At 48.7% G+C, this 230406-nt stretch overlaps 7 protein-coding genes across 14 annotated transcripts in view; 1 reads left to right on the plus strand and 6 right to left on the minus strand.

Moving 5' to 3' along the window:
- Positions 1 to 13894, plus strand: part of LPO (lactoperoxidase) — a 44801-nt gene extending 30907 nt beyond the window's left edge. The window contains 6 exon segments of the mRNA XM_047756802.1: positions 2700 to 2793; positions 2796 to 2860; positions 10061 to 10313; positions 11169 to 11342; positions 12682 to 12919; positions 13118 to 13894. Coding sequence (XP_047612758.1) covers positions 2700 to 2793; positions 2796 to 2860; positions 10061 to 10313; positions 11169 to 11342; positions 12682 to 12919; positions 13118 to 13325 — 1032 coding nt within the window. The 3' untranslated portion in view covers positions 13326 to 13894.
- Positions 13895 to 16816: 2922 nt separating this feature from the next.
- MPO (myeloperoxidase) lies at positions 16817 to 27563 on the minus strand. Its single transcript, XM_047758791.1, has 13 exons — positions 27420 to 27563; positions 27184 to 27261; positions 26942 to 27035; positions 26441 to 26616; positions 26098 to 26221; positions 25870 to 25999; positions 25590 to 25796; positions 24235 to 24553; positions 21574 to 21734; positions 20087 to 20342; positions 19194 to 19364; positions 18235 to 18472; positions 16817 to 17189 (listed from the first exon to the last, which is right to left on the minus strand). Exons 2-13 carry the CDS (start codon positions 27257 to 27259, stop codon positions 16982 to 16984), a joined length of 2160 nt encoding a protein of 719 aa, XP_047614747.1. The 5' UTR covers positions 27260 to 27261; positions 27420 to 27563; the 3' UTR covers positions 16817 to 16981.
- Positions 27564 to 37870: 10307 nt separating this feature from the next.
- On the minus strand, positions 37871 to 64710 carry TSPOAP1 (TSPO associated protein 1). Of its 4 annotated transcripts, XM_047757193.1 has the most exons (31): positions 64216 to 64710; positions 63289 to 63396; positions 62877 to 63005; positions 62092 to 62271; positions 61349 to 61534; positions 60086 to 60163; positions 59920 to 60003; positions 59604 to 59693; positions 59285 to 59407; positions 58919 to 59023; positions 57238 to 57288; positions 56788 to 56808; positions 55792 to 55996; positions 55025 to 55197; positions 53668 to 53786; positions 53291 to 53400; positions 49008 to 49850; positions 48693 to 48844; positions 47969 to 48346; positions 47646 to 47885; positions 47123 to 47302; positions 45666 to 46538; positions 44919 to 45018; positions 44674 to 44828; positions 43335 to 43503; positions 42886 to 42957; positions 42169 to 42272; positions 42009 to 42080; positions 41694 to 41804; positions 40773 to 40834; positions 39026 to 39089 (listed from the first exon to the last, which is right to left on the minus strand). In XM_047757193.1, the coding sequence occupies exons 1-30, from the start codon at positions 64543 to 64545 to the stop codon at positions 40805 to 40807; spliced, it is 5571 nt and encodes a 1856-aa protein (XP_047613149.1). In that variant the 5' UTR covers positions 64546 to 64710; the 3' UTR covers positions 39026 to 39089; positions 40773 to 40804. The 4 variants fall into 4 exon arrangements, with proteins under 4 accessions (XP_047613147.1, XP_047613146.1, XP_047613148.1 ...); XM_047757191.1 differs by lacking the exons at positions 40773 to 40834; positions 61349 to 61534; positions 62092 to 62271; ... (1 more) ...; positions 63289 to 63396; positions 64216 to 64710 and adding an exon at positions 60935 to 61029 and having other exon boundaries at positions 37871 to 39089; XM_047757190.1 differs by lacking the exons at positions 40773 to 40834; positions 60086 to 60163; positions 62092 to 62271; ... (1 more) ...; positions 63289 to 63396; positions 64216 to 64710 and having other exon boundaries at positions 37871 to 39089; positions 61349 to 61527.
- A 17509-nt stretch (positions 64711 to 82219) lies between these two features.
- On the minus strand, positions 82220 to 88220 carry SUPT4H1 (SPT4 homolog, DSIF elongation factor subunit). The gene is made up of 5 exons (XM_047757887.1): positions 88076 to 88220; positions 87434 to 87540; positions 83381 to 83436; positions 83058 to 83111; positions 82220 to 82625 (listed from the first exon to the last, which is right to left on the minus strand). The coding sequence occupies exons 1-5, from the start codon at positions 88142 to 88144 to the stop codon at positions 82558 to 82560; spliced, it is 354 nt and encodes a 117-aa protein (XP_047613843.1). The 5' UTR covers positions 88145 to 88220; the 3' UTR covers positions 82220 to 82557.
- Positions 88221 to 90217: 1997 nt separating this feature from the next.
- RNF43 (ring finger protein 43) lies at positions 90218 to 152737 on the minus strand. 2 transcript variants are annotated; one of them, XM_047758006.1, is made up of 10 exons: positions 152128 to 152737; positions 150392 to 151023; positions 107845 to 107967; positions 100598 to 100672; positions 100354 to 100485; positions 99380 to 99484; positions 97250 to 97411; positions 96641 to 96743; positions 94571 to 95926; positions 90218 to 91594 (listed from the first exon to the last, which is right to left on the minus strand). In XM_047758006.1, the coding sequence occupies exons 2-10, from the start codon at positions 150638 to 150640 to the stop codon at positions 91551 to 91553; spliced, it is 2349 nt and encodes a 782-aa protein (XP_047613962.1). In that variant the 5' UTR covers positions 150641 to 151023; positions 152128 to 152737; the 3' UTR covers positions 90218 to 91550. The 2 variants fall into 2 exon arrangements, with proteins under 2 accessions (XP_047613962.1, XP_047613963.1); XM_047758007.1 differs by lacking the exons at positions 150392 to 151023; positions 152128 to 152737 and adding an exon at positions 111073 to 111153.
- A 4824-nt stretch (positions 152738 to 157561) lies between these two features.
- Positions 157562 to 202747, minus strand: HSF5 (heat shock transcription factor 5). The gene is made up of 6 exons (XM_047757861.1): positions 202135 to 202747; positions 195989 to 196363; positions 186165 to 186262; positions 183030 to 183551; positions 179626 to 179803; positions 157562 to 157811 (listed from the first exon to the last, which is right to left on the minus strand). Exons 1-6 carry the CDS (start codon positions 202745 to 202747, stop codon positions 157741 to 157743), a joined length of 1857 nt encoding a protein of 618 aa, XP_047613817.1. The 3' UTR covers positions 157562 to 157740.
- Positions 202748 to 203646: 899 nt separating this feature from the next.
- Positions 203647 to 229907, minus strand: MTMR4 (myotubularin related protein 4). 4 transcript variants are annotated; one of them, XM_047757472.1, is made up of 19 exons: positions 229797 to 229907; positions 228599 to 228637; positions 224808 to 224897; positions 224337 to 224453; positions 223748 to 223830; positions 220957 to 221117; positions 220749 to 220845; positions 220465 to 220578; positions 219481 to 219677; positions 219100 to 219228; positions 217909 to 218020; positions 217237 to 217432; positions 216812 to 216997; positions 216564 to 216734; positions 216258 to 216412; positions 208756 to 210142; positions 206495 to 206605; positions 206190 to 206278; positions 203647 to 205976 (listed from the first exon to the last, which is right to left on the minus strand). In XM_047757472.1, the coding sequence occupies exons 2-19, from the start codon at positions 228599 to 228601 to the stop codon at positions 205799 to 205801; spliced, it is 3576 nt and encodes a 1191-aa protein (XP_047613428.1). In that variant the 5' UTR covers positions 228602 to 228637; positions 229797 to 229907; the 3' UTR covers positions 203647 to 205798. The 4 variants fall into 4 exon arrangements, with proteins under 4 accessions (XP_047613428.1, XP_047613429.1, XP_047613430.1 ...); XM_047757473.1 differs by lacking the exon at positions 229797 to 229907 and adding an exon at positions 228749 to 229776; XM_047757474.1 differs by lacking the exons at positions 228599 to 228637; positions 229797 to 229907 and adding an exon at positions 226352 to 226604 and having other exon boundaries at positions 208840 to 210142.
- Between the last annotated feature and the right edge of the window lie 499 nt (positions 229908 to 230406).

Consider the following 230406-nt stretch of genomic DNA (forward strand, 5'->3'; position numbering starts at 1 on the left):
AAACTTTCTGAGGCTGATGGTTTTACCTTGCTTCTTCTTACCAGTCTTCTAGAAAAACACACACCCAGTCACCACTGCCACAGGCACTGGTCCAGGACTGGCAGAAGGGCCAGATGATATATACAGACTACAGAATCTAAGAACATATGTTCACTTGAAAAAAAAAAAAAAAAAAAAGTCCAAAGAAAATAAGAAAATCCACAAAATCACCCCCAACTCCCATATAATCATTGTTCTCATTTAACGCCGATCCTTCCAGGATTTTTCTATCATAGTATAGTTCTACATTGTTTTATATCATTGGGGTCATACGAGACGTAATGCTTTTTAACGCAATCTCTTTTAATATATCACGCCATAAATATTTTTCTACAACAGGATCTTTTTTTATTATCTTTTTTAGTGACACCTATAGACATATGGAACTTCCCAGGCTGGGGTCGAATCAGAGACAGCTGCGGGTCTACACCACAAGCCACAGAACCACAGCCTGAGTCCATCTGTGACCTACACCATAGCTTGTGGCAATGCCAGATCCTTAACCCACTGAGCGAGGCAGGGATCAAACCCACACCCCTCAGAAGAGACTGAGTGGATTCTTAACCCACCCACCACCAGGGGAACTTCTAAACAGGTGCCTGGTAATCCATACCATAATTAAACATCATTTATTATTCAAACCCTATTTGGAGACATTCAAGTCAATTAAAGTTTTTCTGAGATTTTGTTGTTTTTAAGGTAATGTGCATCTTTGTTGATGACTTTTGTGCTTGTTTTTAGTACTTTTATTAAGATATTTTCTAGAGGAGGAAGTTCTAGATGAAGAGGAATGTATGTGTGTATATATATATATACACATATATCTTGTCTTTTTGCCAGTTTCTGGGCCGCTCCCATGGCATATGGAGGTTCCCAGGCTAGGGGTCAAATCAGGAGCTGTAGCCACCGGCCTACACAGAGCCACAGCAATGCGGATCCAAGCCGCATCTGCCTACTACACCACAGCTCATGGGCAATGCTGGATCCTTAACCCACTGAGCAAGGCCCAGGGATCGAACCCACCACCTCATGGTTCCTAGCGGATTCCTTAACCACTGCGCCAGACGGGGAACTCTGGAATGTATATTTTTAAGGCTTTTTATAAACTTGGACAAAAGCCCCCACTTAAATGCAGCCTGTGCACAACCAGAGCCCCCCACTTCCTCCTTCAGGGGCCATGCCCTCCTGGTCCTCTGCCTTTGCCTTGGGCAGCCTTCTCTCTTCAAAAATCACTCCCCCAGGACCAACGCCCTGCCCACCCAGATGCAGCAGAAGGCCCAGAGCTCTTTGATTCTGTGCCACACGTATCCCCATCAATCCAGAGCAAAACTGAGCCCTTCCCATTTTCCATAAAAATATCCACTACGACCAAGCATTTGTGAATTAACAGACTTTCCTGGGAGGTCTCGTGTGGCTCAGCGGAAACGAATCCGACTAGCATCCATGAGGATGGGTTTGATCCCTTGCTCGCTCAGTGGGTTAAGGATCCGGCATGGTCTTGAGCTGTGGTGTAGGTCACAGACGTGGCTCAGATCCGCGTTGCTGGGGCTGTGGTGTAGGTTGGCAGCTCTGATTCAACCCCTAGCCTGGGAACCTCCATATGCTTCTGGTGCGGCCCTAAAAAAAACAAAAAAACAAAAAACAAAAAAACACTTTCCTGAAGACTAGAGGACACAAGAGAAGTCTCTAGTGAAACACTGGTTTTTACCGTCTCTCAGATCCCCTCCTCCCAATGACCTCCACCTCTAGATTCTTCTCTCTCATCAACACAGAGGAATTTGCCCGCTAGGGCTCTGCCCCCCCCCCCCCCCGCCCCGCCAAACTGGCATTCTGAAACCTTCAAAGTTGCTCCACAAAAAAAACCCTTCGTTTATTTGTAGGTCTCATCTTGGAAGGCAGTTGGGATTTAATTAGCCATAACTGTACTTTTCAGAGTCCCTGTTGGCACCAAGGTTAAGGATCCAGCATTCTCACTGCAGTGGCTCTGGTCCCGCCGTGGCGGGGGGCGGCAGGTGGGGGGGTTGGGGGGGGGGGCGAGGTGATTCTAACTTAGGAAGTTCCGCCTGCCAACGGCTCGAACAAAAAAATTTTTTTTTTTACTTTTTAGTGTCACTTGTGTTCTTACCACAGTCTTGTGGAATCAACCTTATCCTCATTTTCACAGATGTAAAGACTGAGGCTTAGAGTTCCCATCATGGCGCCAGCGGAAACAAATCCGCCTGGGAACCATGACATTGCGGTTCGATCCCTGGCCTGGCGTCAGTGGATGAAGGATCCAGCGTTGCATGGCTGTGGTGTAGGTTGCAGATGCGGTTGATTGGTGCTCTGTGGTTGCGGTGTAGGCCAGTGGCTACAGCTCCGATCACCCCTAGCCTGGGACTCCATATGCCGCAGGAACGGCCCTAAAAAAGACAAAAACAAAAAACAAAAGGAGGCTTAGAATGTTAAGTGACACGTCCAAACTCACAAGCTAAAAAGTGTGTGTGGAGCTGGGATTCACATCTCTGAATCAAACCCCCATCTCTTTCCACATGACACCTTTAAATTAACCGGAAGGAGGGGCCAGGGGGGGTCCCTCTGGGGCACCCTGTTTATCTTGTTGCTAACTGGGGTCTGGGGCTGCCCAGGAGGAACTACCTTCTTGCCTTTGGGGCTTTCAGGGAGATTCCCGAGCCTCAGAGCAGATCCTGCGGGCCACTTCCCACACCCTCCTTCTCCGAGAGCACAACCGGCTGGCCAGAGAACTAAAGAGACTCAACCTCAGTGGGAGGGAGAAAAGCTCTACCAGGAAGCCGCGAAAATCCTGGGAGCCTTCATACAGGTAAGGGCCAGGAGGCTGCCACCTCCGCCACCAGCTTCCATCCTGGCCCTGCCCTTGCTACTGTCGCCATCACACACACACACCCCCGTTTCTCTTCCTCTCCCTGCCTGCCTTTCCCATCAGTTTTTTTTAAAACATCCCTTTTGTTTCTTCGGTTCCCTGTTAAAAGGAGTCCCTGGATGCCGAGTGTGGAGAATCATTATGTGGGTCACTCAGTGTCCCTGCCCAGGTGCCATCCCTGGCATCACGGGCCCATCCTCCTTCGGGACTCTCACATCACAGTTATTTTTGGTTGTTTGATTGAATAATTTTCTCTTCAAATTCTCAAAACCTAAGCCCCTGTCACGGCCACAGTCAGTTTCTACTGCGGAGTGGACTATTGATCACTAGAAGAGACTTGGAAAGGCTGATGTGTGGGTATACCCATACACATATTTTTTAACCGTTGATTTAAAAAATTGTAGGAGTTCCCTAGTGGCCTAGCGATTAAGGATTCGGGGTTGTCATGCTGTGGCTCCGGTTTGACCCTTGGGCCTGGAAATTCTGTGGTGCCAAGAGGATGGCCAAAAAAAAAAAAAAAAAAAAAAAAGGATTTCCCTCGTGGATCAGTGGTTAACGAATGCAACTAAGAACCATGAGGTTGCGGGTTCGATCCCTGGCCTTGCTCAGTGGGTTAAGGATCTGGCGTTGCCATGAGCTGTCGTGTAGGTTGCAGATGCGGCTCGGATCCCACATTGCTGTGACTCTGGCATGAGGACGGCAGCTAAGCTCCAATTCGACCCCTAACCTGGGAACCTCCATATGCCACGGAAGCGGCCCAAGAAATGGCAAAGAGACGGAAAAAAATTATAAATGCTAGGAAGTTGTACAAAAAAGGTACATCCTCTTAATCTCCACTGGTGCGAACATTTGGCATAGCTATGGCACAATATCAAAAGACAAAAGATGACATTCCCGTTATGGCTCAGTGGTTACAAACCTGACTAGCATCCAGGAGGACACGGGTTCGATCCCGGCCTCGCTCAGTGCGTTAAGGATCGGTGTTGTGTGAGCTGTGATGTAGGTGCAGACGTGGCTCGGATCCCAGCTGCGGTGGCTGGGGCATAGGCCAGGGGCTAAGCTCCAATGGACCCCTAGCCTGGGAAGCTCCATAAGCCGTGGGTACAGCCCTAAAAAGACAAAAAGAAACCAAAAAAAAAAAATCCGGAAGATAACATTAATGCGAACCTAGATTTATTCAGATTTCATTGGTGGTGTATGTGGTGTGCGGGCGTAGGGGGTGCTGTGGTGGTGTGTGCGGCTCCATGCACTTGTGTCACATGGCATTTCATGTAACCACCACCACAATAAAGATACCTAACTGAACCATCGTGGCACAAGACTCTCTTGTGCTACTTTTTAGCCCCATCCCACCTCCCCCTTCCCACATCCCTAACCCCTGGCAGCCACTAATCTGTTCCCATCTGTACAGTTATGATATTCGTGAATGTTAGTACATGAAGTCATGCAGCCTGTCTTCTGTTGAAATTGGCTGTTTACATTCAGCATGATTTCTTGAGGGTATCCAAGTGGTGCATATATCCACCCTTCACCTTATTGTTGTGGAGGGAGAGTCCATGCTTTGACTCTTCACCTATTGAAGGGCGTGTGGATTGTTCTGGGGGTGGGGGCTGTTATGAATAAAGTTGCTGTGAGCATTCATGCATAAGTGCTGCCTGAAAAATAAGGTATTTCTCTGGGATATATACCCAAGAGGACAATTGCTAGGTCATATGGGAGGTCCATTTTTAGTTTGAAAGAAACTTTTTTTGAGAGTGGCCTATCATTTTACATTCCCACCAGCAATGTATGAATCATCCAGTTTTTCCTGTATCCTTGTCATCAATTTGGTGTCATCACTAATTTTTTTTTTCACTCTTTCTGTTAGGTATGCAGCGATATTTGCATGGGGTTTAATTTCTGTTTCTCGATGCTGATCCTATTGAACACCATTTCATGTGCTTTTTTTTTTTTTTGTCTTTTGTTGTTGTTGCTATTCTTGGGCCGCTCCCGCGGCATATGGAGGTTCCCAGGTAGGGGTTGAATCGGAGCTGTAGCCACCGGCCTACGCCAGAGCCACAGCAACTCGGGATCCGAGCCGCGTCTGCACATAACCACAGCTCACGGCAACGCCGGATCCTAACCCACTGAGCAAGGGCAGGGGACCGAACCCGCAACCTCATGGTTCCTAGTCGGATTTGTCAACCACGCGCCAGACGGGAAATCCTTTTCATGTGCTTTTTAACCATCTGGATCGCCTCGTCACTAAAAACACCTGTTCATATATTTTGTCTATTTTCAAATAGGATTTTGTCTTTTAATGTTGAGTTTTGAGAGTTCTTTATATATCTAGATACAAGTCCCTTGTCAGGATGTTGACTTTAAATATTTTCTATCAGTGCCTACTTTGTCTTTTCATTCTCTAACAGCGTGTTTTATTCGTGTTTTTGTTGTTGTTTGCTTTGCTTTTTTAAGGGCCACACCCACAGCATATGGAGGTTCCCAGGCTAGGGGTCAAATTGGAGACAACTGTTGGCCTACGCCACAGCACAGCAATGCTGGATCTTAACCCACTGAGCAGAGGCCAGGGATGGAACACTCAACTCATGGTTCTAGTCAGATTCGTTTCCGCTGCACTCTGACAGGAACACCATAAATTTGCTAAGGTTTATTTTATAAGCCTGGTAGGGTTATCTTGCTAAATGTTCTATAGGCATTTTTTTTTTTTGGCTGCACCATGGCATGCAGAAATTCCCAGGGCTGGGGTAGAACCCATGCCATGACAGTAACCAGAGCCACTGCAGTGGCAATGCTAGGCCGTAACCTTCTCGAGCCACAAGGGAATAACCACCATGTAGGTCCTTGAAAGTATTGTATTTCTGGCTATTTTTGGGTGGAGTGTTGTTACCGTAGTTGGTTGTGTTCTCTTTCCTTTTGAAGTGATCTCAATCTTTCGTGATTCCTTTATATTTAGTATGAGTTTTTTCATCCATTATTTTTAATATAAATTTTTGATCAGTCGTTATAGAGATTTCAGTTGCATCCTAGACTTTTTAGTTATACGTTCAGAGACATTTGAACTTATTTACTCTCCTATTTAAGCATATCATTCTCTACTGGGTTGGCATGTAGGTTCTGGCATACTTTTTTGGACTTTAGTCCAATGACCGTGAGTCTCCTGGGGCCTTGCAATGCTGTTCAGGTCTGCTTCGCCTTCTGGTGCTTCTGGGGTGCCACTCCTGACTTTGTCGGCAGGGCAGGAAGGTATTTTCCTGGCTGCCTTCTGTTGCTGAGCAACCCTCTAGAGGGATCAGAAGCCCTGCACCTGAGTCTTATGCTGCTGGGTGAAGAACAGAGAGACACAGGGCTTCACGGCTGCCACTACCGCAGGCAAATCAGACCCTTCACCAGCCTGGGTTGCAGGTCAAGGGCGGGATGGCTGATGGCTTGGATGGTGTGATGTGGGTACGGGGGCCTCTTGCTAGGTCTCTGCTGAACTTCCACTGACCTTTGGAGAATGAGAGAGAAGGCTGTCTTAGCTCTTTTGTCTATTCCTGTTGGAGGGTCCAGCTTGCCATCTTCTCATGGGATATGTAGGAACTCAACATTTTGTCATCCCTCAAGTCCTAAGATTCGTAGCCCGTCCACTTTTTTCCAGCTTTCAGAGGCTATTTATTGTTGTCCATTGAATACTTTTAGGGGGTTTAGTTATATTTAGTGAGGAAGACTAAGGAAAAATAGTCTGCTTCATCTTGTATTGGAAACAGAAGCCCGGTGCCCTTATTTTAACCATCAAAGGGATCTATTTCCATTTATTTCTTCTCAAGAGCTCCAGAATTCAACATGTATTTAAAAATTTTAGGCCCATAGATCTTGCTGCTGGAGAAGTCATAAGAAATCATACAAAGATAAAAAAAAAAATCTAATTAAGACTTCTGAATTGAGGCCTGTATGAGTCTGCATGAGCGCCATAACAGAGTGATGCAGACTGGGTGGCTTACACAACAGAAATTTATTTTTTCTGGGAGTCCCATTGTGGCTCAGGGAAATGAATCTGTCTAGCATCCATGAGGATGCAGGTTCCATCCCTGGCCAGCTCAGTGGGTTAAGGAACCAGCACTGCCGTGAGCTGTGGTGTAGGGCAAGAGCGGTATCGGATCTGGCTTGTGGCTGTGGCCATAGGCTGGTGGCTACAGCTCCAATTGACCCCTGTCTGGGAAACCTCCATACCCTGGGTGCAGTCTAAAAAATACAAAAAAAAAAAAGAGAGAGAGATGAGGAAAGAGAAGAGAGGAGAGAGGAGAAAGAGAGAAAGATAGATAGAAGAAGAAGATGAGAGAAGAAAGAGAGAAAGGAAGAGAACAACGCAGAAGAAAGACACAGAAGAATAAAAAGAAGAAGAATAGGTAAGCGAATCTGCTGAGAGAGTCACGCAGACATGAAAGAGATGCGACAGTAATGAAAGAAAGAAGTGACAAAGAAAGGAGAAAACAAAGACAAGGAAGGAAGGCTAAGGACCTACGGACCATGGAAAGCGAAGGAATGCGAAGGAAGCAACACAGAACAAGAAAGAAAAGAAACCAAGAAAGAAAGGACCTACCTTTCAAACATCCAAAATCTTGCATAAGATAAGAAAGACAACAAGAAACTGAAAGAGAAAGGAGAATAGTATCAAGAAAGTAAGACAGAATCATTACATCGTAAGCTCTAACTCTTCAAAACAGAGTGAACTCCCCCGAAACCCAGAATTAAAGAACCAAAAGCGGGTCCCCTCGATTCAAAAAACGCGGGAATTTCACCTAGAAAACAAATGGAATAAACCCCGACGAGGAAAGAAGCGCAAACGTAAGCCTAACATCGAGCAGGAAAGAGGCGATAATGACAAAAACCAAAAGATTAGCTTACGGTGTAAGAAAGGGAAAAGCTTAATAGAAGAAAGGAAGAAGATAAGAGAGAATGGAAAGAAAGAAAGAAAGAAAGAAAGAAAGAAAGAAAGAAAGAAAGAAAGAAAGAAAGAAAGAAAGAAAGAAAGAGAAAGGGAAAGAAAAAGAAAGAAAAGAAAAAAGGGAGAGAGGGAGTAAGGGAGGAAGAAAGAAATTTTCTCCCAGTTCTGAGGCTGAAAATCCAAAATTAAGGACTTAGCAGGTTTGATTTCTCCTGAAGCCTTTCTCCTTGACTTGGCTGCCTTCCCCCTGTGTCCTCATACAGTCTTTCCCCAGGCGTGCATCTCTCTCTTCTGGCAAGGACACTGGTCTTATTGGATTCGGGCTCCACCGTACGACATCATTTAACCTTCATTACCTCTTTTCAGGTCCTGTCTCCCAATACAGTCACATTAGAGGGTTAGAGCCTCAAGATGCGAATTAGAGGGAAACACAATTCCATCCATACTAAGACCTCTTGAACTCCAAGAAAAAGAAACCCACTCAGCCTAGTTCAGGTGTTCAGTATTGGTTTGCTCTATCCATGTATCAGACAAAGCTGGTGAGGGTTTTTCCTGGAACTTCCGGGCAGGGAAGATAGTTGGGCCTCAGCCAGGGTTAGAGCCAGAGACTGAAAACCGTCTGGAATTAGGGCAGGTACTCTCACGCTGACTCTCCCTCCCGCTCTGCTCTGCTGTTCACGTCTCCACGCTCCCTCTCCGCAGATGGGTTTTCTGTGCTTTTCTGCACATGGTAGAAAATGACAACCCATATCACCCCATCTGTCCCCTCAGATCAAGCGCCATCAGAAACAGTCTAAAATAGCTGCATCTGAAATCGAAGTTCCTGAGAGAGAGACTCTGACTAACCAGCTTACTCTGATGCCACAGCTGGGCCAGTCCACTGTGGCCAGAGGCAGGGGTCTGTCTCCCACCGCCTCTCACAGCCTGAGGGGCAGACTGCCTGCTCCAAGGATGATATCCCCAGAGTCTAGGCTGCTGATGAAATGGGCAGCAACCTAAGAATTCAACCGTAAGAGAGGAACCCATGCGTGCGAGAGAGTGTTATACACGATTAATTATCTAATAACTGTGAGCTAGGTAGAAGCGTGAGAAATGTTTTAAGTGAAAAAGCAGAATGCATGTCACTTATGTGTTCTCTAGGATTACAGCTCTGTTCTGTAGTTCCCATCATGGCTCAGGAGTAAACAAACCTGACTAGTATCCATGAGGACGAGGGTTCGATCCCTGGCCTTGCTCAGTGGGTTAAGGATCCGGCGTTGCCGTGAGCTGTGGTGTGGGTTGCAGATGCGGCTCAGATCCCATGTTGTGGCTGTGGTGAATGCTGGCAGCTACAGCTCCAATTCGACTGCAAGACTGGGAACTTCCTAGCCTGCTTTGGGTGTGGCCCAAAAAAGACTCCCCCCCCCCCAAAAAGACTATGTTCAGATAGCCTATAGACAAAGATTAGAAATAATAAACAATGAATACAATTATTGTATTATGTAGTGGCATGATTTTTTATTTTTTTCAAAATGTTCTCAATCTATGCTAGTTCATTGGCTTTGAGGAAAACAAAAAGAGAAACTAATCTCTCCATGGTGCAGTATTTCTTTCAGAACTAGAGATTGAATGAATTCCCTTTGGTCATCCTGTGAATCATTTCTGTGGCCCTTCATTCCTCTTGCCCTGGCCTATGGGAAAAAGTTTAAGAGTATGACTTTGTTAGGTTAAAGCGACTTACAAGGTATCACTTTTAGCTTCAAGGTCATAAACTTGGAGCACACAAGGTGTCACCTTAGCTTAGGTTATAAACTTGAAGCAAAGATGGCAAAGAGAATACTATGTCTCAAGTGCCAATTTCAAGAGATTGATTAGTAGAGCCTAGGTTGAGACAAATCATGCAAATTCAGCAGAAAGTATGCATGATCAAGGTTCCCAGGTGGCATAGGGACTAAGGATCCAGCGTTATCACTGTTGTGACTCAGGTCACTGCTGTGGTACAAGCTCAGTCCCTGGCCCAGGAACTTTCACATGCTACAGGCGTGGCCAAAAAATGGATCAATCGATCACATCGATCAATTAGTAATGTCTGCCAGGGTCATAGGAACAAGAATTGAACACATGTGCTATCCATTTGCCGTCCTTGATTTCTGACTGCTCTTGGCTCCTACCTCACTCTGCAGAGGTTTGAGTCTCCTCACCCTCACCCTTTTCTCATAACTTGTTTTCCCTTCCAGATCATCACCTTTCGGGACTACCTACCCATTGTGCTGGGTGATGAGATGGAGAAGTGGATCCCTCCATACCAAGGCTATAACCAATCTGTGGATCCCCGAATTTCCAATGTCTTCACCTTCGCCTTCCGCTTTGGCCACTTGGAGGTCCCCGCCACCATGTCCCGCCTGGATGAGAATTACCAGCCATGGGGTCCGGAAGCAGAGCTCCCCCTGCACACCCTCTTCTTCAACACCTGGAGGATAGTTAAAGATGGTATGTCCTTTCCAGAAGCACTGTCACCTAGCTCTCTCACTCTGCAACCTGCTTCTAGGAAGACCTGGCTTGGGAGTCAGACTCCAGGCACTTCCTGTGTGGTCCTGGGCAAGTGAATTCGCTTCACGGAGCCTCCATCTCTTCATGTGTATCATGGAGACAATAACAATACCTGTCTCACTAGGATGTACAAAAAAAATTAAAATATATGTACAGAGCTTAGTCTGCAATGGTTCTTGAGGCATAGGAGGTGGTTACTAAATAGTGGTTATTTTTCTTTCTCTCCTCCTCTGGCTTTAAGGTACCAAGTTTTCCTGTTTCCTTTCCCTGCCTCAGGCTTCTCTGATCCTTGCAGAGAGAATTCCTGGGTCTGGTAAATAAATGGCTCTCTTCTGCTCTCCTCTGCAGCTTTCCCATCTCCATTAAGTGCCAAAGGTGGGACCCAGCTCTCCTTTATCTTGGGCTGGGCTGTTTTGAAACTGACTTTACTTAAGGTCTGACAAGTTGGGGCATTTTTCTAAAGATTTCTGCCATCTCTTCCCATGCTGCACCGTTCCTCGGGGAAACATGCGGAGGAGAAGAAGCCAACTCTCTGAGCTAGAGCTTAGGAAAAAAACCCTGAAGCTTATGTTCATGGCGTCGCCCCTGGGGTGCCTCGCTTCCACCCCTCAGGCAGGCGGTCTGGACTGGTCCCCAGACCCCAGCACCCCCTGCAGGCTGCACTGTGCTGTTCTCTTCCTGCTTGCAGCCCGAGAGGTTCAGCCAGCCCTTCTTGCATCTGAGAAAGAATGTCTGGTGGAGGGAGCAGCCAGCAGTGGAAGTTGTCCCCAGCATGGCCTCTGGTCTCCCTTGCAGGTGGAATTGACCCTCTGGTGCGGGGCCTGCTGGCCAAGAAGTCCAAGCTTATGAATCAGGATAAAATGATGACGGGCGAGCTACGCAACAAGCTTTTCCAGCCCACTCACAAGATCCATGGCTTTGACCTGGCTGCCATCAACATACAGCGTGGCCGGGACCATGGGATGCCTGGTGAGTGGGCCTGGGGTCAGCCAGGCCTGGGGTCCTTTCAGCTACTTCCAGGAATTCCTAGGGACTCTTTTTCCACAGCCCTGAGGAGCTGATCAATTCTAAAACAGAAAGCAAAGGAATTTTTTTTTTTTTTTTTTGGTCTCTACCCATGATATGGAGAAATTCCCGGGCCAGGAATCGAACCCGTGCCACAGCAGTGACAGTGCCAGACCGTCAAACCACTAGGCCACCAGGAAACTCCCAAGATGTGGTTTGTTTTGTTTTGTTTTTTGTCTTTTTAGGGCTACACCCACCACATATGGAAATTCCCAGGCTAGGAGTCGAATCAGAGCTGCAGCTGCCGGTCTATGCCTCAGCCACAGCAACGTGGGATCCGAGCCACGTCTGCAACCTACACCACAGCTCATGGCAATGCTGGATCCTTAAGCCACTGAGTGAGGCCAGGGATCGAACCTGTGTCCTCATGGATACTAGTCGGGTTCATTTACCGCTGAGCCACGATGGAAAATCCCAAGATGTCTATTTTTATTTATATACATATTTTTGGTCTTTTTTGTCTTTTAGGGCTGCACCTGTGGCATATGGAGGTTCCCAGGCTAGGGGTCAATTTGGAGCTATAGCTGCTGGCCTACACCACAGCCACAGCAACACAGGATCCGAGCCATGTCTGCAATCTACACCACAGCCCATGGCAACACCAGGTCCTTAAGCCACTGAGCAAGGCCAGGGATGGAACCTGCATCCTCATGGATGCTAGTCGGGTTTGTTCACCACTGAGCAGAGACGGAAAGTTCCCAAGATGTCTATTTTTAAAATTGCCTTTTCTCATCTGTGAAAAACAGAATCTTCCAATTTCCCTGATGCAGAGACCCGAGAACATATGTGGCACTCTCTTGGAGCTCCTGAAATGAATGAGATCAGCACGTGCCTTGTAAAACTAGTTTTAAAGCCCAGAAAGTATTCAGAGGGGCCTAAAAGCAGGAAAGCAGTGCCTACCGGACCTTCCTGAATGTAGTGCTTAAGAGCCAGACTGCCTGTGTTCAAATCCCAGCTATGCCATTTCTGGCTATGCAACCTTAGGCACATTCCTTAACGTCTCTGTTCTTCCGATTACGTATTTATGCAGGGCTGAGACCAGTGCCTGACCCCATAGTGAGCACCATGTAACCCACGGGCCCCTCAAGGCTTCAGTGCCACAGAGCAAAAGGATGGCTGACCGCCTTCCTCATCCCAAAGGCTGTGAATGCAGAGTTTCTGGGGCTGATGGAGCTGCAGTGGGCAAGTCTCCAGCGGGGACCGTCTGGCCCTGGATCAGACAGCTGCAGCCTCTCTGTCCTAGGATACAACTCCTGGAGAGGCTTCTGTGACCTCTCACAGCCCCAGACGGTGGAGGAGCTACGTGCTGTGCTAAAGAACGAGAAGCTGGCTAAGAAGTTACTGGATCTCTACGGGACCCCTGACAACATCGACATCTGGATAGGGGGCACTGCCGAGCCCCTGGTGGAAAGGGGCAGGGTGGGGCCTCTCCTGGCCTGTCTCCTGGGGAGGCAGTTCCAGCAGATCCGCGATGGGGACAGGCAAGTGAGACCTCAGCGGGGAGGGGGCTGGCAGGGAGGCGGGGGAGACCCTTCTTGGCAGTGGGCGTTCTGATGTCCTGCCTGAGGACTCACTCCAGACCTTAGCCTGTTCCTAGTGAATCTCCTTCCAATGCATTGGGCAGAGTGGGGAGGGAGCCAGAGCTGGGCTGTGCAGAGACCCTGCTTCTGTCGCTGCAGGTTCTGGTGGGAGAACCCCGGCGTCTTCACGGAGAAGCAGCGGAACGCTCTGCAGAAAATGTCCTTCTCACGCCTCGTCTGTGACAACACCCACATCACCAAGGTCCCGCTGCACCCCTTCCAGGCCAACAGCTACCCCCACGGCTTTGTGGAATGCTCAGCCATTGATAAGCTGGACCTCTCGCCCTGGGCCTCAGTGGAGGATTAGGGGCTGGACACCATGCCACCTCCCCCCACACACCCCCGGTGTGTGCAGGAAACCTCCCTTTGGTCCGTGATGCCATTTCAAGCAAGTTCAGTGACCCGGCCCCTGAGAGCTCCATACCCAGTCCCAGGCCTTCTTTCCCAGTTCTCTCTACACCCCCCAAGATGCATATCTCACTCAAGCCCCCCACCAGCCACCTTGACCTCTCAGCTCTTCCAGCCAAATCCCACTGCTCCCACCCCCATCTTCTCTGCCTGCGGAAGTCCTCTGTTCTGTCAAGACTCAGACCCTCTGAGAGGCCTTCCTGTCCAGCTTGCGGGGTGTCACCCATTCTCTCCCCGAACAAATCTTGGCTGAGGCCGAGGCCTTCACACCCTTATCTCTCCTCCCCTGGAACTAGATGATAAAATCCTTGAGCCAAGGCCCTCAGCCAGCTTCCAAGAGTGTGCCGTGGCCCCCAGCTCAGTAAACATCTGGTGATTGACTGCTGATGCTGGCAATGACCTTGTTCCCCTCTGGAAGGCAGGCCTTGGAATCACTGCTAAATCCAATACCTAGATGTTTACCATTCAGACGTGTCTCACCACTGAGAGGTCTCGTGCGTGGGTCTGTGGGGTGAGAGGGTACGGTTCGGTGGGATTTCAAAGTGCTCTCAAAAAAAAAAGGAGTTCCCGTTGTGGCTCCATGGGTTAAGAACCTGACATAGGGTCCAGGAGGATGCGGGGTTGATCCCTGGCCTTGTTCAGTGGGTTCAGGACCTGGTGTTACTGCATGCTGCAGCATAGGTCACAGATGTGGATCTGGCGTTGCCATGGCTGTGGCGTCAGCCGGCAGCTGCAGCTTGGATTTGACGCCCAGCCTGGGACTCCATATGCCATGGGTATGGCCCTAAAAAGAAAAAAAAAAAAAAAAAGGAAGAAGAAGAGGCAAGGGCTCCTGAGAAAAGAAGCCATGGCAGTGGAGTGGCAAGAGAGCACTGGGAGCAGTCAGAGGTGTCAAAGAGGGAGGGAAAGCCAAGCCTGGATTCCCCCAGAGCTAAAGCTAACTTCCCTTCCGGAGGTCCTCCAGGGAAGTACCCTCTCTTTCAAGGTCAGTTCTTGGAGCCTATGAGGCCCCTGATGGGCAGCTCCAGAATATCCCCACTGCTCTCCGGCCTAGGCCGGCAGCTACAGCTCCACTTCCACCCCTAGCCTGGGAACCTCCATATGCCACAAGTGCGGCCCTGGAAAAGACAAAAAGACACACACACACACACACACACACACACAAATGCGGACCATCCCTACTGCTGCTGCCCGGTACACTTTTATGAGTTCTTTTCAAATGACCTTCCTGGGCAAGGTCAGCCCAGCCAGAGCCTCCAGATGCCCTGACTGGCGGGACAGGGGTCAGGGAGGCCCTCAGCCATCCTGTAGGAAGAGCCCAGGAGGCGGAGGATCTGGGCGGCAGCCCTGGCTCTGGCCCCCTCTTCCTTAAGGCCTTGGATGAGTCCCTCAACCTCACTGAACACCGTGATGGTCAGCAGTGAAAGGGAGCTGAGGAGTGTTTATCCTGCTTGTGCTGCCTGGGGCTCCTATGGGTACGTGAGCCCCAGCATCCTGCACGGTTCAGACTCAGCTGTGAGTACCCCTCCCCGAATGGGGGAGGAAGGCAGGGAGCAGGGCAGGGGACCTACCAGCCAGATAGAGGGCTCAAATTCCAGGTGAATATTTATTCTTAGCCAAAGAGCCTCCTTCCCCTCCCTCGGCCTGACCATCTGCTGTCTCTGTCTGCGAACTTGGCCACGTGAAGCTGACAGTGAGAAGGAGTGGCCTGTCCCAAGGGCCTCTGAACAGCTGTGCCAGCTGCAGGGATGCAGATCCAGAGGTGCCCATCATCTGGGGAGGGAACCACCTTCCCATCGCCCCTCTGCTCTTCCTCTCCTGCAGGAAAGCACGTGTCTCCTCCTCTCCTTCCCAGCACCTGGTACAGGCCTGACAGAGAGTGAACATGTAGCAGATATTTCCCAGAGCGGGAATTCCCATTGTGGCTCAGGGAAAACGAACCCGACTCGTATCCATAAGGACGCGCGGTTCGATCCCTGGGCTCTCTCCGTGGGTTCAGGACCTAGTGTTATGGCAAGCTGTGGGGCAGGTCACAGATGTGGATCTGGCGTTGCCATGGCTGTGGTGTCAGCTGGCAGCTGCAGCTCGGATTTGACCCCAGCCTGGGAACTCCCATATGCTGAAAAAAAAAAAAAAAATTTCCCAGAGCAACGCCTGAACATAAAGCCTTGGGGACCACAGTTCCTCTTCTCTGGGGAAGGTCAGGGTCTACTCGGTTTGGCCCGGACCCTAGGCTCCTGAGCACTGACTGCCTTCCATGTATGAATCAGCCAAAGGAGGGACCCCTGGATGCCCTGACCCCCAGTTCAGAACATAAAGGGCCCTGAGCCCCAGCCCACCCTGATGCAAGGTTAGAGCCCAAAGTAAGCCTCATGCTGAGGGTTCAGCCCCACTGCAGATACAGACAGACCAAAGCTCTCCATCAGAGATGCTTTATTATCACAATCATCAGGTATAAACAAGTGGTACAAAAGGGCCAGTGGGCCCCCGTTCCTCTCCAGACAGGCTCCTGTGAATAAGCAAAAGAGCAGAGTGAGGCAGAAGAGGGGGAGCCATGGACTGAGGCTGGCTCACCCGAGCCATTAAACCACCACACACAGCCCAACTGCTCATAGCCGTTCCTCTGAGGGTCGCTGGGTCACCGCGGCTAACCAGGACACCATCGAGGTGTAAGTTCCGTGAGGGCAGAAGCACTGATGATTCTGTATGTTTCCAGGACCTAGCACAGTGCCAGGCAGGGAGTAAGTGCTCCGCGAACAAAGTACTAGAAGATGCAAATGGACCCTCCAAGGAGCCACGACCGCTGTTATTTACAAAGAAGAAAACTCAGGGAGTTCCCCTCATGGCTCAGTGGAAACGAATCCAACTAGGATCCATGAGGATGTGGGTTCGAACCCTGGCCTTGGTTAGTGGGTGGGGGAATCTGGTGTGGCCGTGAGCTGTGGGGTAGGTCGCAGACGGGCTCGGATCCCGAGTTGCTGTGGCTGTGGTGTAGGCCAGCAGCTGTAGCTCCGATTCGACCCCTAGCCTGGGAACGTCCACATGCTGCAGGCATGGTCCTAAAACACAAAAACAAAACCAAACCAAAGAAAACTCAGGCGAGCAAGGTTGAGCCACTCGTTCAAGGTCACTCAGCTGGTAAACTGCAGAGGCAGGATCTGAACACAAGCAGTCTGGCTCCTGAGCCAGCGCTCCTCACCAATCCACTCTCTGCTTTCCATGTACTTAAGACGTAACCAGCAAACACACTCTCACATGAATGACACATAGACACAGCACACAAGGCACAACGCATCATGTTCACAGGCAACACAAACACAGGAAATGCAATGTATATGTATTGTATTTATTGCGTGCATGCGTGCACACACACGCGCGCACACACATACGCACGCACATTCGTGCACAAATGAAGGTCTGGGTCATTTTTTTGGCTGACACCCAGGACAGGGATGGACTCATGTACAGAAGGGAGATGTCTGTTGTTCCAACGGGCCAGCCCAAGTACGCCCAGCCTTCACCTCGCCGCCGCACCCCGCCCCCCTTACCCAGCCTCTAGTCCCTGGCCCTCCAGGAAGTCAAGTTCAAGGCAGGGAGTGTACTGCAGTTGACAAAGTCCCGAGGGAACCTGTTGGACATGAAGATGTTTTTCTTGGACACGACGGTGATGCCCGTGTTGTCGCAGATGATGCGGGACAAGGAGATCTTGGCCAGGGCCTGCTGCTGCTGCTTGCTGAACACGCCCTTGTTCTGCCACCAAAACCTGTATGGGAAACCCATAGCCATTGCCCCTGAGGCTACAGTCTGGGCTGGGAGGGCATCCACAGGCGTGAGCTGCTCCTGGATGCCAGAGGAGCACAGCAGACCCCAGCCCTAAAGCATGGGAGAGCACCAGGCCTCCCCGGGGGCAGCCTGGGGGTTTTCAAACACGTAAAGCCCCACTCACGGCCACCCAGGTGCCCGCCCCCCATTCCCCCACCCCTACCCCAGCAGCATCCAGGCACCACTAATGATAGATGGGGAGCCAGGCCCACACTCAATCGTGAGGCCTCGAGCCCTGGGCCAGGGTGACATCCCTGAGGGGCGATGGTTCCCCTTGGGGGTGTTTTCGTTTTGTTTTGTTTTGTTGTCTTTTTGCCATTTCTTGGGCTGCTCCCACGGCATATAGAGGTTCCCAGGCTAGGGGTCGAATCGAAGCTGTAGCCACCAGCCTACAACACAGCCACGGCAACGCAGGATCCGAGCCACATCTGCAATCTACACCACAGCTCACGGCAACGCCAGATCCTTAACCCACTAAGCAAGGCCAGGGATTGAACCCACAACCTCATGGTTCCTAGTCAGATTCGTCAACCACTGAGCCACAACAGGAACTCCCAGGGGTGGTTTGTAATTTGTCCACCCAGAGAGGGACACCTTTTTAGAATTTTCTCAGAGGCTCAATTCAGACCAGGTGACAACTGGATGTGCCAAATGTCAGGCCTGCAGTGAAATGACTGCGGGACAAACAGTGCAAAAGCAGGGATGGGACCTTTTGATAGAGACTGGCGGGGCCGTGGCTGCAGCTGGGACCTGGAGAAGTGACCGAGAGTGACATTTTCTCTCCTCCGACCTTCACAACCAGGGGTCCAGGCCCCTCCTTGTCGCACCACCTCCCACAGACGAGGAGCACATTCAGGATGACCGTGAGCCGCCCCAGAACACGATGGAGCAGCACAGACTCCTCCGAGCCCTTCACTTTGCAGGAGGAAGCTGGGGTCCCCAGAGGTCCAGGGACAGGCCCGCAGCCGCGCAGCTGCGCTCCTCACCGATCGCCATCGCGGAGCTTCCTGAACTGGGTCCCGATGAGGCAGGCGAGGAGCGGGCCCACGCGGCCTTTCCTGTTCAAGGGCTCAGCCACACCGCCCATCCAGATGTCAATGTTGGCGGGCGTGCCGTACTGGGCCATCAGCTTCCTCGCCAGGTCCAGGTTCTTTAGCACCGTGCCCAGCTCGCCCACCGTGCTGGGCTCCGGGAGCCCGCAGAAGCGCCTCCAGGCTTTGTACCCTGTGTGCAGGTTGGGGGGAGGTGGCTGTTGCTGGGTCCTAGTAAGCCCACCTTCCCAACACAGAGGGGCCATGGCCAGAGGTATGTGAGGGACAGGAGGGGCCAGAAGCCCTGCCACTGGGTTATAAATGCCCAGGGAACCCTGAACCCTTAGCTCCAGGGCCCTCCCTGTCTTCCCCTTGCCCCCTCTCCCCTCCCCCCGACACACGCACACACACTAAGGTAGATCCTAAATTGCCGCATCTCCTGTTGGGTCCAAAGATAGGAGCACCTCATTGCCTCCTCTGGAGATCCCAGACCCAGGATGGGTGCAGGTATCTATCTCCAAAGATCAGCGACACCAGCTGTCCCATAACACAGGCCCGGGCCTTGATGAGGCTGCTCTGGGTTCCAGTTCCAGCTCTGTCATTGACTTGGCTGGAGAACCTGGGCAGGTTCTGAGTTTCTCCAAGCTCAGTTTCCTCATCAGGAACACGGAAGTGACCATAAGCGCTTCCCTCCGAATTCGTGTAAAATGAAGCCACATGAAACTGGATGGAGACAGATTTTCCGATTGGGGGGGAGGGGCCTTGTTGTTATGACAATGATGCTCCAAGTTGGAGGGTCACCGCCACACGAAGACGGCCGGAGGAGTTGGCGCAGATGGGCTCAGGGACAGGTAAGGGGGGAGGAGAGGGCAGGAGCGGGAGGTGGGGGCGGGGGACTCCTGCAGCCCCCTCACCTGGGAGGCCGTGGTCCCGGCTGCGCTGCATGTTGAGAGCGGGCAGGTCCAGCCCAATCCTCATGACCTGCTCAAACAACCGCTCCCGAATCTCATCTACCACGATTTGGTTCTGGCGATTCAGCTTGGCGGGTGTGGCCATGAGGCCCCGGAGGAGGGGGTCGATGCCACCTGGGGCAAGAGGAGCAAGGGTGGGGGAAGGACCTGGCTCAGCAGCAGAGCTAGGACTGGAGTCAGGGACGGGTCCCCGGTGGAACCGGGGGAACTGCAGAAGAGCAATGGGCACATACATCTCCTGGTGCCAAGGTGGCCCCAGGAGGGCAGGTACTCACTGGGGCATCTCAGGGGATAATGCCTTTCAGACCTGCAAGGCTCAGGTGCTCCAAGCCCCTGGCCTCTTGGGTCACTGAGAGTCACAACACACAAGAAGGAGCAGGCTCCTTATAAGCCATCTCCACCCCATTTTTTTTTTCTTTTGCTTTTTTGCTTTTTAGGGCCACACCTGCAGCATATGGAGGTTCCCAGGCTAGGGGTCCAATCAGAGCTACAGCTGCCGGCCTAAGCCACAGCCACAACCACAGCAACGTGGGATCCAAGCCTCATCTGCAACCTACACCAAGTCCAGATCCTTAACCCACTAAGCGAGGCCAGGGATCGAACCCACAACCTCATGGTTCCTAGTCGGATTCGCTCCCGCTGCACCACGATGGGAACTCCCCACTCTTTGTTATTAGATGTGCGAGCAGAGCCAGGTGAACTGAGGCTGGAAAGTCGGATCAGATCCCCAATGATGGCGGGAAAGGATTTGTTCCACTCCAGCTCCCTCTGACCAGGCCCATGCCCACCCCACCCTCACTGCCAGCCCACTCACCCCTGGTCTAGGCCCCACTCACCTTCCAGCACTACCCTCCAGGTGGCAAAAAAAGCCTTGCTGAGCGGAACACGGGGGTTGGGCTGCATGGGCCGGTACCGACTGTCCAGGCGGAAGGTGAAGGGTTGGATGAGAGTGTGGCCGTAGCGGAAGGCGTTGGTGAAAACGTTGGCGATGCGAGGGTCCACCGAGTCATTGTAGCGGCGGTACTTGGGCAGGTACTTCTTCATGGCCTCTGGCCCCAGCACCAGGGGCAAGTAGTCCCGGTACGTGATGATCTAAAGAAAAGTCACTCCGAGTGGCCTCTCCACTCACCCCTCCCTGCAGACAGTCTGCCTGCTCTTGACTTGAGGGAGCCCTTCCCCATCTGCGGCCAGAGATGTGCCTCCCACAGCACTGGAGCTGGGTCTCACAAAGTGGCTCAGAGTGGCAGAAAGAGAGCTCTGCGGGTTGAGGGCTGTGTGACCTCGGGCCAGTTATTAACCTCTCTGAGCCCCAGTTCCTCCCATATAAATAAAGGGTAATTATGTGGCCCTGCGCCTTAGGGGCTTAAATAGCAGAGCTTTGTTAGTCTTTGTCTTAACTCCCTTGCCCTTAAGTAGCTAATGTCTCATTTCTCCTTCTAACTTACTATGAGCTCCTGGAGGGCAAGGATTGTGTCTCCTGTCTCTTGAAATTACTCAGTGCCCAGCAAGTGCCTGGCTCACGATGAGGGAAGGAGGGAAGGCAGGAAGGAAAAGAACCACCTTAGCTGATTTCGCCCGGTGAAGAGAGAAGAGACGGAACAACCTCCATCTAGACTGGAATCTCCTCTGAGGTTTCAATGAATCACACTTAAATTCTGAGCAATTCTTTCCCCTCCAGAGTCAAGGAGTATTAATTAACAAGGGGTGTGTGTGTACCTTTGGGAGAGGATGGGGATGCTGCAGCATCCAAAATAGGGAGAGGGGGAGTTCCTGTCATGGCTCAGTGGCAACGAATCTGACTCGTAACCATGAGGACACAGGTTTGATCCCTGGCCTCCCTCAGTGGGTTAAGGATCCAGCGTTGCTGTGAGCTGTGGGGTAGGTTGCAGACAAGGCTCGGATCTGGTGTTGTGTGGCTGTGCCATGGGCTGGCAGCTACAGCTCGGATTCAACCCCTAGCCTAAGAACCTCCATATGCCACAGGGGCAGCCCTAAAAAGACAGGAAAAAAAATAGGGAGAGGGAACCAGAGGTAAACAGGATAAGGAGAGTGGGTGAGCTGTGAGAGAGTCATAAAGAAGAGGGGAGTGGATAAAGGAGCCAAGAGTGACAGTGAGATGGAGGAGAGGAGAAGCATTTCCTGAGCAGGAGAGCACACCTGGGAAGGAGGGGATGGAAGGCAAGTGACCCTTGCCAGGCACTTAGTATCTGCCAGGAGTTTTCATATGTGCCCTTCAACCCTTAGAGCATCATGGATGAAGAAGCCGAGGGTTGATCTGCACAGCTAGGACGCGGCAGAGGCACGTTTGCACGGGACTCCCTACCTGGACCATGGCTCCCACGATCTTCCTGGCTTCCTGGTAGAGCCTCTCCCCATCCCACCTGGGGTTCAGGCGCTTGAGCTGTGTGGCCAGCCTGTTGTGCTCCCGCAAAAGGAGTGTGTGCAAGGAGGTGAGCCCAGGCATCTCACTGGCGCGGCTGTCCCCTTGGGGAAGCAAAAGCTACTGTCATTCCCAAGACCTCGCCCCCAGAAAGGTCCTGCTCCATTGAAATGCCCTCCAGAGCCAAGGCCTGAAGTGCCCCTCGCCCAGCTGTTCCTCTCCACCCCTCTTTCCAGGCCTTGCCCAGTTTACGCCTCCTCTCGGAGGCCCCCCTTGGTACCCTGGTCCACCACCATAGCTCTTCCTCTCTTTAGCAGCACTGCTGGTCAGAGATGCTTGTTCACGAGGCCTCAGATCTGACACGGGACTTGTCACCTCCCCATAGCTGAGACTGGGAGCACCTTGAGGACAAGGACCACGGCTCGTGCCTTTTTGTATCTGATCCCCCACCTGACAGACACACAGATGCATGGAGTTTAACACAGTGCCTGGTACAAAGTAGGAGATCCATGAACACTGCCTGGTTGACTTCTTATCCTGATTCACGGAGAACCAAAAAGTAGCATGCGTGTTGGCCTGTTTTCCGGCCCAGGTCGGACACAGCGAATGATCACAGCCCTCTCTCTTGCTAAACCTGGATGCTAAACCTCAGAATCCTTCTCAACACACGACTCTAGAAAGCCACTACCAACGGATCAGGGTTGCCATCCTACACAACATGCTAATTGTGTAGCCTGCTGGGGGCGGCACCAGGGCACAGGATGTTCAAAGGCCGCACCTGAGACTGTTCAAAAGAATCAAATGAGGAGTTCCCGTCGTGGCTCAGTGGTTAACGAATCCGACTAGGAACCATGAGGTTGAAGGTTCGATCCCTAGTTTTGCTCAGTGGGTTAAGGGTCTGGCATTGCCATGAGCTATGGTGTAGGTCGCAGATGCGACTCGGATCCCGAGTTGCTGTGGCTCTGGTGTAGGCTGGTGGCTACAGCTCCGATTCAACCCCTAGCCTGGGGACCTCCATATGCCACGGGTTCGGCCCTAGAAAAGACAAAAAAAAAAAAAGAAAAAAGAATCAAATGAGACCCTCTGATCTCTCTAATCTTCCCCTAAAACCCTCTCTGGAAGGACCAGAGGGTCAGCACAAGGCCCATTTCTGCAGGACAATGGGTTCAGCCCTCGCTGGTGAGGAGAAAATTCTCTGAGTAGCTTTTCCTCCCCATGACCTGACAGAGGTCATGATTGTCCAGGCTGGGGACATGTGGCTCAACACCTCGTGGAGGCCGAGGAGTGCTGCTCTTCCCCCACTAGGCCAGAAAAGTCCACGCTGCTGCCAACCTGGATTCTTCTTTCCATGGGCACTGACTTTGAGTCTCCTCCCCAGGGCCCAGCCACTAAGAGCCATCAGGAGCCACCAGGAAGAAAGGCTGGAGGCCAGAGAGAAGGGCCTCAGACCCACTATTGGGGTTACATTTAAAAAAGCATTGGATGATGTTAGAAAAAGAATCTATATATATAAATATATACATATATATATATGTGACTGGGTCACATCGCTGTTCAGCTGAAATGGACAGAACACTGTAAATCAACTATAATAAAAAAAATTTTAAATTAAAAAAATAAAAGCATTGGAAAATCTCTGGGTACGACCACCATCACTGCCCCAGCCATATCCCCAGGCCTGCCAGTTATTTAAATCGAACATCCCTGGAGTTCCCTTCGTGGCTCAGTGGTTAATGAACCCAACTAGGATCCATGAGGATGCAGGTTCCATCCCTGGCTTCGCTCAGTGGCTTAAGGATCTGGCATTGCCCTGAGTTGTGGTGAAGGTTACAGACACAGCTTGGATCCCGCATGGCTGTGGCTGTGGTGTAGGCCGATGGCTGCAGCTCCGATTCAACCCCTAGCCTGCGAACCTCCATATGCCGTGGGTCTGGCCCTAAAAAGGAAAGAAAAAAAAAATCGAAAATCCCACCCTCTCATTTTACAGAGAATCAAGGTGGATAGGCGGTAGTCTGAAGCAGCTCAGCCCAACAGAACTTTCTGCACGGATGAAAATGTTCTCCATCTGAGCTGTCCTATATGGAAGCCACTAGCCTGTGAGGCTACTGAGCACCTGAAATGTGCCTAGCGCAGTGGAGGAACCAAGATTGTTATTTAAGTTCATTGAAATGAACTTAAATGGACATGCGAATAGCCAGGCGTGCCTAGTGGCTACCATGTTGGATACTATGGTTCTAGAGGGAGAGGGTGCCACGTGGCTCTCCATCCCTTCAGTTCCTTGTCCCCAAAGGACTCAGCTCTCCTCTCTCCCAGAGTCCAAAGGGAAAGGGTGACAGAGCAAGGGTGACAGAGACAGACGGATAAAGACTCCTTGGCCATCCCTGAATCTCCTTCTTAGGTTTGGGGGCTTTGTTCCTATTGGCTTTGAGGCTTTTGGCTGTGTTTTTGTTTTGCCTTTGTGGTTCCATCCAACTTGTTACCAAGACAACTGAATTAATACCCTGACATTGGCGAGGACAATCTCTAAATGCGAACCCACAAGGGCCTCGCAAACAGGTGCTCCTGCTTCAGCCCAGGTCTCCCCCGCCCCCGCCCACCACTGACCTGCCAGGAAGCAGGGGATGTTCGCGGAGCGGTTGGTGAGGAGGCAGGGGTCATCGTGCAGGTTGTCGAAGGGCAGCAGGGCCCGGCCGTTGTCTCGGAAGCGGGTGTTGACAGCCAGCAGCCCCAGCTGGTTGGTCAGGTTGCGCAGTTTCATGGCCAAGGGATCCTCACTGCCGTACACCATGCTGGCGTCCACGAAGGAGGTGAGCGCATTGATCTGGTTTCGGATGGTGATGTTGCTTCTTGGGCAGGCCGGGCAGGAGCGGAAGAAGGGGATGCAGTCACGTTGGTTCTTGATGCGGGGGTCGTTGGGCGGGATCTGCAGCACAGAGGGGCCGGAGGGGGGCGGGGCTCGTCAAGGGCAGGGACCGAGGTCAGGAGTGGCTCTCCCCCCGCCCCCGTTCATCCTCCTGAAGGCCTTGATCCTACCTCAGAAGGCGCCTGGAGCCCAGGACCAGACGGGGCGACCCAGACACTGAAAGGGAGTTCCTCCACCCCCTCAGCCTGCAGTGAGGCCTCTCAAGGCCCCCAAAGGGATCAGCCTGAGTTCCACCAACAGAGGGCCTCTGAGCTGGAGGGGTGATGACTAGGAGTGCTGGCATTGGGGATGCGGGGCCTCCTGGAGGTGGGCTGGCTGGTCCTCTGACTCTTCCCCCAAACCTCCTTCCTCTTCTCCTTTTTTTTCTTCTTCTTCTTTTTTTTTTTTTTTTTTTTTTTTTGCCACACCTGCGGCTTATGAAGTTCCCAGGCCAGGGATCGAATCCCAGCTGCAGCTTTGACCTACGGCCGGCACTGAGGCAACACCAGATCCTTTAACCCAGTGCACTGGGCAGGGAATCAAAACGGCGCCCCCACAGCAACCTGAGCCACTGCAGTCAGGTTCTTAACCTACTGCACCACAGTGGGAGCTCCTCTCTCTTCTTTTCTGTGTCTGCTCCTTCCTCCTCGGTTCTCTGGATCTGGTCCACACTCTCCATCAGCCTCCTCTTCCTTTTTCTTTCCTCTCCTGCCTCTGTCTCTTCCCTGCCCCTTTCCTGACTCTCACTCTGGCCTCTGGCTCTCTCTCCCTCCAATTCTTCTTCTACTCTGCATGTGCCTCAACCGACCCATCCATTCTCAGCCCTACTCCAACCCCACAACCCAGACTCTGTGTGCTGGAGTGAGGACCGGGTCCCTGGCACCTGCACACAGAGCTTTTGGGGACCGTGGGGAGGTCCTCAGCCCAGAGGGGCTGGGGGAGGACGGTGAGGGCCAGCGTCATTCAGGAGTTGGAGAAGGAAAGCTGGGCACGGAGGGAGGTGACCCCTTCCTGAACAATGACCGGGAAGGCTGGGGGTGGGGTGGGGAGGGAGCACCTTGAGCGGGAAGCAGGGTGGCTGCTGCAGGCAGCTGGTCTCACAGTTGATGCCAATGAGGAAAGCAACTCGGGCGGCAGGCTCAGGGGTAAAGTCAAGGTCATGGTCCAGCAGCTGACCCCACTGCATGAATAAGAGCGAGCGCTCCTGGTCGGGGGTCAGCTGCTCTGTGGGGAAGCGCACGATGGCGTTGGAGACGGCGCGAGCCTGCGGAGACATGGGGCGTCAGGGGCTGCGGCCTTGCCTGGGCCTCGCCCGCTCTGCAGACCAGCGCGCTCACCAGGGGCACTGGGAAGCCGTTGCGCTTGACCCCTGTCGTCCAGCCGAAGGGCAAGGAATGGCCATCCTCGTATTCGGCCGGCAGCCAGCGCACAAAGGCGCGGTTGGAGGCCCCCAGTGTGGGACTGCGCCTGCAAAGGGAGAACAGGGCGCTGACACAACGTGGCCCGGGAGCTCCCCACCCCAGCCTCACCCCTACCTGCCGAGGAGCCGCCCCCAGTGGCTGCACCTGTTGTTGCACTGCCCGGTGATGGTTCGGTACTTGTCCCTCTCTGGGCATCTCACCCCCAGGTCCTGGTAGGCGCAGCCGCTAGTCTTGGACAGCAGATTCATCTGGACAGGTGTCAGCACATCTGCGGGCCATGGAAGTAGGGGGGTGGGTGGGAGCTGAGCCCCCATTTTCTATCCTCGGCTGGGGAGCCTTGGTTGGGGAAGTGTAGTCTAAAGACGTGGAAGAGATGCTCCCGAGGCTCCTCAGAAGGAAGGTTTGGGGGAAGCGCTGGGAGGTGGCTGCGGTCACTAGAAGGGGTCCCTAGGGAAGCAAGGAGCTGGGGTTGGAGAGGAAAGTGTACCTGTGACATTGAAGGGGCCTGGCCACAGGGACCGCAGCTTCCTCTCCAGCAGGCCTAGGGCCACGTGCAGGTAGTCAGCAGCCCGAACAGCTGTCCTGGTAGCTGCCACTGGCTGCTTGAAGTAGGACAGGAGTTCCATGGGGCTGGCCGAGCCACTGCGAAGCCGCTGCTTGATGCTGCTTGGAAGAAGAAGGCATCAAGGGCCAGAGGAAGAGAGGCAAAGACCCTCAGCCGATGCCCAGCCTGGGGGTTGGACTCAAAGGACCATGTAGACAGATCCGCGGTCAAGAAGCAGTTTCTTTTTCTACACAGCACAGGTCCTGGGTATCCAGACTCAAGGCCATGGGAACCATGATTTTAAAGATGTTCTTATGCCCAGAGATACAAAAACTGAAAGATGGACAGAGGACCCCACCCCCACCCACAAATTCCCTGCTCCCTGTTCCTTCTCTGAACAGCCTGGGGCAGCCTTGCCCCAAGCAGGCAGTGCCCGCACCCCACCTTTCCCTCTGCTCCTTGTAGGCCTTGTCCACTAGTCGCTTGGCCTCCTCCATGCAGGTCAGCACCACTGAGGTCTCCACGTGGCCTGGGACAGCTGCCCAGGACAGAGGTCACGCGATCAGGAATGGGCCCGAAGTCCCCATCAAGCCCCAGGGCCCTTACAGTGAGGAAACGGATCCCAGGGACTCAGAACCAACCCCCGCCCCAACCCACCACCTGTTCGCTTCTTTCTGGACTGTTACCTAGAGCAGCAACCTCGGAGGGCTGGAGCAAGACCAGGAAGGCCAGAAGCCCTGCCAGGGCCAGGAGCAGCTTCATCCCTGCAACCAGACCCCAAGCCCAGGAAGGGTCCAAAGCCCATTGTGCATTTGGGAGAAAAGAACCCCACATCCCTCTCCTCCCAGGCCCCTCACTCCCGCCTTCACACCCCAGCTCCCCCTCCGTGAGTTCTGCCTACAGACGGAGTCTGGGACCTCACCTCCAAAGTTGCCGGTGCTCCACCTGGCGCTGGCATCTCCTGCTTAGCCGAATCTGGGCTTTTATGTCCTCTAAGCTGGGGGAGGGGCGGGGCAGATGGGACCCGCCCCTGGAGACCGAACTCCCTCTTCTCCCCACCCCCGGCTCTGGGGTGCACGGAAAGGGCTCCCTGTTACGGGAGAAACGGGCAGGGGAGGAGCGACCAGAGCCATTTCCAGCCTTTGAACGTAGCACCCCCAGTCCAGAGTTTCTCGGCTCCCCACTGTGTGCCTAGACCAGGCCTAGCCCCAAGGGGTGCAGACAACCAACCCCCCCCCAACACACACACCACGCACACTCCAAAACGCCGATTAAACTGAGTATCCAGGGTTCCTTTGAAAGGGACAAAAGTTAGGCACCAGCAGCCTAAGAAATTATGGGAAACGGGAGGTGAAAGGGAGACCTGGAGGGAGGTGGCCCGAGGGGCCTCCGGGCTCCTTCCCTCACTCCCAACAGTAGCCTGTTCCCTACGGCCAACCCCTCCCCCACCCCACCCCACCCCCCTCACGCCCACCCTGTTCTTGGCGAGGCCTAGAGGGACAGGAAATCTGGCTGGAGACCGTTGAGCTTCACAGGAAAGAGGACCCTGGCGGCTACGGGCTGAGGATCAAGGTCACTTCCTCTGGCCTTCTCCCCATCCTCTTTCTTCTTGGCTTTGGTAGGGGGGCTGTCTCCAACACCCCCACCATCTGCTCCCAAATTTCAGGAACCAGGAGAGAGCAGAGCCAGTTGTGGTTGGTGGTCAGTTAGTTGGGTGGCACAGCCCAGGGCCTCCCGGGGACGAGATCCGTGTGGTTCGAAGGATTTGCGTTCAACTCTTGAAAAAGAAGAAGAAGAAGCCCTGAGAAAGTCTGGCAAAGGGACTGTCATTCTCCTGCAGGAAAAGTACCCTGTGACTAATGTCTGTGTTTGCCCATCTCCCTGTACCCGGGTCAGGCTGGGCACGTGCCAAGCGTGGCCCCCATGTCCTGTGGTCTAACCACACCTCCTACCTCCAGCCACCCTCCTGCCACTCACTCTTGCCTTCTACGCCCAGACCACATCTTGGTCAAGGAACAAGGGAGATGCCGGTGTGCCCAGGGATCCTGTCACCTGCCAGCAAGCAGAGCCCAGGGGCCATCCTTCCAGCCTTGCTCTGCCAGTGACTTGCTCTGGGTGAACTTGAACAAGTGGTTCTTTGTGAATCAAGTTCTAGAATTTTATAGGCTTTTGAAAATACTTTTTTAAAATCCAGTAAGTAATATCTTTCCATTCATGAAATGTTAGAGGATAAGTAAATAAAATATCTACAATCAGGTGAGGTTATGGGTAACTTTTTTCTTCCCTTGTTTGTCATCTTTTACATAAATAAGAAGCAAGGAGGATATTCATTTCCCATTATCCCACCACTCACCAATAACCCCATTTTCTAATTTGATATCTTCTATATAGATATAATATGTATTTTAAATGGTGATAAGAACATACTTAAAATACTGTTTTGCAATCTACTTTTACTACTTAAAATTAGCTTGGACAGCTCTCTGTGTCAAGAAAGCTAGATGTATTTCATTTTTATATCTGCCTATTATTTTGTAGGAAGTACTATGATTTATTCGCTAATCCTCCCTTATAAGGGTATTTTCTGTTGTCACTGTTATGAGCAGGGCTAGGATCATCATCTGTGAAGTTAAATCTCTAGCTGCATCTTCAACTATTTCCTTAGGCAAGAAGTCCTAGAAGTAAAATTGCTGCATATCGGCGTATTCACATTTTTAAGGCTGTCACCCACCCATCTGCCATACACAGGAGTGCCTGTTCCCCATCCTCACCAACTCTGACAGCTAGTGTCCCTTTACTCTTTTAAGGGAATTGTCGGAACCCAAGAGGGAAGAGACATGTAATGCAAGCTCCTCATAGCACAGATGAGAAAAGACCAAGGTCAGGGAAGGAAATGATTTTGCCTAGGTCAGCAGTGTGGCACAGTTCAGAGTCATCTGGCTGGTGGGTCTCTTGACTTAGAAACTCAGAAGTGCTTTTTACCCTATGGCCTCTGCACACGTACTCCTGACTTTCACTCAGGCATTTATTCAACAAGTATGTACTGAGCCCTTGCACATGCCAGGCACTGTGCTGGCCATTGGGTGCACTCACTGAGCAAAGATCTTGTCCTCAGTGAACACAGGGGGATGCAGATCAGTGGCATCCAAAAACCTTGTTCAGGGTTCTTTGGGAATATCAAAGAAGGCTTTCTTAGTGGGCATAGAGGGAGCCTACCTCAACATAATAAAGGCCATATGTGACAGACCCACAGCTAACATCATTCTCAGTGGTGAAAAGCTAAGATTGGGAATAATAATAATAATAATAATAATAATAATAATAAAAGGGAGTTCCCATCGTGGCTCAGTGGTTAACAAATCCAACTAGGAACCATGAGGTTGTGGGTTTGATCCCTGGCCTTGCTCAGTGGGTTAAGGATCCGGCATTGCCGTGAGCTGTGGTGTAGGTTGCAGACACAGCTCAGATCCCACATTGCTGTGGCTCTGGTGTAGGCCGGCAGCTACAGCTCCGATTAGACCCCTAGCCTGGGAACCTCCATATGCCATGGGAGCAGCCCTAAAAAAGGCAAAAAGACCAAAAAAAAAAGAAAAAAAAGGAATAAGACAAGGATGTCCACTCTCACCACTTTTGTTCAACATAGTTTTGGAAGTCCCAGCTACATAAATCAGAGAAGAAAAAGATATAAAAGGATTCTAGATTGGAAAAAAAGTAAAACTGTCACTGTTTGCAGATAATATGATACTATACATAGAAAATCCTAAAGATGCTACCAGAAAACTACTAGAGTTCAATGAATTTGGTAAAGTTGCAGGATACAAAATTAATACACAGAAATCTCTTGCATTTCTGTACACTAACAATGAAAGACCAGAAAGAGAAATTAAGGAAATACCACTTAGCATTGGATGAAAGAGAGTAAAACATCTAGGAATAAACCTACCTAAAGAGACAAAAGATCTATACTCTGAGTACTGTAAGACACTGATAAAGGAAGTCAAAGACGATACAAACAGATGGAAAGATATACCATGCTCTTGAGTTGGAAGAATCAATATTGTCAAAATGACTATACCATCCAAGGCAATCTACAGATGCAATGCAATCACTATTAAATTACCAATGGCATTTTTCACAGAACTGGAACAAAAAAATTTTAAATTTGTATGGAAACACAAGAAGATCCCTAATAGCCAAAGCAATCCTGAGAAAGAAAAACAGAGCTGGAGGAATCAGGCTCCCTGACTTCAGACTATACTATAGAGCTACAGTAATTAAAACAGTATGATACTGGCACAGAAACAGAAATATAGATCAATGAAACAGGATAGAAAGCCCAGAGATAAACTCATACACATATGGTCAATTAATTTATGACAAAGGAGGCAAGAATATACAGTGGAAAAAGACAGTTTATTCAATAAGTGGTTGGGGGGGGGGGAACTGGACAGCTACATGTAAAAGAATGAAATTAGAATATTCTCTTATACCATACACAAAAATAAACTCAAACTGGATTAAAGACCTAAATATAAGACTGGATACTATAAAACTCTTAGAGGAAAACAGAGGCAGAACTCTCTCTGACATAAACCACAGCAATATCTTTTTGGACCCACCTCCTATAGTAATGGAAATAAAAACAACAATAAACAAATGGGACATAATTAAATTTAAAGCTTTTGCACAGCAAAGGAAACAATTAAAAAAAAAAAGACAACTCACAGAATGGGAGAAAATCTTTGCAAATGAAGCAACTGACAAGGGATTAATCTCAAAAACACACAAACATCTCATACAGCTTTATATGAAAAACAAACAACCTGATCAAAAAATTATGGTCATTTCTCCATAGAAGACAGACAGGTGGCCCCAAAGCACATGAAAAGATGTTCCGTGTTGATAATTATTAGAGAAGTGCAAATCAAAACTCCAATGAGGGTGTCACCTCACACCAGTCAGAATAGTCATCATCAAAGTCTGCCAACAGTAAATGCTGGAGAGGGTATGGAGCAAAGGGAACCCTCCTATGCTCTTGGTGGTAGTACAACCACTATGAAGAACAGTACGGAGTTGCCTTAAAAAACTGAACATCGGAGTTCTTATTATGGCTCAGGGATTAAGAACCTGCCATCGTGTCCTAGAGGATGTGGGTTCGATCCCTGGTCTCAGTGAGTTAAGCATGTGGCATTGTCACAAGCTAGAGTGTAGGTGGCAGATGCCGCTTGGATCTGGCGTTGCTATAGCTGTGGCACAGGCCGGAAGCTGCAGCTCAGATTTGACCCCTAGCCTAGGAAATTCCATATGCCGCAGGTGTGGCCCTAAAAAGCCCCCCCCCAAAAGAAATTAATAGACCTAGAGATTATCATAGTAAAGAAGACAAAGACATATATCATATGACATCACTTATATTTGGAATCTTAAAAAATGATACAAATGAACTTATTTACAAAAGAGAGACTCAGGGATTTGGAAAACAAATTTATGGTTACCAAAGGCAGGTAGTGGGCGAGGAATAAATTAGGGGTTTGGATTAACACATACACACTACCATATATAAAATAGATAACTGGAGTTTCCGTCGTGGCTCAGTGGTTAACGAATCCAACTAAGAACCATGAGGTTGAGGGTTCGATCCCTGGCCTTGCTCAGTGGGTTAAGGATCTGGTGTTGCTGTGAGCTGTGGTGTAGGTCAAAGACGCAGCTCGGATCCCGCGTTGCTGTGGCTCTGGCGTAGGCTGGAAGCTACAGCTCCGATTCAACCCCTAGCCTGGGAACCTCCATATGCCGAAGCAGCGGCCCAAGAAATGGCAAAAAAAAAAAAAAATTAAAAATAAATAAATAAATAAATAACAAGGACCTGCTGTCTAGCACAGGGAACTCTACTCAGTACTCTGTGGTGACCTGTCTGGGAAAAGAATCTGAAAAGGAATGGGTACAGGTATATGTATAACTGATTCACTTTGCTGCACACCTGAAACTAACACAACATTGTAGGTCAATTTTATGTCAGCAAATTTTTTTAAAAAAAGAAAAAGCAGGAGTTCCTGTTGTGGCTCAGTGGGTTATGAATCTAATGTAGTATCCGTGAGGATGCAGGTTCGCTCCCTGGCCTCACTCAGTGGGTTAAGGATCTGGCATTGCCATGAGCTTCAGTGTAGATTGCAGATGCAGCTCGGATCCTGCATTGCTGTGGCTGTGGCGTGGGCCGGCAGCTGCAGCTCCGATTGGACCCCTAGCGAGGGAACTTCCATATGCTGTAGGTGTAGCCCTAAAAAGCAAAAAAAGAGAGAGCTAAAAGAAAACACATCACTTGGAGTTCCTGTCACAGCACAGCAGAAACAAATACGACTAGGAACCATGAGGTTGTGGGTTTGATCCCTGGCCTCGATCAGTGGGTTAAGGATCGAGCGTTGCCATGAGCTGTGGTGTAGGCCAGTGGCTACAGCTCTGATTAGACCCCTAGCCTGGGAACCTCCATATGCTGCAGGTGTGGCCCTAAAAAAAGACAAAAGACAAAAAGAAAAACAAAAGAAAGAAGAAGAAGAAAATGCATCACTTATGTATATAGAATAAACATCATTTTTAAAGAAAGCTTTCTTGAGGACTTGGAGCTTAAGACTGTCTTGTAGAATGTTTAGAAGCTGGACAGTTGGACACGGGGAGGAAGAGCATTCCAGGCCCAGAGGATGACATGGCACAAGCCTTGGCACAGGTGGGCTTCATCCAGACAGTTCTAACCTGGGGGAGAGGGTGGGGCAGCCTGAGGCTGACAGGGCAGGCAGAGGCCCAGGACACAGCCCTTTTCCTGACCTCCTGAGAAGCCTTGTCCTGAAGGCTCCAGGGAGCCGAAAGGCTGTGAAGCACACGGTCAGAGTTCACTTTAGAAAGCTCGCCTGGGCAGCCGAGCGGAAGGTGTACTCAGGGGATAGGCCGAGTGCCAGGCAGGAGGCATTGCAGTGATTTCTCTCTGGTGGTAATGAATGAATATTTGAAAAACTAAAGCCTTTTCAAAAACGATGTTAAAATGGAGTTCCCGTCGTGGCACAGTGGTTGACGAATCCGACTAGGAACCATGAGGTGGCGGGTTCGATCCATAGCCTTGCTCAGCGGGTTAAGGATCCCGAGTTGATGTGGCTGTGGTGTAGGCCAGTGGCTACAGCTCCGATTCAACCCCTAGCCTGGGAACCTCCATATGCCGTGGGAAGCGGCCCTAGAAAAGGCAAAAAGACAAAAAAAAAAGAAACAAACAAAAAAACGATGTTAAAATGCCTGGCCCCCTCTGCCTATGTGGAGGAGGGAGAATTCTCTAGATGTATAGTCCCCAAACCACCTGCCTTTGGCTCAGTGTTAGGAATGGGGGCCTACCCTTGTGTGCAGAGGTTTGAGATGCTCTGTGACTTTATGATGTTTCCAACCCGTTACTGTGCCTCAAACGGGATCCCCGCACGGCAGCCCCGTCTGTCCTTCTGTGCATTTCCCATCTAGGCCTTATTCGTGTGGCCCAGGTGTCTTTGAGGCTCAAAGGGCTTCTCAGCAGGCAGAGTAACCAAAAGAAGAGTATGTCTGCCTGAGGAGATATTGTTTCAGAGAAGCCTTGTTCCCCCAAGTGACCCCCTAGCGCCCCATCCTAGGGGTGGCCTCTGGAGGGCACTGCTGGAACTGCTACCTCTCCACACTAGGGTCCTTGGAGGGAGTTCCCCACCCCCACATGCTGCCCTCCTTCTCACCTTCACCAGCTCCACTCCTGGAGTGAAGTCCAACTGTCTGTGGGGTAACGGGCTCGCTCTGCTACAGCTTGCAAAACAGCTTGTTCTTTCTACACGCTTTTAGGAAACAGTTCAGTTGGGATTACAGCCAGATTTCCTGTGGGACTGCATGTGGTTGGAGTGAGGGAGGCTTATGGAAGCTGGAGAGGGGGCAGGGCCGAGGACTCCTAGACACCCCAGTTGCACCCAGCCCCAAAGACCTTGTATTCTCTCTCTTTAAAGTGTATTTTGTTTTGTTTTGTTTCGTTGTCTTTTTAGGGCTGCACCTGCGGCATATGGAGGTTCCCAGGCTAGGGGTCAAATTGGAGCTGTAGCTGCCAGCCACAGCCACAGCCACAGCAATGCCAGATCCGAGCCGCGTCTGCAACTTACACCACAGCTCATGGCAACGCTGGATCCTTAACGCACTGAGCAAGGCCAGGGATTGAACCTGCATCCTCATGGTTCCTAGTCGGATGTGTTTCTGCTGTGCCACAACAGGAACTCCGTAATACTCTTTAATTAAGCTATACCTCCATTATGTGACCTTTCCTCTATTGATGGAAGTTGACATTTTTCCATGTTTCGCTGTTAAAAACAGTCCAACAAGATCCTCTTTGTGCACACGCATGAGTGTTCTCCAGGATCAAGATTGAGATATAGGTCATAGATTTCATGCATTTTAAATTTTTTTTTTAAAGGCCGCACCTGCAGCATATGAAAGTTCCCAGGCTAGGGGTTGAATCAGAGCTACAGCTGCTGGCCTACACCACAGCCACAGCAATGTGGGATCTGAGCCGCATCTTTGAACTCCACTACAGCTCATGGCAATGCCAGATCCTTAACCCCCTGAGTGAGGCCAGGGATCCAACCTGCATCCTCATGGATATTAGTTGGATTCGTTTCCGCTGTGCCACAGTGGGAATTCCTATGCTTTTGTTTTATACTGTGTACACACTGGTTCCCAAATTTGTTTAGGGTAAGCTGGTAAAAGTGAAGTTAGGTAGTAGTATGGTAAAGGTAAATTTATGTGACTCTGCAAATGTCTAATGGCTACTCAGTTAACCCCCTTTTTACATATGGTTACTGGTGGTCAGGGTGGGACAGGTGGTAAGCTTCCACGAGACACAGTTCTCCAAAATAACGCTAAAAATAAGAAGCACGAAACTCAAAGTAAAAGAATTCAACAGCATCTTTACCACTCAGATTAGTTAGTTAAAATTTAAAAGGACTGATAAAACCAGCGCCAGTCAGCAGATTCCGAAAAATAAATGTCGTCTGGCACCAGGCCATGACATGGCAATTTGGTGATGTCGGTCAAAATCCAAAATGTACACTCACTCTGACTCAGCAATTCTACTTTCAGGCAGGAATTTATCCTTCAGAGGCCTTCTCAGGAAAACAGAAAGATATCTGCACAAGGGTGTTCATTTCAGCCTCATGTGCAACAACCAAGAGACTAGAAACATGCCAATGGTCGGTCCAATTTTTTTGCCATGGTGCGGTACAGCCACATCATGGTGTTTGATGCAGCCTTTAAAATAACCGAGGAAGGTCTATATGCAGCAATCTTGAAAGATATGCTGAAGGAAAAGAGCTAGTTACAAAACATTCTATACAGCATAGTGCAATTCATGCAGAACACACGGACACATACATGCCACACGCATGCATACACGTATTTAAATGTGCAGAGAAAATTCTAGAAGCAGGCACAGAAGCCTATGAACAGTAGTTACCGTGGCGGAATGGAACTGAAAGGGTTGAGCAGGAGGAGGCTTTTACTTTAAAATCAATGCCCCTCTTGGCGTTCCTGTTGTGGCTCAGTGGTTAACGAATCTGACTAGGAACCGGGAGGTTGCAGGTTCAATCCCTGGCCTTGCTCAGTGCCCAGTGGGTTAAGGATCTAGCGTTGCCATGAGTTGTGGTGTGGGTCGCAGATGCGGCTTGGATCCGGCGTCGCTGTGGCTCTGGTGTAGGCCAGCAGCTACAGCTCCGATTGGACCTCTAGCCTGGGAACCTCCATGTGACTTAGGTGTGGCCCAGAAAAGATGCTATCATAAATAACTACTTATGATAATATCAAAAATATGAAATCATAAGGGGTAAATATGACAAAAGATTCTTGAGATCTATACTAAAAGCTACAAAACATGGCTAAGAGAAATCACAGACGTAAATAAATAGAAATACTTTGTTTATATGTCATCATTGTTCACAGTCAATTCTTCCCGAATCCACCTGTTTGTTGAGTCTTGTCTCTTTGCCTTAGCAGTTGAGAGTCCCTGCAAAAGAGCCGGGTGGGTCCTGCTGCTGACTTGGAGGGTCTCAGGGAGAGAGGGAGGGGACACTATGTGCTGCCCCTTGATGCTCTTCACCTGGGCAGCGATGCTTTTTGTTTCTGCCAGGTGTTGCCAGCCATTTAAAGTAGCACTGGTGGAGTTCCCGTTGTGGCTCAGTGGTTAACGAATCTGACTGGGAACCATGGGGTTGCAGATTCGATCCCTGGCCTCGCTCAGCGGGTTGGGATCCAGCGTTGCCATGAGCTGTGGTGTAGGTCACAGACATGGCTCAGATCTGGCATTGCTGTGGCTCTGGCATAGGCTGGCAGCTACAGCTCTGATTAGACCCCTACCCTGGAAACCTCCATATGCCATGGGTGCGGCCCTAGAAAAGACAAAAAATAATAATAATAATTAAGTACCACTGGGTCTCTGAACCAAGGTGCCACGCCCACTGTTCTCATCTAAAGGCATCCGTCCTGGCTTTTGCCCCTTGGCCCGTGGAGAGGAGAATGTGCAGCCATCGACCCCGTGGCTCCCCACATGGAACCCTGGCTAACTTGCTGACAGAGCCCCTGTCATCCTTCTGCTGTTTGTGCCACCTCTGGGCACAGAGCTCCCCGCAGAACTCTCCCACATGTGCCCTGCTTTGAGATTTCTGAGTGTGATCTTCCATCTGTTTCCTGCCTTTTCTGGATTCCTATTATTTCTCGTCTATTGGGGGGTCCCCCTTCTTCAAATGGAACCGTATATGATGTTTATTTCATTTTTATGACCTCTCCTATTCCTATGAATTGGGTTCAGGGGAACCAAGATTGCAGCATGCGTTCCGTCCACCACCCTGAAACGGATGCTCTCCCCGTCCCCCTCCCCAGGTCTCTTTCTCCCTCTAGGACCCTGCCCCAACTCCAAACACCTGGCCCTGCCACCAGGACCTGGGGAAGCTGCCAGGCCTTCTCCCCAGGAAAAGCGTTCCAGAGCTGCCGGTTCTTCTTGTTCATTAACTTTGCAGATGTTAACTTCTGGGTTCTAAAGTAGAGCCCAGGAGTTCCCACTATGGCTCAGCAGTTAAGGAGCTTGACTAGTATCCATGAGGATGCGGGTTCAATCCCTGGCCTCGTTCAGTGGGTTAAGGATCCGGTGTTGTCATGAGCTGTAGTGTAGATTGCTGATGGGGCACAGATCCCACATTGCTGTGGCTGCGGTGTAGGCCGGAACCTCCATAAGCCGCAGGTGCAGCCCTAAAAAGACCAATAAATAAATAAATAAATAAATAAAGTGGCGTCCAAAGCCCACTGTGACCCACCCCTCAAGGAGTCCTTCATCCCAGGTAGAGCGCAGCATGGGTTTTGTGAAAATAGACTTTATTATAATAAAATGTCTTTTTAAACAAATGCCCCCACCATTCCACACGCCTGGAGATCAAGGTGGGGTGCAGGCTTCCGTCAAACAATCTCCCACCACAGCCAACGAAACATGCAGAGACACTCACCCAGCCTGAGGGGGGGTGGTGGAGGGGCGAGGGGAAGCGGGGGGCGGGGGAGAAGCCCCCCCACCCCGCTCTGAACAGGGAATGTATGAAAATAGCTGCATAAATCTGTCCTCTTCCCCAGCCCCTGGTCTAAGGGAAAACGATGCAAAAGAGAAGTTGAATCGATGAGCAAAATAAGGCAAACCCAACTCCTGCTGTCTGCCCGCTGGCCCCCCCGGGGTCTCGGGTCTCAGGCCAGGGGGGCGCCTGGCAGGTGGGGGGAGCACTATGGGGCGGGGTCAGGCCCGCTTTGGCATGGCCTTTCTCCTTCCCGGGCCTTGCGGAGGGAGCGAGATGGAGGAAGCTGGGCGGAGGCACTGAGTATGTACATATATACACGGCTCTGCCCCCGGCCCCCTCGGGGGTGGGGGACGCAGCAGAATCCAGTGCAAACTTTCCTTCGGGGAGGGAAGACATGATCGGGATGGCCGGTGCCGTCCGAGGGGAGCAGGTCCCTTTCTCCCCGGGATCCCCGGGCCAGGTGCGTGGAGGCCACGAAGGGACTAGCAGAGCGTGGTGGATGCCAGCGGAGGTAGGTGAACCAGGAGTCACGAGTCCCACGTCCAGGCCTGGCTCTGGGTCAGAGATGCTCAGCCCCGCAGGGGCCGACGCCCTCCCTCGGGCTGGGGCTCAGGTGCCCCTCCTGTAAGAGGGAGATGCGCGTCCAGAGGATCCATCCTTAAGGGCTCATCCAGCTATAACTTTCACCGAGTCCGATTCCCATCCAAGGGCCACAGGGCTCACTTGGGAGACAAGCATCCAGGGCCTGCCCCATGCGGCCAGGACAGTGCACCCAGGGCCTGGGGCCCCCTCTGCCTGCCGGGGGTCGGCGGGGGAGGACCGCAGCATCACTCCTTCTTCTCAGAGCCCAGTTTCCTGAGGAGCTGCTTCCCCTTGGAGAGGAGACCCCACATCTTCTTGCTCGGGCCCTGTAGCACCCCTAGTTCAATCCTGGGGAAGCGGCCAGGGCCAGGAGCACAGGGCCAGCCTGGGGGCACCGCCGGGGGCCCTTGTGTTGAGCCCACCCCGTCCTGGAATGTGAGATAAAAGGGGCAAGGTCAGGGCCCACCCCCTCGCCCCAATCTGACTCCTTTGCCCCCACCACGTCAGGAGCCTGCAGGGCCCCCCCCCCCGGGTCACAGAACCACTATCCAGAACCAGAGCTCACCACCTGGCCAGGGCCCCACACAGAGCTCAGAGAGGTGAACGGGTGATGAAACTGACGGAGCACTGAGGTGGGAGTCCTAAGGGACAGACACGGAGTCTCAGTTCTGCTTCTGTTCACTTGGACCAGGGCAAGCCCCGCCCCCTCACGTTAGGGTCTCCATACAGGACGTTGGGCTGACAGAGCTCACGAGCCCTTGGCCTTGACCCTCAGGATGGGTGCTCTGACTCCCCTGTGTCATCTTCTCCCAAACAAAGGGAGAGCAAGGACAGGGACACTGGATGGAGCCCTATGCTCCAGGGAAGGTGGTTCCTGCACCACCTCAGAGATGGGAGGAGTGGGCCATGATGCTGGGCCCCAGGGCCTTCAGGGGGGCAGAGCCAGTGCCCACCCCACAGGGAAGAGATTGGGATTCTTCCTTGAATGACCCCTGAGAGGCCCTGGAGACCAGAGGGGACTCACCATCAGCCAGTACTCAGCCCCCACCACAAGCTCTGGAGGTCGCCCCCCTCCCCTAGTGCCTTGCTGAATCATCTCCTAGTCCTATTTGCCACCAGGAGCGGCTCCCTCTGCCATGGACCCACCCAGACCATGCTATTCGTGGCCTAAGAACAGGGGCTGGGCAAACAAGGGAGCCACCAGGAAGTCCCCCGCTCCACTGAATTCCCACATCCCCTCTGTGACCTCCTGTGCCTGGTAGAGCCCAGTCAGGTCTTGCCAGCCTGCGTGTTCTCCACCCCTCACCTCCCACTCCCTTCCTCAAGCCCCTGCTTCCACCAGAGCCTGGCGGCATGCTGGCAGAGCCAGTCCCAGAGCCCAGACCAGAGGCAGGTGCCGGGTGCCCAGCCTGGGGCCCACCCCCACCTAAAGCCCTGGTGATGGGGTACAGCCTGCCCTCAAAGAGGTCTGCTGGCACCAGGAGTCCCTGCCAACCAGCCAAGGCTGACGGCTGGCCGGGGTGGGGGCTGGAAGGCCCCAGGCCCTTCTTATTCTCTCCCAGGGCTCCCTGGAGGATAGGGTTGCTGGGGAAACATTATCTCTGAGCCCCAGAGATGAGTGGTTTGGGGTGATCTATGGATTCCAACGATTTAAGCCACCCCTTTCATTCCCCCCAGCAGAGAAAATGGAGAGTTGGATGCCAAACCATGCATCTGATCCCTCAACAGGGGACGATGATGAGGGAGGCTATTATTACTGGTGGCGCTGTCACCAATAATAATCACGATATTATAACACTATAGGCATATAGTATCATAATACACTGATGAGCCATAATACAGATGTCACATAATATTCTATAAGCAGCACGTGCTATAGAATAGGAGGAATCATCTAATATGGAACATTATACACTAAGATGACATGTACTCCTGTGGCAGCTGGCACTGCCCAGAGTGAGGCAAGGGGAAGGACTAATCTCCCTCCTCTGTCCCCTGGAAGAAGGTGGAAAAGCCGGGTCAGCTCAGTGTCCGAGACAAAGGAGCACTGTCTGATTACAGGGACGCAAGGAGTCAGGTGACATGGACATAGGGGGTCAGTCCCCACTTACATGTCGCTCTCTCTACATATATCTATCTCCATCTAGCACTGGACTCTTCTCCTCCTCGTTCTCTGAAGAACAGGGAACAAAGAGAGGAGAGGGGTTACGGACAGACGGCGCGCTCTCCACCCAGTCACCAGGTCACAAGGGCTGGTCCTGCTTTGCACAGCCCCTGCCTTTGGAACAACTGCAGATGGAGGCCCAGGACTTTCCAGCGGGGGCCTGGCCCCCTCGCCCTCTCCCTGTCCTGGGGGCCTGGAGCTTAACTGTACTCCACCCACTCAGGAGCTCTGCTTGCTGGGCATCTGGCATTTTTTTTTTTTTTAAGGACGCACTCGCAGCATATGGAGGTTCCCAGGCTAGGGGGTGAATCAGAGCTGTAGCTGCCAGCCTACACCACAGCCACAGCCACAGCCACGCCAGATCCGAGCCGCGTCTGCGACCTACACCACAGCTCACGGCAACGCCAGATCCTTAACCCACTGAGCAAGGCCAGGGATCAAACCCACAACCTCATGGGTCCCAGTTGGATTCATTTCCGCTGAGCCATGATGGGAACTCCTGGGCATTTGGCTTTAACAGGCACCTGGGAGACAGGGAGACGCAGCAGGGGGGAGGGCTGCTAGAGGGGTGGGAGGCTCAGGGTCCTTTCCCACAGCTCAGCTGCACTGGCCTGGGGTGTGGTCAGCTGGGTCAGATGAGCTGGGGATCAAGGCCTCGGCCTCACCCCACTGGGGTGGGGGGTGGGAACAGGGACAGAGCCACCCTGGCTGGGCTCCCCCTGGCAGTAGCTCGCAGCTCCACCCTGGGCACAGGGCATACCTGGATCCCAGCCCACTGCACCCCTCCTGCAACGCCATCCTGTCCCCCCCACCACACCAGTGGCATAGAGACCAAACTGCTGAGCTGGGAGCCCAGGGCCTCACTGACCTGACCCTCGGCCTGGAGTGTTCCGGGCTCCCTGTCTGAGCCGCCCGCCTCAGGCCCCGGGCCCTCCAGGAAGTTGGATGGAACCAGGCCCTGCTGTCCATTCAGTTCCCCCTGGGGAGGAGATGCTGGTGAGACTGAGACCGGGAGAGCCCTCAGCCCCACCCCCCTTGACCCTGAAGCCTGGGTGGAGTAGCCTGGGCTCGATGTCACTGTCATGGTCCATTCCTCCAGGCTCCCATCAGGAACCCTCACTTATGCCCCCTCCCCAGCTCAGGGAGAGCCCTCTTGGGCCCACCCCCACCCCCAAGTTCTCACATAGTAGAAACCATCATCGTCCATGTCCCCAAACACAGTGATGACGTCGCCCGCCCGGAAGGGCAGCTCTGCCTAAGGAGAGACCAAGAGGCAGGTGTCAGCTCGGGGAGGCCCTGCCACCTGCCCCCTTCCCAACTGGGCTCTCTCAGCGGGTCCTCACCTCCACGTCCATGTTGGGGGAGCTCTCCCGGGGGTTGTAGTCAAATGCAGCCACCATGGAGCGGGGAGCTTTCAGGCCGGCAGAGGAGACCAGCTGGGGGGGGGCTGGAGGGGGAGGGGCAGAAGACTCAGGACTCTCTCTCTGGACACCCCCCCTCCCCCGGCCCCTGCTGTCCTCCGCACTGGAGGCCTGCTGACCCCCACTCATCACCTCTCCACTAGATGTAGCCCCCCTCGGGGGGCAGCCAGCAGGGCTACCCCCCCACCTCTCTCCCCAATCTCCCCTTCACAAAGCTAAGCAAGGCCTTCCGACTCCGCTGCCCAGAGAATCTGCCTGTAAGCCCCGCCCTCTTGGGTGGGGGGCGGAGGAACAGTGCAGGGCAGGCAGGATGCTCAACCTCCCACAAGGGATGCAGGAGAAGGACACTCAGAGAGCACATCAGCCCAGCCCTTTGGTTTTCACAGCGAACCAAGGCCCAGAAAGGGTGGATGACTTGCTCCAGGTTGCACAGCATTTATAGTCAGGGACTTTTAGGAACAGAGGTCCCAGCAAACCACTTAGAACGCACCCCCGTTAGAATGAAGCTCCCCACAGAGGGGTGGCCGTGGGGGAAGATCCAACTCCCTTCACCCGCTCAAGACTCACACGCGCCTCCCCAGAGAGCCCAGCACCCACCTCGCAACCTCACAGGCCCCCGAGGGAGAAAGTCTTACTCACCTTTCTTGGAGCGGCGGGGCTTGGGGGGAGGCCCAGCTGTGCGGGCTGTGGTGTACACAAAGGGACCGTTCCCTGGTCCGGAAAGGCAAGCAGATGTTACAGAGACACCCAAGCGGGGGAGAGAGATGGGACAGTGACTCCAGAGTCCCCTCCCTGGGCTGTGCCAGTGTTTCCGTGCTGAAATCTCTAAAGGGGAATTCTTCTCCCACCCCCGACCTCCAGGATCCAAAATACACAGCCCGTGCCCTCTGCAGCAGACCCCCACTCCGTGTGGCAGGCTCACTGCTCTGGCTGCACCGGCCCGGGTCTCTGAAGGCCCCAGTGGCTCTGCCAGGCTCTGCATCAATGACATGCCTCAGCCTCTCCAGACATACAAATTGCTTTGGGGGTGGGGTTGGGGTTGAGGTGGCCTGGGGTGGTGGGAGGTGAGGGACAGGAGCAGGTCGTACCTGAACCCTCAAGGAGAGCATCTGGGGACAAGTAACCCCGCTGGAGCAGCTGCTGTCTCCCTGCAGGACTGTCCACAGCCACCTCGGCCACCATGTTGCAAGGGATGTAGCCCGTCCGGCCGCCACCTTCACCCCGATAGAAGCCATCGGCATCCTTGTCCCCAAACACCTGGGGGTGAGGAGGACCAGCGGTCTCAGGAGGCCAGTTCAGTTTGCTCCCTACGCCCCAGGCGCAGGGCCCCCAGCACTATACTTGGGACCAGAGAAGAATGCTCGACATTTTGCGGGACAGGACATAGGAGGAAACGGCCGAGAATGAGGATCTGAGAGATGAGAGAAAACGGCCCTTTCCATTTTCCATATGATCTTTACCCACGATCGACGCATCCGTTCCCCCAGGCCACCCCAAGCTAGGGCTCCCTGAGCTCAGGGCAATAGCCAAAAGCCTTCAATGTTTTGCCTTTTACTGGTGGCATGATAAAAACTGTAATTTTTTTTTTTTCCGGTTGGGTTTTGTTTGTTTGTTTTTCTTTTTCGGGCCACACATGCAGCATATGGAAGTTCATGGGCCAGGGGTTGAATCCGAGCTGCAGCTGCCGGCCTACGCCACAGCCACAGCCACGCCAGGTCTGAGCTTCATCTGTGACCTGTGCTGCAGCTTGTGGCAATGCCAGATCCTTAACCCACCGAACAAGGCCAGGGACTGAACCCACATCTTCATGGATACTAGACAGGTTCTTAACCCGCTGAGCCACAACGGGAACTCCCATAATGTTAACAGCACCAGTTATCATGCTGTGCTTTGTGCCAGGCAGTTTCAGCACGCTACGGGTATTGAATCATTTAATTTTGAAGACAACCCTGGGACACTAACATTATCTCTATTTTATCCATGACGTCAGAGAATTCAGATCATCTATTCAAGGTTACCTGCTAGAAGGGGCAGAGTCAGGCCCAACCCACATCATCTGGCTCTAGAAGCTATGGTCTCACCCATGGGTGGCTAGGATACCTCCACTGCGGGAAAGAAGAGAAGAAGGAGGCCCCAGGAGTTTCTGTCATGGCGCAGTGGTTAACAAATCCGACTAGGAACCATGAGGTTGCGGGTTCGATCCCTGGCCTTGCTCAGTGGGTTAAGGATCCGGCGTTGCCCTGAGCTGTGGTGGAGGTTGCAGACACAGCTCAGATCCCACGTTGCTGTGGCTGTGGTGTAGGCCGGTGACTACAGCTCCGATTTGACCCCTAGCCTGGGAACCTCCATATGCTGAGGGAGCGGCTCTAGAAAAGGCAAAAACAAACAACAACAAAAAAAAGGAGGCCCCAACAGGGAGGCAGCCACCTTGAGGATCTGGCCCTCCTGGAAGGGCAGCTCCTCTTCCCCGGCATCAGGGTTGGGAGACATTGACACGGGGTCATAGTCAAACAGAGCCACGAAGAGCCTGACGGGTAGGTCCTGGTAAGCCAGCGCTTCTTCTGGAGGGCTCCTCAGAGGTGCTGTGGGAGAGACCAGGGGCAATGAGCTCTGGCCAAGGGGGCAGGAAAGCCCCCTCAGCCTAGCCCAGGACCCTGGCATCAGGGGCTTACCCAGCTCTGTGGAGCCTGGTCTGGGGGCCCGGCCCCCACTCCATGGGGGGCCCCTCCGCCCAGAGCCGTCCTGCCCTCTGGACTCCCCGCTCTCTGCTGCCTGCAAAGAGAAGGCCACAGATGGCAGGAGTGACACACCATTCCTCCGGCGGGCACCTCGGCAGGGGCAGGACCCTGCAAGCGCACCCCCCAGCTCTGCCCCATCAGCGTAAGCGGCACAGCGGAGCAGGGACACACATTCCTCTCCTGGAGCTGTGGCCCAACCTCACTGGAGACCTCAGACACCCCCATGGGAGGAGGAAGCACAGGAAGGGAGGCCCCCGGCTCCAGCCACCTTAGATGAGGGCAGTAGAGGGACTAAGGTTAGATCTTAGACGTGGCCGAGGAGCATGAGAGGAGGGCCTCTTCCCGGCGTCGGGGTGGAGTGATGCTGGACATGACAGTCAGTGTCCTGAAGATATAACTAGCTAAGCGGAGGAAAGGGCCATCCTGCCCAAAGGCGGGGGGCTGGCGGGCGGCAATTGGCGACTCATGGCCACAGAACACTGTGCATCCCGGTTTCAATTGGCAGAAGCAGCAAAGCAGTGGAATGTGGGTGGGAAGAGGCAGGTGAGGGAGCCCAGAGGCCCAGCCCCACCTCTGCTGATGGAGGCGGCAGCGTGGAATGGGAGCAGCTGGTGGGCAGCAAGCAGGGCCACCAGGCGGCAGCAGGCAGGGAGCTGCCCAGGGCGGGGAGAGGGCACGGACCCGGGAGGGTGACTCCTTGGCTCTGCCTGTTGCACTGCGGCCTCTCCGCTCTGGCTCCCCTTTCTCCCAGGCTGGGAGGCGTGGGTAGGGGTTGGGCCCTGAATTGGCCTTCTGAGGCCCCCTGGGCCTTCCCAGGGGCGCTGTGCCCCAGGCCTCCCCATCTCCGAGGTAGCAGGAGCTGGTGCTGCTGATGCCCCCGCCGCCCGTCTCCTGCTCGTCCTCAGAGTCATATTCGATGCTGATTTCCAAGCACTTGGGGGAGAAGCAGCTGGCCAGGCCTGATTCCGGGGCCCGGCCACGGGGGCACCTCCTCGAAGGGGCCGAGCGCCCTCTCCCACCTGCCTCTGGTCCAGCCCTGCTGCCCTCGCCCACAGGAGGGCCGCCCCTCTCCCGAGCTGGGCCTGGTCGTCCAGAGGCCTGGGACCCGCCATTGCTGAGAAGTCGGCTGCAATGTTCACGGGGATCTGGGGACCGCCTGCGGTTCACGGGCTTCTCAGGGGACCCACTTCCTTTTCTCCAGTTGCTTCCACCAGCTAGTCCAGGCAGGTCCTCCAGGCGGTCCCCAGCCCTGGGGGGCTCCGGAGACAAGGGACACAGGCCAGATCCTCGGGGCCGACTGCTGTCACAGCCCAGTGCCAGCAATGCAGGCTCCGGCGGGCCGGGGTCTCGAGAACAGCCTGCCCCTGGCCTCTCCTTCTCCTCGTCCTCCTCGTCCTCTTCGTCCTCCGCCTCCTCCTCCTCGTCCTCCTCCTCCTCCTCCTCCTCAGGGATGCTGAAGAGCTTCTTGCCGCAGAACTGCTGGAGGGGCAGCTCCAGGATCTGCTCCAAGATCTCCTCGTCGCTGTCAGCCTCACAGAAGGGGTCAGGCTGGGGCTGGGGAGGGGGGAGGGCGGCAGGGAAGAGAGGTCCGTGGGAAAAGGACAGAGTTGCGACCTTTGCCCTCAAAGGAGGGCAGGGCTTTCAGGTAACCCATAGCCCTTCCTCAGTTTCCCTCCAAGAGGAAGGACCAGAGAGGGAGGCTGGCCCAAAGCCACACAGCATGTCCAGGGCAGAGCCTGAAGAAGAATCAGGGAACACATCCAAGATCAGGCTGCATGGATTCGGGGAGCCCCGGAGGGGCAGAAGCATCAGGGAGCAGGCGGTGTCTGGAAGAGCAAGGAGGCCTCCCACACCCTCCCCGGAAGCTCCCCATACGAGGCTCTCTGATGCCCAGGGTGCTGTGTTTGGTGGGTTTGAACAGAAGCGACAGAAAAGAGTGCCTCGTCTTCCCCTTTCTTTCCAGGAAGGCAGAGGCCAAGCCTGAGCCACTTTCTATCCACTGCTCAAGACAGGGCCCAGGCCACATGCCTAGAGGATTTCTGGCACTCGGTGGCAGCTGGAGTTAGCTGCTGACATGTGGGGTAGAGGCCCCCAGAACCTGAGGTCTAGGGCCCACCGGCCCCTCCTCACCCCGTTACCTTGGCTGCATTCTCCCTGCACTTGTTGCCAGCAACCTGCTTCTGGAAGGAGCAAGTCCTGACGCCTAGCTCCTCTTCTTCCTCCTCCTCTTCCTCCTGGATGTCTGACAGATCTGAGGTACGGCCGTGGTCCACAAGGGAGTTCCCCAGACGCACCCCGAGCTCTGCTGGGTCCTCCCGCTGCAAGAGGGGAGACCAAGGAGGAGAGAGGGGAGGTCAGGGAGAGGTGGCAGGATCAGCCGCGGCCAGAATGCACAGGGTCCCTTGCAGAGGGTGAGGGTCATGCCCATGTGGAGGGGGTGAGGGAGGTTGCATAATGCGGGGTGGGGACAGAGAAGGATGGTAGCCCCAAAGGAAAGAATTGGGAAGATAAAGTGACAAGGAAGCAGCCAGAGACACAGCACAGACCAGAGCCAGAGCAGAGCACCGAATGAGCAGAAGAAGCCACCCAATTTGGGCTGGCTGAGGCAGGGAGGAGGACCTTGATTCCTGGAGGTGGCCCAGGGTGTCCCCAGCCCCGTACCTCAGCCCTGGGCCTCAGCCCGGACCCCGGGTCTCCTCCACGGCAGACCTCAGCACCGGGCAGCCTCTGGGCCAATGAATTCTGGGTGCAGCCGGGTGCCGGGCGGGCCTCTCCTGCGGTCCGCTCAGCCTCCTCCTTGACCAGGGAGGAGGCTGCAGGGCCAGGAACTCGCTCTCCCAAGGTTGGCTCGCCGGCTTGCCCGTCGCCTGAGGCACCCAGCACAGCGGGCCCAGCTTCCTCCTGGAATGGCAGGCACTGAGGCAGGCCCCCAGCCTCAGCCCCCTCTCCCCACCTCCACTTGTTCCCCGCCCCCAGCAGGGTACCTGGGAGCCAGATGCTGGGGGCTCCTCTTGGGTTCCTTTTGGTGTCTCTCTGGAAGGGCTTGCTGGGGGGCCTCCAGGGGGGTCTTGAGTTCCATGGGGACCAGGGCACCGGAGGGGAGAGCTGGGGTCTGCAGGCCCCGGGGAGGCTGAAGCAAGAGGTGGTCTGGCCTCCGGGCCCGGCCTGGGTGAGGGGCAGGAGACCCGGGCTGGCAAGCAGGCCCTCGCCAGGGCCGGGGCGATGGGAGCTGGGATGGAGTCGGCCGACTCGCCGTGGGCTGACATGGTGCGCACGGCCACCTCGCGGCACTCCTGCAGCAGCTGCAGCTGGGACAACTCCACCAGCACGCTGCCTGCTGTGGGGGAGGCCACCTCCATGACCTGCAGGGTGGAGGGGGACATAGGACAGGAAAGGGAGGCTGAGATGACCAAGAGCGAGGATGCCACAACATCAAGGGCGACTGGCATGATGCCAGGTGCTGGGCTGAGCTCTGGGCACGCCCTTAGCTCATCGAAGCCTCCTGGCCACGTGGCTTCAGGGGTGCAACGGTTTTCGAATCCCAGGCCCCTGCTATCAAAGCCCATCCCCTTAACCAATCTGCTGCCCAAATGCCAGGGGCCAGGCAGCTCTGTGCCCAGCTAGGGAGACTAGGCCTCTGAGCGTGGCGAGAAGAGACCCCCCTGTCCTGCCTCCAGGATAAGGGTGGGCAGAGTCCCCAGGCCGTACCTTCTGCCCATCAGCATAAATGGCATAGCCGGTGACCCGCACGCCATTGGAGGTACCAGCCGCATCAATTGTTACCGGGAGCCAGCTGATGATCAAGATTCCCGGGGAGGGCCCCGGCTCAATCTGCACATCCAGGGGGGCGTCGGGTGGGCCTGGGGAAAGGGGCACTAGACCCATTAATGCGTCGCCTGAGATAACAGCCCACTTTGCCTTTTCCCTAAAAATGCAAGCAGCAACAGCCTCCCCTTCCCCCACTCGCCATCCGGCCTGACCTTCTGGGTGTTACACACTCCAGGTGCCCCCAGGGCCACATACCTGCTGGGAGTGTGGTGAACTGCAAGGTGGCAGTCCGCTGCTCCGGCCTCTCCCAGCCGGGTTCCCAGGACCCTCGAGGTGGGAGCTGAGCCTCTACTTGGACCTGATAGAGTGTACCAGGCCGCAGGTGGCAGAAGGTGGCCCAGTAGGTGCTGGGGCGGGCAGAGGGACACTCTTCCCCATTGAGGTAGATGGCATGGGCCAAGTTGCTATTGCCGGGCACCCAGGTGATCTCAGCAGATGTGGCTGTCAGGCGATGGACTCGCAGCTGGCTAGGGACCACCCCGGCCCGGGCCCCCAAAACCAAGCAACAGCGCAGAGGGTCTGAGCGGCCCCGACTGGTCAGGGCCTGCACGGAGACACGGAACGGCCCCGCCCGCGGGTCCAGGTTGTCAAGCACAGCCGTGGGGGGCGCCTCGGGCCCCAGGGCCTGCCGCAGCTCCCCATTCACACAGACGTGGTAGCCTCGCAGCGCCACATGCTCAGGAGGTGGCTCCCAGGCCAGCACCACGCTGTGGGCCAGCTGCTTAAGGATGGCCAGGCAGCGGGGGTAAGGCACCGCAGGGGGCTCCCCCAGGCCCTCGGGCGGGGGGCTCAGACTGAGCTCGTCCCCTGCAGCCTCTTCCTCTGGTCTGGGCTGGCTGCGGCCCCCGCTGCTCTGGTCCCCGCCACCGCTGCTGCTGCTGCTGCCACCCCCGCCGCCGCTCAGGAAACTGAGTTCGGGGCCTGAGCTGTGGGACAGATCGGCCAGCTCTGGAGGGAGGGCGGTCAGGAGGTCGTCGTCCGACACACGCTCTACAAAATTGGAAGGGACCAGGCCCCTCCGGCCGTCCATGAGCTCCCCTGGCAGAGGGAGGGGCAGGGGAGGGGCAGGCAGAGAGGAGGGAGAGAGAAACCAGTCCAATAAATGCGTTTCAGCCATGGTTAGCAGGTGACCGTAAGCCTTTGGTTCAGCTCGACATTAACCTGTCGGCGCTTTTGAAAGGCAAGAGCAGTCAAGATCTGGATTAGGGAGTGATCATTAATTTTCATAGGTGTGGTAACAGTATTGTGGTTCTATAGGACTTCAGCATATGCGGTTCTTAAATAAATGTGGTTCTATAGGTCTTAAATTTTATTTTATTTTATTTTTTTATTTATTTGTCTTTTTGCCTTTTCTAGGGCCGCTTCCCACAGCATATGGAGGTTCCCAGGCTAGGGGTCCAATCTGAGCTATAGCTGCTGGCCTATGCCAGAGCCACAGCAATGCAGAATCCGAGCCGCATCTTCGACCTACACCACAGCTCACAGCAACGCCAGATCCTTAACCCACTGAGCAAGGCCAGGGATCGAACCCACAACCTCATGGTTCCTAGTCGGATTCGTTAACCACTGAGCCACGATGGGAACTCCTATAGGTCTTAAATTTTAATATGCAGGTGAATCACCTGGAGATTTTCTAAAATGCAGGTTCTAACTCGGCTCAGCATAAGTGGAGCTGAGATTCTACATTTCTGGCAAGGTCCCAGGTGATGCGGATGTTGCAAGGATGTAAGAAAATGTTCATTTTTCTCAGGTGTTGCATAAACACCCAGATATTTTATGTCTTGGTAAAATATTTGTCTACAACTTGCTTTTAAATTCATTTATTGGCGTTCCCGTCGTGGCTCAGTGGTTACAAACCTGACTAGTATCCATGAGGATGAGGGTTCGATCCCTGGCCTTGCTCAGTGGGTTAAGGATCTGGTCTTGCCGTGAGCTACGGTGTAGGTTGCAGACGCGGCTCGGATCCCGCGTTGCCGTGGCTGTGGTGTAGCCAGGCAGCTGTAGCTCCAATTCGACCCCTAGCCTGAGAACGTCCATGAGCTGCAGATGCAGCCCTAAAAAGTCAAAAAGAAAAATTTTTTTCTTGCTTCTCTCTTTTAACCTACCTATGGAAAAAACAACTATGGCAAGATGTTAACAATTGTTGAATCTATGTGGCCCGTACATAGGTGTTTGTTGTACTCTTCTTTAATTTTTCTGGATATTTGAAAACTGTCTCATTACACAGGCCTGAGGAGTAAGGACAGAGGCGCCCCTCGACTTCCCTGTACAGAAAACAGACACCCTCAAAGGAAGAGGGAAGTCTCCTCCGGTCAAGGTAAGGGAAAGAATGTTTAGCGACAAAAGATGTACCTGCCTGAGAAAGAGAGTCCCCTGTGGGTTCTAAAGGGAGGGCGACCCACGACATACCTGGATCTAGGAGCATGACAGACAGTCCAGACAGAGACCAAAGCTAAGTTCTGTTACTTTGTGCCAGTCCCCCCAAACAGGTGGCAATAAGAGTAATTTTTTTTGGGGGGGGGGCCTTTTCTAGGGCCGCACCCCCGGCACATGGAGGTTCCCAGGCTGGGGGTCTAATTGGAGCTGTAGCCATCGGCCTACACCACAGCCACAGCAATGAAGGATCCAAGCCGTGTTTGCAACCTACGCCACAGCTCAGGGCAACGCCAGATCCTTAACCCACTGAGCAAGGCCAGGGATCGAACCCGCAACCTCATGGTTCCTAGTCGGATTCGTTAACCACTGAGCCACAATGGGAATTCCAATAAGAGTATTATAAAACATTTGTTGGCGTTCCCATCGTGGCTCAGTGGTAATGAACCCGACTAGTATCCATGAGGATGGGGGTTTGATCCGTGGCCTCACTCAGTGGGTTAAGGATCCGGCATTGCCGTGAGCTGTGGTGTAGGTCGCAGACGTGGCTTGGTTCTGGTGTGGCTATGGCATAGACTGGTGGCTATGGCTCTGATCTGACCCCTAGCCTGGGAATTTCCATATGTTCTGATTTGACCCCTAGCCTGGGAACTTCCATATGCTGTGGGTGAGGCCCTAAAAAGAGGGGGAAGAAATTTGTTGTTGTTTGTGAGGTGTCAAGGAACAAAGAAATGGGACACACAGCCTGTCACATCACAGCTAACTGGGACAAGGAAAATGATTCCCAGGGAACAGCTAAGCTGGCAGCAGGTGTACTTTATTGGGAGAAAGGGGGAGCAATGACCAGGCCTTAGGGCAGAAGGTGGGTAAAGACAGGCCTGGGCTGCAAGAGGGCATGAGTTTCCCCAGCAGCCTCTCTCTCTGCTTATAGGAAGGAAAAAAAGGCGGGGGGGGGGGGGGGACTCGAAGAAGAAACAAAAGAGACATTCAATAAACTAGATAATATAAGCACTGCAGTGGGTTAAAATCTTCCCTCCCCAACATATGTCCACATCCTAAACCCTGGACCCTGTGAGTGTGACTTTATTTGGGAAAAGCATCTTTGCAGGTGCAATTAAGTTAAGAAGCTTGAGATGAGATCATCCTGGATTATCGGGGTGGGTCCTAAATCCAATGACAAGTGTCCTTAGAAGAGACACACAGGGAGAAACACCGAGGGGGGAGGGAAAAGCAATGTGACTACAGATGTAGGGGTTGGGGTGATGCGGCCACAAGCAAGGAACACCTGGAGCCGCCAGGACTGAAAGGGACAAGGAACGGCATTGCCCCTGGAGCCTCCCCAGGGAGCGTGGCCCTGCCAACCCCTTGACTACAGACTTCCAGCCTCCAGAACTGGGAGAGGACGTTTCTGTGGTCTTGAGCCGCCCAGTTGGTGGGAAGTTGTTAGGCAGCCCGAGGAAATTAGCATAAGCAGTCTCTCCGAGGGGTGCAATGCTGGCAGTAGGAACCATCATGCTAAGCAGATCTACAGCCCTGAAAGGCTGGTGCTGGGGCCTGGGCCAGGGTCAGTCTCAGGTTCCTGAAGCTCGTGCCACTGAGGGCAGCCCAGGCGGGACCAGACAGGGATGAGGTGTCACTTAGCTAAAGTATCATGAAGAATAGGAACAGGGCATCCTACCCCCAGGTGTCTACATGCCTTTCAATCTACCCCAAGTGGCATAGTTCACATTCTAGTCACGTGTTGTTAGTTAATATTTATGTTTTGACTGCCCCCCTCCCCCCAAAAAGGTGTTGGTGTTCTGATTTTTTTCATTAAAAAAAAAAAAGCCAGAGTTCCCGCTGTGGCTCAGCAGTTAGCGAACCCGACTAGCATCCATGAGGACACGTGTTTGATCCCTGGCCTTGCTCAGTGGGTTAAGGATCTGGCGTTGCCATGAGCTGTGGTGCAGGTCGCAGACGCAACTCGGATCCCACGTTGCTGTGGCTCTGGCGCAGGCCGGCAGCTGTAGCCCCGATTCGACCCCTAGCCTGGGAACTTCCATATGCCGTGGGGGAGGCCCTAAAAAAGAAAAACAAAGGGGAACGGACAGAATGAACCCTCCTACCTTCGAAGAAGCCATCCTCGTCCATGTTACCATAGATATAGATGTACTCGCCAGCGGTAAGCGGAAGCTCTGCCTCTGGGTTCTCATTGGGGCCCTCGAAGGGGTTGTAGCTGGGGGCGGGGGTGGCACAGAGGAGGAGGACAGTGACATCCTGCCTCCGAATCCTGTCTCCCCTCCCCCGGCGCCCTTGCCCTCTATGGAGAGGTGGTCGTCCACCTTTAGCCAAACGGAGGACTCACTGCGCCCACCTACCGACAAGGTTAAGGCGACAGGTCCAACCTGGATCCCTGCCCCAGCCCCACCATCTCTGCACCCGGCCCCTCCCTCCCATACAAGCCAGATGCCCAGGGCATAGGGAGCAGGGGTGAGGGGCCCACCTGTAGCGAGCTAGGAAGACCTGGATCCTGGCTCCTCCCCCGCCGCCCTCGGGCAGTGCTGCTGGGAGCAGGGAGACTCCGTCTGCCTCCAGCTCCTCCACCTCACTGGCTGTGTCCACCTGGGGGCAGACAGAAAGGGCCAGTCCTCCCCAGGACTCAGGGCCAATAGCAAAGCAGACACAGGAGGACCCGTCATTCGGAGAAGTTGAGCACATGCTGGATAGAGCCAGCGGCCAGGAGCCCCGATGTTTTCTAAATCAGCACCTGAGCCAGCAGGGCTTGGCCGACCGGGGACGCCCTGGGTGGAGGGAGTGGAGATAGTCCGGATCCCTCCCTGGGCCTGGCCTCTACTGTACCAGCCCAGTAAATAAGACCACTTTCCCCATGACAGGGGGCCAGCCACACCAGGGGGGCATGGGTGTCCAATGACAGTTTGCCTCCTTAAGATAAAAATGCAGCAAAGTGCTCTGTCAGTAAAGAGCTGGAGGCCAGGAGGCAGAAGGGGCTAAGTCCCTGCGCGGAGCACACAGAGGGTGCAAACAGGAGCATCCAAAGCCGGCACCACCGTGCTAGCCCACAAGGGGGCAGTAGACACCAGGGCTGGGCTGGGTTCTACCACTTCATACAACCTTGGACAGCAGGGTTGCCCCTGATCTGCCTGCCTTCCCCCCTCCCACTGTCTGGGGTTTGGGAGGTTGAGAGAGGGAGGAAGTGATCAGAAAAGTTGTGATGATACCAAAGAACTTGGTAATAATAATTAATAGCAGCCATATGTTAAGCATCTACTGTGTGTCCCACAATTGGCGGGGGGGGGGTAGGGGGAACTGTCCTAGTTTTTTATGTAATCCTCACAACAACCTTAACGAAGCAGGTTTATTAGCTCAAAATCCAGACAAGGAAACCGAAGCTCAGAAAGAGTCAGCGATTTGTGTAAGACAAAGCTGGGATCTGAATCCCGGAACCTGTGCTCCTTCTCACACCACCTGCTTCGGCTACAGACACTCTCATGAACGGCCTCATTATGTGGATCCTGGCGCCAAAGTGTCTCCCTCCATCCAGCCCAGGACTCTGGGGCCACTCTGGGGCCTCTCTGGGCCCCAGAGGGGTGGGGCCGGGCAGCCCTGAGGGAGGGCTTGCAGGCAGGCCCTGGAGAGCAGGGACGGCCCCCCCTGTACCCCCTGTCCACCCAGAGGAATCCACAGACCCCTCTCTCCCTGGGCCTGGCCCCACTTGGGACCCCCCTCAACAGGAGCCAGTGCACAGCCAACTCCTGGGGACTCCAGAAGAGTGGCCCCCGCCCCGCTGCCCCGCCTTCCCCGAGGCAGAACCAGACCCCAGGTCCCGCCCCGGCACTGACCTCGGGCGTAGGGCATGACTTGGGGCTGTTGTGGATGGACTCGGAGCGAGAGGAGTTGGAGAGAGATTCTGCCTTCTTGGCCGTCCTTCGGGGGACCCCAGCAAGAGTGGCAGGGGCAGACTCGGAAGACTTTGGGGTGCAGTGCCCTGGGGAGCCTGGCGGGAGGTCAAAGTCTAAAGAGAAGATGACAGGTGGGCTTGAGGGCTGTGGCCTGAGGAAGGACCAGGAACCAAGGGTCCTCCTGGATCTAGGGGTCAGGCCCTCCGTGGCCAAGTTTCCCTCCAAGAAGAGAAACACGGGAAACTTACTAAGTGGAGGTAGAGGTGATTTACATGTATTATCTCACAGGATCCTCAGAGCAGCTCGATCAGGTGCTCGGATGCACCACTTAGGACACACGGCCCTCGGGGATCTAGCGGCAGCATCAACTGTTAAGTGAGCGGAGCCGGGACCACCACATCTGACTGATGGCTCTTCACCAGCCCATCCTGCCCGCTACCGACTCCTCGTGCCCACCTCCCGCCGTGACCACAGACATCTTGTTGGAGCGGGGCGAAGAGCAGCCCGAGATGCCTGGGCCAGACTCTGGGAGAGCCACTCCCATGGGCTCGTCTTTTCCCCACTGGAGTCTGGTTCGAGCCAGACCTGGCTCTAACTGGCTGTGTGGCTCTGGGTCACCTACTTGCCTTTGCTGACCCTGCACTGTGCTCTGTACAAAAGCCCCAAGCCTGGGGATTCCAGACTGATGTCACTAGGTTCCACCTTACCTTTGAGGCCGGACCCCCGGCAGGGCTGGGGGGTGGAGCAGCAGCAGGGGGGCGGCGGGCGGTCCCCAAGAGTATTGCAGCCCAGGGCAGAAGTGAGCAGATCCAAGGGCCCCGGGTGCAGGCGGAAGGCCTGGAGCTCCTGGGCCAGGAGGCTGAAGCGCTCAGTCTGGCTACGGCACTGCTCCTCCAGCTCTCGAACCCGGACCTGGGCCAAGACCCACCATGAGCCCCCAAGCCCAGCAAAGCTGCCCGATCCAGCCCATGCCATCTCCCCACCACCCGACGCCAGGCTTCAGATCACACCTGCCCAGCTCTAGGCCTGGGCACCAGTCCTCAGCCTGGCTGCCCCATGGCCCTGAAGTGTGTGTGGCTGGCAGACAAAGACCTGGAGCTGTGGGGCTTCTTCACTCCCAACCCTGCCTCATGCAGCACAGGGTCAGGCCCCAGGCAGTGGCACTTCCTGCTGGTGGCTGCTTTCTAGGGGAGAAGGGGTCACCCCCACCCCCACTACAATAACACTTCAGGAGCTTTCTCAGCTCCTCAGCTTGTCAATCTCCCACAGTCACTGACCCAAATCCCTGCCCTCAGAGAAGTCCCCAGAGAGATCCCACACTGGAGCTAGGGACATCTTGGCGACAGGAGTGAGCCAATTCTCAAGAATTTTTCTCAGGTGTCAGGAGAGGCCCCATCGAGGGGATCATAGCTTAGACTGGTGCTGAGCTTCCTCATGGGCTGAGCGACTAGGTTTCAGAGGCGAGAAGGCCTTGTGCCTGCCAGGTACAGTGGCAGGTCTGGGAGGCGGGGACAGCCCCCACGTCCTGTGGGAGTCCCAGCCCAGCTACGGTATCTCAGGTCTGCTGCCAATCACACCCCCCCTGTCGTTGGACATGAGAGTCGGAACCACTTGGACCTGAGGGAGGAGGTGCCGCTCAGCCAGCCTGGAGAGGTGCTGGGGAGGGGACCCCCCCAGGGAGGAGAGGGATCAGGAGGCTGTACCTGCATGGAATCCAGGGTAGACTGTGGCAGGAAAGGAAAGCACAGAGGGAACGTTACAACCCTTACCTTGCGGGTCATTTCCCAGAATGGGGGGGAGGGGGGACCAGGCGGACAGCCCACCAGCCCGTCAGCTCCCTGCACTAGTTAAGCAGGTGCTAAAAGGGAGGATAATTCTGGGAAAAGGCAGCCTCTAAAGGTGGGTGGCGGAGGGTCAGGGGGCGGGGGGGGGCAATTGCTGCCACGAGACCCAGGAACCCCCGGTCAGCTGTGCCCTCACCTGAGAAATAGGCCAGTGGTGGAGGGGGTCCCCCCAGCCCTAGAGCATGTAAGGGCCTTTCTTTCAAGCCCACACCACCCACGCCCACGCCCACGCAGCCCGTGCCATCTCTCTCTGACCTCTCGGCCTTCCCCCCACGCTGGCAGAGCTGCGGCCGCCTCCAGGGACCCTACCTCCAGCAGCTGCACAGCCCCTTCATGTTCCCTCTTGGCTTCTGCCTGGGCCTACAGGTGGGAGGAGGCAAAATGCTGGAGGAGAAGGACGAGGGACGGGGGGTGGGATAGAGCCTGGCGGAAGGGAGGAGGGCAGGAAGAAGGGAGAGAAGAAAGAGGAGGAGGGGAGGGGAGGAGGGTGGGGGCCGGAGGGGGCTGAGGGCTCCGCTCCCTTGGGCCAGAAGGCGACAAGGTCAAGGAGAAGGGCCTGAAACTAACTGCTTCTCTCATCCTGGTTTCCCTCCTATCTCTCTGGTTTCCCTCCTATCTCTCTCTCTCTCTGTTTGTTTGGTTTTGGTTTTTTTTTTTTTTTGCTTTTTAGGACCACACCTACAGCATATGGAGGTTCTCAGGCTAGGGGTCGAATCAGAGCTACAGCTGCCAGTCTGCACCAGAGCCACAGCAACACGGGATCCCAGCCACGTCTGCAACCTACACCACAGCTTACGGCCACACCAGATCCTTAACCCACTGAGCAAGGCCAGGGATCGAAACTGCAACCTCATGGATCCCAGTTGGGTTCGTTACTGCTGAGCCAGCATGGGAACTCTGTCTGTCTGTCCGTCTGTCTGTCTCTCTCTCTCTTTCTCGTTGCCTGCCCATCATCCACCCCTTCTGTATGTTTGGGTGCCACAGAGCTGGGCCTGCTTTTACTCTCTCCCAAAGGGTCCCATCTAGTCACACAGCCAGACACACTGAATACTCCAAAAGCTCTCCAAGACCCCCTTCCCCATGACTCTCGACTCATGAATCCAGCCGTGGATGGACAGCTCCACTTTTAACACACAACCCAACCTTGGCCAAAACAGAACTCAGAACTCAGGCTGCCCTGCCTTGCAGATCGGCTGCCCTTCATCCCTGACTCTGGGAGAGTGAAAAGCCCCGCCCACCATTTCATCAGCCAACGGGCGAAAGACCAGGGCCTCAGCTGTAACCTCAGAGTGAGTCCTGTCGACTCGTCCCCAAGATATATTTCGAATCTGTCCACTTGTTTCCACCTGTGTTGTCCCCACCCTAGTCCAGATGCCCTCTCACACCTGGACCCCTGCAGCCACTTGACACCTGACTGCCCTGTTCCACGCCCACTCCTTTCTCCATTCTCCACAGCGCTGCCCATGAGATCCCCTAAAATGATGAATCAGATCATGCACCTCTCTGCTCGGGACCTTTCAACAGCTTCTAACCACTCAGAGAGCAGAGTATCCAAACTCTTCCCATGACCTTGAAGGCCTCCTGTGATCCGGCTCTTGTCCACCCCTGCCGCTCTGTCCATCCTCATCCTACGGAGGGGGCCTCACTGATCAGAGTGCTGATGAGCTGGCTCTTTCCGGCCCTCGAGGTATCAGAGGCCTTCCTTGCCGACCTCTCTAAAGAGGCCCCTCGCTCCATCCCAACCATGCAGCGTCACGGCACCCTGTTCACTTTGCCCACTGCGTTCATCACTGACTGGGATCGTCTCACTCGTGGATTGTTTATTTGCTGATGGACCTGGTCTTTGCCCCTCATGGGCCCTCTAGTGCCTGGCACACCATGGGGTCTCAGTAAGTGCCCGCTGGATGAGTGAGGATCAAGCTGGGGTCTGGCAGCCTACCACCCCTCCCCCACTCTGCCCCCCCACCCACCCCTGAGACCCTGCCCCCACCTGCTGCAGCCTCCGGACCTCCTCCTGTTTCTCCTGCAGGCTGAGGCGAGCCTGCTCATGCTCCACCTCCAGCTGCTGCCGCCGCTGGGCCACCTCCCGCATGTGCTGAAATGCAAGAGCCTGCATGAAGGCCGGAGCCCTGCTCTACTGTTTCTGTAGAAGATCTAAGGTGAGGGAGTCTCAGACCCCATAGGCTCTGGATATTCTCTGCTAAAAAGGAAACTGAGGCTAGAGAAGGAAAGGGGCCAGCAGCACCAGGACTTGGCCTTAGGACCCAGTGCCCCGTCAAGGGTGGACTCCACGGTTGGGCTTTCTCCCTGTGCCAGGAACCAACACCTTCCCCCCACGTACACACGGCCGCCTCACCTTCAGCACCTGCTCCAGGCTCTCCAGCTTGCTCTGCAGGCCCTGGCTCTTGAGAAGGGCCGAGTCCCTCTCCTGTGTCACCCCCAGGAGCTGCCCCCTCAACTCCGCATTCTCCCACTCCACCTGGAGAGGGGGGAGTGGCAGGGAGCTGAGTGTGTGAGCCTGGTCCCCCCAGCATCCTCACTGTGGCGGCAGCAGGGGCGAGGGGAGAGTCTGCCTCATCCTCTAGCCCAGGGAAGTGGTGCGGGGTGGAGGGAAGGGGGAGAAAGCCCCTTGCCTGGGGACCAGGGCCCTAGCAGGACCTGGGCAGAGCCGCTACCTGCTCCTTCTCCGTGGCTCTCCCACTGAGCCGAGAGTTCTCCTCCACAAGGCGGGCATTCTCATTCCGGGCTTCCCTCAGCTGCAGTTCCTGAGAGACCAGAGGAGCTCTGGGGAGGGTCCCAGCGCCCCGACTCCTCCTCCCCACACAGAGGACCCCTCCCTCCCCCACCTGGAACCTGCAGCAGCCAGGAAAGGAGGCCCCTGCAGAAAGGGAGGGAGGGCACAGGGAGGCAGGGCTAAGGGGGAGCCCACCACTTGGCTGCCCGGCCCCAGGGCAGGAGGAGCAGGCCTCTGCGAGCCCCTCCAGAGCTCACCAGCTCCTCACATCGCCTCTGCTTTTTCCGGGCTTCCAGCTCTAGGCTCTCACATTTCTTCCGCTTCTTGCTGAGCTCCGATTCCTGTGGGGTCAGCATGGAGCCCCTCTTGTGAGAAGGCAGCCACCCACAACGGGTCTGCTCCAGCCCTTGACCTGGGACTTACCAGCTGCTGCACCCTCTGCTGTTTCTCTGGCTCCCCTAGGACCAAGGGTGGGTTTTCCACCTCCTCCTGGGGCGTGGCCTGGAAATGCCCAGGGGCAGGGGGCTGGCACCTGAGAACAGGGCCTCAGGGCAGCCTGCCCCCAGCCCAGCCTGTCTCACAGTCAGCAAAGAGATCCCTGCCCACCCCCCCCCCGGGGGGGGGACTGTTTGCCCACCCCATGCCATCACCTCCCACGGATGCGGAAGTGCAGGGGCTGCACCCCTGTGTCCTGCAGACACAGTGCTTTGAGATCCTGAGACCCATGTGCGCCCTGGGAGATGGGTCCCTTATCCAGGCCAAAGCTTTCCCTTTTTAGCTACCAGGCCTGCCCTGCACTCAATAACTGTCCCGGGTGTCCTTCAGTGACTGGCAGAGAACTAGGAGGCTGCCTGGGCCCCCAGGGATGCAGTGTCCCCAGGGCTAAGGGTTATGGATCCACCAAATCTGGGCTTGGCCTAGAGCCTAAAGACCCGTCAGAGCTTCCTCCCAGCTTCCCCCAAGCCCACTGGAACGCGTCCCAGTTATCCATGCAAACTCTAGAGGTGGAGAGGTCTTGAAGGCCGATGCATCTCCCTCCCTGGGCCGGGCAGAAGGGTGAAATCTGAGCAAGAGGTACCCCACACCCTGAGGCCTGGTGGCTAGGAAGTCTCTTCCCCTTCCCCTCTGCCCAGAAGGAGGTGGATCTAGGTGCTGCCCAGTACAGAGGATGGAGAGAAGCCAGACCTATAAGTTCTGGCGGTCCGGAGCCGGGTCCCTAGCCCTCGGGCCAGGGGCCACCTAAGCCCGGCGCCCAGTGAGGGTCGCCCGTACCTGCAGACGGGGTGGACACCGCCGCCCCTGGGTGGCCGGGCCTGGCCTGGCGGACCAGGCGGGCGCTGAAGGGGGCGTCCCCGCGCTGCGGCGGCGGCGGCGGCGGGGCGAGGCGGAGGCGCGGGCTGGGCCCCGGGCGGCTGCCAGGGCAACCGCGGATTTGCTGCCGGGCCGTACCACTGGCGGCGCGGCGGGGGCGGCCGGACGGGCCCGCGGGCTGCAGGGCTGCGGAGGGTGGACCCCGAGCCCCCCGGGCGCAGCGCAGGTACGACTGCCCGGATGGGGACAGTCCCCCAGCCCTCGCAGTGCCCACGCCACCGCTGCGTCGTCAGGGCTCTGAGCGAGGTGCAGGCGGTGATCCCCGAGCCGCTCCCACCTCCATCTCCATACACCTGCCCTTGCGCCGGTGCTCACCTCTCCCGGGGCCCCGGGGGCGGGCGCCCCTCCTCTGGCCGAGGCTGCGGGGCCCGGGGGCCGGGGCGGTGGGGGAGGCTCCCTCTGGTTGCGGAGGGCGATTTGCCTCTGCAGCCGCAGCACCTCCCGCTGGGATTCGCGCAGCAGCCGGTCGAAGTCTCGCACGTGGAGCCACTGGGGGCCCTCCTAGAGTCGAGGGACAAGGAGAGGAGTCGGGCCTAAACCCTGCCCGCCGCCCCACGTCATCCCCAGCAGAGGCCGTCTTCCGCCTGGGTGGAGGGGCTTCGGGGCGCGGGAACGTGCACACCCTCCCATGCATACATGCCTGGTCATAGGTGCATGCGTACACAGCCACATGCTTCCGCTAGCCTGTGTGCAAACATTCCCAGGAACTCGTTTACTGGGCACTCACGGTGTGCCCGGCACTGTGCTAAATGCCTTGTGAACATCTCTTCACACCAGCGTGAGCTATGTGTGGATTCGTACAGCCAGACCTACCGGCAGGCAGCCTGAAGCCTGGAGCCCAGAAATTCCCAGGTCTGGGACTCATGGCTCCACCCCCTTCGGTTCAGGCTCCTTCTCCCCGCTCCCACCTGGGCCGTTGCCAAGGGAACCTACTCCCCAGCAACCTCCGCCTTCTCGCTTCATTTGCATCTCATTAACATCTCGTCCACATCCCACACTGCCAAGCAGGCGGCCCTGTGTAGGGCGAGCTGGAAGGGGTGACCGGGACCTCCTCGCACCTTGCCGACCAGCGTGAGCCTGGCCTGCAGCTCCCTGCACTCCCGCTGCAAGGCAGCAATCTGCTTGTCCTTGGCCAGCAGGGCGCTGGCTGTCTCACTGAGGTCCCGGGCTCGTTGACGGGCCAGGGCCTTCCGGCATAACTCCAAGCTGGCCCCTGGACTGGGCATGGGAGCACTCACCTGGCCAGAGGAGGGGTAAGGCCAATGGTCATCTGAGGGCTGGGACACTTCTCCCACTCCTCAGCTCCTCCCAAAGGAGGGGTTAGAACGAAAGCCTAGAAGTGTGGCCTTCAGCTTCCACCCTGTGTCCGGATCTACCCTGGCTCTACTCTCAGCCTCACTTGACCCCATCCCAGCAATCCCGGAGCAGGAGTGAAAGAGTTAACTCCCCATCCTAGTTTCAGCCCAAAGGATGCTGCTAATTGAGGGCTGCCACGGTGATGGGTCTTCATCCCTGCCCCCCACCAGCTCTGCACCCAGAGATGAGCTCAGCAGGAGGCTGCAGTCAGCACCAACACGTGGTAATCCAGAATCAGCTCCCTGCCTGCTCAGGAACTCCCCGCCCAGCCCTTCCCTCCCTCCTGTTAGTTCCAGAAACCCTCAGCCTCCTAGTCTGGCTGGCGTTTGCCCTTGCTGCACCTCAGCCCCTGGGATCCTGCTTTCCTAGGTGCCAAGAGTCCTACGTGCTCAGAGTCCGTGGCTTCCAAGCCCTGCTCCCTCAGGCCCAGCCCTGGTGCCCCTCTTCCCTGGTCGCCCAGCCTCCATCAGTGGCCTCCCATCCTCACCACCCTCAGGTTAGTCTCCTGCAGCTTCCGGGCTCTCTCCTCCAGGCGCTTGGCAATGACCGCCAGCTCGGCGTTCTTCCGCTTCAGCCTCCGCACCTTCTCCTCTGTCTCGGGGAAGCTGCTCTTCCTCTGACAAGGGGTCAGCCAGAATTGGGGCATGTGGGAAGCACACACTACCCCCGCCCCCCGCCCCCCACTGCCCAGACCCGATCCTAACAGCTCAGTCCTGGGCTCACAGTGAGGTCCTCAGCCACTCTAGGTAGGGCTTCACCCTCTCTGGGTCTGGGGGTCATGTCGGCCCCGTGTAGCTCCCACTTGGAGGGATGTTCATGGAATGGCGAAGGCTGGGATGTCTGAATCGGCTTCCCTCCCAGCTCCAACCACGACCCAGGAGTCACTTTCCAAGCCTCACCAGCATCTGGTTCTCCTCCTTAAGGATGGCACAGCGCTGCTGCAGCTCCCCCACTGCCCTCAGCAGCTCCAGGTTGGGCTGGTCCCCAAAGCCCATTTTCAGCTTGCCCTGGCATGGGAAAGGACAGGTGCCTCGGGAATCCCCCCCCCACCGCCGCCGCCGCCTACCCCATGGGGATCAGAGCCTCATAGGGATGCGGTTCCCTCTCCACAGCCCAAGGAGACCTGGAGACTGCAAGGTTCTCCCTCACGTCCCAGGCCTTCAGAGGGGAGCACGGGAGGCCCAGGAGAAGGGGCCGTTTCGTCCTCCCTGTTGACACTGCCACCCTGCAACTCTGGGACCCTCTGCTAGTCCCCCGTGTTTTCCATCCCTGCCCTCCTTCTCTTCTTGGGAAAGGCCAGCTCAAGCTCCCATCCTCACCCCTCCAGTCTCCTCATGGCCACCTGAGTCCCCCAAAGTCCTGGTCCCTCCATCATCTACAGGAGCCACTCATACCCACCCCAAACCTTGTCCTCCCTGGCTCAGCTGAGCCCCCTCCCCTGAATCTGCTTCTTCTTCTGGACTCTGATTCCACCATATACCTCTGCCCACCCCCAGGATCCTGCAGCCCCCAAGGACAGAGACTTGTCGAGAAGACAGACAGATACAGACAGACAGACTGTCAGAGATTCACAGAGGGAGGGGGAAGGCAGAGGATTCAAGGTAGAGAAGCAGAGAGGCAGAAGGACAGACAGATGGCAAAAAAAAAAAAAAAAAAATGGAGCCACTGAGATTCCTGCCCAAAGGAGGGAGGACAGACAGGCACAGAGATGGACCCACAGACAGACAGGAGAAGAGAGGTAGACAGCGAAGTTGCAAATCATGGCCAAGCTGGAGGGCATGGTGAGAGCCCCCAGTGCACAGACCCCCACCGTCCACTTCCCTTACCTTAGGGGAAGCCTCCAGCTCCTTGTCATCCAGCCTCTGGCAGCTGGGTCTGGACCCCAAGGCTCCAGGCCCCGGGCTAGGCAGCCCAGTTTCTGTTCTTCTGGGCTCAATGCCCCCCACAGCCCCAGGGCTTCGGGCTCCCTCAGGCTCAGGGCTCTCCTCAGGCCTCAGTTCTCCCACATGCAGAGCTGCCAGAGTATCGGCCATGCTTGGGGATGCACCTCCGGGTTCGCCCCCCTGGCCTGGAGTCCAGCTCTGCCAGGCGGGCAGTGCCCATGGCTCCATGTTTCTGGGGTCCCCCGGCCGCGGGAGGGGTGTCAGTTGCTCCATGGTTCTGCCAAGAGGCCCCAGGACCCAGGCCAGGGGACATCACCCAGCCAGGTGGAGGGGCTGGCGAGGGTCCTGCCAGGCCAGAGCCTTTCTTTTCTGAGCTCTGGGCTTCACCGAACATCCATCCGAGGCTGGCCGAGTTCTTCCTCATCCACAAAGGAGGCTGCAGGAGTCTGGGCTGCCAGAGCCGGAGCTGGGGTATGCGAGCTGTGTTTGCTGTGGCTGCGTGTGTGTGCGAGTGTGTGGAGGAGCAAGGGTGTCCCCGTGGGGGTTGGGAGGATGTGCAAAGGCCACCAACAGCAGTGCCCGGGTGAGGGTGTCCGTGTGTCTCCAGGTCTGTCTGTGCCGGTCAGTGCTGCCGTGTGTGTGTGTGTGTGTGTGTGTGTGTGTGTGTGTGTGTTTGGCAGATGGATGCCCCCGCTTGTGTTGGGGGTAGTGGTTCTGTGTGTCACTGTCTGTGCCTGTTTCGGAGTTACCAGTTGTTTCTGTGTGTGTGTGGGGGGGGTGTCTATACTGCAGGGCTGTGGCAGTGGGTGATGCTGTCACTGGTTGTATCTGAGCATCTCAATGCTGCTGTGTGCATCATCGCTGTCATTGTGTGTCCATCAGCGTCTGTGAGTCTGGCCATCTATCAGGAGCCCTCAGCCTGGCTAGGGTCCACAGGAGCTGCCGGGGATGGTGCCCAAAGGTCGGCTGTGGTCCTTTATCTCCTACTCCTCTCTCCGCTGCTGCTCGCCAGCTTGCTGGGTGGCTGGGCTGGTCCTAAGGAGGCCTGGGTCGGTGGGCTGCTTGCCTCATAGTCTCTGTCCCTTCTGGCCTCAGCTCTGGGGACTGCAGGGGTCCCTTACAGTCCCGGAGCCCCGAGATGGTGGGCGCGGAAGAGGGCTGAGCCTCAGAATAGGGGGGTGAGCAGGGGAGAGCCAGTCCTCCCCTCCCCTCCCCCTCCCCTCCCGCCCACCAATAGGAAGTCGGCTGCTCGTTTCCATGGTGATGGCGCTGGACTGGTGGGCTGGACCGGCAGGCAGGGTCGGGACAGAAGGAAGAGCAGGTTCCTTGTGGGATCTCGGCCCAATGCCCCCAACATGTGACACCCCACCCCCACCCCTCCCCTCCCACATACACCTCCACATCTCCTGGGGTACAGAGGCAGGGGGGCTGCAGACACACAGCCCCACATCGGTCTTATCTCAAGCCAGATAGAGACAGAGACAGAAGGTGGTATGACAGATAGATAGAGATCCAGCCATGGTGAATGGCAGGAATAAAAAAGATGGGATTTGAGATGAAACAAAGAGAGAGAGAAATCAAGATCATGAAAACAAGAAGAGAGAAGCAAAGAGCCAGAGGTGGAAACAGGCTGAGAGAATTGCTTCTGCTTCCTCCTGGCAGGTTGCATTTGGGGGTCAACCTTCTCCAGCCAGCAGGGAAGGCCACATGGCATGGTGGGCTGGCTTTGTCCCAAACTATCAGAGAGCTCACCTTCTGTCTATACTTAGACCTTTTGCTATGGGAAAATGGCACTTGGGGACAAGGACGTGGAACTCCCCCACCTTAAGTCAACCTGTATGTAGGGGCAGAGGCCTAGATGGAGTCCCCAGGGACATGAATGTTGGAAAGGGCCTCCCAGAGGCCTCTGTACCTGAGACCGAAGCCAGTCTCCGCTAAGGTCAGGGGCCCCCGTGTGGCAGTCCTGAGGAATAGCACCACCACCGGGCCACAGTGTGCTCCAACTGGGCCAGAGCTGACCCAACTGCTGGGGGCGGGGAGGAGGGCGCATGAGGAAGACGTGACATCCTCGTTCCCTAAATCAATGTGCAGATGTGTGTCGCTGATGTTTTTTGGCTTTTGGGGTTTTTCGGATTTTTGGTTTTTTTGCTTTTTAGGGCCGCCCTTGGCGGCATATGGAAATTCCCAGACTAGGGGTCAATCAGAGCTACAGCTGCCGACTTACGCCACAGCCACAGCAACGCAGGATCCGAGCCACATCTGGCCACCTCCACCACAGCTCACGGCAACGCTGGATCCTTAACCCACTGAGGGAGGCCAGGGATCGAACCCACTTCCGCATGGATACTAGCCGGGTTTGTTACTGCTAAGACACAGGGGGAACTCCCTCACTGATGTTAAGGACAGGGTATGTGCACATAAGCCATTACATGCATGCATATGTATAGCACACATACACAGAATAGACATCAGTTCATCTCTATATATGTGGGGGCATAGTATTATTTTATGTATGTACATACATGTGTGTGTTTTCTAGTATATGTTTGGGGGTCTCACTGGGTATGTAGGTATGCATGTTTCCATATATGCACCGTTGCAGAGATAGCTACTTGCCACCGTGTCCGTGTGCTGTGATGTGTATGTGAGGCAATGGTTGTGAGTATATAAATTACAACACAAGTGTCATGATAAATGCATATGGATGCCATTATATGACATTATACAGTATATGATGGCACAGTCTCATAGTCATGAAAATATGTAATGATATACATGGTTTTATTTATATCTATATATCCAGATAGATATATAGATTTCACCATGTCTCTATTGTATATTTATCATGTTTGAATGTGTCACTATATGTGTTTGCATATGGATCCAATGTGTTTATTTTATAAATGTCACCATGTGTGTATGTGTATGCACATCTGTGACACACATCGTGTGTGCTTATATCATTGTCTGTGTATACTACTGAATATGTATGTCCCAAGCATGTGGATATCACTGTGTGTCATTGCAACATGCCAGCCATGTCACATGTATATATACTATTGTACATATGCATATTATATATATATAATCCCTGTGTGTGTAAATGCACACGCACTGGTGTGTGCTTTACATATTGGCATCTGTGCCCTTGTCTATGTATAAGATGCTTTTTGTGTGAGCCATGGTGTCTTTGTGCCCAGTTCTTAAACTACCAAGGACCCCCCCTAGACTTTCTTAGATTAGAACTGGAGGTAGGCAGCCTTCCGTTTGAGAGTGTGAAAAGCAGGGGGCGGGCAGGGCAGGGCCGGTGCTAGGGTGAAAGGTGAGAGGGCCCCTCAGAGCCCTGCCCCTTGGGGTCCTGGCCGCTTTCCTCCGTTCGCAGGAAGTCCTCACCCAGGCCCATCCTCCCTCCACAGGCCGCGGCCCAGCGAGGCCCAGAGCCCTCCTCTGGTCTCATGGGCAGAGCCAAACCCGGTTGTGCGCCCACCACCTCCATCACCCCCCACCCCACATCCCCACATCCCAGCAACAGAGTCTCAGACAAAAGAGAAGCAGAGTCCATTGTTTATTAGTGTTGGGGTCCCTGGCACGCCCCCACAGTCCCCTCTGCCTCCCCTCCTTTCCGGCCTCTTCCTCATCTGGGCCTCTGTCTACTCGCGGCTGCACCCGCCCGGGGCCTCTCCCGAGGGGCATCACGTCCAGAGGTCCTCCCTGCCAGCCCTCGGGGCAGCGCAGGAGCGGAGGTGGCATCTCCCCCACTGGCCGGAACCAGGAGGGACAGGCCGTGGGGGGGGGGGGCCGTGGCGGCCTCTCAGGGGTCTGGGCGGGTTGGGGAGGGCGCCCGAGGGGCTCACCTGTGACACTGGGTCCCGAGCGCGCGGAGGACTTCGGTGGCGGGCGGACGGCGGCGGCGGCGCGGTCTCCGAAGCCCACAGTACACTCATCCATAAAGTAGGAAACACTACACCCTCCAGTGCTGTTAGTAGTGCTTTCTACTTTATGGGTGACTGCACTGTCTGTCTGTCCGTCTGCGGGGTCTCTTCAGGCCGCCCGCTCCTCCTCCGGACTCCTGCTTCGAGGGGCCCCCAGCCCTCCCGCAGCGGCCTGAGAGCCCAGGACCCTGCCCTGGGGCCCCCCCGAGGGCCCGCCCTGGGCCCTGCGGGCCGTGACTCAGCATGGCGCCAGACCTTGCCTCCTCTACCTCCCTCCCCCCACTTCCTCTTTGGTTCCCTCTTCCCTTCCCCCTCGGGCTCCACCCCATCCCCCACTTTGGGGGACACTCAGGTAGAGACCACAGCCACCCAGGAGGGCCTCACCCTAGTCCCCTTCCCGCCCCCCTGCCCACCCTCCAGGGTCAGACCTAAGTCCTGGGTCCCCAGCAGCCCAAGGCCGCAAACTCCCTGGCCACTCGCCCCAGCGGCTCCCCAGCCAGAGCCCAAGCCTATCTTGGCAGAGAGGGTGGCCATGTTGGCTGGAGGGAGAGGCTTAGCACCTCTCGCTGACGTCGAGTCCTGATTTTTCAGCCCCTGCCCACCCTCCGCCATCCCCACCCTCCCTGCTCCCCAGTCCTGGAAGCCTGGAGCCCTCTTTCTTCACTGCAGGGGAAGCAGTTTCACCCTCCTAGAGGGAAGGGTCTAGAGGGAAGTCAAGTCCCGACATTTCGAAGAGCTGGCCCACCATGAAGATCAGAGAGATGAAGGTCTGGCCACCTCTTTGCCTAGAGCTTTGCCAGGAAGCCTTGGCACCCAAGCTTCTGAAGCCCATCCCCAGAGGGTCTCCACCCCAGGGGAACTGCAGCCCAGGCTCCTCATCACCCCTTAAGGCCCAGAGTCAAGGAGCCCCAGTTGGGGCTGAAGTGGTTCGGACCCTTACCTGATGTTGCAGGGCTGAGGGGCTCACCAAGCCCTGTGCTCCAGGCTCCCAAGTGGGGTTCCCTTCAGGGCGGGCAGGGCTTATAACCCCGAGGCCACGTGGGCCAGATCGCAGGGCGCCCAACGGTCTTGGAGCCCGCCCCCACACCGCGGTGCAGATTAGCCACCCCTCCCCTCCCTGGGGAGGACAGACTGACAGGAAACCAGAGACATGGCTGGGGACTGGCGGGAGGGGGGCTGAAGAGACCATCGCACACGCCCTGGGCAGGTGGCTTCCGGGACCCTAGGCCTGCCCTTCCCCCATGGCACCAGCTCCAGGAATAGTTTGAGACTCCGAGTCAGCCCAGGAGATAAGGTCTCCCTGTCAGGGCCTTCTGTGAGCGCCCCAAACCAAGTCCTGAATTCTTGCACCAGAAAGGGCCCTTTTCTCTGAGCCCCACCTGCACAGACCCTAGCCCAGAAAACTCCCTTCCCTTCAGGACAGCAGTGGCATTCCGACCAGGCTGTGGTTCCCCTAAAGGTGTGGCCGAGAGAGGCCGCAGAGGTACAGATATATAATGCGGGTCTGGGCCAGCACATCACAATACCCTCCAGGTAGTCCGTTGCCCGCAGCACCCCCCTAAGCCACCCTTCCCCCAGCACCAGCCTGCGGGGAGCCCAGGCCTGTGCCCTCAGCACTGTGGGGGGGGGGGGGTCACACTCAGGCCAGGGGGGACTGTTGGCACTCGAGTGGGTGTTTGTGCTTCCCTCGGGGTTGTCAGATAGGAGGGCAGGGGTGAAGACTTAGGGTTTCAGGCCGGGCATGGCTGCCACCGGGCTTGGAGGACTGGAGGGAACGAGGAGAGATTCTAGCAGCCACCGGATGTGGGCAGGGGGCCCACCCACCTGCGTGCCACCCCCGCTTTCCCCATGGGGAAGGCAGGAAGCTGCCCATCCCAGGGCCCCTGGCTGGGGGTTGGGGGGACAGGGTGTGGGGTTCGGGGGGCAGGGGGGCGGCTGGGGTGAGCTGGGTCTGGGTCAAAGGTTTTCCCTAAGTTTCTCCAAGCCGCTGCGTGGGCTTGGCTCTGGAATAAAGAGGAATGGATTGGGCCGCAGGGGTAAGGAGGGGGGGCCAACAGGTAGAAGGGGATGAGAATCACCCAGAAGGCCATGGGCCTCTTCTCTGGGTCCCCTCTTCTGGTCAGGCCCACGCAGACTGCGGCAATGCTCAGGTGCAGGGGCCCAGAAGAGGACTGGCCTTGGGGAAGGCAGCGGGAGGAGGATCGTCCTGCATCCTTTCCTTCAGAATGGGCAACCGTCCACCTGGAAAATTGTTATCCATCTCCAGGCCCCTAAATGGGACAGAGAGAGGGGGAACAGAGTCCTTCACCTGCAGGGCCTGAAGAGACAGGGCGGAGGAAGGCCAGCTGCCCAGAAATGGGACAGTGCCCCTTTAACAGACCACTGCTTCAGACCCTGGGTGGAGGGGAAGTGGCTGCCCCAGGCGATAAGCGGATAAGAATATCAAAGTCGTGCAGTAACCTGGGTTCCTGGACCCCCACCCTGCCGGGCCCCTCCTCTATGAGCGTCTCCCCGACCTTCTGTCTAAAGTACCCCTGTAGTCATCACCTCAGAGGGCTTTTGTCCCAGCAAAGGAGAGTCACAGGTGGAAGCCAGGGTGCCTGGCTTCGGGGCCAGCTCGGCCACAGGCTCCCCGAGTATGTGACCTGCAGCAAGTCAGGCCTTCCGAGAGATGCCCTTGTCCCTCAGCAGTCCCCAGCCTGGCCTCTCTCCTTCCCTCTGTGACACAGAGGCTGCTTTTCCTTTGTCCTCAAGGCCCTAGGCCAAGACCGCTGCTGATTTTTTTTTTTTTTTTTTTAGAAGAGGAGAGACTGAGGCCCGGCCTCTCCATCCGCAGAGCCTCTAGAGTCAGGCTCAGGCTTTCTCTGGTTCCCACCCTGAGGCTGGAGGGGACAAGGGGTGGAACAGAGGGGCCTCAGGGCCCAGTACCCTGGACTCCTCCCCCAGCCCTGCTGGGCCTCAAACCAAGAGAACAGGGACACCAGAGACAAAATCAAGAACGAGAAAGGTGCAGGGTCTGATCAGGATACAGAGACAGGAAGAGCCACCCAGTGAGTGGAACAGGAACTCAAGGCTGCACGACCCACAGGTGTGGCCTGAATGACTGAGCAACAGGTGAAAGAGGGCAGAGTGGTGGGTGCCTTGTGAACAAACATACATACATACACACATACACACACATACACATATGCACACATACACACATGCATACATATATACATATCCACATACGCATACACACATGCACACATATATACATGCACGCATGTGCATGTATGCACATACACACGCATACACATAAACATACACTCACATGCGCACACACACATACATACAGGTGCACATACATTCACACATATACACATGCATGTACACACAATGCACCCTTGCACATATACATACACACGTATCACATACACACATATACGCACATGCCTACACGCATACACATATACACGTGCACACATGCATACATACATATCACATACACACATAAATACGCATATTCACATACATACATACACACACACCTATGTACACATGCACACACCTATACACACATACATACACATAAATACATGCATATATATATACACCCACACGTACACACACACACGGCTTGAAGAGCCCACATGATTCACAGTCCCCATCCTGAGAGGCACTGCAAGCCCAGAACCACACGGACACACTGTGGGTGACACCCGGGCTCAGGCTGATGGACACACTCTAAGGAAGGCCCACGGCACACCCTGGACACACCCGCCTCCACCCCACACCCTGAAACACCCAGGAAGTCTCGCTTGGGAACCTGAGGCCAGTGCTTGGGAGGGTGACTGGGGGAGGAGGGGGAGCTGCAGAGCAGGATGAGAGACGTTAAACCTTTCTGAAGGCCAGTGGCTGAGCAAGGGGGCGGTTGAGCCAGGAGGCCCTTCTTTGTGAAGGAGAGAGGAGTTCAAGGTGATTCTTCAACCTCCGCCCCTCGGTGGCAGGTCAGGGCTCAGCCAGGCTCCCAGTGGGCAGCCTGGGCTCACTTGGACTCTGCTAGAAAATCTCCTTTTCCATCCTGACCCTCTCCGTCCAGGGCTCAGATTCCTGCTCGGAGGCAGCAAAAGGGGAGAGGAAGGAGACAGCAAGCTAAGAAGGAAGGGGTGGCCATGGGCATCAGAAACAGGTGGGGGAGTTCCCGTCGTGGCGCAGTGGTTAATGAATCCGACTAGGAACCATGAGGTTGCAGGTTTGGTCCCTGGCCTTGCTCAGTGGGTTAAGGATCCGGCGTTGCCGAGAGCTGTGGTGTAGATCACAGACGTGGCTCAGATCCTGCATTGCTGTGGCTGTGGTGTAGGCCGGCAGCTGTAGCTCCAATTAGACCCCCAGCCTGGGAACCTCCATATGCTGCAGGCGCAGCCCTACACACACACACACACACACACACACACACACACACACACACACACACAAAACAAAAAAACAAAAAAACAAACAAACAAAAAAAACAGGTGGGAACAGCCTTCCACAGCTGGGACTGTTGGGGCTGGGCTGCTGGAGGGCTCCAGGCTCCCAATCCCTCACCCTTACCCCATTCACTGACCTTGGGGACAGCATTTCTGTGTGCCAGGCTGAGGCTGGGAGCAGGCAGAGGTGACCCTAAGGAAAATAAGGACACAGCCCTGTCTTCAGGGCCCCCCAGTCTGACAGGCAAGACACAGCGACACACGCAGGGTGTGGGAGCTTCCTTCGTGTGTGTGTCAGTGTGAGTGAGCAGTTTGTACCTAAAGCAGGTGTGGAAGCTTGGGGACGTGGGGGACTTGGGGCTCTTCCTTGAGCAAGCCCTGAATCTGAGGGGTGAAGTAGAACACACACACGTACCACATCCGTGTGCCACATGCATGTACCATCACACATCCCGACATCTTACAAAACTATAGCAACGGGAGTATATCGGTCCTGGGTGGGGCTGAGGGGCCCATGGACCGGACGGGCGGATGCTGCAATGGCAGCCTCAGAATCACAGGGGGCCCATCAGAGCAGGCTTCCTGGAGGAAGTGAGCTCAGCTGGGAAAGAGGGTTTGGAAGGAGAGGAGACAGAGAGGGTAGGAGCTGATGGGGCCAGAAGGAGAAACGGGGAGCAAATGGTCTTTTTTTTTTTAATGATTTTTTTTTTCCATCATAGCTGGTTTACAGGGTTCTGTCCATTTTTTACTGTACAGGAAGGTGACCTCATCATCACACATATATACATACATTGCAAATGGTCGTTTGAACCAAATGGTCTTTTGAAGCCCTAACACCTGCAAGGGAGAGCAGGCCCAGAGCCTGGGAGCAGGGCAAGGGCCTTGCCTGCTCAGGAAGATGAGAAGAAAACCAAGCTTCCCCTCCAGCTGCACAGGCCTGGAGCCCTTACTTGGCAGGCAGGCGAAGATGGCAGCCCAGATAACCTGCCTGGAGCAGAGACAACCAGTGAGAAGCCTCAGGGCCCACCTCGCACAAACAGGAAGTCAGAGGCAGAGCGCCCGCCCTCCGGGGAGCAAGGCTGGGAGACAGGCCTGGCCACTAAGGAGGGAAACTGAGCCCCCAGCTCTGCACAATGGGGCTAAAGCCAACTGGAATCAGTAGCCCCAAATGTTAGGCTCTTTTGCCACCCACCCACGGCGGGGTGGGGGCGACCAAGGGAAGCAGGTGCTAAGGGAGCCTATTTCCCCAGCAGAGGTCATCTCAGCACCTAAGAAGGCCCCGAATCATCCCAGGGCCCAGGCAGGAGGCACCAGGAGTGCTGAGGGGCCTCCAGACAAGGAGAGTGGGTGCACTCTGCCTGCACCCAGACATCCTCCAAGTTTAATTTCATGCTCTCTGGCACTACTCTGGGGAGAGGCAGCTGCAGTGCACCCTGGGAGGCCAGCTCTCTGGATCAGAGGATCCAAGGCCATTCAAGCAGCAAGGTCAGGCAGCAAACTGGCCTGAGTCAGGAACTGAGCTGCAAGACCAGAGAGAGGCAGAAGGCAGCCTGAGATCACAAAGCCAGTGAGGGCCAAGTTCAGGGTTTTGTCCGCAACATCTGGAAAGCGGTAAAGTGGATTGGGTAGCAAAGGAGGTGTGGGTGTGAGGAGGAAGGCCACCCTGACCACTGCTGTGGGAATGGTCATGAAACCAGAAGCGTCCTCCACAGAGATCTCCTAGGGACACAGGAAGGACACGAGAGAAAACTCCCTCCTGGCTCCCTCCACACAGAGGTGCCTGGTTTAACTTGTAGAGCTGCACCTGCTCCAGTTTTAACCGATGCAAATAATTCCGTGTCTGTGCGTGTGCGTGCACGTGTGCGTGTGTGTGTGCCTCCCAAGAATAAGCCAGGCGAGTCATCCCTGCCTGGAACCCACTGTGATCTCTGAGCCTTAACTACCTACCCCTAGCAAAGGGACCCCAAGGGCAAAGCTAGGAGGTAGGAGACCAGGAGGCCAGTCCCCACTCTATCTCCAATGTAACCTTGGTTTAGTCACCGAATCCATCCCCAGCCGCCAGCCTTTTTATCTTCATCTAGAAAATTGAAGAGGAGGTTCACACAGGTTCCAAAGGACCTGTTTGTACTCTAGGAAGTCCCCAAGAGCAAGGAGGCCCAAGGACCTTGGAGGAGGATGCAGCAAGCCCCATGTTCCAAGACCTGCCCAGTCACTAAGCAGCCCGTGGATTTCCCCAGCAGGCTCAAGGGCAGACCTCCCCTAGCTCGGAGGAGACAGGTGGCTGGGAAGGGACCTGGAGTAGCCGGCTGCCTCCACCTTGGCTGGGAACATCGGCCAAGGGCTGGGGACTCTTCCATCTACCTAGTCCCTCTTGCCATCATCTTTTTTTTTTTCTGTCTTTTTGTCATTTCTTGGGCTGCTCCCGCGGCATATGGAGGTTCCCAGGCTAGGGGTCGAATCGGAGCTGTAGCCGCCAGACTACGCCAGAGCCACAGCAACGCGGGATCCGAGCCGCATCTGCAACCTACACCACAGCTCTCGGCAATGCCGGATCCTTAACCCACTGAGCAAGGCCAGGGATCAAACCCGCAACCTCATGGTTCCTAGTCGGATTTGTTAACCACTGAGCCACGACAGGAACTCCTCTTGCCATCATCTTGCCCTGCTCAAGAGTCCACACATCCTGGGGGCAACTGGAAAAGCAGACGGCTAGGGGTGAAAAGAACAGCTCTCTGTAGGGACTGCCCCGTGAACTGTTGTGGGCTCAGTTTCTTCATTCACCTGCGCGTTCTACACACCGAGCTGGGGGGAAGGACAGCAGCCCAGGCGTTTAGAGAAACTTTATAAAACAACCTGAACCTCATTTGATCATCACGCTGACCCAGTGATGTAAACGATGGTGTCCCCATTTCAGAGATGAGGAACCGGAAACTCAGCGAGGCTAAGTTTCACCTTCCTGAAAATCCGGCGACTGTTTGCAACCCATTTCTGATTCCCTGAGGACTCCCAGTCCCCCAGAGAACTGGGTCTGGCTGACCTCAGAGTGGATACACTCAGGGGAGAGGCAGCTTGACTCTTTGCAAGCCCAGTGGGGAAGGAGGCTGGAAACGCCCGTGGGAGGAACTCAGGGCAGACTACCAGCCTCCAGGCTTGTGGAAGCGGGGAACAGAGGGGTCTAAATGGGTCACCCAGGGATCGGCCGAATCTCTCCAACAGCAAGTGACCACCCCGGCTGCTTCCCTCCGAGCCTATTAAGCGGTCTGGTGGGGGAGGTGGCCGCTGAGGCTGGGAGCCTCTCCTGCTGCAGCAGCCGCAGCAGCTCACAACACTGGAGCCGTTAAAAAGTGACTCAACCAGAAAGTGTGTTTGAAGCGACGCCCGCCAGGGCCCCAGAGCCAAACCTCAAAAAGACGAAGTGAGAGAGACCGGCCTGCGGGGGCTGGGCTGGGGTGGAGGCGGCCTGGAGCAGCCTGGCCAAATAAGGGCAAATGCTCCCAGGCTGGCCAATGGGGTGCAGGCAGCTGCGTCATGGGGCTGCGGCTGGAGTGGGGGTGGGGGGTGTTGGTGAGAATCCTGGGGCCAAACAGGAGTGGGGACAGGGTCTGGGCCCCCCCAGGAAGGCCCCAAGGGTGGGTGAGCACAGGGAGTTGCTGAGGCTTCATCCCCAAAGACCTTCGCGGTGCAGTAGGTAGACCTGCACCCCACCCCACTCCCTGCCCCCAGCAGCCCCACCTGCAGTCAGGGGTTCAGGGGATCAAGAGAAGGACCCTCAACCCTGCCCCAGCTACGAGCCCTAGACCCCCATCTGCTACCGCAGGACTGAAGGGCTGCCAAAGGGACGGCTGGGCTGAAACACCAGTGTAGCCTTGCCTGACCGCTGATCTTGGGCCGATGATATAACTGAAACTCAGTTTTCTCATCTGTGAAAGGGAAAGAATGCCTCACAGGACGGTCCTGAGGATCAAATGCCACAGTGGAGGCGGCCAGTTTTGAACCTGGTAATGGCCATACTGATAGAACAGACCGTTACTGTGGAAGGTGGTTGTTGTTACACTGTCCCAAGGGCTGATGCTTCTTCCTTATGCTCCTGCCTCCCAGGGGCTGGGAAAGATCCCTTTTGCAAGGATGGCGCCTGTTCCCAGTTCTGGCTACCATCCGGTGTCTCTAACGCTGGAGGGGAGGTGCAGAGGCCAGAGGGGTCCTTCCAGCCTAAGCTTAGTCCCCCCGGCTGCAGACACCACAGGCACCCGCTCCTCAGGTTCATTCACCAACCCTGTCACCTCCTCCATCTCATCTTTGGGCCTGGCTCTACAGAGCTCCAGACCCCGCCCTCGTCTCTCTGCTCCCCGGGGGTGCAGGGCTGAGGAAGTGAGTCTATTCAGCTGCCCAGAGAAAGTGCTACTGCCACCACCGCAGCTGCCTGCACAGGGTGGAGGGTGGCCGCTGGCTTCTCCCTGCCCCTGGTCATCCCCTTGCCGCAGGGCGCCCCAGCCCCTGCTGGGACCACAAGCCCGGGAGGAAGACTGGGCGATGGCTGCCACCCTCCTGCTTGCAGTGCGGTGCTTCTCTCTCCCAAGCATGGATTTGCATTTTCCCCTCTGCCCTCTGCTACTCAAGCCCCCAAGGGACGGGGTGACAGTTAAACCCCCTCTTCCGGCTAGTGGCCCCAGAGCATTCACTTCCTTCCAGGTATTTTCCGGGATGGGGGGAGGGGTTGGAAAGGGTGGCAGTTGCTGAGTTTGGGGAAGAAGGAATGAGGACTCCATTTTGGAGAGAAGCTGGAGTCTCCCCACCCTGACGTCTGAAGCTGTTCCTTGTTCTCCCTCAAATTCTCTCTGGAGCACAGGAGCTCAGTTTGGAGGGAGGAGAGCACACAAGCAGAAAGCTGCTCAAAGGTCTTGCAATCAGCCTCCCCGACGTCTAACAGGCACAGGCCTCCCTCTGCTGAGGAACGGACCCCAAGAAAGCCAGGCTTCAAGTCCTCCGTCTGCAATGCCTGCCCGCCACTGGGGCGGGGGGTGTGGGGGGGGATGTTGAGACCAGGAAGGCCAAGGTCTAGAGGACAGATGTTTTCTATTGTATTTCTCGGAGGATCTGGCATCTAGGTGCCAGCAGCCCAGGGCAGAGTTTCTCTGCACTCAGTTCCAGCTTCCTGGGGTCTAAAAGCGGAAAGAAACACAGGCATCTATAGAAAAGGCACTGAGCCGCCAGGTCATGGAAGACACACAAAGTAGCAGTGAACCCCTCTTGAGGGCGGGCTGACCTCAACCACGCTGGGGCTCGGTCTTCTGACCCATGAAGTGAAGAGGTGGCCTAAGTCATGGCTCTCCCAGCCCTCACGTTCTCTGCATGGTCTGCCCTCCATCTTTCCACCGCCCTGACTCCCTGGACCTCCTTTCCCAGCGGTGAAGGCATCTGAGCTCCAAGGCCCAGGCAGAAAGCCCATGCGCTCTCTTCCTCAGTCCAAGCCTCACTGGCTCACCCAGCAGCAACTTTTTTTTGTCTTTTTTTTTCCTTTTCTAGGGCTGCTTCCTGCAGCATACGGAGGTTCCCAGGCTAGGGGTCGAAGTGGAGCTGTAGACCCTGGCCTACGCCGGAACCACAGCAACGTGGGATCCAAGCCATGTCTGCAAACTACACCACAGCTCTCGGCAACGCTGGATCCTTAACCCACTGAGCAAGGCCAGGGATCAAAGCCACAACTTCATGGTTCTTAGTCGGATTTGTTAACCACTGCACCACGATGGGAACTCCCCAACAGCAATTTTTACCAGCGTGGCTGGCTGTTCTCACAGCTCAAAGAAGCCCGGAGGGGGACAGCCACACAGGAGCAGCAGAAAGGACAGTGGACAGGCTGACATGAATCCAAGAGACAGAAAAATAATTAGTTCCAGACTCATTTCACCACATGATACAAAAACGGAGGTTTTATAACAACTTCAAGCCAAACAGAGATTAAATCACATTCACAACCTCATATCCAAATCGAAAAGTATTAACAAACAAAACTTAGGTCATAAAAAAATGAAAAAACAGAAAGATTAAGATAAGCCATGGTGCTTGAAGGAAAATGTTTTGATACAGCTGCACGTGATAGATACATTGATTACTGATTGCCCAATAACGCGCTAGAATGGCATTCTCACCCAGAACCTATCTAGAGGTAACATAATGACCATCCCTTGGGTTAGACTTAGTAGTTTACCGTTCTCAAATTGCTTTTACCCAAATTACTGTATTTGATTCTCAACTATCCTAAAAGCAAACTTTTTATTTCAAGTATCATGTACCAAGAGAAAAGCGAACAAATCATGAGTGTCCAACTCAGGAAATTTCCAGAAAGTGAATCAATCCGCGTTACCAGCATCCAGGTCAAAAAGCAGACCAGCACCTCAGGGGATCGTCACGCCCTCCTCCACCCCGCCTTTCACAAGTGACCACTATTCTGCCACTTAACACCAGAGTTTTGTCAACTGCATCACCTAAAGAGGAAACTTTGTTTTAGAGAAGTTAAAGTGACTTAGAAAGGTCAGGGCTGGTGGGTGGTGGAGGCAGCAGGGCTGGGAGGGCCCCTCATTCCAGTGGAGTATGAAGGTGTCATAACTGGGCTGCAGGTGGGAGGTGGCGAGTAGAAAAAAAGCAGGAGAGGTTGGAGAGGGTCTGGCACCAGCCAGCAGATCCACAAGAGCTAATGGGATGGAACCAAAGATGCAGCCAGGCGGGAACTGGAAGACGAGACAATTCCCGGTGCTCTGCACAGGGATCTGAGTCAATCCCAGGGATCTCCTCCCCCGGCCATCTCCCCACACCGCCTCCCCACCTCTGGCTAATTTTAGGCCTGAGGACTGAGATGTAGGTGGTAGCAGTAGGGTGGTTGGCAGTGCTCAATGTGTAGTTCTGTGGAGAAATCAGGAGGGGAGCAAAGCTACTCTGTTTGCGAACTGTGTCAGAACACAGCCCTAAAGTGAGTGCAGGCCATGCATTTCTTGAGCTAAGGCTCCATGACTTGATCACGGCCCAGTCACTTGAACTCTTTGAGCCTCAGTCTCTTCATCATGACAGAAGGATGTTAAACATGTCACAACGGTCTTGTGTGGATCAAAGAAGATAATGGATGTGAAAGCCCTCTTGCCAACTTGTAAAATGCTGTTGAAACGAAAGGCTTCACTGATACAGGATAGGAACCAGACTTCCAGACAAAGTGAGATGTTCCTGGTCCATTCGACTCTGAGGAGTGAGGGGAGGTTGCAGACAGGCTGGGAATGAGAAGGTAATGGCTGTGCCAGAGTGAGGCCTGTCCCCAAAGCTGAAGAGCCCAGCCTGAGTGTAAGCCCTCACCAGCCCTTCCTCCCGATTACTCTTGGGGAAACTGCTCCTTACAAGACCAGAATGTTCGTACCCTTGTTCCATCAGCTACCAATCCCTGTTTGGGGCTGGAGGCTGCCTTCAGCGATGCACTGCCACTGGGCCCCTTCCTTCTGGAGAGACCCTAACCTGAACAGACTCCGGTGGGTAGGGAGGGGAGAATGCGAAGGCAGCCAAGGGGAAGGTGGCCTGGTCGCTATTTCTGATGTGACTTGAGTCTATCCTTGCTCAACTGGGGAGGAGCCTTGTCTTTCTAGAGGAGAGAAACCAAACTACTGAGCAAGAGACCAAGCCTTCCGCAGCAGTGGGACCTCCGCAGGCAGAATGGAGCTGACCCTCTAACAGGCCCCGGGCGGGGCAGAGCCCTCAAGCACAGACCAGACGGCCAGCACCTGAAACTTCCTCTTCCACACAGCGCCGCTCACTCCCAGGGAGTGAACCACCGGCCCCCCTGTCCCAAGCCGTCTTTGGGTTCCCGACAGGGGGTGGGACTCTAGCACCTCATCGCCTGTCTGGGCTGCTGAGTGTGTTCGAGGACCTGAGAAAGCAAGAAAGCGAATGCAGAAGCCGCTCCCGGGGCAGGGCCCGCGGGCGGCACCCAGGCCTGTGAAATCCGGTCCGGCCCCTGGCCGCCCCTCCCCACCCCCTCCCCCCCCAGCGCCGGTGTCTTTCGCTTCCTGCCCGGCTGACAGTTAGGGCCCCGCTCGGCGGCGTGGGGCCGAGGCGGCGTGCGTGTGGTTATTTGCGCGCAGCGCCTCGGGTCCCCCCGCCCCCCACTGTTTCCATTCTCACCGAGCGGCCACGTCCGGGTCTGACACGCAGGACGGCGGCTGGGGATTTCCAAGGGGCTTTTTGAGAAAGAGCCAGTGAAAGTTGGGTGGAGGCTGCGTGGCCCGGGCAGTCTTGCTAAAAACCCACGTCTCCCCTCCAGGACGTGAGCTCCAGTCCGGCGGGGCTGCTGCCCCAGGCTCCTGTCAGCCTGGCAATGGGACGACAGAAACCACCAGCCCTGGAGCCCCGGTCGGGGTGCGGGGCTTTGGGGACGTCCTTGGAAAACGCAGCTGGAACTGGGGTGGAGAGATCCCTCCCTGAGCTGGACAGCCTCAGAGAAAAGGGTTCTGCTTTGAGGACTGGGGGGGCGGGGGGCAACTTGAGCAGCCTGGGCCAGACCCGGCTTCCTTCCCACCAGAGGACAGAGATGGGGAAGCGCCCTGGAGTCAGCACCTCTCCCTCCCTCCAGTCGCAGGTAACAAGCGACACTGACTCACTAGCAACACCAGGTGGCTGAGAGACACAAAGCTCCCGAGCAGGCACCTCTGCGCCTGAGTCAGAGCTCGGCTGCCTGGGGCGGGTCAAAGCGTCTCCCCCACTTTTTTGGTTTCCTGTAGACGGATGGGATGTATTGAAGAATGGCTAATAAAAAGAGAGTTTCTACCTTCTCTAAAACTTCAGTTAGAAAATTTTCATGTGGCTGCATTTTGATAATCACAAAAATCCGGAGGTAAACGGAACGCAATCACTTCTGTTCTGCAGATGGGGAACAAAGGAACTTAGGGAAATAAATATGGGCACACGAAATGGGATTCTTGCGGGGGGGGGGGGGTAGGATTTAAGCAAATGAGAGCTTACGGTAAAAAATTTAATTCCAAAACAAGTCACTTGGCCACTAACTGGACATCACTCAAGGCTCTCTAGGTCAGAGAGAGGAGAGCCCACCTCCTGCGGAGGGACAGAGGAGCCAGACCAAGACCCAGCAGCAACCTGAGGGTCTCCATTAGGGAAACGCAGGAAAGCAGGGGAGAGGGAGATCATGGGTGCCACTGGTGGACCTAAGGTGTAGGAAGGACAGTAAAAAAAAAAAAAAAACAACAACAACAAAGACGGAAAAAAGGTTCTAAATGTGGTCAAGGGGCAAAGAACAGGAAGGCGGCCCAGGATTTCTTTGAGGGACACCCACTGAGCCAGATCTAGAGAAGGGAAAGCTGCAACCAGCAGACACACCAGGACTACCAGGCTGAGGGGCTGCCTAGACTCGGACAGCAGACCTCCTGAGACCCAAGGAAGCACACTGGGAAGGCTGCAGGGAGCGGCCTGCAGGGCCTCTGCTGCTCTGGGAAGATGCTTACTGGGCAATGAGTTTTGACTGTGCCCAGCTAAGAAAAAGGAAGTGGGAGGGGAGGCATTTGTTACAGCCTTAAGAATAGTCCTACAGGGTTCATGTTTATTTGCGTTTGACCCAGAGTCCTGCCCAAGGGCAAGAGCAAGGGCACAGCTCTGAGTGGTGGGTAGGAAAACCAGTATCCTAGTCCCCACTGAATTCAGTCTCTGTCACTCCACCAGCCCAAACTGCTCCCATCCTTGCCGCAGTCCACCAGAGAAGGTAAAACGGCCCATGGACACACTGTGCTGCTCCCTCAACAGCCTGAGTCTCAGACTCGGAGGGTGGGACGTATTTGCAGTTCTGCCCATTTAGTTCCACAACAAAAAATAAGCAGGGGCAGAGGCAGGAACAAAGATGCTGGAGGCTGTGCATCTCGCTAGGTCTTTATAGCTGTGTCTCTGGATTTGTAGGCCACTCCTCGACTTTTCAGCTCCCGCACGATTCCTGCAGCAGGAGGAGAAACAGCTCTGTGAGGGAAGAAGACCCCAGAAGAAAAGAAAGGTTCCCTGGGCTACCACCCGGCGAGGGGAGGGGGCGGTGTGCGCTAAGTAAACTGGAGTTCCCAGACTGCTCATCCACAGAACTGCCTGGCTGGCTTGTTACCCTTGAAGATCCAGGCAAGTTCTGGGCAATGACTTGCTAAGAACGAGAAGAAAAAGAGAGACACTGCAGGTGTGGAAAGCAAGGGTTCCAGAGCCAGAATGCTTGGGTCTGAATTCTAGCTCCTCCCTAGCTGGGTGCCCTTGGGGGGGTTAGTTAACTTCTCTGCGCTTTGGTTCTCTCATAGAGTTGGGAGGACTGGTGTTAATTCACAGAAAAAGCTTGCACAGAGCTTGGCACAGGAAGGGGCACTGGCTGTTCCGTGATTATTATTACCTTGGGGAAGGCGACCTGTGACTGACACTGCATATACCCCCGGCTTAAAGTTACCTGAAAAAGAAGAAAGATTGCAGTAAGAGTGAGCTACGAATAAAGGCCAAAGGGGAATCTTAAAATGAAAGAAAGGGTGCAACTCCAAGAGAAGAACAATCACATCTTTTGGCTGCGAGTGTTAAATGACAGGGCACAGGACACTTTCCCTGGCTTTCCTCCAACCCCATCTCTCTCGCTCTGGGGCCACTTACCCGCTGACTGAAGACTCCCGCCCCTGGACCTGACAGCACAACTAGGCGAGGATCAAGAGAAAGGGAGACACTTACTGACTCGCTGCCACTTGGAGACCCAGCTGTCCTCTGGACTCATCATTGCAATGATTCTAGGAGGAGAAAGAGACAGAGTCAGCCTGAGCTGCCGCTACCAGAGAACTGAGAGACCGAGGACCTGCCCCCTTTACTCTGTTCCCAGCCAGCACAAGAGTCCTGGGAGAGGAAACCTAGGGAAAAGCCAAGTATTGAGTCTCTACTAGAAAACAGGGGAGGAGTTCCCGTCGTGGCACAGAGGAAACGAATCTGACGAGGAACCAGGAGGTTGCGGGTTCGATCCTTGGCTGCCTTGCTTGTGGGTTAAGGATCTGGTGTTGCCATGAACTGTGGTGTAGGTTGCAGACACGGCAGCTGTAGCTCCGATTCGACCCCTAGCCTGGGAACCTCCATATACTGCAAGTGCAGCCCTAAAAAGACCAAAAAAAAAAAAAAAAGAAAGCAGGGGAAACTGAGTTCTAAGGCTGGGACAGGACTGACTCAGAGCTAGGACTAAAAAAGGTCCTTTGCATTTATGTCCCTGGCCTACCAGTCTCAGGTCAGTTACCATCCCCCAAAGACCACCTTGACAGGTTCAAAAGCATCCCTGGCTCAGATTCCCTGGGAAATGGGACAGCTTTGGAGCTAGATGGCATTGCTAATTACAACCAACACGACCACTGAGGGATAGGCCTAGGGCAAAGGCGGGGGCGAGTCAACACCGTGGGTCCTCTTACTAGAAACAAGTGAAAAGCAGACCTCTGCAGCCTGACACGCATACGGTGATCTCCCTCAGAATTTCATCGTAAGGTTGAGCTAATACATAAAAAACACCCAGCACAGAGCAGGTGCTAAATAAATATCAGCTCTCCTGATTATCCAAATAGTTCTTCCCAAGGTAGCTCTAATCCCAGAGCACAGGCAACAGGCTACCCAAGGGCCAGAAGCCTGCTACTGAGCAGGAAAGGTAAGCATCAGGTGCTTTCAGAGGCCAGAGGTCATTTGTCATTCCCCACTCGAATGCTTACTGACTGCCCACTGTGACACATCCAGACCAGGCACTGCTATTTGCTGTCTCCTCAGTATCCATTCTCTCTTCTCTTGGTAACAATCTTGGATTTTTATTTGGGAAGCTACCCTCCCCACCCAAACCCTCCGTTCTCAGCCATATGATTTGAGTGGAACTGACCCCAGCTCCAGGTGTGGCACATAGGGTAATACCTGCCCTGGCCTGGCACACTGATCTGGGGTAGGCAGGCCCATAAGCAGGCCAATCTCCTGACCAAAGTAGATTCGCCTCTGTCCTCCACAGCTACTGTTCCAGCCATATAGTGCCTATCATCCGACTTTGTAATTTGACCTAAACAAAGTTCCATCATTCTCCAAAACATACGCTGATTTTCTGACCCTGTGCCGTTGCTCAGGTCCCTTTGCTTAGAATGCTTTTTCTATCTTTCTCTCAACTGCCTCAAAAATCCTGTACTTCTTTCCTTAAAAGCCTGATTCATGCTACCTCCTCTGCTTCTGGCTGAGTTTGTCAATCTAATCTTCTTTAGCCTTTGATAAACTCATTCTTCAAATCCTAATATGCACCGGAATAGGTACATAATTCCTACAACTCAATAACAAAACCCAAAAGGCTGATTCAAAAATGGGCAGGAGTTCCTGTCGTGGCTCAGCGGTTAACAAACTTGACTAATATCCATGAGGATGTGGGTTCGATCCCTGGCCTTGCTCAGTGGGTTAAGAATCCAGCTGTGGTGTAGGGCGTACGTAGACCTGGCTTGGATCCCGCGTTGCTGCGGCTGTGGTGTAGGCCAGCAGCTACAGGTCCGATTAGACCCCTAGCCTGGAAACCTCCATATGCCCTGGGTGCGGCCCTAAAAAGACAGGAAAAAGAAAAAAGAAAAAAACCCACCACCACCACCACCACCACCAAAAAAAACAGGCAAAGGTCTTAAAGAGATATTTTTCCAAAGAAGATATACAAATGGCCAATAAACATACGGAAAAATGCTCAACATCACTAATCATTAGAGAAATGTAAATCAAAACCACAATGAGACACCACATCACACCCAATGGGGTAGCTATTAACAAAGGCAAAAAAACAGAAAGTGACAAGTGCTGGCAAGGATGTGGAGAAATTGGAACCCTGTGCACTGCTGGTGGGAAGGTAAAATGGTGCTGCTATAAAAAACAGTACGGCAGTTCCTCTAAAGATCAAACACAGAATAATCCAGCAATTCCACTTCCAGATATATATGTCAGAGAAGTAAAAGCAGGGACTTGAACAGGTATTTGCAAACCCATGGTCATGGCAGCACTGTTTAAAAGGTGGAAGCAGTCCAAATGTCCGTCAACAGATGGACATGTAAATAAAACTTGGTGTAAAATGGAAAGTCTGACACCTGCTACAACATGGATAAACCTTGAAGGCATTACGTTACATGAAATGAACCCACCACAAAAAGACAAATACTGCATGATGTAATCAAATTTACAGAGAAAATAAAATGGTGGTGGCCAAGGGCTGGGCGGAGGAGGAAATGAGAAGAGGAAAAATGTTCTGGAGATGGATGGTGGTGACAAGTCACACGAAAAGCATGAACATATTTAATACCATTGAATTCTACACTTAAAAATTATAAAAAAATTTTTTTAATGTGAATTTGACTATGATTAAAACAAAAAAACAAAAAACCCTAACATGTAAAACTTCACTGTCTCTCTTACTATTAAGAATCTCCATGGGTAACTCCTGCTGTCTCTCACAGCAGCCACAGATGGGCGTCTCTTCATTCATTTGTTGGCGATGAATGATACGGCTCTAACAAATGAACAAAGGACTGGAGTATCTGCGTGTGCACAGGCATGTGTACAAAGTTCCACGACAACATCTTCTCTGCCCAATCCTTTGGTCTTCCTTAAAGGCAAACAAAGGAGGAATAAAGTTGGCCCACCTTGAAGGAACTTTAGCAAGTATTGGTTTGGGGCCAGTCTGTATGTAAATCCTTAATTAGCCTAGAGACTGAAAGAAATTTAACAGTACTTCCTTAACCCCCAAAGAATACTGGCTCCTACCTTAGGGAAGGAAAACTGAAACGTACATTTCTCTCACCACCTTTTCCCCACGGGACAATCTCGCCAAGGGAAAACCTTTCTAAAGCGCCTCTTAAAGATATCTAAAGGCATCAACTTTGGGGCCAAAATTTACCCTTTCATTTTCACAAAGGCTCTTCAGGCAGTCAGCATTTATTAAGCACCTACTACCTTTCAGGCCCTGTATGCCATGTCTCAGTGCACAAAATACAGTCCCTACAAATAATGAGCTGACAGTCTAGTGAAGAACTATCCCGTGGAAAAATAATGAAAGCCACACAAATCATTTTAAGTTTTCTGTAGCTACGTTAAAGGAGTAATGACGAAAAAGTGAAATTAACTTCATTAATGAAATTAATTTCATTTAGCCCAATATATTCAAATTATTATTTTGGCATGTAACTAACACACATGCAAAAATCAAGATATTTTACTTTTTTTTCTTGTGCTGAGTCTTTGAAATCCAGTATTACAGCACAGGTAAAGCATATCTCAATTTGGACTAGCTACACTTCTTTCTTTTTTTTTTTTTTTTTCTTTTCTTTTTTAGGGCCATACCCACAGCATATGGAAGGTCCCAGGATAGCGGCTGAATCAGAGTTGCAGCTGCCAGACTATACCACAGCCTCAGCAACACCAGATCTGAGCTACTTTCTGCAACCTAAGCTGCAACTTGCGGCAACGCTGGATTCTTTAACCCACTGAGCGAGGGTAAGTGGGTCGAACCCACATCCTCGTGGATACTAGTTGGATTCTCAACACACTGAGCCACAACGGGAACTCCCAGACTAGCCACATTTCAAGTGCTCAACACCACACACGTCTAGTAGCTATGGTTCTGGATAGCAAAGACGTGTGTCTGAAAATAACTTTGAGACCAACTAGGATTAAGGTCTCAAGAGTTTGGCCACGTTTACTTGATGGGGTGGAGATAATGTAGAAGAGATAATGCAGTAATCTAAAGGGACTTACCCATCAAAGGAAGAGCTGGTGCAGTCATATACCATCTCTCGGTTACCTTTCATCTGAAGGTATGCATCACAATTGTCACAACCATCATATTCAAACTGGTCTATAGTCTGGGAGAGAGATAAAAAGGAGAGAGGGGAGCATGAACAAGGCCAAAAGAAAAAGCAGCTTTCTCATAAGTCTACCTGGTCAAGCACGAGGCTCCCTACGTTGGCTCTGTCTCATCAAGTCCCCCGTCCACCATTCCTATAGCCCTTTTCCACTCTCACACTCCTTTTGTTCCCAACTGCGTTTTACCCATTCCTCTCCCTAGTATCCTCGGGGTCGGGCACCTTCTCCCACTACTCTCTCAGCTGGAAATTCCCACCCTCCTCTGACTCTTAGCAGGCGTCCTTCGACTCCAATAGAAGTTCACTGAACGTCTGTAAAGGGTCAGGCCTGTACTGAGAGCTAAAGTTGCAAAGGCATGTGAGACCGCCCGCGACCATGGCTGCACAACCTGACTGGCTTCCTATCCACGTAAGCGATGGCCTACTTCCCACGTCCCCTACCTGGATCTTTTCTCTTCACCGCCCCCCCAGCCCTGTCCTACCCTTTCTCCCAGCTTGGTCCCCCATCGCCCATACAACCAGGTCCCCGCCAGACCTTGACCAGCGAACACAGCAAACAAGCGCGCAGATGCCGCAGGTCCTTCGGCACTGTCTCCAGAGCCATCCTCTTCCAAGGAAGAACAGCGACGGAATGAGCCACAGCTGCCGCTCGCAGGAAGTAAACAGCGATTTGCCCAGAATACACGCACTTCCGGTTCTCAGACTTCCTCTTCCGGCGTGGGAGGCCGCGGGCCCCGCCCCACCCCCCGCCTCAGGAGATGGTTTCTCCCGTCTAGAGGCGGGGCCGGCGGAGAGTCACCTGGACCGGCGCGCGCCCCCGCCACCTGGGCCGGAGCGCGGGGCGAGGCCCAGCAGCCGTTGGGCCTGTGGGCGGAGCCCGAGGAGGAGGGGCGGCACGGATGGCGCCTGCGCGGGGGCTCCCCGCGGCCCGGGTGGTATCCTGGTGCGCGGGTCATTTGATCTGGGCGGCTGGCACCGCCCCGCGGGTTCCCTGGAGGATCCCAGATGACAGCAGAGATTCTTTTTTGTCTTCCCTCTTAAAAGTGTAGGGCTACTGTCTCCCTCTGGGATTATCTCTGCAGAGACGAAAAGAAATCCAGGGACCGCCCCGCTCCTTCCTAACAATCAGAGCGTGATTGGGTTTCCATTTGCGTCCACGGGAATGCTGGTCTGCGAGCTGTCACCCGGAAAATGCATATTTAATTATTTCTAAAAACTCTTGGTACGTTTCCTCGGCCCAGCGGATAATTTATGCTTTGTGCATCTTTTAGCTTTTATATAGTTCCTTTCCTTCAGATCATCTGTAGGAGATTGTCTTTTTTTTTTTCCTTTTTTTTTTTTCTTCCCTCATTTCACTTTATAAGAAGCTTTCAGATTCAAAACTGGGCAAGAGAAGTTCCAGTCGTGGCATAGCAGAAGCGAATCTGACTAGGAACCATGAGGTTGTGGGTTCGATCCCTGGCTTTGCTCAGTGGGTTAAGGATCCCGCGTTGCTGTGAACTGTGGTGTAGGTCGCAGACGCAGCTTGGATCTGGTGTGGCTATGGCAGTGGTGTAGGCCAGCAGCTGTAGCTGTGATTTGACCCCTAGCCTGGGAACCTATGGCGAGGGTGGACCCAAAAAGCAAAAAAAAAAAAAAAAAAACAGGAAAAACCAAAAAACTGGGCATGAGATAACCACCAAGCCTTTCCCAGAGAAGTGGAAAGGGAAAATGCACTTTGGCAGGAGGCAGGAGGCGAGCAAAGGCCTGTCCAGGCCCTGTAGAACTCTTCCTACTGACATAGCACCAGCTCCCTTGATCCTCACATTAGTCCTATGTGTAGGCAGAGGACAGTCATTTGTGTTTATGTGAACTGGAGCTTTGGGATATAAATAGATAATTTCAGGAGTTCCCTTAGTGGTGCAGTGGTTAACGAATGGGACTAGGAACCATGAGGTTGGGGGTTTGATCCCTGGCCTTGCTCAGTGAGTCGAGGATCCAGCGTTGCCCTGAGCTGTGGTGTAGGTCGCAGATGCGGCTCGGATCCCACGTTGCTGAGCTGTGGTGTAGGCCGGTGGCTACAGCTCTGATTAGACCCCTAGCCTGGGAACCTCCATATGCCGCAGGAGCGACCCTAGAAAAGGCAAAAAAACAAAAAATAAATAGATAGATAGTTTCAGGCCCTACTGGTCTATCTTCCCAGCCAGGCCTCCTAAATTGAAACTGAGCTTCTTCAAGGCCAGTGTGCTGCCAGTGCCCGTCCATGCCTGTTCCGACAGGATCTGATGGGTTAGGGTGTTCTCCATCACTGCACACTTTCTACTTTGGAACACACTTCACTCTGTGAGGTGGGCCCATTTCAGGGGTGGGAAAAGTGAGGCACAGAGTATTTGCCCAGAGTCACAGAGAAAGTCAGTGAAGCGTCATCAGTGAGAGTTTGAAATGAGGACAATGACAATACAGATAACAAACGGAACCGCAGTGAGAATCCAGTCATGCTTTCTCTTTCCCTGAGTTCACTAAACCATGGTTTAGGGGCTTACAAGCCAGTTCTTAGTGCCAAGCCCAGCAGTCTCCTCGGTCCTTTCATAAATCAGAGCCTAGCCTCTGATACCAAACATAATTTATTTCTCCCATATAAAGGACGGAGCTGTTACCCTCAGTGACAGTCATGACAGAACAAAACCACAAGACCAGACCGCATTTAAGGATAAATATATTAGCAAATAAATACATTTCTCAACATAGTGCCTGATTCAAGCATCTTTCTGTCCAGATATAAATACCCACGTGGGTACCTAGGTGCTAGTTCCCCCCTGACTTTGGGGGAAGAAGATTCCCAGGTGGGGTCCTGTGCCCACTTGGCTCCCACATTCACATTCCAAATGGGATAATGCCTGAGGGGCCAGCAATGCTCCAACTGCCTTGGGGTGAATGTCACCCCAAGGAGGCCCCTCAGCCCGTGCCCACTCGGTAACCAGCTGCCCAGGGCAGACTTCCTGCTCCAGCTCCACTTCTTCCTGGGTGTCCCGGGCCTGCGTGGCTTATACTGGGAAGCTGGGCCTCTGGGCCCTCTAATCCCAAGGGTCCCATATTACCTCTCCTTTGTTCTCCTCTGTTCCCTATCCCTGCTCTCAGAGAAAAATTCCTTGTTCGGCAATAATTCTGCCCTTTCTACCTTCACTCCTTGCTCCCTCTTTCTACATAAAGTCCAGAGTTATTCCCTTCCCACCATCCCCACCCCTATCCCCCAGGAACTAGGGCTGCTGGAGTGACAAGGGAGTCTGACGCTCAGAGGCTTCCACCCAGGTTCTTCAAGTTGCTCTACCCCCTCAGGTGCAGAATCCACAGAGCCTTCTCTCTCACTTAATACAAAGGATCTGACAAGTGAGGACAAGGAGGGGGAAATATCCTCCTTTAGGCACCAGGGCAGGCCCTTCCTGGAGAAGCTGAAAAGCCCCCCTTTTGGGGTCAGGCTCCCCTGGGCTCCCGATCTTTTTGCTAAGAAGGAAAATGGTAAGAACCAGCATTGCCGCTTATGCAGCAGCCTCACTGAGGAGGAGCCAGAGCTGGTGGGCAGGACTCTCCCAGGGAAGGTGGAGAGAAGGGCCCATGCATTCAGCTGCAGCCACTGGCTGGTGTGAACAGGAGGCTTGGGATGAGGGAAACCTACTGGGGCTGGGAAGGAGCACCGCCTTCATGACACCCATCTGCCCACACCTAGCTTCCTGCTCTCAAAACCCAAAACCGGCCTGCAAGGAAGCCAGCCCACACAAGTGCTAGCTGGTTGCCGGGCTGGACACAGACGTGCGGCACTGCAGAGGGTTCTGCAGACAAGGTCTGGAGCGGGGAGCAGGAAACAACACCTCCTGCCACCCACCATCACCACTCCTGTGCCAGGGGTGCCAGGAAGTCCGGCATAAAAGAGCGGTGTTTTCTGAGGTCCTTTCTTCTCTCAGGAGCCGGACTCTGGCAGGTAGGGCCCCGAGGCATCTGGAGCATACTCTTGGTTGGAGTGAGGCCTGAACATCTCACACGGCCTGTTCACACAGCTCCTCAAGCTCCTCTTCTGAGCCTGCATTCAGAGAGAGAGGAGGAAAGAAGTCAGGGAGGGTCCGGCCAGCCTCCTGCTTGTTCCACCTCTACGAGAGTATGGCTGGGAGGGAACTAGAGAGAGGCAGGAGCAGGGAATGGGTCCAGAATGGGCGATGAGATTGAAAGCTGAGGAGTTCCCGCTGTGGCACAATGGGTTAAGGATCTGCTCACAGCAGCCTGGGTCACTACAGAGGCACAGGTTTGGTCCCCAGCTCAGTGCACAGGGTTAAGGATCAAGCATTACAGCTGTGGCTCAGCTTAGATCCCTGGCTGGGGAACTTCCATGTGCTGTGGGTGCGGCCAAAAAAAAAAAAAAGATTGAAAGCTGAGAGGGGCCCCAGTTGGAACACAGGGGAGAGAAAAACAAACCAAGAAAAAGAGACGCATATATAGCAATATAGCAACCAGTGTGTTACTGATAGTTAACCACTCATTCACCCAATAAATATTTGCTAAGAACTTGTGGACCTGGCTTGATACCATGTGCCAAAGAGAAGACCACAGACTCAGCAGGGACCTGACAACCTTGTAGGAGAGAAGGTGTGCACTTAAGTGGCAATTAAGCCAGGCGGGCAGGGCTGGGGTCATAAGAGATGAATTGAGGCAGGGGAGAAACGATGTCTGAGTGGAGCAATGAGAAGGGCTCCCTGCAGAGTTCCCGTCATGGCTCAGTGGTTAACAAATCCGACTAGGAACCATGAGGTTGTGGGTTCGATCCCTGCCCTTGTTCAGTGGGTTAAGGACCCGGCGTTGCCATAAGCTGTGGTGTGGGTGGCAGATACAGCTCAGATCCTGAGTTGCTGTGACTGTGGTGTAGGCCAGTGGCTACAGCTCTGATTGGACCCCTAGCCTGGGAACCTCCAAATGCCTCGGGTGCAGCCCTAGCAAAGGCAAAAAAAAAAAAGAAGAAGAGCTTCCTAAAAGTGGAGATCAAGGTGCTGGTCCTGCAGGAACAGGGGAGAAGTAGACTTATGGTAATAGGAAGGCAGCAGAATATTCTGGGCTGCAGAAACTGCAGGAAGTGTTTGGCTAAAGCATGGGACGGGGGAAGAATGGAAAATGAGGTTGGGAAGGGAGATGGGAGCCAGCTGGTATTAGAGCCTTGAAGGCCAAACCAATTTGGATTTTTCTTTACTCTGAACAAAACAGAACATTTGGAGACTTCTGGACAGTTTATTTGAGGAGGATCACCCGGAAGCAGTATGGACGGGTAGGAGAGCAGGGTCACAGGGCTACACGGCTCTGCAGGACACAGCTGATGTGCACTTCCCAGCCTTCATGGGCCTGTGAGAGGGAAGGGAGGAGCTGGGAGGCTCCTGCCTCCATCTCTGGGCTGCACCCAAGTCATGGGCAGCGGCCATCAGTACTGGAGGAAACGGAAGTAAACCTGGCAGAGATACGGTTACCAGGACCTGGCATGGATTGGCACAGTCAGCAGGGAAAAGGGGGGACAGTGAAACTAGTTATGAGTTTGGGAAAGAGGGAGGTGGTGCCCTGGCCCTGGCTGCACTGAAAGTACTCACGCAACAGGATCCAAATGGAACCACCAAACACCTGGCTAAAGTCTGCAGTATGTGGCCCTGTGGAAGCAATTCTTTTCCGTGCTATAACACTTTGCATACCCATCTCTCCAAAGACCTGGGTCTCCTGGTTGACAAGGTCCATGTCCTCAGAGCCCAGCTTAGCACACAGCAAGCATAGAACGAAGAAAGAATGGAAGAAAGGAATGAATGGATGATTGCGGCTCTCAGGTCCTGCCTGTGGGATTCCTGAGTCTTATCTCTCAGAGGGGACAGAGGGGCCCTCCTAGCAATGGCTGTAGGCAAAGAGCTGTGTCATCCACACAATGGGAGAAGGTGGGGAAAAGTGGGAGGTGGGGGATCGGGAAAAGAAAGAGGAAGACTTGAGCAAATAAATAACAAGTTAAAGTTGAAGATTTCGGGAGTTCCCGTCGTGGCGCAGTGGTTAACGAATCCGACTAGGAACCATGAGGTTGCGGGTTCGATCCCTGGCCTTGCTCAGTGGGTTCACGATCCGGCGTTGCCGTGAGCTGTGGTGTAGGTTGCAGACGCGGCTCGGATCCCGCGTTGCTGTGGCTCTGGCGTAGGCCGGTGGCTACAGCTCCGATTCAACCCCTAGCCTGGGAACCTCCATATGCCGAGGGAGCGGCCCAAGAAATAGCAACAACAACAACAACAACAAAAAGACAAAAATAAATAAATAAATAAATAAAGTTGAAGATTTCCATGATCACCATTGGCTGAAGTACAATAAAAGAGGTGCACTGAGTCCCCAAGAAAATGAGGTTGGTCTTATTAACAAAGGTGCATGGAAGGGAAGTCCTAGTTGTTCTTTTAACCCAGAGGAAAGGGGAAAACCTAAGGACCCACGTGGCTGCTGGGAACCACCTGGGATTTCGCTCCTCCTTTTTTTTTTTTTTTTTCCCCCCATCATTCACAGAGTTCTTCTCAATAGCCCAGAATTATGGCTATTTGTCATTCTTTCTCTTCCAAGATCTCATGTGGCCTGGGATTATGGTTTTCAGCAACTATTTGTCGACACGGTCCTTGAGAGCAAGGAACACTTCTTGGCCTTCTTTGTATTTACAGCTAATGTTGGGCTGTATGCACTGGTACAGCTGTACCAATTTTTAAAGTACTGAAACATTCGTGTTCGAGCTGCCGCCCCAAACTGGCCCAAGTGCTTTCCCGTGTCTCAGCCACACTAGGACCTCAGCTGAGACCTCCCCAGGATCTGGCAACTAAAGGAGGAACAGCTGGCAGGGCTGAAGTAGCCTGGCCAGCATCCTACTCTATACCGGCTGTTCAGTAATTTGAATGTCACCTCTGCTGTACCCTTCTCAGCGTCCATCAACCCCTTGGGTGACTTCACCCATTCTGCAATATCCAGCTCTAGTCTCCTCACCCCACCAGACCCACTTCCCCTGAAAACTCACCAGGCTGGGCTGGCAGCACCTGGCAGTGTGGGTAAGGGCACGGCCTGCCCTCTGGGGGGCCAAAACTCCATTCAGAAGGCCCCTCCCCAGATGGGTGTGGTCCTAGGGGCTGGCGTGGAGTCAGACACAACCACACTGGCCGTGAGCTGGGGTAATTAGGGCCTGGGGTTTCTGGTAGCAGCCTTCTGTCCAGGCCCGGAGGTCCGAAGATCAGTGGGTGGCCCTCTGGGGACCAAGGGTATGCCAGGCTAGGGCCATAATGGGGGAGAATCTGGCAGGCTGGGTGTGCAGTCACGTCCTGGGGTCGAGAGGCTGGGGTGGGCTCTGAGGGACCCCCCCGCCGTCTCCTCTGTGGGTGTCGGACAAGGAGGCTGGATTTCTGCAAGTGGAAGGGGCTGCCGGGACTGGGGGTCGGGCTGGAGGCATCGGCTGGTGCAGGGGCTGGCTCAGTGAGGGCCCTGGGCCGTTGTGGGTTGGGGAGCTGCCCTGAAGGAGCCGCTGGGTTGGATCTGGCTGTTTCCTGGTCAGGTGAAGGCGGCTCTGACTGGAGCTGTGTCCGAGGAACGGCAGGCCTGGACCGGGGGACTCCAGTTTCTGGGCCAGACTTCCTGCTGTGCCACTGGAAACGCTTTTTGTAGTGGTGGTGCCGGTGGCGATGGTAGTGGACATGGCTGGAAACCTGGGTTTCTCCTGTGGGCACCACGGAGTCCAAAGAACGGGGCCGAGAGGTCACGCCAGGCTGAGTCTCCTTGCCCTGGGTCCCCCCTTGGGGGCTGCAGTAAACCAGGGGGTCAAAGTCACTGCTCAGGGAGCTGCGGAAGGTAGAGCTGCTGCCGTGGATGCCCTGCAGGCTGACGTCTGTGCAGTTGACCACTGAGTCACTCGAAGAGCCATGGCAGGGCCCCGAACTGGAGTCGCTGGCCGGTCCGTCTGCCAGGTAGCCGCTGCGCTCTGTGCAGTAGCTTTCTCCAGAGCCGCTGCTGTCGTGAGGCCTGGGCCGGCGCGGGGGTGGTGGGCAAGCAGTGGGGTGCTGCGAAGTGCATCGCAGGCGGCTCAGCCCCCAGCCCTGTGCATAGGGGTGCTGGGCCGCGGCCAGGCGCTGCTGGTCGCCTGGAGCCCGGGGATGTGCAGCTCTCGGGGGGCGGTGGTGCCGAGGGCCCCCGCTGGGCTCCTGGGACGGGAGGAAGGAACCAGGCCGCGTGGGCCGAGCCACTGCACTCCGGGAGGGGCCCAACAGGTAGGCAGCAGGCAGGTGGTAGTGGGCGTGGCCGGGATGCTGGCGAATGAGGTGGAGTCTCCGGCCTGGTTCCTGGTAAGATCGAGAGGGTCCCAGGGGCTGAGAAAGTGAATCTCCCTCTGGAAGAAAGAACCAAGAGCACAGGGGTTTGACTCCACAGACCTAAGGAGGGTACATTCAGAAGCCAGCGGCTGTAGCAAACCTGTTAAGCCTGCATAGCCCGCAGGCCCCGTCAGAGTTTGAGGGACCAGGGACCTTCCTAACCTGCCTGCGCCCTGGGTTGCCCAGGCTCCTTCCAGGCACTTGTCTCCTCGGTTGTCCCCTGCGCATGGCAGGCCCTGATCCTCCCATCAGCCCGTGTGGGACTTTCACCCAGGGACATCGTCACCCCATACTGCACCCTTGGATGGATTAGAAAGAGGCTTTCTAACTCGCTTTCCTCTTTTGGAAAAGTGTCGTAATATCCTATTTTTGTTAGAATAGGATACTTCATTGCTGGAAAACCGCAATAATAAATATACAAATCACCCAGATTTAGAATCAACAAAGTCGTCATGGACATTCATAATAAAGATGTCTGGGGAGTTCCCTGATGGCCTTAGCAGTGAAGGATCTGGCATCGCCACTGCTGTGGTGCAGGTTCAGTCCCTGGCCCGGGAACTTCCACATGCCATAAGTGCAGACGGAAAAAAAAAAAAGTTTGCTATGGAACGGCCGCCCCCCTCAGATGAGGGCCCCTCGAGCAGTGCTCATCTTAAAGAACAATCGAGGCCATCCTGCCCCTTCTAGACCCATCTGCCTGCACACAGGGGAGTCTGTGGCCCACCTCCTACCTACGATGTTGAACATGCAGAGGGGGCAAGTGCGATGCTGATGCAGCCAGGGGTCCACACATGTGCGATGGAACTCGTGGAGGCAGGAAATGACCCGTAGCTCCTGGAGAAAACAAAGGCTCTGAACCAAAGTTGCCTGCAGCCACAGCAGTGGCCAGGAAGCAGGGTGTCCCCGACTCCCACTGGCCTCTTTATTGCCATCACCTGTTTTCAAAGACCTCACAGTAGAAGAGAAAAGGTTTGGGCTTGGGTATCAAATAGACCTGGATCTTGCCACTTAGCTGCATGACCTTGGGCAAGTTTCTTAACAGACAGTTTTCTGCTGTGAAATGAGGCTAATCCACCCGCCCCCTCACTGTCATGAGGCTAAAATGAGACAATGCCTCCAAATCACCCTTGGCAGAGCCTGGCACATGGTACACGCTCGACAGACAGTAGTTCTCTCTTCCTGGAAGACCAGGGAAAAAAGCGAACCTTGGGGTCATCCACGCAGGATACACAGGACGTGGATGCAGCCTGAACACCCACACCGGCCATAAGGGCCTCCTCCACACCCTCCAGCCTCCCTCCCCAGTCTGGTCATGACGGGGAAGCACAGCTTGGCCTCACCTGGCCCTCTGAGAACTCCTCAAGGCAGATGGCGCACACAGGGGCTGAGCTGCAGCTGCTTCCTGCATCTGGCCACTCAGCCCAGGCCCTCCTGCAGCCGGCCCGGTACCTCCTGGTAGCCAGCTGGCTGATGGCCCAGGCTGTTCGCTGCTGAAGGGGATCCTGGGAAGAGGGATGGGACCAGAATGGGGCAAGGGCTCCCCTTCCCTCCAAGTCCCCCTGGACTCCAGCTTGAATGTGGTTCTCAGTCACCCGGTTAGATCACGGGGCCATGTGACCGCCCCTGGGAGTCTGTATCCTTGGGGTTCACACATGGCGCTGCCAAGCCAGCCAAGCCCTCCCACCCCATCCCCCACTCACACTGCTAACCTTCCCATTCCTCGAGGACCGTAAGAGTAACTGATTACTGTCTGCTGGACATCTCAACTTGGATAGTTAACAGGCACCTCCAACTTGACAGGCCCCACACCGAACTCCTAACCCCACGGACCACCCAACCAACACCTGCCCCCCCACCCCCACCCCAAGTCTTCCCCACCTCGGGAAATGGCAACTCCATTCTTTCCATTGCTCAGGCCAAGCATCTTGGTGCCATTCTCGACTCCTCTCTCACACTCCATGATCCATCCATCCGAAAACCTGTTGGCTTTGCCTCCAGAGTATACCGAGATTCTAACTAATTCTCCCTACGTTCACTGCTACCTCCCTAATCCAAGCTACCACCCCTGTCACCTGGATTCCTGTCATTGCCTCTGAGCCAGTCTCTGCTTCCAGCCTTGCCTCCCTGTACTCTGGTCTCATCCCAGCGGCAAGAGTGATCGTTGTTAGAACCTAAGTCAGATCATGGCTCTGCTTCTCCTCAAAGCCCTCCAATGGCTCCAAGTTCACCCAGAGCGGGGGAAAAAAAACACCTGACAACCGCCTACACAGGCCTATGCCACCGGGCCCCCATGAACGCTCTGTCCTTGCCTCCTGCTCTGTCCTCTTACTCCCTGGATTCCACCCACACAGCCTTGCTGTTCCTCAGAAACACAGGGCACACATCTGCCTCAAGGACCTGGCACTTCCTGTTTTCTCGCCTCAATCACCTTGTCCCCAGGTATCTACACACATGACCCCCTCACCCATTGCGGGTCATTCCTGAAATAGCCTCTCAATGAAGCCTGCCTTGGCCTTGCTTTAAAAAAATGTTCCCTGTCATGGAGTTCCTGTTGTGGCTCAGTGGTAAGGAACCCGACTATTATACATTAGGACGCGGGTTCGATCCCTGGTCTCACTCAGTGAGTTAAAGATCTGGTGTTGCCATGAGCTATGGAGCAGATAGATCACAGATGCAGCTCGGATCTGGAGTTGCTGTGGCTGTGGCTCTGATTTGACCTCTAGCCTGGGAACCTCCATATGCTGTATGTGCAGCCCTAAAAAGACCAACACAACAACAAAAAATTAACCCTGTCCCCTTTGCGCTTTCTCTCCGTTTCTGCTTTATTTTTCTCCCTGGCATATACCACCATCTAAAGGATTATAGGGAGTTCCCATTGTGGCGCAGTAGAAACAAATCCAACTAGTATCTGTAAGGATGTGGGTTTGATCCCTGGCCTTGCTCAGTGGGTTAAGGATCTGGCATTGCCATGAGCTGCAGTGTAGGTCACAGACATGGCTTGTATCTTGCATTGCTGTGGCGGTGGTGTAGCCTAGCAGCTGTAGCTCTGATTCAACCCCTAGCCTGGAAACTTCCATATGCCGCACCTGCAGCCCTAAAAAGCAGAAAACAAATAAATAAATACATAATTATATATTTTATTTATTAATTTTTTTGTCTGTCTCTTTCCCATAGAATGAAAGCTCCTCAGGGGAGGGACATTTTGCCTTTTTGCTCACTATGCTATCCCCCCAAACCTGAAACAGTACCTGGCACATAACAGGAGCTCACCCTGTTTGTTGAATGAATGAACAAACGAGGGCACCCACAGAGAGAGGCTGCTAGAAATGAACAGTCATTTGCCGGGGCCTTTTGGTATAAACTACTTCATGGGCATGCAGGCTCTTTCTTTCTTCACTTTTGCCTTCCTGCTCCCCACCATCCCCCACACGTACCCTCGCCCACCTCCCCAGGGAGCCCACCCGGCTCACCGGCCTGCTGTGGCGGGGGCGGCACCGGATGCGCAGCACCGAGGCCAGGACGACCACAAAGATGGTGCCCACCACCGTCAGGAGGATCCACACGTCATAATCTGGCTGGGGGCGCGAGCAGAGAGGGAAAGGGTCATACTTCTGGAAGGAGCAGGGGCACCCTGGGAGAAGCACAGCAGCCCAGGACACACGGAGAACAGGGGGCCCCTGGAGCCTTTCAGAAAAGGGGACGCGGTGGAGAGGAACCTGCAGGGGAGTTAGGTGGGCCCTGTCCCCAGGCACTCACAGGGGAGGGTCCTCCAGATGTCAGCCCTGAGAGGTACCACCTGAAGACCTTGGGATAAAGGGGAAAGTGACCCCCTGCAAGGTGGGGGCGGCCCAGTGAGCAGCTGGCTAAGCTTCCTAGTCCAGGAGAAACACCAGCCAGGGGCCAGGGGACCAAGGCTTCAGTCTGGCTCTGCTACTCTATGCCAAGGAAACCACTGTGCTGAAAAATGACTTTAGAAGTTCCCACTGTGGCTCAGTGGTAAAGAACCTGACTAGTATCCATGAGGACAGAGGTTCGATCCCTGGCCTTGCTCAGTGGGTTGAGGATCCAGTGTTGCCTAGAGCTGTGGTGTAGATCGCAGACTCGGCTTGGATCCTCATTGCTGTGGCTGTGGTGTAGGCTGGCAGCTATAGCTCTGATTCGACCCCTAGCCTGGGAACTTCCGTATGCCATGGGAGTGGCCCTAAAATAAAAAGGCAAAAACAAACAACAACAACAAAAACGACTCTACAACTGTTCATGCTGCAGATGAGGCCCAGAGAGGGGAAGAAACTTGCCTAGATGAGCACAGCGGGCAGAGCGAGTTGGACTAGAGGACTTCTAAGGTCTCTTTGGCTCCGGGAGTCTAGGGGCTTTCAGTGGGAGCTGCCTCGGCAAAAGGCGGGGGTGAGAGCAGGTGCTGGGGCTGGAGAACTGAGGGGCTTACCCAGGTTGGGGGCTCCTTCAGCTCTATCCTCACGTGGGCCTTTCTGTTCTTGTACACAAACTCCATCAGCTTCTCAGCATCGTTGCCCCAGATCAACACCACTGGCCACGTCAGGCCCAGGGGCTGCTGCAGCTGCAGGAAGGAAAGTGCCCCCAAGGGCGGCTGGGTCCTGACTTCTCCTCCCCTGGTATCTTTCTCTTCCTCTGTCCAGCCCCCTCCTCAAACACCCCATGTCCCCAGGTACCTGCTCAGCAGCGGCTCGATCCTCTGTGATGTCAAAGAGGACAGCGCTGGCTCCTCGCTCACCTGCCATCCGGGCCTGCAGAGACACACAGCGGAGGTCCAACGGGGGTCAGAGGACGCAACCCATCCCTCCCTTGGGAGGCTTCTGCACACGCCACATCTCTGCACACTCACACATACACCACGAGCAAGGGGTCAGTGGGATTAAGCTCCCCTGGCCCGCCCTGAGCTCACCAAGGTCCTGCTTCAAGGACCCCATTCCTTTTGTAATGGAGCAAACCCTTCGCAGGTGGTGGACCAGGCTCTAGGTCTAAGGACAAATAAGACCCAGCCCCTGCTGTCCGGGAGCCCCGTCTGCCTTCAATTAGAAGTGTGAGAACAGAGAGTGAGGACTGATCGGCAGCCCCCAGGGCGTGGGGAGGGGGTGACCCGTCCCCAGTACAGAGAGGGAACGCAGAGAGGGGGAGCGCCCCTTCAGAGCCCAGCTGGGCTTTCCAGGGTCCAGCCCTGCCTGATCATCTCGCCACCCCCGACTCCCACCCCGGCTCAGGCCAAGGTCCACGAGCCTGGGACGTGGCTCCCACTCAAGGCATCTACCACAGTCCCAGGCTCAGCCCACCTCCCCGGTTCTCTCTCCCTGCCCCACTCTGATTTGCCAACTCTCTCTCTGGCTCCACTTCAAGGACTTAATGGAGCCCCTGTCCAGGGTCTTATCCCTTCACCGCCTCCCCCAAGGGATGGGAGGGACCCCGGGGCTGTCCCCACAAGGCCGCAACTATGCACACGGGCACGCGAGTGCGTGCGCGCCCAGGCTCCGAGAGATTCCAGCCAACCAGGCAGAGCAGAGCCAGAAAGAGAACAAGCAGCCGCAATCCAGGGGCTCTGGGTGTGGGGTAAGAGAAGAGAGATAAGAGTCGAGGGTGCGGTGGAGGCACGAGGGCAAAGGACCAACAGACAGACCTTCTCCAGCCACCGCTCCGTCTCCCCGCCACACCGCCGCCAGTGCGGACGCTCTGCATCCAGCCCCCTCCCTAGAGCAGAGGCTCACCGAGCAGAGGCAGCAGGCTGGGACCTCAGGCCCTTGGGGGCCTGCCGAGTCTTTGGGCCCTTCCTGCAGGCACTGAAGGAGTTAATCCTCCTGCAAGTAGTGGTGGCAGGAAGAGGAGCCAGTGCCGGCCTGACTCACACTCCCAGCGCTTTGATCTCTGCTTCCCTTCCCGGGGAGAGCCTGTTGGGGCAGGTCTCCTGCCAGGCAGGCCAGGGGAGCGGCTCCTGCTCCCGCTCCCTGCTCCCCGCTGCCCAGGGAGCGGCAGGGGGCAGGGGGCCCCTCAGAACAGGCAGCCTCAGGCAGGGGAGCCCCGGCAGGGTGGTGGGGCCTGTTTAGTTCAGGAGGGTAACCCCCCTCTTCCCTCCTCCTTCCCTGAGGATCTGGGCCAGGCCCTCTCCCAGCACCCAGGCCCAGCCCAGGCCCAGGCTCGCCAGGCTCATCGCCTGGAAATTCACAGGACTCCAGAATGGAATCGCGGCAGCAATGGAGAGGTCATGGGCTTCAACCTCCTCGAGCCCACTTACCCCCAGAAAGTCTACCCTGCCCCTGGGTAGATAAGGAAAAAAGAAAGCTCTCCAATCTCCAGAGACCCCCAAAGCAGGGCAGGGGAGCAGCCCCAGGGGAAAAGGAGAAGGACGCCCATGGCTAAAGTCACAGTCCTGGACTTGGCCAAGGGGTGGGGAGGTCACCCCGGGAGGCACAGAACACACGTTCTCAGTGCCACCAGGGTCTCATGTTTCTCATCCCCAGAGGGAGGCCCTGGACCCAGGCCGGCCTGGAAAGAGCAGGAGGGCAGGGCCCAGACTCTCTTCTCTGGAGACGTTCTTACTCCCCCACCCCTCTCTCTTTGAAGGACTGGGGTAGGAACAGTGGAAAGTAATTACCCTGATGTTCAAACACCCCAGCCCATTACAGCCCATAATTACAAAGTTGTAAAAGCAATCAAAGAAAGAGGGTTGGCCAACAGGGGAAACCAACAGGACTCTCAGGCAGTGGGTGCCTGGGTCCAGAGTTCTAGGAATCAAAAAGCAAGAGGTGGGGCCAGATGGCTGCCCAGCCCCCGGGCCCTCCACGCTGCCCTCCAGGCCACCTGCACCCCAACAAGAGGCATGGAGGAGAAGAAGCACTTCTTCAGAGACTAGAATCTGGGAGCCGGAGAGGATGGCAGGTCCTCCAGACTGGAAGAACGGGATTTTGAAAGACAACCCAGAGAGTCAGCCAGCCCTCTGAGAGCACCAGGCCGGCTGCGCGGAAGCCAGTGCATCCCAGGGCCTCTGCACTCCGCTCTGCTCTTCCCTGCGCCTTAGGTTTTCCTCTGCAGACACAGTGACAGCCGCTGTGTATCTCCTCCTCATTGGAGATTGGCTGAGCACCCACTGTGCCCAGGGCACTGAGCCAGGGAAGGCCAAGCCCTCCAGAACAGCTCATAATCTAGCTGTGGAGACAAGGCCCATACACAAAATTACAGTGCTGATAACAACATTTTAGAGTACAAGTGAATGAAGGAGACCAGTCATTTCCAAACTTTTTCTCGATGCTGAAAGCCCTTCCCTCCATTCCTGTGTCACCCCCACACACACACACACACATGCATGCACACAAGCTGATACAAATCTTCAATACAAAACAGATAAAAGTGAACTGAGGTTGAGAGTGGGAATGGGGATAAGAAGGACACTTGGCTCCCCCTCCTTTCTTGCTGCCCCCCCCCCCCCCGCCCCAACCAAGGCACCTCTGCCTAGATGGGCCGAGCCAGTTAGGGAAGTTTCAGTAGAAGAGGTGGGATCATCTAGGCTTGAAAGCAAGGGTAGGAGGGAGAAGAAGGGGTACAGCCTTTCCTGAGACTCCCTCTGCCCAGACTGCTTAGGTCTGAGTCCTAAATCTGCTCTCAACTGTGACTTTGGGCAAGTCACCCAACTGCTCTGTGCCTTCATTTTCCTTTCTGTATACTAGGGGTTCTAATAAGACCTACTTCACAGGGCTGTTTGGAGACCAAATAAGTTAATCCATGTAAAGCCTTATAATGGTGCACACAGTAGGTGTTCCTTAAGTGTTAGTTATTATTAGAGCCGCTATCACTAGGTGCTTTGCAATAGGTGATTTCATTGACTCCCTACAACGACTCTATAAAGACTGTCATCAGCCCCACTTTTGAATTGAGGAAACCGAGACTTGGAGAGACCAAACAACTTGCCCAGGATCACACAGCAGCGGAGGCAGAATTCCCACCCCAAACTTTGGCCTTCCGACTAGCTGGTTAACAGGGAGTGGCCTCTAGGGTCTGAGAGGCAGGGCTTGTGCCTATTTTTGCCTCCAGAGCCAGCTCCTTCCACCAGGCAAAGGCCACTGCTCCAGTCCAGGCACGAGGTGATAAGGGCCCAGGTAATCACGAAGATGGCTGCGGAACAGCCAATACAGAAATGGAAACCCATCTGGGTGGCTGAGTCGGGGGAGGAAGGAGGTGGTGCTGGCAAGAATGAAAGAGTCCAAAAGAATTATGGTGAGGGTTTCAGAGAAGATCGAGAGAGGCGACAGTAAACGAAAAAGACCAACCTTGTTGACTTTGAAAGCACAGGCTGTGATGCCAACGACAAGGACAAGAGCCATAACTGTAATTGTTTACTGAGTGATTGCTGTGTGCTCAGCATACACGGCCGAGAGCCTCCATCTGCCCCGTCTCCTCAACCCTCATCTCGACTCTATGATGCAAGCCTTGGTAATGTTCCTCTTTTGCAGATGAGGAAACAGGCTCAGAGAGCTGAGGTGAAATGTCCAGGTCACACTCAGGACAGTGAAGAAGCCAGGCTCCAGACCCAGGGCTGTCTGGCTCAAGAGCCCCTGCTCTGCGGCACCACTGTGGTCGACAGGCTGACTGAGGGCAGTGGTTTTCAGATTTCATCACCAAAGACCCACCTTTCCCCTACGCCTCCCATGAGCCATATTCTTATTTATTTATTTATTTATTTATTTTTTGGTCTTTGTGTCTTTTTCCAGGGCCGCACCCATGGCATATGGAGGTTCCCAGGCGAGGGGTCGAATCGGAGCTGTAGCTGCCCACCTACACCAGAGCCACAGCAACATGGGATCCAAGCTGCGTCTGCGACATACACCACAGCTCACAGCAATGCCAAATCCCTAACCCACTGAGCAAGGCCAGGGATCGAATCCGCAACCTCGTGGTTCCTAGTTGGATTCGTTAACCACTGAGCCACGACGGGAATACCCCAAGAGCCATATTCTTTAATATGTTTCACCAAACTGACTGCACCTGTAACACACAGTTCATTTTCTTATGGAATAACTTGTTTTCATTTTTGGCTTTTTTTTTTTTTTTTTTTAGCTTTTTAGGGTTGCACCGCTGCATAGGGAAGTTCCCAGGCTAGGGGTCAAATAGGAGCTACATACAGCTGCCGGCCTGCACCACAGCCACAGCAATGCCAGATCTGAGCCATGTCTGTAACCTACACCACAGCTCATGATAACGCCGGATCCTTAACCCACTGAGCGAGGCCAAGGATCGAACTCATGTCCTCACGGACACGAGTTGGACTCGTTACCACTGAGCCATGACGGGAACTCCATCCTATGTGATAACTTGTATTAATATGTTGAACTGTTAGAATGCCATCCAAAAGCAAAAAGACATATATGGGGAGTTCCCGTCGTGGCGCAGTGGTTAATGAATCCGACTAGGAACCATGAGGTTGCGGGTTCGGTCCCTGCCCTTGCTCAGTGGGTTGACGATCCGGCGTTGCCGTGAGCTGTGGTGTAGGTTGCAGCCGCGGCTCGGATCCCGAGTTGCTGTGGCTCTGGCGTAGGCCGGTGGCTACAGCTCCGATTCAACCCCTAGCCTGGGAACCTCCATATGCCGCGGGAGCGGCCCAAGAAATAGCAACAACAACAACAATAACAACAACAACAAAAGACAAAAAAAAAAAAAGACATATATGGTTTAGTTGGGCCTGTGGGACGTCTCCAGCATTGGAGGCAGCTGGGAGATCCACACTGCTACCTTCACAGACCTCCTTTGGGCCCGGGGATCCCACGGGGGAGCTACTTGGTCAGGTCAAAGGAGGAGCGCTCCAGGCCAGAGCAGTTCCCACAGAGGGATGCGGGGAGGGAGCTCGGGCAGTGACCACGGAAAGAAAAGAGGTCACAGGAGAGCGGCCAGGGCACATCTTCTGAACTCCTAACGGTTTTTTGGTTTGGGGTTTGGCTTAACCCAGGTACTACCTGGTATTGACAGACGTTCTCTTCATCACAGGGTGGGTGGTGGGTGGGGGGGTAGGAAAAGTCCCATTTTACAGCGGTGGAGCCACTGCTGATTCTGTACCTCGAAGAGCACTGCCCACAGGCTCCTGTCAGCCAGTGTCTGTGCACATGGCTCATTTCTCCTACGGGAGCGTGGTCTTCTGGGGGCAAGAAAACCTGCTGGGTGGACACATGCGGATGGCTGCCGGGCATCCACATGCACGCGACATCATGCACAGCTCCAGAGGGACAGCAGAGCTGCTCTGAACCCTCCTTCCCCACCTCGCTACTCACACCCACACTCACACGCCCTAACCCCCGGCACTCATCCACCAAAGGAAGACGCCAATGACGTTTGTCCAAATCGTGTCAAGCAAGGGAAATGGGGGAGCCAGAGCAGGGTAGCTTCAGCCCAAGCAAATTCTGCTGCCACGGGAACCCTCACAGACTTGCAGAGACGCCCCACTCTCCAGCCCCTCGGGTGTGTCCTGCCCCCCACCCCCGCCACCTCTCACCTCCCCGGGTCCCCCCTCCTCCCTCAGTACAGCCAGGCTGGGAGAATTCTTCACCTAAACTGTGGGCACCGCATCAGTGTCCTGCCCACATCCCCGCCCCCTGGGGGAACCAGGCTGTTTCCCTGAGACTCGGGGCTCAGGAAAGAGCCCTCAGGAGGATCAGGAAATCTCCAGGGGGCCCTGAGCCCAAGTACAAGGAGCAGGCACCCAGGGTGGGCCGGTCACCCTCCTCTTTCACCCCCAAGTCTGGCTGGCTGTGCCACCCACAATCTAGCTCTACTCTGGCCTAGGTCACCATGAGAATCTTTTCACCTATGTCAGCTTTCCCAGCCAGAATGGGAGCAGAGAGAGAGGGAGAGCCCAGGTTTGAGAACAGGACGAGGCTCGGTTCAAATCTCAGCGCTGTCCCCTCCTAGCTGTGTCGCCTGGCGGGGTACTTAAGATTTCTGACCTTCCCTTGTCTTGTACGTCAAATAGAGAATAATAGGGTCTAGTTTTCCTGATCGTTGTGAAAAGTAAATGAGACTTAATGTATAAAAAGTATCTACTCCATGTCCCCTGGCACATGGTAAGCACAAAGAAAATAGTAACTAATGTTAAAGCAGGAGCCATGAATGCAAACATTTACAGGACCTATGAGGTAGCAGGCCCATGGGGCGCATGGCAAATCAGAGATTCCGCGATGGTGGAAAGGTGGCAGCTGCTGGCACCTCCAGCCAATGGTGCCCTGTGGAAGTGTGGGGCCGCTGGTCTGCAGTCACAGAGGCAGAGGGTTCTAAGGGTAGGGGTGATGACTTCTGCTTCTGCTCTTCTTGCATAGTTCTCAGTACATATTTCTAAAAGATGGAAAAGTCCTCCACTGACCCCCCTCTCCGCCCTCTGCTCTGATACTGGGCAGGGCAAGAGGGGTAGGAGTTTCCAGGTGATGGGGAAGAAGCTGGGGTGCGGCACAGGCCCTCGAGGACAGCCAAAAGGATCTGCTGGTACATGGCTGGTGGGGAAAGGAAGCCTCCGTTTCCACATCTCTCAGACTAGTCATGGGTGAGAAAAACCAGAACTGCGCACACCACTCAGAAGACAAGCAGACAGGAGTTCCCATCATGGTGCAGTGGTTAACAAATCCGACTAGGAACCATGAGGTTGCGGGTTCGATCCCTGCCCTTGCTCAGTGGGTTAAGGATCCAGTGTTGCTGTGAGCTGTGGTGTAGGTTGCAGACGAGGCTCGGATCCTGCGTTGCTGTGGCTCTGGTGTAGGCCAGTGGCAACAGCTCCGATTCGACCCCTAGCCTGGGAACCTCCTTGTGCCGCAAGAGCGGCCCTAGAAAAAGGCAAAAAAAAAAAAAGAAAGAAAGAAAGAAAACAAGCAGACAGAGACCATGGGGGCCTTTCACAGCCTGGGGCTGGGTGAGTGTGGGGGGTCAAGTGTGACTGTACCTTGCTGGCCAGTGACAGGCAGGGGCGGGGGGCCCGCTGGGGACTCTCCAGCTTGACGATGCTGATGAATCCAGGCTCCAGATTGTCATCATCGCTGGCGTTGCACAGGTACAGGGGGTGGGACTGCAGAAAGAGAGAGAGAGAGAAGCAGGTTAGGGAGGCTCTAGGGAGCAGAAGGCGTAGCTGTGAGAACCAAGCCCTTCCCCGCTGTTCTATGCAGGTGCCTGGCAGGTCTCCTGGTGCCACAACGGCCTTCAGGTGGCCTCACTGTAAGCTAGGGACCACCAGTTGTCATTTCCGGGGCGTTAGGGCCAAGGATACATGGAGGCGGGGGTGGATAGGAATGAGGGGTGTCCAAAAGGGGCCGTAGAGGAAGAACCTGCCACAAAGCAGTTCCAACAACCCCCGAGCCCCGCTTTTCCAAACTGGTCAGCAGCAAAGGGCTCTTCTCCTGGCCCCAGCCTCACTCACCTCCTGATTCTGCTCCCCAAATCCCAGGTTGAGAGCCCATATCAGTGCTTTCAGGATCTTGCCTTCCCTCCTTGCTCCCCCAGGGCAGAGCTGGGTACCACAGGTGCCTCCTGCCTCCTCGGGATGTCGCCAGGCGGCAGTTGCCATGGCGATTCCCATCTCTCTTGGGTCTTCTCGCTTGGTGCTGTCTTGCTCCTCTCAACACCCCCCTCTGCCCATCCTGGGATTCAGCAGGGTGCTGACAAGGAGAAGAACTCTTTGGGGATGAGGCGTGGCTGACAGATAAGCCTTGAAGAGCATGATTCCCCAGGGATGATGCAGAGGGGTGGGGCCAGCTCAGCTCATCTGCTCTGAGGGATGGCAGGTCCAGTCCAAGACCCTGAGCCTCCAGCCTGGCCAGCGCTGAGCCACGACTAAGGGGGAAGTGGGCCCAACATGTGCCAACAGAGCCCAGAGGAGCCCCTCATCCAAGGGACGATACTGCCCTCTGTACACTCGCTTCTCCTTCAGGCTGATTTTAATTCCCACTTGAACCTAATTTTCCCAGAGTGCTGGGAGAACACGGTGTGACTTATTTGGCCAAGGATGATCCTGCAGGTCGGGCTTTCCCACCCAGGGGAAACCCAATGTGTCCCGACCAGAAAGGGATGTTTACTAGGGAGCTGTCCAAGACGCCCTCTCTACTGCTGCTGAGTCCAAAGGCCTTCCAGAAAGAACCATCAGAGGAACCAGAGGGAATTTGGAATTTCTGAAGATGGGGATGAAGCTGATAAGGTCAATGATGGATTTAAAAGCACAGTCAGGAGTTCCCGTTGTGGCTCAGCGGGTTACAAACCTGACTAGTATCCATGACAATGTGGGTTCAATCCCTGGCCTCGCTCAGGAGTTAAGGATCCAGCGTTGCCGTGAGCTACAGTGTAGGTCACAGATGTGACTCAGATCCTACGTTGCTGTGGCTGTGGCATAGGCCAGCAGCTGCAGCTCCTATTTGACCCCTAGCCTAGGAACATCCATATGCCGTGGGCACAGTCATGAAAAGACAAAAAATAGAAATAAAAAAATAATAAAAATAAAAGCACAGTCACTTTTTGATTCCTCTCACCGTGTCACAGAAGTCTCTTGGGCCTCGGAGGGTCTCAATAAACATGCACTATCTGGCTTTGAATTGTATCGTTGTGAATACAAATCTGTGGGCAGGGGGTGTTGAGGTGGCAGGGAGTTCCATTCTTGCTTCCAGAAATTAAGGGCTATTAGTGTGGTTGTGATCCAGTTTAGTGTGGGAGGAAGGTTATAGGTGCCCCCAACCCCCAGGAAAAGACTGGGGCATAGGTTTGAAGCTGGAGCCCCCGTCTCCACAAGCTCCATCAGTCTGTCCATCTGCCCTATCACTTCTTCATTCCACCAACCCTGAAGGCCCCCTTGGTGCCGGGCCTGGTACGTGGCCTTGAGGACTTGACAGTGACTAAGACAGGCTCCTTGCCTTAAAGGAGCTCAGGAGACAAGCAGGCAAACACTATATTGTGATGGCTTTTTTTTTTTTTTCTCGATTTTTAGGGCTGCACGTGTGGCATGTGGAAGTTACCAGGCTAGGGGTCAAATCAGAGCTGCAGTTGCTGGCCTACACCACAGCTCACAGCAACACTGGATCCTTAATCTACTGCATGAGGCCAGGGAGTGAACCTGCATCCTCATGGATCCTAGTTGGATTCATTTCTGCTGAGCCGCAGGGGAAATCCCCTGTATTATGTTATGATGCTGGGTGTTCGTTCAGGGGCCTATGGGAGGGGGGAGGAGGGTGACTACAAATCCTGTGCAGGGAGGACAAAGGGACTTCAGTGCTTCCTTGGGGACTGAAAAGGTATGTGCTCACCCAGTGGACCGGCGGCAAGGGGGAGGGTCCTCTCCTGGCAGAGGAAGCAGCCTATGCGGAGGTGGGGGCACAGAAATGGGGTTAGAGAGACGGCAGGCAGTTAGGTCTGGCCTAGAGGGAAGGCTGGAGCGGAGGCTGGGGAGGCCAGTGAGAGCAGGGACCACAGATTTGCATTTGAGAAGGATCTCCTTGGTGGTGAGAGAGGACGGGCGGTGCAGTGAGGAGTCCCAGGTCAGCTGGTCCAGGGGAAGGAAGGACGTGATCCCTTCCTTCAGGAACAACACACAGCACCTCAGACGCCTACAGCTTCGCTTTCTCCCCTCCCTGCCCCTGGCCCAGCTTTCTCAGGATGCATCTCACCGGCCAGAGGGTCAACTGAGAGAGGGGAGAGTCCCTTGGAGAAGAGCAGTCTTTAGAAAAGGATTTGTAAATTTTTATTTTATCTTTTATTTTATTTTTGCTTTGTAGGGCCGCACCTGAAGCATATGCAAGTACCCAGGCTAGGGGTTGAATCGGAGCTATAGCTGCCAGTCTACACCACAGCCACAGCAACACAGGATCTGAGCCGCGTCTGTGACCTACACCACAGCTCACGGCAACGCCAGCTCCTTAACCCACTGAGTGAGGTCAGGGATTGAACTCGCATCCTCAGGGATCCTACTTGGGTTTGTTTCTGCTGAGCCACAACAGGCACTCCCAGATTTGCAAATTTTTAACCACCCTGCTGCCCCTACCCGGGCCTCTGCAAGGGGAACCTGCAGAGCTACATGGCAGGAGGATGCTGAGAAGGAGGGAACACACATGCAGTCAGAGTCCCCAGACTTCCCCAGTCCCGAACGAACAACCATGGAAGAAGGAAGGGGAGGAAGTTAACCATGAGTAAATACCTTTGGCATGCCAGAGCCTGTAGATGGTATCTCACTGTGAGGTAGGTGTGATCATTCCCACTTAAAGAAGAGAGAGAAGCTTGAGGCTCAGAGAAATTAAGGTCACACAAGAGTAGAACCTAGCTCTGTCTGACTCCACCCTCTGGAGTCAAGTGAATCCAAATGAACCATATAGTCACCTTGACATTGCCATGCAAATATGATGATGACCCTTTACAATTATGGAGCAAATATGGGGTGGGGGGGGCAGCGATTGTTCTAAGCACTTTGGTGCAGGAACTCTTTTTATCCTCAGAGCAACCCTGTAACTGTTCCATTTTAAAAATGAGGAAACTGGCGTTCCCATCACGGCTCAGCAGAAACGCATCTGACTAGTATCCATAAGGACGTGGGTTTGATCCTCGGCCTCGCTCAAGTGGGTTAAGGATCCGGCATTGCTGTGAGCTGTGGTGTAGGTCACAGACGCAGCTTGGATCCTGTGTTGCTGTGGCTGTGGTGTAGGCCGGCAGCTGTAGCTCTGATTCCACCCCTAGCCTGGGAACCTCCATATGCTGAGGGTGCAGCCCTAAAAAGACAAAAAAAAAAATGAGGACACTGAGGCAATGAATAGTTAAGTAGCATCCCCAGGATCACGCAGAAGAAATGGAAAGATGTAGGATAAAGTAAAAAAAAAGAAAAAATTAAGAACACACTCCATTTGACTTTGGAAACATGATAAACTTCCCCCAATTCAAGACTAAGAAAATAGGCCTTCCTAATTACACATTCCTAGAGCACCCGGGCCCAAGGACAAGTCCCCGAGACATTGGTGGTGACATCCAGGACTCTGTCCTCGGCCCTCCTCTCACTCTCCACGGTCCCCCTGGGTGACCCAGCCACTCCCACACAGAGGTGGTTAACTCCAAATGTGCAGCCCAGCCCTCTCTTGCGTTCCAGACCCCAGGCAGGACCTGGATGTTTCTGCCTGAAGAAGCTTAAACGAGACCCCTCAAACTCAGCGTGTTCCACACGGAACTAATCATTTTATCCCTCAAAGCTGCTCCTCCCGTGTTCCCGCTCCGAGGGACTAGAACAGCTCTCCACCTGTTACCCAGTCAGACGTCGTCTTCCTCGTCTCCTCCGACCTCAATTCACCCCCCGCCACCACCACCACCCAACAAACCCCAAATCCTAACAAGTCTGGCTCCTGGACACGTCTCTGACTTGTCCCTTTGCTCTTCCCAGCGCAGCCACTCTACCACAGGCCGCCGTCGCTGCTCTGCCACTCGATGAGCTCACCCCACTCGGGGCTCTCTACTGAGGCCACAGGGCGTGTCACTCCTCCTCTTTAGGTTCAGAAAGGGCTCCTCAGAGCTCTAAGCCTGCACTTTTATTTTATTTATTTATTTTGTCTTTTTGCCATTTCTTGGGCAGCTCCTGCAGCATATGGAGGTTCCCAGGCTAGGGGTCCAATCGGAGCTGGAGCTGCCAACCCACACCAGAGCCACAGCGACTCAGGATCTGAGCTGCGTCTGCAACCTACACCACAGCTCACGGCAACGCCGGATCCTTAACCCACTGAGCAAGGCCAGGGATCGAACCCGCAACCTCATGATTCCTAGTTGGATTCGTTAACCACTGCGCCACGAGGGGAACTCCATAAGCCTGCACTTTTAAACACAGCTTCCAAGGCTCTGCCTGCTCCAGCTCAGGCCCTCAGGCCGGCCTCACGCTTACCATCCCTCTTGATACCCCTCCCTGCTGGTAACCCATGCTCCAGAAATAACTCGTTCCATGTCCCCAAACGTTTTTGGCGCTTGCTGCTCCATCAGGAGAGGGAAGAAATTGCTCCTCCAGGTCCCCCGAGTGCGCAGCATTTCCACAGCCCCAGACTCACCCCAGGGTATCTTAGTTGTCTGCAGACATCTGTCTCCCCCAGGCTGTGACTGACCCCTCTACCCCGTGCCTGCTACAGAGATTTTAAAATTTTTTTTTCTTGTCTTTTCTAGGGCTGCTCCTGCAGCATATGGAGGTTCCCAGGCTAGGGGTCGAATCGGAGCTGTTGCTGCCGCCTACACGCCTACACCACAGCCACAGCAACGCGGGATCCGAGCTGCGTCTGCAACCTACACCACAGCTTAGGGCAACGCCGGATCCCTAACCCACCTAGCAAGGCCAGGGATCGAACCCGCAACCTCATGGTTCCTAGTTGAATTCATTAACCACTGAGCCACGACGGGAACTTCAGATTTTTAAATTAAATGTTGAATGTCTGCAGCCAGTTAACTGAGAGTTACCTATGGAGACAACACCATGCACACCAACATCCTGATAATGGTGGTTTGGGGAGAGGAATGAAAGAGCCGGTAAAGAGAGACTTTGGTGCTTTGCTTTGAGTACTTCGATCATAGGATAATATGTGGAGATATTGAGTTTTCTCTCGTGCTATTGTGGAAGGAAAAAAAAAAAAAGAACGAAAGCTACTTATATGTTGTTCCTGTCTTTGCTCTCCTCCCATTCCGAGAAGCTCACCTTCTACTTCCTTGATTCAGGGGCATTTGCCAAAAGCAAATGTTGCTAAAGACCTGTCTTGGCGGGAATGCGAGTGTCCTAAAGGCAGAAAGGAGTGTGTCAGTGGGGGCTGGGGTGGGGGTGGCAGGTCATCCGAGCCCCTGGAATCCTGAGGGGGAAGGGGGGCGGGAGATGCGTCCAGTTGTGGGATTCTGCAGTCTGCGCTCCAGGAGGGGGGGACCCCAAGGGCTGGACCCTGGCAACGTTGCTTTGCCCACCTAAGTTTCAAGGAAACACTTGCACTTGGACATTGGGCATGTTTGTGGTGACCTGTGTGAACGAGACTAAGGTAGCTCAGTCTTGGCTGCTCTATGAGGGGAGTTCCCATGAAAAGAAATTTCTATCCACCTAGTTGGATAGGACCTTGAAGTCAGGTTTACTTGGATAAAAAGAACACAGGCGTTCTCTTGTGGCTCAGCAAGATTAAGGATCCAGCACGGTCATTTCAGCAACTTGGATCGTTGCTGTGATATGGGTTCGGTCCCTGGCCCGGGACCTTCCATATGCCACAAATAACAGCCAAAAAAGAAAAGACAGCAGCAGGGTCTTTCTGGTATAGTCCTATCTGTGGCATGACACCCATGCTCACCACACTCTTGTCTGGTTCGAGCCTTTTACAGTGAGTTTCTCAAGGACGCATCACCAGATTAAAAACAGAAGCCAAGAGAAGGCCATTCGACCAGGGTGCTGTTCATCCCTAGCAGGGCAGTATAACACAGGGGCTGTGGCGTCCTCCTCCTCCAGGGAATTTTCAGCTGGGAAGAGGGCTCCTGAGAAGAAAACATCTAAATACATCTGCTTGCTTGGGATGCAAGTTCTCCTACTAATAAAGATGCAAACACAGATTTCTACATTGGCCACCTGTCCTCAGTGACACCTGGGGAGGGCCAAGAGAAGTGGGCTTGGAGGACTTGGGGAGAGTGGGGTGGGGGTGGGGGTGGGGGCACTGGAAACTTGGTGGGCGTAAGGACCAGTTATTTGCATCTTCTTGGAAGGTCGGCAGATGTGACCCGCCCCGCCCCCAGTCCCAGATGCTTCTGTGAGAAGCAAATTAAGAGGACTTGCCCTTAGGGTCCAGGACACTCTGGCTGAGAACTCAGCTTTGCACACACATTCTAAACACCTAAGGTAAAGATGTAGGGCTTGGAGTTCCCACTGTGGAGCAGCGGGTTAAGGATCCAGTATTGCCACAGGTGTGGCTTAGATTCAGTCCCTGGCCTAAGAACGTCCATATGCCATAAGTGTGGCCATAAAAATAAAAATAAAAAATAAAAAAGATGGAGTTCCCGTCATGGCACAGTGGTTAATGAATCCGACTAGGAATCATGAGGTTGTGGGTTCAATCCCTGGCCTTGCTCAGTGGGTTAGGGATCCGGCATTGCCCTGAGCTGTGGTGTAGGTTGCAGACGTGGCTCGGATCCCGTGTTGCTGTGGCTGTGGTGTAGACCAGTGGCTACAGCTCTGATTGGACCCCTAGCCTGGGAACCTCCATTAATTAATAACCTCCTTAATTAAATAAAATGAATTTAAAAAGATGTAGGTCTTTAGAGGTATGTGTTTCGTACTCTCGAGTCTGTTCTCTATGTCTCTGTCCTTCTCAAACTTATTTGTTCTGATTTTTGCCTTCCCTCCTCAAACAAACAGACCTAAGTTTCCAATACCGCCCCCCGCCACCCCCCCCCATTTACCTGTGTGACCTGGGGCAGGTTGTTACATAGCTTTGCTGAGCCTCATATTCCTCATCTTCAGAATGGAATTAAAAGGTCTCCGGATTATTGTGAAGCCTGGGGATAAGGGACCTTGAGTGCCTAGCATGGAGCCTGACAAGCTCAGTAAGTGTTCATTACACAGTAGTTGTTCTCGTGATCACATCTGCAATAATAAAATCCCTCCGTATTCCTGGAAGGGACAGAGCCCTCTCCACTTCTTCCCTGGCGATCGATCATCACAGTGCCTCTGAATGCCAGCGTGCCAAGGGGCACAGACCGGGACAGCTCATTATCCACGGTCACTTCCCTCCTGTGTTCAGCCCTCCAAACCCCACTGAACAAGCTCTTCCAGTTCTCAGCCCGCCTCCTTCCCATGAACGAGGCCATGTGATCTCATTACCTCCTCACAAAGGGCATTCCAGGGCTCAACTGAGCCCCGAACCTAATGCTGGTCTTACTTTATCCGTGGCATCTCCTCCTCTTGGGGCGTGTGCTTTTGCGAGCAATTCTTTACTGTCTCCTGGTTCCCAGCCACCCTCCTCCCCACCCAGCTCTGCTGCAATAATCTCCTAGTTCTCTGATTCCACATACAGACCTTCACCCAGGCCTTGGACAGGTAACTTTACTGCCTGCTACAATTTTGCCTTTGTAATCAGGAAAATTGGCCAGGCATCAAAGGCACCTTCTCCCCATTTCCTCTTTTCAGATTTTATAATCACCCTCTCCTGTGCAACCTCCATGACCTGAACTTGGAACCACCTGACTTTTATCTCAGGCGGTAGGACACACCAGCATCATAAAGTCAAGTTCCTGCAACTGGAGGGGGCTGGGAAAGAACAGATTGGCATGCTATTTCTGGCTCCCAGCACCAGAATAGTCTCTGAGGCCCAGTTTGGTCATCTTGCCCTTTACTTAAAGAGGTCAATGCTCACATTTGCAGATTAGATCTTTTTTTTTTTTTTTTTTCTTTTCAGGACTGCACCCACAGAACCTCCCTATGGAGGTTCCCAGGCTAGGGGTCGAATTGGAGCTGTAGCTGCCGGCCTATGCCACAACCACAGCCACGCCAGATCCGAGCAACGTCTGCAACCTACACCACAGCTCACCACAACGCTGGATCCTTAACCACTGAGCAAGGCCAGGGATCGAACTTGCAACCTCATGGTTCCTAGTCAGATTCTTCTCTGCTGCGCCACGACGGGAACTCCTCTGCAGGTTAGACCTTAATGGCAATTGTTTAGGCTTGGATGTGCAACTTTGAGGCCTCATTCCCATCCATACCTTAGCCTGCATCTCTACCTCTTTGGCATGGCTAAGCTTCCTAATAAATTAAATTGGGAGGCTAGGGAATTGTTGAGAGGACCTTCCCTGTATCTGCTTTGTTAAAATGCTATTACATTTACAAGGAAAACATATTCCTGCTTAGGTTCCTGTGTAGGTTTTTTGAACTACCGAAGATTGGTGGGATGAGGGCAGCATGACCTTGATTGAAAGGGACCAGCAGAGAGAGGATGGATGGCCGAGGCCTCCAGTATTTCCTACTTGATCCAGAAAACCTTCTTGGGGGCAGAGGTGCTGGTGAGGAAGGAGGCTGACAAGAGAAGAGCTGAAAGGATGCACCAGCCTCCAAGAGAAGGCAGGTGACTAAGGGAGGAGCTGAGCCCACTAAAGGTCCAGTCCGGGGATTTGCAGATTGAGGCTCTTCGTATTTGGTGAAAGAATGAATTAAACTCAATTTGCATCCAGCTGCCATACATGTTATAAAAGAGGAATCACTAACAGCTGGTCTAGACCTATAGAGGATGGATCTTCAAAACTTGCTCTATGCAGAGGAGGAAATGTGAGCCTCACGTTACAGATGGGTCATGGTTACATGGGGAGGTTGGTAAAGGAGGCTGAGGTCTCCTAAATTCAACCCGTCCTATCGGAGGTACCACCTGAGGTCCCTGACTACTTGGCCACGCCTCCTCCAGGTCAATGTGCTGGGAAGTATCATTTGGCACAACCACCATCAGCCAAGTACTATGATGCCGGACGGAGGGCTTCAGGACCCACATTTCTAGAATTTTCAAACTTGAGTCATTCTTAGCTACAAGACAGGAGCCAGGTCCATCTGCTCCTTTCCCCCCCTGGGCCCAGGCTCTCTCTGCTCAGCACCTTCAGCTTCCTTTTTCTCCCCTTGGGCTTATCTCATCTCTTCTAGCCACAACAAGGAACCCAGACCCAGACGCTGCTCAGACATGCTCTCCCAGTGAATAGTCCATGTGGTCTCGAATGAGAAAGGTGTGTCCTGAAATTGGAGGGCACGGGAGCTCAGACCCAGGCTGTCATCTCCCTCGCTGCCTTGCCCCGCAGTAGAGCCTTCATTCTTCAAGATAAAAATTCGTCTCTCCTTGTCTCAGATCATGTCCAAGCCCCTTGATGTAACTGGACCTCTTAAGCCTACAATGGCCCCATGGTGTGACTTTCTTGACCCCACGCTCTCACAGGGTCATAGGCAGAGTCATGAGCAGGAAGAAGAGTGGGCGGAGAAAGAAGGAGGAGCTAACTATCTTAGTTGCTTTTGAGATAAAAAGAAATCAGAGGACAACCTTATTGAGCAGTAACCAGACAGAGAGGAGAAAAATCTCAACCACCCAAGAGGTAGAGTTTTTGTCCATTATATTCCCATATAGAAACAGGGTTTGTCCTGACTCAGTCCAGAATCCCCTCCAGCTACGCATGAGGTTAGGAGCCAGGGAGAGGGAGCCCATCGAATACCATGTTATTTGCACCAGTGAGCTTTGGAAGGAAGGCTATAAAATAGAACGCCAAGGCTCTGAGGCCCACGAAGGTCAAGACCCAAGTCATGTGACTGGGACACTTATCCTCCATCAGGTGGGGAATTCACCTGCCTCAAACTGCTAAGAATCCTACCAAGAAGTCCCGAAATGTCAGCTGAGTTCTGCCACTCAGAGGGTGACCATTGTCATGGGGAGATTCTGCCACCCCCGCTCACCTCCATCCCATAGGAGGCATCATTTGAGATCCCTATTTGGCCGGGTCTTGTTCAAAGAGGTCCCCCACAGCAAGGGTGAGGTCTTGACATGGGTGGCAGTGTCGCAGGAGTAATACTGTCCCTCACATTTCCAGGATAAGGGTCTAAGGAAGCTTTGGACAGGGTTCTTCCCAGGAATGACCCTAACTCTTACCACAAAGAGGTAAGTTTACTCACTTAACCCACTGTGCTATTTGCAAGCAGCCGTGACACAGTCTGCTTCATTACTCGGCTATTCTCATTCTAGCCAAACTCATGCCGGAGACGGTAGGAACTGAGAAACCTGCCATAAACAAGGAGTGCTTGTCTTTAAGTAATTATTTAGATGAAGATTTTAATGCTTAAAAGGCCCAAGACTAAAACCAGACAATCCTTTTGAAAATGACCAAAGAAATGAAGCTTGAGGAAGTCAGATTATTTATTTAAATGTGCCAGAGGCGTATCACGGTTACCAGCAGAGCTACTCAAGCATTGCTAAGTGTGGTGATTTCAGTGCAAGAGTGTGAAATGGCTAAATTAATCTGGTTGCTACACACACACACACACACACACACACACACACACACACACACACTCCATGTCTTTTGGGCTCAGTCTCCTGCTCAGAGGCTGCCCTGCAAACTCTGCTCCACACCGCTGTCTTAGAAGCCCTTTGAGGGCAGATATGGCATCTAAAGGGGCCAGCTCAACCAAGTCTATGCTCAGGACTTAACTGTCACAATGTGAGTGGGGACGGGGTGAAGCTATGGAGTTTGCCTGACTGATCCCAATCCCCAGCTCCTGGGCAGGAACATACACTATTCCATTTACATGGCAAAGAGGAAAAGACACGGGGCATGGGCCTGTGCTTCCATGAAGAAACAATGGAGGGAAGACAGGGGCAGCTGTGCTTAGAAATGACATCAGGAGGAGGACAAAATGATTTCAAGCCACAGCCAACATAGATGCCCAGTCTCTCCTCAGAAGCCATTGGGGTTTGAGATCAGGCCAAGGAGGCTTCTGTTCAGAAGAGGCAACAGTCAGGAGAGGCTTGTGTTGGAGGCAGCCCAAGGGCTCCAGGCTGACTGCTGACAGCCCTTTGACCACAGCTCTGAACCCCCGTTCATGGGGTGGCCCTGGGGAAGAGGCCTGCTTTAGGGGGAGTGTTTAATGATTTGCCAGCAAAGAACAAGGCAAACAGACTGCTGGCAGCGGCCTAGATGCAACAAGAGGGTGGATTTTTATTCTGACCCACCATGCAGTCTTCTAGGCAGGGGATAAAAGAAAAAGGAAGACATGTGTTGCGAGAGCCTAGGAGGGACTGCCATTCGGGCTCAGCATTTCACTGGGTCTCTGCGGACGGTGCCTGGATATTTTGGCACTGGGGCCAGTTGGTATTTCCATCCTCTGAATATTTTAGTCATTCCTAAGAGCAGCATCTCTGGAGCTCCTAGGAACTAAAAAGGAAGATACCTAAGTGGCCGCTTATGGCAGAGTTCTAGGTGTTAAAGAGAATGAAGCCAAAAAAAAAAAAAATCACTGCTTTTGCTCTTAAATCTTTTACAGGAAATGGAAAAGATGGGAGAGTAGGTGGTTCGCTGCTACATTCCTTTTACTGTCTCTTGCCATGAAACTTTCCCCTATTTCCTCAGCTCTAGAGAAAAAAGGGGGGGGCACCTTCCTTCCCCCTGTGAGCCAAAGACTCCAAGCTCTAAGCCCTCCAGCTCCCCACCCCTTTTTGCCCTTGACCTCCTAGGCTCCCCAAACTGGGTCCTTCTTCGGTCCTCTCACCAGGCTCCAGTCCCCCAGATTAAATGCTTTCTCCCATATAGTCTCCTAAAGTGACAGATTCTCAAATTCCCAAGTGACGCTTACCTCTCACAGTTAGTCGTACCAGTGTTCCACCTTCCACAGGGTTTCTGACCCACCCTCCTACCCATTTCCTCCAGCAGAAGACCTGGTTCTTAATAGATGTCCAACAAAACACTAGTCCTTTCCTCCTTCACGTCAAGTAGCTCCTGCGCACCTTCAAGTCAGGGACTGGGTCTTATTCATCCCTTAGCACAATGGCAGGTGTATGGCAGAGGTTGAGAAAAAAAAAATGTATGTTGAATTTTCTGTTTTAATAAACAGGGTTTAGATATGTTTGGTGGTTGCCTTGTCATCTGATCAGGATATGGTTATTTTCAGATTTTGGCTTTCTCTTCAGAAATCTTTATATTCCCTATAAGTTTGAGTCAGCTTTGTAGTATTTTGGCCTCTTAGCAAAGAAGAGTTCTCCTCCTTCCCTTTTATATGATGCCTAAAGCTTCTCCATAACCCTGAACAAAACTCACTTCTTTCAGGAATAACTTCCTGCTTAAGCACCCATCCCCAGATACTTCACTGTCTTGCCTCAGTATCAATGTGCAGAGTCAAGCATAATACTCAATGCATTTCTCTGCCAAAAAAAAAGGGAATAGTTCCTGATCTCGAGACTAAAACCTGACAGTCATGCAGACACCTGCTCATGCACAAGAGTCCTAAGGCCCTTTGCGAAACAACACACCGGGATTGAAAATTCATGGAGCACGGCACAGACATACCGGAGACCATGGAACAAATGGGTAGACCAGCCTACTCTTGCTAGGTCGCTCTTGGAAGTACTCTTCTGTCACTCTCTTGTCCTTTAGTCTATCTCATAGATCTGATGGGGGGGGGGGCTCCTCCTGGGCAGGAGCCATTTACAGACTTGTAAAACAATTTCACTTACCCATCATCCCTATAAATTCAAAGAAACTCTTGCCCACCACTGGCTTTAGGCCATCGTGTTGGCTGGGTGTCTCGGGTGAACTTCAGCCCCTACCAAGATTTTATGAGGACTTGGACCAGTGATCTGCATGGAAAAATTCAGAGTTGATTTACTCCCAACAGTATTCCATATTTTTTCGGAGTGGGTCTTTTCCCTTACCTTTATAAAATAGAATGAGAGATGAATTATATTTCCTTTCTATCATCTTTATACCCTATAAAGTTGATGTGTCTGAAGCCCAGAGTTTACTTATTTATTTGGGGGGGGGGGCTGCACCCATGGCAGGTGGAAGTTCCTGGGCCAGGGATCGAACCCATGGCACAGCTGCAGCAATGCAGGATCCTTAACCCTGCACCACACAGGAACTTCCTGAAGCCCAGAGTGTAAAGACTTCGGTTGAGGAACGCTTCGATATCGTCACCCTTCCTTTGCTTCAGCCTTCCCAGCAGCCTGGTCAGATCCCAGCCTATTCTGGCCCTGAGGATGGAGGTGGGCTACCTCACGCCAGAGGTGGTTGTGTGTTCAAATATTCCACACAGCCCTTAACCTGTCCTTTGTGAACTCTGAATCCTTTGTTACTTCCTAACTGCCCAAACCTCTTCAGCTTTCTTGCTAATAAGCACAGATGGTAAAAGATACCAAAAGATAATCAACAGGCTGATAAATGGAAGAGAAAGCTTCTCAGTTATCAGGTTAGCTCTGCTGAATAGAAGTTCCTGTTTGCATTTGTCAGGAAATTTGGGAGATGCCATCATCAGACTTTGTGGGTGAAGGAAGTACTTAGAGAGTTAGGGAGGGAGCCAAATTCCTAGGTTGAGAGTTCACCGTGCAGTGAGGATCAATAGCTGCACTTTTGACTTGTACACTGTTATCAGGGTACAAAGCAACATTACCCTTTGTCCTTTTTATTTTAACTCTGCTAATGGAACCCTTCGCCCTAAATTAAGACCATTCTTCAGCTTTGATGTTGCATTTTATGTTAGCAAAGTGCACAAATTCCTTGGAAGAGACAACGCAATGCATACTGGGCCTGCAACCAGGACTCCCGAATGCTGAGTGTGGACTTCATGTACTAAATATACTGAAAGGAGACTTGAGGGCCCGCAGGAAGAATCGCAGAGTAAAAGAACAGAAGCACCAAATTTTTTTTTTTTTTTTTTGTCTTTCCTAGGGCCACTCCCGCAGCATATGGAGGTTCCCAGGCTAGGGGTCTAATCAGACCTGTAGCCGCTGGCCTATGCCACAGCCACAACAACACGGGATCCGAGCCAGGGTCTGCAACCTACACCACAGCTCACGGCAATGCCGGATCCTTAACCCACTGAGCGAGGCCAGGGATCAAACCCGAAACCTCATGGTTCCTAGTCGGATTCCTTAACCATTGAGCCACGATGTGAACTCCAGAAGTACCAAAATTAGAAGAGCCCTCTTGGAAACAAAACCTCCAATGATTTAGGGCAAGACTTGAAATGTTTCACTTTCTTTTGCTCGCACAAAGATTGAGAGTGTGCACTAGCTTAAATTAAAAATGGGATGGCCAAACACATCTTTAATAGACAGTTCTCGATTGCCCAATTCCTTCCATAACAGAGTTGAAAGCGGGGGGGGGGGGGGGGGGAGACACATCTGAATTTTAGTGGTGCCGGTTATTTCCTAAGAAAAGGGACAGATGCTGAAGTATGACACGCAGCCCTAGGTTCCTTCTCATCTGCTGAATACCCATTCTTGCCACTCTTCACCTGCTGTTTGAGACATAATGCAATTTAGTCCTTCCACTTCTCTGATTGCCCCTCATTTGTTGCTTCTTCCTTTTTCTTCCCCTCATTTAAATATAAGGATATCTGGAGTTCCAGCCCTGGTGCAGTGGAAACGAATCCAACTAGCAACCATGAGGTTGTGGGTTCAATCCCTGGCCTCGCTCAGTGGGTTAGGATCCCGCATTGCCGTGAGCTGTGGTGTAGGTTGCTGATGCAGCTCCGATCCCACATTGCTGTGGCTGTGGCGTAGGCTGGCAGCTGTAGCTCTGATGCGACCCCTAGCCTGCAACCTTCCATATGCTGCAGGTGTGGCCCTAAAAATAAATAAATAAATAAATAGAAGGATACAGTCTCTGATTTCTGTCATCTCTCTCTGGCACTCTTATCGTCAATGATAATTCCAAATTTGTCTCTAAAGTCAAATTCTCTTGCACTTTCAAAAGGCCTACTGGGCATTATTTCTTTGTCGTCTTTAACTGGTACCTCAAACTCAAATATACCAAACCTATGTACCACCTTCACCCTGTGCTCCACCCTAAACCAATAACCCCTTTTACCTTAACCCATTTTTGTTACTGGCACCAATAGTTTCCTAGAGATCCAGGCTGAGCAACTCGGAGTCACTATGATTCTTCCTCACTGTATCCCATCACTTAAATTCATCTTAGGAAAGCTTCCTTCTCTATATCTCTGGAGTCTGAGCAATTACAACAGACTTCCAACTAGTCTCCAGTCTCCCCCCACACTAAATCTCTCTAAATATCTCTGCAAGAACAAGCTCCTAAAGACAGCGCTGATCATATCATTATCCCGTTCAAATACCAGCAATGACTCTCCACTGCCTTCTGAATTCAACTCAAACTCCTTAACCTATCAAATCAGGGCTCTGCACTGGCTTTGGAATCAGACACCTTGGTTTCACATTTCAACTCTATCACAAGATGTGTGTGACTTTGAGAGGTGGCCCAACCTCTTGAGTCTTGGTTTCCTTATGGTTAAAAAAATGTGGGTGGGCACCACTCACCCAAGAAGGTCATTGTAGAGATTAAATGAAATAACACACTTAAAGTACCAGCCATTCCTGCACCCAGTAGGCGCTCCAAAGGTACTAATTCCTTCCTCTTTCCTTCCCCGTTTTCAGCTTTATCTCCACTTCTCCCCTAAACGTATCACACTACTTGTACAAACGGTATTACTCACTATGCTCTAACATTCTCTTGGAATGCCTCTTACTCCCATCCTGTCACTTAAAAAAAAAAAAAAAAAATCCTACTTATCCTTCAAGGGCCCGTTCCCTATGCCACCTCTTTCATGAAGAGTCTCTCCTTCATCTGAAATATGCCAATCAACTCATTTGTATTTTTTAAGGCACTTTTCCCCTTCTGCTTTATGTTCTTATCTTCACCATGGAGGTCAGGGGTTTCTCAATATCGCGCGTAACGCGGTGCCCTGACACGACAGGCAATCAATTACCGTGTGCTGAATTAATTCGGAAAGCCTGAGCTTTTCGTCTCCCGAGATTCCATTCATGTGTGATTCATTCTTCACACTGAGAACTCTTTAGAGACAATCTCTGGCAGGGTATCAGAACTTCAAACAACTTTAACAGAGAAGCTGAGTCAGTCAAAGATTAAGTTCAGTCCCAGTTCAGCCAAGAGGAATTGTCTGGACCCTGCTCCTGCTTGAGATACCATAATTTGGCAACTTGTGTGAGCCACAGGGGCTCATTTGAATACACTTGGATGAGGACACATTTGACTTAGGAAGAGGCAAGCAAAAAGGCAGGATACCTCTACAAGTCAACCACTCTTAGGTTGACAATGACAATCGATTCACTGGTACAGAAAGGAGTCCCCAAAAGCAATTTGGCTTCATAGGTTCTGAATGGGGCTCAGCTAAGAGGTAACTATACCTTACTCTGGCTTTCATCCAGTCCATTTCCTCTTGGCCCAGTTAGCAAATGGGTAATTATATGACATCAGCCACCACGGGATGGCTGGAACATAAGGTAGCTTCATGGTGCCATATAATGTGGCACCGAGGTCTGAATCACCAACCACAGGTGTATCAACTCTTCCTCCACCACGCCCCCCTCCATAAAAACCACCTTATCTGATATTGCTGTTGACATAGTGACTACACTGAGGTCCTGGGCACTTTCCTTTGCTGCTTCTTAGTGTTTGTTCGGATGGGTACCTTTGTGCAGATGCCTATAAATGAGCACTTGCTATGCAGGAGTAATCACCCAGCCGTCAGGCCATGCTTTTGCCTTTAGGTAGGCTTACCTCAGAAAGGAGCAGCATTGCTACTTAGCATTGCTAAGCCCACACCTACCTGAAATGCTTCAGAAGCTGAGCTCCCTTCCTAGCCAAATACCTAACTAGTGGAGTTGCTATCTGTCACTAAGTTTATTCTCAGCCTGGTCATTGTTAGACCTGTTTCTGGAACCATCTTTTTCCCTAAAATAGCAGCTGCTACAATTTCCCCCCAAACCCTTTATAACAGGGAAAATCAATAATAGTTCCCCAATGTTCCTTGCCAAGAGAGAGAGAGTCACTTGGTGTTATTATGGAGTAGGAAGCTAGACAGATGCTGGTAGGTATGCATGGAGCTTTTACCCATGGGCACTTCAGAATGGGCCTAAAATGTGGCCTCTTGGTTGGCAAGTATTTGATACTTGGCACCTATCTGCCTCCCAAAATTATGTTAGGTCCTTCCCAGGCGTTACAGTTTTACTGGGGAAATGACACATAACATGTACATGCAAACTCAGTGGTGGTACAGGATGATTTATTATCAAGGGTCACGTGGTGTGGTACAGCCAAGAAGTCCTGTGGGCTTTGTGGAGGAGACAGACCTTAATCTAGCCCTTAAGGTAGACAGGATTCAAATAGGAGAAAAATAACCACACAAGTAAAATAAACAGGATCTGGTCCATGGGCATCTGTCAAATGGATCTGGGGAACTTCCCAGCTATGGCCTTGAGGAAAAAAACAAGGGCCCAAGTGAAGGGAAAAGAAGTAGGGTTGTTTTTTTGTTTGTTTGTTTGTTTGTTTGTTTTTGTTTTGGCTATGCCCATGATATACGGAAGTTCCCCAGCCAGGGTCTGAACCCATGCCACAGCTGCAACATGAGCCACAGCAGTGACAACATCAGATCCTCAACCCGCTGTGCTACCAGGGAACTCCTGAGGGAAAGTAGGGTTCTTTCTTCAAGTCGTCAAGGAACATGACTTGTATGACTAGAAAAGAGATCTGCAGAGATAGTTTGGAGAGCTGAGGTTGTGTCTAATTGTGAATGATAAGATAAGAGTTAGACCTTGCTGGCCCTCCATGGAAAAGGGTTTCTAAATTCTGAAGCAAGTGGAGCTCTTGATCAAAACAGTATTTTAAGCAGAACAATTTAGTATCAGAGTAAAATCCACAGTGGAATGAAAACTGGCAGTAGGAAAGACCAACGAGAAAGCTGCTCCAGAAATCTATTACTGGCATGATGAGAGCTTGAACTCTGGTGGTAACATTAAAAAGCAATTAGGAAGGAAATGTTGAAAGTACTTGCTGACAGACTGAACTTTAGAGATGAAAGAGTTAAAGTTTCTAAACCTGGAGAATTGAGGGGAAAATATTGCATCAACCAAAAGAGGAATATTGGGAAAGAAGTTAATTTTTTTTTTTGTCTTTTTGCCTTTTCTAGGGCCGCTTCCCATGGCACATGGAGGTTCCCAGGCCAGGGGTCCAATCCGAGCTGTAGCCACGGGCCTACACCGCAGCCACAGCAACGCGGGATCCAAGCCGCATCTGCAACCTACACCACAGCTCATGGCAACGCCGGATCGTGAACCCACTGAGCAAGGGCAGGGATCGAACCCACAACCCATGGTTCCTAGTTGGATTCGTTAACCACTGAGCCATGACGGGAACTCCAAAAAGAAGTTAATTTTGAGCAGGGAAATTTGAAGCAGCAGTCTCGGGAACGCTAAATTAGAGGTGAACATTTAAGTCCTATTGGCAATTTGAAATAAGAATTGGAGTTTGAGTGAAAAGATGAGCTGGAGATACAATTTTGCCCATCACTGTTTACACTTTCAGATACAGTACTACTGAGGTAACGTATCAAATGTTACACTGAAAGCATGGAAACACTTAAGGTTAAAATGCCTGCATAAATGAATTCTATTAAGAGTCGAGTCTGTGGTTGTTGGTTCACTTGAGTTGGTCCTACCACAGTAAATCCAGAAGGCAAGATGCTGTGTAGGCTGCTACACTAGAGTGAGACTCAATCACTTAGCTTCTAAAATGATCTGATGTACATCTTAGGAGGTTCTGTAGTTCAGGGAAGTGGAAAGAAGAAAAATGAGAATTCTGAAAGGCAAGGCAACCTTGGAATCTTCTGAGAATGACATAGAAACTAATCAAAAGCATCAGTTTTATTCTCCCTGTCATATGAATGGTTCTGTGGCCCAGCTATAGCTTTTCCAAAAGTAACCTCCCACCTGGTACCTGCTGCTTAAAAGAGTTAGTAAGCCATTTGCCAGGTGACTGTAGGAAGATGACCTAGCCTCCACTTGATCTCTGCAAGTAGGACAAAAATCTCTTCTAGCTGAGTGTCCACTTTTAGATAGTAAGGCCATAGTCCCTCCAACACAAGTTGGAGCTCTGGCCCTGTAACGTCATCATGCTTATAGAGTAGGCAGTAACCACAAGCACTGGATCTCAAAATGTGGTCCCCAAAATGTGGTAAGACTCAGCAGTATCGACATCACCTGGGAATGTGTTTGTTTTTTTTTTTTTAGGGCCGCACCCACCATATATGGAGGTTCCCAGGCTAGGAGTGGAAAGAGAACTATAGCTGCCGACCTATGCCACAGCCACAGTAACGCTAGATCCAAGCTGCATCTGCGACCTACACGGCAGCTCATGGCAACACCAGATCCTTAACCCACTGAGTGAGGCCAGGGATCGAACCGGCAGCCTCATGGTTCCTAGTCGGATTTGTTAACCACTGAGCCACTACGGGAACTCCTAATAAGGTTTCTAAAACTGATTCTGATACACATGTTTTTGTGAACCATTGATCTAGAGGGATCAAAGTAACTGTCGGCAGTTTCCTCTCTAGCACATATACGGAAAGTAATGAGGGTGGGGAGCCAGAATTGAAGCCTGGTCATTTTCCAAAAGACAGGCTATGTTCAGGTAGAAGAGCAGGGGTTTCCTCTATTTTTCTCCATCATATTAAACCTGCAGATGACCTCAAAGGTAATCAGGGCCCTGAATTGAGTGGATCAGATAGCTTCCTTGTATAAGTACCTTACAAATTCTGCTTTTCTACAATTCCACTGTATAAGTGTGATTTAATAACATCCTTTCAAACTATCATTCTGTTTACCATGAACAAGTAACAATGCTGAGCAAATGGCAAACAAACTTGATTTCGTTTGCTCTAGTACCTATTTTCTTCTAAAGGATTTAATTTCTTTTTTTTTTTTTCTTCTTAAAGATTTAGCTACTTTTTTTCTATGAAGTAGGGGAAAGTACTGTCATCCTAGGTAAAAGAAAGGATTCACTGGAGCGCTCGTCCTCGGCAGACAGGTAACCAGAAGCAGAGCACAGGACGGAGTACAAGACTACACAGCCTCAAGCCATGGCCTCTCTTTCATTTTATCCAGGCTCTTCCAAAGCTACACTCAGAATCAGCACAGGAAACTTGGATGGAAAGACACAGCAAACTCCAAATCCAAATATGAAAAGGAGATGAGGAGGTGAGCCAGAAAGCTGAGCAAAATGGAAAATGAAACCAAGAAAATAAGAGGCATGAGACTGGAAGTTTCTAACTAAGAAGTCATGAGGACTTCAGTCAAGTTAATCAGACAAGGCAGCCCTCTCCCACCCCTCAAGGCTCCTTTTTTCTGGAAGAATGTCTTAGGGTGTTAGCATCTTCCTTCAGTTGAAGTAAGTGGGGTAAGTATTAAGATACTGTTTTACGGAGGAAAAAAATCTAGCCACTTGGGATTCTGGTGTCAGGGGCATCCTGTGGGGCTTTGGCACTCACCTTCATTATGCCGAGGACAGGATTTTATTCCACTTATTTAAAACCAGGGAGTTCCTGTTGTGGCGCAGCGGAAACAAATGCAACGAGTGTCCATGAGGATGCGGGTTTGATCCCTAGCCTCGCTCAGTGGTTGGGGATCCGGCCTTGCTGTGAGCTGTGGTGTAAGTCGCAGACAGGGCTTGGATCCAGCATTGCTGTGGCTGTGGCATAGGCCGGCAGCTGTGGCACTGATAGGACCCCTAGCCTGGGAACTTCCATATGCCGTGGGTGTGGCCCTACAAAGCAAAAATAAATAAATACATAGAAAACCTATGGTCTAATCTAATTTTTTCTCTGGTGGTATATGAAACAAACTGCTTCAGCAATAGTAGCCTTAAAACTAATTGGAACATCTTAAAATGTTTTCACCAATAAAGGGTCTTCTGCAATGAAGATGCTTGGAGTAAGTTGTGCTTGGTTTTCCTGCACCATCTTCTGGCACTGGGACACTAACGGGAAGACAGGCCTCATAACTCCACCTCTGTAAAATTCTACTTATCAGAATAATTCTAAAAGAGGCTTAAGGGTTTCACTTACCAAACACCCAGAACCCTCCACATGCGCCTAGCAAAATTAGCAGTTTGATGAAAAAGGCAAGAGAAAAGGGATGAGAAACATGAAGGGAAAGAAGTCAATTTTTTTAAAAGTACTGAAAAAAACTTTTCTCACAGAATTGGAAAGGAGTTTGCCGGATCACCCTTGGCCACACTGTACACTCCAGCAGAAACACTCGTACCCCGTATTTGGCACTTAGAAACGCTCATGGTGGTACTTATCTCAGTACATACCTAGTATTATCTCAAAGTCTCAATTAGTAAGCACCTTGAGGGCAGGAATGCCTGTAATTTTATGTTCCTTTGGGCTCAGCATTGTGTCTTGCACTTAGGATCTAGTAATACTTCAAAGCTAATTAGAGGCATGAAGTGTGCTGAAGACCTAACTTAAAATCAATTTGGAGTAAAGGGGCAAAAGAAAAAGGTGAATGGTTAGGTTGTAAAGCTTTCAAAACCTGAATGTGAGCAGGAAGACTGAGCTGAGAAATGAAATTTCCCATCCCAGATGATATAATTGCTTCCCCACTATTTATTCCTGGCCAAGGGTCGTTTCTCCCCCCCACGCCCCACACACACTTTTTTCTTTCCTTCCAGCATCATCCAGGTGCAGAACAAAAGGGCATGAATGATTTAGTTATTGCCCCAATGGGGCAAGTCTGAAAGGCGGTCATTTGGAGCAGGTTCCATTGCACATCCCCGCATGTCTTAGGCCTTGGTGGCTGTGCACAGAGCACTGTGGCTCCAGCGGCCACAGTGGGGGCCAATGCTGGACGCCTGGCTTCTAAGCAAGAGAGATGAAAGGCTTCTTCTAATATAATAACTGACGGCCTCTCAGTGCCGTTTGAACTGTTTACAGACGGAGTTAACGATTAGAGGCAATGTGTGTCTTGGCCAGGTGCCTGAATTTGTTACCCACCCATCAGATATTATCAAAGAGCCCTTCCATGCCTGGCTGGAGTCCTTCCAAATCACCTCACAGAGATGCCGACACAAAAGGAGTGTTCAGAATGTGCTCGCTCTCTCTCTCTCCTGAGGCCACAGCAAGAAGGTTAGAGTATCAGGCGTGAGGTAGGTGCAGAGGGGGCTGTGTTTCCCGGACTGCTCAGGACCGGGGAGAGGGTCAAGGTCAGCCCTGGGGCCAGGAGAACCAGATTCTTTTCTAAGTCGTTTAGGAGGTGTAGGAAGAGTCTTCACAGTTGACAGCTACAGCATAATGGGCGGAGGGAAACAGGACCTTGAGATGAAGCAGAAATCTGTACGACCACGTGATACAGAAGCCTCTAAGATAGTACATCTGCAAGGCTGGATGTATTATTACGTGGGAGCAGACAGAGGAGGGAAGAAAGTAGACTTTTTTCTGAGAGCAACCTCAAGACCAGGCTAGAATGAGAGGCTTCAGAATGGTAGGAAATAAAGTCAGGGGGAGCCAAGGGTGATCTTCTTCATTAGGGTGACCCTTCATAAAGACAGAATGGCACCCGTTTGGACAGTATCAAAATGTTTTTCACGCAAATACATATGAGTATTAATCATGAGATATAATGGGAAACCAGCTAACTCATGATAGAGAGATAGACTTAGCACCAATAATGCCAGAGAAGCTTTGGCGGCGGGGGCGGGCGGTGGGGAGGAGCAAATATTAAAGAGCCCTCAAGCCAGGGAACATGTGGGCTCCAAAGGAAGACAGAGTTTTTACTATTTCTTTGTTAAGTGCCTACTGGCCTTTGAGTACATTTGAAAGTAGAATAAATGGCAACGAAGACCTACGAATCTAAAGTCAGTACATAAGCCAGTTGCATATTCAGTCCAAAACTATTATCATTACTACAACTCTCTAAGGGGACTATCTGAGTATCTGTCTTCAAAAATCTAAGGAGGGATTTTACACGGTTTTTTCATTTCCATACTTAGTCTGATGTTGAGGGAACACATGTCATAGAACACCGCAAAATGATCTCATAAGAAGATATGTGGACGGTGGGTGCAATTCATGCTCTTTTATCCATGTATAATATTATGACAATATTACATGTATATGTGTAATAGAATCATTATCACACTGTGTTTCTTTGAATTTCCTTTGGAGCTTTCATTGGACATGGTTGCTTTATTCTCCTGTGCAAAATTGCTGGTAATGTTGCTATGGAGCAGTTAGTGACCCGCCCTGTGCAGTGGAGGACAGGCCTTCACATTCAAAGACTAGTCTTCGGACTATCTATCTTGAGGTGGAGATGAACTTGACATTACTATTTTGATTACAGTGTAAGTCAGGAAACTGCCTGATTTGATCTTTGAGATTCACTGTAATGGTTTATCTTTTCTACAACAGACCACCACTGGGTGCATTTACTTGCACCCATGCCTTGAAGAGAAACACAACTGGACATTGTTGGGTTGCTTCAGAGAAGCGCTTCCAACATTCTCTAGACTCCTACTTACTGGGGAACACCCTTCTCCCCTAGGGAAAGACTAAAATTCAATTAGACTTTAAATACACAAATCAAAATCTTGCTTGCACTGAAATGGTAGAAAGACTGTGAGTCAGTAGTAAGTACGAGAGGTAAAACTATAAAAGCAAATCCTCTCAATTGACTGTGAGCTTGATAAAGAAATTCCAGATAATCCCTGAGAATCTGGCCCCAAACTCTTCTAGAAAATAGCCTCAAAGAGAGAAGAGTACATGTCTCTCCTCCCTATATTGGTAGTTATCAATGACTTGATATCAGCTAGAATGAAGAAAGGAAATTCACTGGATATGCTACAAATGGGGAGAAATCATCTCAAACGTCATTAAGGCAACAGAAGAAACCAAGTGAGCAAGAACTGAGAGTTCTTTTGCAGTTTTGAAGTATGCACAAACAAGACGGCGTGGGTATAAAAGAGATTAATTCACGAGAAGTACAAAAGGCCAAAAAAAGGATAGAAGGACTTGAGGAGATGCACTGCAGGGAAGGGAGCAAGCTACCTTGCTTTAGAGGATAACAACAGGAAGGCTGCAGTGCAAGAGTTACCTCTGCAGTAACTGGACGGCTCCACAAGCACTGGCTCCAGGGAGCACCGGCTGCATCTTTGAACTTTAGGACCCTTTGGGGTGGGAGGAAATGGCCCCCTTTAACCCTCCCAACTCCTCTCACCTGCAGGGTTTTCAAAATCTGTGGAAGCTCAGTGGTTCATCTATTTTAGAGATATTCCACCCTTATCTGGAGAGCTGAAACTCCAACACAGGGTTCTCCAAAGTGGGGCATGGTGCTGGGCAGGCAAGTATATCAAGAGGAAAACACCATCCCTTATCAGTTTTCCATTTAGTAGGTTTGTTTGGACAGATTGACAACATATGGAAAATAGATAAGAAGCACAGATTTCCTTCTTCACAAGACTACTACTACAACCTCTCTGCCTTTAGCACCTAGTAAAACTAGCAAGTATTAAATAGGATCTGAAATTCCTTTGGGTGAAAATATAAGGCAATGGCTCTGAGGGAGCCAAACGACCTGTCAGAGCAGGATCTACCCAGCCGAACACTACGGAAAGGATACTGTCAATGTGAGGCAATATAACGTGATGGTAGGTTCCCTCGCTTTAAAAACACTCGGGAGCTCCTATCGTGGCTCAGTGGAAATGAATCTGACTAGCATCCATGAGGACGCAGGTTCGATCCCTGGCCTTGTTCAGTGGGTTAAAGATCCGGTGTTGCCATGAGCTGTGGTGTAGGTTGCAGATGTGGCTCAGATCCTGTGTTGTTGTGGCTGTGGCATAGGCCGGTGGCTACAGCTCCTATTTGACCCCTAGCCTGGGAACCTCCATATGCTGTGGGAGCAGCCCTAAAAGGACAAAAACCAAACAAAACAACAAAAACAAACAATTATTTCAGAGGTCTGGATCTACAGTAAGATGCATCCAAACCTACTATCATAGCAACAGCTACAATATTATTCCTTCTTTTGAGGCATAGTGTATTACAGTGTATGCGTGAACCTGTCACAGCTCCCTGAGAAGTAAACCTATCATGGCAATGACATCAGAAAGCTATAAAACCCAAAAATCTGAGAAACATTCTTTTGTAAGGACAATCATGTAACTTAGTGTCTCACCATAAAGATCAAGTGTTAAACTCAAAAAAAAAAAAAATTAGACTGTTTTGCAGCTTGAGAAAGAAATGCGGTTTCTCTGGCTAAAAGTTTTCTAGATGATGCAGGAACTGCTGCTTAGAAACTACTTTCCAAACAAACTGCAAAGGGACGACTTTGAACATTTCATCAACATGTTACGCTGAAATCCTCTAGGAAGCTGCCTTACCATTAAGGATAGAGAAAACCGCAGATGCTGTGATTTCAGTTCTTCTCTTTCATTTTCTGTATTTTGTAATTTTCGCTAAAATCTAAGCTTTCATTTGATAGGGAGGGAAAAAGGATCTTTTTCTGATGGGAAGACACAGCTGTCAGCATGTAATCTGGCATGCAGTTGCCTGTTAATGCAGCCTGCAGAAAACTGTCTCTAGATGAACAATGGCAGTGATATACCAACTTATTCAACAAATAATGGCTATTTTATGACATGTACTGAACATGTACAGTGAACCTGGTATAGTCCATGGTATAGATCTGGTCCTCAAAATCCCAACTGAGGAGTTCCCATCGTGGCTCAGCGGAAATGAACCTGACTAGTATCCAGGAGGATGCACGTTCGATCCCTGGCCTCGCTCAGTGGGTTAAGGATCTGGGGTTGCTGTGGCTGTGGTGTAGGCCAGTTGGCTACAGCTCTGATTCAACCCTTAGCCTGGGAAACTCCATATGCTGTGAGTGTGGCCCTAAAAACAAAACAAAACAAAACAAAAATCCCAACTGACTAAGTCCAACATAATACAGAGGATACAAAAGTGATAACTTTTCATAGTGAGAAGAGATATTTGGTCTGACAGTAGGCATAGATTTTTTAGTGTCCCCAAAATGAAAATGAGAGAAACAGAACAGAAGGACCCTCACATAGGTTAAAATTCTTAAGGAGAGAGACAGCCAACACAACTGAGGAGAGATGAGAGCAGAACTTAACACTAAAGAGAAGAAACTGAGCTCTGACATGCTGAATTTGAGACAAGGCTGAAACAGAGGTGAGGACATCAGTTAGTGCAGAGGGTAGACCTGACTGTTTCCTGCTAAGTGATATGAACTAAAATTCTGAGGGGAGGAGGGGGCTTCAGGGAAAAGAATACAGAGGGGGACTGGTCCGAAGCCACAAAATAAAAGTTTGTGATTTATTTAGCTTTCCAAGGACCAGAAGGAAATGCTTTAAATTCAATCTATACTGTTGAGATCCTTTCTAAAATGCATTGGTGCACTTTCCTGCTTAAATACATAATTTAGCCTTTATTTGGTATCTCTGCTATCTTGTAACACTACAAGGATATCATTAAGGTCATTTTTAGCATGAAATAATTTACATTCTGAAGTCTAGGAAATTGGAACTTAACACTGTCCCTAAGAAGTACTTCTAGGAGTTCCCATGTGGCTCGCCAGGTTAAGGATGTAGTGTTGTCACTGCAGTGGCTCGGGTCGCTGCTGTGGCACAAGTTCAGTCCCTGGCCCGGGAACTTGTGCATGCTATGGGTGAGGCCAAAAAAAAATAGTAATTTTAAAAAGAAGTACTGATTTATGGAAGTTCTTATTTGTCTGTTAGAGTCTTCATATCTGCTTCTTTCTTTTAATTTATCTCTAACATAAGCAAATTACAGGAAAAAAAATCCTAGTTAATTTGGTATTTCTTCCATTTAATAAAAAATTTCCTTTAAAACTCTGGTTCCAAGGTAGGGAATAGAATTAGAAATAAAAGCTCAGGAGTTCCTGTCGTGGCGCAGTGGTTAACGAATCCGACTAGGAACCATGAGGTTGCGGGTTCGGTCCCTGCCCTCGCTCAGTGGGTTAACGATCCGGCGTTGCCGTGAGCTGTGGTGTAGGTTGCAGCCGCGGCTCGGATCCCGCGTTGCTGTGGCTCTGGCGTAGGCCGGTGGCTACAGCTCCGATTCGACCCCTAGCCTGGGAACCTCCATATGCCGTGGGAGCGGCCCAAGAAATAGCAACAACAACAACAACAAAAGACAAAAAAAAAAGAAATAAAAGCTCAGACGATCAGATATTAAATTAACTTTGTCACCAACACTGCCCGACTTGAACAACAGGTCACCAAAGACAGAAACCTCAACTATTTATTTTAAACACATTTTCAGACATTCCACCCATAAAAAATGGAGGCCAGCAGTTGTTCATTCTTAACACCATATTGCTTCGGATCTCAAGACTTTGCCCAACAGCCTCAATAAATGTATAAAGATATCAAGAGGTAAAGGTCAAAAAAGGAACTAAGAGCATCAAACGAGACCCGCTGGAAGTGACCCAAAACATCACATGCTGGGCTTTCCTTTCTAATGATAATAACAGTGATACTAAATGTTTATCCATGCCTTTATTTCAAAGAGCTTCAAATGCTTTGCAGACATCTCTCGCTAATCTTTATCAGGCCTCCAGAAGAAAACAGCGTTCCCCAAGAAGTACCTTCAGAGAAGACGCTTCTCCAAACCAAGGGAAGGGAGAACATTTGCCTCTCTCCATCATCCCCCGTACACACTTGCCTCCCGACTCCCACTGTGTCACACTGTGATTGAAATGGATTATAATACCATGCAAGTGTTGAAAAGATAATAATGGTAATTGAGTTTGTTTCTAAAAGAGTTATAAGCTACGTGTAGGGAACAGGTAAGTAGAAAAGATGAAAAACCCCATAATTACCTTTATCCCATTATTTACCTATTTTAAGGGGAGGCTTCAAATTGGTAAAGCTACAGTAGTGGAATACAGATTTTCCAGACTGCAAAATATTAGTCTTTGAGATGGCTCGAAGGCTGATCTGCACCTGAAAACGATTTCCAGGCCACAAATATTTGATAGGTGCTATGAGTGAAAGCCCTTACGCTGAGCTGGATCTAGTCCTTACCAGGTGGGGAACTGGGAGTCTCGGGGACGTGTGGGATAATTTCCAAGCCAGCTGTAGAACCCCATCTGCTGAGCTTCAAAGAACTACATGTTGGGACCAGCACAGGACGAGTATAATGAATGGGGTGAATTAGTTCCCTTCATAATCCTGAACTCCTTTCCTTCGAGCCCTTGGAAGACGGCTGCAAAGCTGGAGGGGAAGCTGAACCTTCAGCATTCAGAGCAATTGTTTCAGGGTAGCAGCAATTTAAAGAATAGGCTAACATTTCAAAAAGGAACATGTCATCTGGCCCTGGGATCCCTCCGACTCCGAGAAGTAGAAACTTGGGAAGCAGCTGTTTTGTGTTGTGTTAGTGATGACCTCATTGACCATGGAAGGAAACGAACGGGCTTAGGCTGTGCAAAGGCCCAGGGAGGGCACGTGATTCACCATGGCACAAGCAAGGCAGTTACAGAATTTGAGCCCCCACCCTGGAACCTCTACATTCTTAGTCATTCTCTAGGCCACCAAGGCGACCTGTTACTGTATTATGGTTAGTCAGCTCTTTGGCCCACCAAAATTTTAATCTAAAGCTTTGTCTTCTTAGCTACACTAAAAAATACAAATAGTCTTGCTTAGTTATTTTAGGATAAGGCCAAATTGAACTCAAATAGGTTAAGTGAGCCTAAATCAATAACCCGCACACTGAATGTTTCTTACAGCAATTAGGTGAGTAAGAAAGAGCTCGAGCCTAATTACGGTTAATAATAATCCTATCTCACATCTGCAATTTTCAAAGATAAGTCTCATACATTATTTCATTTCAGGTAGGCAGACTATTTATTACTATTATCTCCCTTTTACTCATGAGGACACAGGCTCCGAGAGGTTAAGCAATTTTCCTTAAGGTCAAAAAGCTAAGAAGGATCAGACTGAGAGTAAAACACAGGACTACTGAGAGCACTGTTCACTCTAGGATGCTGCCACTCATTTTAGAATGCACTGTATGCCTTATCATACTTTATCATTATATGTGGGACCGTGCAAAGAGCCCTATTTGGTGGGCATCTTATCTTCAATTATTTGATTGGCGACAGAAATTATATGCTTAGTCCAGTTACATATAAAGTTAGAAGATAATGAAGTAACTCTACCCTAAGGGAACCCAAGAAATACTTTAATAATTCAAAAGGAGACACAATCGCATCCAGGAAGTTAGCTTTCAAACTTTCACAACAACTGCTTCATAAGACAGTATTCAACGGGTGGCCCGCAGGGTAACTTACCCTACGGAAAAGGAAAAAGAAGCAGGGACAATGGTGGCTTCTCACCCCTGGAAAAGCTCCCTGGTGTTATGACTTGGGAGGGACACTCCTGATCTCTTTTGGGTAGATCATACTCGCCTTCGTGCTTATTAGGTAATTGCACAAGACAATTTCCAAATGGTAGATTACCAAATGATTCATCATCATTCATAGATCCTCACAAAATCTTGAAAACCAAGTGGGCCAGAAAGTTACATCTCCTCCATTTGGTAAACAGTAAAATAATCACTGGCTGCAATACAAAAAGACTACCTTGGAAGTCGGCGGGAGAACTGGTACTAGTCCTCCTGAAATGGGAACATCCAAGTTTGGGGGTGTGTGCACCCACTGTTTGGGTGCCAACTACTCTAGTTTCTGGGTAGAAGTTGGCACCAGGAGAAAAATCACATCTTCTGGCAGCACTTACAAGGCAGGTGCAGTCATAAAGAACTTGACTTTTGATTCCATTGTCTCTGCCAGGACAGGTGGTTTGGTAGAAGCATGGAATCCTGCCAGACAGGCTCCAATTTCCAACTTCCCTTTAGAAAACAAAACAATAAAAATGGACACAAGATGCCGAATCCTGTTCCGTACCTTGACGATTGATGTTGCTTGAAAAACTAGGGCATTTTATCACAACATTAATTTGGTTCTAGCATCTATCAACTCAGGAGAAATGAGCCTACAAAAACGAAAGGTCAGTTGCAGGGTGGGCTCTGCCTTTACAGTTCAATTCCCTATTCCCTGCATAAACTAAAGGGACACGTTTACATTTCAGTGACTTTTACCCATACACTCTTAGTGACTAAAAAAACCCCAAATTACAATCTAATATTTGCATAGGAGTAACACAGGCAATATAGTACTACCGAGTAGACTAAAAACCTTTGGCAAATCCTGCCTATCCCACACGTCCTGATTATATTTCCCAGTACAAACTAGTGCATTTAAAGTTTTGTGAGAATGGTCAGTGGATGAGTCCATCAAAGAGACTGTCTTTCTCTTAAAAAAAAAAAAAAAAAAAAAAAAAGAAGAAGAAAAATCGAAACTATAGCACGTTAGTTCAGAACAGAGTTAAATATAAAGGACTGTTTCTGGTGGCAAGGATAACTGACATTTTTTCCAGGTTTGTCTTCAGGGCAAGCCTTGGTGATTGATGATGTAGGCTCCTGACCACAACAAGGACACCGCAAGAAGTCTCCGAGGACAAGCGCTCAAAGAAACCTTATGGGGGCACTGTAGCTGCCACTACCGAAATCGTGAGCATTCTTGGTGTTACTGGAATTCTATTTCCAACCACTACTTTGCGGTTGCGATGAAGGGCTAGAAGGAGATTGGAAGTCTTCTAGAGCACATTTTCTTTTCTGTTCATAACCACAGAGCCAAGATGAAAGTTAACAAGAATGTACTTTGCCCAGGGCATAAGTCTGCCGAAATCTGCCCTGTCCGTCACTTTATTTTTCCTAATTCTTGTTTTTGCTGCTGTTAATCTGTCCTAGGAAGGAAAGCTAGATAATCTATAAATGGGTTCCCGAAAACCTTGAGAAAAATTCATGGATTCAGAGAAGGATATTTAAGAAGGCGTCACAATCTGAGAACAATGCCCTACAAGTGTCCCGAGGTGCAAGAACCAAAATATCAAGTGAATCCCTGCTCTTACCCAGAAAAGAATTTCTTAAAGTTACAGTCTTAATTCTCCCTCAGTGATAAATTCTCCCTCGTTGGGTCCCAGCGATGAGATCGTGACGCTGGTCCTCAGCCTGGCTGTGCCTCTTTCTGCCTGACTCACCCAGACCGTTGACATCCAAGAGTCAGTTCCTCCTTCATTCACCTGCCAAGGCCTGAGTTCAGGCCCTCGGGGTGCTGAAGTTTTCCTTTGTGGGAGAAAATGACATCATCAACACCTCGGAGACAGTGGGGAATGCAGGGAATGTGGCTCCCAACAGTGGTGATATCAGCAACTGGCCTGGGAGAAGCCCCGGGTTCCTGAGAGTTGAAGTACTGAAGGTTAAAAAAGAGAGGGTTTTTTGGTCTGTTTGTTTCAAGTTTATCAACAGACCCTGATGGTCTCTAATACCAGGTTTTCAAAGGGCAGGTGGAGGGAGAGTACCTCTTCCCTTGGTGAGAACCTCAAGAACCAAACATACAGGAGTTAAGTCCAGATGGAGCTACTCAACTCCTTTGTATCTTACATCCAGCCAAGGAAAAACAGAGACTCAGTTATATTAGGCTCTCTCCCAGCTCTGAAATGAGTATATTCTTTGGGGGACTTGCTAATGTTGCAAGTTTGCATTCAAAATAAATTCAAGGCACTCACATAATCCCCCAGTCTCCTCCAAACGTTCTTTGATGTCCAACAACTAAGGACAAGGATCTTTGATTATAAAACAATTTCTTTGGTTGGAAGAAAATTCTTTGCAGGGCGTGAACAGCAGGAGAAAGAAAAGATTTTTCTGAAGTGCAAACTAGTTGGAAACCCCCTGGGGAAAGAATCTGATTCCCAGTCTTTGAGAGGAACGGGCCTGCCTGTACAAGCTGCCTCTGCTGCAGGCCTCTAAGAAGGCGCTTTTGTGTCTACAGTATGGCCCTCAGCAACAGCACGGCAGCCCTTCTCTTTTTTTGCCAACGGAAGTTTTCCAACTCTGGGGATACACAATGCAGAAAGTCACGGTTTAATAACAAGGCACAGTCACTAATCAGATGGCCCCATTTCCACTCCTCCCAGATGCCTCCAGATGCCTGCATACTAGAGCTCAGTCTCCCAGCCCCATACACCAATACCTACCAGCTATTTGGAAATCTTATTTCTAGTGTAATTGTTCAGCTTTTCTCTAATACTTCAACTTCACAAATTATTTTAGGATCAGAGTCATCCTCCTCCTCTTACTGCTATGGCTCTAGGTTCCCTCTAGTGTTTTCAAGCCTTTCCAAAGGTTCAGGTTCACTAGAATGTGGGTTTGTGATTGAAGGCAGTGTGGTTTGGTCACTGGTATGGCTCTAATGAAGGATTTAAAGGGTCCTCAATCCACTCTACGGATATTTTAAAATATAAAATTCCAGAGAAAAAAATTCTTTTTTGTGTGTGTTAACTGAATGTAAAGATTGTAGGACCAGAGGACTAGGAGTGCAACTGAGCCTGCTGCTTGGTTTTGCTACTCATTTGTTGTGGGACTTTCAGGAATTTGGCCAGATTTTCTCTATGACCTATCAAATTTTATCTCAGGGAAAAGAAAGAAATAAGCAAGTTACATGCCCCTTTAGTATGAAACAGTCTATTTCTAAAATAAATATAAACTCCAAAAACTGGAAAGGAACTTAAAGATGATTTATTTGCCCCACCAACTCTTCCCCAACAGATGAAAAGTTACGTGACTCGCCTTTACCTTTTAAATGGACGTGAGGCACCTACGGACTTTGCGTATATCCAAAGGGAAACAATTCATTTCAAGTAATCTCTAAGGACCATTCCCGTTTTAGAGAGTGGGGATAACAGACAATAATTGGTATAAAGTCGATAATAATAACAATAACAACTTTGGTATGGAAACAAATTTTCTGAATACAGCTGATATTCAAATACTTTTCATCTTCTTTTCTCCACCCCACCCCCCTTTTTTTTTTAACATGGCTGCACTCTTGGCACATGGAGGTTCCCAGGCCAGGGGTCAAATCAGAGCTGCAGCTGCGGGCCTACACCACAGCCACAGCAAGGCTGGATCCTCAACCCACCGAGCAAGGCCAGGGATCGAACCTGCATCCTCACAGATTCTATGTCGGGTTCTCGACCTGCACAGCCACAGCAAGAACTCCTTTTTCCTTTTTTTTTTTTTTTTAAATACTTTTCACCTTCTACATCTGCTTAGCATTTATTTCTTTATGTTGTTTGTGAGAAATTAAAACTGCGCTCGTGCAGTTTATCAATTCAAACCTAACTTCCAATGTGCTGAATTCTGTTTAAAACTAAATTTTGTTTTACTACTGCAATTTCTCAGGAAAAATTCTCGTACGTTTTAGAAAGCCAGTTTGTAATTAGAAAAGAAAGCCGAGGTGTTTAGTTATTGGACCTCTAATGCTACTGATGACTATTACATATACAGGAATATTTATACAGGCAATATAATAACTTATACTTAACTGATAAAAGTGAAAATTAGTAGATATGACTCCTTTGGTTATCGCTGCCCCTAGTTTTAAGCTACTTGAAGTTGCCTGGGTTAAAATTGTATGGGTTTTGTTTATTTTTTTCTTCAATCACCAGGGACTTGGAGACATAATTACCAGTGGTTTGAATGAGACAAGGAAAACTGGCATTCTAATGCATGTATGCCTGCACCTCTTGCTTGGCATTCAGCACATAACTGCTTTCCATGGCTGTGTCTCCTCGGCTGGACTAGGCGAGGGTGCTCTTCTTTGTATTTCCACAGGCCCTGCCACAGCACTTGGTGCACAGCCGGAGACCCACATTATAAGACATGGAGAGCATCTCAGTAAGGATCTTGGCCTGGGCTTCACAAAGGGCCTCTGCTGCTTTCAGAAGACAATCCAGCACAAAAGGCCACGTGGTGCTGGGAGTCTATGGCAGAGGAAATGACATACGCACCACATAAGGTAATGCTGTGTTGTGGCAAGGTTATTTTTTTGTTTGTCCACTTGTTTTAAAGTATGCCTTTTAGTTGACTAGGGATCAAAGAGGAAAGAGACCCTACGGCACTCCATAATATCTTCTTCATGGAATGTTCAGGGGAACATCTCTGCCAACCTTTGCTTTTTAATCTTCCTGCAACGACCCAGAAAAGTTTAACATAAATAAATAAGGCTTTGCTAAAAATGCCAACCAGTAAGATATGGCAGTGGTGGCAGTTCTTTGACTGGCAAACCACGAATCTCTCCGGGTCTGTTTCTTCATCTGTAGAATGCAATGACTGGATTAGGTGTTTTCTCTAGCTTGAAGTTTAATGATTACATTTTACAAATTGAATAGCTTGTCCTTCTGTCCTCCTAGCCCAAACCGTATTTTACCCCAGGTATGGAAAACTGAATAGGGACCTAATGCCAGTACAAGTCCAATAAAGTTCTTCACAAATTTTAAAAAATTTGGCAACAAGAATTTTAAAGTGAGATAACCACTAGGATTCTACATAGAAGATATAAAAATGAAAGGACATGAAATCAGAATCACGTAAAAGATTTCTTTTTAAGAGTGGGTAATTCCTAAGACTGTAGAAAATAGTTTAGGGGTAAGAAAGAACAGAAATCTATAATCCTTTTTTTAGGAAATACAAGTTAGTAGTAGGCATAAAACATAAGGACTTCGGTCTCATTTTCTTGGAAAATCAGAATTTCCTAAAAAGCAGGGATTGGGCTAGCTATTAAAAACTAAACAACTGCTGTGTAAAGGAGCATCTCAACCACATCGGTTAAAGCCAGGTTTACACTTTGAAAATAACAACCAGGGAGACACTATGCTGCCAGCATGCTCTATCAAACCCAAAGCCCTTAAAATAACTGATTTCACCATATACTAAAAATGTGATAACTCGGTTTCATCTTGGAGTCATTTCCAACCTATCACCGTCACTCAGCACCACCATAATTTTCCTTATATGCATTCAATAAATATTACTGAGTGCCTACTATGTCAAAGGCACCATCTAAGTATATCAAGGCTCTATTCTCCAAAACACAGCTCTGAACTAAGGCAAAAATCCTTACTTTCACAGAGTCCATATTCAACTGAGGGGCGAATATGAGCCCTGGGGCCAAAGGAAGAGTCCCCAGAACAAGACAGTCTAGGAAGGCCTCACTGAGAAGGTATATTTGACACTTGGGGTTGACCTTTGAGGGACTAAGAGGAGAAAAGACCTGGGGGGATAAGGGGAACTAGTAAGTAGAACTAGGTTTGGTTGAACTGAAAGACAAGGAGGTCAGAGTGACTAGAGTGGAGGGGTCGGGGGTAGAAGGTGTGGGTGCCAGGCCAGAACCCCCAGGGCCTTACAGGTCATTGTAAAGACTCTGGCTGGTACTCGAATAACAATTCTCAAAAGAACAATGAATGCAGGTCAGAATGTTAGCTCACAGGGCTTTTTGAGACCTAGAGTTGGCCAACTGCTTCCCCAATGGCTCTTTTGACTGAATTATCACACTGAGCAGCATAGGTCCAAATAAAGGCTATCTCAGTCATTGACAATATTTTAGCTTTTTAGGATTTCCCTGAGAAATCCACATCCTTGGATGACTTAAAAATTGCATTACTCGCCTATCTCCTGCAAAGCAGATTGTGCAATTCTGTCCTAAGATAATTAACTTGCTTTTCTCTCTCCCATTAGGTTTCCTTTTCTATAAAATGGAGTTAAGTATCACCTGTTCTTAGTTGGTTTGCAAGTATCTGTGAATCATCTTACGCTTCTTGGAACAGAACCGCGATATAAATTCGAGGGACCATCATCATCACACACTTTTCTGACAATACTCTGCTATCAATTCTGGTTCCTGACCAGAACTGATAATAGCATGTTGCTCATTTATAATAGCATGTTTCTCATTTATAACACCTTTTTTCCTCTACTGTACTTCGTAATTTGAAGGGAGTAAGACGGGGAAGAAAAGCACAAATAAGGTCAATAAACACTTTCCAGTGAATAAAATGTAAAGGCTTTTCATTACAGACAAAAACAAAACCATGAGCCCCAGAGAGATCTTTAAAACTGTATAAAAAGCTAACTATGGCTAATTTTTAGACAAAGAAAATTACAACACACACACATGCACACACACCCAGCTTGCCACAAAAACCAAGGAAATGCCCACCCCTACATCAGCTAGAAGGACACGAAATAGCTCATGAGGGGCAATAACCAAGGGCACAGCTCATTTATTACCTCCTATTAACCACAGAGATTTAGAAATTTGAATTTCTATTTTTGCCGGATTTCCACATGAAGTATGAAACTATTATATATACCCATCTGTCTGATGGGTGCTTTTACATAAATGAGATAACTTCTTAACTTGAAAAAATTATCATTAAAAATAGTCTGCAGCTTCCTTCTTTCATCTGGGTGCCCTGCCTCTCACAACAAAGCCAAGTCAAGGAGGCTCTGAGCTGGAATCGTAGGAGGCAAGCACCTGTGCTGGTGTGCACATCTGAGGGAACACCACCTAACTACATCCCAAAGTCAGTTATAAACGAACTGAATTTTCTGCACCCCCATTAACATAAATAACTAAGAGTTAAATATCTGTACTTCTTTTAAAGGCTGGCCTTTAAAAGCAAAATCATAAAATCTTTGATGTCTCTGCTTCCAAAGAACTCTAATTTGAGCAATGACAGTTAGATGCATGCTATTTCAAAGTTTATTATTTCAGGTTCCTGTATTAGAGGACTTACCACAGACTGGTTTAAAAAAAAAAGGAAGAGAAAGGTAATGAAAATGGTTACACTAAAAGAGAGATACTGAGTAAACAAACATTTGGATTTGCAAATATCTTTGTAAATCAAACACAAAAGCGAAATAGAAGAAATTCAGAGATTAGAAGAAGTTGGCAAGATATTCTTTGGCTAAAATCTCTGAGAAAAGTCTCATCATTTTCATTCCTTTCTATTCTGGAAATAAATTCATTTATACAAAGCCTGTTACTGGTGTTTTGTTCATCTGAGGCATTCTTAGGTATATAGACTTTTAGAGCTGGAAAAGCATGAGCTCTGGGGTTCAAGTTCCAGCTATGCCACCAACTATCTATATGACCTTGGCAAAGAGCTTGGAGCCTCAGTTTTCTTACCTACAGTATGTGGAATCTAAAAAATTGCAACAAACTAGTGAATGTAACACTAAATAAGCAGACTCACAGTTATAGAGAACAAACTAGTGATGACCAAAGGGGAAGGGGTGGAGCACTGCAGAGGTGGGGAGTAAGAGGTACAAACTGCTGTGAATAAAATAAGCTACAAGGATGCAGTGTGCAACAAAGGGAATGCAGCCAATATTTTATAATAACTATAAATGGAATGTAACCTTCAAAAAACTGTGAATAACTATATTGCATAACTGTAACTTAGATAATTTAATACATTATTCTTCAATTTAAAAAAGGTTTAAAAACATCTGCCCTAATCATAAAAAAAAAAAAAAAAGACTGTATTTCTCTCATGAAAGTATTATGAGGATTCAGTGAGCTAATACATGTCAAGTACACAGCACAAGTTCGGTTTTACAGAAAGGTGAAAACCTATTTTTTCCTAAATCACCCAACTACTTTTGGCAGAGGCAGAGCTAAAAGTCAAGTCCCTCTAGTCCAGTTTAGTCAGTTTATCAACTATAGTTTGCTATTTAACATTGTCTCTCTGGCTTTCCAAAAACCTTAAGTATAAAGTTTTCCTTTCCTCCCCAAATAATCCACTTCAAGCCCTGACTACAAATAAATTAAAAATGCAAAGATGGGATAACTTCACGTTGACTAATAGGCAAATGAAGGGGCCAGCGGAGGCAACATGCAACAGCTACTGGCCAGATGCTAAATGACCACAGCTCCCATTGTAGGCCTGAAGCCTCAGGGCAGTACATTCTAATCTTGATCATAACTTTAACCTGGAGTCTAAGAAAATCCAGGACAACCAGCTGAGCAGGAAGAGTGTGACAGTTAAAAAAAAATCAGTGACCTCTCTTGTGCCACACTAAGATCCTCTTGCTCTTTTGCTTTGAAAAGAAAGAAAATTAATTTTGAGTTGTCCCCTCTATAAGCAACATATACTAATAAGGAGCAAGAATTGGGGAAGAAAACAGGACTGTAATCGTTTTCAGAAGTGGCAGCAACAATATTACTTAGAAATAATATAAGTAAACGTTTGATAAGAGATAAACCAGAAAACCAGACAATTAGACAATGCAGAAGCTCCAGCACATTTTCCATCTTCAATGGTATAAACCAGGAGAAAAAGAATATCTTTAATGAAAAGTCAAAATATTAAGAATAATATATAATCACTATCATTTAGTCCTCTTTATTAGTCACTGCCAAGTAACTAGGAGATCAGGAAAGTTTCCTTGACATGAGGGTTTTTCTGTTTTCTTTTTGGTCTCCCACATTCTCTTTTTTTTTCTAAGTGAGATTTAACTGACATGTAACACTGTATATTAGTTTTAGGTGTGCAACATGATTTGATTCATATACATATTGTGAAATGATCATCACAATAAGCTTAGTCAACATCTATCATGACTCACAGTTACAAAATTTTTTTGGACATGGATTTCTGATGGCTGATTAGGGAAATACTGAGGCAGAATAGTGGTGGAAGGTTATGCTAAATATAAAAATGAAATGGAAAACAAAGATTTTTAAAGTAGAAGGAAATCAGAGGAGAGGGAGAGGCAGGACTTTGGCAAACGTAGGGGAAACCAAAGAAGCAGACACTTTATAAAGACAATGGCAAACCTGCACAGGGATTTGAAATGATATGGCAACGCAAAGACGCAGCTCTTGGACAAAACAGGAAGGAAAGCAAGATAATTTGGTCAGGGCTAAGATGGGGTGTTATGAAATGGAAAAGAGAAGACATGAGAAATGACAGGAATACAGCAAAGGCAACATTTCCTCGTCTATTTTGACTTTAAAAAGAATATTATAACTTAAGACTCTGAACATATCTTATAAAATGGATATGACTGTTGGTAAAGAGAAGCCTAAGCACAAAGAGTGAGGAATAAGAATTGGGACAAAAATTCACCAGTGCCTGGTCTTGTACACACGGCCATGAGATGAAGTTGTAACAAGCAAAATTATTTTAGAGATGGTTCTGCGTTCTACTTTATTATTAAGCAAACTGGGGTACACTGTCAGAGGAGGTCTCTCTTTGTCTAAGGGAAACTGAAATTGCAATATCGATGAAAATCTAGTTAATCCAGAAAATCCAGTTGGTCTTTATGAAAAGGTACATACCCCCAAATAAGTGAGCAAAATGTAAAGAAATGTTAGTTTTCCTTGGAAATTCCAGAAATGTAAAGAAATGTCAAATTTCCTTGGAAATTCCAGAAACCGCAACGTTTTTATTATTTTTTTAAAATCATCACTCTAACGTTACATTTCCCAATGCATAGCATGCCCAATTTTACCAAGACCTGACCGGATCTTTGAAGATAATCAAACTTAACAGGCAGCTAGAATAATTCATAGGTAGAAGGATACAAAGAATTATCCAAAATTCCTCAAAGCCAGCAGAGAGGATTGCCTTTAGGTTTGTAACACTGAGTACGGAAAGCTAAAATGCAGCAATGTATAAGCTCTAGGACATTTAAACAGAACTTCAGTTGAGTGGAAGGCTTGGTTAACCACAGTTGAGTAAACCTGAGTTGCAATGTAATCTGATAAGGAACTAACAGCATGGATTCTAGAAGTGCAAACCATGTGTCCCTAACATGCTAGACTTCTTTGAAAGAGTTAATCAAATAGTGGATAAAAGAGAATTGATGCATATCATTCAAAAGTTTTTTTTTTCCTTTTAAATAACATCTCTCCTAAGAGATTATTAAGAAGATTTAGGAATTACTGTGGATTAAACATTGATAAATAGATAACAAGCCAGGACCGATACTGAAAGTCTCCAGAGATTAATACTAGGCTAGCACACTAATTTATTAATGACCTAGAAGAAGCTGTATGGACAGGAAAGGTGAAGAAAGGCTGAAAATTGCCAATGATCCAAACTTGAAGGCCTTGCTAAATAACAGATACAATTAGATCCCGTCTTCACAAAGTAAAGACTCAATACTTAAAGTACACCGATAGACTCAAAGTTAACAGTATTTTTTAAAAAGGATTAAGCAACACTTAATAGAATGAGAAAAAGCAAAATAAGAGAAGATATGATAAAGACTGACAAGACTGGCAAAGCGAATGCCAGCTAGTGTCTCTTATATACCTTCTATACCTTTTCCTTTACGAATACACAAAAACTTTATGTAGAGCTTTATGACAATAGAAGACAACAAATTTAAGTTAAAGGAGGGCATGATTTTATGCAGCATATAATTAACCCATTGAACATGTTGCCACAGGACATTAAGAAGGCACAAAGCTTAGTATGGCTCCCAAAGACCTCGGAGATACCAAAATACGGCTCTATAGTAAAATCACTTAGGGCAAAAATTAAAACGGAGCCCATACCTCATGCTCCAGGGAATTAACTAGCCAAGGTCAGGAAGGAAGTTTCCTTTCCAATTGTTATATTCAAAATGATTTATAGTTTCAACTTTGAAATATTCCTAATTCTATCCTCGAGTTCAAATTAAGTAAATAGACTCTTATGCAAAAATTCTTACACTATTTTTTCCAGATATATTTTTTGCCTGTTTATTTTTTGAAATAACAGAGCCTTCCTTTGCACCCAATTTTTCTTCCACTTCACTTAGCTCAGCTTCAAAATATTGCTGAAGAAGTGACCATGAAGAACCACTAGGTCATATACGTAAAAATCTGTGTTTGGAAAAGAGAGTTCTATAATTTGCTAAATTTCCTCACCTTTTTTTTCTCTGAGTGGACAAAATTTTTAAACTTAAATTCATACATTTTGGTTCTGCTCATGTCACAAAATAAAAATCTGAGCTTGCTAGGATCAATCATATTTGACAACATTTTCACCTGTGTCCAAGAACTACAGCAAGGAGTGTCCTTTTATAAAGTGAATTTTAATCAATAAGCAAAAGAATTTTATGGGATAAGACAGGAGAATGCCACATTAAAAAGGTAGAGCCCTCCAGGCTCTATCTTCGCCATGGGGAATGAGCAATTGATCTATGAAATGCTACAGCCTTGGTCAGTTCATAAATTAAGCACATAAAGAATAGGCTATGAACGAGTTATAGGCAAAATGCACAACCTGAAAGCTGAAGAAACTGTGTCTGACAATTTCTGTGCGTCCATAAAAAAAAGGGATGTTAAATTTAAAGTTTTTTGAAAATAATAAAAATATGTATAGACAAGACCAAAGGGATCGGGAGCCAGGTTTACACCTTGTGTCCATTTTGTAATCCAGTCCTCTCCATTTTGGGCTGAGCAATAGGGTGCCACACGTGGTATAAGGCCAGCCGTAGCATTCAAGCACGACTGAATTTTAAAAGTGACACGGTGATCAAATATGCTCCAAGGGCATTCCAGAATTTCAGAGTGCTACTGACCATTAACATCAGCTTCCTTAGTGCTCACTTCACATCTAAACAGGATATAAAGTACAATCCTTGAGTCAATTAAACACAAGCCCATACAGTTCATCTACTCTCTAAAAAAGTAGTGTCCAGAATATATCACTTGCAAAGAATGGTCTGATGATGTAATACAATGTAATACCAAAAAGGCAATGTAATACCAGAATTAAAGATAAACAAACAGATGATCTTATATAGGATTTCTCTGTTTCTCCTCAAGTATAAAATAAGAATTTGCTTTAGAAGGCCAATAAGGTAAAATGCCTAATAAGATGCAACGAATAGAAAGTTAAGCAGCAGAATCCCTTGTAGAGAATTTGGTTTGGGAGACAAAAGAAGAAAGGCGTATTTCAAACAGATGGAAAGTGAAAAATAATAAAGTCATCCTTACCTGCATTAATTTTCCTTCTGCTGGAGTTATTTCAGCAACACCAGCAAACACACCTTCCAAAGTGAGATTCAGTTTTCCTGTGGGGTCCATTTTCAAGGGGATCACTCTGATAATAGCTTTCTGCTCGGCTGATCTTTCAGACTCCACCGCTGCCAGGACCAGTCCTGGGCGTCCAAAGCCTGCCTGCAGGGTAGCCATCAGCAGCCAGGGCCAGAGGGCAGCCAGCTGTAGCTGGTGGCCACCACTCATGCTACCAGCTGCAGCAATGCACTTCGGCCAGACATACTGCTTCCACTAGCTAAGACCAAATGCAGGTTCTCAGATCCAGACAAACAGAGGAAAAGAAATGTATGCTTCAGTTTCAGAAAGCCGGGTTGTTGTTTTGGCCCTTCCTTTCTCTAAAGCATATTCCCAAGAACAGGTGGCATTCCTGATCTGGCAGGGAAGAAGGTATTTTCAGCCTACTTCTGCTTCAGGTATGTCATTTTCTCCCATCTTCACTGTTTAGTACAGGTATCACCACTTCTCTTTGGAATTTCCAACTTTGCTTGAGGTTGATGGTCACATCTTGAATTTTTATTATGTCAAATCAGTTGGTGCTGGTCTTCCATATGCATCAAATTCTGGAGCCACTAAACCCAATGTTAATGAACAAAACAAGGCAAAGTAAACGACTAAGGCCATGCATCAAAGGTAAGAGTGAAAAACTCCAGCTCAGAAAACGAAGAGTGGTCTTTTTAAGTTTTTTGTCAAATAGTAAAAGACTAAAGGTTTGTCAATGGTAAAATTTGTCAATGGTAAAAGACTAAAGATCACAGGAGAATTTTTTTTTTAAATGGGAAAGGAGAGGGGACAATATTTCAGGCCATACCTTGAGAGATGTCCAAAGATGCTACTACATGTACTTATAAAAGTTTCAACATTCAACTGTATTTCAGTGTAGCCAAAGTTTCAGGCCCACTGAACTTCTAATACTTTTCAGGAACTTAAATATACTATGATTTTTTAAAATGTTCTATTTAAATTTGCCTATAAATTAGGTGCTAATTTATACATCTTCATATATTCACTGGATAAACCTGAGCACCACAACCTTTTCCAACTTTCGTAATTAGAAGAATATTTGAACAGCTTAGCTTTCCAATTATTTTTCCCAGTTGAAATTCATATTTCTGTCTTTATTTTCCTTTCTCTCTTAGGGATTCCAGCTTTTATTCTCCTGCTTGAGAATGCCAAGCACCTTGATTTCCCATGAGATGCTTTTGCAAACGACTTTATTATCCAGATCTTATAATCTGTAATTTTCTAGGTCCATAAGTAAAACAAAGGGCTATTTCTAACACGTTTTCAAATTCCTTGAGGGGGTGGGGAATAAAAGATAGGGGAGTAGGGAGGTGATCAGTCTACAGGCGCTTAAGTAGAACACCCTGAAAAAGTAAAAATAAACCTGAGTAGAGTAGATCTGTGCTATTTCTAGGCACACTTGAGAATTTGGGTCTTTGTACAAACAAAATCTTATTCTAATATTTCAAAATGTGCACCCTTAAGTAAATATAAATGCACTTCAACCACAAAGCCCACTGTGCTCAGAGGTCAAGTTAAAAAATCTTATTAAGTCTTCAGAATAAGTGCTGAAAAGCCAAGCAACTGAACATGAACCTGTTATACAGATGCTTTTTCTTTTGCTGAGGCAGAGGGAGGGGGAAAAAAAAGAATTTCAAAAGAAATCTGCAAACCTGTTGCGCTGTCGGGCCCACTGGAATCCACGGGGGTGAAACAAATTCAATTATGCTTTTATAGATCCTGCTCAAAATAAGGTTTCAACTGCTTAACCAAGTACAGCTCATTCTTCCACCTTCTCACTCTGCAACCAAACCAAGTGCCCCACACTGCAGGTAGTTGCCGAGAAATTCCGCAGCCTGAAAAAATAATCCATGCAGGTCAAAGGCAGAAACTTACTCCAAGGTTAGAGCTACTGTCCCCAAGAACTCTAAAAACACTTATGGAGGATCCAAAACCATTTCTGAAATCTCCTTTCTAACAAAAGTCCTTTTTCTCCCCGAACAGCATATAAAAATGATCAAATCTTGAAAGAGAAAAGAAGCAAAGTAGCAAATACATCAGCAAAAATTCACTACCAGGAACACAGAAAATCCCAGAGGGAGAAGGCAATATCTTTGTATCATGGATAGACTTGGAAAGTTCGGAAGGATTCGAGTGCTTCCCTTCCAGAAAGACAATTCTGGATCAACTCCCTAGAGGAGGAAGCCTGTGGTTTGTAATTGGTGTTCTAGCTCTGACTCCCTCCCCTGGGACTGCAATCACGCTCTCTACCTGCTGACACAAAGTGAGGGTGGAGCAGCTAGAGGCAGCCACCCCCAGCCCGCCCCGCCTCCTCCTGGATGGCTGGGGCACGGTGCACGCACACTTACTTAACCGGACACGTTCCTGCGCGCTCGCTTTCCTCTCAGCTCCTCTACTCCCTCTATTGAGCCACAGCCAAACTGCATCCAGTTCAACCCTCAGCACCTTTCCCTGAGGAAGCAAACTACCACGGGAAAATCAGGGCCCCTCCAACAGATACATAAGCAGATTCTGCACCCAAGAGACTTAGCTGGCGATATGAGGAACTAAAGAGAAGGAAAAAAAAAAAAAAAAAAAGAAAGAAAGAAAACCCAGAAGATAAAACAATGGACACAAGGTTTGATAAATATAAGTTCAAGGGGACTTCTGCTCTTTCCGGGTTTTAGTGTGGATAAATGCCCAAAGCCAGAATAAAGTGATCTTGTGCTATAGTTCTTACTGATTTATTGCTGTCTTATGTCTGCTACTCTGGCAAGAACTCTGTCCATTTTATGCATAGCTTTTCTTCAGCCCTTACAAATTTAAATTCGGTAGCTCTTTTCTAAACTGTGCCAGTACCAAGCTTTTAGATTAGGTGATGTCAGAGGTCTGGAATCTGTTATTTTCTCCTCACATCCTTGAGAGGTGAAATAATACTATGGGTTAGACTTGGACCTTCAATGAGACTGCAAGTAAGTCTATGCCATAAATACAAAGGGGTAAAATATATTAACAAGAAGATTACAGGCAAAAAGAAAAGTAATTTTTGGCTAATTACCACATTCACGAACATTAGAAATAATGCAAAAGTTTCCAATATATAAAGTAATAAATACGCTTTTAAAATCTGAATTTTCAAATTTACCAAATTACATGTGATTGTGGCCAGACATTTTATTTGTGACCTGCTGCCAATAATCTTTCCACATTGTACAAATGAACAACAATGCGAATGTGGTTAACACTACACTTAAAAACGATTAAGATTGATGTCACGAGCTTATTGCAGTAAAAAAGCACAGTTAAAATTGTGGTAAGAAGCACATAAGAGAAAATTTAAAATAATTTTTAATTTGTACAAAAGAACTGTACAAATTGATTACCTTTAAAATGTGGAGAATAATAATTGTATTGTAGACCTAATGTAAGGATGAAATGACAGGCGTTCCTATGGTGGCTCAGTGGTTAACGAATCTCATTAGCAACCATGAGGACACAGGTTTGATCCCCGGCCTCCCTCAGTGAGTTAAGTATCCAGCATTGCCGTCAGCTGTGTAGATCGAAGCTACAGCTCTGATTTGACTCCCAGCCTGGGAACCTCCATATGCCATGGGTGCAGCCCTAAAAAGACAAAATAAATAAATAAAGATGAAATGACATAATGCCTCTGAAAGCAGAAAGTATGAGTGACCTATTCGCCTTGAGAATTTTTTCCCTGAAGAGGGTTTATGGTCTAATTCAAAAAGGTACATGTACCTCAGTGTTCATAGCAGCACCATTTACAACAGCCAAGACACAGAAGCAGACGAAATGGCCACTGACAGATGAATGGATAAAGAAGTCCTATTGTATAGCACAGGGAACTATATTCAGTATCTTGTATTAAACTATAACGGAAATATAGTTTTAAAAAGACCATACACACACACAAATATATCACTTTGCTGCATATCAGAAATTAACACATTAAAATCAACTATAGTTCAATCAAAACAAATTAATAAAAGAAATTTTTGAAGATGGTTTATGGGGATAGTTTTGGCATTTTAGGCCTAATAGCACCTAGAGCAGAGAGATAAATTCTAAAGTAAATTCTTAATTTAGCACTTTTTCTTTATTGGTTAGACCTTAAGAACATAATGCAAGTATAGACCTTTTATAGCTCCTTTCCTAAAGAACAGGAATAGATCTAATTCTTCTGGAGAAAAATTTTCAAGGTCTGCTATGGTTTTATAGTTTTATTTTATATAAGCCACATAAGAGCACAGCATAAATAATGTAAAATACACATAATCATGTATCTGGATTAATGTAAAAATATCTTTAAACAAAAAGTAACCTACTAATTGACATTGCCTCACCTATTCCTGCTTGACACTTGCAAAGGAATAGACACGCAAACCTAAGAGTTAATGCAGATACTTAGTTGAAAGGAAGAAAATACAGATGTGGTTGCCCTCTCTTGAAGAAACTCTGAGATCTGAGAATGATGATAATACATTATCATGAGTCTGGATACCTTGAGCTACTCAGGATCCAATCAAATAGCTCTGTAGAGCTTAGTTCACTCATATATGGTGTTTATTTACACAGTATTGACAAACAAAGTCACCAGATTTGATAAACAAGAGAAATTATCCTCTGGCAGATTGACAGACCACAGCTTCTACAGAGACGTCACAAAGATGCCATCGCTACGGTAAGATGCTCATCTCACCGATGTTTACCACCTAACCTTACACAGGAGACAGATCACCCTTCAGGATCTACCTTTGCATCTGGATTGACTAAAGTTACCCAAGACCTCGATCCTTTTTCAAAAAACTAGGTTTCTATAAACATGTCCAAGAATTGTCCTTATCCTTAATGGTATTTTAAGGACTCACTCTCTATTCAAGTGCAAATTAAAAAGCTCAGGACTTTTTTTTTTTAAAGTCAGATTCTTTGAAAAACAGAGCACATTCTCTTTGGAACGCTACTATTATGATTAATAGTCCTAATGACTGAGGTTTCTATTGATCACTAATCAGACAGTAAAAACAAGCAAGACAACAAGTCTAGTTGAAACACTCACTTTATTGTTGACTGATTGGAATTTATCGTGCTTAAGGTGCTCAAATACCGGAGGCGCTAGTCAGGAACCTTGTTAGCATGTGTCAGACCCTACTGGCTAATTCACACAAAGATTTTATTTTATCTTTTGCCACTCTGCCCAAGTCAGTAATGATAGCTTTAGTTGATAGGTAGCAGGCATGTGAGTATAGCAGGAGATCCAGCTCCTTGGTCTGTTGTATTCATATATTAAAAAAAAAAAAAAAGTTTGGAAAGCTGATAAAGGCATTTCATTAATTAAGCCTTAAAATGACTGAAACCAAATCCACGCCAAGGTTCCTGCTTGACACATGTTCTTCGAAAGGTCTTGTCTCTTTCAACATATACAAAGCCAAGAAAGGCATATCTAAGGAAAGGAATATCACCTACATAGTATATCAGCTTTTCAATATGACAGAGAAAAGGCAAAGTTCCTTCATTTAGAAACTGTGTCTCCTCTTCAAGCACTCTGCCAAAATACACAGTCTGACCAAAAGATGTAGGAATCTTGATAATCTGTTCATCTTTTAAATCTTGCTAATAAAGATGAATAAATGCTCATCACATGGACATCAACTAGTTTAATCAAATGGACCAGAACCTATTTTCATATCTAAACTGAGTCACTGCAGACCAACACAGAGCTCATCCTTTTCCAAAAAAAATACTATCTCTGTAATACTTCTCAGGCCTGACATCATTGAGAAGGCACAATGCAATTTAAGAAATGAATTATTACACCCACCCTCACCAGAATAGTACATATGTCCTATCACTAAGTGCCTTTCCTTTTTCATTAGTTTCACATTCCTAGGCTTTCCTTTTGTTTCTGCAGTGCTTATTAGGAAAACTGAGGCAGAATCCAATAGGAAAGTTCTAGTCAATTTAAAAAAACTTTAAATCAGAAAGTTCTTTCTGTCATTGGATGAGCAAGTGAGGACTCAACCACAGAAACTGGACATCCAAGATACCTCTCCTAAAAACCAGTCCCACAATCCTACTACTTGAATGTAGGATCCTAAAGAGGGGATAAGATAAAAATGTTATAGTCTATCCCACTATCCAAAATTCTCTCAGAAGCTTAAACCATATGTAAATTATTAAAAACATCAGAGGCATGGCATACATAACTTCCTGGTAGATGACTACTAATTAGTTTCTCCCCAAATTTGCACTCAATATCGTTTATAGATGAGAATTTATACTTACTGAATGTAAAAATCTAAAATAAGAAAACTGTGTTAATCTCTTAATGCTTCTTTCACACATTGTATATTTCCCCTTCAAAATAAAAAAATGCTACATATGCATCCTTTATCCTTTTCTCCTGCCATATTAATATAAATTTAAAGCTTTAAAACTTTTAATCTACCAGCATTTATAAATACAATTACGTTAAACAAGTTAAATATTTTTCTTTAGAAGATATATCAAATAAGTGATATATTAACAAAAGCTTACCATTTATGATAATATATCATTAAAATTAAAGAAAGATATGAAAATAGAAGAATGCTCCCATTAATATAAAAGAATCAGGGGCTGTTGAGTGTGATGGATAATCCGAGTCCGGATGCCTTGTTCTTGAAACAGAATGCTGGGTTAGGAAGTAAGAGCGTTTCCTGGTTAATCACTTAGAAAATTAGCTCCTTCCCAGAGTTTCTTCCCTGGAATTCCTGACCCATTTAGACCTGTGATCTTGGTGACCTCACATGCCTTTGTTTCTCACACCATCTTCTCTAAAAGGATCACACTGCGACTTGAAGCAGACAGACTGAACTCCTCACTGGAGTTGTGCTGACTTCAGTTTGAAAGCGGCAAGATGACAAGTCAGCACACCCACACGACTCTTCTCCAATACCATAGATGCAGCTGTTTTAGATGTTTCTTGACTGTAACAGAAGGCCAGGACTTTTCATTTGAAAGGGATCTAGGCAGCAAAGAAAAACAAACAAACAAAAAAAAAACGCTGCTAGATGTTTAGTAGTTTGTCAAGGTAAATAATCTGAACCAAACAGCTGTAGTAAATACCAAATTCCCAATTCTCAATTAATGAAATTCTCAATTAACAAAACAAAAATTCTTTTTTTTTTTTCCTTAACAGAACTGAAAAAAATCCCAAAAGTGTGTCATGTGCAAGGCTAGTCTGCCTCCAGCTACAGCTAGTGCACAATGTCACATATGTCATCCATTCCTCACTCTTTTAATTCTTCCTCCTTTGGAAAGTGCTCCTGCTTGCAGGCCACATCCACAAGCAGATGAAGATCTAGAAAGAAAAGAGATTGTTTACTCACTCTTAGTCTCTCAAACTGTAGAGTGTGATAGACAAGTTTTTTAATTTAATTTTTATTTTATATTGGGGTATAGTTCATTTATAATGTCGTGTTATTTTCAGGTGTACAGCAAAGTGAATCAGTTAAGCATATGCATATACCCATTCTTTTTCATATTTTTTTCCCATATAGGTGATTATAGAATAATGAGTTCCCATCGTGGCTCAACAGGAACGAACCCAACTAGGATCCATGAGGATGTGGATTTGATTCCCGGCCTTGCTCAGTGTGTTAAGGATCCGGCATTGCTGTGAGCTATGGTACAGGTCACAGATGCAGCTTGGACCTTGCATTGCTATGGCTGTGGTGTGGCTCCGATTCAAGCCCTAACCTGGGAACTTCCATATGCCGCAGGTGTGGCCCTAAAAAGCAAAAAAAAAAAAAAAAAAGAATTTTGAGTTCCCTGGGCTATATATACAGAGTAGGTCCTTGTTGATTATTTTTTTATATAGTAGTTGGTATATGTTAATCCCAAACCCCACTACCTATTCCTCCCCCACTACCTTTCCCCTTTGTAACCATAAATTTGTTTTCCAAGTCTCTGAGTCCTTATCTTTCGTAAATAAGTGCATGTGTATCACTTTTTTAGATTCCATATATAAGTGATATGATATTTGCCTTGCTCTGTCTGCCTTACTTATGATAATTTCCAGGTCCATCCATGTTGCTGCAAATGACATTATTTCTTTTTTATGGCTGAGTAATATTCCACTGTTACCACATCTTCTTCATCTATTCATCTGTTGATGGACATTTAGGTTGCTTCCACGTCTTGGCTATTGTAAACAATGCTGCAATGAACACTGGGGTGCATGTATCTTTTCAAATTATGGTTTTCTCTGGATAGATGGCCAGGAGTGGGATTGCTGGATTATATGGTAGTTCTATTTTTAGTTTTTTAAGGAACCTCCATACTGTTCTTCACAGTGGTCTACTAATTTACATTCCCACCAAGAGTGTACAAGGATTCCCTTCTCTCCATACCCTCTCTAGCATTTAGTGTTTGTAGTCTTTTTGAGGATGACCATTCTGACTGGTCAGAATGGTGAGGTGATACCTCATTGTAGTGTTGATTTGCATTTCTCTAATAATTAGCAATGTTGAGGATCTTTCCATGTGCTTTTTGGCCATCTGCCTGTCTTCTTTGGAGAAATGTCTATTTAGGTCTTCTGCCCCCCTCACCCCTTTTTCTTTCTCACGGCTGCAGTATATGGAAATTCCCAGTCCAGGAGTCAAATTGGAGCTGCAGCTGCAGCCTATGCCACAGCCAGGGCAACAGTGGATCTGAGCCACATTTGCAACCTATTCCTCAGGTTGTGGCAATGCCAGATCCTTAACCCACTGAGCAAGGTCAGGGATTGAACCCACATCCTTACAGAGACAATGTGGGGTCCTTATCCTCCTGAGCCACAACAGGAAGTCCTTCTGCCCATCTGTTGATTGGGTTGTTTGTTTTTGTTTTTGATATTAAGTTGTATGAGCTATTTATATATTTTAGAAATTCAGAGATGGATCCAAAAAAATACTGTTGCGATTTATGTCAAAGAAGGTTCTGCCTATGTTTTCCTCTAGATGCTTACAGTATCCAGTCTTACATTTAGGTCTTAATCCATTTTGAGTTGTTATTGTTGCTCTTGTTTTTTAATGGCCGCACCCACAGCACATGGAAGTTCTTGGGTCAGGGACTGACCTACACCACAGCTGCAGCAATGCCGAATCCTTTAAACTCATTATGCCAAGCCAGGGATCAAACCTACACCTCCACAGTGACCCAAGCTGCTGCAGTCTGATCCCTAACCCATTGCACTACAATAGGAACTCCCTGAGTTTTGTATATGATATTAGAGAGGTTCTAATTTCTTTCTTTTACATTTAGCTGTCCAGTTTTCTCAGCACCACTTAGTGAAGAGACTGTCTTTTCTCCTTTGCATATTCTCACCTTCTCTGTCATAGATTAATTGACCATAAGTGCATGAGTTTATTTCTAGGCTTTCTATCCTGTTGCATTGATCTACATGTAGTTTTGTGACAGTACTATACTGTTCTGATAACTATAGCTTTGTAGTATAGTCTGAAGCCAGAGAACCTGATTCCTCCAGCTTCACTCTTCTTTCACAAGGCTGCTTTGGTTATTCAGGGTATTTGGTATTTTCATACAAATTTTTTAAAATTTTTGCTCTAGTTCTATGAAAAATACCATTGGTGATTTGATATAGAGATTACACTGAATCTGCAGATTGCCTTGGGTAGTGTAGTTATTTTAACAATATTGATTCTTCCAATCCAAAAACAGTAGATCCTTCTATCTTTTGTGAGGTCTTCAATTTCTTTCATTAGTGTCTTACAGTTTTCAGAGTATAAATTTCTTGCCTCCTTAGGTAGGTTTATTCCTAGATATGTTATTCTTTTTGATGTGATGGTAAATGGGATTGTTTCTTTCATTTCTCTTTCCAGTCTTCCATTGTTACTGTATAGACATGAGAGAGATTTCTGTGTATTAATTTTGTATTGCACAACTTTACTGAATTCATTGATGAGCTTTAGTAGTTTTCTGGTAGTACCTTTAGGATTTTCTATGTCATCTACAAACAGTGACAGTTTTACTTCTTCTTTTCTAATTTGGAATCCTTTTATATCTTTTTCTTCTCTGATTGTTGTGGCTAGGGCCTCCAAAACTGTGTTGAATAGAGTGGCAGGCGTATGCATCCTTGACTTATTCCTGATCTTAGAGGAAAAGCTTCCAGCTTTTCACTCTTGAGTATGATGTTTGCTGTGAGTTTGTCCTTTATTATGTTGAGGTATGTTTCCTCTATGCTCCCTTTCTGAAGAGTTTTTGATCATAAATGGATATTGAATGTTATTAAAACTTTTTTTTGCATCTATTGAGATGATCACGTGATTTTTATTCTTCAATGTGTTAATGTGATGTATCACATTTATTTGCAGATATTGAAAAATTCTTGCATCCCTAAAGATAAATCCCACTTGATCGTGGTGTCTGATCTTTTAAATGTGTTGTTGCAGCTGATTTGCTAGTATTTTGTTGAAGATTTTTGTATCTATGTTCATCAGTGATATTGCCCTGTAATTTTCTTTTTTTGTAGTATCTTTGTCTGGTTTTGGTATCAGGATGATGGTGGCCTCATAGAATGAGTTTGGAAGTGTTCCTTCCTCTGCATTTTCTGGGAACAGTTTCAGATGAACAGGCTTTAAAATAGCATTTGGCACACAGCTTCCAATAACAAGCATCTAAACATGATAATTTTATTAAAGTGAGCTTTTTTTCATAAACAAAACTGCCAATCAAACAATTGGAGTATAGAGACTAATAAAAATGCAAAAGGACAGAGAGTAGCCTGATACTACTACAGGTTTATATGATTTCATTCAGAAGAGAACCTTGTATACACATCAGAGAAGGTAAGTGTTTGGGAATCGGAGCAGCTGAGTTGATGTGAGAGCTGAAAGGCCTTGAGGGACAAGAGCATTGCATCTACTTGTTTGGGAAAGTTAATTCCTACTGAGAGAACTATCTAGGGTTTATGACTATTACTGTATAATCCGATAGCTATAAAATAGGAAGTCCCTTCTCCAGGCATGGATTGAACTTTGCTATTAAACATTCAGTTTCCCTTAACTATAACCCACCAGAACATAAGAGAGAGGAGCTTTCACAATAAGACTTAATATCTGGGTGTACTGGATTTAGGGTAATATCACTGTAGAACTTGGAGAAGGACTACTGAGCCTAATGCCTATTTTTTTTTTTTTTTTTTGCTTTTTAGGGCTGCATTCCACAGAATCTGAAAGTTCCAAGGCTAGGGGTTGAACTGGAGCTATAGCTGCTGACCTACACCACAGCCACAGCAACTCGGGATCCGAGCCAAGTCTGTGACTTACACCACAGTTCATGGCAACACCCTATCCTTAACGGCTAAGCAAGGCCAGGCATCAAACCCACATCCTCATGGATACTAGTCAGATTCATTTCCACTGCACCACAACAGGAATTCCCTTGAGTCTAATTTTTTGCACCTCTTGATGTTTCTTATTTGAAAGCTGTTTTCTTAAGTCAGCATTTGCTCAAAAGTCCTACACACAGCATGGCAATGACTGTAACAACCTTCTAACAAAATACCCCTCTACCGAAATCAGTACAATCTGGATACCTATCGACTTGAAGTCTCTCACTTGAAAAAAAATTCAAAGAAAGCTTAAAATGTGAGAAGATGCCATACTTAAACAGAGGAAACAAAGTTTCAAAATAATTCAGTTACTGAAGGGCACTGATAAGTTCTGGAATACAAGATGCTCCTGTTTAATGGGATATTGAGCAACATAATGACATTTCAATAGTTAATGTTAGAATCATAGTTCTTCAGAATTTGGGGCCAAAGGAGTACTTTAGAGGTGATTTCAAGAAATTCTTTCATTTTACCATAAATAATTTGAGAGCTGGAAATTTATTGGGGAAGATACTCCTAATGATAGTGATAGTTGAAATTTGAATGCTATTTTAGATATTTTACATTTGGTTCCTATCATGAATATTTTAATCTTAGAATTTAATATCTATCAAAATAAAAAATATTCAGTCATCCTTAAGAACTAAACTGATTACTACTCCATTTTGAGGCTTCCCACAAATATCTACTGATTCTTTGTGTGTGTGTGTGTGTGCATGTGTGTGTGTGTGCTGAAACCCAGGAACAAACCAGGGACCCCTCCTAACTCACAAGGGCTTCTCTAGCCATCAATGATCAGGGCTATGAAAAAATTAGAAACTAAGAATGACAACTCTTTTTTTTTTTTTTTTTTTTAAGGGATGCACCTGTGGTATATGGAAGTTCCCAGGCTAGGGGTCTAATCAGAGCTATAGCCACTGGCCTACACCACAGCCATAGCAATGCCAGATCCAAGCCACATCTGCAACCTACACCACAGCTCATAGCAATGCTGATACCCCCAAAAAAGAAAATTACAGGCCAATATCAGTGATGAACATAGATGCAAAAATCCTCAACAAAATACTAGCAAACCAAATCCTGCAGTACATTAAAAGGATCATACACCATGATCAAGTGGGATTTATCCCAGAGATGCAAGGATTTTTCAATATCCACCAATCAATAAGCATGATACACCACATTAACAGACTTAAGAATAAAAGCCATATGATCATCTCAATAGATACAGAAGAAGCTTTTGACAAAATCCAACACCCATTTCTGATTAAAAAAAAAAAAAACCCTCAAGAAAGTGGGCATAGAGGGAACCTACCTCAACGTAATAAAGGCCACATATGACAAACCCACAGCTAACATCATTCTCAATGGTGAAAAGCTGGAGGAATTCCTGCTGAGACCAGGGACAAGACAAGGACATCCGATCTTGTCACTACTATTCAAAATAGTTTTGCAAGTCCTAGCCATAGCAATCAGAGAAGACATAAAATGAATCCAAATTGGAAAGGAATAAGTAAAACTATCACTTTTTGAAGCTGACATGATACTATACCTAGAAAATCCTAAAGAGGCTACCAGAAAACTGTTAGAGCTCATCAATGAATTTGCTAAAATTGCAGGATACAAAATTAATACACAGAAATCAACTGCATTTCTATATGCTAACAATGAAAGATCAGAAAGAGAAATTAGGGAAACAATCCCATTTACCATTGCATCAAAAAGAATAAAATACCTAGGAATAAACTTACCTAAAAAGACAAAAGACCTGTACTCTGAAAACTGTAAGTCGCTGAGGAGAAAAATCAAAGATGACACAAACAGATGGAAAGAATACCATGCTCTTGGACTGGAAGAATCAATATTAACAAAATGACTACACTACCTAAGGCAATCTACAGAGTCAATGTAATCCCTATCAAATTACCAAGGGCATTTTTCACAGAACTAGAACAAAATATTTTAAAGTTTGTTTGGAAGCACAAAAGACTCAGAATAGCCAAAGCCATCCTGAGAAAGAAAAATGGAACTGGAGGAATCAGGTGCCCTGACTTCACACTATACTACAAAGCTACAATCATCAAAACAGCATGTTACTGGCACAAAACCAGAAACATCAGTGGAACAGGGTAGAAAGCCCAGAGTCAAATTCACACACGTGCCGTCAACCAATCTACAATAAAGGAGGCAAGAAAATACAATGGAGAAAAGACATTCCTTTTAGTAAGTGGTACTGGGAAAACTGGACAGCTACTTATAAAAGAATGAAATCAGAATACTCCCTAACACGGAGTTCCCGTTGTGGCGCAGTGGTTAACGAATCCGACTAGGAACCATGAGGTTGCGGGTTCGGTCCCTGCACTTGCTCAGTGGGTTAAGGATCCGGCGTTGCTGTGAGCTGTGGTGTAGGTTGCAGACGCGACTCGGATCCCGCGTTGCTGTGGCTCTGGCGTAGGCCGGAGACTACAGCTCCGATTGGACCCCTAGCCTGGGAACCTCCATATGTCGAGGGAGTGGCCCAAGAAATAGCAAAAAGACAAAAAAAAAAAAAAAGAATACTCCCTAACACCATACACAAAAACAAACTCAAAATGGATTAAAGACTTAAATATAACAGTGGATACTATAAGACTCTTAGAGGAAAACACAGGCCAAACACTCTCCAACATAAACCACAGCATATCTTCTCAGATCCACCTCCTAGAGTAATGACAATAAAAACAAAAGGAAACAAATGGGACCTAATTAAACTTATATAAAATTTTTTTGCACAGCAAAGGAAACCCTAAAAACAAAAAGACAACCTACAGAATAGGAGAAAATATTTGCAAATGAAGCAACTGACAAGGGATTAATCTCCAAAATATATAAACACCTTCTGCAGCTCAATACCAAAAAAAACACAAACAACCCCATCAGAAGTGGACAAAAGATCTAAACAAAGAACTCTCCAAAGAAGATGTACAGATGGCCAAAAAAAAAAAAAAACATGAAAAGATGTTCAACATCACTAATTATCAGAGAAATGCAAATCAAAACTACTATGAGGCACTACCTTACACCAGCCAGAATGACCATCACCAAAGTTTACCCCCCCAAAAAAAGTCTACAAATAATAAATGCTAGAGAGGGTGTGGAGAAAAGGGAACTCTATTACACTGTTAGTGGGAATGTAAATTGGTGCAACCACTATGGAAAAACCGTATAGAGATTACTCAAAAAACTAAAAATAGAACTACTATATGATCCGGCAATCCCACTCCCAGGCATCTATCCAGAGAAAACCATGACTCAAAAAAATACATGTCCCCAGTGTTCATTGTGGCACTATATACAATAGCCAAGAAATGGAAACAACTTAAATGTCCATTGACAGAAGATGTGGTACATAATACACAATGGAATATTCCTCAGCCATAAAAAAGAATGAATAACAGTATTTGCAGCAACGTGGATGGACCTAGAAATTATCATGCTAAGTGAAGTTACTCAGACAGTGACACATAAATGTCATATACTATAAATTATATGTGGAATCCAAAAAAAGGATACAATGAACATATTTATAGGACAGAGACTGATTCACAGACTTTGAAACACTTACAGTTACCAAAGGAGACAGGTTGAGGAGGGAGAGATGAGCTGGGGGGTTGGGATGGAAATGTTGTAAAATTAGGTTGTGATGATGGTTGTACAACTATAAATATAATAAAACTCATTGAGTTTAAAAAATAAAAGAGACCCCAGAGAGCTCCTTTGTCTCTTCTGACTTGTGAGGACACAGCAAGAGACAGCTGGCTCACAGACTCTCACCAGACACTGAATCTGTTCACACCTTGATCTTGGACTTTCCAGCCTCCAAAACTGTTAGAGAAAATTTCTGTTATTTATAAGCCACACAGTTTACTGCATTTTTGTTATGGCAGCCAAATGGAGTAAACAAAGAATAGGCAAACTTTTTCTGTAAAGAGCCAAATAGTAACTATTTTAGGTTTTGTGGGCCACATGGCTTCTATTGCAACTGCTCAACTCTGCTGATGTAAGCAATCACAGACAATACATAAATTAATGGGTGTGGCTGTGTGTTCCAAGGGAACTTTATTTATGAATGCTGAAATTTGAATTTCATATTATTTTCATATGTCACAAAATGCTCTTCTTTTGATTCCTCTCCCAACCATTTAAACTGTAAAAACATTTACATAGTTTAGCTGCCTGCTTAGCTTGCAGGCCATGTAAAAACAGGCAGTAAGCTAGACATGGTCCATAGGCCATAGTGTACTGACTCCTGCTCTTGCAGCACACACTAGGGCTTTAATCAAGAGAAATTTAACCAAATAGGAGACTATTTCATCAAATAGAATACTATTATTACAGTTGTCAAAAAAATTATCTTTTCTCCAAAGAAGATCTACAAATGGCCAATAAGCACATGAAAAGATACTCAACGTGAGGAATGCACTCGAAACCACAATAAGATAGATACCACTTCACACCCACTAAGATGACTGTGGTAATAAGAGAAAGTGGAAAATAACAAGGGCTAGCAAGGCTGTGGAGAAATGGGGGCCCTTGTATATTGCTGGTGGGGAGGAAAAATGGTTTAGCTATTACGGAAAAGAGTTTGGCAGTTCCTCAACAGTTACGCACTGAATTACCGTATGACCCAGCAAATCTAGGCATATCCCCAAAAGAACTGAAAACAGATAACTAAATACATGTACATGTATGCTAAGAGCAGCACAATTCACAATGGCCAAAAGGTAGAAACGGCCCAAATGCCCATCCATAGATGAATGGATAAAATATTGTCATATATACATACAATGTAATATTATTTAGCCATAAAAAGGCATGAAATTATGGAGTTCCTGTCATGGCTCAGTGGTTGATGAATCCAACTAGGAACCATGAGGTTTTGGGTTTGATCCCTGGCCTTTCTCAGTGGGTTAAGGATCCGGCGTTGCCGTGAGCTGTGGTGTAGGCTACAGACGCGGCTCGGATCCCGTGTTGCTGTGGCTCTGGCGTAGGCTTGGCAGCTACAGCTCCGATTCAACTCCTAGCCTGGGAACCTCCATATGCTACAGGTGTGGCCCTAGAAAAGGCAAAAAAAGATGAAAAAAAAAAGGTACGAAGTTCTGATATACATTCTACCTTGTGGATGAACCTTGAAAACTTTATGCAAAGTGAGATAAATAAGACACAAAGGTCACATATTACATGCTTTCATTTATATGAAATAGCCAGAATAGGTAAATCCATAGAGACAGAACAGAGATTGGTGGTCGCCAAGGGCTTGGGGACGGAAGAGATGGGGAGCAACCGCTTAATAAATAAGGGGTTTTCTTTTGGAGTGATGCAAATGTTTTGGAACAAGATAGAGGCAAGGGTTGCACCAACACAGTGAATGTCCTAAATGCCACTGAATTGTTTACTTTAAAATGATTAAACTTCATGTTGTTTGAATTTCATCTAAAAATGTATACTTTCCTATCAGTTTGACATGATTGGACAAAAAAAAAAGGAGAAAGCAGAAAATGGCTATAAAAATAAAACTCATAACCAAACATATTTCAATGTTAGAGCATAATAATGAGATATAAGATGGTTACCTTAGTAAGACATATGCAGCTCTTAGTTCCAGCAGAAGACAGTACTTGTGTAACATGTACCTAGCGCTGTATCAACGCCAGGGTAGCTGTTAAGAAGCACTCATTAAAAGCAACCTGTGGGGTGATCGGACTCCCCAAATGTTCAAAACTTATCTTTTGGTAGCTAAGTGAAGATTGTTCACAGAGATACAAAGTAAAATAGTGATTTTCCAGGGGCTGAGGGAGGAGAGGAATAGGAATTGTTTAACGAGCAGAGTTTCAGTTTTGCAAGATGAAAAGAGTTCAGGAGATGGAAGCTGGTGATGGCAGCAGAACAATGTGAACACAATGCCACTGAACTAAACACTTTGAAATGGTGACGATGGTAAACTTCATGTTATTTTACCACAATTCTTTCAAAGATTGCTTTTTCCCAAGGATTTTTTAAAAAGTGTATTAGTAAGACAGCAGTGTATCTAATGGAGTAGAAAAGGCAATTCATTCATTCAACAAACACTGAATGCCACAGGTACTATTGCAGGTGCTGGAGACACAGCAATAAACAAAACAAAATCCTTGCCTTCCTGGAACTAACCTTCTGGAAGGGGAAAAATAATATAAAATGCCAAGTAGTGATAAACACTATAGAAGAAAAATAAATAGGGACTGAAAGAAGGCAGGACAAGGGGAACAGGGTGCTATTCCGACACCATGGTCAAGAAGGCTCCTATGATGAGCTGGCATTTGAGTAGAGAAATAAATGAAATGAAAGAGCAAGCATGTGAATACCTGGGTGAAGAACATTTAGAACAGAGAGATAAGCAAGTGTGAAGGCAGCACCATGCTTGGTGCGTTCAAAGAACAGTGAAGAGGCCGCTATGGCTGGAATGCATGAGGAAGAGTGAAGGTGACAGGAGTCAGAGCAGTTGCCAGGAGCCACATCATAGCAAGGATTTTTAGATTTTATTCTAAATGTGATAGAAAACCACTGGAAAAAATTTAAACAGGGAAATGATTTAAAAGACTCACTCTGGTGCATGGAGAAAAAAACTGTAGAGACACGTGGTGAAAGCAGAAAGGTCTAAAGATCTAGGCAAGAGATACAGTGGCTTGGACCATGGTGCTAGCCTGTGAAGATGGTGAGAAATGATCAGATTCTGGGTCTACATTGAGATGGAGCTGACAGGATTTGGGGTTGGATGTGGAATGTGAAAGAAGAGAGTCAAGGAAGACGCCAAGATTTTTCGTTGACTAGAGGTGACTAGAAGTACTAGTTCCTGAAATAAGTAAAAACGGGAGAAGGGTGGAGTTAAAATGCATTTGGGACCCTACTGGACATCCAAACAAAGATGTACCTTGGGAAAGAAGGTAAGCACATTGAGAGCTCAGAGAAGATTGAAATTTAAGGTGTAAATTTAGGAGGAAGCCCTGTAAAGACAATGAGATAAAAACAATGGGAGTTATTGAGATAACCCAGGAACTGAATAGAGAGAGAAGAAAACAGAAGAATTGAGCTCTAGGACGCATCAATATTTAGAAGTCAGAAGATAAAGAAGATTCAGTGAAAGAAACTACAGAGTGGCCAGTGAGGTTGAAGGAAAACCAGGAAAGAGTAATGTTCCAGAAGCCAAGTGAAGAATTTCAAGAAGGTTGAGGTAGGTAGTCTGTTCAAATGCTGCTGAGATACAGTAAAATCCCTGGATGTGGCAACGTGGTAGTAAATGGAAACCTTCACGAGGGCAGTTTCAGTTGAGTAGCAAGAATGAAAACCTGATTGGAAAACCTGTGGAGATAAGGATATGCTTTCAAGGAACTTTTCTCTAAAGGGATCAGAAAAATAGAACAGTGGAGTTACCACTGTGGTGCAGTGCAAACGAATCCAACTAGTATCCATGAGGACGAGGGTTCGATCCCTGGCCTCACTCCGTGGGTTAAGGATCCGGTGTTGCCATGAACTGTGGTGTAGGTCGCAGACACAGTTCAGAATCTGTGTTGCTGTGGCTGTGGTGTAGGCCAGCGGCTGCAGTCTGATTCGACCCCTAGCCTGGGAACTGCCATAAGCCTCAGGTGCAGCCCTAAAAAGCAAAAGCAAAAGCAAAACAGAGTAGTGGCAGCTAGATGAAAATATGAATGAAGGAAAGGTGAGAGGAATTTCTTTTAACATAGAGCCTATGTTGGCATGTTCGTATGCTGATGGGAATACCTAACATAAAAGCTGAAATGTGATTACTGAAGAATAAGGGGGGATGACTGTTCAGTGCTAAGTCGGTGAGTACACAAAAGGGGATTCTGCACATAAATAGAAGGATTGGACTTTTCCACTGTAATCGGAAGAAAGGCAGAGTGTAGGGTTACACAAGTGGTAGACTGATAGATTTGCTCGTGGAAAAATACGAAAGTTCTCCTCTAGTTGCTTCTATTTTCTCAGTAGAATAAGAAACAAGGTCATAGCTTAGAATGGAGAGAGGAGGAAAGTTGGAGCAGAGAGAAGATATGATAGAGTGGCTTTGGAAAATGGAGAATGTACTGTTTAGAGAAATATTATAGGATTGCTGGCAACAAGAGGAGTCCTCATGAATTTCAAGTGAGACCAGTCACTTGAAAAGTATTTAATAAGAATAAACATCAATAATAAGTATTACAAACACAGTAATTTCATGAAAATTTTGCTGCTGCTGCGTACTTACTGTGTACCAGGCACCATCCAAAGCTAGTTATATGTGTTTTTTTTTATCATTATTGTCTTCATTTTACAGATAAAGAAACTGCAGATGAGTAAAGTAAATATGCCCGAGGTTACCACAGTTCATGGCAGAATCCAGGTGTTTATTTTTTAATTTTTAAAAAATTTTTATAGTTGAATTATGTGCTAATTTCTACTGTACAGCAAAGTGACCCAGTCATATATACATATATTCTTTTTTTTTCATACTATCTTCCATCATGGTCTATCCCAAGAGATTAGATATAATTCCCTGTGCTATACAGTAGGATTTCATTGCTTATCCATTCTAAATGTAATAGTCATCTATTAACCTCAACCTCCCAGTCCATCTCACTCCCTCCTTCCTCCCCCTTGGCAACCAGAAGTCTGTTCTCTGTCTGTGAGTGCTTTTGTTTTGTAGATAAGTTCATTTGTGCTAGATTTTAGATTCCACATATAAGTGATATCATATGAGTACTTGTTTTTCTCTTTCTGACTTCCTCTACTTAGTATGAGACTCTCTAGTTGTATCCATATTGCTGCAAATGGCATTATTTCATTCTTTTTTATGGCTGAGTAGTCCTCCACTCTGTGTGTGTGTGTGTGTGTGTGTGTGTGTGTGTGTAAAATCTTATTCCATTGATTTGTCAATGGACATTTAGGTTGTTTCCATGTCTTGGCTATTGTGAATAGTGCTGCAGTGAACACTGGGGTGCATGTATCTTTTTGAATTACAGTTCCGTCCAGATATATGCCCAGGAGTGGGACTGCTGGATCATATGACAGTTCAATATTTAGTTTTCTGAGGCACCTCCATACTGTTTTCCATAGTGATTGTACCAATTTACATTCCCACCAGTAGTGCAGGAGGGTTCCCTTTTCTCCACACCCTCTCCAGCATTTGTTATTGATAGACTTATTAATGATGGCACCTCATTGTAGTTTTGACTTGCATTTCTCATTAGTGATGTAGGTTTTTTTTTTTTTTTTGCCATTTCTTGGGCCGCTCCAGCGGCATATGGAGGTTCCCAGGCTAGGGGTTGAATCGGAGCTGTAGCCACCGGCCTACGCCAGAGCCACAGCAACGCGGGATCCGAGCCGCGGCTGCAACCTACACCACAGCTCACGGCAACGCCGGATCGTTAACCCACTGAGCAAGGGCAGGGACCGAACCCGCAACCTCATGGTTCCTAGTCGGATTCTGTTAACCACTGCGCCACGACGGGAACTCCAAGTGATGTAGTTTTGATTTGCATTTCACATTAGTGAAGTTGAGCATCTTTTCATGTGCCTACCAGCTATCTATATGTCTTCTTTGGAGAAATGTCTATTTAGGTCTTCTGTCCAGTTTTCAGTTGGGTTGTTTGTCTTTTTGTTGTTGAGCTGTATGAAGTGTTAGTATATTTGGGAGATTAAGCCCTTGTTGGTTGCATTGTTTGCAAAGATTTTTCTCCCATGATTCAGATTTTAGTTTTTTTCCTAGTAACAAAAGCTTTGTTCCTATTGAGTATTGACCTATATGCCATAATGTTTCTAAAAGAGTATATAAATCTTACCCTGACTTTGGTTAAGGTCTTTCAATGCCTTAAGACTTTATATGTAGCCATGTTTTCATAAACCAACTGTTAGCCAGGCTAAGTCCTATCAAGGAAGAATAATTTGCAACTTCATGAATTATATTTTTCCTTACGCTTTCAGTACAAAAACTTTTAGCAAGGAGGTTCTAGTTTAAACATAAGTCATTTGCTCCCTGCCCTTAATAAAATGAAAAGGTAATTAGATGTCATAATAATGCCAACATTTCACAACTCCTCTGTTTCACAGCAGGAAACCAAGGTCAATTAAGACTCACCTATCAACACCACTGACCAAAGGATAAAGCTTTATTAGAAAAAAAAAAAAAGGAACAGTTAAAAAAGATAATTAATGTGCTAATTATTTTATCAGTTATACTTATAATCACAGTATGTAGTGAAGAGAGGAAATTATTATTTTAACAGCAGGCACCACAGTTCCTCTTGGGAGGTAACTGTCTTTAGTGAGGAATATATCTTGACAGGTTGTTTTGGCTGGGCAAAATGAAGTGTCAAGGATATTAGGAAATAGAAGAGATACCTAACCTTCCCTGCCTAAGACACAAAATTCAGGGCCTGGTGAAAGAAGAGGGGAAAAAAAACAGCTATCAGAGAAGAGAAGGTATGGTGTTAGCAGAAGGAAAGAAGACAACACGGCAGGAGGCCTCACTGACCAGTGACCGGGAAAGGTGAGAAAGTGGTAAAGTGGCTGAAGGCCTTTAAAAAGAAGAATGGCTAACATTCTGTTGTAAATTATTTGCAATATTTTAAATGCAAACCTTTTCTAGCTCAGAAAATTGTGTTATACATCCAAATACCTAATATAAGCTGGGGGAGGGGTGAAATCAAAGGACCGGGGCTAAGCTCCGCACCTGGGCCGGCCTGGGGGGAGAGGGAGAGAACAGCTTTAGGAGGTGAGCAACAGGTGAATCCAGAATTGAGCAAAAGTAGAAAGCCAAAAACAAAAGCCACTGTAAACCCCAGAAGTTATCAGAAATCTCAGCAAAGCATTTTTGGTATGGGATAAGGTTAGCTTAATCAGTCACGTATAAATCTCAAAAGGTTACTACCTGGAATATAAATATTTTTTTCAAAACATTCTTTACTCATTCTGATTATTTTGAGGCTTCTGTATTCGTTGTCTAGGAATTCTTTAAAGTATTTATAATTTTTTTATTTTAAAACTCTAGAAAAATACAAATAGGGAGATTGTCCCATAGTCCCACCACTGTTTTATATTCATACACAAATTAAGAAGTAAAAAAATACCTCCCTACACCTCCGATTCTACTTTCCTAGAGGTAGCCACTGTTCTATGTATTAGTTTTATCATATACTTTCATATTTTTTCTATAATTTTACAGTATATATTTTTCTTTTTTATTCTAGAAAGGGGGTCTTTTTAGACTTATTGTGCTGCAATTTGCTTCATCCACTTAACATATTACAAACACTTTCTATCTTTCCAAGTAACCACATATCAACCTATTTTATTTTGTTAAATACTTACATAGTACTTTGTTGCATGAATGTATCAGAGTTTGGTTCTCCACTGTCAGGCATTTACGCTTTTTCCAAGTGTTTGCTATTATAAGTAACACATTATACTGAACTCTATAGGAGAGATTCCTGGGAGTGGAATTCCTGAATCAAAGCACAGGAACTTTTTAGTTATTTGCAGATAATGCCAATTGCCTCCAAAAGGCTCCACAAATGTATATGCCAATTACAGTGTCTGGGAGGTTTCTTTTCCCTATATCTTTATTAAACCTGGATATCATCAATAGTTTAAGTTTTTTCAATCAGATGGGCAAAAAAGCTTTTATGTATTATGAATACAAGGCTTTATATTTTGTGTGGTAATTATTTTCTCTTAGTCCTTTCTGTAACAGAGATTTCTAGTTGTCTCCTAAAATTTATTTTTCTTTTAGGGTTTTGTTTTTGTTTTTTTAGGGCCGCACCTACAATATATGGAAGTTCCCAGGCTAGGGGTCAAATCAGAGCTACAGTTGCCGGCCTATGCCACAGCCACAGCAACATAGGATCTGGGCCGCGTCTGCGACCTACACCACAGCTCATAGCAACGCCAGATCATTTTTGGCTGCATCTGCTGTGTCATATGGAAATTCCCAGGCTAGGAGTCGAACCAGAGCTGCAGCTGCCAGCCTATGCCACAGCCACAGCAACACTAGATCTGAGCTGCACCTGTGAACTACGCTGCAGTTTTCCATAGCACAGATACTTAACTCACAGAGCAAGGCCAGGATCGAACCTACATCAGGTTCTTAATCTGCTGAGCTGCAATGTGAACTCCTTAACCTCATTTTCCAATTGTGTGCTAATTTATAAAAATACAACTGATTTTTGTATATTAACTTTATGCCCTGCTAAAAAGGACATAACCTTGCTAAATTCATTTATTTGTTCTTGTAGTTATTTTGTAGATTGCCTAGATTTCTTTACATAAATAACCATATCATCTGCAAATACAGTTTTACTTCCTTTCCAATCTTTATGCCTTTTACTTCTTTTTCTTGCCTTCTGCAATGGCTAGGTCCGTCCACTGGAGCAATACTGAATGCAAGTGGTAAAAGTGGGCATCCTTGGAGTTCCCATCGTGGCGCAGTGGATAACGAATCCGACTAGGAACCATGAGGTTGCGGGTTCAGTCCCTGGCCTTGCTCAGTGGGTTAAGGATCCAGTGTTGCTGTGAGCTGTGGTGTAGGTTGCAGCCGCGGCTCGGATCCCGCATTACTGTGGCTCTGGCGTAGGCCGGCGGCTATAGCTCCGATTCGACCCCAAGCCTGAGAACCTCCATATGCCGAGGGAGCGGCCCAAGAAATAGCAAAAAGACAAAAAAAAAAAAGTGGGCATCCTTGCCTTATTCCCAATCTCTGGGGTAAACAGTTAATATTTCACTACTTATTATGATCCTTGCTGTACATATTTTATAGATGCTCTTTATCAGTAGAAAATTTTGAAAAATTTTTCTACTATTCCTATTTTTTTGAGAGTTTTTATTATGAATGAGTGCTAAAGTCTGTCAAGTGCTTTCCTTGCATCTACTGAAATTGTCTTAGAGGGAGTTCCCACTGTGGTGCAGTGGGTTAAGACTCTGGCATTGCCACAGCTGAGGTGTAGGTTGTAGCTACAGCTTAGATTCAATCCCTGTCCTAGAAACTCCCATATGCTGGGAACATCCATTTGCTGTGGGTACAGCCTCCCCCTCCCCCCCAAAAAGGGAAGGGGTTTCCATTGTCAGCAGGTTAAGAACCTGACACAATGTCCATGAAGAAGTGGGTTCAATCCCTGGCCTCCCATAGTGGGTCAAGGATCTGGCATTGCCACAAGCTGTGGCATAGGTCGCAGATGCGGCTCTGATCTGGTGTTGCTGTGGCTGTGGAAAAGGTCTGAAGCTGCAGCTCTGCTTCAACCCCTAACCCAGGAACTTTCATATGTTGTAGGTGCAGCCAAAAAAAAGAAAAGAAATTCTCATAGACTTGTTCTCCATTATTCTGTTAATATGGTGAATAACATCATTAATATTTGAAATTCACTCAACTTTGCATTCTTGAGACACTCTACTTGCCCTATCAACCTTTTTTACATATTGTTGGATTCAGTTTACTAATATTTTGTTAATGATTTTTGCATCAATATTCATGAGGATTATTGGTCTGTAACTTTCTTCTTTTGAGGGAAATGTTTGATAACCAACTTCTTTAATAGATGTAGGGCTATTCATTGGTTCTTCTTGTGTGAATTTTGGCAAGCTGTATTTTTCAAGAAATGTGTCTGTTCTGTTTAAGTGGTTACATTCATTGACATAAGACTACCCATAATATTCTCATATTATCCTCTTACTATTCACAGATTTGGAGGTGTTAATCTCCTTATCTCTTTTTCTTTCTTTCTTCTTTCTTTTAATGGCCACACCCATGCCACATGGAAGTTCCCAGGCCAGGGACTGAATCCAAGCCACAGCTGCAACCTACTCCACAGTTGTGGCAATGCCGGACCCTTTAACCCAGTGCACTGGGCCAGAGATCAAACCCACACCTCCCAGAAATCTGAGCTGCTGCAGTTGGATTCTTAACCCACTGTGCCACAGTGAGAACTCCCAATCTCTTTTTCATTCTTGATAGTTATGATTTGTATTCTCTTTGGTGAATCTCTAGTCTAGCTAGAGATTTGTCAATCTTGTTGTTCTTTTCAAAGAGCCAGTTTTATTTATATTTGTTAATTTTCTCAACTATTTTCTATATCATTGATTTCTATTCTTATTTTTAATATTTACTTTGGGTTTACTTTCCTCTTCTTTTTCTAGTTTCTTATGATAAAACCTCAGGTCATTGATTTTATTTTATTTTATTTCATTTATTTATTTATTTTTTGCGATTTCTTAGGCCGCTCCTGCGGCATATGGAGGTTCCCAGGCCAGGGGACGAACCGGAGCTGTAGCTGCCGGCCTACACCACAGCCACAGCAGCTGGGATCCGAGCCGGATCTGCGACCTACACCACACCTCACGGCAACACCGGATCCTTAACCCACTGAGCAAGGCCAGGGATTGAACCTGCAACCTCATGGTTCCTAGTCAGATTCGTTAACACTGAGCCGTGATGGGTACTCCTAGAAATTTAACTGTTATATTCAGAAAATACACTTTATCTGACTTCTATTCTTTTACATGTACTGAGACTTGTTTTATGGGCCCATATATGACCTATCATGGTAATTGTACTATATGAACTTGAGAACAATGCATGTTCTGCAGTTTTGAGATGCTCAGTGTTCTATAAATGCCAATCAGATGAAGGTGGTTAAGTCGTTCAGATCTTCTGTGTCTTTATTGATATCAATTGCTTAGATAGAACTGTTAAAATATCCTACTACACTGAGGAATTGTCTGTTCCCCTTTTTAATTTTTGTTAATTTTTGCTTCACTTTTTTATTTGGTCTTTTTGCCTTTTCTAGGCCACTCCTGTGGCATATGGAGGTTCCCAGACTAGGAGTCTAATCGGAGCTGTAGCCGCTGGCCTTCGCCAGAGCCACAGCAACACAGGATCCGAGCCGCGGCTGCGACCTACACCACAGCTCACAGGCAACGCTGGATCCTTAACCCACTGAGCGAGGCCAGGGACTGAACATGCAACCTCATGGTTCCTAGTCAGATTCGTTAACCACTGGGCCACGACGGGAACTCCCGCTTCACGCATTTTTTAAGCTCTATTACTTTACAAAACACATTTACAATTGATATACCTCCCTGATGAATTGTTCATTATGAAGTGGCCCTCTTTATAATACTCTCTGTCTTAAGGTCTATTTTATCTGATATTTAAAAATAACCATACAGCCTTTTCATACTTCCTGTTTGCATTGTTACATCTTTTTCCATCCACTTATGTTCAACTTATGGTCTCCTATAGCCAGCCTGTAGTAGGAGTTTGCCCTTTTATCCATTCTAGAAATCTGTGACTTTGAGATTTTAAGACCATTTACATATAATAGTTGTACTGATTGAATGTGGGTCAACCATGTTATTATTTGTATTCTCTGTCTTCCTTATTTTTCACTCCTTTCTTCCTTCTTTCCTGCCTTTTATTGGGAGATTATTTCTATTGTGTTGGTGATTACCCCGGAAACTACAATTATCTTTCCTTGTTTCCTTCTGCCTGAAGAACACCCTGTAGAATGTCCTTTAGTGCTTACTTGCTATGGTACATGCTTGTGATTTTGTGCTTCATTTTGCCTTCATTATTATTATTTTTTACCTTCTCTTTATCTTTACTTACTCTTTTTTTTTTTTTTGCCTTCATTATTGAAGGATCTCTTTGCTGGGTAGAGATTTTTAGGACTGTAGGTTTCTTTTTAGCATATTGAAAATGCAATTCTACTCCATTCTCACTTCCGTTGTTGTTATTCTGAAATATGCTGTTAGTCTAACTCAGTCTGGGTCAAACTGAGCCCAGCACCTGTTTTTGTAAATCAAGTTTTACTGGAGCACAGCCACAACCATTAGTTTATGTATTATCTGTGGCTGCTTCTGTGCTACAATGGCAAATTGAATGCTTCATCAGAGGTCATACGGTACTGGCATAAAGACAGAAAAACAGACTAATGGACTAGAGTAAAGAGACCAGAAATAAACCCTCGCATATACGGTCAGATGACCTTCGACAAGGATGACAAGATCACTTAATGGGGTAAGGTCTCTTCAATAAACAGTCCTGGGAAAACTGGATGTCTACATGCAAAAGAATAAGGTGGACTCTTATACCACCTATAAATATTAACTCAAAATGGATTTAAAACTATAAAACTCCCCTGGCAGAAAACAAAGTGGAAAAACCTCATGACACTGGATTTAGCAATGATTTCTTGGATATGACACCAAAAGCACAGGCAACAAAAGGAAAAATAGGCAAATGGGACTACATCAAACTCAAAAACTTGAGAGCATCAAAGGACAGAGTCAACAGAGGGACTGTGAGTAGAATCTTAGCTAAACTAATGTGATCCTGAGCAAGTTATTTATCCTCCCCAAGCTTAAGTTTTCCTGATCTTTAAGATGATGACAATATCACATTCATCAAGTTTGTTTTATGGCATAAAAATAAGTATGCAATAAAATATTCATTATTGCCCTTTTTAAAATTGCCTTCAAAGTCTATGTCATTGCTTTGAACCTCTTCAGTGGTAAGAAATCTTCATCTTTAATCAAAGATTGGATCATATACTCAACAAAAAGCACTGTGTAAACTGAATTTAACGAATAAGATGAGTGATCAAGATAGTTTTTAGTCTAAAAAGTGTTTCGCAGAAAGAACCCCATGCTCTGAATAATATCTCAATCATATCACTATTATTTTACTTTTTGGAGAAATTCTCACAAGAGCTTCCAACATTTTCCCAGTTTTTAAAGGTTAAAATGACCGTTCGACCTGATTAATTCACTGAATTGCTTGCCTCTGACATATATATGATTTGAGAATATTCAAATTGTCCACTGAAGACTTTGGGTCATATAAGAAACATTTTATTAGATATCACTATTTTCTTTAAAATAATGATTCTGTCCCATTTCCCTAGAAAGAATAGCACCAAGTGTACACATCTAAAACAATCACTAACCCTGGGCTCCTACAAACCACACATACAAAAAAATCCCATTGATAACAGAGCCATACTTTAGACTCAGGATATAATATGCTCAGGATAACGTCTTTAGTGTCATTTAATTTTTTCCTGCCAAAATTTTAAGCACATTCTCTCTTGTACTGTATTCTGTTAAACAAGCATTTCTTTAATTACAAAGTCTTTAGCATCTCAAACAGTTATTAAATCAACCTTCATTCTGCGTTCTCCAAATTAAGTAATCCAAATTCCTCTGCTTTTACTTACTATGTTCTCTTTTCAAAAGCTCATATTCTTGGAGTTCCTGTGGTGGGTGCAGCGGAAACAAATCCAACTAGGAAACATGAGGTTACGGGTTTGATACCTGGCCTCGCTTAGTGGGTTAAGGATCCAGCGTTGCCATGAGCTATGGTGTAGGTCACAGATTTCGCTTGGATTCTGTGTTGTTGTTGCTGTGGCTGTGGTGTAGGCCAGCATCTGCAGCTCCAATTCAGCCCTTAGCCTGGGAATTTCCATGTGCCGTGAATGCGGCCCTAAAAATTAAAAAAATTTTTAAAAAGTGCTCATATTCTTATAAGCAATACTGGAATATAACTTTTACATACTTTACAAGGATAATTAAGAAAAAATATAGTGTTAAAATTAATTATGTTAAATGGCAATGTGATAAGTATAATTATGAATAATAAATGAAGACCAGAAAAACTGTTATTCACATATTAATTTTATACTGTGATTCTACTGCTAGCATTCTAGAGCACAATAACCCTTACCAGGGGACTTTCCTTGCTGTGAGTTGCTTCTTCGCTCTCGGTATCTGGCTGGAGTGGACAAACCTGTGTCTTTACTAGACTTGTTAGCAGGCCCCATTTCTGAAATAAGATATCCCGTCTGTTCTGAAGGCAAGATATTCTCAGGTGGATTGGTCTGGCATTTTATACTGGCATCCACCTAAAATATTAAACCCATTCATTATTCCAAATTTCCCCAAAATATCTACTAAAAGTTATTTTACCAGAGGAGTTCTAGTATTCAAACATGACCCCAACAAGTATGACTGCAGGCCTTTTCATCCTTATGAATGTGATTTTCTTAAGCTAATCTGAATACTTGGTAGTAAGATATATATTTCCCCAAACACAAAGCAATGAAATGTCTGTGGAGCTAAGACATTTACCTTATGATCAGAGAAAGATTTGGCTTTCTTCTCCATGAATTTTTTTATTTGGTAAAATTCACACACACACACAAATTTATAATTGGTTAGTATCCTTATCCTTTCCCACTCTAGCATCCTTTCTATCAGATTTCCCCTCGGGTGATATTGCAGTGTCCATAGGCATGATCCTGTTGGATGATTCAGAGGTCTGTGAACACTTTATTCTACTAATTTTATATTCTTTGTCTTAATGAGGCCCTCAAAACTTGATAGGCTTCAGGTCCTATAACATCTAGATCTGCCTTGCTTATAATATATGAATTTCTCTCTTGGAGTTCCTATGTTTTCTTTGGAATGTCAAATTCCTTTGTCAAGTTAACCAACTTCTGAAATAATCTGTTTGTTTATGATTTTATTTTAAAATAAACTATATAATGAAATAGAGCTAGAAGTTCAAAATATAGCTTTCAAAAGCTATTGTGAATGTAGTTTTAAAGTATGAAGTCTAATAGTTTGGATGTGACTACGAAAGAAAAAAGACAAATGTCATGTTCTTCCCACAGGCATATTTGAAAGATAATGGGCTTATTTTTGGTTTACTAAATTTACAATATATTTTTTTTCTTTTTACAGCCCCACCTGCAGCATATGGAAGTTCCCAGGCTAGGGGTTGAATCAGAGCTGCAGGTGACAGCCTACACCATAGTTACAGCAACACCAGATCTGAGCCACATCTGCAACCTACACCACAGCTCATGGCAACGCTGGATCCTTAACCCACTGAGCAAGGCCAGGGATCAAACCTGCATTCTCATGGATACTAGTCGAGGTCTTAACCTGCTGAGCCACAAGGAGACCTCCTATAATATTATTTTAATACATAGTATACTGAGTCTCAACATCAGGCTTAAGAAGGACAATGAGTTGATAGAAACCTTAAGACACTTGAATCTAAAGCTAGAGCTAAAAAAGATACATTTAAAAAAAACTGACAAAAAAATATCTTAGGAATCTCCAACGAAGATATTTTCAGTTCCATTAAAGAAAAAAAAATCCAAAATGAAAAAAATATAGGGAGTTCCCACTGTGACAAAGTGGTTAAGAATCCAACTGCAGGAATTCCTGTAGTGGCACAGCGGAAACAAATCCGACTGGGAACCATGAGGTTGCGGGTTTGATCCCTGGCCTCACTCAGTCGGTTAAGGATCCAGTGTTGCCATGAGCTGTTGATGTAGGCCAGCAGCTATAGCTCCGATCTGACCCCTAGCTTGAGAACCTCCTTATGCCTCAGGTGTGGCCCTAAAAAGAAAAAAAAAAAAAATCCAACTGCAGCAGCTCGGGTCTCTGTGAAGATGTGGGTATGATCCCCAGCCTAGCAGCAGCTATGGCTTGAACTCAATCCCTGGCCCGGCAACTTTCATATGCCAAGGTTGCGGCCATTATCATACACACACACACACACACACACACACACACACACACATATACACACATACATATATATATACACACATACATATATATATATACACACACACATATATATATATTAGGCTAAGAAAAAGAAAAAAATGTTTGGAGTTTCCAGGTAGTCTAGCAGGTAAGGATTTGGTGACATTGTCACTGCTGCGGCTCAGGTTACTGCTGTGGCTTTGATCCCTGGCCTGAGAACTTCTGCATGCTGCAGGCATGGCCAATAAACAAACAAATTATGTTCTCATTTCCAAAAAGGAGCCACTCTTCATTGTAAAAGACCCTGAGATGTGTGATTTAGAAAATACATTTAGAAATAAAAGCGTTAAATCAGCACCAACTTCCTTTAAAAAAAAAAAAAGAAAGAAAGAAAAAATATTTTTAAGTAGGGAAAAAAACAATCACAAGAAATGATATTAATCTGGATGTACTTTTAAAAATCAAAGTTCATTCTTTTTCTGGTCATAAATTGGTAGTGATGATGGAATTAGTCTCTATCTTCAGCATGTATCTCTCAAACTAGAGTCAGACCTCTGCTTTAGGAATAACATTAATAAGGAAATTATAACACATATGCTCTCAAGTCAAATTAGAATTCAGTAATGCTGTAAAAAAGTATGAAAATACCTCTAGCCATCTCTTTACCTCCATGTTACAAATGGCTAGGAAAATCCATTATCTATGAAATACATCTATATTACCCATGAGGTAAACCACTTCTCAGTGCAGAATTTAATCAACCAGGCACACCGTCCAGATTAAGTTAGGAAGCAGGAGTTCCCCTTGTGGCACAGCAGAAACGAATCCTACTAGGAACCTTGAGGTTGCAGGTTTGATCTCCTGGCTTCGCTCAGTGGGTTAAGGATCCAGAGTTACCACGAGTGGTGGTGTAGGTTGCAGATGTAGATCGGATCCTGCATTGCTGTGGCTGTGGCCTAGGCTGGCAGCTGTACCTCTGATGAGACCCCTAGCCTTGGAACCTCCATATGCCACAGATGCAGCCCTGAAAAGGAAAAAAAAAAAGAATTAAAAAAAAAAAACTAAGTTAGGAAGCAAAACGTAAGGGACGCTTTTATCATGAAAATAAGTCTTAGATAAGCAATGGGATCCTGCTATATAGCACTGGGAACTATGGTCACTTGTGATGGAGCATGATAATGTGAGAAAAAAGAATGTATACATGTATGTGTAACTGGGTCATCTTGCTGTGCAGTAAACTGACAGAACACCGTAAATCAGCTATAGTGGAAAAAATAAAAATCATTATAAAAAAATTGGAAAAAAAAAATAAGTCTTAGGCCATGATGCTCAATCAGCCTGCCTCTATAATGGCTGACTTCAGACCATAACATGGTGAGAGGATGCCTAAGGGTTAAGGTTACTTTTTTCTGATTATTTTGTGCAGAACCACTGGGACATGATCTTTCTGGAAAGTATAATGAACTGTTATTAAATCCAAAGAAAATGTGGACAAAGCCTCCACCAGAACAGTCTTCAGCAAGAAGCACCTTTGAGCTTTATTAGGATTTTTTCTTTGCCTCTTACCTGGTGTGCGCTGAACGGTAGCCCTTCCTGCACAAATACTACTGAAGATGGAGACAGATTATGACTTAGCTGCTCCTTCAGTTTGACATGAGCTTGCTGGATGGCTGCAGATTCCTGCATTGTAGTATTCTCAACAGGCTGAGCTGTGTGGATGGTATAGATGTACTCAGGTGACTGTGGCAGAGAGCAGGTGATGGCTTGTTCTGTTCCAACCACAAAAGACGTAATATCTGAGCCTACAGGAGTAAGTGGCTCCAGCTGGCTAGCCTGACTTGTGGAAGATGGATTGCTGTTGCTTGAATTCGCTAGGATATGTTGGCCTCTGTTAGACTGAGATGTTGAGCACTGATTCTCAACAGGCTCCACCTTTACCATCTCCAATTTAGGGGAGGAATGCAACTCATCCACTATCTGAAATACAGCCTCTAGGTTTACTTCTGTCTTTTTACTTTCATCAGTAGCACTGCACGGCCAACTAGAAGGCAGAAATTCAACTGGATAGGAAGACTGCATTGGAGGATTCTAGGAAAAGAGAAAAGAGTGTGGATAGAAAATCAAATATGAGATTAAGGAGAAAAGCAACAACATTTAGGCTGATGAATGCTAAACATAAGCAAATTAAACTTAAAGCTCACTAGGAAAACTTACAGATCCTACAAATAAGGAGAAAAGGGAACCCCCCTACACTGTTTGGTGGAATAAGTTGGAACAGCTGCCAGGGAAAACAGTATGGAGCTTCCTCAGAAAACTAAATTTAGAACTACCAGATGACCTAGCAATCCCACTCCTGGACATATATCTGGACAGAACTGTAATTCAAAAAGATACATGCATCCCAGTGTTCACTGCAGCACTATTCACAATAGCCAAGACATGGAAACAAGCTAAATGTCCATCGACAAATAAATGGATTAAGAAGATGTGGTACATGTATACAATGAGATACTACTCAGCCATTAAAAAAAAAATGCCATTTGCAGCAACATGGATACAACTAGAGATTATTATACTAAGTGAAGTAAGTCAGAAAGAGAAAGACAAATACCATATGAGATCACTCATATGTGGAATCTAAAATCTGGCACAAATGAACCTATCAACAAAACAGAAGCAGACTCGCAGTCATAGAGAAGAGACTTGTGGTTGCCAAGGGGGAGGGGGAAGGGAGTGGGATAGACTGGAAGTTTGAGGTTAGTGGATGCAAACTATTACATGTAGAATGGATAAGAAATGAGGTCCTGCTCTCTAACACAATGAATTATATTTAGTCTCTTAAGATGGAACATGATAGAATACAAAAAAAAGAATGCATATGTATGTATGACAGGGTCACTATGCCATAGAGCAGAAATTGGCACAACATTGTAAATGAACTAAAATTTTTTTTAAAATTGCATTTATTTCCAGAATGGCATCTGAAATGCTTCCCTTTTCTCCACTTAAAAATTTTATGTCTATTTATCTCTGTTCTCCCACAATGAACATCTATTGTCTTTGTAGTAAGAAAAGGTCTTTTTTTTTTTTGGCTTTTTAGGGCTGAAACCACAGCATATGGAGGTTCCCAGGCTAGGGGTCCAATCGGAGCTGCAGTTGCCGGCCTAGCCCACAGTCATAGCAATGTGGGATCTGAGACATGTCTGCGACCTACACCACAGCTCATGGCAATGCCAGATCCTTAACCCACTGAGCAAGGCCAGGGATTGAACCTGCAACCTCATGGTTCTTAGTCGGATTTGTTTCTGCTGAGCCACAACAGGAACTCCCCAAAAAGTCTTTAAAGATGTTTTGAATGATTTATTTAAAACAAATATAATCAAGAATAAACATTAACAGAGTATCTTTAATATGATCCAGGGGAGGGAATGCCTGGATCAACAGACAAGAGCATCTAATCTGTACGAAAGATATGTCCTTAAGTGAAGATCAATTGGCTAGACTAGAAAGTTTGATGATATTTGCCATTAAAAATGTCCAAGTCCCCTTGTTCTGACTCTATCTATACTCTTCAAACAACAATCTGATTATAATTTGATTTCCCATACAGATTTTAAAAGGGGAAGAAAGAAAAAAATTTTTTTGAGTACTAGAATGCCACTAGTAAGATAGTCTTTTAAGAACAGAAGCTGTCACAACTACATGATATCAAAAGCAAACTCGTAATTCCAATCTTTAAGCAATTACAGCACAAAAATAAAAACATACAATTTAATCTTATCCTAGAAATAGTAGTCTGCAACACTTAAATCAAAGCAATTGTTGCCTAATAAGTAATGAGAATGTAACTGAAGTACAGTGTTTAGAACATAAGTGTTGGAAAAAAACCACCACTTAAATTTCTCATTTTTGACATCATTTTTCCTTTCTCCTTCAAAAAATAAATAAATAATTATCTGTACCATCTTAGAAGGATCTGTCATTTGGTGATTTATACACTTTTATAGTTTATCCAGTATTAATTTTGTCTTGGTATTCGATTTTACCCATGCTAAAAGTTAATTGAACAACACTGTTCCAACTAACTTTTTTTTTTGCTTTTTAGGGTCATACCCGTGGCATATGGCTAGGGGTCAAATCGGAGCTACAGCTTCTGGCCTACACCACAGCCACAGCAACACAGGATCCAAGTCACGTCTATGACCTATACCATAGCTCATGACAACGTGGGGATCCCTGGCCCACTGAGCGAGGGCAGGGATCAAACCCACATCCTCATGGATACTAATGGAATTCACTTCCACTGCACCACGACGGAAACTCCCCCCAACTAACTTTCAGCAATGATGGAAATGCTCTCTATCTGTGCTATAAAATTTGGTAGCCACTAGCCATACAAAACTACTGAGTACTTAAAATGTGGCTAGTGTGCCTGAGGAATGAGTTTTCAATTTTATTTAATTTTAATTCATTTACATTTAAATAGCTACGTGGCTAGTGCCTAACAACAGGCCTAGAAGAATCCTCAGACATCATTTATATCAATCCTTTTGTTTTAGAATTGAGAAAAACTGAGGCCATAATCCACAGCTTACCTCTGGCTAATCATTAAGATAAAACTGACACTTTGAAATTCTGCAGGTTGATAGTATGGTGTTGGACCTGATGCACAGACCTTGTCCACCGTTCCCAGAATCTCACCTGGAAGTAGTTGCAGTGCGCATAGGAGGAGGCAGTGGGAGTGACACAGCTACTGAGCGCGTCCATGTGGGTAGAAGGAGAGCAGCACTGCAGCACAGCTGGAACGAATTCAAACACAGAAACGTCGTCAACCCAAATAAACCTCTACAGCATTCAAGGCACTTCTCTCTTTCAACTGGGAAAGAAAATTCCAAAAGCTTTCCTTTGCGGATGCAATAAAACATATTTAGTCCAACTAGAGTTCACTGCCATTGTAAACAAATGGCAATGAACTCATTTTAAAAGTCATTTAAAAAGGCCTACTTTTATAATTTCTTTAGTACCTAAACATTTTGTTGTCTTTCTAACCAAACATTTATTCTTCCTGAAAGAACCAATATCCTTTTATTGAAAATGTCAGAACATATTTGGAATTCTAAAATAATTATTTCAATCATTTTAACAAACATTTGGAGAAAAGTGTGTTTTTAAGGATAAAATAAGTATAAAATACTCTCCAAACACTCCTACTAATTATACAACACATCCCCTGAAGTTCACAAAAAAAAAATGTTTTAATCATCGATTAGGAATTCAGATCCTAAAGCTAGACTGCCTTGCTTTGGAGCCCAGCTCCAAAATTTCAATAGCTGGATGAACCTGAGCAGGGTTAATCTCTTTGGGCCTCGGTTTCTACATCCTATTAGAATGGGGATAATAGTACCTACCTAACATATTGTTGTGAGAAGTGAATAGTTAATATGCCTGAAGCACTAAGAATAGTACTGAGATACAGTAAGCAATCAATCAACAGATAGCTAACAATGCTATTATTTTACCTAAGGAAATACATTTTCCTAACTTTCTCTTTAAGTTTAGGATACCATGAAAAGATTGAACTCTTTGTACTGCTATAGTTATACTTACAGATGCAGCCATAATAATAGGTCTGAATCTCCTCTTTTCCAGAGACAGAGAGAGAGAGAGAGAGAGAGAGACTCTCCAAAATGAATGAGAATCGGTTGTAACATCACACTTTGGAATTAAACAGAGGATGATGACATTTAATTAAGCACCTACCATGTTCCAGGCACAGTCCTAAGACCTTTAACATATACTGCCTCATTTAATCCAAACAACACTTAAATGAGGTATTAATATTACTTTACAAAACAAGGAAACAAAGGCTGAGAGAAGTTTAAAAAAACAAACAAACAACTTACCAAAAGTCACAAAGCTGGTAGTGACAGAGGCACCATTTAAACACCAAGGCAGGGGTTCCCACTGTGGCTCAGCAGTAATGAACCCGACTAGTATCCATGAAGACACGGGTTCGATCCCAGTTTGATCCCTTAGTGGGTTAAGGATCCAGCGTTGCTGTGGCTGTGGTGTAGGCTGGCAGCTGCAGCTGCAATTCAACCCCTAGCCTGGGAACTTCCATATACTGCAGGTGCAGCCCTAAAAAGACAAACACCAAAGTAAAGTGCTCTTTAATGTATCACATTATTCCCTAATCTTTCCTTCTTCCTAAGATGTAACATTTTAATTTTACCATAACTGCACTTGCTGAAGATTTTTTAGGGTGACTTTATTATAAGGTGGCAACTGTCTCTTTTTTGGTCCATATTATTCATATTTTGTGCTAATAAAATTACTAAATAATCTCATTCTGTAATCTTTGAAAGTAAATTAGCCTAAAGATTGTAAAAATTCATTGAAATGCTTCCGTATTTCTCCATTATTAACTACTGATTTTTAAAATGTCATATAAGTTCATAAAGGTATACTAAAAATAAATATTTTCTTATTACATCACACACATTTTAAGGCATTAAATTTTGCACACGGAAGGAAAAAATTAAAATAATGGACAGAATTCTAGTTCAAATACAAAGCTGGTAGTGACAGAGGCACCATTTAAACACCAAGGCAGGGGTTGATGTTTTCTGAATCACACAATTTTAACAATTCCAGTGGCTAAAAAAGCCAGATATTACTAAGATGGCCACAAAAAATTCAAGCTGTTGTCACCTGCAGTATCCATAAAGATTAGTCAAATACACAATTAAAATGTTTTGGATTTGAATTTGGTTTCCCGGAATATCTGAAGACACAAATATCCCAGAAAATAAGTTAAATCCAGAAAGCAAAATACTGAGGCAGAGCCTGCAGGGTTTGCCGAAAGTGAAAAAAATTGGGATCTTTTTCCAGAGTTTTAACAGTGCAGGAAAACTTAGCCCCCTAGTGGCAGGAAAGGACTCAGTCAGGAGCTGCAGGCTTTCTCCCATCCGGGCACCATAAACGCATTTCGTCACAAATAAACCAAGGAAAGGTATTGGTTTTATTTTTCTGATATTACTGTGATCAGACTCCACTGGTTACACTTTATTTATTTATTTATTTATTTATTTATTTATTTATTTATTTATTTATTTATTTATTTGTCTTTTTGCCTTTTCTTGGGCTGCTCCAGCGGCATATGGAAGTTCCCAGGCTAGGGGTTAAATCTGAGCTGTAGCCGCTGGCCTACACCAGAGCTATAGCAACGTGGGATCCGAGCCACATCTGCAACCTACACCACAGCTCACAGCAATGCCGGATCCTTAACCCACTGAGCAAGGCCAGGGACCAAACCCTCAACCTCGTGGTTCTCAGTCGGATTCGTTAACCACTGTGCCACGACGGGAACTCCTGGTTACACTTTTGAATAGTTGTTAAACTGAGCTTTAAATAAACTTCTTGGATCAACAGAATATACAACTGAGAATGTATTAATATATAGTTAATAGCTGGTTTGTTTCTAAGAAAACAGCAAAATAGCCAATGTCCTTTAAAGTGTCCAGTTACAAATGGAAAGTAGAAAGGTACCTGCATGAAGAAAGGAAGGACTTGAAGAGAGAATCCAAAAATATTGCTCAATGGCTATTTCCTTACCAGTGCGGTCCTACTTTGCACAGTCAACAAAATAGAACAAAGCAAGGGGTTAGTACGTTTACTAAATATGAAAAACTAGCTATAAAAATGCAACTGTGTGCTTAATACATGACAAATTATTCTAGTGTGCATATGAAAGCTTTTTGAAAGTACTAACATTTATAAAACTGAATTTATTACTATGTTCTAAGACACATTCATCTGCATAAAGATCTTCCAGTATCTTCCTGAAGGCAGCATTCACTTAAGGTGTTAAATGGCACACAGAATAAAAAACTGGAAATAATGAACAGAATTCTATACAGATAAATATGAGTTGATGACATTTTTAAAAATAATTCTAGTAATAAAATCAAGCCAGGATTTCTAAATATTTATCTGAAGGTAAAAATTTTCATGTCCACTGAATAGGTTAGGAAAACAAGTTCATACACTTTATCCTATGGAGGTAATTCAAATCTCCAATTAAAATGTTTTGGATCTGAATCTACTCCAGAATAGTAGTGTCAACAGTGAGAAAATACCCAATATAAATCCTCAAAAAGAAAAACAACTTAATAGTAAATTTCATTTCCAGATGGTATTATAGCAGCTAGAACCCCAACATCTCCTCACTTATGGTGAGGTAAAGAAATGGTACTCTAGGCATATATGCAGAAGACGTGAAAACCGATTAGCGTGCAACCATGTTCACAGCAGCATTATCCACAACAGCCAAAAGGTGGAAGCAACCGAGTATCTATCAACAGATACATGGGTAAACAAAATGTGGTCCCTGCAGAGTGAAAATTAACGGGAGAAGTCTTCAGCATTAAAAAGGGAGGAAGTTTTGACACATGCCACAATACCAGCGACTCTTGAAATAAGTGCAATAAGCCAATCACTAAAGGACAAAATATGATTGCTCTGATACGAGGTTCCTAGATTTATCAAAGTCTTCAAGACAGAAAGTCAAATGGTGGTTGCTAGAAGATGGGCAAGGAGAATGTGAAGTCAGTGTTTAATGGGCACAGAGTTTCAGCTAAGGGAAGATTAAAAAGTTGTGGAAATGGATGGTGGTGATGCTAATACCACAATGTGAGTGTACTGAATGCCACAGAACTGTATACTTACAGTGGTTAAAATGATAAGGTCTATGTGATGTATATTTCACCTCATTAAAAAGAAAGGAAAATATAATTATGTTTTTGCTTAGTTTCTTCTGGCAAAACTTCCTGGTATATCAATGCCAAGTCCCTCTTTCCATAAAAACAAAATCAGGTCTTTTTGGAGAAACTGACAATACAGGTTACCTAGCATCAGAAAGCTCTTATAACTCTAGATTCTATATTTGTTTATGTACATCATACAGAATCAGAAGTCTAAAGTCTAAAGGCAAAAAGACAAAAAAGAAAAAAAAAAGAAGTCTAAAGTCCACAAAATTTAAATGCACTTTAAAAAAATTTTTTTTTATGGCCACATGTAGCGTAGAGAAGTTTCCAAGCTAGGATTCAAATCAGAGCTGCAGCTGCAGACCTATGCCACAGTCACAGCAACCCCAGATCTGAGCCACATCTGCAACCTACACTGCAACGCTGGCAACACCAGATCCTTAACCCACTGAGTGAGGCCAGAGATCAAGAGTCAGTTCAGAAAAAAATTTAAATAATGATACAAGTATATTTTTCAAAAAACATATCATAGGTACCTTCAGGGGAAGGAAATATTTTTACAAATCTCTTTATTTAGCCTTTAAATTATTAATATCTAGGCTCATTTGAAAGAAAGGTTTTAAAATATGTTATCCTTTATACATAAATAGTGTTTTAAGTTTTATAGTCTATTCATATACATTAATTCAATCAATCCCTGATCCAAACTATTACTGCCACTTTACAGAAAGGGAAATTCAGGCTGAGTGACATGAAACAATCCAAAGAAAGTCATAATGTCCGTCGGATAATTAACTGCAAAGCTAAGACTAGAATTATTTCATTCATTCACTAAATTATTTACCAAGGGTCCATTATAGCCAAGCACTATGCTAGGGGCAGAGGGATACAGAAATGAACTGGAAGCTGCCCCACTCTTCAGAAGCCCCAAACTGCTAGGCCCACACTAGCAGCTTGAGCAGGGTGAGTCAATAGCCCAGGGCCAGTCCTACCACCACCAGCAGCACAGAAGTGTCATTCCCTCCACCAGTCTCTGTCATCTACCCTATCTGGAAGGAACTAACTTTGGGGAAGAGATATGTCAGCAAAGTCTCTCTAAAAAGACAAGACAAAACAAAACAAAAAGTCCTTCTTTGTATGACAGGCAGGCAGTCAGCAGAGCACAGGGGCCAACAGAATGAACTCTTGAGTCGGTTTCCCTGGATTTGTTCCTCAGCCTTGCCTCTGCCTAGTTGTGCTTCAGTTTCTAATCTATAAAATGAGGATAACTATATTCCCTATCTTATAAGGTTGTTGTGAGGATTAAATGAATTAATATTTGGAAAGCACTCAGAAGAGTACCTGGTCACAGTGATTGCTATAAAAAGATCTGTCAATTAAAATATGAGATGAGGGGCAGCCACAAATTGCAAATCATTGTTTTGAGCTTAAAATTTAACTTGGAAAAGAAGGCAAGTTGATTTTGAGTCAATTCACCATTATGACATGAGTCAAAGGAAAACAGCTCCTGAATGCAGGACTCTATATATAAATACAAATATATTCTTATGTTATAGATAGATATGTAGAGAATGAGTAAAATTAAAAGGTCTAAAATAAAGTTTTTTATCAAAAAGGAAAACTAAATTATAGGAGCACACAAAATAGCACTAGAAGAAAAAAACTGAATTCAAGACAGGGCAAGACTAAAAAAAAGTCAACTAATACTGGATCTACATTTTGTCTTTGAAAAAGTGATTAGAATGAAAATATATACATGAGCTGGGCAAAGAAAACAGAAGCTTCAAGAGAGGAATATAAGAAATAATTCAGGTGCGTCTATGAGTCTGTCTGATAGCAGCTTTTTAGTTTTAATATCTGACTTTACTAGAGAAATTAACAATTTATGAAATATTACAAAACTCAAAATATACTGCTTATACTATTTAAAGACCTGATCCAAGTTTATTTTCACTATAACTAATTTTTAAATGAAGTTGAGTATTGTTTTTTACTAAAAGTTGAACCAAATCTCAAGTCATATAGTTTACTTGGAAAGGATGACCATTATTCCAAAATTAGTTACTTAATTAGGATTTAGAGAGCTAGATTTAAGTGTGATTATTATTCTGTCTCTGAGAAAAATATTCTACTTTGGGAAGGTCATTTGTAAAGCGCTTCATAAACAGGTACTCAGTAAGTACTGGTTAAATTGCTCACTACTTTTTGCTTCCTTCGTCTAAAATTTGGAGGAATTAAGTTATCTGTACAGTAATTTGGGGCACTTTTTTTCTTCCTTTTTTTGCCACCCCATGGCATATGGAGTTCCCTGGCCAGGGATCAGATCTGAGCTGCAGTTGCAACCTACGATGCAGCTGTGGCAATGCCGGATCCTTTAACCCACAGTGCCAGGCCAGGGATCGAACCTGCATCCTGGGGCTGCAGAGACGGCAGCTGATCCTGGTGTACCGCAGCAGGAACTCTGGCACTTTCTTTTCCATAGAAGGTCTTTGTATTTAACACTACAACTTTTTGGTTAATGAATTCAGTGGTTATTAATGAATCTGACTAGCATTTATGAGAACGCAAGTTCAATCCCTGGCCTTGGTCAGTGGGTGTAGGATCCGGCATTGCTGTGAGCTGTGCTGTAGGTTGCAGATGTGGCTCAGATCCTGTGTTGCTGTGGCTGTGGTGTAGGCCAGCAGCTAAAGTTTCAACTGGACTCCTAGCCTGGGAACCTCCATGTGCCGTGAGTGCAGCCCTAAAAAACAAAAACAAGCAAACAAACAAACACTTTTATGTATATAGTCCTTCAGAATGTTTTGCCTAAATTATATCACATATTAAAAGTATTCATGAAATCATGAGATTTCCTTTTCTCATAACTCAGAACCTTCAGCTATTTAAATTTTCCCTATTTAAAAGGACAAAACAGGAGTTCTCGTCATGGCTCAGCGGTTAACGAATCTGGCTAGCAACTATGAGGATGCACGTTTGATCCCTGTCCTTGCTCAGTGGGTTAAGGATCTGGAGGTGCTGTGGCTGTGGTATAGGCCAGCAGCTAAAGCTCTGATTTGACCCCTAGCCTGGGAACCTTCACATGCAAAAAGCAAAAATAAATAAATAAAGGACAAAACAAAAATTCAGATAACAAGAGAGTCTAGTTCATATGCACTGTACATTATCAAAGCATTAGCAGCACTTACATGTTCTTTTAACGTGTCCCTTTTCTAGTCCTTACCTTGAATTCTTATGAGACAGTTTTCAATTTAATGATTAAATTAATAAATTCATGAATTTAAATCTAACAAAATATTTCAAAATAACATATCCTAAATCATAATAATTTAACAAATAGTATTTCTACAATGAATGAATAATATTAACTATTTTTAATACTTCCTAGTAAATAATATATAAGTGGGTCTCATGAAATTTAGCAGTAGGAGTTTCCAAGAGGATTGTTTGGAACATGGAATATATTTTCCCATCGAAATATCATCACACAGGCTCGTGCGGCTCCTAGGCCAGACTATAACTGCCTGTACCTTAACTGTAGGACTAATAGTAACGGAGAACCTAACCACTATATCTAATATGTCCATGGGAAAATTTCCACAAAATTCCAAATTAGAAGCCCAGGCACATTTCTATATCTCTGTTGCAGTCCTTCGAAATTTCAGCTCCCCAGAAGCCTTGTCTTCAGTTGAGGATCGGGGTTTGGAGGGAGGTTAAGAAAAGAAAGAGAAATGCTGATTGGCAAAAGGAGGGAAGATAGGGGTGTTGTCCAGTTGATAGGCTATCAAATGTAAAGCAGGTGTAAGAAGGCACAGATTCTGTGTGTGTGTGCGTGTGTGTGTATAAAATGCATATCTGGAATGCAGTCAAAATTACAGTTTAGACAGAAATGCCTTTTTTGTTTATTAAAATACTGGATTTAGCTCCTCAATAAAAATCTGACACTCCTTGTTGCTAAATATAAGATATATAACTTATAACACAAAATTAGTCACCTTCTATTTTTAAAGACCACCCAGATACTTTCGTTCTTCAAAGCAGCAGCTAAAAATCTGGGAAAAAGAATGAGGCCTCAAGCTTTTTCTACATAATAAGGTAAAAAAAAAAATTTTTTTTTAATCTCTAACAGGCAAATGATTAGAAGTGCTGTATCATTCTTTTTTCTTTTTTCTTTTTTTTTTTTTTTTTTTTTTTTTAGGTTTGCACCCGAGGCATATGGAGGTTCCCAGGCTCAGGGTCAAATCAGAGCTACAGCTGCCAGCCTACGCCACAGCCACAGGAATGCAGGATCTGAGCTGTGTCTGTGACCTACACCACAGCTCATGGCAACGCCAGATCCTTAACCCACTGAGCGAGGCCAGGGATTGAACCCAAAACCTCATGGTACCAAGTTGGATTCATTTCCGCTGTGCCACGATGGGAATTCCAGAAGTGCTGTATCTTTCTTACTCCACATAATTCCTTCCCCTTTTTGCTCTCAACTCCATCCACGAAAACAGTAGCAACTCCAAAAATCTATAAAGCCTAATCTAATTTAAATTCTGGTTTTATTATTTTAATATTATTAAACTTAAGGGCTTTGAGAAAGAAATCTGTTTTATTGGCTATATTTAGATAGAACACAAAGAGCTGAAGAAGATGGTTGGATGGTACCAGCTAGGAAAGAGTGAGTACTGTTACAAATGAACAGTTCCCAAATGTACAACTTTTAAAAAGCAACAAAGTATTTAACCCCTTTATCAAATTTACATGCCTTCCACTTATTTCAGCCTTTGGTTTTTGTCCTGCCTGGGAAAATTGATCTAACAAAACACTTCTAGAGATTCCTTCCTGCTCCACTTATCTGAGAAAATTAATATGCCTAGAGTCTTAATTTGTGGGGCAAAGGAATGCCCACTTTCTTCTCTTTGTGGTCCTTTGTAAAAGCCTTGACCTTTGACTTGTTTCTATGGCCGCATTTTATCACTGTGTGTAAAGCACACCACATGAAAACACACACCACTTCTATGGTGCTTCTGCAAAACAATGAAATTGTTTTGAATTAAATGGTGATTCTATTACTTTGCAAAGATGTACACACACACACCCACACACCAAAAAAAAAAGGTGCCCCGCATCCCAAGTAGCTAAATTTGTGGTCACTATCATAAGGATCCCCAATTAGTGACTTGAGATCTACTAGCAGGTCTTCCATGCCCTTGGCTGAGCTCTAGGTCAGCTGTCATTGTCAGGCTCTCTGCTACTCCTAGTTTCCTGCTAGCTGGAATTAACACTGCAGAAATGATGCTGCCAAACCACACCATCCCATTTTACTCAAAGAATATGATTTTGTTTTTAGAGATGGAGAGTATACTTTTATTAAACATCATCAGTGAAATACTAAAATGATTTCATTATGAGGTAATCTCACCTATAAAATTAAATAATATAAAATACACAATATGTCTATAAGCATTTTTTTCAAAAGCCATCAACAAAACCCAAAAACTACTGCACTGAGAGCAGAGTTATACCAAGGTCTAGTGTACGAATCCTTAATTTTATTGCTAGAAATATTCTGAAGACACAAGTTTCACTAAAAACATACACCTTTAGGCACCAACAGAATTTTCACAACCTTTAAGAACACAATGAAGTTTTTGCTGAAAAAAATACGTACTAATGAGAAATCTTTGACACTTCTTAGGTGCATATTCCTATTTTTGTTTAGGCATACATTATAAAGTACCTTAAGAGAAGCCACTGAACTTGAATTTCTCATACCTGTTGGATAGTAGGCTTGGGAGTACTGCGCTGTGGGTGTGTAGTTACTATATTTTTGGGAGGAGCTGACCATAGTTTGAGGACCTTGCTGAACGTGTACGGACGTGGCACTGGGCTGCAGGGTATAGGTCACCTCAGTTGGAAACCTCTGCAGTACAGGAAATGGAACCCCTTTATCTGAAAAAGTGGGAGACGTTTCCACTTGTCCTGGGTGCATTCCAAGAGAGTTCTGCCACGTTCTGGGAGGGATCGGGGTCCGATCTAAACCTTTCAGAGGGAAAGTACTGTGGTTGTGGGATGAAGTTGATACGAAGGAGTAAGGAGACAAACTATCTCGCCGGAACGACCGGTGGAATTGTCCTACGGCCACTGGTCCTGCATAAAAGAGGAAGAGCACGTTTACTAATTTGACATTAAACCTCAAATCACAAAATATACACTACTCTTCACCTGTAAATATGCTGCGTTCTCAGTCTTTTTTTTTTTTTTTTTTTTTTTGGCTGCACCCGAAGCATGTGGAAGTTCCCGGGCCAGGGATCTAACCCCGGCCACAGCAGCAACCTGGGCCACAGAGGTGACAACACTGGATCCTTAGCCCTACTGCCCCACAAGGGGACTTTTCTCCCTCTCTCATTTTTGTTTTTTGTTTTTGCTTTTTTAGGGCTGCACCTGTGGCATATGAAAGTTCCCAGGCTGGTGGTCCAACTGGAGCTGCAGCTACCAGCCTAAGCCACAGCCACAGCCACAGCAATGCCAGATCTGAGCCTCATCTGCAACCTACACCACAGTTCACAGCAACGCTGGATCCTTAACCCACTGAGCGAGGCCAGGGATCAAACCCATGTCCTCATGGATACTTAGTCGGGTTCGTAACCTGCTGAGCCACAATGGGAACTCCTCGGCATTTTTAACACAACAGAAATTTCTTGGTAAAAACAAGTTTAGAATCCAGAATATGAGGTTACACATATAATGCTGAAAGAATAATCAAATAAATTTTGTTTCTCAATACGACTGTCATGAGACAAAGTGACCAAACTCTAACATCAAATCAAATGTTAAATATCATCTTACCTTCCACCTCAATTGACTGACTCGGACTTTTCCAAGCTTTAAACTACTTCCTAGAAGTTTTAGAAATCCCATTCAGTCTTTCGAATTGGTTAGGAACCTTAACAACAGGCATGAAAGTAAGCACTCAACCACAAACATAAAAGATCTAAGTATGGGAGAAATACAAATTGTAATACAAACCAAAAATAAATTTAATAACCTTTGCTCCTTTTCAATTAAAAAAAAATTAGTAATAATCTTTGTAGAAAAGCCAGGCTTGAAAACTCTGACTCTTCATTCCTTAGCCCAAGCAATAGTTTTCTGCAGTCTTTTTTTCTTCAGAGGGTCTCTAGTCGTGTCCATTCCTATGTATCGTTGACTCCCAAACATTGATTTACATTTGAATCACCTGTAGAGTTTGCTAAACATTCACAGACCCAGGCCAAGAGATTCCTATATTTGCTTTTTCTTATCTAAAAAGGTGAAAAGGAAAAATGGAGAGGAGTAAGAGAGAGAAAGGGCAATGCTACGTAATGAGGAAAAGGAAAATATAAATGTTGCAAGCTAAACTATTTTAAAGATTGTGGTTCTTGAACATAAAGCTAGCATAATTTCCTAGAGAGGGCTTTACGTACTCAATTATGTGGTTCACAAAGTCTTTTCAGTTTGTTTTATTGAACTAATTTATAAAACAGAGGGAAAGTAATTTATGTGCTACTCATCTGGTAAAAATGGCATTCAAATACCTAGGTTTCCAATTATTTAAACTGTAAAATTACTGAACATGTTAAACATCTTTTGTTCTAGTACTTTTTTTTTTTTTTGTCTTTTTGCTATTTCTTGGGCCACTCCCGCAGCATATGGAGGTTCCCAGGCGAGGGGTCGAATCAGAGCTGTAGCCACCGGCCTACGCCAGAGCCACAGCAACAAGGGATCCGAGCCGCGTCTGCAACCTACACCACAGCTCATGGCAACGCCGGATCGTTAACCCACTGAGCAAGGGCAGGGACCGAACCCGCAACCTCATGGTTCCTAGTCGGATTCGTTCACCACTGCGCCATGACGGGAACTCCTGTTCTAGTATTTCTACAGTGTTTAATTTCCTCTAAAGAATAAAGCACTAGGGAGTGCTTTTAACCACTTCTGGTTTGGTGTTGCCTGATTCGAGCTGCTATTTGCTCAAATAAACTCTTAAAATTTAAAAAGATAAAGCATTCATGTCAAAAATAAACATATATACATATATATATACACATAAACAATTCTGGAGCCTGGAAATCAAGAGTTCTAAATCTAAAGAGATTTTCCCCATGGATGCTAAAACTTCATATTACTACAGTGTGCAATAGCTTACTAACCTTCTACCCTCTTTAGAGTTAAGCTATTGATTTTTTTTTTTTTTTTGGTCTTTTTGCCATTTCTTGGGCCACTGCCGAGGCATATGGAGGTTCCCAGGCCAGGGGACGAACCGGAGCTGTAGCTGCCGGCCTACACCACAGCCACAGCAGCAGGGATCCGAGCCGGGTCTGCGACCTACACCACACCTCACGGCAACACCGGATCCTTGACCTACTGAGCGAGGCCAGGGATTGAACCTGCAACCTCATGGTTCCTAGTCAGATTTGTTAACCAGTGAGCCATGATGGGAACTCCTTGATGAATTTTTAGATTGTCAATAACTTAAGCAAATAATTAAAGAATCTTCTCCCTTGATTACTCAAACTCTGGTTTAGATCTGAATTAAAATATAAATTCTACTTCTATTATGATAAATTCTGAGTGACATATATTTTAGATGCTGCTAACACAAGGACACTCTTAGGAGTAGAACATTCCTTTCAATTTGTTTTTAAAAATAAAGTTCTAAAACATGTTCAGATCTTATTTATTCTTCCTAGAGTTCTATTTCGACCAGCTTCATAGAACATCACCTACGTGTCTTTGGAACATCTAAGGTATATTTGGCAAAGTTTAAATCCAGAATCCTGGAAGTGTAAGACAGGCTGAATTTCTGCCCTTAAAAATTCTACTCCTTCTATAAAAGCGACTCTGAGCTAATCAATCCCCAGGAAAGAACTTGCCTCTTTCCCAAAACTCACCTCTTGAGAGCTTGTTATCCCCAGGCAAAAAGAGATCATCTACTGCCCAGACTTGTTACTTAGTTTAGAAAGTTTTAACAAATACTGTGAAATAAATTCCCATTAAAAACAAAATAACAATAGTGGGCAAACAAAAAAAAAAAAGGAAAACTGTGTTATCCTTACATTTCTTACCACATACATTTTCAAGAGGTAAACAAGACGGCTGGGCTGGCAGAATGGATCTAGATAAGAGAACTAGGTCCTAAAAAAGAGGATTCTACTATAAAAAAAGAGAACGCCTTCAAACTGTAAGCTGGAGTAGAACACAGAAAAAATGGAATCAAAGAAGGAACAGTGTACTCAGGCATACAACCAAGACAAGAATCAAGCAGAGTAAAAATTAGGTCAGGAAAAAATTGAAGTGCCAAGGACTTAGAACATGGAATTAAAGCAAAACAAAATTGGGCCAGTATCCTTGAACTTAAAATTACATTCCACCCAACCTGGCCCCCCAATTCCCTAGTGAACCAAACCTACGGAGTGGACAGTCCACACCTGAGATATCTTCTGCATATACCAACAGGTAGAATGGTTAAAAAAAAAACAAAAAACAGGAAGCACATGAAAACAAACATTCGGACTGATGTATTATCTAAGTAAGAATTATATACATTTTTAATAATCTTTAAGATGCTGACCAAATGAACTATAAGTGAAGAAAATCTGATCCTAGATAGGCCCTGTATTTCTTCAATGAAAATGGACTCTATCCTTAGAATATAGCCAGGTTTAAGATAAGTGGGGAAAAGAAAATCAGAGAAGAGAAAAAAAGTGAGCAAGAGTTGGTTTCAACAAGGTCCTACTGTACAACACAGGGAACCATAGCTAATCTCCTGGGATAGATCCGTATAAGCAAGTCACTCTGCTGTGCAGCAGAAGTTGGCACAACAGTGTAAGTCGACTATACTTGAATTAAAAAAATTTGCCAAAAAATCATAAAAAAAGAGTTGGATTGTATGCATGTGTCTTTCTTTGAAGTGGTTATCCTCTTTTTCCCAAGAACACGGTTTCCAGTCTGCTTCTTTATGCTCACCAGATACACAATCTGAAAAACAATTATCCGTATCAGAGATCCCGCCAAATGAATGCCCTGGTACTGTCTCCACTGCCTTTCCCCATTTGATTCCCCACTAAAAATCAATGACCATCATATAGAAATAAGTGGCTCAGTAGTCCCTTAGAATTCCTTTAGAACATTCCTATGCCACTGCAATTTTTCCAACCTGTTACTAGAACTCTAACCTAATCCCTTATCTTCTAAGCTCCACAGACGCACAACCTAATTCTTTACCTTCTAAATTCCAAATGAACACTGCTTCATTCATAACCCTGGGCCTAGGTCAAATTGAACAGTGTTCTTTTTGGTTTTGTTTTGTTTTGTTTTTTGCTTTTTAGGGCCTCACCTGCGATATATGGAGTTGCCAGGCTAGGGGCTGAATCTGCACTATAGTTGCTGGTTTAACGCCACAGCCACAGCAACACCAGATCCAAGCCACATCTGTGATCTACACCACAGCTCATGGCAATGCCAAGCCTTAACCCACTGAGTGGGGCCAGGGACTGAACCTGCGTCCTCATGGATACTAGTCAGGTTCATTACCTGAGCCTCAATGGGAACGCCAGTTTGTATATTTAAAATTTGTCCAAAACTGAGAAGTAACCGACTTTTATGTTAAATCCATGTTAACATGATGAAAATGTCTGCTATTCTCCTAGTTCAAGGTAAAGAGTGAATTCCTATTATTATATCCTGTTGCTCTCTTGGTATGCTGGTTCATATCATGAATTCTTTAAACAATGAAAGGGAGTACTGCCACCTTCACCTTCCTGGGAGAGGGGAAGAGCATCAGAAATCAAGCTTATAAAATAATTTTCTATTGCAGAGAATTTTGATTAAATACAGACTTATACATACAAAGTTTTTTCAAAACTGAATGAAGCCAACAGTGAAAATTTCAAAGGCTGGAAATGTCAGCTTTCTAAAATCCTTTGTAACCAAAACTCGACAGTTGTAAAGAAAACCATTTCTGCCTTTTGTTTGTCTAACCAAACGCCCTAAATAAGCATCAGCTCAGAATTCTCTCATGGCCCAGAGGATTAAGGATCCTGTGTTGTCACTGCAGCTGCTTGGGTCTCTACGGTGGCTGAGTATCCTGGCCTGGGTACTTCCACGTCCGCTTGCCGGGAGAAGCAAAAAAAAACAGTTAAACATCGGCTCTAATGAGCTATGGTCAAAGTCCTCTTTAGCCTCTTCATTCTAATAGGAACAAGATCTGCTAAACAATATATTATATTCTTGCTTTTAAGATATATACACAACGCCTAATGTTCCACACATTACTCTGGAACCGAAAATACGACTATTGTCAGAACACTTCTTTCAAGATTTCTGAGATGTGTCAAGGACAAACTTCCACTCAAGGCACCATGCTCACTTTCCCTTGGTTGGTATAACTGTTCTAAGTTCTCTTGGCTGTGGCTCCGTTCCTTCCTACCTTGACCTTGCCTGCATTCTCATCCTGCAGAGGAACTCTGTTCTGCTTCTCATCAGAGCAAAGGAGCCCCTCCAGTGTTTCTTCCGGACCCAGTGCATCAACAAAGGCCTACTTATCTTAGATGTCCACCGTGAACAGACTGGGACAAAGAACGTAAATGGCTATGGAAGTCTGGGGCCCCCGAGGGGTCCAGGAAGACAGAAAGCAGTCCTAACCCGGGGGTCCCTCTGGCCACAAGTGGCCAGGTACGGGCCTCCATGCTCGCGGACTGTGTCCAGAGGAGGTGCTGGCGGGAAGGGGCACCGGCTCGGGCGCGGATAAAGGCAGTGCCATGGTCTGTTTCTGGGAAGCGAAATAGTGAGGGTGCGGAAGTGCCCTCGGAAGTGGCGGTTGCCCCCCGACGACGGCCGTGCGCCCTGCATGGGGCGAGGGGTCGAGAAGGCCAGGCGGGACTCACCGTGCGCCTCGGGCCGGGGCCCCGCGGGCGGCGGCGGTGGCTCCTGGTGCTGCAGCGGGGAGGTGGAGGCCGAGGCCGAGGCGGAGGCCGACGTGATGAGGAGCCTCTGGAAGCGGTTGGGCGGGCGGCAGGGCACCTCCAGGCCGGCCGCCAGCTTGGCCTTGTTGGCGCTGGTCAGCCTCTTGAGGTGCACGAGCAGCTGCGGCTGGTCGCGGCGGAAGTGCGGGCTGTGGAAGTGGTGGAGCGGCCCGTCGCCCGCCGGCCCGCCGCCGCCCCCCGGCCCCGGCCCGGGCCCCGCCGCGCCGGGCCCGCCCAGCACCACCTTGCGGAAGCCGTAGAGGTTGAGCTGGCGGATAAAGCTGGTGAAGTTGGTGGTTTTGAAGAGCTCGGGCTCGGCCCCGGAGGCCCCGACGCCGCTGCCCCCGCCCGCGCCGCCGGCCCCCGCCCCGGGCGGGCTGAGCAGCTCGGCCTCGAAGAGCGGCTGGTCGATGAGCAGCCCCTCGCCGCGGCCGTCCCAGCGGATCGAGCGGTACCGGGGGCTGTTCACCAGCCGCCACAGCTTGGCGGGGAAGTTGTTGGGGTTGATGGGGGTGGAGAGCAGCGCCTCCTCCATCGCCCCGCCCGGGCCCTGGGCCTCGCCCCGCCGAGCCTGGCTCTCCCACCCCGTTCTCGATCCCCCCCCCGGCCTTCGCTTCGCCCTGCCCCCTCCTGCCAGCGCCTGGCAGCCGCGGACCCCGGGGACCGTTGGCGCACGAGCCCTGCGGCGCCCAGCGGCGCGGCCAATGGGGCCTCGAATTCCAGCCGCGCGGCGCGGCGCCGCGCCGCGCGAGCCGACCCGCCCCCTGGGCGCCGCGCCGCCGGCCACGTGCAGCGACCGGCAGGCGCGCCTCGTTCGCGCCTGCACCCGGGGGCCGCGGCTGGGAACCGCGACCGGCCGGGAACCGCGGCCGGCCGGGTACTGTTTCGTCCTGCAAAGACATCAGCCCGGTTTTCCCCGCGGCCGGCGAGGCTGTGGGGCTTCAGAATTCAGAAAGTGTGCGGTGGACAACACAGATCCAGCCGTTTTCGAGCACAAAGGGCCCAAATGGTGATAGTCGTACAGCATGCTGAGTAAACAAATTCACCTTTTAGATGGTAGCATATTTTTTGAAATATACTCTTTTCGGCCAGGATTTTACTCAAGACAATTTACTCGGGTGAAAGGAGAACGGAGGTGCCTATAAGGAGGGACAGGCGCAGAGAGGTACAATCCCCGAGTGCCAGATCAACCAGCTGGTGAAATTGTAGGCATTAAAGAAAAATAAACCTCACATGAGATGGGATACAGGATCCCTAAGGGTAAATCTCTATCTGATAAAGAGTATAGCAGGAACTGTGTTGATAAAAAGAGAGGGCCATTTAAAAATGGGAGGAAGGACTATAATGTTTCAGCCCTTTCTCACGATCAGAGACAAAAATGAAAAGTACATTTACTTGGAAATTAAACTGAAGAAAAAGACCCAACAAAGCAGCACTAATATAGAGATTTTATTTAAATTGTATTGAGTTTTTACAGCACATTGCATGTTTGTCACAACGCAACTGCACAGTTTGGATTTTTGGCCACATCATGTCACTTACACCCACAAGAGCTCTGAGAGGAGTATTTGATGAACACATCTGAGCCGAGAGCCCAGAGTCTCTCTCCAAGGCCATGCAGTATGTTCACTGATGGGACAGTCCCTCAAAACAGCCACACAAAGTAGACAAATACAGTCTCCTCAAATGTTGCCAATCTGACTCCCCCCTGAAAATGGGCAGAGTGAAATGCAGTGAAAGTCAAGTTAATTAAAAAGCCACTCACAACTGGCAGTAAATTTTAAAGACTGAGAAAAATGCTTAGAAGAATTTTACCTATCAGAGACAAGGAAGAGTTTGTTACTTTTTCAGTGATCTCAGGAATTTCCCAGACACAAAATCTCCATTATTCAACTCCATTTAAATGAAAAAAAGTTCTGCTAGACTGACCTAAATACGCCAAAACTTTTTAGGTTACATCCATGGCAAGTATAAAAGCACAGATGCTTCTCTGTAGAGCTGAAGAAAGGTCAGGACAAGTAACAATTCTTGCTCCACATGCAGATCCTAGTTATTTTCAAAGGAAAGACATTTTTTTTTTTTTCTAGGAAACAACATGAACAAGTAGCAGTTAGCTACCATAGTTTTAAAACAGGCTAAGCTGAAGTGGAATTTATCTTTTACATACCAATGAATGAAGGAAAATGTAAAAGGAAATCCTACTGGTTTTATTATAGGTCAAGGAGACTGTATCTGTCCCAAACACAGTACATGGCTATGTCAGTGTATCTTTTGGTTAAGTGCCACTGGTATAGATTAAGATGAAAAAAGAAAGAAAAAGAAAAAAATGAAACAAAAAAACAATGTTTGGTCCACATGGACACATTTTCTCTCCCAATTTTGGTATCCAGGCTTTATTCTCTTCTGTTTGGGTTCCATTGTTAAGTGCACAGAAATAGACAGCAGCATTTGTACTGAAACCCTCACATACCAAACAGCGTATTCTAAGAGGTAAAAACCAAATGCTAAATTCTACCCTCAAGGTGTCAAGTGTTCAGGATAAGAAGCAGTGTGACCCAGAGGAGGCAGCAGCCAAGGGAAAGACGACATGAGGGACGTGGGCAATGGAACGACAATTAAAAAAAAAAAAAAAAAAAAAACAAAAAAACCCAAAACCCCCAATGTTTTATTTTCATGCCAGGAGAGGATCAAGGTGTAGCTCCTGTGTTAGCACCAGGACAACTAGGAAAAGTCAGGCGCAAAGGGTGGGGCACAATCAGCAAATATTTCACAAGAATAATTTCTGCTTCTCCCTTCTCATTCTTCACAGTGCATACCTCGAGAGCTGCCACCTAGTAAAGATGACTCCTGCCTTCCCAGCTCAAAAGGACTGATGTATGCCAGCACGGACCATCAGCAACGTTTTCCTCTGCTCCCAGAAAAGTCTCCCTCCCTAGAACTGTCCCCCTAAACTGGATGTTCACCGATGCTGGCTGATGAGCCAAGTGAAAAATTACAGCAAAACCTCTACTTGCTGAACCAGTCTGTAAACCAAACTCCACAGAAAGACAGAACTAATGCAACTAGAGGGAATGCCTCTAAAGACTGAGCCTTCATGCACGGACACAGAGCACAGAGGTACAGGGTATAGTTCATTTCAAATAGGAGAGGAATTCCTATCTTAGGTACTATAATCTGCTTTTTTCAAGGTGGAGGAGAGATGGACCTGGTTATCACTTGGAGTTTGGTTATACATATGCCTTTCTATTGCTGTTGGGGGCACGCATCAGCGGGCAGTATCTATGAAATCATCGTCTTGTGACCCCAGGAGAAAGAAACTGGAGTCGCCAACTCAACATGACACTCCCAGACTCTAGGTCTGGATCAGGACCATTATTACCCCAAGGTGGGAGTCTCACCAGGGGAGGACCTCCTGCCAAATTGGAATTTCTCTGCTCCAGTCTCGTGGTACCAAGGAGGATTTCTCAAGGCCGTATCTTTGAGCTCTGTGATTTCATGAGCCACACCAAGGAACCTTCCAAACTACACCTGAAGCAGCTCCTCCCTTCAAACCTGCTGAAATCGGACAGGTCGCCTCCTCTGGCATTCAACTGGAAGCTGTGGCAATGGGTTTCTTCAGATGCTGGCTCATGAGTTCCCTGGCCCGCGATACTTGGATATGTTCGTAACATGAGTTACAGACGAGAACTGGGTCATAGAGTTGTTGATCAGGAATGGGCAGCTTCAGGTGGCAGCAGCCAGCACAAAATACATTCCCACAGTTTCTGCCAAAGTACAAAGAGGGGAGGGTTCATCAGAAATGCCAACATACTGAGAATGAATGATAGTCTCAAAGGCCTCACATGAGTGAATAAAAAGAAAAGGGAAGAGGAAACAAAAATTGTTCTTAGAAAGATGTCTCCATTTTCAGACTAATTCAATTGAGTTCATATCTGTGTACCTTTATGAGCCACAGTGAATCACATAAAACATCTTACCTGCAATGGTGTCTGCGTTTGGCCAACCAGAATTCACAGTCACAGTTATAGCAATGTGATGCCATATGGTCTGGAACCCAGCGAGTCACCTAACAGAAGGCACAAGGAAAAATTCCAGGTCCTGGTCAACAGAGTGGAAGAGCAACACTGCAGCAAGGAAAGCAGCCCGAAAGAAGATGACAAGGCTGGGCGGCCACTGCTTGCCCGCAGAGACTCATCTAGGGCAGAGTATGTCACTCATTTCTGAGAAACAGGAGAACTCACTGGCTTGCATAGGTACCCGCCACAAATCCGCCTGGACGTACCTCAGTCTCTTTCTTATCAACAGGTTCCCAGCTTGCTTCTGAAAGGCAATCTTCACTGTGATCAGAGCCAAAGTCTTCTGTATCACTGCCATCTGACTCCTTCAAACACGTCTGAAGAAAAAAAGCAAAGGCATCACCATCATCTTCCTCACTGCTGACGTTTGTTTCCTGTGCATCAGGTACTGCTTCCAAATGCATCACATGCATGAAGTTATTTGATCCCTGATGGCAATCTAATGATGTAGGCTATAATGATCCCCATTTTGCCAATAAGGCAACTAAGCCACTGAGAGAGTTGTTAACAGCTGTTAAGTAGTAAACCTGGGATTTGGACCTAGCATTCCGGTTTTACACTCAGGCTCTTAACCAGCATCCTAGGTCACAGCATGGAAAGAATATTTCTGTTACATTCTAAACCAGGAGTTCGCAAACTACGGCCCACAGACCAAGTCTGGCCCATCGCCTGTTTGTGTAAGTCAAGTTTCACTGGAAGACAGCCACAGTCAGTTCATTTACATATAGCCTATGACTGCTTCCGTGCTACAACAGGAGAGCCCAGTAACTGCAAAAGAGACTGTATGTCTCAGAAAGCCTCAAGTATTTACTCTTGGGCCCTTTACCAAACAACTTTGCTGACTTCTGTTCCTTTTTGTTGTTGTTGTTGTTGTTGTTGCTGTTGTTGCTGTTTTAGAGTCATACCCGCTGCATACGGAGGTTCCCAGGCTAGGGGTCCAATCAGAGCTGTAGCTGCCAGCCTGCATCACAGCCACAGTAATGCGGGATCCCAGCCGTGTCTGCGACCTACACCACAGCTCACGGCAACACCAGATCCTTAACCCACTGAGTGAGGCCAGGGATCAAACCCGCAACCTCCTGGTTCCTAGTTGGATTCGTTAACCACTGTGCCATGAAGGGAACTCCTGACTCCTGTTCTAAACCATCACCTCAAATAGTGAGAAGCCATGAGCCCTGACCATCCCCCCAGCAGAGAAGTGGGCAGTAGGTAAGTGGGACTGTCCTAGAGCCCATTTCTAGAAGCTCCCTGAGGACTGCTTGCTGTGCTAGGACCCAGGGTGTCCAAGACAGCAAAACCTACATGGTCCTCATCACCTCTCACCTGGCTTATTCCAAAATGTCCCAACCTGGGTTTCAACTGCTCCTCCATTGGACACACTGCTACTAGAGTAGCATTCCTTTTTTCTTTTCTTTTTTTTTTTGTCTTTTGTCTTTGGAGGGCTGCACTTGCAGCATATGGACGTACCCAGGCTAGGGGTCAAATTGGAGCTGGAGATGCTGGCCTACACCACAGCCACAGCAACACAGGATCCAAGCCGCGTCTGTGACCTACACCACAGCTCACAGAAACGCCGGATCCTTAACCCACTGAGCGAGGCCAGGGATCGAACCCACAACCTCACAGTTCCTAGTTGGATTCGTCTCTGCTGCACTATGACGGGAACTCTGCATTCTTTTTTTTTTTTTCAATGGCTGCACCGGCGGCGGCATGTGGAAATTCCTGGGCCAGGGATCCGAGCCACATCTGTGACCTATGCAATGCCAGATCCTTAAACCCACTGTACCTGGCCAGGGATCAAACCCGCACCTCCACAGTGACCTGAGCCACTGCAGTTGAATTCTTAACCCCTGCACCACAGAGGGAACTCTTAGGGTAGCATTCTTAAATGCAAATCTGGTCATGGACTCACTAGCCAAAACTCTTACTGCCTTGAAGGTAGAATCAACACGACAGGGGCACTCAAGCCAACTTTCTAATTCCTTTCCACATCCCAATACCACCTCTCACAGCACTCCCCACTCCCTCCCTCAGTCCCAGCACAAGTGTGCACGCATGCACACACGTGTGCCAACACACACACCCCCCTTCATTCAAGCCATACCACTGGAGTACCTATTGCCTCCATCCTTCTGTCAATGCGATTTCTTTTTCACTGTGTACGTGGCTAAATGTGACACCTTCTTCAGCATTTGGCCCAGGCATTATCTTCTCAGGAGAGCCTTCCCTGACTTTTCACTCCACCCTGGGCCCTCAACACCTGATGCTCCCCCCTCAATCATAACCCCAAACAACAGCACCCTGATGGTTTGCTTGCCTCTGTCAACAGACTGTGAGCTCCTCGAGAGCAGCCCAACCCCCCAACTCAGTGGCGCACTGCACGCACCCCATGAGCGGATGTGGAATGGATGGACGGCTGGATGGACAGACCAAATGAGTGGCTGGGTGACAGGAGGTGAGTACTTACAAAATCATCCTCATAGTCCATGGGGGGCTCTGCTGGAGGGGCACAGCAGTGACGGATATCCAGCCTCATCTGAAGCTCACGCACCTGTCGCCGTAGCTGCTCCACCTCTTGCTTGTACCCTGCTTCAATTTGCCGTAATCTGTGCTGGATCACATCCGTGGGAAAGGGGAGTCCATCGTCATCCAGGTAGAGAGGAGGCACTGGAGAAGGGCAGCTCAGGGGAACAGGCTTTGTGCTGGCGACCTGCTTTGGGTGGCCAGACAACCACATCCTGTTGTTCCTTCCTCCTGGACCAGTACAGTGTCCACTGGAATGACTAGAACAGACCGGTGACTTCACCCCTTCTCTCTGAGCCCACTGGCCCCCAAGGCAGGGCCCTGCTGCCCGCATCTGCTTACTGCCCGACCTCTTGCTGCAACAGCCATAGGAGAGCAGCCGCCGAGGGGTGGTCTCCCCGCTCGGGAATGAAGTCACCATCCCTTGGAAGCTGTCCCAGTTGGACCCTAAAAAAGAGAACTCACTGATCTGGCTCTGAGAAATTGGCTTCCGGGCCAATTCCAATGGCACTTTCCCAAAGCGAGGGTTTTCCGCTAACTGCCCATTCCTACTATTCCCTCGTCTGCCTATGTCTTCTTCCCCAGGAATCAGATCTGGCACAGAACTGGGCTGTTCCTGGTGAGACATACTTGCCACAGACCCCAGGGGGTCTTGGTTGAGCAAGTCAGAGCTTGGGTCCAGAGGCGTTTGGCAGCTAGCACTGGGTGGGCCACAGAGGGTGCCCAGACTGGGATGTGGAGCGCGTCTGGAGAGCACAGAGTCTGGCTGGGCCTGCGGGGGGGCACCTGGGAGGGTGACCTGGGAAGACTCGGGAAGATCACAAGTTCCATCACACTTGCTGGAAGTGACTTGAGAGAGCACACGGAGAGCTGCTTTTTTGTGATTGGGGGGCTCCTCTGTGCCGGCTAAAGTCCTACCCAGCTCATCCCGGGCAGGAAGGTCTGGAGCTGGCGCCTCAGTCTCTTCCAGGACTTTGATCTCAGGGTCAGAGGCGCTGCTTTCCGGGTCCTGGGGCGCTGTGGCATTAAGCGGGTGGTAACTTGGAGAACAGCTTTTGGGACTCTTGAAAGGTTTATTGCTCAAGTAGTCTTTCTGGCTGCTGGGCAGAGAGGGAGGAAGGCCCATTTCTCCTACAGTCTGCTGAGGACCTCCTACCCCAGGTTCCAGGAAGGCTGTCTCTGATCCCTCGGGATCGCTAGGCCAGGGCTCCAGGCCCACCCTGGCCTCCTGACAGTGGTTATTCAGGTTGGGGTCACTGGATGTGCGCGTCAGGGGGCTGCTTGTGTCACAGGCAGAAAGCAGATCATCCATGGACCTCGTTTTAGGTAATCTGGAATGACAGGACAAACCTCCAGGTCAGGAACTCGGATACAGATGGAGACTCCAATATACAGACTCATCAATGTCCAGGGTCATCAGAGCAATCGAAGCCAGAATTCACGAGAAATAACAACATTTCAATTACAAAAAAAAAAAAGGGCAGCAATTACAAAAAAAACCCACAACCATTTAAGATTATAGATAACCAATGTTCTCTACAAAAGTGTAGACCATGAACCCTGACCTCAAGAACCCGGGCTCTGTCCTCAGTTTCACCCAACTCAGTCCCTGGTGACCTCAGCCGTTGCCCTGGCATCAGCTGCCTTCTACACTCATGCCGTCTAAATCTACCGTTTCAGCCAGGACCACACCTCGGCCTCACTGCTCATGTCCTCTGTCACACGCGGCAAGACAGAAAGAAGCTCTGTGCCTATAAGGAAGCTATTTAACCTCGCAGACTCCTGGTTTCTCTCCTCTAAAAACTGACGATCAATTACCTTGCCGAGATGCCCCAAGGATTCAAAATGTAGGCACAAATTTATTAAGACTACACTCATGACACCTCATTTTCAGAACTTTGCTTATTACACATTCTCCCTCCATCACAGAAATAACCAACAGAGCTCTTTACAGCCACTTAGCGGCAACATACTCCTTGGAGTCCCAAGTCACCATGGAAACTTCCCCACTACACAGCACTCAAAGTTCTAGAGGCACTCATGTAAAACACATGGCTAACAGACAGAAAGATCCCTCAAAAGCAGAGTTACAATACAGCCGATTTTTTTTTTTAAGTGTTTGTTTTTTTAAACTTACTAATTTGAAAGTATTTGGGGGAGTTCCTGCTGTGGTGTAACGGGATCGGCAGTGTCTCTGGAGCACTGGGATGCAGGTTGGATCCCTGGCCCCACGCGCAGTGAGTTAAAGGATCTGGCATTGCTGCAGGTACGGCTCGAGTTCAATCCCTGGCCCGGGAACTTCCACGTGCTGCGGGTGCAGCCATAAAAAATAAAAAAAATAAAATAAAGAAACGTATTTTTGTGTCTGATTTTATCTTTGTGGTCAATTTTGATTTTTGTGTGTTTGTGTGCTATCAACTTCCAGGAAGATAAAAATGGGGATGATTATAGTTTCTGGAGTCCCATAGCCAGAGCTTGAAACTCAGTCTGGCAACTTTTTAACTTTTTTCTTTTTTGTTTTACTTTTTATAATGGAAACTCTGAAATATACAAAAGTAGAAGAGTATGAAGAATTCCAATGTACTCTTTATCCGGACTCAACAATATCAACAGTCTGCCATCCTCAAAGCCAAACCCTGTGTGCACCAAAGGTCTAATTAATGACGTGGATAGAGAGTTCCCATTGTGGCTCAGCAGGTTAAGACACCAACTAGTATCCATAAGGATGCATGTTCAATTCCTGGCCTCTCTCAATGGGTTAAAGATCCACTGTTGCCCCAAACTGCGGGGTAGGTCGCAGACATGGCTCAGATCTGGCGTGGCTATGGCTGTAGTGTAGGCTGGCAGCTGCAGCTCTGATTCAACCCCTAGCCTGGGAACCTCCATATGCCATGGTTGCGGCCCTAAAAACGGAAAAAAAATCATCTCACGTATCCAATTCCTTAGGATCCCTTTCCACTAACCTTGTTACCAAGCTCACAACTCCCTTTATTCCATTCATTGTTCATTTAAGCATTTACTAAAGTGCTTGTTATGTGCCAGGCCCTGAGCCAGATACTAGAGACACAAAAAAGCCATGATCCTGCCTGGCTTCCATGAAAACTTCTCTCAGTAAACAATCACCAGATGACCCTTTTCTTACTTCTCATTTCTCTAATGGCTTTGAACTAGACACGGGGGTTTTTTTGGCAATACATGTTGAAGTTCCTGGGCCAGGGACAGAACACAAGCCATAGCTGTGGCAACACCAGATCCCCAACCCCTGTGCCACAAGTGAACTTCCCTGAACCAGACACTTTCTTATTCACTTAGATGCTGACTTAGAATTGTTCTCCAGTTGTCCTATGTCTTATCTTACAGCTTTTAAGAGAATCTTAAATAGGATCAATGTTTTCTATGTCTTTGGTATAGCCCATAACACCTAGTAAAGTACCAGGCAATGTGTACGTATTTAAGAAACATTTATTGATTTGAAAAATTACTGATTTAAGGCAATGATTATAAAATGAATCACAGTACTTATTGATAATCTGATAAAAAGTTATGGGCCCTCTCCCTAGAAAAGCAACGTTATAAAGCAATACCCAAATTCTGCATAGACTGCGGAAGGAGAAAAAAAAAAAAAATCACAAAATCCCTGAAGTCTACTTATCCCTGATAATGAACTCAGCTCCAAAGACCTTAAAACCAATAATTTAGGGGATTGGGTTTTTTGTATTCCGTTCTAATACAACTCATTATATAAGTTATATTTTAATTTTAAAAACATTCTACCAGTAAACAAAGATCAAATTTTGAAATGTAGGGAGTTCCCATTTGGGAACTTCTATATGCCACAGGAGCAGCCCTAAAAAAAAAAGAAAAAAAAATTGAAATGCGCATGTCCGTTGAACCCAGCATTTTCTTCCTTTCTTTCTTTTTCTTTTTTTTTTTCTTTTTAGGGCCGCACCTGTAGCATATGGAAGTTCCCAGGCTAGGGTCCAATCGGAGCTGCAGCTGCTGGCCTACTCCACAACCACAGCAATGCCAGATCTGAGCCTCACCTGCGACCTACACCACAGCTCATGGCAACACCGGATCCTTAACCCACTGAGAGAGGCCAGGGATCGAACCTTCATCCTCATGGATATTAGTCGGGTTCGTTACCACTGAGCCACAATGGGAACTCCGAACCCAGCATTTTCAGTTCTGGGAATTTATCTGGCAGAAATATTAACACAAATGCAAAGGTATACATGTAAAGTAACGCTACTGAATTGTTCACTTAAAAATGGTTTTAGGGAGTTCCCATCGTGGCTCAATGGAAACGAATCTGATTAGGAACCATGAGGTTTCGGGTTCAATCCCTGGCTTTGATCAGTGGGTTAAGGATCCAGCATTGCCGTGAGTTGTGGTGTAGGTCGCAGACGCGGCATTGCTGTGGCTGTGGTGTAGGCCGGCAGCTATAGCTCAGATTAGATCCGTCACCTGGGAACTTCCATATGCCACAGGTACGCCCCTAAAAAGACCAAAAAAAAAAAAAAGTTTCGATGGTAAATATTGTGTGTATCTTACTAAAAACTTTTTTTAAAGATACACATAGGAGGATGTTAACTAAAGCACTCTAGGAGTTCCCGTCATGGCACAGCAGAAACAAATCTGACTAGGAGCCATGAGGTTGGGGGTTCGATCCCTGGCCTCACTCTGTGGGTTAAAGATCTGGCATTGTCGTGAGCTGTGGTGTAGGTCGCAGACTGGGCTCAGATCCTAGACTGCTGTGGCTGTGGCTGTGGCGTAGGCTGGCAGCTGTAGATCCGACTTGACCCCCACCTCCAGCCTGGGGACCTCCATATGCCGAAGGTGTGGCCCTAAAAAGCAAAAAAAAAAAAAAAAAGCACAAAAAACAAAAAAAAAAACCTAAAGCACCCCTGGAATGATAAAAAGCGGAAATCACCTACATGACCAATCAAAAACTGGTTATATAAATTTTGATACCCTCTCACTTTGGACTATTATGCAGCCACAATAAATAACAAAGCAGCCTTATATGTGCTGACCTGGGGAAAGCAAACTTGCCGGACAATACACAAAATAGGCTTCTATTTTTGTTATTTTAAAAAATGTTTCTATATGAGAGTGTGAGAGCACGCACATATCTATATAGAAATAAACATCTGGAAGGGCACGCACCAGTGTCAGCAGTAGATACTTGTGAGGACAAGGATCAAAGAGGGAGGACTATCATTTTCTACTCTTACATTGTTTGACTTTTTAAAAAAAAAAATAAAGAACAGATATTATTCTTGCAAGTTAACTGATCTCTGTTCTACTTCCTCCCAAATACTCAGCCAGAAGATAATTTTAATTTTTATGTCTCTCTTTAAATTCTGAGGGAGGAGTTCCCGTCGTGGCGCAGTGGTTAACGGATCCGACCAGGAACCATGAGGTTGCGGGTTCGGTCCCTGCCCTTGCTCAGTGGGTTAAGGATCTGGCGTTGCTGTGAGCTGTGGTGTAGGTTGCAGACGAGGCTCGTTTCCCGCGTTGCTGTGGCTCTGGCGTAGGCCGGCGGCTATAGCTCCGATTCGACCCCTAACCTGGGAACCTCCATATGCCTCAGGAGCGGCCCAAAGAAATAGCAAAAATGACAAAAAAAAAAAAAAAAATTCTGAGGGAGTAATATGCAGGCCATTTCTGGGAACCCATTTCCCTCAGAGCCAGATGCTTCTGGAAGTTAATGATGGACATACCAAAGGTTATTACTAAGACAACAAGCTCCGCCTGCCTTCTGTCACTGAACACAAATCAAGACATTTTCACAAACCGGCATGAAATGGTCCTTTCTATTCTGTTCTCTCCCTGGGTATAGCCACAAAGGGTGAAAACAGCTTGGAAAAAAGATAACCACTCTCATCTTAAGAGAGAACCCTGGGAGTTCCTGTCGTGGCGCAGTGGAAACAAATTCGACTAGGAACCATGAGGTTGCAGGTTCGATCCCTGGCCTCGCTCAGTGGGTTAAGGATCTGGCATTGCTCTGAGCTGTGGTGTAGGTTGCAAATGCAGTTCGGATCTGGCGTTGCTGTGGCTGTGGTGTAGGCCAGCAGCTGTAGCTCCAATTAGACCCCTAGCCTGGACGAACCTCCATATGCCGTGGGGGCGGCCCTAGAAAGCAAAAAAAAAAAAAAAAAGAGAGAGGACCCTGAAAACATATAGAGTGTGCTCCAAGCTAGCTGTGAATTCTGGGCCAAGTGTTTCCTTCAACTGACTCAAGAAGTTGCTTTAAGGGAGTTCCCATTGTAGCTCAGCAGAAACAAATCTGACTAGCAACCATGAGGATGTGGGTTCCATCCCTGGCCTCGCTCAGTGGGTTAAGCATCTGGTGCTGCCTTGAGCTATGGTATAGGTCTCAGATGCGATTCAGATCCCACGTTGCTGTGGCTGTGGTGTAGGCCAACAGCTACAGCTCCAATTCAGCTCCTAGCCTGGGAACCTCCATATGGCATAGGTGCGGCCCTAAAAAGAAAAAAAAAAAAGTTGCTTTAAAATATTTCATACACCTTACACCAGCCAGAATGGCCATCATCAAAAAGTCTACTAACAATAAGTGCTGGAGAGGGTGAGGAGAAAAAGGAACCCTATTACACTGTTGGTGGGATTGTAAATGGGTGCAACCACTGTGGAAAGCAGTATGGAGATTCTTCAGAAAACTAAAAATAGAACTACCATTTGATCCAGCAATCCCACTCCTGGGCATCTATCTAAAGAAAACCGTGACTCCCAAAGATACATGTACTCCAGTGTTCACTGCAGCACTATTTTCAATAGCCGAGACATGGAAACAACCTAAATGTCCATTGACAGAGGAGTGGATAAAGAAGATGTGGTACATAAACGCAATGGAATATTACTCAGCCATTAAAAGGAATGAAATACTGGCATTTTTAGCAACATGGATGGACCTAGAAATGATCATGCTAAGTGAAGTCAGACATACAATGAGACACCAACATCAAATGCTTTCACTGACATGTGGAATCTGAAAAAAGGACAGACTGAACTTCTTTCAGAATAGATACTGGCTCACAGACTTTGAAAAACTTATGGTTTCCACAGGAGACGGTTTGGGGGGTGGGAGGGATGCACTGGGGTTGTGGGTTGGAAATCCTATAAAATTGGATTGTGATGATCACTGTACAACTATAATGTAATAAACTCATTGAGTAATAAAAAAAAAAATCTCATAGGAGTTCCCTGGTGGCCTAGTTGTTAAGGATCTGGCATTGTCGCTGCTGTAGCTTAGGTCACTGCTGTGGCACAGGTTCCACCCCTGGCCCAGAAACTTCCACATGCCTCAGGTGTGGCCAAAAAAACAAAACCTCCTAAAAGGAAGAGAACAGCCTTTAGGCAAGACACAAAGCAGTTACTGCCTTCCTAGTGGAGAGAGGAAAGAACGTGAAGGGCTTTTCTTACCTGTCCAGAGAGCGGCCAGAGAACTCCTGGCTCTGAGCCACCGGCGAAAGGTAAAGGTCCACGCTCTCCTCCCCGAGTGTGCACGGAGATGACGCGGGCAAATAAACAGCCGTCCAGAGGTGCAGTGCCCGGACATGACACACGGGATGCAGGACCTAGGGGAGCAGCCCCGCACTCGTGTTCTGTGAGCTGTTTCAGGTCCCCGCTTCATTCCTAAGCCTCGGGCCCTATGCTCGTCCCGCAGACTCAGCCTGTCCTCCCCACGGGTCCCCAGAAGGCACCTACGGGAGCAGGGTCTGGACTCACCATTTCCGAGCCTGGCGTGTAGAGGAAATTGTGGAAGTTCTTGTTGCCGGCTCGCAGAAGGGCCCACACAGAGCAGGTCCGCTTGTAGATGTTGCGCTTCTCTCGCTCACAGGGGTTGTTGGCCAGGAACGTGCCGTAGAGGCAGGAGTACGTGTGCTGCACCAGCTTTACCTGAACGGCCAAGACCAACTCACAGCCCGGGGCCTGGGCTGCCATTTCCCACCCGGGTCTTGGGCTCGTGGACTTACCAGGAAGGCTTCGTTAAACTCGAACAGGCAGGGGAACTGCTTGAGCAGCTGGTGGACGGAATCGAGCCACTGGAGGAACACAGGACACTGCTCGTTCTGGTCCTCTGCGTTCTCCTGGTGGCCACAGCGGTCTCCAAATTTGTGCCCAAAATCCAGCCAGTCGGATTCTACTAACACTTGGAAGCCCTGCAAAGAGGAGAGGGGTCAAGCCTAGGGCCTCTCTGAAAGGCTGCTGGGCTCCTCCCCAGAGACGCCAGAAGCAGGGGGCTGGCAGCTGCAGAGAACAGCCCCAGCCCAGAAGAGGATTCAAAGCCACGCTTGTCCTTCCTCTACTGAAAGATTTCCCGACAGATCCAGGGGACCCGGTGCCTTCCCCAACCGGCCCCCTCTTCCCCTGCTCTTTCCCACCCAACCCCTCACAATACCTCCAACGTCCTGTAATACGGGTCCAGGAGTATCTTGGCCAGGGCCACAATCTGCGGCGTCCGGTCCCAGCCGTCGGAGCAGTGCACCAGCACGGGCCGGCCCTCCCGGTCCACTGTGTTAGCCACGAGCACAGCCGCCTTCAGCATCACCGACAGGTGCTGCAGCCATTTGGTGCTCTCCAGTGCTGACAACCAGCTACCCAAGAGCAGAGATCAAGTCTGTGACTGAGGGCGCTGAGGCCACAGAGTCTCCACCAGCCTCGACGAGCCAACGCCCTAAGTCCCCAGTGAAAGCTGAAGCCAGGAGGTCCAGCCCCTGGCCTTGCCAAGAGATACCTAGCAAGCAGGTAGGGAAGACGGAACCTGAGGTGGACAAGAGACCCTCGGGATCAAGAGAGGAACCAGGAAGCATCACACACACACGCGTTTAGCCGCTTCCTCTCCCCAGTTCTCTGTGTTGAGTAGGACGACTAAGCCAAACGAAAGGAACACAGTGTCCCGTGGCCATGCCAGAGCGTTGGCTAAGTATAAGAGGTGTTCTTGGAACTGGCCCACTGCACCCAGGTCCCCCCAGGTCTCCTGTGCCTCCAGGCTTCGCATCTCCCAGAACAAGAGGTCCTGGGGAAGGGATGAAGCTGGAGGACGGATGGAACCAGAGCAGGGAACACCTACTTGCTGGGATCGGGCATCTGGCTGCACACTGCCCGCAGGTACTGGAAGCTGTTCCGGATAGCATGGATGTTGGCCATTCCCATGAACACGACCTCACAGTTGGGGTAGTACTCTGGGGACATAAAAGAGCATGCCCTGGAAACGGGCATCCAGACGAGAGCGGTCCCGGGGGGCAAAGCTTCCCTGGCAGGGCAAAACACTCCAGAATGGGAACTAAATATACTCTGGAATCTAAAGACCCTTTTACATCCAGGTGCTCAAGTGCCTGGATGTAACACTAACAGCAGTAAAAATACTGCTGTTACTAACAGCAGTAAAAATATATGAATGACAAATGAAAATAATTTAAAACTAAGAATAATTCCAAACCAAAAGTTTAAGCATTACGAAAAAAAAAAAAAAAATCAAACAAGGAGTTCACATTGTGGCTCAGCAGAACCCGACTAGTGTCCACGAGGATGCAGGTTCAATCCCCGGCCTTGCTCAGTGGGTTCAGAATCTGGCGTTGCTGAGAGCTGAGGCCATAGGATCTGGCGTCAGTATGGCTGTGGTATAGGCCTGCAGGTGCAACTCCAATTTGACCCCTAGCCTGGGAACTTCCATATGCCACAGATGTGGCCCTAAAAAGAAAAGAAAAAAAAATCATACAAATAAAAATAATGACAGAAGTTCTGACCATGACGCAATGGTTAAAAATCCCACTACAGCGGCTTGGGTCGATGCAGAGGTGCGGGTTTGAACCCTGACCCAGCACAGTGGCTTAAAGGATCCAGTGTTGCTACAGCTGCAGCTCAGATTCAATCCCTGGCCCGGGAACTTCCATATGCCTGAGGTGCAGCAATAAAAAAATAAAAAATAAAAAAAAGGCAAACGATGGCCAAATACACTAGTAATGGCAAAGTATAGTGAATTCTCAATCCTCACCCAACAGTAGCTGCTCTGTGCCAATAACTTTAAACATGTAACCTCTAGTAGTCCAACAACTTTACATGGCATATTTTACCCCCTTTTTACAAATGAGAAAATAAAACAGATTAAGCTACTTAAGCACAATCACAGCCACTGGGTGGCAGAGTCCTGATCCCAGGGCAGGTTTCTTTGGCTCTTTCCACTCCACAAGCTGCCCTCGGCCCATGCCTCACCAAAGCCCCAGAGCACAGGCTGGCTGCAGACACCAGGGGCAGAGGATACCTTCGCATTCACAACCTCCACCCTTGGCCCGGTTGGCCACGGCCGCCGTGTAGGATCGGGCATCCAGGATGAGCAGCTTCTGCGGGGCGGCCGTGCTCTCCACCCCAGAGCACGCGGTCAGGGAGGAATCTGTATTCATACAGAGCAGGGAGAAGACCCTGGGTCAGCCAGCTGCCCAGGCCCACCCTACCTGGGGACACTCCCCTTGCAAAGAACACACATTTAGAGACCTCTTACACCCCCTGCCTCCCAGAAGGGAGGGCCCCGGACGCCCTGTGCACTGTCGCCTTCTTCCCCTCCTCTCACTGGGGACCACCCAGGAGCCCAGGAGGCCAAGGTGGGGGCCTGCTCCCCAGGGGGGCAGCACCACCCACACCTTACCGAAGTCCGCGTCACATGCCTCGCTGGCATCACTATTCCCAGTGCTGAGGGAACCCCCGGTGGCCCTTGTCCCTGGGTCCAGGGCACAGGCTTTAGCGATGGACGTGACTAAATACTCATCGTCAGCATTGCGCCAGCCCCACCAGCTGATCTCCGGCTGGCTGCAGCGGGCGATGGCAGCCCCGTTGCGCAGGTGTCTGACAAAACAGAAGAAACCATTGTGCCCTTGGCATTCGCAGCCCCCGGAGGCCTACTGCTGAGACCCCAAGAGGCCAGACCAAGATCTCCAGAGCCAATGGGGGCCACCAGATCATCCAGGCCATGACAACAGCAAGCCAAAGCCCTTAATATCTCTAGAGGGCTTTACAGTTTACAAAGCACGGTCACACACATTTCTCAAACGGGCTGTGTACTCCCACGGTGACCTTGACTCATCAAATCTGCACAGCACCTGCTCCAGGTACAGACACCCAGCAGGAGAACAAGCCTGAGCCCAGGGCACAAACAATTCCAAACCTGGGGGCTACTACCTGCCTCACAAATATTTTGGTGAAGGACCAGACAATACATTTTCGGCTTTGGGAGGCACAGCCAGTCTTTGTCGCACATTCCCCTCTGCGTGTTTTCTTTTTCTACATAGCTCTTTAACAACGTAAAAACCATTCCGAGCTCACAGGCTATACATAAAACAGGCTACAGGTCGGATTTGGTTCACAGACCGGTTTACCAATTCCTGTTCTAACGCGGTATTTTCCACACAAACATGTCCTCAAAAAAAAAAAGTGAATAAATTCCCCCAAAAGCCTTGCCCTTAGCAGAAAAAAAAAAAAAGCAGTTTTTGTTTGAAAATTATTTCATAGTCACTTCCTAAAGAGTGTCAACTCCTAGTTAACCACACAGCCACAAACCTCTGTTTTTGACGCTCCTCACTGCTTAAAAAACATAAAAAACACCTCCCTAGCTCCCTGTTCCCCACTGGCTCACCTATACACAACCACAGGGATGCGCTTCCAGGAGCGGAAGGAAGCCACATTCTCCAGCTCTTTATCTGTGATCCACACGGGAACCAGCAGCTTCTGGGGGTAACTGGGACACAATCTGAGAAGAGACCGGATGGGGTCACCGAGCGTGATTAAAGGTGTGGGAAGAGGGGCCGGGAGCCCTCCCCCGTCACAGGGCCGGGAGCTGTGCCCACCGTGCTTTGTCCACACGGGGAGGAAGTCTGGGGCTGGACCGCAGTCTTGGTTTCCCACCCTGGGCCCTCTCACTTGTAGTTGCTGTTGATATGCGAGACCCTCCAGACGTTCTGCAGGTCAAAGCCCATCCTCGCCAGCTCAGCCTCCTGCCGACATCGTATATGCTCTCCTGCAACACAGCCCCCGTGCCTGTCAGCATCCACGGGCACTAGGTCCGGGGTGGAGGAGGGAGCAGCGGGAGCTAAGGGGAAGTCTCCTCAAGAAAACAGCCTGGCCTCACCTGGCTGACACAGGTGGGTGTGCTGGTCCTCCTCGGTCAGCCCCAGGCACCAGGCATGGTAGGCAAAGGCAAAGAGGTCCTCAGGCTTGGCAGGTCTCGCTGTGGCCCGGCTTAGCCGCGTGAGCCACTCTTGGCACTGCTTGAAAGTGGAGAAGTGGCACCTGCCAGGCAAGAAGCCACCAAGTGAGGCAAGGGTGCCCTGGGCCAGGCGGGTCAAAAACCCAGCCAGCGGAAGGCTGTGGGGAGAGGAAGCTGCAAAGACATGGGGGCCCCAGGGAGGACCAGGGACACTGGCCCAACACTCAAGGGAAGGTATTTTTGTGACAATTCTCTTCCCAAGAACTCTTGTCCTTGAGACATATGTATCCCCTGTAATGGGGCCTTACTGCTTCTCCTATCAAATCTGCACGTGGCCTGAAGGTCTGCTACTCCTTGTATGATCACCCATGACTGCCTGGTACCAATCTTCTGTTTGGGGCGGGAAATTCTCCTCATGTCATTCCTGATTGTTTTTTTTTTTTCCCCTTTCTTTTTAGGGCCACATCTGTGGTATATAGAGGTTCCCAGGCTAGGGGTCAAATCAGAGTTGCAGCTTCCAGCCTACGCCACAGCCACGGCAACGCCAGATCCAAGCCAAGTCTGCGACCTACACCACAGCTCATAGCAAGGCCGGATCCTTAACCCACTGAGCAAGGCCAGGGATCAAACCTGCATCCGCATGAACACTACATCAGGTTCTTAACCCTCTGAGCCACAAAGGGAATTCCTGTTTTTCACTTCTGCTTAATAATGTCTCCTCTCAGCCCAGGCATGTCCTACTAACTCTGAAAACAGCTTCAGTTCCACCTCTTCCGTGAGGCCTCCCCAGCCTAATCCATCCCACAGACCCCTTCCTGTTATTCTTCACATGCTTGCAAGGGAGTTCCCTTATGGTACAGTGGGTTAAAGATCTGGTGTTGTCACTGCTGTGCCTCAGGTCGCTGTTGTGGCAGGTTTGACCCCTGGCCTGGGAACTTCCACGTGCCATGTGCATGTCCAAAAAATATATATTAAAAAATAAAAAAATAAAAATAAAAAATGCTTGGAGTATTAAGCACTAAGTTTTCCCAGAGCATTTGCCACATGCTAAGTCGTCCTTCAGCAACTAGACTGTAACCTCCTTGAAGGGAAGTGCAATGTGGATTCTTGTTCTGAAGGCCTAAAGACCTGAGTGCATGGCAGGCTCTAACCTGGGCTTTCTTTTAAATAAGCCTTGGCGTCATCCCAGACTCCTCACTCTCTCATATCCAATCTGTCAGCAAATCCTGTTCGTCTCCACCTCCAAAAAGCTGACCAGCTTCTCACCATTTTGACAGCTACCAACCTGGACTGGCCACCAATGACCTCTCATCTGGGTAAGGCCCCCCAGCTTTGGTTTGAGCTTTGGCCCCCACCCCTCTTCCATCTGTTCTCAATACAGCAGCCAGAGTGATTCTATAAAACATTAATCAGACCATGTCACGCTTTTGCTCTGGTGATTTTCCCATTTCCCTCAGAGTAAAAGCCCGGCATTATGACAGCCCGACACCCCCACATCTTGTATCTCATGACCATGACCCACGTGCACGCCACACAACCACACTAGCCTCCTTGCCATTCTTCTCTTGTGCCAGCTTCATACCCACCTCAGGGCCTTTGCACGCACTGTCCTCTCAGTCTGGCACACTCTTTCCCAGATACCCACATGGTCACTTTCTTCAGGCCTTAACTCAAATGTCACCGTTTCAGTGCAGCCTTTTCTGATCACTTTGATTTTTTTGTGTGTGTGTGTGTCTTTTTGACTTTTCTAGGGACGCTCCCACAGCATATGGAGTTCCCAGGCTAGGGGTCTAATCAGAGCCGTTGCTGCCGGCCTACACCACAGCCACAGCCACAGCAACGTGGGATCCAAGCCACATCTGCGACCTACACCACAGCTCGCATCAACACCGGATCCTTAACCCACTGAGTGAGGCCTGGGATCGAACCCGCAACCTCATGGTTCCTAGTCGGATATGTTAACCACTGCGCCACAACGGGAACTCCTCTGATCACTTTGATTAATACTACATCCTTCACCCCACTGCACTCCACATCCCCTTTCCCTGCTTTAATTTTACCTTTACGTTACCATCACGTAACATCTTACTCACTAATGATTTACTGCTGGTATCTCCCCATTGGAATAGAAACTCTGTGAGGGCAGAAAATGTTGTCTTTTTGTTCCCTGTTGTATCAAACAGTCTAGCATAGAGTGCTCTAGGAATTTGTGTTCAATGAATAAATGAACCAACAATCATGTGAGCCCTCTATGCCAGACAGCACCCTAGGGTTAAGTGTCAGCCTTAGTATCCATGAGGATGCAGGTTCGATCCCTAGCCTTGCTCAGTGGATCCGATGTTGCCACAAGCTGTGGTGTAGATCGCAGATGCGGCTCGGATCTGACGTTGCTGTGGCTGTGGTGTAGGCCAGCAGCTGCGGTTCCAATTCGACCCCTAGCCTGGGCACTTCCATATGCTGCAGGTGTGGTCCTAAAAAGACAAAAAAAAAAAAGAAAATCCTTATGAAAACCCCGCGAGGGTTATCCCCATTTCTTTAGGTCAAGACACTGAGTCAGAAAATTGCCCCCCCAAACCCAGATAGTTTTCACTGTTTCTTCCAAATGGGGAAAGTGAGGCAGTATTTTCCCTTTCTTGCTCCAGCGAAACCCTGCAGCAGAGAGTCTGGACCTAAGCAGGGCCAGAGGACCTGAGTGAGGCCCCGGGGTCCTCACCTCACCACTTTGGAGTCCTTGCAGGCGATGTGCAACTGGAACATATCACGGCTCTCCACGCTGTCAATCATCCGGAGGGGGACCTTGAGGGGAAGGGCAGACTGGCGCTCAGATCCCCACGCTTCACGTCCCTCCTCGTCCCCACTCCCACCCAGATGCTGGTGTGTCAGCAGATTTACTGAGGGCCTGCTAGGTGCCTGGTAACTGTGCTGGGTCCTCTACATACAGGACCCCAATGAAGAATCACAAGAAACCACAAGGCAGGTGTTCTCACCCCATGTTATTAAGAAGGAAACCGCACCTCAGCTGGGTGACGTGACCAAGGTCACACAGCTGGTGAGTGGCACTCCTCCAACAAGGCCACTTGCCTCTTAGAAGGGCCAGCAACAGAGTGAGAGAAAGAGAGGGGGGAGGGCAAAAATAAGTGAGAGACACAGAAAGATAGACCTGCAGATAGAAGAGGATTCGTAACAAAAAGAAGGGAACCCCAGCTCTTCGGAGACATGATCAGGTAGAGTATTGGCACACCCGCACCTTGAATTTCACAGGGATTCTGCCTTGGGTGTGGGAGAACAAGACAGCAACTCACGTTGATGACAGAGTCCTTGAACTTGATATGCAGCCGGTAGTTGGAGATAGCGATGAGGGCATCGGCTGCGCGGCCCAGAAACTCCACTCCCTCACCCTGCAGCACAGTGAAGGGCACCTGCCGAGGGGCGGAGGGACCCTCAGTCCAGAAGTGAGCCACCCTCCATTACCCTCTCCAACCCCTGACCTGCAGGACCCCCTCGGGAAAAGCTGGGCCAAGGCAGGACCAGAGTCCCCTCCCCGGTCAGGGCACCAGGCAACAGCTATACAGGAAAGTGCCTTCCCTTCCCTGGGGCCAAAGGCTCCACGATGCACATACAGACAGACTCCCCGCCCTCCAGAGACTGAGGGGCAGGAAACCAGAGCTCCCACACTCCATCCCCTTGGAGATACTGGGGCCGGGGGAAGGGAGAGTGTTTTTCTTAACCAGGCAAAGAGCTCTAGCCACCCTGGGCCCCCAACTCTTCCTTACCTGCAGATTCTCCTCCTCTTTCACCAGTTCCTTGGGGGGGAACAGATCCTTGGCTTGGATGTACTCCAGGCTGGGGGGCCCCTCCTCACCCTGTGGGGAAGGCCTCAGCCCTGAGTCACTGGGCTCCACCAGGCCCATTAGGCCTCATTCTGCCCCCCTCCCCTCAATAAACCCACATACACCCCATACACACTTATAAAGGTTCTAGTCGCCAGGGGAGGGAAGAGAGACCTGGCTTGGTGGGGAAGTGGAGGGGAGGGGATCCTGATCCCAAGCGTCTTCAGCCTAAGGGAAGAGAAGGTCCACAGAGCACCTGGGAATTGGTGCTCCTCAGAGAGGACTCTCCTCCCGTACAGCCGAAACTTCCCAAATGAAGAAGGAGAGAAAACTAAGGAAAAGAAAGGTGAATGGAAGGGTAAGACAGGAGCAGGAACGGCAAGGGCTGTCCTGAGGAACAGGAACCAGGTGTGCAGCTGGTCACAGAGACAGGAAGGGACACAGGCCCCTAAGGCCACTGCACTGAAGCCTCAACCTGGTGGGTGAAGGAGACAAAGGGGAGCGGGTCTCGGAATTCAGTCCCATGCGTCTAGAGGAGCTTTATGGATGCTTTCCAAAAGAGAATGTGTTTTCGAGCTGAGCTTATCTTCCAGTTAGGCCCACACTGCTAACAAGCCACCACCACCTGCCACCAACCTGCCCTGCCTGCGGATCTGAGGGGAATTCCTGAGGAATACCCACAGCAAACAGAAGTAACTCCTTTCCCAACCACCAGGGAGGGGAGAAGAGGGGATCCACGCGCCTGGGAGGAACCAGAAGACCCAAGGACAGCCAAGGGAGAGAGAGAAAGAGAGAGAGAGGCCCAGCAGACCCGGTGGTGGGGTGGGGGTGGGGGGATGAAGAGGGGAGGGATGGGAACATCTGAGAGGACAGGGGACAGATGGGGGAAGCTGGGAAGGAGCAATTAGCCAGAGGGGGAGGAGGGGAGGGCTGGGAATGATGCAGAGGTACGGAGGCCTGCAGAGGCAGGGAAGATGGAGAAGGGAGGCTGTTTGGGGGACAGTCAAGGAGAAAAGATTGGCGTGTCAGGTGAGGGATGGAGTGGTGGAAGGGGGAGGGGAATGGAGCCAGGGAAACAGCTCAGACAGCCTGTGCTCCCCCACCATTCCCCCAACATCCCAGACGGTGTACTAGCCACAGCCCACATCCCCAAGCAAGGAGACAGCGGGTGGGACCAAGATGGAGAGGCGGAGGTTAAGGGATGTACCCCTGCAGGGCGGGGCCTGAAGATCTGCAGTCAAGGGCAGCCGCTTCAGGGCCAAGATGGGTCACAGAATTTCCCTCCCCGCCTTCCTTCGACAATCCGCCGGCACGCAAAGATTCAAGCAAGTCCAAGAAAGAAAAGAGATAACATCCCCACCCCCGCCAGGGGCCTTGGGAAGGGGGATGGGCTGAAATTCGGCATCTCAAAGGCTGGCCCTGGGCGGGGCTGCGTGTGCGGCAAACACTGGGGTCCCCGGCCCCCCGGCAGGCGGAGCGGCACTTACAAAGCAGCTGAGCATGGAGCAGGAGACTCGGGCGGTCAGGCTCATGGTCACGGGCGGTCTGGGCCAGCGCACATGTCCCCGGAGCCGCTGCGCTGCCCGCCAGTCCCGGGCGCCCGCCGCATCCCGGCTGCGGGGCCGGCCAGGTGCAGCCGCGGCGGCCAGGAGGCGAGCGCGGGCGGCGGGGCCTCGCGCGCCTCCCGCGCGCCGCTCCCCTCGTCTCCACAATGGAGCGAGCCCAGCTCCGCCCTCCGGCACGAGCGCCGAAGGGAGGGGAGCCGGGCTAAGGGAGCACCCCGACCGCGCCGCGCGCGCGGGGAAGTCGGGGGGCGGGGCGGACCCTCAAGGCCCCGCCCACATCCCCCGGCTCCTCCCCCCAAACCCCCAGCCCCTCCGCAGCCGAGGGCGCCTACCCGGGACTCCTCCGGGCTCCCAGGAATCTGGGCTGCCCGGCGACGGCCTCTACACACCGCGAGGGAAGGGAGGGCGAGACCACCTACATCTTTTCATTTCCCATCTTCCCACGTGAGCCACCCCACACCCCTCTTTTCACACATCCGTCCCGACGCCCTCCCCTCTTTTGAGTTCCCCCAAGATGGAGCTCACCTCCCTCCACCCCAGGCCCTCTCCAGCTTCAAGGCTTCCTCCTTTCCCTCCAAAAGCACCACTCACCATTCCCCTGTCCACCAGTGTCCTCCAATCCCCGACCTCACTAATTCCATTCCCTTTTTGCCCCTTAAAATGGACGCTGGTCTAGGCCAGTTTGGTCATTCAACACTCCTGAAAGGGAAATTCTCTGGGTTTTTTATTTCAAAGCCCCTGCCCAGCCCTACTCCTTCATTTCCACCTCTCCCCTTGTTTCACATCCTCTGTCTTCTGGGTAAGAAAGACCTTGGAGGCTGGGAAAGAGTAAGAGCTGGAACTATGGACCACAGAAGCTATGCAAAAACAAACCTCGAAAACTCGAGGGTAGGGGGCTGAAGGGAGGTGGGTAGAGGGTCAAAGAATAAGAAGCAGTGATAAAAGGCTCAAAATGTCACCAAGTCACAGAAGCAACCATTCGGAACCCCACACTCCCTGTGCCTGGTAACTTTCAGAAACCAGGGCTTTTGTTTTGGTTTTGGTTTTGGTCTTGGGGGAAGGGAGGAATAGAAGACAATCTGATATTTTCCATGAGCCAGACATATTTCAAACATGATCTCATTAAAACCATTCACACACCCCACCCCAAGAAGTGAGACTTCAGGCTTAAAGAGAAGGTCTGTAGTTCACCTAACGTACTTAAGTGGTGGTGCTAGGACTCAAAATTAGACCAGGCTGACTCTTTTCAGGGTATCACAGAAGAGAGAAAAGGAGAGGGGCAATCTGATGGTGGAGGCCGGGGACCAGCAGGCTTTCTGAGAAGAGACCAGAACAGTACCGCACACACCACACACCCACATGTCTGTGGAGGGAAAGAGTGAGTCCCCTCAGTAACTGAATTCCTTGACCTGTCCCTAAGCATAGGAGACACATGAAAGAACTAAAGAGATACAGCCAGAGCAAGGGCCTAGTCTGGGCCAGGGCCTGCAGCTCTCCACTCCCTTCTCATCTCACTGTTTCCTCCTCCTAGCTCGCCAGGGTTAAGGGGTTCCTTGAACTTGGGGTGAGGGAAGGGAAGTTATAGTTAGTGAAAGTGTTATGGGATCATTATAACACACACACACACACCCCACCCATAGTGATATTCTGGCCACCTTGAGGGTGCTCTCCTGCTATATATCCAATCAGCTGTTCCTACAGAGGCTTATCAAAACAGCGGCACATTTGGAGCCAGAGAAGTCCCACAGTTTTAGTGGAGTCACTCCCAATAAAGCACCCACAATATTCAAGGAACCCATCAGGAAGTACAAGAATCTTGATATAAAGGAGGCCTGGTTTTTTGGACCAGGCCAGAGAGCTGCAACCAGGGACCCAAGAGAAGAGAAGTTCTGGCCATTATGAAGGGCTCAGGGAGCCAGTGTGGGGAAACCATGGCATAGCACGTGCAGAAAAACACTTTCAGTGGCGTCCGGTACCAGTGCTGTATATTGGCTGATGACGTTTTGCAACCTAAAGAAACCCTAATTTATCTCCAGGGCAGATGAACCTGTTTGGTTGCTGAACAGAGTAGCCTGAAGCTCAAGGTCCAGGAGGGGCGGGGCAGCTTCATGGAGAAAGATACAAGGATTACAAAAAACACAAGCGTCTGAGAAAAGAGAGGGTACTCACCATTCTACCGTGGTGAGGGTCCTGGCTGCCTGTTTCTCACTGTAAAGACCCAGAGAAACACAAGAGTAAAGAGCACCATTAACACCACCATAGAATCAACAAACCATCACCACACATCTGCTCCTGAACTTCCCCACAACTCTTATTCACCTTCTTCACAGTGATTCCAGTCTCTCCACAACTCACCATGCCAGACAGAGGCAGTGGGAGCTACACGGGGAGAAAGCAACAAGTGATTCTGCAGAGCAAGAAGGCAGCAACAAAGTTCTGGAGCAGGACTCAAGCATCCCGATTCCCGGACCCAGAAGGAGAAGTAAAACACTCCAAACCCTGTTCTTTGTGGGAGAGCAAAAGACCTGCCAACTCTGAAGAGACAGAGGCTGCACAGCCAGGACTCATTTCTGGCCCTGGTGGAAACATAAATCCACCAGAGGAGCGCAGGGCCAGCCTCTGAGTCTGTGAGTAGCACCCACCTGACCTGTTTACTGGGGCAGAGTCCAGAGCAGAGGACAAGAGGGAGGGGACCACAACCTGTGATCAGAAGGCAGCAGGGCTGGACATGTTCTGCTGAGTGTACTTGACACCAAGCGGGGTGCAGGTTAGTGGGAGGAGTCCACACAATGGGGATAGAATCAGGCCAGTGCAGGCCTCAGAGTCAGTGAGCGTCAAATGGGCCCAAGCAACAGAAATGTCAGGTTGAGCCGTCTGGGCCCACTTAGGGAGCCGGGCCCAGGTTTCAATGACACTTCTCCATGCCTGCTATTCGAGCTCAGAGGCAGTCTAGGAGTGTGCCTTGCTGAAGGCTGCGGCTACAAAAGCCTCCATCTGTGGTCCTACCCGCCTTCCTGATCACAGCCCACCCTTCCTCATGGGGGAGCCAGCAAGCGGCAAGCCAGAGGTGCTGCCTCACCGCCCACTGGCAAGCAGCCTCAAGAAACGGAGGGAGAGAGAGACGAGAACCAGGCCTGGGAGACCCAGGGTTCCTGGACCTAGGGTATCTGGCCACGGGGGGAGGCGGGTCAGGCTGACAGGGGAGCTCAGGTGCCCAGGTTCTAGGGGCGGAGCCTAAAGACTCGGAGGCGGAGCCCCGAATGACAGAAGGCGGGTCTCAGGAAAGCCGGTGGGGCCGGGGCGGGGCCGGGCAAGACGCGGTCGTTGCGGTTCCCAGACTGGCAGTGTATGGGGCACGGTGACTCACCCAGGCGGCGTCCGCCCGACCCTCCGAAGCCGCGCTCTCACCACTTCCGTCTCCCGCAGCTGCTGAGGCCGCGCAGCTCCGACCCCCCACCACGGTGCCCCTCTCCCCAACCAATCCTATCTCTGGTCTGTGCCCGCCCTGGCCAATAGCCACACCAAGTCCCGCCCTGCCCCCCACCACGCAGCAGCCGCCCTCACTCTTCACACCGCTCATTGGTCAAGTGGGGCAGACGCCCTCCCAGCCTTGAGCCTATCGGATGCCGGAAGACAAGACTGTACTGGCAGGGAGGAGGCGCGGCGCCGAAGAGAAGACGCGACCAATGGGAAATCACAGCGCGTCCCTGCAGCAGCCAATGGGAGAGCAGTAAAAGGGGGGCTGCTGGTTAAGGCTCCAGGGGCCGGAAGTGGGGGCGGTCTGTCGCCTACTGGTAGCGCAATTGAAGGCGGGGCGTTCTCACAGCCACTTCCGGTGATCACCCCGCCTCTGGTGTACTTTTCAAATAGATCCCGGTGGCAGCATTTCTGGTTTGATTTCGCTGTGATCGTCCGTCCCAAAGCCAGAAGCGGGAGAAAAACCCCGAAAGCTAAGAGAGGGCTGAGGGCCTGAGGCT

The sequence above is a fragment of the Phacochoerus africanus genome, chromosome 14, assembly GCF_016906955.1.
Source record: "Phacochoerus africanus isolate WHEZ1 chromosome 14, ROS_Pafr_v1, whole genome shotgun sequence".
Lineage (NCBI taxonomy): Eukaryota > Metazoa > Chordata > Mammalia > Artiodactyla > Suidae > Phacochoerus > Phacochoerus africanus.

What these genes read in the sequence shown, in the direction of transcription:
- SUPT4H1 (XM_047757887.1), bottom strand. Translation starts at nt 88,144, where the DNA reads ATGGCTCTGGAGACAGTGCCGAAGGACCTGCGGCATCTGCGCGCTTGT. An exon ending in CTCCAAGTGGCAGCGAGTCA is followed by an intron (nt 83,112 to 83,380) that starts GTAAGTGTCTCC and finishes CTTCTTTTTCAG; the next exon opens with GTAACTTTAAGCCGGGGGTA. An exon ending in CACAGGTCGCCTTCCCCAAG is followed by an intron (nt 82,626 to 83,057) that starts GTAATAATAATC and finishes CTCCTGCTGCAG; the next exon opens with GAATCGTGCGGGAGCTGAAA.
- MTMR4 (XM_047757471.1), bottom strand. Translation starts at nt 226,396, where the DNA reads ATGAGCCTGACCGCCCGAGTCTCCTGCTCCATGCTCAGCTGCTTT. An exon ending in CAGATGCCCGATCCCAGCAA is followed by an intron (nt 217,433 to 217,908) that starts GTAGGTGTTCCC and finishes GCTCTTGGGTAG; the next exon opens with CTGGTTGTCAGCACTGGAGA. An exon ending in ACACGCCAGGCTCGGAAATG is followed by an intron (nt 216,413 to 216,563) that starts GTGAGTCCAGAC and finishes CTGCTCCCCTAG; the next exon opens with GTCCTGCATCCCGTGTGTCA.
- MPO (XM_047758791.1), bottom strand. Translation starts at nt 27,259, where the DNA reads ATGAAGCTGCTCCTGGCCCTGGCAGGGCTTCTGGCCTTCCTGGTCTTG. An exon ending in CTCCGAGGTTGCTGCTCTAG is followed by an intron (nt 27,036 to 27,183) that starts GTAACAGTCCAG and finishes TGTCCTGGGCAG; the next exon opens with CTGTCCCAGGCCACGTGGAG. An exon ending in AGGCCCCTTCAATGTCACAG is followed by an intron (nt 26,222 to 26,440) that starts GTACACTTTCCT and finishes CATGGCCCGCAG; the next exon opens with ATGTGCTGACACCTGTCCAG.
- TSPOAP1 (XM_047757193.1), bottom strand. Translation starts at nt 64,545, where the DNA reads ATGGAGCAACTGACACCCCTCCCGCGGCCGGGGGACCCCAGAAACATG. An exon ending in GTCTTCCTAGCTCGCTACAG is followed by an intron (nt 53,401 to 53,667) that starts GTGGGCCCCTCA and finishes CCCCGCCCCCAG; the next exon opens with CTACAACCCCTTCGAGGGCC. An exon ending in ACCAGGCTCCACAGAGCTGG is followed by an intron (nt 44,829 to 44,918) that starts GTAAGCCCCTGA and finishes TCTCTCCCACAG; the next exon opens with CACCTCTGAGGAGCCCTCCA.
- HSF5 (XM_047757861.1), bottom strand. Translation starts at nt 202,747, where the DNA reads ATGGAGGAGGCGCTGCTCTCCACCCCCATCAACCCCAACAACTTCCCC. An exon ending in GCCCCGGCCCGAGGCGCACG is followed by an intron (nt 196,364 to 202,134) that starts GTGAGTCCCGCC and finishes TCTTTTATGCAG; the next exon opens with GACCAGTGGCCGTAGGACAA. An exon ending in CGCACTGCAACTACTTCCAG is followed by an intron (nt 183,552 to 186,164) that starts GTGAGATTCTGG and finishes CTCTTTTCCTAG; the next exon opens with AATCCTCCAATGCAGTCTTC.
- RNF43 (XM_047758006.1), bottom strand. Translation starts at nt 150,640, where the DNA reads ATGAGTGGTGGCCACCAGCTACAGCTGGCTGCCCTCTGGCCCTGGCTG. An exon ending in ATCGAGCCGCTGCTGAGCAG is followed by an intron (nt 100,486 to 100,597) that starts GTACCTGGGGAC and finishes TCCTTCCTGCAG; the next exon opens with CTGCAGCAGCCCCTGGGCCT. An exon ending in CTGCATGTTCAACATCGTAG is followed by an intron (nt 95,927 to 96,640) that starts GTAGGAGGTGGG and finishes TCTTTCTTCCAG; the next exon opens with AGGGAGATTCACTTTCTCAG.